The sequence below is a fragment of the Ixodes scapularis genome, unplaced genomic scaffold (genome assembly GCF_016920785.2).
Source record: "Ixodes scapularis isolate PalLabHiFi unplaced genomic scaffold, ASM1692078v2 PGA_scaffold8__174_contigs__length_109621045, whole genome shotgun sequence".
NCBI lineage: Eukaryota > Metazoa > Arthropoda > Arachnida > Ixodida > Ixodidae > Ixodes > Ixodes scapularis.
The window spans coordinates 74788025-75037337 of record NW_024609883.1 but is presented as its reverse complement, the minus strand read 5'-3'; the positions used below and the strand labels follow the sequence as shown (position 1 = coordinate 75037337).

Below are 249313 nucleotides of genomic sequence, written 5' to 3'. Positions count from 1 at the left end.
AAAAGTTTTAATGAATTTGATAACAACAAGCATGCCACATTTAGAAAAGTAGTTTACTCTCGAAGGGGCGTTTGTACGTTATGAGGGACGCTCACCGCAGCTATTCAGTTGCCGCTTCATCGTTTTTACTGGTTTCACCTGCTCACTCTTTCCTCGCTCCCTCCGCAAAAGACATCTTTTTTGTGTGTTTTTCAGGTGCTTGACGCGATTGCCCCCTCTCCCCTCCCCCCCCCCCCCCCACACACACAAAAAAAAACAGCTTTCTTTGCAAGCAGGTTTTGCCCCAAAGGAGGTACTTACTTTGGGGGAAAGCCAGCTCTAGGAGCTAGACAGCGCTCTTGGCAGTTCGATCTATTGGGAGGCGCTGGGATTTTCGTTCAGCATAACCGCCTTTTTCGCTAGGCATTTTTATTGCAGCCACTGGTTCGTTCACAAATAGTATGAGTTAACCGGGTTTGCTATACTCAGGTTTGACTGTAGATCGAACCTCGTGGCCTCATTCCCATTGTGCAAAACAAGCGTTACGCCCCACCCTGTCTCACCTCATAGCGCCTCTGACTGTAATATGTGCTGCGCAAGGCAAAGTCAACAAGAGGTTCATAAAAAATATCTAAAATCGCAGTAAGCTATATTACACTATAAACACATTATATGCACAGCTAAGCAAAGCGCAGTACCAACAGATCATGTGCCCTTTCAGGTTGATCAGAAATACCCACATGTCAGAGCGTCAATTTTTTCGCATGTTAGGGGCTTCTTCCCCGCAGCACTCTTCTAGAGGAGACCTCTGTAGGCTTGTCCCGACACACTCCTGTCATCTAAGATTCACTATCTTTTATCACACTTTTTAGTATTGAAATAAGCTGCACATGAATGTAACTTGAAATTCCTGAAATGCTTAGAGCACATGAAATGAGTTACGGCAATAAATAGGACACATTAGAAAGCTCCCAAGCGCCCCTTTAATAATAATAATAATATTAATAATTTGTTTTTCTTTATTTACCAACGAGGGAGATAGGGCAGAAAGCTGTGTGGCTTAAAGCTTGACGAGGCCCTACTCCGTGTAGCAAAGCAGCAGAAACATTTCAAACAGGACAAGCAAAAAACAAAGTACTACACGTTATTGTATCGATTATCTTAAAAAAAAGTCGTTAACACTGTTTTCCAATAGCATTTCGCGTAGCACACCTTTTGATTTTTTAGTGATGTCAATATTTTCACCTTTGAGCTCATTTAAAAGTTACGGTAGTGTATGTTTTAAAGAAGTTAGTCCATAGTTCGTGCGGGAAGTAGTAACATACCAGCCCTCACTGTGACAAGTTTCATACGTCTGGGTTCTACTCTCCAAGCCCGACAGTACAGAAAGAAAAAAGTTGTTATTGTGTTTTACTGCCGTATTGTAGACTCCCATCAAACGATAATTGTACAAATGATTAATTGTCACAGCTTTATGTTTACGAAAAAGCTCCTCAGAAGAATGCAAAAAAAAACATTTTCAATTATGCGAAATACTTTCTTCTGTGTTAGTAGCAGTGTTGTTAAGTTTTGTTTTGTTGTGGTTCCCCAGACCAGGTGACAGTACACGTAATGTGAGTAGATCAGAGAGTAATACAAGAGCAACTTCACTCGCGCGGGAAACATCAAACGAGTTTTATATATTATTCCTATGGCTTTGCAAACTTTCCGGTGGATATACTCAACGTGTTCAGTCCAAGAGGGTGATTCGGTAAAAATACACCAAAAATTTTAACAGATTTTGCAATCTCTAAGGGAGATGAATTCATCGTGATATTTAAAGGCAACGATATTTTACGGTCCCTTGTTCTAAACAATGCGCATTTAGTTTTGCTGTGTTTATGTTTAGTCCATTAAGTGGCGCCCATAAGTATAGATCTTCAAGAACAACTGCCGCCGTACTTTCGATCTCAGAAGTTGTTTGACCTTTAATAAAAAGAGTGGTATTATCAGCATATAAAACGAACCTGACGTTTGGTGCACATTGTTCGATATCATTTATAAATATTATAAACAACAGCGGTCCAAGTACACTCCCCTGGAGGTCTCCAGTCACAATTCTTTTGGTTGCTGAATTATAATTATTTATGCTGACAAACTGCGTACGATATTCCAAATATGATTTAAAAAGTTCAATTCCTCGGATGCCATAGTGCTCTAACTTTTTAATTAGTATGTCAGTGTCACAAAATCCGGCTATGTTACGTCATTCATGTCAAACAATCCGACTGTGTTACGTTATCCATTCTCCCGGGCCAGACGCGTCCTTCCATGAAATTCGCGGGGAGTGAGGTCTGGGACCCAGCTCCCCCGAAAACGAAGCGATGCTCCCTTTGGGGGAAGATGAAGGGACGAGCGGGCCAGCGTCCTGGGGTTTCGTTTCTTTTTGTTTTGTTTTCCACGCCTGCGTGCTGGAATGCGGGGGCCCGTCCAGGGGGCTCTTTGGGGCAAAGGCGAGCAGTCTGAGCGGGAAACTCGGAAGCAACAGGCGGGGAATCGAAGCGCCGAGTCCGTGGAGCTCAACGGTAGCGGGCCAGGTCCGGACTGGGGAAGACTTCGACGACCAAGTGTGTGTGTCTGATTGTGTGGCCGCTTCAAGCCGCCCAACCCACCGTGGTACCACCGGGACCATTCCTTCCCCGTTCGGACAGCGCCTCGCAAGACCGTCACTCCCGCACACTGTGAGACGAGATTTCCCCTCCACTCGCACTTTCCTCTTGATAGTAATTAAGGAAGCGGTATTTCTGTAGTTGGTTGTTATTCTCACGGGTGTCCGATTGCATTATTTGATAACATTTATGCTCCGAAGTTGTTATTATTTTTTTTTCATGTTCGGGGAAGCTCTCGCGTAAGAAACGGTTAACGCATTGTAGCGAGCGGTAGACTTGGGGTTTTGCCTAATTCGTTGTGTGTTGAGTGATTTTATCTTCGCCGCCCGTGCACCGGCCTGGTGAAGTGCGTTTGAGTCCTGTTGTTTTCGCAGCTCGGCACTTGTTAACCTTTTTTGTGTTTGTTTTGTTTGTAGTATTAAATTCGTTTGTTTGCAAAACTGTGGTCTCCCCTTCATTGGCAGGCCTCCACTGAGCCGTGGACCTATCGCCTGGTCGGCAGTCCTTTGAGTTTAGACAGAGAATATCAGCAAACCTGTGACAGTCAGGAACACCAAAGCACCCTGGACGGGTTGCTGCAATTCTATTATCTGCTGCATTACGGAGCTCTTCAACCGTTGCGCAGTAGCGGGAATGACAGAGTTTGGTGATCGGGTTTCTGTTAATGTGATTTCACAAGGAATCGTATGGCGGCCATCACAGCCAATGAGCTCGAAGTAACTGCAAAGTGTTTCCCGTAAAGATATCGCTTTAGGAGAAAGAAAACCAAATTGCTATAACCAGCTTCGTACCCAAGTCAGCAGAATGGGAAATTTACGCGCTAACCAGTGCGCTACTGGGTACGTTTTAATTTTTTTTTATATTTTACTACCGGGTGTTTTTTTGCATTGTTTGGCAAAACTACAACAACCTCCATACACATTTTGAAAACCGTTTGTGTCGGACTGTTGGAAAAAGTGCTCCCATGAAGTTTTCTTTCTACGGATGCCGTTTACTCTCCTGACAAAGAATTCGCCCTGAGCCCGGGCATTCTTAATCACCACTTACTTTTCCCACAACACATTTCCAATTGTGATTGAAATTTAGCCCACTTTAAACCTTCTTTATTCTTGGGCCTTCAAAATTCACGAATACCGTTTAAAGAGTTCCCCAATTTTTTAAGTAAAAGGCTGGGTTGGGGATCAGTTGCCAGGAAACAAAAAAGTAAATACAAATGAGTAATGAACTCAATAAATATTTTCAGATCAACGTCTAAATACAAATTTGAAAGTTAGAGTAAAAAAAAAAGAAGAGAGACTCTAAGAAGAATGAAAAGACATACGTGTTTCTGAAAAGCAATTATTAATCTAATTTTGACCTTACACAGTAATTAGGAACCTGAAAATTTCCAAAAAATACATGAACGCACATAGGAACTTTGGGATGTTCCCTCAGGGTAGAAGACTAATGAGAATGATAGAACTGCCGCTGACGAAAGCAAAGAAATTGTTACGTACATACTTACACAGATTTGAAACAGGAGCCTAACAATAGTGGTGTTGATGATGAATACGTCCAATACATAACATGACAAGATGACCTGGCGTTTACGCGGTTAGTAAGCTTTGCGATACCGTCTTTCCACGTGCGCTTATTTTTACGAGGGTAGCAGCAGGCCTACTGAAAGCGAAAAGCGGGCTGGGCTTCATTGGAAGTACTGCGGCCACCCACGCGACGCTTGAAACACCTCTGCAGGACGAATTTGGCCCGCTGGCTGGAGTTCGAAGACCCGTGGCATTAAAGCTACAATAAAGAGTTAATGCTCGAAGTCGCTTTCATAACAGTAAGCTAATTTAAATTTTTTGAGAATAAGACACTGGTTTTCCCCTTGAATATGTTTGAAAGGTACCACTGCCTACTGATAGATCGCAGAAGTCGACATTGGACGTGAAAGTTCGGATTGATAGCCTCTTGAAATATTTTCCTCTATTTTCGAAACACAAGCTGTGGGGCAGTTATATTTTTTTATCTAAATAAATGAATTAGAAACAATTATTTTCCGAGCATGTGTTCGGCTGTCATAACTTGAAATGTTGTTTTGGTAACGCGATATTCCTCCGGCCATGACACGTTCGAACAGATCGCGAAGTCCATCTCCAGTGATTGTTTTTATACGAAGGGACACCACGCAGTGTTGTTTTCTTCTTAGCACTACAATGTGAATAATACATACAGCTCTATTCCATTGCACATTGTCCGACCACAGCCTGCGCGACTATCCGAAGGAGCAAAAGCCTAAACTAAATAGTCTTGGCTTTTGTCGTCTCCCTCTTCACTACAGGCAATGGTTACTTCTCGCCTAATGTCAATCACTAACTGGCGACATTATGTTCCTACAATTTGTATTACAAACAAATTTTACGCTTCACTGTAATATTTTAGGGCGGTCCACTCGGGTTTTAAGTGTAGAGGCGTGGAAAAAGAGACTCGAAGCAACATCTTCTCACACACAGCCGGTTTCCTGCACAACCCATCTACGAACAGTGCACACTCGCAAAATTATGAAAAGAATAACCAAAACATGGCACATCCGTGTTTTTGCATCTTGCCCCACCGCTGCCCAAAACGTCAAAGTCAAATTTGGAGGTTTTTTGTGCCAAACCTACGTCGGGCATCTGGCACGCCCCAGCGGAGGACTGAGCATTAAATTGGACCACTTGGGGATCTTTTGACGTGCAACCGAAAGCTCGGTTACACGGCGCCTCCTCCGCAATAAGCCGCCGTCAGATTGCGGGCACCTCGGATGCACTCTAAAAAAAAAAAAAGAAGAGTCACAGTGACTCCCTTTAGGGGAGTCCAGGGTTGTCCCTGTGGTGTCACCTTTAAAAGCGTCAAGTGACGCCGGCGCTCAGTCGAGTCATTGGACTCCTTCTCCACTGAAATCTGATGACTCTATCAGCTAGTGGCGTCATGTGACCCTTTTACTGCCTGGAGTCAGGCGACTCTGCCTCACGAGAGCCAGTGGATTCTCTGGGGTTGAATCAGGGGACTCCTGTTTTGCTAGAACCACGCGACCCCTCCAGGAGAGTCACCATATTCCAGTATTTGATGGAGTCAGATGACCCCTCTTATTGGAGTCACTGGATTCTTTTTTGCTAGAATCTTGTGAACCCCCTATAAGAGTCAGTGGATTCTTTCAGGTAGAATAAGAGGACTCCGGTTTTGCTAGATTCGCGCGACCCCTTCATGAGAGTCACCCGATTCCAATATACAGTGAACTCGGACGACTCCCTTATAAGAATTATTGGATTCTTTTTTTGCTAGAATAATGTGACCCTTGGAAAAGCGTCGATGCATTCTGTTTTGACTTTCATGTGTCTCCTGTTAGGAAAATCACTGGATCTCTTTTTTTCTCTCCGCCTTAGAGTCCCATGCGAATTTCCTTATATTTTGATAAGCATTGTATATTACTCGAACGGGAATTAAATCATCACCCCTAGTTATAGAAGACTTTCTTGTGTTAGAATACGAAACACTGAACCGCACCAGAAGGTTCTTATCAACATCCATTTATTTGTCAACTGCTCAAGATGCCGTGACAAGCAAACCCGCAACATGCAAAAAATAAAACAAACACACATACTTAAAAAATACTGACAGAGTAACATGGACACAAGTCAACTAGTTTACATATTCCCTAACCTTTTACTAAAAATAATAGAATTCATGCGAACACTACAAATATAGCTTACAGTGTTATACCAAAGGAAAAAATAACAGCGTTAACATCAACATATCAAACAAGTTTGCACATTAACTTCGCCCTATATGTGAAGAAAACAAAACCTAACAGTGTTCACACAAACACAGCAAACTAGTCTGCACACCGCCATCTCCTTAGACGCGAAGAAAAACAATAAAATAACAAACTTCACACAACAATATAAAATTAGTTCCTACAATGGTGTTATTTCATAGTAGAAAAAAAAATAGCGGAAGTTCACGTCAGCTCTAGCAATCTAGTTTGCAGCGCACAAGGCCTTCGCCTTTTAATAAGAAAGAAGGAGGAAAAGAAAGTCAAGCTAAACACGAGATGCCATTGGAGCTGTCGTTACTGAGAATAGGAATGGCTTCAACATAAACAGAATTTGTGTTGAATGCCCAATGGGCAAAAAACACCAACTCAACGGCCTCTGGGTTGTCCAAAGCTGGAGGTGTCAAGCTCTTAAACTTCATTCATTCGCAGCTAGATGACGCAGGATGTCCCCAGTGTACGTGATGTCCGGGCACACATGTATCTTCTCTGGGTTCTGAAAAGCATAGCATTTTTTACGTAACAATGAACTAAGCACGTTTTAACTGAAACAGGATTAGGACACAAAACACAGTTAACAGCCGGAAGTGTTTTCTTGTGCGGAAAATGCCATGAGATACAAGGGGTGATAAATTGCTTGAATTATAGACAGTTTACTCTAGGTGCTGAAAAACAAATTAACCAAGCTTCAGTAAGTAAGGCTTGAAGAGAAGATATAATAAATTTTGCCCACGCCAAATGTACCACAGAAAACAACCACCGGTAAAACCTTGATCGTTCTGAATCGCAGCTATAAAAATAATAATATAAAATATTTATCTTTTTTTTCAATTGCAGAGAAACAATTTGCAGTGGCATTAGGAATCACATACAATTAAGTCTTCAAAACAATGCTGAAACACCTGAATCTATGAAGCTAAATGATGTTTGAGCTTTTTTATGCATGTCCAGAAGAAGGAGATCCTTAAATGTACTGCACAACACGGATGGCATTGATCCTTTTAACACAGGATGTGTTATAGGGTTGCGTGTTATTAAAAAAAATCGGTTGAGTAAGCGAGTGATTGAGAGATCAAGCGTCATTGCAGGTAAAGCCACTAAACGCATGCCCAAGCAATATCAGGCATATGTGGTTGAAGAGTGCCGATCGGCCCGCGCTTTCGGCACAGGCAGATTGGCACGTGCGGGCAGTGCGTGCCAAACCTCGACCAGTGCATTGCCCATAAAGCACTGAGAATCAATAAATGAAAGGCGCTAATCGATGTTTGCAAGAGGTGCGTGCTGAGCACCGGTCAACACGCAGCACATTGGGCACTCAAAGTAACCAACTTTAAATTATCTTTTGTAACTTAAAAAAAAATAACAGGCAGTTGAGTGTGCATTGTTATAGCAACACATCCGAAAAGACCATAGCACTTCTTGACCACGCAAGACAACCGATAACATATGCCTGAAAAAGGCAAGATGAATGCAAGGCACATTTCGTGCTCAGAAGTTTACCAGAATAAAGAGAAGGTAAAATTTGTTTTGCATATAGCACTATTAGCTTTGACAACAACCTTTCAAACGTAAAAAAATATAGAAAAACCTAGCAGTCTCTTGTTTACGCTAACAGTTTTTGTGATTTGTAGGAGCCCCACTGATACCCTTCATAAATCAACAAAAAGAAGGCTTCATTAGGAACAGCCAAATGAGTGTCACTAAAATCATCTTGCGTCTCTTTTGTGGCAGTAGGCACAAACTCATGCCTTGTCGCAGATTTTCATACTTCCCAAGCCATTTATAGTTCTCTAACATAGCTATATACTATCACTCACCAGTTGGGAGATACAGCTCTAGGTTTGATTGTTGACCATGGCAGAGTAGGCTCATCAGTAGTGCAGCTGGGTAATGATCTGAAAAAAAAATTATCAACACAGTTTTGTAAACACTGATAAACCTTTAGGTCATATGCGCAACGAGAATGTAGAGTGACATTATTTTTTGGCTACATAAAGTCAACGTAAAAAAAAAACTTAAGTCTGATTTTTGCAACTGAGAAGTAGAAACATTCCCAGGCAGCACACAATAGTGGGGCGATACTCGCCTCAGGTCGGGAAAGTCGTGGGAGTATTGCCGATTTTTTCGTTGTATCGGGAAAATTGTGCTGGTACCATTTTGACTCTGTCGATGTTGACGGAATATTTGTTATATCGCGGCGACACAACTAGGATCTATATGGTACACGAGCCAGGTTTTTTCCTGAATACCGTTTCTGAATCGGCAATAACTGCGCAGAAGTAGGAATTTTCGGCCGATTCGAAAAATGATATTGAAAGAAAGCCGGGATCATTTTGACACGGCCGATGTCAACAGAATATATATTATATTGCTCCGACGCCAACCGGGTAACCACGATTGACACGAATATTTTTATTTTTATTTCTCCTAAAACGATATGTTCGAAAGGGAAAGGAGAGAGACGGGACGACACGAGTGAGAGAGGAGGCATAGTAAGAGGGAGAGTGAACCCAACCTTTTTAGTTTAACGAATTCCGAAACTACACGTAGCCTCACGTGACCAGACTCGCAGGCGCCTTGGAAAGAAAACTTGGAATGGGAGAGGGAGAGAGAGAGTTGTGACGTACCGGCCTTTGGTTAATCCTTCGAAATAGGGCGCTCGGGCCCAAAGCAAGATCCGGTTAGGTGTGTGTGTGTGTGTGTGTGTGTGTGTGTGTGTGTGTGTGTGTGTGTGTGTGTGTGTGTTTGTGCGTGCGTGCGTGCGCGCGCGTGCGTGCGTCCGTGCGTGCGTGCGTGTGTGTGTGTGTGTGTGTGTGTTTCAAAGAAGCGAGATGCAACGGGCGATCGCGACATGCTATGGAGAAGGCGCCCCCTCGCCCCCTTTTTGCAAGTGACAATCTGCTGGCCTCCTCCCCCTCACCACGAGCAAGAGTACGACCACGTAGCCCAAGCAAACGGAAACAGGCGAAGGACATTCCAGCAGAGCCTCCGACTGGAAAGGTCTCAAGTTCTCCACACCTTTTCTGCGGAGGAAATGGACGACCCCGGAGGGGAACAAAAATGAAGGAAGAACGGGGCCAGGGGCTGGGCGTACGGGACGGTGCGGAGACCAGGAGGCAGATGTTTCCTCGGACGGGACGGGACGGCCTGGAGGCAGCCAGACATCGACGGACAAAGGGGATGTTGAGAAAAGGCTGATTTCCAACGCCGTGCGAACTCGACACGGCTTCTCCAAGACAACTAGATCTGCGAGTGCTTGCCAAGCTCCCCCGCAGACAACAATCACCGAACTGTGAGTCAGCCACAAGACTTTAGCGCGTAAAGACTTTTCCATGAACTTTGCTGCGCCATTTTTATTGTAGTGTACTGTGAGTGTCTTGTATGTTTGGTTGCATGAAGGATTCATGAACATCTTGCCTCTTCGTTGTAATCGCTGGCTTGGGTCCATTCACGGTCGCGACAAAGCCCGGTGGCTTTGTGGTTCAAGACCTTACGGAGGTCGTCACACAGTGTTGGACGGGCTTCTTTTCTCCTAATCATGTTTTGTTTACAAGTTTCGCCCGCACGCTGACTAACTTGAACTGTCTTCTTTTGTGTTAGGTTCCCGACGCGCCAGTATCGGCGCTTGGCGCTCTCGTGTGTGGTTGGTTTGGGACTTGTTTCCTCCTTCCCGCAGTTTTTTCGTCGTCACCGCAGTCTAGGAAAGTTTTTTTGTATGTTCGCTTGATACTGCGCGCCACTTACGTGGATTCGCGAAACAAGTCCTGCTGCGGTTTGAGTGACATGTGTGGCAACTAGTCAACGATGACACTGGTCATTATTGATAGACCCCTTTCTCGACAGAGAGTCTTCTTGAAGTTCGTGTTCAAATGTTTTCGTGGCGGATAGAGCGGGGCGTATGGATACGATAGACAGGTTAGTTACAACTTATTTACAGGTTTTCTTGATCATGTAGGACGCGAGTAAAATGCTGCAGTCGATTTTTTGTTAATCTCGTGATGGAATGGCATTTTCTTCTTCGTCGTTATCCGCGTGCTGTTGCGTCGACATTTGCAAATATGTGTGGTAGTATTCCAGTTGCTATTGGAACGTGATCAACAAGTTTGTGTTCATTGAAAGTGCGTTGTTGGTTCTTATGTGTTTATTTGTACTAATGTTACTTTGTTGCCTTAGTACCCCTGCCACACGGAAAAGTTAACGTGTCTTCATTCAATTATATGAGATTTAATCAGTTCGCGATCTTGAGTGATTTGATTATACGAGCGTCGCAGGTTGATTTGTCGACCCCATAATGTCATTCTATCGAAATTGCATTCATTTTGTCGTGTGGCCGGGGTATAATGCAATGATTCAGTGACTGCACGCGAGAACAGTCACTTACATCATCGTAAGTGGCACTTGTTTAGCCGTGTCCGCGTGGACTACGTCACCTGATTTTTAATTGTGATCTGTTTTGCTGTGTCCAATCACTGCGTGTCTCACCATTTTGTCGAAGTATTTGTGTACAACACATACATTCCTACAGCGATAATTGTGTGACTCAATCTTTTCAACTTAAAACAATCAAGTTTTTCTGTAGACGTCTTATACGCGTACCTCGTGCCATTACGTACAGATTATTTAGCGGTGTAATTTTTTGCCTGTGTAATAAAATGTTTTCTTTACCCATTGCTATGTGCAGCATTCATTTTAGCTATTAAGACATGCGTATGTAACTAAAAGCGCGCTACGACGGTCGATCAACGCGCGTTGCCCTCGCTTCGACACGCGCCCCCGATGGCCTTTTGTTGTGACGTCACGAGAAGAGCTATGGCCCTATTTCTAGGCGGTATTGGTTTGTGTGCTGTTGGGCTGATGTTTGTATATGCCCTGTATGTGTATGCGGTCAACGTATATGTTCAGCTGATGCTTGCGGTGTGCGCAATGCATCTGCATGTGTGTATAATCAAGGTGCCAAAAAAGCCCGAAGCGTAATGGTGACGTGAGCAAATGAAGATATATTTGTCGCACATAAATTGGGTGGTATCTATAGTCCGTTGCAACTTAAGAAGGTAGGGCGAGAGTAAGACGGACCGGGGAGGAGGAAGCAGACGGAACGCTAAAGACGAAGGAGGTTTCCCCCTCTCTTCTCCACCATTCCGTCTGCTTCCTCCTTTCTGGCCCGTCTTACCCTCGCCGAACCATCTTGAGTTGCAATAAACTGTATCGCCGACGCTCCAAGTACTCTGTAGACATACTTGCAATATCTGGCGGGTGCTCAGACGACACTGCCAGTACTCGATTGACGTACGGATGCCCGCCGGATACTCAGCCGACGCTCTAAGTACTCTATTGATATACGCGGGATATACAGCAGTTGCTCAGGCGACACGCCAGCTCCATTGACATACGCGATGCCGAGTGGATACTCAGCCGACGCTCCAATTACTCTATGTATATACGGGCTATATTCGGCGGGTACTCCGACGACTCGATTGACCTTCGATTAACACGCGATATCCGGCGTGCACCCAGCCGACGCTGCTAGTACTTTATATATATACTGGACGTACGGTGGGTACACAGCCGACGATGGCAGTACTCCAGTGATATTGTGCTGGTACTGCCCCGCTTTTGAAACAATATCGTCTGGACATCGTGTGGATGGGAAGAACCGTATATTCGGAGTATTCGCCAACAATATTGTCACGGGTGGTGACCAAAAGAAAACAGAAAATGAACGAGAAGAAATAAACGTTTAATGTGGCGAACTTGTGCCAAAAATGAAAGGGTACAAAAGAAAACAGCAGAGCGTCGCGGGCGTCGATGTCGGCGAAACCGCAGGATCGAGCGCAGAGGCGAGACTGACTCGAAAAGGTCGCGGGCGGCCTCTTATCTAGAATGAGTCACTATCTCGAAGATTCGGCGGGGAACGTTCGAGCGTAGCGCGGTTGGGGCGAGAATGAACACGCACTTTCTAGAACAACAAAAACGATAGAAGTTATCTTCGCAGCAAGAACAAACGAGAACCCTCTGCAAGTCTGCGCGCGGCATTATCCCCCCCTTTAAAAGCGCATTGTCCCGATGTTATAAGCTTTCCCGAGTAATCGGGGGACAGGAAGAAATGAACACCATCGTTCTCAGCGTGCGTGTGCAGGCAGCTCGAGATGCCAGACACTTCTTGTCTTTATTCTCGCGCCACGGATGCATGGCGCCGCTAGCATCATCATCACACTCCTCCCCTTTTTATACGAAGGAACAACAATACTGTCTTAAAACCTAGACGTCAAAGTTCGGGTCACTATGGCCTAAGGCTTGTAACGATCTACGGGCTTTTTTACTCTCGTAGAGCGTAGCTTTTGGTGACTACTCGGAGTCTGAACGGTTGGCAACGTCTGGCATGAAACTTCTCGAGTTCGAGGAGGTCCTATGTCATGGTGTGCTGTTGTTGGTCCATGATGATCTTCGTTCCCGGAAGATTCGGTTGACCTGTCTCGTTCAGCTGAGGAGTCGGTTGCCCCGTGCTCTCTGTAGGGTGTCTCAGGTGGACGACGACGTTCTCGAAGATGGTCACCATGACGGTTCCAACGAGTCCCATCTTTCAGTTCCACTTGCACAGATGATGAACTCGATGGTTGTATAACAATTCCAGGAAGCCATGAAGGCCCTGACCTGAAATTTCGGGCAAACACTTTTTGACCATGCTGAGGAAGAGAGCCTTTGCGTGCTCCTTGGTCACAGCGTAACTTTTGCTTCAGCTGCTTCCAGAGTACTTCACTCCGCATGTCCGGATGTAGGAGGTCTAAGGCTGTCTTTAGCTTTCTGCCCATTAGCAGCTCAGCTGGACTATGACCTGTTAGTGAATGCTTTGTAGTTCTGTATGTCAGAAGCATCCTGTCAATCTTGGTCTGAAAATCTCCAGATGACGCTTTCTTCAGCATTCCTTTCACGGTCTGCACGACGCGTTCCGCAGCTCCGTTTGATGCTGGGTGGTAAGGGGGAATCAGGATACGTCGGATCCCATTGCGGCTCAGGAATTCGCTGTACTTGTCGCTTACGAAGGCCGGACCGTTATCGGAAACGACAATATCTGGTAGACCGTGTGTCGAAAAGATGTTCCGAAGGCATTTGATCGTAGCATCAGCAGAGGGTGACGATACCGGTATGACCTCAACCCACTTCGAGTATGCGTCGACCAATACCAGAAAATAACGTCCTTGAAATGGACCACCAAAGTCAACATGTAAGCGAGACCATGGCCGTTCTGGAAAAGGCCACGGGGTTGACTGTACTTTCCGGTCGGAACGGTGATGTTCTTGGCATTCACGACAATCTTGAAGCTTTGCCGTGATACTGTGGTCTAGCCCATCCCACCAGACGTGACTTCGTGCAATGGACTTCATCTTCTCCACTCCTGGATGGCTTTCGTGCAGTAATTGAAGTACTTGCTCTTGTAACCTGACTGGGATGATCACTCTTGATCCCCACAGTAAACAGTCTTCTTGGACGCTGAGTTCTGTCAGCTTTGTTCGAAAAGGCGACCACTGTGGTCCTCCTGGGAGATCGCTACCGGACCACAGTGCTTGTCTCACTCGTGACAACACTGGGTCAGTCGCGGTATGCTGTGCAACGACTGCGGCGGAGAGAACAGCAGGGTACGCCGCTTCCAACATGAGTACATCAGCTGGCCGCGGAAGTTGGAAGTTGTCCACTGGTAACGGTAAGCGACTCAGCGCATCGGCGTTACCTATGCTCGGGCCGGGTCGGTAGACCAGCTTGTACTTGTACGCTGCTAGTGTAATTGCCCAACGTATGACTCGAGGTGATCCTCTCTCTGGAATGGCCTTGTCAAGGCCCAGAAGTCCAAGGAGAGGTTTATGGTCAGTGACGGCTTCAAACTGGTTACCCCAAAGGTACTGATGAAACTTCGTCACTCCGAAAACGAGTGCCAAGGCTTCGTTATCAAGCTGACTGTAATTTTGCTCAGCTGGTAGGAGGCTTCTCGAGGCGAAGGCTATGGGACGTTCTTGTCCCTTGAATCTCGATGGGCAAGAACAGCGCCGAGTCCGTAAGGAGATGCGTCACAGCTGAGGATGATCTCTTTGTTAGGATCAAAGTGTTGAAGTACTGCTGCAGATGTCAAGAGTTCTTTGCTCTTGTGAAGAGACTTCTCCTCTTGTTGCCCCCATCGCCATGATGTATTCGCAGCGAGCAGGTGGTACAACGGTTGAAGTACTGAGGACAAGTTGGGAAGGAAACGCCGGTAATAGTTGACGAGTCCAAGGTAGCTTTGAAGCTGCTTGAGGTCAACTGGTCGAGGCGCAATTAGGACAGCTTCTACCTTGCGTGGCGTTGGCTTCAGTCCTCCAGCTTCAATCACATGCCCAAGGTATTCCACTTCGAGGGCCATAAATGTGCATTTTTCTAGCTTGAGCTTGAGACCTGCGTCCTCTAGACGCTGCAGCACTTGTTCAAGATTTTTTAGGTGGTCTTTGTCATTGAGTCCAGTCACGAGAATATCGTCAAAGTATACGACGACGTGTTGCATATCCTGCAGTAGGTTTTCCATTTCTCTCTGGAAGATTGCAGGAGCCGAGGATACTCCAAATGGTAGTCTGGTATATTGAAAAAGTCCTTTTGGAGTGTTGATGGTGACAATCTTCTGACTCTCAGGCTCGAGCTCCACCTGTTGGTATGCGTCCTTCAGGTCCAGTTTGGTAAACTTGACGCCTCCTGAAAGTTTGGCCCACAGATCTTCCAATCTGGGTACCGGGTACTTCTCGAGAATGGTTGCAGGATTTACAGTAACCTTGAAATCACCGCAGATCCGCACTCGGCCGTCATGCTTTAGAACAGGTACGATCGGTGCCGCCCATTCGGATGTTCTCACAGGACAGATAATTCCATCGCGTTGAAGTCGTTGCAGTTCTTGAGCAACCTTGTCCTGTAACGCAAACGGAATCGTGCGAGGCTTGAAGAACTTGGGCCGCGCTCCCTCTTGGATGGTGGTCTTAGCTTTCACGCCTTTCAGCGTACCTAGTCCGTCGGAAAAAACTTGTTTGTGATTTTTCAGAATTGCTTCCATGCTGGATGCAGCGGTAACTTCTTTCACATCAGCCAAACTTATTCCAAGGGCGTTGATCCAATCTCTTCCAAGGAGTGTAGGAGTCTGGTCACGTGCGACATACAAAGGAAGCGTTGCTTCTTTGTTTAGAAATCGAACAGGTACGACAACCTTTCCCTGAACCTTAGAAAGGTCACCGCGATTGCTTCTTAGGATGACATCCGAAGGTTCACATTGAAGCTCTGGAAATTCTTCTACGAAGGTTCTTTGTCCGATGATGGAGACGCTGGCTCCGGTATCCACTTCTAGCCGAAGTGGTTTCCCCGCCACTTCCAAAGTAGTAACATATGGAGGTGATGATGTGGAGGATTTCAGTGACCACATGTTGTACGTCACGGGTGGCTGACTCGTGGACGACTGTTCGGGATTGTCAACAGCATAGACAGGACGCTTGTGAGCGTTTTTCTTCTGTCCGGAATTGTTGGATTGGCCTTGCTGCTTCTTTGATTTGCACACACTGGCAAGGTGTCCCGTCTTGTGGCATGCGTTGCACTTTGTTTTCGAGTGCTTGCACACAGACGCATAATGAGGCCCTCCACAACGATAGCAAGTGAGGCTTTTCGATGAAGCTTCTTTGGCCACGTTGATAGCTTCGGACGCCACTTGACATTTTCCTTGTTTCATTAGCAAGTTTGAATCGTTCTTCGCAGTTTCCATCGCTAGTAGAAGCTGTATCGCAGACTCGAACGTGAGATTGGGCTCTTCAAGCAACCGTGTCTGCATTGTGGAGTCATTGATGCCGCAGACAAGTCTGTCGCGAAGCATGTCATTCAGGAATGTTCCGTACTCGCAGTGCTCGGTTAGTTTCTTGAGTGCGGCAACATAGTCGCTCACCGATTCTCCCGTGTGTCGAAATCGGCTGTTCAACTTGCAACGGGTGACTACCACAGAGGGTTTTGGGGTGAAGTGGTTGCTGAGAGCGCCAAAAATCTCCTCTATGCTCACTTCGTTAGGAGCCTGGGGGGTCAGAATGCTCCGCAGAATGGAGTACGTTTTAGCACCAGAGGACGTCAGAAAAACTGACCTTCTTTTTGCAGTAGGAATGCTGTTGGCCTCGAAGAACAGCGCGATGCGTTCCATGTACTCTAACCAGTCCGCTGGTTCCACGTCAAAGACTTCCAGGGTCCCGTACTTCGGCATGGTGGAGCTGAACACGGCTAATGCTTGCCGTAGGGAGATAATACAGGTTTTACCCTCGTCGCCAATTTGTTATAAGCTTTCCCGAGTAATCGGGGGACAGGAAGAAATGAACACCATCGTTCTCAGCGTGCGTGTGCAGGCAGCTCGAGATGCCAGACACTTCTTGTCTTTATTCTCGCGCCACGGATGCATGGCGCCGCTAGCATCATCATCACACCCGATGCAGCACAAACCGAAAACAAAGCAAACAGAAATAACGGTAAACTAAAAAGTCATTTGGAACACATAAGGTCCACAGTCCTATCGAGCGTAGTACGGCTTCATGCGCACGACGTGGACGACTTCTGGTCTTGGAGGGCGGCGTGATGAAGTCCGTGTTCCATCGGGCATCACCTCGTAGTTCACATCCCCGAGTCGACGAAACACTTTGTAGGGTCCAAAGTAGCGCTTCAGGAGTTTCTCGCTGAGACCACGGCGGCGGATCGGTGTCCAGACCCACACCCTGTCTCCCGGCTCGAAGTGGACGTCCCGGCGACGAAGGTTGTAGCGGCCAGTGTCGATACGTTGTTGGGCTTGAATTCGGAGTCTGGCGAGCTGACGGACTTCTTCTGCCCGTTGGGCAACCACCTGGGCGTCGTCGCTTCCGTCGACAGCCGGCTCGTGGGGTAACATTGCATCCAGCATTGTCGTCACTTTGCGACCATGAACCAGTTGAAAGGGTGTAACCCCGGTGGTTTCTTGCACGGCCGTATTGCAGGCAAAGGTGACGTACGGCAACACCTCGTCCCATGTCTTGTGCTCCACGTCGACGTACATGGAAATCATGTCGGCGATGGTCTTGTTGAGTCTTTCCGTCAGCCCGTTGGTCTGAGGGTGGTACGCCGTGGTGCGACGATGGCTGGTGTGGCTGAGACGAAGGACTTCTTGTGTCAGTTGGGCCATGAACGAGGATCCACGGTCTGAGATCAGGACTTCGGGAGCGCCGTGCCGGAGGACGATGGATTCAATGAAAAACTTGGCAACTTCCACAGCAGTTCCGGAAGGAAGGGCTTTCGTTTCGGCGTACCGCGTGAGATAATCTGTGGCGACGATGATCCAGCGATTTCCCGACGTCGACGGTGGAAAAGGACCAAGTAGATCCATTCCGATCTGTTGGAAGGGTGCCGTTGGCGGAGGAATTGACTGCAGGAGTCCGGCCGGCCTCGTTGGAGGTGTCTTTCGTCGCTGGCATTCATGGCATGATCGTGTGTATAGGTGAACCGTTTTGGGGAGCTTGGGCCAGTAATACTTTTCACGAATACGGGCCAGTGTCCGGCTGTTACCGAGGTGTCCGGACGTCGGGTCGTCGTGACAGGCTTGGAAGATCTCCTCTCGAAGGTTGGTCGTGATTACCAGCAGCCACATCGAGTTGCTGTTGCCGAAGTTCTCTTTGTAGAGAACTCCTTGTCTAATGGCGAAGGTCGGCAGGGCTCGTGAAAAAACACGTGGTATGGCACTCCCACGCCCTTCCAGGTGCTCTATTAGTGCGCGCAGCTCAGGATCGTCTCGTTGACGTCGGGCCATGTCGTCGGTGTTCACTGCGCCCAGGAAACACTCGTCGTTATCGTCGTCGCTGCTGTCGGAAGGTGTTTCGATGGGAGCTCTGGACAGGCAGTCGGCGTCGCTGTGCTTCCGGCCTGACTTGTAGACTACGGTCATGTTGAACTCTTGTAGTCGGAGACTCCATCGCGCAAGGCGTCCTGACGGGTCCTTGATGTTCGCAAGCCAGCAGAGCGAATGGTGGTCCGTGACAACGCGGAACGGGCTTCCGTATAAGTACGGACGAAACTTCGTGATCGCCCAGACGACCGCAAGGCATTCTTTTTCAGTCGTGGAGTAATTTCGCTCCGCCTTGAACAATGTCCGACTTGCGTAGGCGATGACTCGTTCGGTGCCCTCTTGTACTTGAACCAGTACCGCGCCAAGTCCTGCGTTACTTTCGTCCGTGTGAATCTCGGTTTCCGCATCCTGGTCGAAATGTCCAAGGACCGGAGGAGTCTGCAGTCGTCGCTTCAGCTCGTCGAATGCCTGCTGCTGCTCCTCGGCCCATTCGAACTTCTCGGAGTCCTTCGTGAGGTTTGTGAGCGGTGCGGAAAGTTTTGCGAAATCTCGAACGAAGCGCCGATAGCGGGCACATAGCCCAAGGAACCTTCGCACGGCCTTCTTGTCTCTTGGTGCTGGAAATGCTGCGACGGCGCGAGTCTTCTCTGGGTCTGGACGAACGCCTTCGTTACTAACCACGTGACCTAGGAACTTCAGTTCGTCATAGGCGAACCGACACTTTTACGGCTTGAGGGTGAGTCCGGCGGTCCGTATGGCGTGGAGAACAGCTCGGAGTCGTCGCAAGTGCTCGTCGAAGTCGCCGGAAAACACAACGACGTCGTCGAGGTAGACGAGACAGCTCTGCCACTTCAGTCCTGCCAGTACGCTGTCCATGACACGCTGGAAAGTTGCTGGCGCCGTGCATAGTCCGAAGGGCATCACCTTAAACTCGTACAGCCCATCCGGTGTGACAAAGGCTGTCTTCTCTCGGTCCCGTTCGTCGACCTCGATTTGCCAGTAGCCGCTCTTCAGGTCCATCGATGAAAAGTAGCGAGAGTGGCGCAGCCGGTCTAGAGTGTCGTCGATGCGGGGGAGTGGGTAGACGTCTTTCTTCGTAACCGTGTTGAGCTGCCGGTAGTCCACGCAGAACCGAAGAGTTCCGTCCTTCTTCTTAACCAGCACGACTGGAGAGGCCCATGGACTGCTTGAAGGTTGGATTATGTCGTCATTCAGCATCTCTTGAACTTGCTGATGGATCACCTCCCTTTCCTTAGCGGAGACTCTGTACGGCGATCGATGCACAGGGCGCGCGTCGTCCTCGGTAACGATGCGGTGCTTGGCGACCGCGGTCTGGCGCACCTTCGACGACGTCGCAAAGCAGTCACGGTATTCGGCGAGGAGGTTAACCAGCTGACGCCGTTTAGGGTCCGGAAGCTTAGGGTCAATGTCGAGCTGTGTTGGCGACGTACTGTCTTGCTGGGGTGGCGAGGATTCGTCAGTAATCGCGGTGATTTCGGCGGGACTGGAGTTTCTCGACGTGGCCCACGGCTGCACCTTTCGTGAGGTGTTGCGTTTCGTTTCGGAAGTTCGTCACGAGGGCCACAGTCCGCCCATCGTGAAGTTCAGCTACTCCCCTTGCGACGCCTATGCCTCTTCCCAGGAGAAATTGGAGGCTTCCCTCGAGAAGAACTTCGCCAGAGGAAGCTTCATCGATCCCGACAAGTACGAAAACACTCGACCGTGGTGGTAGGTTTACGTGGTTTGCGAGGACTCGGACCGTGGGTGACGTCGCTTGGGGTTCCTCCGCTGGTGGAGCAGGTTTTCGTAGCGTCAGCCGGTTTGTTCCGAGGTCGATGACGGCGCCATACTCGCAGAGAAAGTCCATTCCGAGAATAACGTCCCTCGAACAGTCTTGCAGAACGACGAACTTTACCGGACACGTCTCGCCGTGAATCTCGACGCGAGCAGTGCACCTTCCGACGGGCGTGATGAGATGTCCTCCTGCGGTTCGTATTTGGGGTCCATCCCACGGCGTCATGACTTTGCGAAGGCGGCGGGAGAGCCTTCCACTCAAGACCGAGTAGTCTGCTCCGGTGTCCACGAGTGCTGATGCCTCGTAGCCGTCAATGACGACATTCAGGTTATTGGACACCGCTGCAGGGGCGTCGTTTTGGTCTCTGGTAGCGTTCGAGTGGGGGCCCTCCGACGTTCGTGGAGGATCTTGGCGTCGGTCGTCTTCGGCAACTCCACCTCCAGGGATTTGCCGCGCCTAGTTTCCCCGGCGTGGAGCGAGGGGGGCGACAGGCTTTCACGTCGGGGTCGGTGCATCGGCGAAGCTGGACGTCGTGGCGAAGGTGACCGGAACTCTCGGCGGAACGCGGGCTCGGGGGACTGAGGTCGTCGCAGGTACTCATCGATTTCCCGGGGGCGTGCACCATAACGGGGTCGCGGGTCGTTCGGGTGGAACCCGCGAAGCCCGAGTCGTCGGTATGGGCATCGGCGGTAATTGTGGTCCGCTTCCCCGCAATGGAAACACAGAGGGCGTCGGTCGGGCGTTCGCCACACGTCGGTCTTGCGGGGTGCGCGAGGCTCCGGGCAGGCGTACTGGACCTGGTCGTCGTGGTGTCGGTCGTGCTGCGGCGTAGGAGACTGACGTCGGGGCGGCGCGACATAGGTGCGACGAGGAGGAGGCGGTGGCCGTCGAGCCACTGTGGCGTAAGTCAACGTGGGCTCCTCGGGGGCTGCCACGACGACGGGAGCCTCTTTCTGGAAGGTTCTCTGGACTTCTTCCCGCACAACCTCGGCGATGGAGAGTGAGGCCGGGCGTACTGCAGCGGGCAGGAGCTTCTTGAGTTCCTCCTGGACGACTTCACGGATAATTTCACGGATGCCGGGGAGGGTGGTGCCAAGGTCGGATCCGGATGTCGCCAGAGTGGTTACGCCGGGGTGTCGCTGGTAGTGTCTGGCGCGTGCTTGTAGGGCCCGTTCCATATTCGTCGCCTCCGTGACGAACCCGTCGACGGTTGTCGGGGGATTGCGAATGAGGCCGCCGAATATCTCACTTTTCACACCCCTCATCAAGTGGTGCAGCTTCTTCTCCTCGGTAGCCTGAGGATCGGCGCGGGCGCTCAGGCGGAGAACATCCTCAACGAAGCTGGTGACGCTCTCATGTAGGTCTTGGGTCCTTGTTCGCAGGAGATCTTCGGCCCTCTCACGTCGGTGTTGGCAGACAAACGTCTTCTTCAATTCTTGCTTGCACACCTCCCACGACGTCAAAGAAGCCTCGTGGTTTTCCAACCAGTGCCTCGCAGTTCCTTCCATCGAAAAGTAAAGGTTCTGGAAGCAGTGCTCGGCTGACCACCCGTTATGGCGGGCCACCCGTTCATAGTGTTGCAGCCAGTCCTCGATGTCCTCGTGTGCGTCTCAGTGGAACGGCGTCGGAGTTTTAGGTGCGACGGGCAGGTATACGCCGGCAGGAGCAGCCGGGGCCTGCGCCTGGTCGGCCATCGTCGTCTTCTTCGGCTTGGGCTTGTCCAGTAGCAAACGGTATTCAGGATCCTCTCCCTTGATGCGCCGGCTGGTCCGAGTTTCGGGTTCCGCGGGGAGTGGTCTTCTCACTGGGCTTGGTACCGGACTTGCACTGCGGGATCTTGGAGGGGAACGCTGCACAGGCATGCGGTACCCCGCACCTCCACCAGAATGTCACGGGTGGTGACCAAAAGAAAACAGAAAATGAACAAGAAGAAATAAACGTTTAATGTGGCGAACTTGTGCCAAAAATAAAAGGGTACAAAAGAAAACAGCAGAGCGTCGCGGGCGTCGATGTCGGCGAAACCGCAGGATCGAGCGCAGAGGCGAGACTGACTCGACAAGGTCGCGGGCGGCCTCTTATCTAGAATGAGTCACTATCTCGAAGATTCGGCGGGGAACGTTCGAGCGTGGCGCGGTTGGGGCGAGAATGAACACGCACTTTCTAGAACAACAAAAACGATAGAAGTTATGTTCGCAGCAAGAACAAACGAGAACCCTCTGCAAATCTGCGCGCGGCAATATTGTGTAGATACTCGGCTAATATTCTTGTGCCGCTTGGGTTATCACTTTAGAAAGTAGTCAATGAATGATAAAATGGGATACTGAGGCATTGTTATTAAATCTCACGGCACTACTACTGCATACTGTATCACGTTCTGCAGAAAACAGTGAAGTCTCTTTTGAACGAGATCGTAAATACCGAGGCTTCAAGATAAGGACCGCGTTTGAGTAACGTAAGATTATTTAAAAAAATATGTTTGGTAGAGCGCAAAACTAAAATATCTGGCTCTACCGAAATCGCCTATCTATTTTTACTATACTTGAATCACGCAAGTTTCGCTAAGCTACCTTAGAGAAAAAAAAAGAAGAAACGCCAGGAAAGCAAGATAGACGACACGCCGCACTTTTAGCTACGTAAGCATATAGCTGAACTGGGAACGACAGAGGTTGTCAGCAATTCTTATATTCAAGAGCGAACTATTTTCAAGATACTGGACCCTAGTCAAGTTAATTCTTGAAGACCTCCCAAAATACGACACACGGTCAACCCTTCTTCTGCTCAAGACCTGCGGGGGTAAATTATTCGGACTGTGCACATGCGCGGGTTGACGTTTCAACAAGACGCGTGGATATATCTTGTTACTTACTTAATTATCTTGTTTCTTACTTAATTACTAGAAAATATTAGGGCCCTTTTTAGGCCAGGCCATTGGTATGAAAAAAAAATACTGTCAGTTAGGCAGGCACGTAGCCAGAATTTTGTTTCCCCGGGGGGGAGGGAAAGGGCGCCTCCCCCCCCCCCCCCGGAGCAAAATCGTACTGTATGAGAGGGAGGGGGAGAGGAGGTCTCAGCAAAATGGAAGATTTCGGAGGGGGCCCGGGCCCCATGGGCCTCCCCCCTGGCCACGTGCCTACAATTAGGTAATCGCCGTGTACCTCATATAAGTACAGGTACGCGCGTATCGCGGTGGAGAAATGTTTTATGGAGTTGAATGGCACATGCTCATGTAGCAGCAAAGATGAAAATCGATTTTAGGCTGTAAGAAGGTGTCAATTACGCACAAGCCATTTCATCTTGGTGCGTGTGTAAGTTTATAAACACAGAAAAGGAATGGGCGATACATTCAAGGACTTATCATTGCCATGCAAAAGTCCTGTGCGTAGAAAGGTAATATTTTTGAGAAGGCGCCAAGAGTCCTCATAAAGCAAATAGCAATATAAAAGTCTCGAAACATTCATGTTTCTATGGAACGTCCTTCTATAAAACGGTGCGTTTAATTGAATATTTGGAAAGCATCCGACGCACCAAAGGTTTACGACCGGATATTTTCAAATTATTCCTTAACAAATGTATATATCATACTGCACCACCGTTTGCTCAAAAGCCGACGACTGACAACGCAAAAGTAACGATACGAGCAAGAAAATTTTAATTTGACCGTCCTCCTATAATATGCATTGAGCTAAAAAAGACAATCAAGAAAATAAGTCACAAGCCATAACATCTGCACATACAGTACGGTGAAGCAAGTGGACGAAAAGTAGGCAGTTCGGCTACTCACTTGTAGAATGACGTAGTCCCCAATGTCGCCGAAATCCGGATGAGCTTGGAGCGCCGTCCTCAGATCCTTGACTCTGAAGTACCCAGACACCGAGAGGTTTTTCCGGATAAGCCGCGATAAACGAGGCAGGTTATGCGCTACTCGGCTGCCATACTTCTTTCAGAAGATACAAATCCGAGGACACCAGCACTACCACCACCCCGCCAGTGCAGCGTGTGAGGAAAGGGACACTCGTTTTGATGCAAAAAGAGCGCGCGCCTCCGGCAGAAAAAGCCGGCACTCCCATCTTTGTCTCGTCTCCTCTCTTGTTTGCGGCACTGTAGGCAAGAGCCTTTGTATCTTCTGAATGTCGCGAAACAGTGGCCTTTGTGGACACCGCGGGACGAATGTGGACCCGTATTCGGACGGAGGGACCTCCCGGGGAGAAAGAGGGGAGCGCTTGCCCGGATGGGCGAAGGCGCCTTCACGACTCTGTGCCATCTAAAAGCGATATTTGAACGCAAAAAAAAAAAAAAAAAAAAAAAAAAATGTGCGGAGGTTTCGAGCTAAGTGGAAAAAGAAAGAGAGAGGGAGAGAGTTGAGGGACGGGAAGAAGGAACAAGGAAGACGAGAGATTTTTGGGAATTCGAGTTAGAGATTGAGGAGAAAACTTCGAGTTAAGGAGAGAGAGAAAGGAGATGAGTGGCAGCAGAGTTTGCAAGAAGAATGTTTCATATCATGTATAATTATTTCTCTCTTGTTCGTTATGTGTGTCGTCCGTGACGTCCGTCTTTCGTTATATAAACAAATTTTGACCACCGTGCTAGAAGTCTTTTTTGAGTTCATACTTCAAGACCACCACTCGTCGGCAATCACATTCATCTTATCCCTCCACTCCACCATTATATTCCCATATTGCTTAGAGCACCATGAAAATTGCCGCCAGGGTGATGGGGATTAGGGACCGATTTCCTTCACAGATAAGTATCAGCTTTGGTTTTCTTGATAATTCGGAGATTTGAAACCACTCTTCACGCGATATCTTTTGTTATATTTTTTCTAATATTATTCTATTATTGATTTTATTAGTTGTTTTTTTTTCTTTCAGACGCGGCTGGTCCTTGTCGTTTTTTTTTGTTTTGTTTTTTTTTTGTTTTTTTTTTCTTTCGAGTGAGAAAGGATGCCGCGTTCTCTCTTCATTCTCAACATTAAAACAAGCAAAGGTTCATTTCTTGTTTTCGTTGCATTTGTAATTCTTTTGTGTCAGGAAGTCATCAGCACACTGGTAGCCATATGCCATGTAATATATATATATATATTGTTACGGTGAAAGATGCTTTATTTACAGACGATTAAGGATTGTTGTAGGAGAAGGATGAGGTGGGTGCTTCGAACTTGAGGGATCCGGCGATTGCGCACTTCTTCCTTTTTCCCTGCCTGATTGCCCGTCTTTGTTTCCTTCCTCTTCGTAAGATTACCCCCCTCGGTAAGAAAACGACGTCTCGTCGTTGAGCTACGGGGCCGACGGTGCGATGTATGGCTTTAGACGGAGCACGTGCACTGTGTCTTGTTGTTTGCGGCGTTCGTCGTTTTTGTTGATGGAGGGGTTCTATTACATAGGTGACGTCACTTGATTTGTGGCAGATCCGGTAGGGTCCGATGTAACGATGTTGTAGCTTGTCGGCCAATCCGACATGGCGCTGCGGTGTCCAAAGAAGGACAAGATCTCCGGGAGAAAAACTAACATGCTGGTGGGAACTGTCATACCGAGTGCACTGGCGCTCTTGAGAATCGAGTGTGCGTAGACGAGCTAATTGGCGGGCGTCTTCGGCTCGACTTACTGCATCGGATGCGAATGCTGTTAGCGAAGCGTCTGGTTGAAGTTGAAGGAGAGAATCAATCATTAAGGGAGGTTCACGGCCAAAGAGTAGATAAAATGGGGTAAAACCCGTTGTGTCGTGGCGTGAAGAATTATATGCAAAAGTGATATAGGGTAAGGCGGCGTCCCAATTGCTGTGATCGGACGAGACGTACATAGACAGCATGTCGGATAATGTCCTGTTCAATCGCTCGGTCAATCCATTTGTTTGTGTATGATAAGCGGTGGTGACTTGATGGCGTACGAAGCAGGATTGCAAGATTTCTGAGATTACGCGCGAGAGGAAAGAACGTCCACGATCGCTGAGAAGTTCTCGGGGAGCTCCGTACTTTAATATGACGTCCTCCAATATGAAATTGGCTAGGTCAACAGCAGTACTGGTTGGAAGGGCGCGGGTGATCGCATAACGAGTGGTGTGGTCTATTGCAACTGCGATCCAGCGGTTGTCAGTGCGTGACAAAGGAAATGGTCCTAGGAAATCAACTCCGAGTCGCTGGAATGGGCTGAGCGGAAGGTGCAGTGGTTGAAGGAGTCCTGATGGTGGAGTATGCAGTTTCTTTCGACGTTGACAAGGGTCGCATGAGGAGACATATTTCTTAACAGTTTGATACATGCCAGGCCAATAAAAACGTTCCTTAACCTTTTTTAGGTGCGAAGCAGACCGAGATGACCTGATGAAGGGACGTCGTGTAGTTCGTTGAGAATAGTTATCCTTAGGTGTTTAGGAACAACTACAAGCCACGGTAATCCATCTGGTCTGAAATTTTGCCGGTATAGGATGTCGTTTCGAATGCGAAAGAGTCCTGAGGGTGGCTGGTTTAGGTTTGACGTTAGATGTTCAATGTGAGCTCGAAGAGCTGGGTCATGGCGTTGTTCCTGGGCAAGGTTGAGGAGGTCTGAGATTGGAAGGACAGGCAGTTCAGTGTGATCTGAGGAATCGACTGGGCTCACTGGGTAGCGGGACGAACAGTCAGCATCTTGGTGCATTTTTCCGGATTTGTATACGATGGTAAAGTCGTATTCTTGAAGTCGAAGTGACCAGCGGCCAAGGCGGCCAATGGGATCTTTCAAGGACGACAGCCAGCAGAGCGCGTGGTGATCAGTTATGACACGAAAGGGACACCCAAAGAGGTATGGCCGAAATTTACAAATTGACCATACCACAGCCAAGCATTCCCTCTCAGAGATGGTGTAATTACGTTCAGCTGGCGAAAGGAGGCAGCTGGCGAAAGGAGGCAGCTGCGTAGGCAATTACTCGTTCTGTACCAAGTTGATGTTGCGCAAGAACAGCTCCGATGCCGTGACCACTGGCATCGGCTCGAATTTTGGTGGGTGCCGTGTCGTCGAAATGTCCAAGAATGGGGCTTGATGTCAAAGCAGCCTTGAGATATCCGAACGACGAGTGGTGTTGATGGTGCCATTCGCAAAGTTGATTCTTCTTGAGGAGAGAGGACAGTGGTAGCGCGATGTGTGCAAAGTCTCGAATGAAGCGGCGAAAGTAGGAGCAAAGCCCCAAAAAGCTCCTAACGTCTTTCGTTGCTTGAGGTTTGGGAAAATCTTTGACTGCCTGAATTTTTTCTGGGTCTGGGAGGATACCATTTTTGTCGACGAGATGTCCCAGTACTTTAATTTGCTGACTTCCGAACCGACATTTTGATGAGTTGAGTTGTAGTCCAGATTGTTGAAAAACTTCAAGAACTTGCTGCACACGTTCGAGGTGCTTGGAGAATGAGTCAGAGAAAATGATTACATCATCGAGGTAGCATAAGCACGTTACCCATTTTAGGCATTTGAGGAGACGATCCATCATTCTTTCGAACGTGGCTGGCGCATTGCAAAGGCCAAAGGGCATCACCTTGAATCCGAAGAGTCCATCAGGTGTGATGAACGCAGTTTTCTCGCGGTCCGATTCGTCGACGCTGATCTGCCAATACCCCGAGCGTAGGTCAATGCAGGAAAAATATTCAGCGCAATATAAGCAATCGAGAGTATCGTCGATACGGGGCAGAGGGTACACATCTTTTTTTGTTATCTTGTTTAATTTGCGGTAATCGACGCAGAAGCGCCATGATCCGTCCTTCTTTTTTACTAAGAAGACAGGAGAGGACCAAGGACTTGACGAGGACTGGACAACGTTTTGTGACAGCATCTTATAACTTCATGTTGGATAGCGCGGCGTTCGCTCGGTGATACTCGGAAAGGACGGTGGTGTATTGGAGGTTCAGTACCGGTGTCGATTCGGTGAGTAACTGCATTTGTCTGGCCAAGAGGACGACTTGGAAAGTCAAAGATTGTGTGGTACTTGGAAAGTAGGTCGTGAAGTTGATGGATCTTATCCTCGTCCAAAGTCAGATCAATCATGGTTGTAATGCTGGCCAAGGCAGGGCTCGATAGTTGCGTTGCGACGGTGCTTTCTGATTGTTCCTCGGAAATGGCTGCGACGACACAATTGATTGGAGGGAAACTTCGCGCAATAGTCCTACCTTTCGGTAATATTTGATGACTCTGACCAATATTGACTACCCATAAATCTGTGGCACCACTTTGGATAGTTGCGACGCAGTGTGGAAATGCAACTTGCCTTTCAAGCAAGATGCTCATATTCGGTGTGATAATGTAGTCACCGTCTTCGATCGAGTGGGTCGTTGTGACATTTATGGCGGCAGCAGACAAGGGAGGAATGCGTGATGTCTCAAGACAACATAATCTGAACACAACCGAATCAGAAACGTCGCAGGACTCACTGGTATCGAGCTCAATCTCGCCTTTGGCACAGTAGATGAGGGCCGAATGTGAGGAGAGAAAGTTCCAGCTGAGGATGATCTCGTGGGGACAGGTTATAAGGACTGTAAAAAGGATGAAGGTAGCCTTGTTGTTAACAATTATGCGAGCGCCGCACATGCCATGAGGTGAAATAATGCCGCCATCTGCACCGCGGAGCGTTTTCGTGTCAGGTGGCGTCAGTACTTTTCGTAAGCGTCGTCGGAGGTCTTCGCGCATTATGGAAATTGCGGCTCCAGTGTCGACAAGGGCTAATGCGCTAATACCGTCAATATGAACCATGAGTCGATTATGAGATGTAGCGACGATATTCTGTAGAGGATTTTCGTCTATAAACTGTGATGCAGCCTCACCTCCTGAAGCTGCATGGTTCAGTTTTCCGAGGGTCGAAGATCATGGGACGGCGAAACGGGGCAGCGAACGAGTGGGGACAATGATTGGCGGCGACGCGGGGACTGAGGGCGAGGGTTCCGCGATGAGCGATAGAATGTTGCATCTTGGCTTGGGTAGTCATCAGAGGGTGAAGCGAAGTTTCTATTGTAATAACGACCTCATTGGTGGGTAGAAACGTCCGGTTGTTTGGTTGTCGGTTGTTCCAGCGATTTCGACAGTAGCGGGCGACGTGACCAGCCATACCGCAAGTAAACAAATGGGTCGGTTTTCGGGGGTCCTCCACGTGGCGGGATCACGTCGGTGGTACGGTCTGAAGGATGGCGTCGCAGTTGAAGATTCACAGGCGCAGCATTGGGGTGTCTGTGCCTGTTGATCAAATGCTGGTCGAAGACTTGGACGCGGCGAGCCGCCGAACTTCTCTATTTCTTGCCTAACGACAGTTTTAACGGCGGCGATGGATAACTCGCTAGTCGATGAGCGGGGAGACGGGGAAACACCGTCAGCGGGCATCATCGCCTCCAGTTCTTGGCGGACGATTTTCGTGACGCGCTCTGTGTTAGTATCAGGGTCTTCACAAGATGATGTTGCCGGGGTGTTTGGCAAACGGTAGAATTTGAGCGCTATCCTGCGAGTCTTTGCAGCTTCGAACCTGCGGCACTCTTTCAGGACGTCGTCGACAGTCGAGCAATCCTTAATGACAAGTAGCTGGAAGGCATCATCTGCGATGCCTTTGAGGATGTGTTCCATCCGTTCGATTTCTGGCATTTCGGGGTTAGCTTTCCTGCACAGAGATAGGACGTCTTGGATGTAGGTCAAATATGACTCGGTCGATGTTTGGACTCTGGATGCCAGCTTTCGCTTGGCCGAGAGCTTGCGACCGGTTGGACGTCCGAAGAGGTCCTGGAGCTTGGCTTTGCAGAGGTCCCACGACGTTAGTTCCTCTTCATGCGTTTCAAACCATGTTCGGGCGGTATCACGCAAGTAGAATATGACATTCGCCAGCATGATAGTGCCATCCCAGCGGTTGTGGACACTTACTCTTTCATAGAGGTCTATCCAGTCTTCAACCTCCTAATCTCCTGTGCCGGTGAAAAGGCCAGGATCTCGCGGTTTGGCGATAACCAGTGAAGGCTGCGGCGGAGCTTGAGCGCCTTCGGGTGGTGTTTCGGAACTGGAAGTCATGTCGGTGGGAGGTTGGCGACGTCTGCTTCGTGTGTCCAGGTCGGAGCCGATCCGCACCTCCACCAAAGACTGTTACGGTGGCTTTATTTACAGACGATTAAGGAGGGTTGTAGGAGAAGGATGAGGTGGGTGCTTCGAACTTGAGGGATCCGGTGATGGGGCACTTCTTCCTTTTTCCCTGTCTGATTGCCCGTCTTTGTTTCCTTCCTCTTCGTAAGAATATATATATATATATATTATTTTTTTTTTAAGTGGAATCGGACTCTTCTACAAGGGCGCTCCCTGCTACGTCGATGCGGTCTTCATTACGGGATTCGTGAGCTCGACGAACAATGGAGAAGCGAACAATTATCATAGTTTGTTCGAAAGTTACTTAAACTTCGTTGATTAGCATTTTTAATTAGTGGCTTGAAAGACCATTATGCAAATGCAATCTTGAAGACAGCCTACATCTTTTAAAGCAATTCACAGAATTACAAAATACATCACCAGATTGGAAATTTTCGTCCACAATTTTGGCCCCTCTTTACTGCAGTTTCAAGAAGTGCTCCAAAGTAGCAAGAAAAGTTCTATTTTCGTGTCCTTGTATGGGACTGACCGGTTACGTGCAATAGTTGTACAAGTTCACTTGAACCGTTTCTTATTTTTACGTTCCCGAATGTGAAAAAAAAAATTGGGTTGTGTGTGTGTTTATACAGCCTAGAACTTGGTCTGCCTCACAGGGGCGACGAGTCTCCCAGCTGTAGATGAGAAATTTAGCCAGTGCGGTACAGCCGCTAGCCTGGGGTCTTTAACGTGCACCACGCAGTAGTGATACACGACCGCACGCCAGTAGTGTATTATGATACACGATTGAGCCGGAAGTAAACAAAATCTGGTCACGTACACGGAAGTAAACAAATGCCGCGCACGTACTCGGCACGTGCCTGGGTTCCATCCTGTATCATCCTCCCACGTGACCATGACGTCACGTTCCCACGCCCCGTTCCCACGCCTTCTCCCATAGCCCGGTCCTTGGACCCCAAATTTCGGGAGCTGTCAATCATTCGGCAGAGTCACATGATGATGACGTCAGAGGTCGGGTGGTCCTCTCCCATAACCCGGTCCTCGGACCCCAAATTTCGGGACCTGTCAATCATTCGGTAGTCACGTGATGATGACGTCAGAGGTTAGAACGACACTCGGCACCATCCCACGTGATGTCCCATGGCTCCATCCTCGGCCCCAAATTTCGGGACCTGTACAGAAATGAGTGTGTTCCCAGAGGGTACGAATTAACTTGAGAGGGTGACGTCACATGATGATGTCATAACGTGGGACGGTCACATGACGACGAAGGACATGTGACATTTGAATCGCCGCGCGGTAAATGTATTTTATTCGCTAAAAAAGGCTCTGCGGCGGCTGGGAATCGACCTCGCTACCTTGAGCACGGAAGCCCGACACCCTACCCCCTGCGCTATAAGCACATTGCTTCCCAGAGCTCTTAACTCATCTTAGTTGTCCGTGTGTGCAAATCAGATCACGTGTTTTCCTGCTGCTTGGATTTTGTAGCGGAATTGCTGACTCATTCACCGCAGGGCGCTACAGGGAAATGTGATGACGGAAGAGTTCAGGATTGTTGAGTCATCTGCCAGGAGGGAAAATGCACTGTCACGATGACGTCGCAGATATGTCGTCCGTCGTCGTGGCATTAGTCAAGAGAAATACATTATCGCGTGTTTTCCCTGGAGGGTCATGTGACCAGCGTCACGTGATATTTGAATCGCTGCGCGGTAATGTCTTACCAAAATATTCTTTCTCCTAGCTGGATTCGAACTCAGAGAGTCGGGATTGAAGCACAAATTCTGCATGTGAAGATCGCATCTCATATTCTCGATTTCGCGCGTGCACAGTTTAAATCCGGGCTTTAGGCGTACGAGTTGACATCTCGGTTCATAGATGGCGCACGTCTTTTTTGCTAAACGTCTTCGTTGTTAGGGCATCAGCGACATCTTGCAGCATGGGTCTGACCTTGTGCCATCTGTTGCTAAAAAGTTAAATTGTGCGTGCTCCTAAGGTGTGTCCATCCGTATTTTCGCGCGTGCGCAATGCGTCTGACTTACCGAATCCGCTTGTAGATGGCGCGCACCTGAATCCCTTGGATGGCGTGAACTTTTACCATTATCACGCGATATATCTCGATAATGTTAGCGGCAGCTTTGTAGATGTCGACAACTCTCGCTAATTTTAGCTGTCTGCTGTATCGAGCAACGTGAGAAATGAACCGGAGCATGGTCGCATCCATACGGACCAAAGACGAGACAGATATGGTGTTTCACTTTTTTATTTTCATTCGCTCTAAAAAAAGAAAAACAAAACAAAAAAAAACACGCACACATTTAAATACAAATAGGGCTTTTAAATTTACTCTACGCGACAAAGAAACCAATTGAAACACTTTGCACAAAAATGTGCAAGACAAGCAATAACGCGAAAAAAAAAAAAGTTGTCGAATAGCAATACAAAAAATATTTACAAGGTCAGGATGTGGATGAGGAGGCTGATCGCTCGCTTCCTAAAACACTCTTATGGCCAAAAGGAAGCGTCGTAATCCCATCGTTGCAAATGTATCGCTTGTTGTCGAACGGATTCAGAGCAATCTTTTCGACCGCGATGCTTTTGTTCTCGTTAAGTTTTCGAGCAATCAAATGCTGCGTCACTCTGTGCAAAGTTTTCGTATCTAGAGCGTGCTTGTACAGTTCGTAGGTCAACTTGCGAGACTCGGATTTCTTTACTCCCTTGGCTCTTACGCAACACGTGTTGCTGCTTGTTTTGAAGCTGTATAGCTTTGGTTTCAAGCAACAAAAAGCCACCAAGTGAGTAGTCGGATATTCGTTTTTTAACACGCCGAGCTTCATTTTGTTTTCGGTTGAAAAAAGTTTGTGACTCTCTGGATATCCAGATGTATCCAAGCATGCGTCTCGGAGTTGGAGGAGTTTGTCGTCTACGTCTGATCCCTGAAGGTGTAGGAAGAAGGAATCCGTGTCGCAGTAAAGAGCCCTCGCTGAGGGGATCGCACGACGAAGTTGATTATAAAAGAAGTCGTACATTACTATTTTTGATATCTCAAGAATCGAGAACCCTGCGTAGAGTGGTTGCTTGAGTTTGATCACTTTCGGAGCAAACTGGAAAATTACGACCTGCGAGCTAAGTGCTCGAAACTGCGTCAGGTTCGGTTTCTGAAGCATTTTCAGTATGTCGTCCTCTTTAACACATAGTTTAATGTGTCCATGTTTACGTGCATTCTCGATCGTCTTGCCATATATGCTGTTCATGAACAGTTTGGAAAGATTCTTCTGGAAGGAGTTGGTTGCTTGCTGTCTCAGCTGGTGGTTAAAATCAATAAACTCCCTCAAGAACGCTCGCTGTGAGAATTTTAGGACTCGGTGAATTTTGGTGACTTCTAGTCCTAACTGGATGTACAGTTTCAAAATCCGATAGTGTAAAACGTATTTCGTTTTGTCGTGAAGTGTGAGCAACAGCTTCGTAGTGGGTTCCTCTTTGGGCATTTCAAACTTGTCAATCAGACTTTTTTGATAGTCGGATAACCAATCGTAGGGAACGCTTTGCTTCACCGGGGCCAAGGGAAAGTCGGAATGAGTCTCGTGCAAGTGATGAGGATACCTGAGGTCTACTTCCAGAATGTAGCCCGTCGGAGCGTCATCTGGAACGTCACCAATGTTCAGGCAGGCAATCTCGTCTTTCGTCATCCACTCAAAGTCCGACACTGGCAGGGCTTCTCTCATTGTCGCCGCATACAGACCGTTGACGTCCAAGTCCAAAATCTGAGACGGTTCGTGATGCGGGTTAAACGTATCCGTTCCCGGAACATTTGCGACAGCATGACGGGTCGTGCATTGGGTAATCCCTCCGCGAATACCCTGTTCTATCATGAGATAGGTGTCAGGATCGTCAATTAGCTGCAGTCTTACTTTCGACTGTTTCAACGCACACGACAAGCTTAGGGACGGTAACGATACGAAATGTAGAGCCTCAATTTCGTACGTCTCCAGCGTCCACCGTCTAAAGTTTTGGAAAACGTCGGCCAGTAGGAGGCAGTCCGTCTTTAGGTACAGGTCGCTGTATTCTCCGAGGTTCTTCAAACCAAAGGTATCGAAAACGACCTGTGCGTGTTCGTAGTCCTCTTCACACACCCCGCTCCCAGTCAACTTGTTAAAAAAGGCCTCTCGTGGCGGGAGGCTTTGACCCTCGTAACTCTCAAAGCTTGTAATGAAATTATAACAAAACACTCCTTTGCGGGCAAGGAGGTCAACGTGCTCGGGAAAGGACTGACGAAGGCAACAAAAATGCTCTGTTCCTTTAGAGTGTAGATTTTGCACCAGCGTTTCCAGGCTTGCATTAAGAAATGCGAGACTGTCAATAAAGCGAAGGTTGCCTATCTCTAACAATTTAAAATTCTGGCACGAGCTTCCGAGTACGTTAATATCCTTAGATTCGAACAAATTAAGCCTGCCTAGAAAGAAGCTGAGGTCGTAGGAATGGTTATGCGCTATGAGTGGAACGGTATGTTTGTTGATTCGATGGTTTAGGTTACACTGGGAGCAAAGCGCCCGCCTATACTCTCCCGTCATGTGGTCGTGGTCGCGAGTTTTCATTTTCTTGCTAAAGCTTTCGTAGCAAATACCACAGCGGGAAAAGTCCGCGTGGGAAGCCTCGTTTTCTTGAGTCATTTCAAGAGGCACTTCACTCGACCTAATCAATCGGGGTATTTCCTTCGCTAGAAAGTTGAGAATCAAAATAAATCTTTCTACGCAGTCGGGTCCGCGATAAAGGTATTCCTCAACAATGGACGAATCGTTCGAGCGGATGACGAGAAGACAGAAAGAGCTGGGGACGTGATTCTCGTAAACATTACCCGTCGACTGAGTCGGTTCCAGAATCGCTTCGAAGTCGTAAACGCAATAAAAGGGGAACTCTTCCATGACATGCGTACTCCGAAAGTATAGTTCGTCACCCTTGTTTGGGAAGACGGTTTTGCCCGGCTTCTTGTCCCTACACATTGAGAGATGGTCAGACAGGGTTTCTTGCCTCTGAAACCCGGTCAGACACCTCTTACAACGAAAGCGTAGGCTTTTGGCATTTGAAAAAAGTCTCGCAAAGTTTGTAATGCCCACAAAATGATTCTCAACAAGGAGAAGATCGACATGCTGCTCCAACTCGTTATCAACTACCTTCAGTGGGTAGACAAAGTTTTTCTCGCTGTCATAACCAAACACATTCACTGAGACACAATTATTTCGCTCAAAGGCCCCCACGTCCTGCGGGAAGGTTACAGGGAACGTTTTCGGAAACACATATTTGCACATATGTTCACGATACGAGGATGCTCTTCCTCTGTAAAACCCGCTCGCAGGATGCAAAACGGCGAGCACCGCAAACACAAAGCACATGTCCCGTTCAGATTCGTGAAGACGCTCAGTGACACTGACAAGGCATTGCTTTGAGGCAAGTTGCTTCGGTAGAGAAAAATGTCCGCAACCAACGGTCGGGGGAAGGAATCGGCCCAAATTAATAGTACAAACTTTGATCCCGACAAGAAAGAATCCCGAGCCTTGTTCCTGATAATGCTCCAACCGGGCAGCTATTTCAGTGGAGACTCGCTGAATTAAACTATTGATATTACCGTCCACAAATGCGGTTTGGACCTGACTATGAAAAAAGTGCACAGTCACATCAATGTCGTCGTCAGGAAGGAGACGTCCGAGCTCGACAGTGAGTGTCACAAAAAAACGCAGAGGCAGACCAAAATGTCTGAGCACCTTTTTTAGGCATCGTGCAGAGCATATGTCAAACGTGCTCAGACATTTTGGTCTGCCTCTGCGTTTTTTTGTGACACTCACTGTCGAGCTCGGACGTCTCCTTCCTGACGACGACATTGATCCCTATTGAAAAAACCAGCTTAAGCTGGTCCCAGCTTCAAGCTGGGTTATTGCCCCAGCATGCCCAGCTTGGCATGCTGGTCATGCTGGTTGATCTGGTCATACTGGTCATGATGGTTGATCTGGTCCCAGCTTCAAGCTGGGTTATTGCCCCAGCATGCCCAGTTTGGCATGCTGGTCATGCTGTTAAACTGGTCATGCTGGTGAACTTCCCAACCAGTTTAACCTGTTTAAATTAATACACAGAATAAAAAAGCCAAGCTCGTCAGAAAAGCCAACTCGGCATCCAATTTATTATTTTCGTACTTGCGGCAGCCTCACATGAACTCAAATGCTACACATCCTCGGCGCTGACACAGTACTAACCGACGCACAGATTCTCGGTGCAAATTGTCTACAATGTTAATAAAACCAGATTGCTTATCTCTCAACACGAAAAAAATACTAGACACAGGCCAAAAACAGGCAATAGCAGACGAAAATACTACACGGACGAGAGAAGCGAACCTGGGTCCCGCCAGCGATGGGGGCGAAGCGGCAACTTGCGTGGTCGGCAGAGGCGAGGAAATCCGTGTGGCTTGGATGGCATTGGCGATACTCCTCGGCACCGCCGTCATTCTTGGGCACACACACGTTCGAAGACACGAAGCGACGCCGCAGTCGGGACGTCTGACATCTTCCCGCACTGAACGGACTGCCGCTCGCTGTCTTCTCAAAACCCGCTTCGCTTGCACCGTCGTTCAACTAGTCTCCAAACAACGCGCACACAGCCGTCCCTTCGATCTGCCCTCTGCCCAAGCTATCCAAACGCGTCTTCGATTCTCCGTTTCTACCACTCTCTCTCTCTCTCTCTCTTTTCTCGCACACAAAGGTAGCTTGCAGCGCGCCTGACGCGCCCGGTGGTCTACCAAAAACTAGAGGACAAAGAACAGGACGTGGCCTCGTTCCAGCAGCCGACCTTGTCGCGCGCGCTCCCAGCAATGCCAGTTCGGCTATCTCTAGCCGACCTTGGCGTGCGCGCTCCCAGCATGACCAGCTTGACCACCACGATTATTATTTCGACCAGATTCACCAGCTTGTCTCCCAGCATGACCAGCTCGTCTCCCAGCTTGACCACATTGGCTCCATGGAAAACCAGTTTGACCAGTTAAGACCAGACTGGCTCCCAGCTACACCAGATTGAATCTAAAACCAGATTCGAGTGAGACCATGCTGGTTTTTACTTAGACCAGACTGACCAGCTTAAATTCCAGCTTGCCCAGCTTAAACCAGCTTGATTGCCAGCTAAACCAGTTTAATTACCACATTGACCAGTTTGACCACCTTGATTACCAGCTTGACCACCTTAATTACCAGCTTGACCAGTTTGATTTTCATGCTGGTTTTTCCAATAGGGATGTGACTGTGCACTTTTTTCATAGTCAGGTCCAAACCGCATTTGTGGACGGTAATATCAATAGTTTAATTCAGCGAGTCTCCACTGAAATAGCTGCCCGGTTGGAGCATTATCAGGAACAAGGCTCGGGATTCTTTCTTGTCGGGATCAAAGTTTGTACTATTAATTTGGGCCGATTCCTTCCCCCGACCGTTGGTTGCGGACATTTTTCTCTACCGAAGCAACTTGCCTCAAAGCAATGCCTTGTCAGTGTCACTGAGCGTCTTCACGAATCTGAACGGGACATGTGCTTTGTGTTTGCGGTGCTCGCCGTTTTGCATCCTGCGAGCGGGTTTTACAGAGGAAGAGCATCCTCGTATCGTGAACATATGTGCAAATATGTGTTTCCGAAAACGTTCCCTGTAACCTTCCCGCAGGACGTGGGGGCCTTTGAGCGAAATAATTGTGTCTCAGTGAATGTGTTTGGTTATGACAGCGAGAAAAACTTTGTCTACCCACTGAAGGTAGTTGATAACGAGTTGGAGCAGCATGTCGATCTTCTCCTTGTTGAGAATCATTTTGTGGGCATTACAAACTTTGCGAGACTTTTTTCAAATGCCAAAAGCCTACGCTTTCGTTGTAAGAGGTGTCTGACCGGGTTTCAGAGGCAAGAAACCCTGTCTGACCATCTCTCAATGTGTAGGGACAAGAAGCCGGGCAAAACCGTCTTCCCAAACAAGGGTGACGAACTATACTTTCGGAGTACGCATGTCATGGAAGAGTTCCCCTTTTATTGCGTTTACGACTTCGAAGCGATTCTGGAACCGACTCAGTCGACGGGTAATGTTTACGAGAATCACGTCCCCAGCTCTTTCTGTCTTCTCGTCATCCGCTCGAACGATTCGTCCATTGTTGAGGAATACCTTTATCGCGGACCCGACTGCGTAGAAAGATTTATTTTGATTCTCAACTTTCTAGCGAAGGAAATACCCCGATTGATTAGGTCGAGTGAAGTGCCTCTTGAAATGACTCAAGAAAACGAGGCTTCCCACGCGGACTTTTCCCGCTGTGGTATTTGCTACGAAAGCTTTAGCAAGAAAATGAAAACTCGCGACCACGACCACATGACGGGAGAGTATAGGCGGGCGCTTTGCTCCCAGTGTAACCTAAACCATCGAATCAACAAACATACCGTTCCACTCATAGCGCATAACCATTCCTACGACCTCAGCTTCTTTCTAGGCAGGCTTAATTTGATCAAATCTAAGGATATTAACGTACTCGGAAGCTCGTGCCAGAATTTTAAATTGTTAGAGATAGGCAACCTTCGCTTTATTGACAGTCTCGCATTTCTTAATGCAAGCCTGGAAACGCTGGTGCAAAATCTACACTCTAAAGGAACAGAGCATTTTTGTTGCCTTCGTCAGTCCTTTCCCGAGCACGTTGACCTCCTTGCCCGCAAAGGAGTGTTTTGTTATAATTTCATTACAAGCTTTGAGAGTTACGAGGGTCAAAGCCTCCCGCCACGAGAGGCCTTTTTTAACAAGTTGACTGGGAGCGGGGTGTGTGAAGAGGACTACGAACACGCACAGGTCGTTTTCGATACCTTTGGTTTGAAGAACCTCGGAGAATACAGCGACCTGTACCTAAAGACGGACTGCCTCCTACTGGCCGACGTTTTCCAAAACTTTAGACGGTGGACGCTGGAGACGTACGAAATTGAGGCTCTACATTTCGTATCGTTACCGTCCCTAAGCTTGTCGTGTGCGTTGAAACAGTCGAAAGTAAGACTGCAGCTAATTGACGATCCTGACACCTATCTCATGATAGAACAGGGTATTCGCGGAGGGATTACCCAATGCACGACCCGTCATGCTGTCGCAAATGTTCCGGGAACGGATACGTTTAACCCGCATCACGAACCGTCTCAGATTTTGGACTTGGACGTCAACGGTCTGTATGCGGCGACAATGAGAGAAGCCCTGCCAGTGTCGGACTTTGAGTGGATGACGAAAGACGAGATTGCCTGCCTGAACATTGGTGACGTTCCAGATGACGCTCCGACGGGCTACATTCTGGAAGTAGACCTCAGGTATCCTCATCACTTGCACGAGACTCATTCCGACTTTCCCTTGGCCCCGGTGAAGCAAAGCGTTCCCTACGATTGGTTATCCGACTATCAAAAAAGTCTGATTGACAAGTTTGAAATGCCCAAAGAGGAACCCACTACGAAGCTGTTGCTCACACTTCACGACAAAACGAAATACGTTTTACACTATCGGATTTTGAAACTGTACATCCAGTTAGGACTAGAAGTCACCAAAATTCACCGAGTCCTAAAATTCTCACAGCGAGCGTTCTTGAGGGAGTTTATTGATTTTAACCACCAGCTGAGACAGCAAGCAACCAACTCCTTCCAGAAGAATCTTTCCAAACTGTTCATGAACAGCATATATGGCAAGACGATCGAGAATGCACGTAAACATGGACACATTAAACTATGTGTTAAAGAGGACGACATACTGAAAATGCTTCAGAAACCGAACCTGACGCAGTTTCGAGCACTTAGCTCGCAGGTCGTAATTTTCCAGTTTGCTCCGAAAGTGATCAAACTCAAGCAACCACTCTACGCAGGGTTCTCGATTCTTGAGATATCAAAAATAGTAATGTACGACTTCTTTTATAATCAACTTCGTCGTGCGATCCCCTCAGCGAGGGCTCTTTACTGCGACACGGATTCCTTCTTCCTACACCTTCAGGGATCAGACGTAGACGACAAACTCCTCCAACTCCGAGACGCATGCTTGGATACATCTGGATATCCAGAGAGTCACAAACTTTTTTCAACCGAAAACAAAATGAAGCTCGGCGTGTTAAAAAACGAATATCCGACTACTCACTTGGTGGCTTTTTGTTGCTTGAAACCAAAGCTATACAGCTTCAAAACAAGCAGCAACACGTGTTGCGTAAGAGCCAAGGGAGTAAAGAAATCCGAGTCTCGCAAGTTGACCTACGAACTGTACAAGCACGCTCTAGATACGAAAACTTTGCACAGAGTGACGCAGCATTTGATTGCTCGAAAACTTAACGAGAACAAAAGCATCGCGGTCGAAAAGATTGCTCTGAATCCGTTCGACAACAAGCGATACATTTGCAACGATGGGATTACGACGCTTCCTTTTGGCCATAAGAGTGTTTTAGGAAGCGAGCGATCAGCCTCCTCATCCACATCCTGACCTTGTAAATATTTTTTGTATTGCTATTCGACAACTTTTTTTTTTTTCGCGTTATTGCTTGTCTTGCACATTTTTGTGCAAAGTGTTTCAATTGGTTTCTTTGTCGCGTAGAGTAAATTTAAAAGCCCTATTTGTATTTAAATGTGTGCGTGTTTTTTTTTGTTTTGTTTTTCTTTTTTTAGAGCGAATGAAAATAAAAAAGTGAAACACCATATCTGTCTCGTCTTTGGTCCGTATGGATGCGACCATGCTCCGGTTCATTTCTCACGTTGCTCGATACAGCAGACAGCTAAAATTAGCGAGAGTTGTCGACATCTACAAAGCTGCCCTATTGAAAAAACCAGCTTAAGCTGGTCCCAGCTTCAAGCTGGGTTATTGCCCCAGCATGCCCAGCTTGGCATGCTGGTCATGCTGGTTGATCTGGTCATACTGGTCATGATGGTTGATCTGGTCCCAGCTTCAAGCTGGGTTATTGCCCCAGCATGCCCAGTTTGGCATGCTGGTCATGCTGTTAAACTGGTCATGCTGGTGAACTTCCCAACCAGTTTAACCTGTTTAAATTAATACACAGAATAAAAAAGCCAAGCTCGTCAGAAAAGCCAACTCGGCATCCAATTTATTATTTTCGTACTTGCGGCAGCCTCACATGAACTCAAATGCTACACATCTTCGGCGCTGACAGTACTAACCGACGCACAGATTCTCGGTGCAAATTGTCTACAATGTTAATAAAACCAGATTGCTTATCTCTCAACACGAAAAAAATACTAGACACAGGCCAAAAACAGGCAATAGCAGACGAAAATACTACACGGACGAGAGAAGCGAACCTGGGTCCCGCCAGCGATGGGGGCGAAGCGGCAACTTGCGTGGTCGGCAGAGGCGAGGAAATCCGTGTGGCTTGGATGGCATTGGCGATACTCCTCGGCACCGCCGTCATTCTTGGGCACACACACGTTCGAAGACACGAAGCGACGCCGCAGTCGGGACGTCTGACATCTTCCCGCACTGAACGGACTGCCGCTCGCTGTCTTCTCAAAACCCGCTTCGCTTGCACCGTCGTTCAACTAGTCTCCAAACAACGCGCACACAGCCGTCCCTTCGATCTGCCCTCTGCCCAAGCTATCCAAACGCGTCTTCGATTCTCCGTTTCTACCACTCTCTCTCTCTCTCTCTCTTTTCTCGCACACAAAGGTAGCTTGCAGCGCGCCTGACGCGCCCGGTGGTCTACCAAAAACGAGAGGACAAAGAACAGGACGTGGCCTCGTTCCAGCAGCCGCGACCTTGTCGCGCGCGCTCCCAGCAATGCCAGTTCGGCTATCTCTAGCCGACCTTGGCGTGCGCGCTCCCAGCATGACCAGCTTGACCACCACGATTATTATTTCGACCAGATTCACCAGCTTGTCTCCCAGCATGACCAGCTCGTCTCCCAGCTTGACCACATTGGCTCCATGGAAAACCAGTTTGACCAGTTAAGACCAGACTGGCTCCCAGCTACACCAGATTGAATCTAAAACCAGATTCGAGTGAGACCATGCTGGTTTTTACTTAGACCAGACTGACCAGCTTAAATTCCAGCTTGCCCAGCTTAAACCAGCTTGATTGCCAGCTAAACCAGTTTAATTACCACATTGACCAGTTTGACCACCTTGATTACCAGCTTGACCACCTTAATTACCAGCTTGACCAGTTTGATTTTCATGCTGGTTTTTCCAATAGGGTGCCGCTAACATTATCGAGATATATCGCGTGATAATGGTAAAAGTTCACGCCATCCAAGGGATTCAGGTGCGCGCCATCTACAAGCGGATTCGGTAAGTCAGACGCATTGCGCACGCGCGAAAATACGGATGGACACACCTTAGGAGCACGCACAATTTAACTTTTTAGCAACAGATGGCACAAGGTCAGACCCATGCTGCAAGATGTCGCTGATGCCCTAACAACGAAGACGTTTAGCAAAAAAGACGTGCGCCATCTATGAACCGAGATGTCAACTCGTACGCCTAAAGCCCGGATTTAAACTGTGCACGCGCGAAATCGAGAATATGAGATGCGATCTTCACATGCAGAATTTGTGCTTCAATCCCGACTCTCTGAGTTCGAATCCAGCTAGGAGAAAGAATATTTTGGTAAGACATTACCGCGCAGCGATTCAAATATCACGTGACGCTGGTCACATGACCCTCCAGGGAAAACACGCGATAATGTATTTCTCTTGACTAATGCCACGACGACGGACGACATATCTGCGACGTCATCGTGACAGTGCATTTTCCCTCCTGGCAGATGACTCAACAATCCTGAACTCTTCCGTCATCACATTTCCCTGTAGCGCCCTGCGGTGAATGAGTCAGCAATTCCGCTACAAAATCCAAGCAGCAGGAAAACACGTGATCTGATTTGCACACACGGACAACTAAGATGAGTTAAGAGCTCTGGGAAGCAATGTGCTTATAGCGCAGGGGGTAGGGTGTCGGGCTTCCGTGCTCAAGGTAGCGAGGTCGATTCCCAGCCGCCGCAGAGCCTTTTTTAGCGAATAAAATACATTTACCGCGCGGCGATTCAAATGTCACATGTCCTTCGTCGTCATGTGACCGTCCCACGTTATGACATCATCATGTGACGTCACCCTCTCAAGTTAATTCGTACCCTCTGGGAACACACTCATTTCTGTACAGGTCCCGAAATTTGGGGCCGAGGATGGAGCCATGGGACATCACGTGGGATGGTGCCGAGTGTCGTTCTAACCTCTGACGTCATCATCACGTGACTACCGAATGATTGACAGGTCCCGAAATTTGGGGTCCGAGGACCGGGTTATGGGAGAGGACCACCCGACCTCTGACGTCATCATCATGTGACTCTGCCGAATGATTGACAGCTCCCGAAATTTGGGGTCCAAGGACCGGGCTATGGGAGAAGGCGTGGGAACGGGGCGTGGGAACGTGACGTCATGGTCACGTGGGAGGATGATACAGGATGGAACCCAGGCACGTGCCGAGTACGTGCGCGGCATTTGTTTACTTCCGTGTACGTGACCAGATTTTGTTTACTTCCGGCTCAATCGTGTATCATAATACACTACTCACGCCGGTACGATGCTCATCCAGATCGAAACGGGCAGGGGTGGGGCTCGAACCCAGGATCCCTGGGTTCTGCAGCGCGATCTTTCGCTCCACGTGCTCCGAGCTGGTGTGTGCTAGACCACTCGGCCACCGATCCCCCCAATGTGAAAACTATATATGCAGCACTCTGTTTTTCTTTTTTTGTGGTAGGAAACTCTATGAATTTATTCGCTTGAAGTTCGCACGCTGTTAGAATATTGACATGCACAGCTAAAATTAACGTGGGACTTTCTGGGAGGACTGCATTTACTTGACGTATTCCGCTCAATTGTGGGGACAAATGCCAGAGGCGTGCATTCCTTTAGTCTTCCACGGTGACTGTCTTTAAAAATGTTATTGAAAAATGATCCGTAAAGCCACCAACTAAAATATTATTTACCGAATTGTAGTTTATTATTCACTTCATAATGACCGCCATTTGCCCCCCCCCCCCCTAATGTCCCCTGACCTTAAAAACACATAGCGAAGGTCGCATCCCCGTATAAAAGAGCTTTATTTGCGAATAAATCAGTTTTAATTAAATCATCAACCGGCATATGGCTAAAAGCAACGCACCCACTGATGTAACAACGAAAATATGTAATAAAAGTACGGGCGCAAACGAGCTGGTGTACATGAAACATAATTCAAAAACCCCGAGACTGCAGGTAATGACACACACACTCAAAAGGCTTTGGTACTTTAGAGTATGTGTGCCGTTACCTGCAGTCTCGGGGTTTTCGAATCAAGCTAATATGTTTGCGTATTGTACATGCTCCGCGTTGGCAAGTTCTGCGCTTATAACTACGCCGCTTCATATCTTTTAATGAATAAATATTTATGATATGACCCGGTTAAAATTCTAAAATCTGATTAGTATATCAACATCTAAATAAAGCAGTCGAGAAAAAAAGAAAAAAAAAACTAAAGCTTGGGAGTACTTAAGTAGACCCATTTGACTGCCTTGTGCTGAGGGAATCCAAACTGCTTTGGACGCCCTCCGATGCAAAGGTGCTCGTTTGACTCCAGTGGCGAGACTCTGTCACAGTCACGGGGACTCCACTAATTTTAGAGGCTCAGGTGACCCCCCCTTGGCCGCAGGGGGTCAGCTGACTCCAGGCGTTCAAGCATATTCATATGACTCCAGTGCGTTAAAGGAGTCTAAACCGCTTTGGACTCCCTTTGGCTGAAAACTGGAGTCAAACGATGCTGCTAAGATTTTAAGGAGAGTCAAATACCTGTTTGGCTCCACCTGACTTCCTTTTTTTCTTAGAGTGTGGGATTGGAACCCGCCATATGGGGATCCTTGGGCCAGTGCTCTCGCCTTGAAGCCACGTTGGCGGCGCCTCACCGCTGCAACAAAGCGCGACGTGTAATGGTACGCAGGGTTTATTGAGATGTGAATTCCAATAACAATAGATTCCTAAAAGAACGGAATGTACAATGCCATGGGAGCTACGGAGCCCACCCTAGAACCGAACAAAAAATACACGCATTTTTTTATCGAAGCTGTTTATGGTTTGTGTTTCGTAGTGTTTCCATATGCGTCAACAAAACACTACGCTCACCAGGCGAATGCGCCTCGCGCCCACAGCCTCCCCGCATAAAAGATTCGAAACGAATAACCAAAAAAAAAAAAGAGAGAAAGCGTTGACGAACGCGCATGCAAGATGCTATTTGTTTTAGACCTTCGCTTTAGAACAGTTAGTGATACAGAAACAGGCACGTGCGGCGCGTAGAACACCATTCCCGGCGTTCTGCTTGATGCTTGGGTAGTTTAGAGATAGGTCTGTTCAGTACATTAGTTATCAAAAATAGGCACCTTTTTAAGATGAGTAGACTCTCAGGTAGACAGTAAAGTTTTCTCAAAGATTTACCGCTGTGCGACCCGTGTCGGCCATGTGTACGCTCACACCGCCCTCTCTTTTTCGTCGTTCCAAGCCGCTTGCTTGTCGAGTTTCCTTTTGTTCCGCCCTTCCAAAGTGGCGGTCCCCGAGCGCGTGTCTAGTTTCCTCCGGCTCCTCGGGGTGGTGTTAGACGTCCATGCGAAATAATGACCGTCACTTAAGACATCAATGAATGTGTGTGCGTACATTTAGTCACGCTGACCAACGATCAAGACAATATATGTGTTCGAACCTAAGCACAAAATGCTGTGTCACGTCTGTGTCGTGTGCTAAAAAGCTTCGCTGGTTATCCCCCTTCACAGAGTGGAATGGCTCCTGATATTTTTTTAATTCTTATTCACGTGATCAGTGGAGCACATATGTTTTATACATTTTTACTTTATACAGAATGACATGTTTTTAAGAAACTGAACCTTAATAATACCTATCTATATTTATTTTTATATTTAACAAATTTGTGAAATTTCCCAAAATCGATTATTCTGGCATTTTTGCGTCTCAAGCATCCTACAAAGTTAATTATCAGTAAACCGTTTTATGCCCCGTATCTTTAAATCTAACCCGCAAAAGAATCATATCGAAACGATATATATAGGTTGCTCGTTAAGTAACTACAGCAAATTAGACAAAAACAAAAAAATTGGTGCTTGTTTCTTAATTTTTATGTTTCTGCTTTCCCCGAGATGTCGCTCGCAGTTCATAAGGACGTAGTACTGTAGTACGGCAGCAAGTTCGCCGCTGTTGTCTAGCCAGGACCTGTCACTTGATTCTACGTCGCGCCCCAAGTTTTGCAAGGTCACCCTCTGAGTTGTAAACGTTACTAAAGAAGGAATGAAGTTTCGTTTCCGTCTGAAATAATCTCAATTGATGAAATAGGTTTAGACGACTTGACTACATTTTATACGAACTTAAGCATTATATGTAGATGATGCAAAGTTTCACGTGTCAACACGTCACACAAGTAAAAATATCCGACCACATCCTTTTCGTAATACTTTCAAAACAACGTGAAAACTTGTATTTTGTTCTTTCCTCATTCACTACTTTCTTGAATTACAGTTGTTATTGCGCCAAGTTCAACTATACTCTGGAATTTTAGCGAAAGCTCAGAGCAAGGACACGGCACTCGAAATAAAGGAAATATCCATCAGATCTAGTTATCGAGCACTGTTCTTGCGCATTCTCACCGAGTATACAAAACGTGGTGGCATTTGTCCCAAAAATGCGGGAGGTATATTGAATTGATGGACGCAATAACATTGGAGTTGTCTCGACAAATGTTGACGCGGAAGTATGCAACGCAGTGAAATAGTCCGTCATTTGAAACAACCTAAAAAAGCTTTTCTAGCTCGCTTCGCGTTTCAAATGGGTACTCACGATGAGTGGTGATCTTCAAAATAGTTAACAATATTGATCATAAGTGTAAACAATGAAGAAAATTGTGGTCAAAACGACTATATTTATGTCCTGTAATTAAAGAAAATTGGGAAAGTGGGCGTACTATATAAATCAGAAGCGCGATTTTAACGGTTTCATCGGAACACATGCACAAAGGTTGCTATCGCGAGACAGCGTGCAAAGCACCCCTCGCACAACGCTAACCTAACATCTTATTTGAGCGTAGCGATTTTTGTGGACTACAAAGAGAAAGCAATTTTTTTTTTTATTCTGACATTCGAAGAAAAGTTATTTAACCCGTAGTTTCAGTCCACCTAAATTTGCCTACAAAATCGACCGTGTCCTCTGTTGAAACGGGCAAAGGAAAAATTGGTAAAAATTATTAGTGAACACAATTCCGTCCAACGCACATTTTACCAACCGACGGTCGCGCGCCTTCAACAATTTCCAAATAAGTCGTTCTGTGCCCCTTCAAAAACTTCAAAGAGAGCCATATCTGCGTAAGGATCTACATCTTCATTCAAAGTGTAGAACTGAGCGAAAAATGAAAAACTAATTTGCATTCGCTAGCGCAAAGTACGAGTGATACTTGTAAGCCACTGGAGATAAAAGTTAATCAAACTTTTAATCTTACTCTTTTGGAATATCATGCGGAAGCTATCCTGCAAGTACAGACAGCCAAAACCAGTAATTGTTATAAACGCGAATGCAGAGATCGCGTGCGATAAACCGGAAAAAAGGAAAGCCTTCGAGTAGTGTTCTCTTACGCACGCGACTCTGTTGAATAATAACATCTTAGAGCTCGATAATTTTATTTTAGTGCTAACTGGCCCTTAATAGAAAAAAGAATACCTCCACACTCTCGCAATAAAATTTCAGGCACCCTATCTCCGAGCAACTACAAGTGCCACCCGCACGAGCGCACAGCGCAGAGGCCGTTGCAATCTTGGCCCCCTCGGGATGCGCGCGGTGGCCAAAGATGGCCGTCATGAAGCCCTCGCACCTTCCGTGCGCGCGCGCTCACATGCACGGTTCACGCCGCACTGTAATCCTCACCCAACAGCATACGCGCGCAAGAGGGAGAATGTTCGCCGCAACACAATTCAGGTGTGTATTGTTTTAAATAAAAACCATGTCTGAGTCCGCGGACCGGCTCGCACCACTCGCACAAATCTGGTTGAGTCGGTTAGCTGCTTAAAATTGGCGCAAATGAGCCCCCACACGCTGCGCGCTATTTGTAATCTCGAAAAGAAAAAAAAGGAAGAAAGGGAGGTTCCACGCGCCATGGTCAGATTCGTTCCATGTAGAGTCTTATTTGACTGAAAGTTGACTTTTATTGACCAGAGTTGGTTATAATGGCCTGAATTCTTCACATTTGTTTACTAATGGCGTGTGCACTCAGGCTATCAGTTAGGGGGGTGTAAAGTAAATTTTTATGTATCTAATGTAAAAGTGTGAAACAGTATACTTGGTCAGCCTGAAAAATATTATATTACGAAGAGTGGCTGTCTCAGACTTCTCGCACGCAGCCGGGTAATGCATCAGGGAACGACAAACAGTACAGTCTCGCAGAACAGAAGAGATAAGGAAAAACTTGCCCTTGGCTTTACCATTCAGTATACCTTCCCAGAAAGGTGATTAGGAATCGCTCATAGGGTTTGAATTGGATTGGGTTTTTATGGCGCAAGGGCTGCTAAGGCCAAAGAGCGCCAAAGAAGGAAACTATTGCATTGAGGGTAAGCGAGAAGAAAGGACTCTAGTGGTCAGGGTTAAAAGTAAAGGAATAAGACATGAATCGGATAATGTCAAAAACAAAAATGGACATGAGTGAAAAGCTTTGAAGTTCACCGTCGATGTAGAAGACCAATAGCTTCTAAAAACATAAAAACCTGCTTGTAAGTTACGAATGGTTCATCACCCAATAACAGCATTGGGTGTTAGGGAATGTGCTTTCTGTATAACTGTGCGAAGTGAGATCGGCGTTCCCGTTCATAGAAAGGGCACTCAATTAGAAAATGGAGAACACTAGCTTTGTCACACTGTTCACGCAAAGGGGCATGCTCCCCATGGAGCAGGTAGCCATGAGTCAGATGAGTGTGGCCAATGCGCAAGCGACACAGTACTACTTCATAAAAGCGTTCCATGGTGCCGGGCGCTCGCCCATCTTCCAGGTCTGGCTTAACGAGATGCAGCTTGTTGTAGATCTCCTCATTCCACTCGACTTGCCATTGTGCTCGTATGCGAGACTTTACAAAAGTGCAATAGTCCTTGTAAGGGATCCTTTTAATATCTACCTCTCTGCTAACGCATGTGCGCGCACCACGGTCGGCTGCCTTATTGCCTGGGATACCAACATGGCTGGGAATCCAACAAAAGACAATGGTGCAATGCTTTCTAGCTGCCACAATAATCTTCTTCTGAACCTCAACAACAAGGGCGTTCCTTGTAAGCAGCAGTGAAGAGATGGCTCGCAAGGCACTAAGAGAGTCAGTGAAAACCACTGCAAGAGGTATAGTGTGACGGGCTATGTGTTCTGTAGCCAACAGGAAACCATACAGGTCCGCTGTGAGAATGGTAGCAACAGTATTTATCGGCCTTACAACTTCCAGTGAAGAGCCAATGACAGAGCACTCAACAAAGGTCTTAGATTTTGTTCCATCTGTATAGAACTTTGTATAATCGTCATACAATTGAGCAAGTTCATGAAAGTCCTGCAGAAGCACCGAACTTGGAGTGCTTTTCTTGTTATACTGTGCAAGAGACAGGTTGCAGTGTATGTCAGGGTGCTCCCAAGGTGCTATGATGCCAGGAGATTCGATTACCTGGGATGCCACGTCTAATCCGACAGACTCGGCCAAGGTTTTCAATCGCATACTGAATGGACGGATCACGCTAGGTTTTGCGAGAAAAAGTCGTTCCGAGCGTGTTTCTTGAACAACTTCTCGAGTAGGGTGCTGGAGGACAGATCGGATGCGAAGAGAGTACATCATGCCCAATGTGAATCTGCGTCTTTCGAGGCAACACTCATTAGCCTCTGCATACAAACTGGGCACAGGGGACGTACGAAACGAACCCGTAGCCAAACGAAGCCCAAGGTGATGAACGGGATACAACATCTTGAGCGCAGGTTGCCTGGCAGACCCATAAACAAAGCAGCCATAGTCCAATCGGGAGCGCACCAAAGAGCGATAGATTCGCAGGAGGCACAATCGATCCGAGCCCCAAAACCGGTGAGAGAGAACTTTAAGGATATAGAGAGAGTTGTGAGCTTTCGGTTTCAGGCTTTTTACATGAGCATTAAAATTCAGTTTACTATCAAACGTAAGACCGAAACATTCGTGCTGAGGTGGACACTAACATTACTATTGTAGATTATTAGGGATGGTTCAAGAAGGATTCCACGTTTGCGGGTGAAGCAAACACATGCAGTCTTTTCAGGAGAGTACTTAAACCCATTACTGTCAGCCCACTCAGTAAGCTTCTTGATGCCTAGCTGAACCCTGCGTTCACAGACCGAGAGGTTACAGGAGGAAACTGAAATTTGTAAATCATCCACGTAAAGTGAATACTGAACCGACGGAGGGATTACGGAGGGAATACCTACCTATAATTGTTTTATATTAAACAAAATTGTGAAATTTCCAATTGTTTTGACATTTTTGCGTTTGAAGAGATGCTACGAAGTTAATTATAAGCTTTTCCGCCCCGTGTCTTGAAATTTAACCCGCAACAGAATCATATCAAAACTATTGATATAAGTGGATTCGTTCAGCAACTACAGCGAATTAGAAAAACAAAAAAAATAGTGCGTGTTTCTTCATTTTTATGTTTCTGCTTTCCCCGATATCGCGATCGCAGGTCATGAAGACGTAGTGCTACAGTGGCTTAAAGGGGTAGTGTAACGAACAAAACCGGAAAAGCGGCACAGCGTTGGGAGACGGCCGCGGGTGGCGCTGGCGCTTGCAGCACCGCCGTTCCGGCTATGGCTCCGGCTTGGTCGCTTGGCCAGTGTGGCTCCGGCCAGCTCCGGCCGATTCGCAGCTGTCGACTACACTGTCGTCTCCTAGTTTTACATTTTTATTCACCTACGAACACAAATCATGTCCTTGGAAGTCCACTGGAAACAAATAATTGTTTTTGAGGTATTTATATTAGTTATGAAGCCTGTTAGGGCGCCTCTATCAGGCGGCCGATGGAGGCACCCTAACGAAGCTGCGGATCGAAGCGCCACCTACACCGTCTTCCAAGGAGCGGCCGTTCCCGATGCATGGTGGAGGCTACGCGGTAACTACACTAACCCCTTTAAGCCACTGTAGTAGTACTCTAGTTCGGCAAACAGTTCGACGCTGTCGCCCAGCCACTACCTGTCTGTTATTAGGAACAAATAAAAAAAAGCTGACAGACGGGGCAAGCAGTACTACTCTAGTTCGGCAAATCTTTGAGAAAACTTTACTATCTACCTGAGAGTCTACTGATCTTAAAAATGGTGCCTATGTTTGATAACTAATGTACAAAACAGTCCTACCTCTAAATTACCCAAGCATCAAGGAGAATGCCGGGAATGGTGTTCGACGCGCCGCACGTGCCTGTGTCTGCAGCAATAACTGTTCTAAAGCAAAAGTCTAAAACAAATAGCATCTTGCAGGCGCGTTCGTCAACGCTTTATTTTAGTTATTTACTTCGAATATTTTATGCGGGGAAGGTGTGCGCGCGAGGCGCGTTCGCCTGAGCGAGCGTAAGGGTTTTGTTGAAGCATGTGAAAACTCTACGAAACACAAACCATAAACAGCTTCGCTAAAAAAATTCATGTATTTTTTGTTAGGTTTTAGGGCGCGCTCCGTCGCTCCTATAGCATTGTAGATTTACTTCCTGTAGGAACGTATTGTTATTGGAATTCACATCCCAATAAACTCTGCGTACAATAACACTTCGATCTTCGTTGCAGCGGTGAGGCAAGATACAAAAACACGGATGTGCCAAGGATTTCTTCTTATTTTCGTTATTTTTACGAGTGTGCATTGTTTGTTGAACGGTTGTGCAGGAAACCGGCTGTGTATGAGAACATGTTGTTTCGACCGTCTCGTTTCCACGTCTCTACACTTAAAACCCGAGTGGACAGCATTAAAATACTACAGTGAAACGTAAAATCTGTTTGTAATATAAATTGCAGGAACATATTGTCGCCAATCAGTGATTGACATTAGGCGTGAAGTAACCATTGCCTTTAGTTTAGAGGGAGAAATGACACTACATACACAAAATATACTATCGCACACTGATAAAGATGTTTATTTAATTAAAATGTTTTGAAGTCGACTAGAAGTTGGTAAGCAAAAGCATGATACTATAGCTGGGCTTCCTTTGTCGTTAGTTATTCTCAGTTTCTTATTAAGTGAAGCCTCGCTCAAGGCTACGATCCGCCGCAGCCTATTATGTAGCACCACAAGTGTATCCTCATGACGCTGGTCATCTATGTGCGTGTACCAGCTAAAATAATCATGCGTACTCAATGCGCCGTGAGACTATGGCGCCTCGAGCGCGTCTTCGACTGGTGTGTTTAGCGGTCTCTACTGCCCATACATGAAAAGTTATCTCCCATTGGCAACAAATGACGTCACAGAAGCCATAGCGCCATGCTGCTGCATGTCGCGATCCTAGCGGTTGGTCACAGAAGTGCTAACGAGAAGCTGCGAGTTGCACAAGCGAACGCAAGTGTCGCTGTCGTCACGGCGTCCCAACATCTGGCTGCCGAAGCTTCCGTGGGCTGCCACACAGCGACCTGCAGCAGAACAGGCGACTGCCACATCCGCCACCGCTGTCGGGACGTCTGCAGGGTCCCGACTCGACAGCAAGACACTTGCATGACGTCATGAGGCGGAAATCAAGTGACCACTAGTTTGTGCGCGGTAAACACATTAGTACAAGACGTGTTCCGGTCACCATAGTGACACTGAGCTTCCTTCTGGATACAAAGAATGACAACAGCCATGACTATTTACTTTAGGCCGTTGCTCCATCGGAGAGCCTCGTTGGCTGTGGTCGGGCAATGTGTAATTGAACAGAGCTGCAAATAATATTCACATCGCAGTTCAGACACAACATAATACGTTGTGTTTACCATTCGTATAAAAACAATCACTGGAGGTGGACTTCGCGAGCTATTCCTGGGCCTCATGGCCGGAGGAATGTCCCGTTACCAAAAAAAAATACGCTTCAAGTTATGACAGCTGAACACATGCACATAAAATAATTGTTTCCATTTCCTTCATTTAGCTCAAAAATACAACTACCACGACAGCTTGGGTTTCCGAAATAAAGGATCACTTTTCAAGGGGCTATCAATCCCAACTTCCACGTCTAATATCGACTTACGCCATCTATCACTAGCCAGTGGCCTCTTCCAAAAAACTTTTAAGAGGGAATGCAGTGTGTTATTTTCAAAAGAATTTAAATTAGATTACCGTTAGGAAAGCGACTTCCAGCATAAACTCTTTATTGTAGCTTAAACGCCAGGGGTCTCCAAACTGCGGCCGGTGTGCCAAATTCGACCCGCTGAGGTCTTCCAACCGGCCCGTGGGTGGCCGCAGTACATCCAATGAAGCCCAGCCCGCGGCTCGCTTCCTGCAGGACCGCTGCTACCGGGGCAAAAATAAGCGCGCGTAAAGAGACGGCGTCGCAAAGCTTACTAACGGCGTAAACGACGATACCAGACAAATCGAGAGAAATCTGCCTATCAATAAGGCGTGTTCCCTCGTGATATTATTTACTGCAGATTGCCATCACCATCATCACAATTCTTACTCCCTTCTTTCATATCTGTGTAACTATGAATGTTACAATATGTTTACTTTCTTCCATGCACATTGCGCGTAGTGTCTTATGTGGTATCCTTTGCACTTCGTCAGCGTCAGTTCTGTCATTTTCATTTGACGTCTGCCCTGATTGGACATGAAAAATTTTATATGCGCTTTGATTTATGCCTTGTGAATTTTCTGGTTCTGAATTGCTGTGTGAGGGATCTGTTGCCTGGAAAAAAATATATAAATATATTTCACAAACAAACTAAATAAATAATCCTAGATCAGCGTCTAAATACAATAAAAAAGAAGGTTACGAGTAAAACAAAAAGGGTCTCTAAGGATGATGAAAAGACATATTTTATTTCGAAAAGCAATATTTATCTATTAGATAAATCTAAGTCATCTATTTGATATCTATTAAATAAATATTGATTTTTAAAATAAAATGTCTTCTCATCATCCTTAGAGTCTCTTTTTATTTTACTCTAACTTTCATTTTTTTTCTTTTCCTTTCATCGCTGATCTTGAATTATTTACGAAGTTCATTTCTCATTTATATTTACTTATTTATTTCCTCTCAAGAGATCCCCGATCCAGCTTTTCAACCATATGTGGAGACCCCTTAATCGGTATTCGTGCAAAAAGAGGGCTCAAGAATAAAGAACGTCTTTCTTTTTCAAATGCGACTGAAATTGTGTTTAACTTCAATCGAATTTGGAATTCAGTCGTGGGAAAAGTAAGTGTTGATTAAGAACGCCCAAGATATAGAGGAGCTCTTTCTTCAGGAGAGTAAACGGCATTCGTAGGAAAAAACCTTTATGGGAGCACATTGCAGTTTTTGCCAAGCAGTACTCAAACACCCCCAATTGTAAAACATAACAAAAATTAAAAATTCCCTAGTAGCGATCTCGTTAGCACGTCGGTTTCCCATACTGCTGACTTGGGTGCGAAGCTCGTTAGGGCAGTTTGTTTTCTTTCTACTCAAGCGATTTCTGTACACGCGACACCGTAGAAATTCGGAGCTCGTTGGTTGCCGACGCCGCCATAGGAAAACCCTTTTTCTCTCCCCTCATGCCGCAAGGGAAGTCGGCACTTCCCACAGACCGTGCCGCGAAGATGGCAGCCCTAGCGTCCCGCCAAAAATGGCGCGACGAAGGAAACATCTTTCTGGCGGTTGCTCGAAGCAGTAGTCTCCAAACATTCCTCGCGTTAGGCGAAATCTCAGTTTGACTAGGGCCAGTTGCTACGCGTAATATTGAACGGTTTTAGAAACGTCCGCTTGACGATGTACTTCACGGATCACTCTGAGAACTAACCACGTCGTACCTCCGTCCTCAGGTACGGGACGGCACCATTCCCCCCGCATTGCGCGACTCTGCTACAGCAGTCGCTTTGGTTTCTTTGCAGATTATGAGGAAAAAGTGCGACCTTTAAAAAATGGTTTGCGATTTTTTAAATCCTTTTGACTGTGGTTTGTTTAGAGGACCGAGTGCAAAAAAAAATACAATAAAATTACTCGTACACAACAATATACCAATAATGTAAATGACTCCCATATAACAAGAGAGAACGATTGTAAAGGCAGCCTAGTTGCTCATTTTCTAGGCTGCTTTTGCTGTTTTTGCGGGTCTGTGGTAGCCTGCTATGAGTGGTGGATCTTTATCTCTGATTTTCATTTGATTATGATTCCTTGTAGAATTCCCCGCAGGGTGCACCTGTTAAAGGAGGGTTTGGTGAATGGCGTCACCACGGTCCCCGAGCCATGCGAGTTCGCCCGCCCACGTCTGGCTGTGCGTGCCTTTCCCGTGTCCCGGAAAAAGGTCATCGTGGTGGTTGAGTTAAGCCCGGGGTAGATTTGCACCTTTGGACTCGATCTCTTCGAGGGGGTGTCTTCTTGGTCTTCAGGTGTCGGGTCGTGTCCGCAGCACATCGGCGGTTGTGCTTAACCGTCGGCCGACTCTGCAATGCCGGTTTTGTGTACCGATGTTCGGCGAAAATCACCGATGCGTCTTCGTTAGTTTCAGAAGGGTTGTGTGCGGTTCCTCGGCCATGGTGAGCTTCGGAAAGTTGAAGGAGTACAGGGTGGGTTGGCGAAGAGGCCGCGGTGCTCAGTGAGCCCATGCCGCGCCAAGCCCAAGCTTCCCAGGCAGAACAAAACGTCGTGGAAACGACGAGCAAATGCCACTGACGTCCGTGACGTCCCGCATGACTTCGATCACGTTTTTTCGATGTCGAGGTGACGTCCTTATGTCACATTTCATAAGAGTCCAATCAGTGATGTTGTGACGACGTTGTATTTCAACTCAAACGTCGCCAACGTTCCCACGACGTCTACGCACGACGTTCAGGCAACTTCCAACGCTCACCTTTCTTTGATGTTGAAGTGAAGGTCATAAATGTCGTTGTATTATCGTCCTGTCCATGACGTCCTGGCGACGTCATGTTTTAACTTCTACGTCGTCATCTTCGCCACGACGTCAAGACAAGAAGTTTAGCTGCGTCCAACATTCACGTTTCTTCGACGTTACAATAAAATCCATAGTGACGTTACATTACTGTCCCGTCAGTGACGTTCCACCAAAGTCGCGTTCACACCTAACTGCCGTAAACGTCATACAGGACTTACTGCCAACGTCGACCACTCACGTTTTGTTCAATGCTGAGGGCATATTTAAATTACGTTCGATTTTTGTCTTGTCATTGACGACCTCGCGATGTCATGCCACGACCTTTGTTTTGCGTTTTTTTTAGCTTTTGCAGTTCCATCTCCAGGCGGAGAATCACGTATAATACGAGTTCACTCTTAAACGCTTAATGACAGCTGTCGTCAAGGTTACACTGCTCAAAAGCCGCAAGCAAACCTTAATTTTTGAGAGCTTGAGGAAATTGTTTATTTATAAATTAATCTTTTTATTTCAAGATACTATTAGTTACAAATGGGATTACGCTAGGGAGGGCATATACAAAACTGAATATACAATGACGAAAAAAATAATATGAAGGCATGTTAGGAATATCCTTCTTTTTACATGTGCTGGTTTTGCTTATGGATTGGTAAACGATTGTTACAATTTTAATTTGCGAAGTCAAGCCCATGGCGTTTAAAACGGATTGAATTGTGCCATTCTTGTTTTGTGCAAGCGTCGCACGGGCGCGTCGCCACGGGCGCGTCGCCACGGGCGCGTCGCCACGGGCACGCCGCCACAAGCGCGTCGCCACGGGCGCGTCGCCACGGGCGCGTCGCCACGGGCGCGTCGCCACGGGCGCGTCGCCATGGGCACGCCGCCACGGGCACGCCGCCACAAGCGCGTCGCCACGGGCGCGTCGCCACGGGCGCGTCGCCACGGGCGCGTCGCCACGGGCACCCCGCCACAAGCGCGTCGCCACGGGCGCGTCGCCACGGGCGCGTCGTCACGGGCGCGTCACCACGGGCGCGTCGCCACGGGCACGCCGCCACAAGCGCGTCGCCACGGGCGCGTCGCCACGGGCGCGTCGCCACGGGCGCGTCGCCACGGGCGCGTCGCCACGGGCGCGTCGCCACGGGCGCGTCGCCACGGGCACGCCGCCACAAGCGCGTCGCCACGGGCGCGTCGCCACGGGCGCGTCGCCACGGGCACGCCGCCACGGGCACGCCGCCACAAGCGCGTCGCCACGGGCGCGTCGCCACGGGCGCGTCGCCACGGGCACGCCGCCACAAGCGCGTCGCCACGGGCGCGTCGCCACGGGCGCGTCGCCACGGGCGCGTCGCCACGGGCGCGTCGCCACGGGCGCGTCGCCATGGGCACGCCGCCACAAGCGCGTCGCCACAAGCGCGTCGCCACGGGCGCGTCGCCACGGGCGCGTCGCCACGGGCGCGTCGCCACGGGCACGCCGCCACGGGCACGCCGCCACAAGCGCGTCGCCACAAGCGCGTCGCCACGGGCGCGTCGCCACGGGCGCGTCGCCACGGGCGCGTCGCCACGGGCACGCCGCCACAAGCGCGTCGCCACGGGCGCGTCGCCACGGGCACGCCGCCACAAGCGCGTCGCCACGGGCGCGTCGCCACGGGCGCGTCGTCACGGGCGCGTCGCCACGGGCGCGTCGCCACAAGCGCGTCGCCACGGGCGCGTCGCCACAAGCGCGTCGCCACGGGCGCGTCGCCACGGGCGCGTCGCCACGGGCGCGTCGCCACGGGCGCGTCGCCACGGGCACGCCGCCACGGGCACGCCGCCACAAGCGCGTCGCCACGGGCGCGTCGCCACGGGCGCGTCGCCACGGGCGCGTCGCCACGGGCACGCCGCCACGGGCACGCCGCCACAAGCGCGTCGCCACGGGCGCGTCGCCACGGGCGCGTCGCCACGGGCGCGTCGCCACGGGCACGCCGCCACAAGCGCGTCGCCACGGGCTCGTTGCCACGGGCTCGTCGCCACGGGCGCGTCGCCACGGGCGCGTCGCTACACTATCCCCTCTCCAGGTGATTTCAGGCATGCATCATTTCCTAGGAGCATCCCTACTGCTCCGCGACCTCCTGGCATTGTTTTAATGTTAAGCAATTTATTTTCGTGTTTTAGTGCCCACGCTGACTTACGCAGAACCACGAAATTCACATCAAGATCACAGTTCATCCACAACACCAACTTCCAGGACATTAGCGTTTTCAGTAGATCGAGGCCCAGTCTTGCTACGTGACTGTCAAACAGATCTTGCTTTCTTTCGCACTGATGATGTACCCAAACAAAAATCGCATGCCGGGAAGCATTATATAGGAGCACTATTTCGCTGCACACTTGCGCATTTCTGAACACTACTCCAAAAAATAAAATGCCCGGCAATGAAGAAATCCGGTAGATACTGTTAACAATTTTAGTAGATTGGCACTCGTGATGCCAAGTTTTGAATGATGGTCTAAATATGATGGTCTAAATAGCGTTCAAGTCCAACCCGCACCTCCGGGTCGGCAAAAAAAAAAAATTAACAGCCGGCGCCAACGCCACGCAAGAGAGAGGGGGAAAGGCAGGCAGAAGAGATGCCAGTAACATCAGAATAGAGGCCCATGCGATGTGTCAGGAAAATCGGCAAGAGGGCGAGAGAGAAATGTAGGTGAAGATAGTGGCGAGGAACAATCGATAAGCGTTAATTACGGGGGCACGTATATTTGTTCCCAATATAATTCACTGAATTTTATGTTGGCCCAGAGAGAACAGCTCTGCGTATCACCCGGTCCAGCTTTTTCCTAAAGTCAGTCACTAGCACCGGCCGTGACGTCTACGGGGCCTACGAGGCAGGCTGTTTGTCGCCGTGATTTGTTTCGTGTCTGCATACAATGGAAGTGCTGCGATTCGATTTCTCTATAAGGCTGTCCAGACTGAGTCGCCCCTATTAAAAAGATGGTGATCGCCAAAAACCCCGTCGTGTTCAGTTACGGCTCGCGGACCTTTTTCAAGGCCATGACGCTTCACACGTTGAATCGTATTACTGCTGGGATCAAGGTGCCTGTGAGGATATAAATGACGCCTCTCAGAAAAGAAGGGGCAGTGCAGATAATGGCGCGTAAAGTCCAGTCTTCCATCAACTCCCTTCTGACGCCTCCAACGACCCCAGTCATGAATGCCCAGTGGACGAGATCCCACTTCTGAAACCATTCCCGTACTCGCAGCGAAAGTTCCAGCGATGTGCGATGGGGTGGGTAAAGCACGCCCGTCAGCGGATTGATCAGAAGAGCAAGGTAAGCGGTGGAACATTCCGCGCAGCGTGGCATAGACCCTTGTTCATTTCTTCACCTGACTTTGTTTAATATACTTCAGGCTGGCACATCCAGGGACGTCTTTTGGCGGCGCTCCGTACTGCATTTCGTGTCTGAAAATACTAAAATAAACAGTTCGTACCAAACCTGTGTTTTAGTTACTTCCTTCGTACTTGCATGAGAGCAACTTGCCTTCGCAATAATACTCAAAACGTTTTTTTTTTGTTTAGTGAGGGGGGGGGGGGGGTGTGGACACAGCGTCTTCTCCACAACGCCTAGGGAACGTAATTTGGAATGGTTTCTCGAAGATCTATGAATGTCGTTGTTAGTCCGGATGTCGAAAACACACGTATCATAAACGTCGAGGGAAGACGCAACGGCCCATTGAGACGTGCCTGTGACGTATGGCAAACGTCTTTGGAAACGGTTTCTCAACCTTCTGTGCACCTTTTCTCGCGCACATGTAGAGGTTTCATCGACGTCCAAGGAAGGTAGCGTCCGGACCTTCGACGTTGTACGACGTCACGTCACACGCGTCTTCGACGTTCTTTTGTCGTTTTCTTTACGTTTATGTGCTGCCTGCGTTAGGTTTAGCTCCGTGTGTGTGTGTGGGGGGGGGGGAGCATAGGGGCTGGAGCCTGTTTGCAATTTAGCTTTATTTTGCCAACGAACGAAAACAGTGAAGAGTGCGAATAATCCAAGTCATCAGGAAACGTTGCTGTTGAAATGTTCGCAAATAAATTACGCAAAAGTAACAACACTTTTAAGAAACATGCAGACAGCGCTCTGTCTGTGTCTTTCCTCGTCCAGGTCCAACGTCTTTTAGCGCTGTTCGCAGCTGGTCATGTGAGAAATATTCGTTTCGCCTTCTCCACTCATTCGGTACATCTGAAAGAGTTTCCCAATGTTCGATATTTGAGCCGCGCTTCCAATTCTACTGTTTTGAGAGGAAGCATGCACTCCAGCCGACTGGAAAACTTTCCATTTTATACGCTGAGACGGAGTAAAGAACGGGTAACCAAGCACTAAGTGCAACGTTTCAATGACCGCATTAAAATGTGAGTGTCAATAACAATACATTTCTAGAAGGTAAGGTAAGGTGCGATGCCCTAGGTGCATTTCTTAGTTACATTTCTGGGAAGGTATACTGAATGGTAACGGCCAAGGGTAATTTTTTCCTTATCTCTTCTGTTCTGCGAGACTGTACTGTTTGTCGTTCCCTGATGCATTAACCCGCTGCGTGTGAGAAGTCTGAGACAGCCACTCTTCGTGATATAATATTTTTCAGGCTGACCAAGTATACTGTTTCACACTTTTACATTAGACACATAAAAATTTACTTTACACCACACCAACAGATAGCCGGAGTGCACACGCCATTAGTAAACAAATGTGAAAATTCAGGCCATAAGAACCAACCCTGGTAAATAAAACTCAACTTTGAGTCGAATAAAAATCTAAATAGAATGAATCTGACCATAGCGCGTGGAACCTGCCTTTCTTTCTTTCTTTTTTTTTCCTTTCGAGATGACAAATAGCGCGCAGCGTGTGGGGGCTCAGTTGCGCCATTTTTAAGCCGCTAACCGACTCAACCAAAATTGTGCGAGTGGTGCGAGCCGGTCTTCGGACTCCGGCATGCATTTTATATAAAAAATACCGACGTGAAACGTGTTGCGGTGAACATTCTCCCTCTTGCGCGCGCCTGCTGTTTGGTGTGGATTGCAGTGCGGCGTCAACCGTGCAGCTGAGCGCGCTCGCAGGGAAGCCGCGAGGGCTTCATGACGGGCATCTTCGGCCACCGCGCGCATTTCGAGGGGGCCAAGATTGCAACTGCCTCTGCGCTATGTGGTCGTGCGGGTGGCACTTGTAGTTGCTTGAAGGTAGGGTGCTTGAAATTCGACTGCGAGTCTGTGGAGGCATCCTTTTTTGTATTAAGGGCCTCTTAGCACAAAAATAAAATTTCCGATTTCTAAGATTTTATTATTCAACAAAGAGTCCCGTGCGTAAGATAACACTACTCGAAGGCTTTTTTGTTTTCCGGTTGATCGCAAGACCTCTGCATTCGCGGTTATAACAATTGCTGGTTTTGGCTGTCTGTAGTGTCAGGATGGCTGACGCATGATTTTTCCAAAAGAGTAAGATTAAAAGTTTGATTCCCTTTTATCTCCAGCGGCTTACAACTATTGCTCGTACCTTGCGCGAACGACTGCAAATTAGTTTCGCATTTTTCGCTCAGTTCTACACTTTGAATGAAGATGTAGATTATTACGGAGATATGCCCCTCCTTGAAGTGTGTTGAAGGGGCACAGAAACGACTTATTTGGAAATTGTTGAGGGCGCGTGACCGTCGGTTTGTAAAAAGTGCGTTTGACCGAATTATGTTGACTAATAATATTTACCAATTTTTCCTTTGCCTGTTTCAACACAGGAAACGGTCGGTTCTGTAGGCAAATTTAGGTGGACTGAAACTACGGGTTAAATAACTTTTCTTCGTATATCAGAATAAAAAAATTGCTGTCTCTTTGTAGTCCACGAAAATCGCTACGCTCAAATAAGATGTTAGGTTAGCGTTGTGTGAGGGGCACTTCGCACGCTGACTCCCGATTGCAACCTTTGTGCATGTGTTCGGATGAAACCTTTAAAATCGTGCTCCTGATTTATATAGTACGCCCACTTTTTCAATGTTCTTTAAATACTGGACATAAATATAGTCGTTTTGAACCACATTTTATTTTCATTGTTTACACTTAGAATCAATATTGTTAACTATTTTGAAAAGCACCACTCATCATGAGTACCAATTTGAAACGCGAAGCGACTTACAAAAGCTGTTTTAGGTTGTTTCAAATGACGGACTATTTCACTGCGTTGCATACTTCCGCGTCAACATTTATCGAGACAACTCCTATGTTATGGCGTCCATCAAACCAATACAACTCCCGCATTTTTGCGACAAATGCCAGCACGTTTCGTATACTCAGTGAGAATGCGAGAGCACAGTGCTCAACAACTAGATCTGATGTATTTTTCTTGAGTTCGAGTGCCGTGTCGTTGCTCTGAGCGTACGCTCAAATTCCAGAGTAGAGTCGAACGTGGCGCAATGACAACTGTTATGCGAAAAAAAAGTGAATGAGGAAAGAATAAAATAAGCTTTCACGTTGTTTTGAAAGTATTATGAAAAGGTTGTGGTCGGATATTTTTACTTGTGAAACGTATTGACACGTTAAACTTTGCATCATCTACATATAATGCTTAAGTTCGTATAAAATGTAGTCACGTCTTCTAAACCTATTGAATCAATTGAGATTATTTCAGACGGAAACGAAACCTCATTCTCTTTTTAGTAACGTTTAAAGGGATACTGAAGCGAAACTTGAAATACACCTATTATGGTCAGAAATAGGTTTAATAAGATCAATGATATCCATAAGTTGTAATCGCGCGTTTGTATTTTGAACGGATGCCTATATTTTTCACCCTGAGGGGCCCGATTGGGCGCGCGCTCAAAAATCTCCCATCGAAGAGCGCGATGCGTCTTGGGATATTGCTCGCATTCGTGACGTCACTTGTGCCAGACGGGAAAGATTACGGCGAGGGTGTTGTGGTTACGAGCGTTGCCACTTAATGGCGCGTCGACGATTTACGACCTGTGCAACGTGGCCGTTTGAGATGTGCAAGGGCTGCACGCACGCTGCACCACGGCAAGTCGGCAACCACGGCACCACTGACAAAACCAGCTCTGAGGCCGGATTGTCAAAGCGAACTTACGACAAAAAAGTGTGTACGACATATGTGAGAGAAAACCCGTAAGCTCGAAACGAAATTGTCGTGACTTTAGCGCAGGTTACGACAGAATCCTACGACAGCTCCGCAGCTGTGGCAGCTGTCTTAGGCACTTTTTACCATCAAATCAACATGGCCGAAAGCGTCGCTCAGCTACTTGGTAGCGCCGGCCAACGGACATTTATTTTTCTACGTGCTCCTCTCGTGCGTCCCGACTTCAACCAGCAAGAAAGAGGAGAGAGTACTTAAAACAGATCACAGCGATCAAGAACGCAGGATCCACAAACACCCGAGAAGAGCTACAACAGCCACGATTCTACCGACCAAGCGAGCTCGGGAGAATATAGTAGGCCTAGCAGCAACACCGACTCGGCGCACCGTTGCTTGGGCGGCCCTTGGCCAAGACCGTCTGCCGATGACCGGCTGACCTGCTGAATGGAATATGCCCGCAGCGTGACCCTCTTGAACCCTTCGCGGATGAATAGTTTGATCCCTGAACTAAATTTCAGAGGTCAATCTTTTCCCCTTGTCATCTCGATCTCCTTGTTTTCCGAGACAGCGGTGACGAACGCTGTCGTCGAAAAGGGACTCTCACGCATAAACCTATATCAATCGTTTTGATATGGCTCTTTCGCGGGTTAAATTTAAATACCGGGGGCATAAAACGGTTTACTTATAATTAACTTCGTAGGATGCTTCAAACACAAAAGTGCCAGAACAATCAATTTTTGGAAATTTCACAATTTTTTTTAAATATAAAGATAAATATATATAGATAATCTTCAGGTTCAGTTTCTTAAAAACGTGTCATTCTGTATAAAGTAAACATGCATAAAACATATGTGCACCACTGATCACGTGAGTGAGAATAAAAAAAAATCAGAAGCCATTCCACTCTGTGAAGGGGAATAACCAGCGAATCTGTATAACACACGACACAGGCGTGAGACGGAATTTTTAAGAAAGGTTCGAAGATATCTATTCTCTTGATCGGTGGTCAGCGTGACTAAAGGTACGCACACACATTCATTGATGTCTTAAGTGGTGGTCATTATTCAGTATGGACATCTAACACCGCCCCGAGGAGCCGGAGAATACTTAAGACGCGCGACGGGACCGCCACCCAGCGGAAAGTAGACACGCGCCTGGGGACCGCCACCCCGGAAGATGGAAGGAAAGGAAACTAGGCAAGCAAGTGGCTTGGAGCGACGACAACGAGAGGGCGGTGCGAGCGTAGGCATGGCCGACACGGGTCGCACAGCGGCAAAGTTTTGAGAAAACTTTACTCTCTACCAGAGAGTCTACTGATGTTAAAAATGGTGCCTATATTTGATAACTAATGTACTGAACAGACCTATCTCTAAATTTACCGAGCATCAAGGAGAATGCCGGGAATGGTGTTCGACGCGCCGTACGTGCCTGTGTCTGCAGCACTAACTGTTCTAAAGCGAAAGTCTAAAACAAATAGCATCTTGCACGCGCGTTCGTCAACGCTTTATTTTGGTTATTTACTTCGAATCTTTTATGCGGGGAATGTCTGGGTGCGAGGCGCATTCGCCTGTGTGAGCGTAGTCTTTTTTAAGACGCATATGGAAACTCTACGAAAGAAAAACCATAAGCAGCTTTGATGAAAAAATGCGTGTATTTTTTGTTAGGTTTTAGGGTGCGCTCCGTCGCTCCTATGGCATTGTTCATTTACTTCTTCTAGGAATTTATTGTTATTGGAATTCACATCTCAATAAACCCTGCGTACCATTACACGTCGCGCTTTGTTGCATCGGCGAGGCGCCGCCAAGGTGGCTTCGAGGCGAGAGCGCTGGCCCACGGATCCCCAGTGGCGGGTTCCAATCCCGGCCGAGGTACTCGCAAACTGACGCAGGCTTATTGCTGAGGAGGCGCCGTGTAACCGATCTTTCGGTTGGACGTCAAAAGATCCCCATGTGGTCCAAATTATTCCTCAGTCCTCCGCTGGGGCGTGTCAGATGCCCGACGTAGGTTTGGCACGAGAAACCCCCAAATTTGACTTTGACGTTCTGGGCAGCGGTGAGGCAAGATACAAAAAAAACGGATGTGCCATGTTGTGTTCCTTATTTTTATCATTTTGCGAGTGTGCATTGTTCGTCAATCGGTTGTGCAGGAAACCGGCTGTGTGTGAGGAGATGTTGTTTCGACCATCTCTTTTTCCACGTCTCTACACTCAAAACCCGAGTGGACAGCCCTAAAATATAAAGTGAAGCGTAAGATCTGATTGTAATATAAATTGTAGGAACATAATGTTGCCAATCAGTGATTGACATTACGCGAGAAGTAACCATTGCCTGTAGTGGAGAGGGAGACGACAAAAGCCAAGACTATTTACTTTAGGCTTTTGCTCCTTCGGATAGTCGCGCAGGCTGTCGTCGGACAATGTGAAATGGAATAGAGCTGCATATATTATTCACATTGTAGTGCTAAGAAGAAAACAACACTGCTTGGTGTCTCTTCGTATAAAAACAATCACTGGAGATGGACTTCGCGATCTATTCGAACGTGTCATGGCCGGAGGAATATCCCGTTACCAAAACAACATTTCAAGTTATGACAGCCGAACACATGCAAGGAAAATAATTGTTTCCAATTCATTTATTTAGAAAAAAAATATAACTGCCCCGACAGCTTGTGTTTCGGAAATAAAGGATACTTTTTCAAGGGGCTATCAATCCGAACTTTCACGTCCAATGTCGACTTGTGCAATCTATCAGTTGGCAGTGGTGCCTTTCAAACATATTCAAGGGGAAAACCAGTCTCTTGTTCTCAAATAAAATTAAATTAGCTTACTGTCATGAAAGCGACTTCGAGCATTAACTCTTTATTGCAGCTTAAATGCCACGGCTCTTCAAACTCCAACCAGCGGGCCAAATTCGTCCTGCAGAGGTGTTCCAACCGTCGCGTGGGTGGCCGCAGTGCTTCTAATGAAGCCCAGCCCGCGGCTCGCTTCCAGCAGGACCGCTGCTACACTCGTAAAAAAAAAGCGCTCGTGAAAAGACGGTATCGCAAAGCTTACTAACCGCGTAAACGGCAGGTCATCTTGTCATCTTATGTATTGGACATTGTCATCATCAACATCACTATTGTTAGGCCCCTGCTTCATATCTGTGTAACTATGTACGCAACGATTTCTTTGCTTTACCGTGCGCTCTGCGCGTAGCGTATTGTGCCGTATTCGTTGCATATCGTCAGCGGCAGTTCTATCATTCTCATTAGTCTTTTACCCTGAGGGAACATCCAAATGTTCCTATGTGCGTTCATGTATTTCTTGGGAATTTTCAGGTTCCCAATTACTCTGTAAGGTCAAAATTAGATTAATAATTGGTTTTCAGCAACACGTATGTCTTTTCGTCCTTCTTAGAGTCTCTCTTCTTTTTTTTTTTTACTCTAACTTTCAAATTTGTATTTAGACGTTGATCTGAAAATATTTATTGAGTTCATTACTCATTTGTATTTACTCTTTTATTTTCTGGCAACTGATCCCCAACCCAGCCTTTCACTTAAAAAATTGGGGAACCCTTTAAACGGTATTCGTGAATTTTGAAGGCCCAAGAATAAAGAAGGTTTAAAGTGGGCTAAATTTCATTCACAATTGGAAATGTGTTGTGGGAAATGTAACTGTTGATTAAAAATGCCCGGGCTCTAGGCGAAGTCTTTTGTCAGGAGAGTAAACGGCATCCGTAGGAAGAAAACTTCATGGGAGCACTTTTTGCAACAGTCCGACACAAACAGTTTTCGAAAGGTGTACACAGGTTTTTATATTTTTTCCAAACAATGCTGAAAAACACCCGGTAGTAAAATGTAAACAAAATTAAAACGCACCCAGTAGCGCACTGGTTAGCGCGCAAATTTCCCATACTGCTGACTTGGGTACGAAGCTCGTTATAGCAATTTGGTTTTCTTTCTCCTAAAGCGATATCTTTACGGAAAACACTTTGCAGATATTTCCGGCTCGTTGGCTGTCGTGGCCACCATACGGTTCCTTGTGAAATCACATTAACAGAAACCCGAATACCAAACTCTGTCATTCCCGCTTCTGCGGAACGGTTGAAGAGCACCGTAATGCAGCAGACAACTGGCCCGGAAAGCGAACACAAGCGTCGCTGCGGTCGCCGCGCCCTGATTGGGTGAGGTGTACCGTGACGTCAGGGGAATGACTCCGCTTAGCGATGTCGGATCGGCTCGCTTCCCAGCACCGGTTTCCTGGTTTGGCGTTGGGTGCCGCAAGCTCTTCGAGGAGCTGGACTTCGTTTACCCGGTGTACAAGACGTTGAGTTAGGCCGATATTGACGTGCTACCGTACACTTTATAAGCCTGCTTGTCCCTTTTACCTTTAAATTAGGTTACAAATCTGCCGATGAACCTCCCCGTCTGTCCACAGGACACAAGGCAATTTTGCGAGGGATCGGTGGCGCAAGTGTTTCAGACGTTGGAATTATGTTCCTTGCATGTTCATGATTTAGGACGATATTACATCCCGCTTTCAAGGCATTTGAAGTGGCATTTATATCATGGGCCTTTGGGTGGTCGGCAAATTAGCTCGCGACCCCGACTTTACGCTGCCACTCTGCATGCGCTGGTTCGCAGATGTTTTAAAGGCCCTGTGTCTGATTATTTTGGAAGTGCTCGTGGAACCATGTTGTTTTACATAAATGTAGCTTCTTCGTGAATTAATTATACAACTTATACACGTATGAAGGCATATTTCTTAGAGGATGCACGATTACTGGAAATTAGTTTGTATGGTAGCAGCAAAAACGGCCGAATCGCCCCCAGTTGCCTGTATCATATGTATTGAACTGCCCAAAATATGCACAGTGATAGTGCCGTAATTTGCAATGTTTATACTTTTTTATGACATTTTTATTCCAGCCTTGGGTATTCGGAAAATACACCGTTTAGTCTGAATTGTCATTTCCAATTAAAAGACACACTGCTGTAGGTCTCCAAAAGCTTCCTCAGCCTCCAAACTCCCTACAGTCGGATTCTCTGACAACAGAGGAATACAGGAGTAAAAGCAAGCATTTGAACGTCTGTCCAGTGATAGATGCAACACTAGTAGCAGAAAATGTGGAACCTGTGAAGGGCGACAGTCTGCGTGAGAAAAGCTTCTGGTATTTTAGCTTCAGGATAATTCGATTTAAAAAAAATCTAAATTTTAGGGCTTAAGGTACTAATAACTAGCTAGACACCTTCGCTTACGTTTGTCATACATTACTTGAGAGTTGATATAAACAAGTCCACAGATACCACCCGTGTAGTCCATTGAAATACTATCCGAATCCAGCAAAGGTCAAATGCGAGCAATGTATATAATAAATGTTCCTTGCTTTTTTTTTTGTTTTTGTTTTTTTACTTTGCCCCGGCATTCGGGCTGCCTTACTTGTGATTCTCTCCCCATGGCGCTGACTGTATTTAGCGTGTTGCTCGAGCAGCATGCAGCTTTTCTGCTTTGGCGATCTTGTTTAAAAACAGAGATACAAAAAAATAGTAAACATAACCTGCCAATTCATTCAGACCATCAGCAGCATTTATTGTGCGAGATGCAAATCTATAGTGATGCTCCTGCAATTGTGGCCAGGCTTTATTTTCATATACCAGCTGCGATTCGTGCGTTGCCTGCCCTGTCAACCATGCTTAAAATGTTGGTTGAAGTTTCGCCTGTAGCTACAGGCCATACCTCAATAAGGGCACATATAAAAGTTTACACTTCATACGAAAAACACGCGAAAAAAATTAAATAGAAACGAGCGCGCCGACAGCTAGCGTCGTCACAGCCTCCCCAGGGCGACCGGGGCGAGTCGGGGAAAAATTCTCTCTACGCCGTGACGTCACCCCAGTTTGATGTAAGGGGGCGCCACGCGAACGTCTCGGGGCTAATAGAACTGCAGCAACCCGTCCATGGTGTTTTGGTGTTTCTTTCGATATGTGAAGAGGCGTTGGCTTCGACTACGGCTGAATGTGAAGATTGGGGCAGATCCATTGAACTCTTGGATAGATCGGGAGATTCTAAAGCTTCTGAGAACTGCAGGTGTAGAAGATTTACAGATTGAGTCTTGCAGCTTATTTTGTCAGACAAGGAGGGTAGTGTATTCATATTAGTGTCAGATTTTGAATTGCAGCAAAAAAATTGAGAGCTTGAACCTTGAATTTTGTAATCTACTTCATATTTCTTTTGATTTTGCCGTGTAATTCTCTCGGTGAAATGATAAAACACCTCGCAATTTTTCGCAAGTCTTTCTATGAGTATTTTGGCAAACATCGTTAGTCTACATTACATAAGGATATTGGTCTGTAGCTCTCAGTCTTTTTCAGCACTTCTTCATCTGTACTTTCAGCTATTAAGACCGTATGACCTTAATAAAAAGTGTGTGGAAGTATTTTTCTTTTCATAGTACGTGGAAGACATCAAGCAGCATTGGAGCTAAAAATTCAATAAATTTCTTATAGAATTCTGCCCTGAGTCCGTAGCGACCAGGTGTCTTATTTATCCGAAGCGAGTTTATGGCATATCGGACTTCAACGGTCAACGCTCCTTCAATCAGTTTTTTCTTCTCCTGAAAGAACTAGTAATTTGAACAGTAATTCTTTCACACCTTTTGTTCCCCCTCTGACATTACTTTGCCAAAAAGCTTCTTGTAGTGGTCTAGGAATACGTTCGGAATTACAGGTTTATCGAACACAGTGGTGACTTCGTTATCGACTGCTAGAATTTGTTTTGACAGGGCATATCTTTTCTCATCATATCATCGCGTTAGGGATTCATTGAGCGTAAACTGTTCGGTTCGTGAACGAACAACTGCTCCTCGGTACCTGTCAGCATCATATTGTCGCGATGGACGATGTGACAAACTAGGAATAACCGAAGAAACTGAAACTTTTAATGCGGCGAACTTGTGCCCAAAATAAAAATGAAACATAAGATAACAGCAGAGCGTCACGGGCGTCGAAGTCGGCGAAACAGAAGAGTCGAACGCTCGAGCGAGACTGGCTCCGGTTTGCCACGCAGAGTCCCTTTTGTACACGCGCGGGCTTCGCGCGGGCGTCTGCAACAATCAGCGTAGAAGCTTCGCCGTGTTGAACATTCTAACCTCGAATTTGCCCCAACGCGGTTCTCGAATTTACCAGAACATCACATTAGAGTCAGCAAAAATGGGAACCCGCGGCCAGGAATCGAAACCCTGGCTTTCTGCGTGGAGGGATAGCGCGATAATCGTTAGGCCACGGCCGCGCTGCCTACTTGGCCAGCTCCGCGCGCGGCAAATCGTTGTAACTGTGCTTTGGTTATGTTGTACCGCCAAAGCGCGAGACTTAGAGTGGTGGCTCACGCAACGTCAGAGGCTAATGACCTTTTAAGCGCGCGGCACGAGCAGCACCGACGGGACCGAGCTCCGAGCTCGAACAGAGCAGCACAAGCCTGGCAGCGTTGACAGTGCAGCAGGGTGGTCTCAGCGGAGCCCGGTTTTATGTTCTTTTCAGTTTTATAGCGGTTATAAATATCAATTTGTTGATTTGCATAGACGGACGTCTTTCCTGACCTCCACAAATTGGTGACCTGACGAACGCCAAACCTCTGAAGCCCTTACACTGCTGCGCCAAGCTCATCAACCGCTTCCAGTTGTCATGGCGCAGTCTGGTGAACCCGCCACTCCGCCACTTGTTGGCTTTCAGCTTTCCACCTCCGACAGCCTCAATTCCAGCCAGCGGACCCTCAGGTCTGGTTCGCCCCGGTAAAGAGCCAGTTCCTCAGGGTCCGGATAACATCACAACCGCAAAAGTTTTACCAAGTTCTTGCAACGCTTCCGCCGAACATCGCAGGGGAAATTCAGGATCTGGTCCTGACACCGCCGGTAGACTCCCCTTAAAACACCCTCAAGGCGGAGCTGATACAGAGGACCACGTCGTCGGTACAACGCCGACTACAACAACTCCTCACCTCAGAGGAGCTGGGCGACTGCAAGCCAACACAACTGCTGCGGCGCCTTCAGCAACTTTTAGGCGAGAAGGCGCCGACATTCGATGTAGCGCTGCTGCGGGAACTTTTTCAGCAACGGCTCCCGCTGGACTCAACCTCGAGGATCTGGCAAAGGTCGTGGACTCTGTCATGGAAGTCGAAGTGCCCACCATCGGACAGGTCCAAAATCAATCCGGACTATCGCTTCCCACGACTCCTTCGGCCGAAGCGTTGACACCTCCATGTGACGTCAACAACCTTCGCGAGCAGTTCCACCGGGAGTTTGGACGACTCTCTACACAGATCGCCGCTCTCACCGATCGCATTCCAGCAGTCCAACGACCAAGGCCATCTTCCCGACAGCGTAGGACTCGACATTCCTCGCCCTCTCGAGGTGCGTGCTGGTACCATCGCACTTACGGCATGAAAGCAAAGAAATGCGTTCCACTTTGCGCAGCCTCGGAAAACCACGAAACCCACCACTAGAGGCGGCGAGTGGTGCCGGTTCCGAAGCCAGCCGTCTCTTTTTTATACTAGACAAGAATACTGGTCTTCTGTTCTTAGTCGGCGCCGCAGTAAGCGTCCTACCCGTGACGTCGATGTCAACGAAGTGCCGACGCACCAACGTCACCTTGCAGGCCGCAAACAAGTCCGCCATTGCGACGTATGGTGAACGAGCTCTCACCCTCGACATCGGTTTGAGAAGACCACTCAGATGAATTTTCCTAGTTGCCGACGTGACAGCCCGGATCCTTGGAGCAGATGTTCTCCGCAGCTATAACATGCTACTGGACATGCAACGGTTACGCCTTGTAGAGTCCACGACTCACCTAGCTGTCCAACGCATAGCATTTATCTCACCGCTTCCACAAAGTTGCATTACAACCACTACAAAGTTTGAAGACCTACTCCAACGGTTCCCGTCACTCACACATCCCGCCAACGTTCTGCAACTGGTAAAGCACGACGTGCCACATCACATCGTAACGTCCGGGCCTCCCACTCATGCTCGTCCACGACGCCTCTTGGACGAACGGTTCAAGATAGCGAAAGCCGAGTTCGAGCACATGCTTGAACACGGCATCATCAGGCTATCGTCCAGTTCATGGGCATCACCCCTCCGTATGCTGTAAAAGAAACCCCTTTTGATTTGTGGCCCTGCGGGGACTATCGCGCACTGAACAACTGCAACGTTCGAGACCGCTATCCCCTACCATTAATCGCAGATTTCTCGGCGTCCCTGAACGAGCAACCATCTTTCCAAAAATTTATCTGGTCAAAGCGTACCATTGGATCCCCGTGGAACCAAGTGACCATACCGAAAACAGCCATCACAACACCTTTTGGACTTTTCGAGTATGTGAGGATGCCTTTCAGCCTTCGTAAGGCGGCCCACACATTTCAACGGTTTGTCGACAGCGTCACCCGTAAGCTTACCTTTTGTTTTGTCTATGTCGACGATATTCTGGTGTCCAGCGCTAACGTCGAGCAACATCTCCAACACCTGGAGATCCTTTTCCAGCGCATGGCGGAAAACGGGCTCATCATCAACAAAGCCAAGCGCGAGTTCGGCGTTTCACAACTCAATTTTCTTGGCCACAGAGTAGACTCCAAGGGTGCTCGCCCTCTTCCATCTAAAGTCAACGCAGTCAAAAACTTTCCAACGCCTACAGTATGCAGGAAGCTTTGGGAGTTCCTTGACCTCGTGAATTTCTTTCGCCGTTTCCTGCCGCATTGCGCCACTGTCCTCCAACCCCTGACTGATCTCCTAAGGGGAACTCAGCGCAGCACCACACCTCTACCATGGTATCCAGAGGCAGCGGAGGCATTCCTAACCATCAAGTCATCACTCGCACAAGCCGCAATGTTGGCGCCCGCGCTCGCTGGTGCATCTCTCTCTGTCATGATGCATGCCTCGGACGTCGCTGAAGGAGGAGTACTGCAACAGTTCGCTGACGGAAACTGGCAGCCCCTTGGGTTCCTTTCCAAGAAGTTGGCGCCAGTCGAGTTCCAGTACAGCACTTTTTGGACGAGAACTACAAGGCATATACCTCACCATCAAACATTTTCGGAATTATTTAGAGGGTCGGCAGTCTCACAGCCTCACGGACCATAAGCCGATAACTTACGCACTTCAAACGAACAGCAACCGTCTCTCTCCTCGAGAGAGTCGGCACCTTTCATTTATTGCGGAGTTCACAAGTGACATCCGCCACATAAAAGGCTCAGATAACTCGGTTGCTGATGCGTCGTCACGGATACGTTGCTGCAACGCCATTCCCATCGCTGCGAAGTTCGCCGCTGTAGCAGCAGCACAGCAAGGCGACCAAGATATCCCGAAGCTACGATCAACATCTAGCAACCTTGATCGTCATGACGTGTTACTGCCAGGCTGCGACACAACAATAATTTCTGACATGTCCACGGGATCCCCCCGACCGGTGTTACATCCAACGTTTCGGCGATCCATTTTCAATTCACTGCACAACCTTCCTCATCCCGGCATTCGGGCGACCCAACACCTCATCGCCCAACGCTTCGTTTGGCAAGGGATGAACATTGATGTGCGTAAATTGGCTCGCACGTGTTTGCATTTTCAGCTGTCTGAGATTCATCGACATACCTTTCCACCTTTCGCCAGAATACAGACACCCACTGCTCGCTTTGACAACATCCACGTGGACATCGTCGGTTCTTTGCCACCATCCGACGGAGCCATCTACATGCTCACTTGCATAGATAGATTTACCCCCTGGCTGAAGTTTTCCCTACCATGGATATCCGCGCGGTAACCATTGCGAAGACAGTCGCCAGTGGTCGGATTTCACGATTTGGCGTTCCGTCATCTATTTCCACCGACAGAGGCGCACAATTCGAATCTCATTTGGTGAACAAGATCATGACTGTTATCGGGACCTCCCGAATACGAACAGCAGCGTACCATCCCGCTGCTAAAGGCCTGGTGAAAAGATTTCATCGTACCCTAAAGGCCGCATTAAGAGCACACAACGGCCCGAACAACTGGAGCACACTTCTTCGCATCGTGCTTCTAGGCCTACGCACAACACTCACGCCAGAGTTGGGATGCACTGCCGCAGACCTAGTCCACGGGTAGTCACTTCACCTCCCAGGAGAAATGTTCCTGACGTCTCCTACTTCTACCATGCCCGATCCTTTCAGCTATGCCACCCAGCTTCGAGAAGTTATGCGAAACCTGTATGCCACACCAACAAGGCATCACGACCGTCATGCGACGTACGTATGCGACGAGTTAACCTCGGCCAGACATGTTTGCTTGCGTCAAAACGCAGTCAGGAAGCCTCTGCAACAACGTTACAATGGCCCTTTCAAGGTCCTCAGAAGGTGCGACAAGTACTTCGTTCTGAAATTGAACTGGCGCATGACCCCATCTGCGTCGACCGCCTGAACCCTGCTCACATTGAACCGTCGTCCGCGTCCAGCCTACACCCTCAACATTGGCCCCCTTCATGCCAGCCGTCGGAATCATCCTTACGAGCCAGCGAGCGTCAGAATCATCGCTCTGTCTCTTGGGCACAACATCGCCCTAGTGACTACCTTACCGCTCATTCACACTGGAAGCGGATCCGCGTTCGCAAAGCGGTTGCGAGCGCGGTTGTATAAAGATCTAGTGCAATCGCACGCGCACTCGATGACATCAAGTGTGCGTGGAATTGTACTACATCTTTATACAACCGCGTTCGCAGCCGGTTTGAAAACGCGGATCCGCTTCCAGAGTGAATGATCGGTTAGGGGGGACAGAGCCGTTTATTGAGAGAGTTTGGCCATACATTGGTTTGAATAGGCGAGCGTCTCGGGGCCAACCAAAGGCCTTGAAACAGCCCCTAGCGGTGGTCATGTGCTCTAAGTTTGTGACACGACTAATTTGAGCCATTTTAGCGTCGCTAGAGTGAAAAGATTTAGCTCTCGATGACTGAAAACTTTGTGGATGTGAGGTTTTAGTCACGCCAATATTCAAGTGTAGAATAAACGAACGTGCGTTCCAAACCAGGGCCGACTTGCTAGAAACAGCGTCTCAGCCGAGGCGGGGAAAGAAAGCGCTGCCAAAGCCAGCGCACGAGCCGAGTGGGACTCCGCGTCTCAAGACGCTCGCGCGCCCCACCACTGTTTTTTTTTTTCTTCTTTCAGCCAGCCTCAGCTTAGACGCTGTTCTAGCAAGCCGGCCCAGAACGAACTGTCACCTATATTCCATCTGCACAAGCATCAGCAGTGCAGACAAAGGCATGAGCACGAGCGCGTGGCTTTAGAAAGCGCCTCCTATGCACGAGTTCTTGTACAAACAAAAGCGTTTTGCTGTGCTAGGCTCACGCGCCTGAGCCTTTGTCTTTACTGCAGACATTTGTGAGATGGAGTACAGAGGCCGAGATTGAACGCTTCTATTGCACGCTTTAAATGCCGTTTGCAATATTGTGACGTCGCGGTCTCCTGATTGGTCGACGCTGTGTCACAAATTTAGTTTACGCTCTAAGCGCGGGGGGAATATTCGGCGCTGGCGGCGGCCGTTGCTCCGCCTATTGGCCAAACTCTCCCAATGCTCGGCTCTGAGGGGGGAGCCCTTGTAGTGCCAAAGCGCGAGACTTAAGGCACGTTTATACTCCAACGTAACGTCGACGGGCGCGGCGTAGCGCAGCGCGCACAGATACTGATTGGTCGCAGATCCCGAGTTGCTGGTTGCCGGCCAATGAAAGGCGCGCGTTCTGCGCTACGCTGCGTTCACTGCGCTCAACGTCGGAGTATAAACAGACCTTTAGAGCGGTGGCTCACGCAACGTCAGGAGCTAATGACATTTTAAGCGCGCGGCACGAGCAGCACCAAAGGCATTGAGCTCGGAGCTCGAACAGAACAGCACGAGCCTGGCAGCGTTCGACGGTGCAGCAGGGTGGCCTCAGCGGAGCCATCTTTTTATGTTCTTATCACTTTTATCGCTGTTATAGAGATCTGTTTGTTGATTTGCATCGACGGACGTCTTTCTTGACCCCCGCAATGTTAATTTCCTCCGTGTAAGTCCTAGGGCTAAAATACTCAAGCTCGCATCAGGTTGCCAGGATGTTAAATAATTTTCGTTGATCATTCTTCCGTTCAAACTCCATGATACTCGAATATACGATGGTCCCAGTTCTTGACGTTCTGTTTAAACATATCCCATTTTGAAAATACGGTAGGTGTGGGGAGGCGCAAAACGGATGACAACACACAAGCAATTCGTTCGGTGAACCCACTTTTGTAAAGGAGATTTACTTGAAATTTCCACAAACCCCATCCGGGAAGAAAGGATAACCGCTTTTTCTCCCGGTGCAAATTCATGCCAGGCAGTGATCAGAAAAGAATATTGGTTTCAAAGTATAGTCACTAATTTGAGCGAACAATTCACCGCAAACATAAATTCTGTCAAGGCGAGCATGTGATAAGTTTTGAAAGTGTGTGTAATATATATCTTCATATTTGGTTAATCAATATATATATATATATATATATATATATATATATAGGGTTTTGCTCAATAATTAATGATTCTAGTTTGGTTGCGGTCGAATTTATATATTATTTATTTTATTTATGTATACTGCGACCTCAGTTGAGGTCATTGCAGGAGTGTATTACACAACTAAAAACATGAGTAGAGAGAAAAAAAAACGAGAACATATTCAACAACATAATGATTCGCCAGAAACACCAAAAATCAAAGGAAGAAAACTTTCGCGAGTTTTATAACAAAGTCGTCGTACCGGAGCATACGCGTAGAACCGTCAATACTATTCCACAGCTCAACAGTGCGCGGAAAAAAGGAATTTTTGAAACAGTTTACGTTACAACGAAAGGGTACAATATTTAAGGGATGGTAACGCCTAGTGCGCGAAATATCTGAGAAGGAAATATACTTCATACATTCAATGCCACTTTCATTATTAACAATTCTATATAACAACTTCAATCGCTCGATAGTTCGCCTTAACGATAAAGATTCTAGCCCTAATGTTGGCAAAGCGGATGAAGGTGAAAAGTGTCGATCATATCGATTGGAAATTAATCGGATAGCCTTAGCCTGAACAGAGTCAATGAGATTAATGTCCTCTTTTAAATGAACGTCCCAGACCACTGAACCGTACTCCAAAATCGGCCTCACGAGAGTTTTAAAAGCGGTTAATTTTACTTCTCTAGACAAATTTTTTAACGTGCGTTTAACATAGCCCAAATTTCTGAGGGCGCGGGAGCAAATATAGTCGACGTGCCTATCCCATTGAAGGTTGGAAGTAAAAATAACACCTAAATATTTGAAGTCGCTTACCTCCCTTAGTACTATTTCATCAATGCCATAGCTAAAAACGAAAGGTGATTTCTTATTCGTAATTTTCATAAACACAGATTTTTCAAAGTTTATTTCCATTTGCCATTGCTTGGTCCAATTGAAGAAGCGTGCGAAGGATTCATTAAGTAACAATTGGTCATTAGACGAATGAATATCGTTATATAGGACGCAGTCATCGACATAAAGACGAACTTTAACGGGAATGTTATCAACAATATCATTAATATACAGGAGAAATAAAAGGGGCCCTAATACGGATCCTTGCGGAACACCTGAACTAACCGTAGCTTCTGATAAATTAGCATTCCCATACGAAACAAACTGTGACCGGTCTTTTAAATAATCAGTGATCCAGTCGAGTAAAAGGGGATCTTTAAGTATGACCTGTAACTTCAACAGTAGTTTAGAATGAGAAACTTTATCGAATGCCTTCGAATAATCTATGAATATGGCATCAACCTGTCGTTTATTATTTAAAGTCGTGGTGATATCATGACTGAATTCCAGTAGTTGCGTGATGTTTGAAAAATGACGACGGAAACCGTGTTGCTGAGGGCAGATAATTGAATTGCATTCGAGGTATTCGGAAACATGGGAGTAGACTATATGCTCCAGGAGCTTACTACAGGTAGAGGTCAATGAAATAGGTCTGTAATTGAGAAGGCTCTGTTTTTTTCCAGATTTAAAGATGGGAACAACTCCGGCTGATTTCCAAAGTTTAGGAACTCTTCCAGAAGAGAGAGACTTCTCGAAGATTAAGGTCAAGTATCTCGATGTCCAAAGAGAGTTACGGCGAAGAAATGAATTAGGAACACCATTGGGACCTGCGCTTTTTTTGCAGTCAATGTTTAGGAGCAAATGGAGGACGCCAGAAGTACTGATGGGAATGTTTTCTAACGACGAACACGGGAGATTGAAAGAAAAGGAAGGTTCACAACCGTTATCTTCAGTGAATACGGACTGAAAATGTGCATTAAAGCCATTCTAAATGTCTTTTTTGAAGATGAATGTGACACATTCATCTTCAATAATAAAACTGCGGGAAATGTCATTTTTAGGAAGGATCGAGCTCCAAAACTTAGCCGGATTGGACTTCATAAAGTTAGTCAATCTAACGTTGAAATAAGTATATTTAGCAGCTGTCATTGTTTCCACTAATCTATTTTTTAGGCTTTCAAACCGTTTGACGTCCGAAGGACTATCACTAAGTTTTAATTTCCGATTTATTTTTAGTCTGCGGGTTAATTGCAATACCTCTCTAGTAGTCCATGGCTGGGCTTGATTTGTCTTTTTAAATTTGACTGGTACAAATTGTTTAATACAATCATTTACTAATGAGCAAAATTTGCCAAGCAACACATCAACAATATAGTCACGGCTAAAGGTCTCGAAATCATCAAAGCGAAAACTAAGTTCGTCAAGTATTGACTCGTCATTAGCTCTATTAAAGTCTAAAACAGTAACAATCTCGGGTTTTACGTGTAAGGCACGAATATTAAGTGTCACAACAACAGCTCTGTGGTCTGAAATACCATCAACCACTTTGCACTCATAACCATATTTGGCAATGCTGTTACTAAGAAAAACTAGGTCAAGAGTTGAGTTATCTCTAGTACATTCACTAACAACTTGATCTAAATCGAATGACACTGCATTATCAACAAGTGCATCACATATAATTTTATCACGACTACCAACTATTAACGTTTTCCAATTTACGTCAGGTGTCTTAAAATCTCCAGTCAGAACGAATTTACTACCACCGAAGTTATGCTTTAAAATGTAATCGTGAATATCAAAAATAACTTGAGGGGAAGTACCCGGAGCTCTATAAACTGCCCCAATAACAAGAACAAATTTATCGATATTGTTGCGAACAATCTCGATTGGTACACACACAGTTGAAGTCGCCAAGAAGGACAAGATGTATTTTTGTAGTCAAATAAAGGGATACAAATGAAAAAAAAAATGTTCTTAGCCGACACTGCATTAGGGGCATAAACACACAGGAACTTCCAATCCTTATCATCGTATTGTAGGACGCACAAAAGAGAGCGCCCCTCCACATCAGTGGCCAAGGAAATTGACGAAAAAGCTCTGGCTTTCTTCAGAAACTAAAAACATCCAGCTGAAATACGGCGTCCATGACTTACGCAAATTTCAAAATCAGTCAAGAAAGCTTCCCATGCAATTTCGGTTTCTTGCTCTGTTGAAATCAAGGTTTTTTGTAAAGCGAGGATGTCGATCTGTTGGTGACACAAGAGCTGAAGAAGTTGATGTTGTTTTCTTCGAGATCTTAAACCTCGAACATTTAAGGTGGCCACGCGAACCGGAGGGGCGCTACGCACGACAATTTCTGTTTGAGGGATTGTGGGCTGGAGAATTTTCCCCCACAGGTGCAGAACCTGTTTTATTCTTCTCGTACGGTTTATGTCGTTTGGCTGCCTGTTTGTGATCTAAAAGATCTGACTGCGGGACAGAGCTGTCACCTGGCATTTCTTCCTTGCGTGGGTCTTCGAGAACCATGCTAGTCTCAGTCGTGGTTCCCTGACCGTCTTCCTTGGAAGGCGTTGTCCCTTTAAGGTTCTTCTCTTGTGTCGTGCTGACAGTAAGAGGTGGAAAATCCTCTGATGCTTACCTCGTCGCGGAAGATCCCGAGCACACCATCGCCACAGGAACTGTTGTGTTCGCTCATTGTGTAGCTGGCTTTTGGAGTCGTGCCTCAGCCTCACATGATAACTGTGTATGGCGATTTTTTTACTCGTAGTGAACGGGAGAAGAAATGTCGCCTGTAGGTTCAACGACCTCACGGACGTCCCTGAGGTTTTCTGTCGAAGGTTCTTCGCTTCAGAACGTTCCTCGACACATATTGCATAAGTAAGGACGCTGTTCTCTGCCGTATGCCAGAAGCGTCGGCATTGAGAGAATCATGGTATACGACAGTACCGGGGGATGTTCCCGATTTCGTAGCACCGTAGACAAAGCGGGGGTCGACTGTGTTCAAGCACGAGGCGCTGGCATCCGAAGACCATTAGCAGGTATTGCATATTTGAAGACTACAGTCCTTCGCCTTAGCGACAGTGTCACTTCTCTGTTTATGGTCTGCAAGTTCTTTATTTTGGGAGCCCTATACTTTTCACGTTGGATTAAGATCACTTTTCCTAACGTCTCTAGTGCTTCAACTATTTGGCGGTTTTCAATGTGACTCGGTAACCCCAGCAATTTTAGCTTCACATCCTGGGTTTTAGGATCGAGCACAAGGCATGTTCGACTTTTGACGGCATGCTGCCAATTTGGCTTTTGTAAGGGCATTCGCGCACGTTACCGTCCAGACATGAGACATCTGGTATTGTTCGAGACTAATTACTTATGTCATCTTTTTTAATAAGGAGGAAAATGGCATCCCTAAAGTCCGAGGCACGATATGGTCGGGCGGCGGGCTGCCAACAGAGAAAGTCAAAAGTTCCCTAGCGGACGCCTAAAATTCCCCTATTTTTGCCAAAATTTCGTTTAATTTCCCAAATAATTTATAATATCAACGTTCATTGTTTTTGTGAATCCCTTCCATTTTTACTATGAGAAATATGTTATATATCCAAGGACGTTTCAAATTACTCGGGTCACGAAGGTCCACAAGGTAGGAAGAATTCCATGCCGTGTAGTATTTTCTCTAGTCCCAATAAACCCGGATGATTTTTATTCTGACTACAAAAACTGACACCGGAAACACCGAACTTGTGGAAACAAACGCAAAGACACACCCAACTTTGAAAAAAAAAATCGGAAACACGGAACCTTATTTTTCAGTACGGTCCCGTGATGTCGGAGTTTATTTTTCTTCAAATTCGGAAATATTTTTATTTACAAGTTTAATCCGTGCGTGCTGTCGTGCGTGCGTGCGCGGGCGTCTCTCTGTGTGCGTGTGTGTGTTGTGCGTGCGTGTGCGTGTGTGCGTGCGTTTCAAATCTGGGTCTTGAGAAAATGATTGACGGGAAGGGGATTCTTTAGCCTTGTGGGCCCGTGCACACGACCCGAATAATTTGAAAGCGCCCTGGTACAGATAAGAGAAGGAAACAAAATAAGGGTTGTGATTTCCAAGAAATAAGCCTCGCGAACGTTTCATTTGGGGCTCTGATCTTAATTTATACAGTTACAGAAATGAAGAGCAAATCTTCTCCGGATTATCAGCTTTTCTTGTATTTTTAAGGACAGATCTGATTTGGTGCTTTTTGGCGTTTCCATATTTCAATTAAAACGTCTCAAAATGTTTTTTTTAATTTTTTTATAACTACTATACTTTGATTTCTCGCAGTTCTCGAAGGAAAAAAAAATACCGCACACAACTCGCTCTAAGTAGCCTTTGAAGAAAGGCAAAAAACCTCAAAAAGACTATAAGCGGGCTCCATCGCAGAAGAAAACAATGAGATCAGTACAGCAGATGGCGGCAACACACTCGTAAAAAAAACAACCCTTCGAACACCTGCGATCAAGTGTAACCATGACGCGCGTCGTTTCATTTATTTATTTATTAATTTATTTATTGAAAATCACGCTTACGTAAGTCATGATACCGGAAATAAAGGAGTTACAGCTCGAAAAAATACAATTCTCGAATGACGTATGTCCGGTTCATAGAAATTTTATGCTGCCGTGGCGTGATTAGTTGGACACTCGAAGAAATCTCAAACTAAACATATAAAATAGCGTAAAAAAAGGACAAGAAGCACACAGGACAGACGCTAACTTTCAGCTAGTTTTACTTAGGAAAAGCAACCATTTATGTACACACGACAGGCAAAGCAGCACCACATATAAGTTTATTAATTTCGTACCCGACCATTCTAAGACTGATATTCAGTCCCATGAAGTACAATAGAAGTGTCGCTGACACCCGCCGTCCCACTTCTTTTTTTTTTTATAAAGAATGCGTGCAATAGCTTTCGAGCTACCGTCTCTCGGCTTCTCGACAGAATCCTTATTTGCGGAGGTCGCAGAACACAGCCACAAGTGTTGCAATGTACAGGTGAATGAGAGCCATATTTATTTTTTACTGATAATGCGTGCTCTCGTGCAAGGTCATTGATGTACCGCCCCGTCTGGCCTATGTATACCTTACCACAACTCAGTGGTATTTCGTAGACCACACCCACTGTGCAGTCTACGTAAGGGCGTGTCGTGTTTCTTATGACATGCACCAATGCTTTCTCATAATAAATGTGCGAGCACAACCCAGCCATCTTCTTTGGGGCAGAGAACACAACGGAAACATCGTATTCGCTTGCAACTTTCTTCAGAGTGTCGGCGACCTTGTGGATGTACGGAATAACTTCTGGCATTTCTTTTCTCTGCCTCGTAGGGACCTTCCTTTTCAACCCCTTCATTTTTCGTAGGGCGGTCTGCGCCACAGACACCAAGACCGAAAAGGGGAAACCAGCCAAATCCAGTCTAGAAATCTTACATTTAAAACTAGCATCCGCCTGGCGGTCTCAAGACTTCAGCAGTGTAGACTACAGGCATGAAGTTGCATTAGCTCTCTTAACCGTCTTCGAATGAGCTCAATGAAATGTTCCCGTTGTGTTCTCTGCCCCAAAGAAGTTGGCTGGGTTGTGCTTCCGCATTTCTGATGAGAAGGCAAAAGTGCCGTGTGATAAGAAACACGTCACCCCTTACGTGGACTGCACAGTGGCGGGTGTGGTCTAGGAAATCCCACTGAGTTGTGGTAAGGTATAAATCGGCCAGACGGGGCTGTGCCACCAATGACCAAGCACGGGAGCACGCATTAATTATCAATAACAAATAAATACGGCTCGCATTTGACTATAGATTGCAACACCTGTGGCTGTGTTCCGCGACTTCAGCAGATAAGGATTCCGGGGAGAAGCCGAGACACGGTCGCTCGAGAGCTATTGAAAGCATAAAAAAAATGGGGGACAGCATGTGTCAGCGACACTTTTATTGTACTTCATAGTAATGAGTTTCAGTTTTTAAATGATCGTGCACAAAATTAGTCAACTTTTATGTGGTGCTGCTTTGCCTGTCGTGTGTGTATATATGCTTGCTTTTCCTGAGTAAAAACTAGTCGAAAGTTAGCGCTTGTCCTTGGCTTCTTTGCGTTATTTTATATGTTTTACTAAGATGAACCAACCAGCCCGACAACGTACCGCACAAAATCTGAAGCGTCCCTTCTCACGCTATCGATAGACGGAATCAATCAAGCAGCACAAAAAATGCGTCGTCACGGCGTTTGCTGTCTCCGCGGGTTGCTCTCACCGGCATAAACCCATCACCCACAGAAAAACAAACAAAAAAAAAACAGTATCACGGAGGGAGCCATTCCTGTTTGTGATCGGTTCAATCGGTGATAGGAAAAATACAAAGTTGATGAGCAGCGCGGCGATGCAATCTTGCCACCAGTTGTTTGGATTTGAATTCCTGTGCCTTGTCTCATCCTACGATGGACTGAAGGCCAAAGCCACGGTCCGCCAGGTCCAATCACATTACACGCTGAACTTCGACGTGCTTAACATTAATTAGGGGTGGACGAATAATGCTCCGAATCAAAAAGTGCTGCATCGTTTTATAGCCTCGAGACTGCAATGAGCCTGTATGTCGTGACTTTCTTTGCAATGTAAAATTGATGTGTCACTGAGTGCTGTTCGATTCTCTAGCCACTGTACGCCCGTCCCCATTAGTGATCCGATACGCGGGCACTGATACGTGCATCGAAGCGAAATACGACGCAACCTCTAAGTGACTCATGATTGGATATTGCGGTCCGTAGCTTTTTCCTCTAGTCCATCGTAGGGTGAGACGATGTAGTACTTCTTTTACAAGTGACGACACCCAAAACAGATGACAAAGCAAATTCCGCTGGAACGAAATGACCGGATGCAGTTCAAACCTCTGCTGTGCTCCGCCATTCGTTTCCTAATGTCTCCACCGCCGCGCAGTCGGTGCTTCAAAAAATGCCGCGATTTGAAGAAAGCTCTTATCTGGGGACTTTAGTTCGGATTTAAGTTCCTATATATAAGATGTTCCTACTAGTAGCGATATTCCTTGAAGCGCCGACTGCGTGAAGGTGCAGGTTTAGGAAGCGAATGGCGACACACAGCAGAGGTTTGAACTGCACGCCGCTATTGTGTTCCAGCGTAATTTGCTTTGTCATTTGTATTGGCTGTCTTTAGTTTCTAATGAAGTATCAAGGGACTTTAGTTTGGATCCATAAGTTCGTGGCGTAGGCTGCAGTCGGTCTCAAACGGAGTAAAAACTTAAAGATCAGTTTACCCTGCGGCATTCACCATGACGTTTCACTTTGCGGTGGCTCTTTCAGAGTTCCCACACGCATTCGGGTTAATGCACCAGGGAACGGCAAACAAGCTTGGACTAGGACGGGAAGGGTAAGGAAAGGCCTGTCCTTCAAAGAACGCTTCAGTTATCTCAGCTTCAAAGGACACTCCAGATCCTTGATTTTTGATAGTCGACCCATGATCAAGTCACTCAAATAGCATGTCGACCCACCCCCCCCCCGCCCCCCATTTCTGGAAGGAGTGTGCTCTTACTGACGGCGACATGTAAATACACGCGCATTATATTTTGTCTTCTGCTGGCCCTCCTTTTTTTCGGCCTCAGCATTTATGCTAGGAAGATTCCCAGCCAGCTGGCAAACGCAGCTTCTCTTAGAATTCTCAACGCCGCGAGAGAATTATTTCCTCAAACTCTGACACCCTCACCGAGGGAGTGGAGAACATTAAACAAGTACTTTCAAATCAAAAGCCTATCAAGCTTGTTACGGAGTTTTAGAATAAGTGGTCCCTACACTCGGGGGCCCCTAAAAATAAAGGCTCACCACTGTGCATGCGTCCAATTCTAACTGCTTTATTGGATAGTGCGGTCCCTAAGGCCACTAGGGCAAACATGGCGCCACCCTGCATCGCTCTCTAAAGAATAAATCCGTCATGATCGCTGCACTAATATGCACGTTCATCTGCAATGAAAGGTGCAGCAGGCTTTCGGCTTGCCTTACCTCGCTTAAATCACGAAATATGAGTGATCATCTCGCCTGCCTTATAGATCGTCTTCTCATTCTGGCCACTCTTAAGCCTGAAGAGAAGCGGTAATCGTTGACATAGCATTGTCTCGCGAATCCCACTGGCTGTCTTGACGCGACTTTGCACACCGACGAAGACACAGAAGAGTAATGCGTAAAGCACGGTCTACAGTCATTGAATGTTCCCAGAGTACTGAAACTCACACGCTTCGCTTCAGAGCCGAGTAGGGGCGCAGTAGTCGCGATTCCCATGCTGGCACTGCCCTATGCCGTCGAAGCGGAGTACGTACAGTGTAGTATTTCCTCTCATGTGAGCTCTTCAATCCACGTTCCTGGCCTGTGGCGACACAAGTTTGTTTTTACTAAAGTGGCTTATTTCGTTCCGAGTGGTGCGTGATTTGTTCCTCGTTGTCTCCTCTTTCCCACTCGCCTCGAAGCACATCGAAGTCGAGTGTTGGGATATAGCGTCTGAGGCGCAACAGGAGCGAGAAAACGAGCTGGCATTCTTTTTCGACGAACCACATTAGCGGCTACTTGAAGTAAAAAAAAAATCTCTAGAGAAAATCCACGCCCCTTCCTTTTGGTCCTAACTCATCGATGCCTAGAGCACGCGTGCGAGCCATGGTAACGCGGAAATCGTCCTATATACGTTTTTTTTTTTTGTTTAGGGCCAATCCTCAAGATGGCCGACTGATAACTTTCGTCACGAGCTAAACCAGTCAATCAGAACTGGCTTCTGCGGGATTGACTTCCGGTAAGCGGACTGAATGGAATTCGGTACTCTGGGGACATTCAGTGGCTTCCCCAGCATGGTCTATACTCTTTTCACCCTTAAGCTGTGACCACAGCCAAAGCTGCAAGAGCGAGCTAGCCCGCGCTCCCGGCTTGGAAACGTGCATTTCTAGCACGAACGCTCGACCTGCGGAAGAACTGCTCAAATCAACGACCCCCAGCTCTTGCGCTTGTGCTTGCGGCATTGGATGCAGGCTGAGCTTAAGGATAAACGAAGACGTTTTCGGTTTCCTGTTGTTCTCAGTCACGTGCGTTTGGTATCTTGTATGCTGGACAAAAAAATAATAACACATTTCAACCTGGAATATGCGAGAATATATACGGGAAGCAAAACAGGAATGTGTGACAATCATACATTTTTCGTGAACACTTTCAGCGGTGTGGAGAGATCAAAACTATGTTTTACCTCCTACCAGAAGTGTGGACATTCAAGATGGCTGCGCCCTTGAGGAAAAGGTGTATAGCAATTCTTTCAAGATGTCACAAGAAAAAAATTTGATTCGAGCCACATGCTCGAAAACAGCACGTCTGAATGTCTGTGCATTGTACAACGGGTGTGCTGTACAAAAAGCGAGCTACAAGAGAGAGGGAGAAACGTCTCTCGTGAAAAAGATAAAGACGAAATTGTATTGATTTGGTCTTTTGTTAAAACATTTATTGATTGCTCATCAACGAGTAAATGTGGTTTTAAATTACCCATTATATCTCTGACGCAAGCACCAGTGTTTGTCAAGCGCAAATATAATGTGTTTATTTTTTTCAATTTACTGATTTCGCGTGTTAACCATATTGGCGCTGCAAGCGAGAAAAGCAAACATGTCATGCTGGGCCGCCGGCAAGAGTGTCGCTGAGCTCGTGTCCCCCTACGACTTAGGTGCCCCCAAGGGTAGGAGCCAATACTCTAAAACTACCTATTTTTAAATTTTGTGCCCTTAATTTGCCAACACCTTCTGGTGTTGGGAAATCTGGACGTTTGCTACAACTGCGGTTCGTACAAGCTTCAATATTTTTCGAACAATCCAAGAGTTCAAAGAATGCTCTCCCATCTTCCCATTCCAGTTATAGTTGGGGCAAAAACGTTTTTCAAATACTGAAATGTATACAAAATATTATGGAGTGGCTGATGCAGTTTCGTTATTTGCTACAGTACGGTGCTCTTCATGTTTCGGGATTGCGGGCGAGCGACCGACTTTGGTGGAGCGGCGCTATTAATATAATATTAGAAGGAATCGTGATGAGATTGCAACTGGAGATAAAAACGCAGCACTTATACAAGGCCTACCAGAGACAACTCATATCAACAGATGCATATCAACAAATTGATCTGCTAGGCTCCCTTTATAGTGGTCGTTTTTTCTTGCGCTTTGTTAGTCATTTAGATTGTTTAATGTATAGTGTACGAGTATTGCTTTTGTATATTTCTCCCCTGCCGCTCTAGCTGAACTAGAGCGGCAGGGGAGAAAAACTGGTTGAACAGCCAGATCAGCAGTGTGGTGTCCTGCGCTAACAACTGCGCTGCGGGGGACGTTTTTGGGTTTTCTTGTGTATTATAAGGTTGTTTCAGCATTGCTCAGCAAGACTACAATAACAGGCCCGTGCACAATCTCTTAGAACCTTTCGTGTTATTGTATTACAAAACGTGCTCCCAGGAAAGTTTCTTTCTACTAATGCCGTTTACTCACCTGACTAAAGATCTCAGCTATAGCCCAGGAATTCTTAATCAACACTTACATTTTTCCAGGAGTTATCTGAGAGTAAAAAAAGACAAAAAAGCACGTCTCGTTCCTGTCTTTTCCTTCGGAAAGTTAGACGGATTAAAATCGGATCTGAAAAAAAAAAACTTTCTTTTTACTTCTTTTTTTTTTTTTTTGCACGAAAACTGCTAAGTTACAATAAAGAGTTCATATTGGAATTCGATTTCATAGTTATAACGTAATCTTTTATTTCTTTCTAAAAAAACAAAACAGTTCTACAGAGAGATCGCGCAAGTGGGCATAAGCCGTGATATGTTGGGATTGATAGCCCCTCAAAAAATTATATTTTATATTCGAAACCGAACCAGTCGGGGTAGTTTTATTTTCGAGCTAAAAACAGTCCATTATTGAAAACAATCCCTCGCGTGCATGCGTTTATTGAGCTGTCAAAACCGGAATTTATATATTCGGGAGACTAGATATTGTCCCGGCCATGATACCTTGGAACAGATTGCGAAGTCCGCCTCCAGTAAACTCCAATATTAATGATGTTTACAGCTGTATTCCAATTCACATTGTCCCATTGCCGCCAACGCTACTATCTGATGTGGGAAGCAGCGCCCTGAAGCGCATCATTATAATATCTCTAGTCTTTGCGTTTAAAAAAGAAGCTCAGTCTCACGGCGCATTTTTTATGCGTAATTGTTTTCGCATTTAAAAGCGCAAAGACGACCATCGCCGTGACGGTACACTTTTGGTGCTGCTTAATAGGCTTGGCCGTATCATAGCGTTGAGCGTTGTTTGACATTATAAGGAACAGAGAATAACTTAAATGTCAATGAACGCCCAGCAATAGGTGTCATGCTTTTGCAGATCGTCAACTTATCGCCAACTTAAAAAAAAAAAAAACGAATTAAATCAACGCTCTTGTTAGTGTGCGATAGTGTATTTTTGTATCTACTCTCATGTCACCTTCTTCTCTACACGTAATGGTTACTTCACGCCTCATTTGAATCACTGAGTATCAGCACTATTTTTTACTAAAATTTATATTAGACAGATCTTTACACTCTAGTGTAATATTTTAATCCAAACCACTCGTGTTTTAAGCACAGGAATGTAGAAAAATTAACGGTCGATACATCATTTCACACACAGTCGCTTTATTGCAAAACAGGACGACAAACAATGTACGCCCGCACCAGAACAAAAATGAAAAAAAAACATGCCCTTGCCGTGAACATTCGGTAAAACTTGCCTCAGGAGTGCAAGAAAACGCAAACTACAATACGGCGCTGCGTTTGTTGACGTGTTTGTTGACGCGTGAACGCCAGCAACAATACGTTCTTACAAGAATGGAATGCGCAATGTCCTAGGATCGACGGAGCGCATTCTGAAAACCTCAAACAAAGTACACGTAGTATTTTTTTTTTTTTTGTAATTCCTACGCGACAACTGTTGGACAGATCTTTTCTTGAAATTTCGGTGATGATAATGATCGAGGGTTTTATGGCGCAAAAAGCAACTTAGGCCAAAGTGCGCATCACTACATGATATATTATATTATTATAGTATGCCGTGACCTGACAGATATAAGTGGTAATAGATCCGGTGTAAAGGGCCACTGCCAGCAATAAAACTAAGTACACGAGCAATTGAGATGAGAGGGTTCTTTTCCAGAAAAATAATAGGGAAAACGAGTATACGATATAAAAAAGACAGGAAAATAATACCGTCGTTTTTCCCCAAGACCAGAGCAAGCCCCTAATTGATGTAGGATGGACACAGCACGTCCGCAGTCTGCACAGTGTGGTGCAAGTTCCCACCAGAGGAGGCGTTGGTGGGCGATATGCGAATGGCCTATGCGAAGACAACATATTAAGTTCCTGTGGAACCAATTCCCGAACGAGGTACTCTCCAAGAATTCAGAAATGGGCTTCAGGAAGCGAAGCTTACTATAAGGTACTCTGTTCCGTTTTCTGAGAAATCCTTTCGAAAATTGAAGGCCTCAAGACTCGTTTGATGTCCTGGTAACGTATCGAGCAGCTAATAGACCGATCTCACCCAGTGTTCGGCGCAAGCGTGCCGCCGCCATAACTTTCGTTCACAGGAGGCAAACGGCAGTACACGCGAGTGCGCGTGCTGTCTTGTGCTCCACACGCGCAGAGCTCCAGCGAAATTATCGCACGTGCAGAAAGACTGAAGTTCCCTCGATTCATAGCGGCAGCGGTGGCGTAGTCAAACTGGCTCTTGAGATAGGTCTATGTCCGAAGATTCCTGGAGGATGAGACAAGCCCATCAGCTATCTTCTTGCCTAATATACTCACGTGACTTGGAACCAACAAAATGAAATTTAACATCCGTTCTGCGATGTTCTATTAATCTTGACACGCACAAGCGCTTTGAGCGTATTTTTGGTGTCTTTCAGGGAGATACTTTGCGAGTCTACAAATATACACTTTGCGAGTCTACAAATATTACACTTTGCGAGTCTACAAATATATTCTACCTTTTCATTCTCTTCAGCCTAATGCACATCCTCTGCTATCGATACCGCATACAACTCTCCAGTAATGACACTGGCAATAAAATTAATGCGTTCACCATGGAAAATTTTTGGGGAGCATGGTAATAGACCATGTCGTGCTGGATTGGCGTTTGAAAACGCGGAAGAAACTTGGATGTATTATGGAAAAAATATATTGGACGATGTAGGTTAGCTAAAACCAATAGAATATGTCTCCTCTGAGTGCATAAAACATTCGGTAAATTATAGATGCTTAGCACCCCTAATATAAAACTGGCAATTATCAGCATGCTTCACCTTTAGTCTTTCAGATTCGTGAACGATGACCATAGGAGCGTCAGTGTACTCACTACATTTTATAATATATTCGTCGCAACAGACAAATTTTCTCTTCCAACGAACGAAACAGTGAACTGGCTAAAGTAGTGTCAATTCCTACAAATTTGGTGCCTTTGCGCAAAAGGCCAAGTGTTTCGTTGCGGTCTAGGAGGTTTTGGTTTATTTTACCCAATTTAAAGCTTTATCAATATCAGTTTGCTTTGTGTAGGGTTCCTCGTCGTTTGGTTTTTTGCCTCCCTCCTTTTCTAGAGTTCCGGCCTTCGCCAGAAAAGTGTACGTTTTCAGTGATCCTTGAAACATCTTTCTTTTTAGTTGTTTTGGAGGCACTGCCAGTGTAAACAGTGTTGAAAAATGTGTGTCTTTTTTGTGCGTTGTATAATAGAGGTCACTGCTTTTCAGTTCTGTTGTAAAGTTTGCTTTGCTGTACTGCTTGTGGCACAAGATTCCCCATTTCTGTCTCTCTCGCCTTCTCTCTTCTCTAACGTTTTGTGTAGGATTTGATGCGTATATAAGCCCTTTTGTTGTCAAATAAATTTCAGCTGTGTTGGAGACCTTGTGTTTGTCCGTCCCTTCTCGTTCCAGGCTCGGGGATTTTGTCAGATAATTAAATCATATGCTTGTTTGAGCTCACACATTCCAAAGGGCGCGTTATATTGCACCGACTTAGTACCCATCATTGGAGCAAGGCTACTTCCTGTGCGAAATTTAAATTGTTAGAAATATGCACTATAATTATTAGAGCTGAATTCACCGTGGAAACGATGAACGAGAATTGGTAACATCTCTGACAGACCCCAAAGCAGATTTTATGCAAGAATGGATAAACATCGGTAGTCGCCTTTGATGTTTGTGTAAACAATCCCAAGCCTCTTTAACCCTACGAAAAAGAACTTACAGAGGAGAGATATCAAATCCAAGATGTCTTCTTTGCAGCTTTCTTCTCTAGCGGGCTTGCGCTTTGCGCTTTTTAAAGTAAATCTTAGTCTTCACAGTTGTCTACCACCGGGAAGCTTTCCAGGCTCAATTTTCCTTCGTAGTGGTGGCTGAACAACAGCCTTCGTGCCACCACGGCTCGCGTTTTTTTGGTAAATCCCCGGAGGTATGGGCGATACACTGCTCGGCGGCATTAATTATTTGTTGAATACCACACGTCGTAGCCTCCTCAGGGGTCATAATGCAAATAGTGAAGCCCTGAACGTGGCAATTTGGCTAAAACGTTCCCAGACCGCTTTGTCTAGTTTCCAAGTATGCATACCTCTCTGAGCTCAGGGAAGGTCAACAAAGCTCTCTAAGATATCTGCGAAGTTGTCACTCTCAAATGGATTATCTGAAACCTTCCAATAAAGACAAGGAAGCCATGATGTTGATGAAATGGAAAGATTAATGCAGCTGAAAGAGCTGTGTGCAGCAATAAGAAATGTTGGGGATTTCTTACTTAAAGAAAAATTTGAAAACAGTAGCGATCGCTCAATAACCCCACTAGGGAATCAATTCGTCCATGGTCCCCCATGGTGTAATCAGCATTACATTTACCTAAATTTAATAACGGCTGTGAAAGTTGAGTTAAAATGTTCAGTATGTCATGCACGTGTTTGGGAATGTGTGCTGGGAGATACAGAAAAACAACCATAATGAGACGGTCACTAAGAATTTTTGTGTAGCCACAGCCTCGAAAGGAGTGTTAAGAGGGACTCCGGCATACACTCTTAGAAAAAAGGGTCAGTATAGCAATTATAGATGGGCGGCCCGTGCGTAGCCGCCCATCTATAATTGCTTGATAAAATATTTGCTTCGGTGAGACCCCTTTTCAGAGCCGGATTGGATATTTTGGTTTGCTTGGGACTTCAGAGGCTCTGGTGCGCCACCCACCATTCTGCCCCACAAAGGAAGAGGAAACACCTCATCACATAAAAAGCCTTTGCTAAGAATGCTACTCTAACAGCGCATGCGAAAATACCGTGCCCAACTGTTGTTCTAAATAAGGAAATTCATACCCAGCCAAAATTTGTCCTCTCCCTAAAAGGAGGCACAAATTGAAAGAAGTGAACAGGAGGAAAGTCAAAGACAACAGGGGATATCAGAAGAAAGGTGACTGACTGGATCATTACCAGGACACCATTCCGCAAGAAGCGGAAGTGAAGCTGCTGTATAGCCTTACCGGGGGGGGGGGGGGGGGGGGGTGGCGAAGGGTTCAAACCTTCCTTTTGCCCAGCACAACCATCATGAGGTCCTTTTTCCCTGTCATGGGCAGGCCACGCAGAGCCAGACAAGGGTGGGTGAACCTTCAATCGCTGAATGTTCCCCGAACAGCGAAACTCCCAAGCTTCACTTCTGGCGCTTGTCCTTGTCGTACGTGTGTATTACGTCGTCCTCTTTTAGTTCGCGCCTTTTAACATTTTAATTTGTTTCAAAACCGAGTCTCGACGTAGCCGTCGCGCTCCAACCCATCGCCAATTGGGCGCTGCCATGTGTGTTTGAAGCATACAGCGTAGCCGTTCGTTCTCGTCCTATCTCTTCAATCGACTTTCCTCGTCTGTAGCGAGGCTGGATTTTCTTTCTTTTCTTAATTTATTTCCTTTAAGTTTTGCGCGTTTTGCTCCTTGCTGTCTCGTCTCGTATCTCTCTTTGTCACTCTTTATCTCTCCCCTTAAAACACATCGAAGTCAAATCTTAGGCTTAGCGCCTGAAGCGTAGAATTTGAAACACAGCACCAGCGCAACCGCAGCGAGCAAACGAGCCGGCAATCTTCTTTGGCGAACCAGAGTGACGTCCACATGATATAAAGCGGAAAAACCAGAGGAACTCAAAGCACCTTCCGTTCGGTTTCAACTCATCGATGCTCACAGCTCACACTCGTGCTTACGCGTGATACCCGGGGTAACGCGAAATGTTTATATACGCTTTTTGTTATTTTGGGCAAATCCTCATAATGGCCGACTGATAACTGATAACGAGCTAAACCAGCCAGTCAGATCTGGATTCTGCAGAATTTACTTCCTGTAAGCGGACTGAATGCAACTGGGTGCTCTGCTAACATTCACTAACTATAGGTGAACCCACGAAGCTCGGGGTCCGTAGTGGCGACATTCACAAAACACCCACTAAAGAAGGTGCCCCCTGCTGGTTATGATTTTATTTACTTTAATCACGTTGACAAGTTATTGAGAAATTACACTGTACAAATACATATCTACAATATTTTTCCTTATATTTTCATAATATTGAAATTGGTCAAAACAAACTATCTTTGACACTTGCGTTTGGAAACAACTTACAATGTTCTCTTAAAGGGTAACTGCGAAGAAAAAATGGTTTTTTTCTTTAACAGCCTACTTCGCTGTTTGACTGGTGGCCGCTGAGAAAACCTGTTTTCTCTACTGACATTTAACCCCTGGTTAGCTCAGTTGGTAGAACGCTCCACTGGAAATGGAGAGGTCCCGGGTTCGATACCCGGACCAGGCAGATTTTTTTGGTCGCGCACCAGTCACCCAGCTGTGCTTGGAAATTTGTGTTTGTTTTTTGTCCCTCTTGTTCCCCTTCTCCAGGGATTACTTTCGCCATCCTTGTCCAGCTCGGTTGCACCTTTGCATTTAATTGCTTTATAAGCACAAAGTAATAGTATCCGATAAGCGGATTCGGGCAGTTCATGACTCGAACTTCAATCCAAACGCATTCATTTATCTCAAGGTAAATCCGACGAAAGAACGATAATGATTTCTGTACTGCCGTAAGTACGCCTCACAGAAGGGTGGAGGAGAAACCTTCCGAATCCCGGTCACAACTAAAAACCAGGTAATCGGAACTAAAGTACTCAGAACTAGTTATAGAATTTGTTAGCCAAGTTTCAATGATACATAAAATGTTTATTTTCGAGGCCGAAACCGATGTAAAAAACATATCAGACTTTGTCCGCTACCACGCACATTCTGATAATAAATGTGTGTGCTATTCATTGTGTTATGGCGCATTATCTCAAGTCTCGGAAGATCCAGAATCTACGAGCGGACCCCAAAAAGGCCCAAAAAAGCACCCCTCGGGCCACACGCAATCATCGTTGATAAGACTAAAATCGTCAACGGTAGCGCGTATATGAAACGAAGCATACGTGTCATATTTGCTATGAAGCTTCTTGCAAGTGAAAGAGCCCAGCTCCAAAGTGTAAGGCACAAGTATATTTAACTAATTGCTATGTAAATTTACCTATATCAGGACGATTGATGTAATTTTATCAAAGCTATGTTGATTCTACCGAACAATCTTTTAGGATCCAGGAATAGGACTAGTGCGTATACCTCGCTTACTTTATTCTTATATCTTACTTACTGTCGATCATACAATTTGCCAATTGTTAAGCAGGAATTTTCATAAACTTCGGCTCTCAGGGCATCTAAGAATGCAAAAAACAAAATGAAAGAAAAAATTGATCTATGACGATTGTGAGTCGGCGACCTCCACCAACAGTAGAAGCATGCACTTTACTTCTTAAAAATTCTCGATGAATGTGCACAATAAAAAAGTGCAATAAACCTTTCGACCATGCACTTTTTGTGTGCTTGTTTCCGTCACCACGATATAAATCTTCTCAGAAACCTTAAGGCTCATAATCAAAGTCTTAAACATCTGACACCTGCAGACCCCAGAGCTTCGAAGATAATATTTTATTGGTAAGTTACTCTACACTCTATTTCGTTCAAATTTTATGAACTAACCTGGATAAGAAAATGCTTTATTTATCTTTATTTATGCAGAGAACGTCGGTATACACAGAACGTGTTACCGAACCATTCATTGGGGTTTACAAAAGTTATTATAGGTTGTGTGTGTGTGTGTTTTTCTGGTAGCATGTGATTTTATTTTATGCTCTGTTATATTCTCATAGAATGGTGGGCACGAACCGTGTTTCTTGGTTCTTCTCACAAAACTGTTCGAACGCTAACGCCGAACAAAATAACGCCTGTGATCGGCGTTGGTGTTCAGTAAAGACAAGCCGAGCTAGCTTTGCGTTTACCCGCAACCAGGTGCGACAGTGAAGTTTACGATATGTACATGGCACGGTGGTAGAATGCCGAGCTCACAATCGTAAGGTCGTGGGGCGATTCCTGCTAAAGCGCGTTTGAAATTTTGATATTTCTTTCAATTTACCATTTTGTTTCTACAGTTCGTTTTTTGAGTACGATCCTAAACACTTCGTACATTTTTTGGTGGCTTTCCGTCACACGTTCCTTGAGGATCCCAGCCATGGACATAGGAATAAGGGGAGGCGACGTACCGGCTCATGTCAGCCTAGAGAGAAAAATCCAAGTGAAGCCGAAATTAAAGGTTGCGGTCGGCGGAACGCCCCCAAGGATTACCAAAACACAACCAAATCAGCTTTAGGCTCCAAATCAGCTGTCTTTTTTGCCTTATTCGTCAAATAGCACCTTTAGGTTTTGGTCCTCGTTGAAGGAGTGTCCCTCCAAGCTAAACGTCTCCCCCGGCTTAAACGCTGGTGGCGTTAGGTCGCCTACCGAAGCTTCCTACCTCCATGACCCCAGCACATCCGCCAAGAGCTAACATTTATATATATATATATATATATATATATATATATATATATATTGGCGGGGACCTTACGTGCTGCACTCCCGACGTTGTCTACCTCCTTGAGTGTCGGGTGTGTCAGATGCAGTATGTGGGACAAACAATGACAGCCTTCAATAAATGATTTCGCAACCAACGATCGCATTCGACCAAATTACCCAGTCTTCCACTCTAAACACTTGGCACAAACTGACCACTCATTTGACAAACTCTCTGTCATTCTGCTTCAATCCGGCTTTAGATCAAACATAGAACGGAGCTCAAGGAAGCCCATCTCATACACAAATTTGACGCGGTCGAGTGTGGCATTAATGAGAGCCCGGGGAGACCGAGTGGCGTACAGCTCATGTGAACGGCCAAATTGTCGCCCCTTCCGATCCGCCCCCCCCCCCCCCCCCCCTCTCAGCTCCCCTCTCGCTCTTTGTCTAGCAGATGTATTGTGAGCGGCGCCCTTTGGCGTTTCTGGTCCGGTGTGGGAGTCGGACGGGCATGGGAGCAAGTGTGCGGGACTTGCCTGCGGCGGGGCGGGCGGGGGTCGGCTCCAGATGCCTCGCTCTGCCGGCCGCGTGTGGCTTCTTGCCCTTGGGGCCCTGCCTTCGCGGTTCCGTCATCGGGGGAGGTTTTTCGGGGCTGGGGACACCGTTGTGTTCCGCCTGTCGTAAATCTTGACTTCAAATATAATTGCTGTTGCCGTCCCTTTTTGGGGCATTTGTGTTGTTATGTTGTGCCTTCTGTCGTCCCCTCTCATATACAGCTTTCTCCTCTCCCTCTCCGAGTGAGAATCTCGGCCACCATGTAACCCTATTCACTTTTATGTCACGCTTGAAGAAGGAGGGTCCCCCTCCGAAACGCCCGATTAAACTGTCCAAGTTTGTTTGAACCTCGGTGGCTTTTTTACTTATATGCGAACGCCTCGGCTCCCCACAACTTGACGATGTCATTTATATATGTATATATATATATATATACATATATATATATATGATAACTCAATGCAATTTTTACACGTTATAGTGATTAACCTTTGTTCTTTATTAATGTGGTGTTAGTTTTGATATACAAAGTGTTCAGTGGTAAACAAAAACAAACATGGCCAAACTTCCGGAGGAGTAGATTGCTTCTGGTTGGCCATGGTTTTTGCATATTTTTGAGGACTCGTAATGAGTAGCGCGTACTTTAAAAGTTTCAATGACGAGGAAATACTTTGACACGCTCAGAATTTTACTTACACTGGATTTACTCGGCTTCCTGACCCTCTTGATGAAAATAATTACCGATTACTCCTCAAAGAAATAACGGATGTCTCCAGGCATCGTGGGCGCATCTTAAACTACTACCTATTCTAGTCACCTGGCCCATATACATGTAAACGACTTAGGACATAAAAGTCGTTCAACTACTTCGTGAACGCAAAACCTCGTCAATGGGCACTTACCTCCCTGAAGCGCTGAAGATACGCACCAAGCTGCCCTAGGGGGGCGAGGAGTCGAGTCTTGGTCCTAGCAAACAGTCCAAGGAAAGTGTTTATTACGCTTTCCTCGATGCGACGCGAGTTTCTGTAATGTAATATTTTCTGATGCTTTGACTTGCTTGCTTTAATATTTAAGTTTTCTTTTCAAGCGTTTTGTGTTACCTTGATTTCTACGTGCTCCAATGGCCAGGTTGCCTGCCACCTGTCGCTATACGGGGAGATAGTCGATCGAGTCGCATCAGCCTCTCCTTTCTCACGTTGCGCCATCTGTTGGTAGCATATCAAAGTAGTCGAGCACCGTCTTCTTAGCTGCGATCATCTAAGCTTGGAGACGCTGGTGGCGTCACTCTTTTCATAGAAATGATCAAACTTCACTTTTAATTCTTTTTTTTTTTTTTTTTTGTGCTGGTGCGCATCGGCCACTCAAATGCAAGGTACTGGCATTACTATAGCGTAGTTCTCGAATAATTGTTCGCTAGCGATCCGAAAGCCGTCGATCAATTATATATAGCGGGTCGCATGACTGGTTCTTGTTGGACCAGTCATGCGCCCCTCTTTCGCCACGTCAACAGGCTCCCGCCCATACCCACGCGGAGAGAGAGCCGGGGCGTGTGACTAAAGGGAGGTGGCTGATTGGTCCGACTGTCACGTAGCTTCCACTGTAGTCTCAGCTTATTGGTGAACGGAGTGTAGGTCAGCCAATGAGTGTGTGCTGCCACCCGTCGTAGCCGGAACATTCGATTATATTTTTTATTCAACCGTAATATTTTTGCATCTCGATTTTGCGTCTAATGTTTTACGTTTTACGTCTTGCCCCAAAAGTATGTTCTATCCCAAAAACTGCGTTCCACTCCCAAAATTGCGTTCTACGTTAACAATACGTTAATCGGGTTTCACCACACAATTAAAGTATTAAAAAATAGCGTCGTCGCCACTGCGCATGCGCCGAACGGTACGTGCGATTTGCACGTTGCGTGTGCTATGTTAGCGTATGCTATTTTTCAGTTATTGCGTGCGAGCTCAGAGTCCTTGCGCTCCTCCAAGAAGGATTCGTGATTAAGAAGTTGGCTAAAGACAGAAAAAGCACAGTTAAAAAATGGCGGCTCCGTCCCGACCGCGACTGCGGCCGCTTTGGCGGCGTCGAGAGCGCGACATAGGCAGCATCCTCGTGACTGCGCTTTAATGCAGGACGCCATTGCACTATACGCGAGGTGAGGAACGATCGCCGGCAAGTTGCTGCTTTCGACGCGAGAACGTTTCTCGGAGAAGGCGGCGAAAGTCCATACAGGAGACCTCTCTTTCCGAGGCAACGCAAGCGGACACGATCGGTCGACCGCTCCCGTCGCATTCTTATATTTAAACAAACCTAATACGTTACTCTAAACCAAAAAGCTTGAATTTTTTAAATAAAATGATTTAGTGTATCTTGGTGGCGTTGCGACCGTGAGATACTTGGGCTTTTGCGTCGCGGCGGAGAAACTCTATTCTAAACACTCTTGCGTAGCGTGTGCTAACCCAAGCGCTAAAGTGAGCTCTAGCCTGCGCTAAAAGTGCGTACGTTATTCTAAAACTCCCTATTAAACAGTCGTTCCGGACTAAACACTATATTCTTAGGAAAGTCAAGGATAGAGAAAAAGGGAAGGGGAAGGGAGGAGAGGAATGAGGAGAGGGAATTGGTGTCTCACGTGATGTATATTTTGCCACTAAATTTAGCGAAAAAACTAAATTTTTCTACGGATTGCATGACATGAAGTCCAATACATCGATTTCCCTCCTAAATCTAGCGACAAAACTGGATTGCTGTTTAGGTCATATGACGTCAATTTGTTCGTGTTATTTAGCGCAGAAACTCAACTGAATTTTTCCGCTAAATTTAGCGGAGGATTTGAATTCACGTATAGGTCACGTTACGTTAGTTCCTTCACTTGATGCAAATGTCACGTGACATCAATTTCCGCGCTGAATGTATCGAGGAAACTAATTGACGTATGGGCGACGTGACGTCGAATTCTCCACTTGGGTAGCTAAACTCGTGGAGCAAAACATTCTTCGCTTTTTGACGTAGCGGGGGGAGTGACCAAAAGAACGCCGCAAAGTTTCCTCCTCCCTGCGCGCGCTCAACTTCGCAACTTTTGACGAAAACTCCCCCGCGATCCCTAGGCGGTGCACGAGAGCACGAGACAGCGCGGGGAGGCGAGCGTTCACGCCGCTCGCTGTTCGTTGTCTTTGAGCTCTGTAGCGCCGAGAATCCCGTCATGCCTCGCCCAGGCAAGGAGCGAGAGCAGACGACGAGAGTTCGTCTGCTACGATGCGGCATTCGCACAGCGGAACTGAACGAAAAAGTTGGTTTTCTGCTCGAAATCGCGTCCCGCGTCCCGCGGTCCACAAACTCAAACGCGAGCTTGAACTAGTAGCGTCTGATATTTCACGAAGGGAGGAATCGACGGCTCGTGTTTTATTTGCAAAATTTGAGTCGTTTTGTAGCCGTACAGACGCTGAAACCTACCAGTGTGTAATGAAAGTCCCAGGACAACCACAGAGGCCGCGAGATCTAGCATCATTTGTGTATGGGTGAAAAGCGGAACATTTTTCGACAAAGCTCTCACAGAAGAAACCTGTGACGCATTCGCTCAGCGTCCGGGAAGGCTAAACATGGAGACGTTGCCCGAGACTCAAGCAAAGTCATATTTGAACGGCAGCTATCTTGCCCCGTCATATTTTGTTTTGAGAGAGCTCTCGTTCTCAATGCCCTCACGAGGGAAATAAAAAGTCGTACGAAACGTATTGCCAGATGTTCCAAAGAGCTAGATTTAAGCCGTATCCTTTCAGTGGTTCACTCATGATACTATGCTTAAAACGAAGCAAGCTCTTGCGCGTACAGTGCCATCAATTTTCTCAAGTGTATGCTGTTTTGTAGTGAGCTGGTTTCGAAAACTCACGCCGTCTGTAGATATCTCTAACAGCCGAGTTGCTTCACTGGAAGTCATCGCAAATGTAAGTTCCACGTTGCAGCAACCAACGTTTATAGATAAACAATGGCAGCGACTGGCATTCTCGCATTCCTACCCATCACGTCGAACAAAAAGGCGCTAGTTTCGGTTTGAGATCGGTACTTTTCTACAACATATATGGCGACAACATTCGTCTGCACTCGGTGCATTTGGCAAGTTCGTTCGGGGCCTGTTCTCCGTGCAGCAGCACTCCGCGGGTGTAATGCATTAGAACTCTCACAGTGCAAGTCTGGATCGCGAATCGGGAGCCCGTCACTGGCCTCACAGGCGGCCATTGCATGACGACAGGCAATACGCCGCGTCCTGTCTAGTTCTCCCTTCGTTTTCGTCCTTGTTGTTTTGGCCTATTACACCATGAGGCAATACACGCAATTCTAACTGAGAAACACGCAAAAATTGGAAGCTTGTACGCGGTGCTCGAGGGCGAGCATTTTATGACGTGCTGCGATGATTATGTCGGGTTCTTGGAGTTCAAATAGACATTCGTCAAACGTTCGAACATCGATTAAAAAAATGAGCCGGAGCACCACTGGGTTTACCGACGTCGCTTGCTTCGGTTGCTAAATAAATGGCACGTTTAGCGACTGAACGGCACGCTCCGAGTTTCAGTTTGTCACGGAAGCCCTCCCAGCAGTTCAAAGAAAACGCTTTCACCATGAAGTACTATTTACAAGCTGTTAAAACGATGCGAATGTCCCAAGTAAAGGCCTTCTAACTTTTCGTTTGCTGAGCTTTGATGACTCCGAAATCACGGATGACTCTACAATAACTCTCGGTAGCCTTTGTCTCATTAAACACATCACAGTTAATGCCCAACAAAGTCGCCCTCGACCCTCAACCACACAACGTTTATTTAAACAAGATTGGTATTCTGACGCGTTTAATATTCTTACCCACAATATTAACTGTTATTTTCGGAAACACGATAGAAGTTTCATGGTAGAGAACAACCTACTAACGTAATAAAATTGAGTTTTCCCGTTTCTTCTATAGCATGCATAAGATCGTGTCAAGCGATGACTGCCGGTGGTGCCGCTCGACCCCAACAATACAGGCCTCTATCCGCGATCTAGCCTCCTGAGAAATCAGTGGTGCCAGTGCTATTAGACATAAATTGTTTATTTCCATCGGTACACCCATACCTGCCGGGTGTCTGGACGAGGCGCAAAGCAGTACATCCGGCCAATACTGAAGCCGGTTTTTGGCCGAAATCGCCTCGACACTCGCCAAGAAACAACATGCTGTTTCGGCGACTCGTTTTGTGTAATTTATTTGTTCAGTCATATTATTGGGTCCGGGGCCACTGTGTACACCCCAAAAAAGAAATGTACTGTGGTAATTACACCTTGACGAGAAGCAGGCACGTAGCCAGAATTTGGTTTGAGGGGGGGGGGGGGCGCCCTAGAGAAAGTGCTATATGAGGGGGAGGGGAGAGAGGAGGCCCCTGCAAAATGGAATATTTCGGGAGGGGGGGCCTTATGGCTCCCCCCCCCCCCCCCTGGCTACGTGCCTGACGAGAACGGGTATTGTAGTTTTACATCTTTATAAAAATGTGTAGTGCATTATCACACGTTTTAAGAAACGTGTTTAAAACTCACACATTTTTAAACATATTAGGTTTATATTTCTTTTATAAGGTCCATCGCTACGCTTATAAGGGTGTTAGTTATGGGACACCCCACTTACATGTATAAAGGTGTAAAAAATTTTAATATGTATATACCTCTAACGGAAGAAAATCTCTTTCATGTGATGCATCGCGTGCCGATGAAACAATTTGTCGATGACACGTCGTTCGATTAACTGATTTGACCGCCAATGAGTGACGACTGCCTGTAGAATTTCGGGGAAATAATTCTCCCGGCTGCCGGGAGACTCGACCCTTCCCAAGCATTTCCCGGTTCTTGTTTGTTTCCCAACATTCTTAATTGTATACCAGCTTATTAGTACCTCTTCGGATATTACAGAAAAAAAAAAATGGCAGGCGCAAAAACTCTGACAGCCCGACTCACAGTCATGTGGGAGACTGACAGGTGCTCGTCAGTCGCCATCATGCCTTGAAAGCTACCGGTTCCGAAGAACGGGAGCGCGCAGAGAACTTGTTGTTCCACGGTCATGGTAGACGCGATTGTCCGCCGCCTCCAAGTCCGGGCGCCGAACGAAGCTCGTCGCAGAGTCAACGCACAACGGCTTTCGATAGCCGGTACTGTCGCCGAAAGTCGTCGTCAGGGACTTGAAAGCCGTCCCCGGTGGTCTCAGTAGCGATAGCGACGCCGACGGTGGCGAAAGACAAGCTCGGCCGCAGCGCACGGCACCGCCATGTTGACAAAGTTCAACTTCGCCTCGATCCGAAGCGAAGATCTCGAGCTCAAACCACGGCTCTCGCAAAGTTCGGAAACGTCACTTTGACGTCAGCGACAACTTCGACAAACGAGGTTTCTTTTTTACACAAACTTTGGAGGGATTTGGAGCGTCAGGAGGTCGCCTAGGGACAATCTGCAAAAGCATTAATTTTAGCTTGGCGTAGTGATGTAGGGACAAACGGGCGCTACGTCATCGGCGAAGCCGTTCAATCAGCGGGCTCCTCGCTCCCCTCACGAGCCACACGCGCGCCTCGATGAACTTTGCTACATTCTGCCTCTCTCAAAGAAATGAGCGTTCGGATGATTGACACCTCGCTCGGCGCGACGTCAGCGTCGCGAGAGTCCAATTAGCGCGTTCCGCAAACTTCGGGCACAAAGTTGTGCTTGACGAGTTTAGCAACCTTGGAGTATATGTCACGTTAGGTCTCGTGACGTGAATGTTTTCGCTAAATTTAACTACAAATGCACCGATGGACAAACTTTTGGGACTGCGGGGGTTCCGTTAAGAAGTGTTTCACGCCTTATTCAAATAATATGAAATAAATATAGTGGGTTGACGCGAAGACTAGCTGTATCGGCCTCCGCATATTCTCTCCCTCCGATAAGAGCACGCAAGAACGTTGTCTGCCCCTCCCGGGGGAGAAGAAGTGGCGTCAGGGTCTGGTATTCGAACGCTGAACCCCGCCGTCGTCTGCTAGTCGTAGAAACTGCCGCCTTACCTTGTTTATAGCTTTCGGAAATCCAACAGTTCTTTTGCAAACAAAAGCTTAGCTTTCAAGGAAAGGCCTCGAACGGTGCTTATTATTATTCCACTTTTTTTTGTTTGATAACAACCAGACGTGTTCCAAGCAGTGGCGTCAAGGGGGGAGGGGGGGAGACTGCCCCGTGTGCAGCACTCAGGGGGGTGTCGCAGCGGGCATTGAGCGCGGGGGAGAGGAGGGGGGGGGGGGGGGGTCGCGGTGGGCTACCGCCTCGGGTGCTGCGGACCCTAGTGACGCAACTGGTTCCAAGTTCCAACGGATAAAGAAATCACGGCCCATGCATCGTCCAGTTCGGTCCGCAGAACTGCTGCGAGTGCGGAGTTCCTTGGCAAACGGGATTACTCACTCGCGACGCGTTTTAGATGCGGAGCATCTCTTGCTCGGGCGCTATGTCCCGCGGTGTCGTAGTCCGCACTCACACTACGCATGCGCTACTCTCCTCCTTCCCTCTCTCCAACAGCTGCGCCTTACTCCTCTCCGCTCTCTCTCTCTACCAGCTGCGTGCACATCGCGTGCGTACGCTTCTACTCACACCGCGCGCGCATGCGCTACTCTCCTCCTCTAGTCTCCTCTCCTTCAAGTGTGAATATAAGCTGCGGTACCTCGCTGCGCGCGTTCAGTTCACCGCTGTTTCTCTCTCTCTGGTGTGCGCTGCTGCCAGCTCTGCCAGCATCAGCATCAGGGGAACCATGGGGGGATGCGGAGCATCGCGGAGTTTCCAACAACGTTCAAGCGATGTGTGGTAACCAATGCAAGTTAACAACGTAATAACACGCAAGTTAACAACGTTACTAACAACGTTGCTAACACCGTTAATAACGATCTGCGACGCTCCGCATCACCCCTTAGTTCCCCTCGGGAAGATGGTGTAATTTTGTTTCTCCTCTCTTTGACTTACACATTGCATAAGACAGTTTCGGCAAAAGCTTCGAACCTGATGTTGGCGCATTGTGAAATAACGTACCGAGTGCCGCTAACAACAGCTACGAGAAATAAAAATGAGTTGATTTTAATGCGTGCCCGGTTCTGGGCATCAGCGAGAAAGTTTATTTCGGCTGTAAAGATTTTATAAAGGTTTAAGTAATTTAAAATTAAATGCTTTCCGGAATTGACCATTATAATTATGCACTAATTTGGCTGAAGCCAACCGGAGAGGGCAATGTTTTTTTTCTGGATCACGTTTACGCGACTCTATTTTGAGCCAACAAGACAGATGAACGAAAAGCGCGAAGACACCTTCGACGTTACCATAAAGTGTTGAACGTGAAGTGATTGTACTAGAAACACTGATGCAACAGCCTACCCAATGGTGCTAACTTTGTATTTGTTACAGAGGTTCACGCATAGACACGCACACACACCCACACAAAACAATACCACCCGTACGAATGCTAGCAATACTTAAATGGAAATGGTAAATTAATAACGCAATATTTGTTGTTCTATATGTTTCCATTGTGACCGTTGATATCGTTTTTTCCTCTCTAGAACGAGATACAGAGGACATGGCTCGACTCGCTTGCGTATTTCTGGTCTTTGTGGTGGCCTATCAGTGTGGTAAATACTCGATTTTTCTTCCTTTGTTTGGGTGTTCTTGGAAACATGTCGGCGTAGACGAAATTTATCTCCATTTTCACTTCGCACATTGCTTAAACACAAGTACGCGACTCTTCGCTTTTAGGGAGAAATACACTTCGTGTCCCTGTTTAAAAAAAATATTTATAGAACTGTGTTTTTATGTTACGAAACGTTGGGTGAAAAATCGAAAAATTATACAAGATGGTATTAGCTCCTTCTGTGCAGTGTTACGCTTAGCCGGTAGGGACGCGACAGTTGAATCTCCTGCCCATAGTCTGAAAAGAAACGGCAACACAATGAGTACACCGGAGGGAAGAGAACGACGTTTGCCTGGGGTTATTTAAAGAATTATTCATGAAGGACACGCAGTGCTACTGCATTTCGAAGTAGTCTAAAGGCCTGTCTAAAACGGGACATATCAAATGGCATAAAGCAACACTTCACCGTCATATCAAGCAAAAAGTTACTGTTCGGCTGTTCGTTTTATAGCACAGCTCTTAGGCGCCCGTTTCCTGCTTGAGCGGCGTCGACGGCGTCGGTGTGGGTGTAACCGCGCGTTGCCTTATAGCGCGTATCCCAAAATCACGTCACACGTGACGTCACATGTAACGTTACGAAGGTTACCGTCGTGAGGTTTGCAAGGGTTACCCTCACGAGGGTTAAGAGGCTTGCCACTGATCTCTATGTCTATTTGCTGGATCGCGCTTGACCACCTCCGCCTATAGACGGGAATAGGGCTACGGTCGGCCGTCTTTTTATAGAGTTATATTATCTCTAGCCATCATACTAATATGGCGGACAACGCAATGGCGGCTGCGGCGGCAGGCTGCCACAAAATAGCTGTGGATCTAGTACACTGTACCGTGGGTGATATTTCGTGCCTGATTTAAGTTGTTTGACGAAGCAGATTTTTGAAACACAGCGTGAACGGTAGCCTCACGTTTGAGGACCCGGCAAAAGTTCTACGAAAGCGCAGCACCGGTGGAAAGCAGCGCAGCTCGCATCGAAAGCAGACTTCGTACCGGCGTCTGCTTTCGATGCTTCTTTCGATGCGACTTTGGATGGGTGCTGTCCTGCTTTTCCTCGGTGCCGCGATTTCGTAAAACTTTCACCGGGTCCTCAAAAATCGGGCTACCGTTCATTCTGGGTTTCAAAAATATGTTTCGTCAAAAAATTTTAATCAAGCACGAAATATAACTCACGCTATGCTGATATCAGCCTGCTACCACAACTGCCACAACGATGTATGCCATGAATGGATGATAGTGGCTGCAGCAGCTGTACCTTGGCTAGAGGTAATATAACTTTACCAAAAAGATGGGCACCAGTGGCCGCATTCGCGGAGCGGGTGAACGCGATCCAGCAATTTTTATAGAGATCAGCGAGGCTTAACCTCACTAGGGTCACAAGGGTCGCGAGGGTTACCCTCACGAGGGTTACGAGAATTACCCTCACGAGGGTCACGAGGGTTACCCTCACGAAAGTCACGTGGCTGACCTTCACGAGGATCACGAGGAATACCATCGTGACCCTCGTGAGGGTCACAAGGGTAACGTCACGACGTTACCATCACGTGTGACATCACGTGTGACATCATTATAGGAAACGCGTAATGTATGACATCCCGTGACGTTGCGCGTGACGTCGCATGACGTTACGTGTGATGTTATGCGCAACGTTAAAATTGCCGCTAAATTTAGCGGGGAAATCTTTCCGCTAATCCTGGCGGAAAATATTTCCGCTAAATTTACCCTTGTGACGTCACGTATGACAACACTTGTGACGTGGCACGCGACCAGGTGCTTGGCGACCTGTGTCCTGCCGGGGAGACTCCCTCGTTTTGTTATGTTTCTCTCGTCGCGATAATAGCGTCGGTTGACTGAAAAGTGTCCCACTGTATACGTTCAGGAGAGTCCCGCATCACGAATGTGAGAAACACTTTGCGCGGCTGGCGTATCTGTCCGACACAAAACAAGAAGTTCCCACGTAATTTGGGATCGCATGTTTACCGGAGACGTACCAGCCGACGCTGCCGACACTGGCTGGAAGTATGGGTATGGAATGTTGCCCACCAGGGATAAGTTGTAACATTGAGGCGTTACCGCGACAGACATCTTCCCCCACTGTACTTGCCCAGAGACAAATGAGCATGTTTTCACCTCTTGTGTAGTTGCGTGTACGTTCTTCACTCTTGTGTCTAAACTGTTTGAGATGTGCACCCATTTCCAAAGGTGTACACACAATCGCTTTGAGAAACTGGTTGTGATACTAGTACGCTGAGTCCTGTGGAAGTACAGATGTAGGGCCAAGAGTCAGCGTCGCCGTTTGAGGCCCATGTTCCCAATGTTTCCCATGTTGCCCGAGTAGATAGTGGACTACTGTTAGAGTGAACTGTAGACGCTTAGAGAGCAGGAATTCCTTCAACGATGGCAATATAGGTTTTTCATAGTGAGTAGAGCAGGGTCATACTGCCCCCCCCACACACGTGTTTAGATAAGCATAATGTAGGGTCTCTCAGTGTGGCCTGCGCGCCACTCAATTTGTAAATAGGTAAAGAAGCTTTTCTTACACCAATCAAAAAAAAGATTTGAGTGCGTTCTGAATGTCGCCGCGACGATACAGTTACGTGCTTTGCCTTTTAAGTTACGAAGAGTCGCGAATTTAACTCTGGCGAGCCTAATTAAAATACTTGAATACATCCTTAGCTGGAAATTGTGACTGGAGGGTATTTCTTAAGTTCATTGCCTCCACTAGAAGAATAATTGTGTCTTGTGGTTGGTCACAAAAGCTGTCGATGATCACACCCAAGGTCATTGAAACAATTTCAGTCAATGGCGTTCCCTTATTTTTGCCCTATTCTCACCACATAATGACCAAGTTCTGCATAAACGGCTCTGGTTCCGGATTGCTTTAAAAATATATATTCAGGCTGCCGGCGAAGACCATGGTTTATTGAAATGAATATGATCCCTTTGTAAGGCACCTTTGATTTGAAAATAAATACGAGCAGTGATACGAAAACTTCAAGTAACAAAATAAAACATGGTTGCATAACGACGGCGCACTTGATGCCGACGGATGTCGTCTGCATGTCGTCTGCTTTCTTTAGCTGGTCGGCTGCATCTTACACGCTGCTTTCGACGCATCCACGTGCGCCCAAACGCACCCCGCCACTCGACTCGGTCGTTTGCGTCGCCGTCCGCCGTTAACCCTGGCAAGTGTTTTGGCTCTATCCTTTACAGAAGGGGATAAACGCCCTGGAATTTTACGAGCTCAAATCCACCTATGAAATAGGTCTTTGATGAAAGGCCTAAATTGCTACCCGCCGCCGCCGATTTTTACGGCAAACTTTAGAACGACGATAGAGTGATTAGGCATGTGAGCTGGTTGACGTTACACTTCTTTTTTAAACCCGAAACAACGGACAAAAACATGGATAGCACACAAGACGTCACAGCGTTTGAAACACACTATATTTGCTACCTTCGTCAAACACCTACGTTGATTGAAAATGTGCTTTGTATATCACTCGATTCAGCCGATAACGTTCTCACTCACTGGTTCTGATTGGCTACCGCGGTTTTGATACGTAATCCTTATTAAATGCACATGACAGCTCTACCATTGTTGTTCCAGCTGACGTGGTAAACGGTGCTGTAGAAGTGGTAGACCTTCCAAGCTTCGTGGGGAATAAAGGAGAATTCCTTCAAACGTTGAAGGAGCTTTGTTACCAGCGTCATAACACGAGGGTTATTGTGAGTATAAAAATAATTTAAGAAGCACTAAACATTCGATTTCATATATTGTGTCCTTTGTAAGCTGTAAAACATTTTTCTTTGTAGTCTGCACTTGACTTATCTCAGTGCTACGTTTCCTGCTACATCCGTCGTGCCCGGAAAAATGGTGGAGGGACTTTTATTCTACTGCTAACGAACAGAGAACCATGCAGCAATGTTGGCGGGGTAAGTCAAAAACCCAAGCTTTATTTGTTTTATGCCCTACCATTAAATTAAGAATTTTAATCACGGCCCTGAAATTTTGCGGTTCAATCTGGCCACCCTGAAGCGAAGTTCGTGTTACTGTCTCTGTCGTATGCCACGGAAAGTGTAATTTTAATTGAAACGAAAATAAACTCGGCGTCTTCATATCTTAGCTGAGACATGCACCATCATTTTTGTCAAGTACTGCACGAAGCATGCATCTCTTGGAATGGTTAATTTGTCGGTGCATGAGACGCCTAAATTCCTTCTAGAAACGTATATGTTTGATTTACCTTGATCCTACGGGTGAAGTCGCTATCTCAGAACATGCTGGATTTGCTAGCTTCCCCACACTTTTGCGGCTTTTTCGAAACCTTTCCGTGACATCAAATCACGAGAGACTGTCTTGTGATATTGTCACGCGGTTACTCACACTTTTCCAACCCTTGGCGTGCTGCCCTGCAAGAACCTGCAGTGCATTTCAATTGTAAATTGCCCTATGCGGTCTGTCCTTTGCAATAATAAGAAACAACGGCTCAAAAAGCGCGTGGCAAAGTTCCGCGCGGGAAGCTTGACGCCGAGGAAGACGGAACTGAGCTTCAATGTTTTTTCTTCCCAGCGCGTGAGAGACGAGGAGCCTTTCTTAACGTAGCACGTTTTATGAGTCTATATTGTTGTGGCGACATCAATAAACAAAAAAAAAAGTTGTAGCGACGTGACGGATTCGCTTTCAGAAGTCTCTCCCTCGACGCAATGCTAGAGTGTATATGGATTTCATTTTTTTTTTATTTTCATTTTATTACCTTAAGGGCCTCTACGTGAGGCATTACATAAGGGGGGTACATCAAATTCACAAAAATTGGGAAAAACATTGAATGAGAACAATGAGAAAGCATCATTACACAGAGATTACTCAAACAACTTAAGAAGCTCCTGCGTAAAATGGTTATGGTTACATATCGTCACCAGGCTTGAGGGCATGCTATTCCATTCAGAAATGCATAGAGAGAGAGGCGAGTATTTGTAGGCGTTAGTTCTAGAGAAAATGGGTTCGACTTTACATGGATGATCTAGGCGAGATGAAATATGATGAGCTGGGAAAATAAATGTTTTTGGTGACCATGGGTTGTAGTATAGTCGGTGCATGAAAGAGAGCCGTTCGTTTTTTCTACGAGGTTTGAGTGTATGAAGAGATATGGACTGTTTTAGACAGGAAATGCTTTTTCGAAAATAAACGCGAGTAATAAAACGAGTGGCGCGAGTTTGGACAGCTTCGAGTTGGTTAATGAGATACAACTGATGAGGATTCCATATGATGGACGCGTATTCCAGTTTCGTCCGAACTAACGTAGTGTATGCTAAACGTTTGACATACGGGTCTGCGAGATAAAGATGTCGTCTTAAAAATCCTAATGTTCTATTTGCTTTAGAGCAGATATAGTCAACGTGGCACTTCCACAACAAATCTGCAGAAAGGAACACTCCTAGATATTTAAATGTGGCCACACGTTCTAGTTCACCAGATGAAATAGAGTAGCTGTAAGTGAGTTTATTTTTTTGATCTGGAGAACGACATAATTTTAGATTTATCCAGATTAATCGTCATGAGTCAAGATTCACACCAGGTAGTTATTTTTTCTAGATCGTCTTGGTAGAATTATGCAATCATTGATGGAAAAAAGTTTGCGATAGAGCACAAGGTCGTCAGCACACAATCTCAAGGTGGAAGAGAGGGAAGAAGCAATGTCGTTTATATAAATTAAGAAAAGAAGTGGGCCAAGAACTGAACCCTGAGGGACGCCGGAGATGACATTCAGTGGAGAGGAGGTGACATTAGTGACAATCACAGATTGGGTGCGATGAGACAGGAAGGCCCGAATCCACGAGACAAGGTTACTACTGACGTTTAGATGGAGGAGCTTAAGTATTAATCTGTTATGGGGAACACGATCAAAAGCTTTTGAGAGGTCTATGAATATTGCATCAGTTTGTTTTAAAGAGTGCATGTTGGTATGAAGGTCGTGGGTGAGTTCGAATAATTGGGTAACACGAGACAGTTTTTTGCGGACGCCATGCTGCCCTATTGAAAATAATTCTAAAGGGCCCATCAGCCTTGAAGGATTATGGGACCGCACAGGCCTTCAAAACCCTTCAAAAATACCCTTCAGATATACCCCTCAGAAAAAACCCTCCAGCCCCGCAGCCCTTCAGCCCAAACCCCTTAGCCCATCAACCCTTTAGACGCCCAAATGACTGTGAACCATAGACAAAAATTCAGTTCAAAACGTTATTGAAAATTTATTGCGGACATTGAGTTTTACATGCGTATTAACACTCAAAAAGACAATAAAAACCAACGCTTGTTCAAACCCAGGCGCAAGCAGCTGTCGACGAAAGAGATCATATAAAATAGGAACAACTAACTTCTTTATCACAACGAAAAATATATTTCAAAGTACTCACAATGCCGTTGGGTAAATTCCTGATGTACGGTAGTTCAGCTAATAAAACGGAGCAGGCGCACCTCACGTACACATACACAGTCTCATAGCGAGTTCGTTTCACGGCACTCGTGCCCACGCGTGCCCACTCGCAGCGTGGAACGGGTTCGTTTCGGCCGGCACTCCACGAGTGGTTGCACTCTCCGAGTTCGTTTCAGCGCTGACACCCCACGGGTGCATGCACTCGCTGCACCGAGGAAATCGGGAGTGCGCCAAAATGCAATCCCGTCATGCCTCGCTCCGGCGGGGCCGGCGAGGAGCGGGAGCAGACGACGAGGGTTCGTCTGCTACGATGTTTCGCGGAACCGAACGGGAAAAAAGTAGATTTTCTGATAGAAATCGCGTCCCGCGGGCCACGAAATCAAATGCGAGCTTGAATTGTGAGCGTCTGCTATTTCCCCAAGGAAGCAATTGACAACCCGTGATTTATTTGCAGGTTTTAAATCGCTCTGTTGCCGTACAAACGCTGAAATATATCAGTGCGTAAAGGAATGCTCAGAACAAACGTAACAGCGGCCCCCGAGATATCTATCACCATCCATGTGCGGGTGAAAAATTTAACATTTTTCGACAAAACTCCCCCAGCAGAAACCTCTGACTGCCCAATAAGCATCAGAGAAAGGTAGAGATGGTAACTTTACCCGAGGATTGGGCAACATCTTCATGTTTAACAGTTACCTACGTCAGCTAACTTGCCCCGTCGTATTTTGTTCGAGAATGCTCTCGTTCTCGACGCCCCTAACCAAGGCTAATATCTGATCCACTTATAATGACGATCCAAATCAAAAGTCCCAGTTTTGCTGGATATTCCAAAAGGCTAGTTTTAAGCCGCACCCTTTCAGTGGTTCACGCATAATACCATACTCAAACGGATCATGCTTCTGCTCGGACAGCATCATCAGTTTTCTTCAGTGTAAACGGTTATAAGAATTGAAAGATCGCAACCAGCTGCTTTGTAGACAGCTGGTTGCGGAAATTTACGCCGTCTGTAACTATCTCTACGGCAGCCGAGCTGCTTGAAGTCATCGCAACTATAAACTACAGGTTGCAGCGACCAACGTTTGTAGATAAACGTTGGTAGCGACTGCATTCTCGCATTCCCACGCATCACTCCGATCAGAAAGGCGCTAGTTTCGGTTTGAAGTCGGTACCTGTTCTACAGCATAGATGGCGGCAGCATCAGTCTTCTGCACTCGGTGCATTTGGCGAGTTCGTTTGAGTCCAGTTTTCCGTGCAACACTCTGTGAGTGCGATGCATTCTGGGAGAGAACTCGAACGGTGCCAGTGCGTGTGAAACGAACTCGCTATCAGTAAGCACGTTTAGCGAAAACCACGAACTCGCAAGCAGATCCCGTCACCGTTGAGAAATTCCGACCACAGTCACGGTTTCGTCCACGATGTCGTCGGGGCGGCGTCTTCGGCGTATTTTTCGCTCGCTGGATTCTTCTGAGGCCGGTCGGACGAAGAGCCGCAAAGAACAAGGCGGGACAGCGGCCGTCATCCGCCGTCTCAGGACCCACAGTGCCATGATCCCGGTGCGTAGGCACTACATGCGGTTGAACGCTGATCCCGGCTGCCAGGCTTGCTGCGAGTAGGCCGACACCGGCCACCATCTCCTTGAATGCGCTGAACACGATGGTGCTCGAGCGGTGCCGAAGGCGGCCAACGCCGAACTGGGGTTCACCTGCGGAACCAAGGAAGAAACGGCACGGATTAAAACAGACCAAGGAGCGAGCCCTCAAATCAGCGCTTACCTTTCTGGATGTAGAAAACGGTGCGTTCCAGATCTCCATGCCGGTGAGAAACAAACCGCCCACGAGCGGAAAGAAAATGGCTATAGCGGCCTCCTGTCTTCTTCGGTTTCCTCACAACACTCTCTCCCGCCGACCATTGCAGAAGCGTGCCGTCCGGAACTGGCGGTATTGCACCCTCTCCCCATTGCCGGGGGGAGAGAAGCGCAGTGTGTGTGTGTAGGCATTGTAAAAGGGGGGGGGGGATTTGAGTTGCCTGTTCGTGTTTTTGGCGACGGCGAAAAAGAGAGGACTTCCGACTCTGGTGAAAAGCAAAATAGTTTTGTTTATTTACTTTTTTTCCTTTTTGGGGACAGTCCCCCGCGGGGAAACCGGTTCCCGGCACGAGTCGCTGCCGCTTCGTCCTCGGAACCTCCCCAGCGCAGCGTCCCTGAATTTGGGCAACGCGCTGCTCTCGGCTTGCCCTTTTTATTATTATTAGTGCAACAAGTAAAGCTTGTTCTCCTCAAAACGCCGCTCGGCCAACAACACTCGGCCCGCGCCTTGTCAATTCTCCACATGGGGCGATCGAACCCGTAGCCCCCTTGGCGACCGAACACCCGGCCACTGACAGACGGGTCGAGGAGCCCAGTTGTGTTTGATAGAAGAGCAGTAATAAAAAAACTGACCGTACAGACATACAATCGACATTCTCCATATAATTATTTGTTTTCCCTTTGTGAACAATACGTAGCTATGTTCTAATTCTGCGACATGTATTTTCTCCACCTAGGCCGTGTCCCCACAGAGATCTCAAGAAGCCTGAAGGTTTTCTCGACCCCATTAGAAAAGTTCTTGACAGGGTTTCAGACATTTCAAGGCATTGTAAAGGGGACTTCAGACATTTCAGGAGAGCCTCTGACGGGGCCAACGAACCCACCAGGAAATATCGGTTCACCTTTCAAACATCACAAGAATTCCTGAAGTCCCCTTCTCACCCTTTAAAGAATTCCTGAAGTCCCCTCAGAGCGATTTTCAATAGGGTGATTAGAGAACAACAAATTGTTTCTATGGAAATGTGACATTATTATGCTAAAGACGATGTGCTCTAAAATTTTGCATGACACACTGGTCAGTGAGATGGGCCTGTAATCTTTTAGCTCATTCGGATCACCTGATTTGAAGATGGGTAGTACGTTAGCATTTAGCCAATCAGACGGCAATTGGGAGAAAGCTAGGGATTGCTCGAAAATAAGGAGAAGAAATTTGGCGGAAGTATATTTCGTTATTTTTAAGTCTGGAGTTAATTCCGTCACAGCCAGGTGAGGAGTTCACAGGGAGTCGATCAATAACATTCGAAATTCCGTCTATGAAGAGGTAAATATCCTGCATGACCGTTGGGCTTTCGATGCTAGATAGCCAAGTTTCTGGAAAAGTTTCGCGTGTAAATATCTCACCAAAATACGCGTTAAAACTGGAGGCAATTACCGCGGATGATAATGAGCTATCTTGCGGATCTACGGTAGGACGTTTGGCGCCCCTGGGTGTAGGATTAATTATAGACAAAAACTTTTTGGGATTTTCAGTTAGTACCTTTTTTAGGTCAACATTAAAAAACTCATGATTCGTTGACTGGATTACGCGTTTGCACTCTTTGGAAAACGCGTGAAAATGAAGCCAAATTTTATCAGTGTTTAACTTTACAGCCTTGCGGTATAAACGTTTTTTCTTATTTAAAATGCGCTTTATTTTCACCGAGAAACAGGGGGAGATGAGTTTGAGGTAAGTATCTTTTTTAGGAATAAACTGGTTGGCGGAGCTAAGCAGTGTGTCCTTGAAAAAAGTCCAATTGACCTCGACTGAACGGCCATTGAAGGAGTTTTCGAAGTCTACAAATGCCAGGAGGAGAGCGGAATTCAGATCCTCTATATTTGCCTTAGGGTAGTCCCAAACGATTTTCGAGGTCTTCTCTTTGTCTGGTACCTTTTGTGAAAGATTGATGGTTATGAGGGCATGATCACTAATCGGCGATAGGAAATGTATGGAAGAGATATGTTCAGGATAAGTAATAAAAAACAAGTCTAATGTTGAATCGCCACGTGTAGACTGAGCAATTTGTTGATGAAGTCCAAATGCAGAAAGCAGGTGCATAAATTCTAAACACTCTAAGGGGCTATTACATGAAGGAACAACAGAACTGTCCGCCCAGTTAATGCCGGGAAAATTGAAATCTCCTGCTAGGATGATAACGTTGTCAGGATAAGTCAAAAACACTTCTTCCAAGCTGGTGCCAAGTTCATCAACAAAATCTCTTCCAGAGCTGAAGGGGCGATAACACACACCCAGCACAAATTTTTGAAACGATATTTTAATTTCAACCCATAGAAGCTCAAGATTAGTAGTGACTGTCACAGCAGCAGACTCTAAATCTTTAATAGCAATCAAAACGCCTCCTCCTCTGCGATGAGTACGATCTTTACGGTATATAGAGAAATCTGCATCAAGAAGCAGTTCACTTGGAACGTCACTATTCAGCCATGTCTCTGTGCCTAAAATAATCTGAGAATTGCACATGCGCACATGATGAAGTAAAATATCTTGTTTATTAAAAATGCTGCGAAAGTTTGTGAACAAAAATGAAAGTTGGTGTGCATGGGAGGCAGGATCAGGTGACCTTGCGGGAGGTAGTCAAAGGCGCGTTCCGCTGACACAGTGTTTTTCAATCACACTTTCGCTCTGAACGTCGTAAACAAACACCTTATCGCCTACGTACAATTTGTCGTGCACAAGTCTGGTTCTCATCCTGTCCGCTCGAAACGTAGAGCCGTATCCCCAAAGCTTGCCACGTGCGAGGCTTCTCTTCGGAGAATAGTCGTTTTCTATCCATACCTTAATGTTCAGGTTTTTTAGCTTGGGAGCGTTTCTGAATATAGCCATCTTGTCCCGGAAGTCCAAGAGCTTTATGATGAAATGTTCGTGTCTTCGGTTCGATTCCCGTCAGGCGATGTTCGGGATTGCTTTCTGTCCTATCAACGTTTCTTTGCATCTTTGTTTTCATTTCAGAAGATCTTAAATCAAAAGAAAAGATAGGTATTTTAATTTCAGGAGATAGTTAATTTCTCCTGAATTTCGTCCCACATTTTTTGTGGCGGTTTCAATAGCTTTTATTCACGCTTTCTACGGAGATCCAAGACCTTAAACAGATTGCGTGTAAAAGTTTTAAAGCATGTGCTCAAAATAGCAATTACTCTCCTGCTGGGTCTTCCAAGCATTTAGAGGTATAGTTAGTCTCGCAGAGGTTATACAAACATGAATTACTTATATCCACATCTGTCTAAGGTTAGCGAGTGTACCCATGGAATGATTAAACTTCAACTATAGGTATTTTCGTCAAAACACGGTAAAGAGTCAAATGATTGACTGCAGTGCCCAATCGGAACGCTGGAGGGAAGTACGTAAAAATGCAACGCCAAAGAGCCCTTTTTGCCATCACATGACTTTCGACCCTTTACCGAAATAGCTCACGGAGTCATAGAATACCTAAATTTTTAAGTAATGTCGAAAGTTACTATAGAAGTAGAACCAAGGCAAAGCAATAGAAAGACTGAAAAGTGGGCACATCGGTCATTCAGCCCCACTTTGCGGTTGAAAACATTTTTTTTCCAAATTGCAAGATAAAAACACGTTGTTTCTTTTGTTGTTGTTATTGTTGTTGTTGTTGTTTCTTTCTTCTTGTGTAAAAGTGGTCAAGATATTAGAGGATAAACAATCAGCCATCCGCGTTAAGTCATTTTTTTAACTATTTTTGTTCACGCTGCGCCCTTGAAAAGCTCGGCGGAAGACCCTGCACGCACCTCACCTCGCCACCCCACTGTGTCCTTCGCATCATTAAGTTCGCCTGCTATGGTCAGCGTCACCATGGCAACAAAGTGTCAGCTGAGTGAATTCACACATTAACGTACAGTCTGAAGCCCGACACAGAGTACATCATAATCCGAATACCGACTGCTGAAGTTAACCTGGCAACGCTTGTTGAATTCGGACGCGTCGGGGCGGCGGTCGACGCTGGGAGCGGGAAGGGGTCGACTGGATAACCCCTGACGGTTTCAACGAGGCTTGACGGAAGCTCGAACCTGAGATTAGGTACTTTTAGAAGACTGTATTCTATACTCCGTTCGCAATTAAGCTGAGACTGTAGCCAAAAGTACAAGTGAGAGAGAGCCCACGCTCCTGGCTTTTATACATGCGTTTATCGCGCGAGTGTTCCTTCTCCGGAAGAATGCTTCAAAACAGCGACCTCTAGCTCTCGTGGTTGTGGCATATCCTGCCGTCTGAGCTTAAGGGTGTAGGGAGTATAGAGGTACTACACACTTATTGCGGAAGCTGACGCCTTTACTTCGAAGCATGCCCGCTTTCCACAGCGTTTGATCTACTAAAGTCCTATTTTACGGACTTTTATATTCCGTTCACCCTCAAGTTCGCATTAGAAGGTCCGCCTTCAGCGTGAGTTTTATGCCCTTGCTAAAGCAAGTATGAATGCGCAGGCCCGCGCAACCAAAAAACTGCGAAAGCCAGCGAGCTCATGCTGAAGGCGGAGCTTCTTGTTGCAGCTTAAGGGTGAACAAATTATAGTTGATCGAGCGCTAGAGCTGCGCTGGACCCGCTCTTGACAGCGTACGATCTGCTAAAACTCTCTAAGTAGAACGTACACCGCGGAAAGCAGCGGGCGTGGGCTTAATTCATACTATGAAGTGACGGCACGAGCTTCTTTTATCAAACGGAGCTCTAAAATAAGGTCTCCTAAAGGCTCTGTTATACTCCGACGTCGAGCGTAGCAAACACTGCGTAGCGCAGAGCACACAGCTACTGATTGGTCACAGATATCGAGTTCCAGCTCGCCGGCCAATCAAAGGTCTACGTTCTGTGCTACGCTGCGTGCGCTGCGCTCAACAACGGAGAATATCAGCCTTGAATTCCCTCATTTTTAATTTCTTTGTTTTTTTCTTTTTTTTGCGGAGTGCAGCGAAACGAAACGAGTGGTGAACGTGCGTACGGCGGTCTGCTTGGAGGTCTATTTTGAGACCCTAGGCTTTGCTTGAGCATCTGTTTATAGGGCAACGGTCGGAAATTCATAGCATCGTGATACCAGGAATACATCCGAATATGTATTTTAATGGAGACATACAAAATATAGGTGGACACATTGTACCGCGATGCAGAAATACAAATATAAAACGTAGTGAAAAAATACTCTCCAAATAGATATGTATCGGGAAACTGTCCAACCCTAAATTGACGAGTTGCTAGCCCGCAAAAATTAGGAGACAGCGGCATATGGTACGGATTCGGTGACGTGACACAAATCTTAACTTCGCCCGCATTGAAATAAATTTAGCATTAAAAGGTGCATTCGCATCATAGGTAAGCAATTAACCTATGGGCGACTGCTCGAATTAGCACATTAGTGCTTCTTTTATAAACAATGTATGCTGAGAACTTTTCCAAGCCATAACATGATAATTGCGAAAAAGGAAGTAGGATTTTCCGGAAGGACGACGGTAGGTTAGACATAGAGGAAAACATGGCCGATGGTAATAGTATGAGCAAATTAAAATTAAAAAATTCAGCGGATATTTCGGCAGGCAAACGATTTGGACCACGCAATCGGCGTAAAGCCAACGATGCCCGAGGTGTCTTAGTATGCCAAAAAAACATCAATATTATATTAAAGGTGTGGCTCGTTGTTCATCGAATAATTCAGCAAAAATTGAACTAGAAATAAAAAGATCGAACCCCCCATGAGAGCATATAAATTATACACAAACAAAAAAAGTAAAAAGCTAATAATTACTTTTGACTGCCCTTATTAGAATTAAAGCCTGTCATTGTGAACATAGATGTCAATAATTAAGTTGTGCAAGTTAAATCGATGCAATTTTTTTTTTTCAGATATGCATCCGAGGAGAATGCGTCTACGAGTCATGAAGCAGTCAAGTATCCAGGCCGATGCCAAATACTTCAACGAAAAACTGGGTTTTTAGTAATATGATAAAAAAACAGAGCTGTATAGTCAATAAAGATTTTCTTACAATTTCTTACAAAACGTGGTGATAATTATCATGCGATGCATCATTTTTAATGTGATAGCATTCTGTAGTTATGTCATCCGGTTTTCGCGATACGCTCTTTGATCTTGAAAGCGCCGTGCCTATGAGCGGCGCGCGTGTGCGCCGCCCATATGCGGAGGGCCCTCGTGGCGGCGCAGCTTCTCCGCATAAGCAGCACATCCGTATTGGCAGGCGCTGGGCGTCGTCCTACAGGTCGTCCTAGAGGTCGTCCTTCAGGTCGTCTTCGAAGTCGTCCTCGAGGTCGTCCTTGAGATCGGCCCAGAGGTCGTCCCAGAGGTCGTCCCAGACATCGTCCTTGAGATCGCCCTAGAGGTTCTCCACGACGTCTTGCTGGACATCGTTCTACAGGACAACGTCGAGGACGACAAGCAATAGACAAGCGGCAGTATGCACACATTCACATTTTCACCCAAGCTAAGAGGCAATTATCGGTTTGAGTTGAGCTTGCTGGTGCATGGTGAACGATGGTGGTGAAACAGCCTAAACTAGAGCCACTAAATGAGCTGCGCTTAGAGTATCGGCACTCCCTTCCCCGACCACTCTACCCCTGCATTGATGAGGCCGCCACCATCTTGGTTCTTGTGCACACCAGACGCAACTGCCGATTTTCTTGATTGAAAAGTGCGGCTTCCTTGGCATTACATTCGGTGTTAGGAAGCTCCTGTAATATTTCTTTGCTCTGTCACGAGGTGTTAAAACATTTGAGGGCGGAAATACGTTTTCTGGGATTTCGGACAAAGCTTCAGAAAATTAGCAGCCATGATTTTAAGCCACAATATGGACAAGTACCGTTACTCTGAAGCGTAGGCTTTTAGTGGCACTAGATTGAACGTTAAAGGATTACAGATAGACAGGACAAGAAAGACACACGAGGTTGCAATGATGGTCGGCAAACAGCTTGATCATTAAGCGGTCACACAGAGACGAAAGCTTAAACTTTGTGGCCGGTTTGCCTTGCTGCATACCCGACCCGGAGGAATAACACAGAGCCAACGGTTTCAACAACAAGAAACTACATTTAATGGGACATGGCCGAGACGATTAACATGGTTACCAGCGGCGCCTGAGTCAAAGCAGCGATTCCCAGTGCGCCGCCTGTGATCTGCCTTATTAAGGCGGCGCATCCGATGCGCGCGTGGCTTGCGTGACGTCGCCGCACGCGAGATAAGTTCGGCACCTTTGCCTCGCAGTCGGGCAACTGGGCTGGGAAGCAGCCAGGGTGCCCACAACCTTTACACAAGGGCGAAGCAATCGCTCAATTTCCAAGTGGCGTACTGCAGTCACGCTGACGTCAATGATTCAATCCTAAACCAGCCGTAAAATAAAGTGTTTAGTCAAAATTTGCATTGTTGTATTCACAGTGAGCTGCGTCGTGAGTCTCATGACGAATGCTACTGCAATTCATAGAAAACCAACAATTGTGGTTTTCGCAGCCAGTTTTTGTACACCTTAGAAACAATGACGTGTCGCGATGTTTCGGGGGGGGGGGGGGGGGGGGGGCGTTCTTATAGATTCCAAGATTAGCTACACAAAACGATGACGAAGAAGCAAGTTCAAGCTGACCGATGCGAGCAAGCGAGCCAGCCGAACGCTGCAGTCTGCCAATACCGGAATTACCCTGATTCAGAGCCATGTATACAGAAAGTTTGGTCAATGGAAGGCGTGGCTAGAGCCAGGGCGTGCACCAGTCGTAGAAAGTGGGCTTGACATGCTCTCCTGGCCAACTAGAAGCCTAAAAGAATCTCCTAGCGGTGGTGTAGGGAGAAACTGTTTCGATCAAAGGCACATATTGGTATATGGTTTTAATAAGCAAGTAAACGTGGTAGCCCTCCATGGTTGAAAATAGAGAGCTTGTGATGTTTCGATCATGATCATGCAGAAAGATGTAAGAAAGAAATGTGCCGCTCGACTCTGTTTTGCTCGGACAGAGTGCGACCACTTGGACGGACACATGGACGGCAGATTCCCGGCCCTCCGTGCTTGGCGTACGGATTATGTCGATCGTTCCGCTAGCGGCACTCTTCCACCGGGATTTTGTAATGACCGTGATTGAAACATCACGTGCACCATATTTTCAGTCACCGAAAGTTACTCCGACGGACTTACAAAGCTTGATTTTTGCGACCACCGCCACGGTATTATTTCCGACTTCTATAGATGGCCACATTCCAGTCTGTAAAGACGCCCTGGGACACGCCCACCCCGCTTTCGGCCAATGCGCCTCCTCATTTGTCTCCTATACTTCTGAACGAATGGCCAAACTCTCTACATATATGGCTCTGCCCTGATTGTAAATACAGTAGTTGTTTCTATATGTACTAAATGCTTATTCGTAATGACTACGATTGCTCCATGGCCTTAGATATACAACAAAGTAGCGACGAAGTGTCAAACTAGTGAACAAAATTTAAGGGCGCAAACGAGCTGGTGTAGATTGCACATGGTTGAAAAAATCCCGAGACTGCGGGTAAACGACACAACACTAAAAAGTATCTTGAGACTTTTTAGTGTTGTGTCGTTTACCCACGGTCTCGAGGTTATTTTGACCATGTGTCAAACTGGATCAGATCTACTAAGGCTTCTTTCTTTCTCCCTGTTTTTTTGGCGTATTCACCACACACTTAAAATTTTAATACCCTTATTCGTGCAAATGGTTCGTCCTCTGGCTAACGCCTTTATTCGTGTAACTGTTTTAGCCGAAAAAATCGTGTAACTGCAAACGCCCTATAAACAAAATGGCGGCCAGTATGCGACAGGCGATAAGATTAAAAGGCTTGGCGAGCCGTACGCGGCTTCTCGCCTGAGCGAGAGCATACGGCTCGCACGCGCATTTGGTGTCTAGTGTAGGCGCAAAAAACTTTCCAAACATCTCTATGTCCAAGCGCCAGCACCGCAGTAAGGCCGAAACCGCTGGAGGCTGAGCAGCCAAGATTGTCGCCGGAGTCTCGCTAGGCCTGCTTAACGCCGGTCGGATTTTCATCGCATCAGAAGCATTTATAAAGAAGTGATGGCTTTACAAAACACTGGCATGCTGGCTTTATTGAATACAACACCCACTTGCCGTGAGCAACAACGAATCGCTTCGACACCCTCTGTCGACAGCGGCTAGGAGGTATCGCACTCGCGCTTCGTGTGACTCTCGATCAACTAATGCCCGTGCGCGTGTTTCGAAATCTTACCCATTACAGGGGGGTGGAGGCAAGGAAAAAACAAAAAGAAACAAAACAAAAGCATGTCAACTCCTATTGGTCCACGTGACTATGACGTCACTGGCTGTTTCCTTTAGCGGCAGCAGCCCCGTTTTATTTTTATTTGTTCTAATTACAAATTTGCCGTAATAGGCACTTGCGCGGGGTGCAATAATGGTTAAAATAGTTCGCAATGCTTTTAATTAGGTACAAAAGTCGTTGCGCCAGCGTTAATTAACGTCCAAAGATTCGATTGCACGGCCGAGACGACGCGGACGGACGTGTTTACGCTGATGTGCGCGCGGTTTTTATCTCGCACGCTTCCAAAAGTTTGTGGTTTCTAGTTCATGTCATTGTGTTTTTATAGTCTTGAGCATCTCCGCGCAATGAAAGACTCAAGAATGCCAGTGTCAGTTTGATGGAGGCGATAGTGTTTGTATTGTACGCCGAGCTAGTGAAGCCTTTAAGCCTAGCTGGAGAAAGGACGATAGACTTGTTTGTATTTATAACGTGAAATGTCGTGTTCCAAAGGTACGTACAATGCAAGACCAGCTGAACTAGTCCCACAAAAACAGTTGTTTAGACTGGTGCTGGGCCGCGAGTAGCTCACATCCGGGAAACTGCCTACGATAGCAGCCGACCTCGCTCAACTCCGAGACATGTCAGAAGGGTTCCACACCGCAGGAGACTGCAACACCAAATTTGACTGCAGGAGTACCGCGGAGTCGCACAAATTCGCTTGCGAAGGACCTTAAAGGGGCACTGACACATCAAAATCGTAATTTATTTTATTATCCGAAACGATTGAAAATGGTGCCGGGACATTACCCTCAAAATTCGAAACTTGGGAATTCAGTATTTGTGAATTAAAAAAACAATTTCCAAATGCCGAATTTGAAGTTCCCGCGCGATCCGCGCCAGTGCAGCGAGTCAAATTTTGCGGTCTCCTGCGACTCGACTTCCTTTCGGACCTCCGCACCACGCTGTGAAGCAAAGCGCCGTTGGTACCGCGACCCGAAGAGAGGAGGAGGTGAGCAGGCGGGATAGAAGGGAGCCGGCGCGGGGAAAAACCGGTTTCTTCCAGGACTCGGCGATAAGGGCGATGAGCCTCTGCTCATAGTCTCCTCTATACGGCTATGCTCTGCTCGAGCTCCGCCAAGGTTTCCGAGGGAGAACACAAATCCAGGAAGCGACATCACACCGAAATCTGATTTTTGGTATTTCAAAAAGAAAGGTCGTAGTGCGTTCGTCATTGCGTTAAAAAACATGTTTTACGATTGCCGTTATTAAATGTTACAGAAATGTCGCCTGCAAAGCTTCTAAATTTCCAGATTTTTGACGTCACCGATCAAAAGAAGCAAGGAGGTGAGCGCGGGATATATAAACGCCAAAAATAAAAAGGCGCGCGCGCGCGGGGGAAAATTTTTTTTTTGCGATGCGGTTTTTTTTTTGCGTGTCTATGACTACAACTTGCATCGTTTTAGACAATAAAAAAGAATACGACCTTTGGGGTGTCAGTGCCCCTTTAACACGGTTATATGCGAAATATAAGATAGTCACACTTTAGGGACGCTTATCGAAGCTTTGGCATGCACTTGTAAAGTATCACAAAATCTGCAACTCAAAATTTGTTTCTAGAATAATGCGGGTTGACTGCATACCTCCTGAAACAGTGCAACCTTGTTTGGACATTTCAACCAACCTAGGCCTTCACATGCATGACGCAGTCTCTCAACATGAACAATGTCGTCTTGTAACCATATCAAATGAAAAAGAAGTGTTGGCTAGACCGTTGTAGGATTAAAGAAAGTATATTTAGAAATCGGTAAAATATATACAAATGTGCAAATGAACTTGAATCCTACACAGTTTCTGTGTACTTATTTTCCGAGTCTTGTCACCCTCAGGAAGCTCCTGCGAAACTGTTTATCTGCTTGGTCGTCCAATCCAGGTGCTGGATTCAACGTCTTGCGGGCACTGACCAATCTTAAAATGGCCATGCCTCGGGCACCTGCCAGAAGTGAAGATAGTTGGGTGGGTCCCTTCAAGTCAGTGCCAAGAGTTGCTCCTGCCGGTGAATTATGATTCCAGCCTCTCGTCTTCAGGTGCCCTGGGTCGCCGCCAAGAATTCCCGCAAGGGCCTCGGGTCATTACAGAGTTACATTACATTACATCCAGATTGAAACGAGCAGGGGTGGCGATTGAGCCCAGGATCCCTGGGTTCTGCAGCGCGAGCTTTCGCTCCACGTGCTCCGAGCCGGTATGGAACGACAAGCGTTCTCACGAAGCTCTCTAGAAAAGCGCAAGTCTCGAAAATCAAAAGATCAGTTCATTAGTGTAGAGTGCGAGCCGAATGAACGCAATAATACTCTCAACAAATTGATCCCTCCAAGACATTTACAGCAGTTAAGTCTCAAATCGCCACATCTGAAACTGGAAAAGCCTGCGAGATAAATTTTCTCTCTTTATTTTTCAACATCACTCATCGTCGCAACGGTTTACGTACTTCGCGGCTCTCTGGGCCTATCAGGCGCCAAAAAGGTTACGATGCTGCGCGGGAGATGCCCCAAGCACTGGAAGGGCTCCGCAGGCCTTTGCAAAGTCTCAACGACAAAGCAGCCTCTTGTAACACCAGTGAGCTAACGGTGCTCGAAATTCCCATGCTCACATTTCAGCAGAGCGAGCGCGGTCGGCCGGATCGAGGCCCAGTCGGTTCTCATGCCGCGATGGCTACGCCATTGCTGTCTTGCACCGACATTCGAAGCAGCTCGCTCAAGGCTGTATGCGGGCCAAATATGAGTCTATAGCGCGATATAGTGTCGTTACAACCTGTAAAAATTAGTTCTCACCTTGACAGAAGGGCAAGCAGCGGCGCTACGTCCGTCGACACCCACGTCGAGAGCGACGAAATATACATTAAACATTTCTTTTAACACTCGAAACAAATGTTTAATTGCTTAATCGTGAATTTTGCGCCACCTTAGGGACGTCCTATTATCTCACTGTTCTGCAAATTCCACAAATATGCTAACGCTATTGCAGATATATTTTTTTTATTACTCTGCGATACGGTAAGTCGTTAGCACTTTCGAGCCCTGAACCCTCCATTTGTTTTCATTGTTTTGTTAGATTCGCGTTTTTTCTTTTTTTATCTTCAGCTTTGGGAATCTTTGCATCTCTGTTTCATTTGTGATTACAGGGTTTAAGATATGGTGCAGTTTTTTTTACATGCACACAACTTTCGCGAAACAAAAATTATGTTATCAGCGTGCTGCGAAATATACGGCACCGCCTATTTCTGAGTAATATGTTTTTCTTCGTAATTTCAGTTTATTTGGGGATATGGTGTGCAGAAAGAAGACGCGGCTATTTTTGCATTTGAGTTTAAGTGTCGGTTTTACGGCGTAAAACATAGCATCGTCATACCTCCCATTTTTGGTTAACATTTGGGAAGTGCAGTTCCTTTGGGATTCCAAAAGCTGTCTCGGCGATAACTTTTCTTTACAGTGCAGTGGAAAGGAGGAGAGTGTGCGCAAAGATTTTTCAGCGCTCAAAATGGGAGAGGGAGCGCGAACCTGTGCGTTCCACTGCACTGCCAAGAAAAGTTGTCGCCGAGTAGCCTGCGTGCTGCTGTCCTGTTCACTCGGGATTGACAGCAGAGTAGATGCTATGCGTATTTTAGGCCAAGCGCGTCTCCGGTTGCGGTCAAGTGACTATAGTCTCCAAGCAGGTTACACGTTATACGGCACCTACCTGAAGGGCACTGCTTGTTAGACTACTCACATAGCATCCCCTGCACTATCAAGTTTGGGACGAACTCACAAAAGTATTCACTGACAAATCCTCTCGCTATGCTCATTGTTCGGATGACCCTCGAAGATGAACCTTTTGTAGGCGCACTCGCCTGGGGATCTTGAAGAAGTAGGATGCAGGCGAAATGCTGGAGGGAGGGGAATGTTTCCTTCTCACCTCTCCAGCAACCGCCTCTGCTTCCCCCTACCAACATTTCTTTCCCTAGCCCTGACTGAACTGTTAGACGTATGTCGGCAACAAGCGATTTGTCAAGTTCGCTAATGTTTTGGTAAGTGCACTGTAACCCGTTTGTTGGCAAAGAGTGACCGCTGTTCTCCGGGTACTCTTCCAGATTATCTATAGAATTACGCCGTGTCTTTTCTCCCGACGGCCGGGACAATAATTTTTTCGACATTCTACTGAGAGTCGACTCCCATTAGCTGCCTGAAATCATGCAACGCCCGGTAGAATACTAACTTTCTTGTTCTCCCGGCTGTTCGTGGAAACACGTTTCATAGACAAGTTTTCATAGACACACGATTCATGGACACGTTTCGTCGACACTAACATATGACCGACACTCGCTACGCGAATCGCATGCTACGGGGAACTTTTTTTCGCGAAAGTGGACCCATGGAGCACGCCAGAGGAATGCCCAACTTGGGCAAAGGTCTGGCAAACATAGGGCCCAACTTTGGCGCAGTTAGGTTTTGCACCATGGCACTCATCAGTGCCAAAGTACGGTGCATAACTATAGCCTTAGTTGGGCAATCCTAGGGCATGCCAAAGTTTGGCTCTTCTCTGGTACGCTAGAGGAGTGCCAAAGTTGGTGCCATACTTCAGCCATAACTGCCATAGTAAATCCTAATCTGGGAATTCGGAACACGCCAAGGTTTGGCTTTTCTCTGGTCCTCCAGAGGAGCGCCAAAGTTGGTGCCATACTTCAGCTATAACTGCCAGAGCAACGCCTAATTTCGGTATTTGGGACGTGCCAAAGTTTGGCTTTTCTCAGGTCCGCCAGAGGACCGCCAAAGTTGGTGCCATACTTCAGCCATAACTGCCATAGTAAATCCTAATCTGGGAATTCGGGGCATGTCAAGGTTTGGCGTCTCTCTGGTCCGCCAGGGGAGCGCGAAAGTTGGTGCCATACTTCAGCCATAACTGCCATTGTAAATCCTAATCTGGGAATTCGAAACATGCCAAGGTTTGGCGTTTCTCTGGTCCGCCAGGGGAGCGCCAAAGTTGGTGCCATACTTCAGCCATAACTGCCAGAGTAACGCCTAATTTCGGTATTTGGGACGCGCCAAAGTTTGGCTTTTCTCTGGTCCGCCAGAGGAGCGCCAAAGTTGGTGCCATACTTCAGCCATAACTGCCATTGTAAATCCTAATCTAGGAATTCGGGGCATGCCAAGGTTTGGCGTTTCTCTGGTCCGCCAGAGGAGCGCCAAAGTTGGTGCCATACTTTAGCCATAACCGCCAGAGCAACGCCTAATTTGGGTATTTTAGAAATGAAAAGTTTTGGATTTTCTCCAGTCTGCCACAGGAATGCCAAAGTAGTGCCACGCTTGAGCCATAACTGCCGCAGTAAATCTTAATTTGGCGATTCGGGGCATGCCGAAGTGTGGCTCTTCTCTGGCTACCCACTGAAGTGCCAAATAAGTGCCAAAAGTGTCAAAGAAAGCCAAGAGGCCTACCCAAGTTTGGAATATCTCTTGTGTGTCACAGAAGTGCTCTTTCACGCGCCCCAGAAGATAATTAAATTAAATAAGCGTTGGAAACATGATGGTCAGATGCCATCACCTCCGTTCCCAAGCAGCACTGCAATACTTTGCAGTATCGTGACAGTACGGGCCGAAACTCGGTTCCAATAAAACTCAAACGTCCAGTTTTGCACCACCGTTTGATATCCGGCAAGAATTGCCGTATATCCGTTTTGCCCCGGCCTAGCGTTCGCGCAATATTGTCCGAATACTGTACGATACGTCTGCTCCGTATTAGCCGAGCGTCGTGCAAGTATGTGTACGTTGCATATCATTTGTTGCATATCCAATCACATATACGGACAAACAAATTTTTTCGATCGCACCCAGAAGTTTATTAAACCACTATCATTACACACAGTGTATTCTCGACATATTTAGAAAGGTCACACTTCTCTGTTCAACGAAAAGCAAATTATAAAACAGAATTAACACTGTCCTCATGCCAAGCAAAACTCATCACACAAAAAACCGCGGAGATTGAGAGGAAAGCAATAGTACTATCAGAAGCATGCTTGCAGTGTACTTTCTAATAAAAGAGTGATAACATGTAGTCCTTGATAGATGCGTAATTCAACTCAGGCACCCCACAAACACACTCGAGAAAGCAGGTTGCACACATTCAACTGACGTCTCGTCGTCCGCGATGAGCAGTTTTTGTCGAAGCGTGTCCAACAAACACATCACAAAAATTCCACGAACTCCGGTGAAAGAAATGCCTGTTACCAAAAAATTGGCATGGGCGTATTCCGGCCGTTTACGACGAAAATACACGGCCGCGTCTGCAACGAATGAGAGCAACAGAACACTGAAGAGAGCATTTGGAAAACCGGACCTACGTGGCCCGCCTATTTGTATAACTAGGCAAACGATGAAAACAACAGCCCCAGAGATCCCATCAGCGTGACAGAAAGATTTACGTGACAAATTTTCGTCTAAACGTTTTTGTCCTACGCGTCCTACATAGAGAGGTCACGCGTTTCGCTCCACCCTATTGATTTGCTTCAAGCGGGTGTGGCTTTCGCTGACAGCCACACGAAGACAAAAATGTAGGTGGCGAGGATTTGCAAAAGGCGAGGTCGAAGGGGCATCAACAACGCAACTAAGCTCCCTCTGCATTTTCGAAGCTTTAGAGTAAAAAAAAAACAAAAATCAAAAACAAATTATAAAGAAAAAAAATCTGCTGTACAGTCAAAGCTACAGGGGAGAGAATGTATCCCGACCTGTTGAACAGTAGGGAAATAAGGGACGGGGGAATCTCAGCCCTTCTCTGGAATGAAAAGAAAGGCCGCTTCTGCCGCTGACCTTGCCGCCTTGCCTAGTCTGTCATTGTTCGGCTTCCATTGTGGGCCTCAGAAAGATAATCTCTTTTATTGAGAGCGAAATGGAAGGGGTGCTTATGTTTTGCAGGCTTGTGGCCATCCGATAGGCCTCAATTATTTCTCTCCCGACTCGCTCGCAGTGGCCTCCCATGGCTTTTGTGCAGGTGAAATTAGGAGCCCAGCCGGGACATATTCTCCAGTGAATGACGATGAAGTGCTGAGAAGCAGCTCTTTCGGCGTCCATTTGATGTTCTCGGAGTCGTCTGTTGAGGCATCACCCCGTTTGCCCGATGTACCTGGCCCCGCAGGACAGGGGGATCGCGTACACTTCCTTCGCCTCCTCTCCTTCCCCCGAGAATTCACTTTCCCGTACACCCACGGAGCGGGCGGGCTTTGAGCTTGAAGCCAAAAATAAATGTTGTTGAAGTTGAAAGATTGTCCGGTCTTTTTCGTGCCTTATGTGTCTCCACTTTCTAAATGTTTAAAAAATACCAACACGCTAAAATAGTACAAGTTCCAGAATTTATTTTAATTCCCCAAGTGTGATGCGGGAGCGGCGCCACGGAGCCCCGGTCGTTTCCGCTCTTTGTTATCGCTAGGATTTGACAGTGCTCAATCACAATACAAGACACGCACAGAGCCACGCTCGCTTTTGCATTGTGCCACCTAATAATAATATCTGTTGAGGAGACGTGCGCACATCAGCCTTGCGCAGCGCTAGCTCGACCGCAGCACTTTCTGTAAAGGCGCATTCTCACCGGGGATGTAAGCATTTGCGCGGTGCGATTGAATCGCATCGCCAAAAAAAAAATAATTAGATGGTCACTCTGGCGTGCGCGGTGAGCGAGTCCAACGTCTTCGTTGGCAAGTCGCTTCTCAAAAACTTTCGCTCCGAACGCCGTTGATTGGCTCAGCCTCTCCGCGACTAGACCGCATCGCAAAAAGTCGGGTCAGCAAAATAAGTTAAACTGGCCAGCCAAATAAAACTTGATTTCTATTTAATTAAGATGAAGACCACCCGCGTACATCAAATACCTCATCGGCGGTACTCCGAGGCAGTATGCCTAGTTCTGGCACTTGTTTGGCAACTTTGGCCCCTAGCTGCCAGATGACGACCGAACTATCGGGGGAAGCCTAACTTTGGCACTTGTTTAACGAATTTGGCCCGTAGCTGCCAGATGACAGCCGAACTATCGGGAAGCGAAGCCTAACTTTAGCACTTGTTTCGCGACTTTGGCCCGTAGCTGCCAGATGACAGCCGAAATATCGGGAAGCGAAGCCTAACTTTGGCACTTGTTTGGCTACTTGGGCCCAAAGATGCCAGATGTCAGCCGAACTACAAGGTAGTAGGCCTAACTCTGGCACATCTGTGGCTATTTTGGGCCGAAGAAGCCAGATGACAGCCGAACTATCAAAAAGTGAAGCCTAACTTTGGCATTAGTTTGACGATTTTGGCTCAAAAATGCCAAATATCTACCGAACTACCGGGCAGTAAACCTAACTTTGGCATTTGTTGGGCGATTTAGGCCCAAAGATGCCAGATGACAGCCGAACTACCAGGCAGTGAAGCCTAAGTTTGGCATTTGCATGTTTGGCGAATCAGGGCTAAAATACCCAGACTGTTGCGAAGGGAGGTGAGGTTTGGCTCTACTTTGGCTTCTTCGGGCTTTTCAATGCCCTAAACTCTCAGACAAAGGCAAGTTTTGGCCCAGAACTCGGTGCTATTTGGGGATATTCTGCCGGCAGCCCGGAAAAGAATGCCGGCAGTTTTCCCCTATTGGATCTCGTATAAAACGAATTGTGAAAACGGCTATCTGAAGCTGTAGAGTAGCTCACTGATAAGGTGTCTGTCTCATACAGAGCGGGACCCTGATTCAATCCACCAGTGTGGTCTCATTTTTTAAGAACATTTTTTAAGCGTTTGACGATATTTACAACATGTTTTGTACGATTAACACTGAAAAAAACACGATTGGTTTGAACGAAACTTCGTTGAATTAAATAGTATGGGACTGCGCCCTTCCGGGGGGTGAATGGAGGACATAGCCCGGGGAAAACAAATTCCGCCAGTTTCGGACGGCCCGTGTATCACAGTCTGCTGCTGCTTATTAGAAAAATTTTAACCCAATTGTCCCACCTGTGCACGCCGCTTCCCAGCGGCCCGCCGGCGGCCCCAGCCTCGCTGTCCTCCATTCACCCCCCCCCCCCCCCCCCCCCGAAAAGGAGTCTCCTACCATTTAATTGAGTGAAGTTTCGTTGACAGCATTAATTTTTTTCAGTGTTAATCGTAAAAAACAAATGCCGTGGGTATCGCCATATGCCTAGACAAAAACGTAATCCCACACTGACGATTAAACCAGGGTCCCCCCGCATAAAAGACGGAATTCTTAACAGGGAGTTACTCTACAGCTTCAAATAGTTGTTTTCACAATGTTTCCTCAGGCTATTGTTTCGGCGGCAGAATATCCACTTCCTTTTTTTGCGTGTGTGACACGGGCCGGCACACCCGTCCACGCAGCTTCGTGGCGAAGTTCTGCAACGGCTCAGTACAAGAATGTTAACCCACGCGTCCCGCCCTACATGCCATTTGCCGCGACAATTTGGGGTAACGTGGTACCAGAGAAGAAAAAAAAACTAACCATATTATTTCGTAAAACAATCTGCTGATGAAACAGCGTGTCAATAAACGATCTGCCAATGAAACGTCATTCGATGAACTGCTTGCCACTGCCAATGAGAAGGGTATGTCAGGAGAATTTCGGGGAAAATGTTTTTCCAGCTGCTGGGAGAACAGACAGTATGGCCTAGAATTTCCCCGGTTCTGTTTGTTTTGCCATCTTTTCAGTAGTATAAAAGCTTAGCAGTACATCTTTACACTTCGCAGATCGCTTGCACGTTTTTACTTCTCTACGGAACATTCTGTGTCTAATGAACGTCTACGAAATTTGAAGAGAATATTTTGTGTCTGTTTTCGTGCCTGTTTACAAAATAATGCGGGAGTACTTTTTCTTTACACGTTTCCTTCGTGTATTAAATAGGTTAATTCAGTACGGGACACTTTAAATAAGTTTCAGATATCCAACCTTCCAGACGATACACATTCAGAGATAACGAATAATTCAGAGGGGTGCCAGATGCAAGCTTGAGAGCGATTCATTTCAGCAAGCGTTTGTCAGCGGAGGGATGCCGTGGTTAGGCTTCTGCTAGAGCAAGTGAGCCAGCACTGCCTTTCGTGGCTTGATCGCGTCTTATAATTTGCTTGTGCATGATATATTCAGCTACATAGTTAAAAAAAAACTAAGGGTGGACAGTCTTCCTTGACTTCACGACGACTTGGTTGAGGTTGCGGAAGAACTTTTAGTCCTTTGTGAGCCAAGCTCTTCAGAACATCGCGGTGCTACAGGTAAACAAATAAACTTATGTAGAGCCTTGGCCCATTCACAATGTGCTGTTTGGGTGTGTGCATTACTAACACCAATGTGGGTTTCGAAGCGTTTTTCTTCGACCTTCTGATCTTTTCGTAGGTGCCATCAGTGCGAAGATGAAAATTGAAGAATCGACAGCTTAAAAAATGACGCTGAAGTGGCTGCCAGGGTTTTTGCGACAGAGGAGGCGGCAGGAAGAGGCGTTCGGAAGCCGTAATGGCTCTACAGCCCCAGGACTCGCCCCAGGAGCCTCCCCAAAACCCTCCCCAGGACCCTCCCCAGGACCCTCCCCAAAACCAGGCATAGGCTCCCCGCTGAGCCTCCTCCCTAGTCTCTTTAATTAAAAGTCCCGAAAAAGTATTAACTGGTCTTGAATTAGTCATTTGCTCGCCAGATAAAATTCTGCATAGACAACGCACCTGAGGACCTTGGCATTTGTGGCCAGAATGCTTTGCTTGCAGTGGGCTACTAATACAAAACAGGCCAGGGGTTCTTGAAACCCAATGTTGGAATAACCAGGATTTAAACGCAATGCCATCATTGCATAGCCAGCATTAAAGATATGTGGCATTATAACTTTGGGACATGCCAATGAATTAGCTCGACTGCCAATATCGGTCTATTCAATGAATGAACTTGTATGCCCGTGATGGCATATCCATTGAATTAGTGTGAAAGCCAAAATTGGCATAGCCAATGACATAGTGTGGATTCCAATGATGGCTGAAATATTGGTTTAACGATGGCCCAACAAAGGTGCCAATGATGGCTGGAAAGTTGGTTAAAGGATGGCCTTACATCGGGGCCAATGATGGCTGGAACATTGGTTGAACTATGGCCTAACTTTGGTGCCGATGATGGCTGGAACAGTGGTTGAGCGATGGCCCAACGTTGCTGCCAATGATGACTGGAGAATTGGTTGAACGATGGCCCAACGTTGGTGCCAATGATTGCTGGAACATTGGTGGAACGATGGCCCAACGTTGGTGCTAATGGCTTTGCCAACAATGGAAGAAGTTGCACTTGGCCAGAATGCCGATCTTGGACCAACCTCTGGAGCCAGTTTTGCCATTGTTGGCCCAATGTAGGCACAACACTGATGTGGTGCCTGGGTGGAGATGGCCAGTGAAATATCCCTCTATAAAGAAAAATAAACAAAACGTTTAAGTTATGACAGCTGAAGAGATGCTCGCAAAATAATTGCTCCCAATTCCTTTATTTAGGTCAAAAATATAACTACCCCGACAGTTTCGGTTTCGAAAATAAACGATCATTTTTAAGGGCTATCAATCCCAACTTTCACGTCCAATGTGGACTTGCTCCATCTATTAGTAGGCAGTGATCTCTTTCAAAAACTTTCAAGGGGAAAACCAGTATCGTATTTTGAAATAAAGTTAAATGAGCTTACTGCTATGAAAGCGACTTCGAAATTTAACTCTTTATTGTAGTTTAAACGCCGCGTACGGGTCTCCAAACTCCCACCAGTGGGCCAAATGCGATCCACAGATGTCTTCCAACCGGCCCTTGGTTGGCCGCAGTACATCCAATGAAGCCCAGCCCGCGGCTCGCATTCAGCAGGCCCGCTGCTACAGGTGTATCCACACGACGGACTGTGCCGCGGACCGATTGATCACGTGATGCGCGGCCTGCGGGCCGCCCAGCTGCAATGAGCATCCACACGGCGGACCAAAAGAGCAGACGACAGAGTGAACGGGCCGGTCTAACCCTCGTCCTCACAGCTCCGCCAAACGCATGCAGCGAGCTGCTTTGAGGCTATTTGCGAGGAGCCAAGATGGGGGTTGAACGAAAGAGACGTTTGGCCGCGGTGGTCCTGGCGTTGACTATTGAGGACGAGGAGCACTTAAGTGAACCGAAAAGGGCGTGCTGCACGAAGCCCTGGATGTGCAGGAAAGATCGTGGTCTGCATAGTCAACTCTTTTCGGAGCTGTTGGTTTCGACCCCGACGAGTACCGCCGGCTTCTACGCGTCAGCGAGGAGCAGTTTCTACAGCTCCTGGCACGCGTTGGGCCAAGATGTTCTGCCACAGGGACATCTTTAGATGATTACTTCAGTAGTCGTCGCGACTACTGTCCCACAGAGCGGGGAATTGCTCCATGCATGAGCGCGATGAAGTAAAAAGTTGCATCGTCGCACAACAAAAGGCTTGTCTTCTTCGTCTTCAACAGTTGGCACCAAAAGAAAACGACTTTGGATTTGGATTCCAGTCCAAACAACAAAAGTCAGCTTGTTGCCAGACTTAGCGCTTCAATTATACTAAAAACGCAGCGGTCCGCCGCCAAGGTCCGGTCGAGAAAAGTCGCTCGCATTTCTCAGAAGCGCGGGCCGCGGACCGCCGGCGGACCCCGAAAACCGGTGACGTAAGATCACGTGATGCGCGGCCTGCGGACCGAAACAGCAATTTGGTCCGTCGTGTGGATACACCTTAAGGGGTGTCCACATGAAGGAGAACTCCTCCGTCCCCGGCTCCGCCGAGTGCACCAGGGGAGCTTTTGTGCTGACAGCACGAAGCCTCCGCGCCTCTGCCACGGAGAAAAACGGTGCCGTGAGGCGTCAAAAAGGAATGACGTATGTCTCACGTGATGCGCGCTCCGCGGTGAAAAGTGGCGGATTTCTCCTTTGTGTGGATGCCCCATTACCGGGGCAAAAATAGGCGCGTGTAAAGAGACGGTGTCGCAAAGCTTCCTAACCGCGTAAACAGCAGCTCCCCTCGTCATGTTATTTATTGGACATTGTCATCACCAACATCACTATTCTTAGGCCCTGTTTCATGTCTGTGTAACTACATACCTAGCAATCGCTTTGCTTTCCCGCGCAATTTGCGCGTAGCGAATTGTGTTGTATCCATTGCATATCTTCAGCGGCAGTTCTATCATTCTCATTAGTCTTCTGCCCTGAGTGAACATGGCAAAGTTCCTACGCGCTTTGATTTATTCCTAGCGAATTTTCAGGTTCCCAATTACTGCAAGCGCAAAATTAAATTGAATATTGCCTTTTATTATAACGTATGTCTTTTCATCCTTCTTAGAGTCTCTCTTTTGTTTTACTCTAACTTTCAATTTTGTATTTAGAGGCTGATCTAGAATTACTTATTAGCTTCATTTCTCATTTATATTGACTTTTTTTAATTTCCTGGCAACTGATCCCCGATCCAGCCTTTCACCTTAATATTTAAGGAACCCTTTAAATGGCATTCATGAAAAATTGAAGGCCCAAAAATAAAGAAGGGTTTTTTCAGATGCGATTCAAAGTGAGCTAAAATTCAATCGCAATGGGAAGTGACTTGAGGGAAATGTAAGTGTTGATTAAGAATGCCCGGGTTATGGCCGAATTCTTTAGTCAGGAGAGTAAACCGCATCCGTAGGGAAGAAAACTTCATGGGAGCACATTTCGCAACAGGGCAACACAAACGGTTTTGAAAAGGTGTATTCAAGTTTTCGTTGTTTTCCCGAACAATGCTGAAAAAAATCCTGGCATTAAAATGAAATAAAAAAAAATCCTCAATAGCGCAATGGTTAGCGCGTCGAATTCCCATACTCCTGACTTAGGTGCGAAGCTTGTTATAGCAATTGGTTTTCTTTCTTCTAAAGCGATAGCTTTACGGGAAACACTTTGCAGATATTTCCAGCTTATTGACTGTCGTCGCCGTCGTACGATTCCTTCTAGAATCACATTAATAGAAACCCCACCACGAAACTCTGTGATTTCTGCTCCTGGGCAACGATTGAAGAGCACCGTAATGCAGCAGATAATGGAACTGCAGCAACCCGGCCATGATTTTTTGGTGTTCCTTTTAATATGTGAAGAAACGTTGACTCCGACTACGACTGAATGTAAAGATTGGGGCGCATTCTTTGAACCTGTAGCGGGAGTTAGCAGCAGCGATCCAGCTCTTGAAGTGCGCCAAGCTCACGGGACAGGCACGTGCCAGGGACACGAGATGCCTGGACCACAAGCTGCGCGGAATCTAGGATTCTGCGAAGGGCCCCTCGATGAGCTAGTCAAAAGGCCAGTGTAAATATTGTACATAAATATGTAGAGTGTGATTTACCGAGCCTCCACTCCTACCTACTTGTGACCTCGGACCGAGCTACACCCGACCACGCCCAGCTACGCTGCCATGGAGCCCTGGTTCTTTGGGTGAGTCCAGCTTTGTGCCCCCGTCATGAGCCTCAGAGACGATGGCGCCTCTCCCGGAGCCCCGATGACACTGGGGGCGGCGAATCTCAATATCAAGTTTCCAAAGTTCTGGTCATCCGATTCCGAGCTGTGGTTCCTGACTGCGGAAGCAATTTTTCGGAAGAGCAGGATCACCTCATCTTTGACCGAATTTGACTACGTCTTCGCTGCCCTCCCGCAGTCAGCCTCATCCGTGGTTCGCGACATTGTGTATTCTCCACTCGCAGATCAACTGTATGAGACTCTACGGAAAGAACTGATTCGTCGCACCACAGAGTCTGAGAACGGCGTCTTCAGCAGCTGTTGACTGCCGAGGAGCTGGGCGACCGCAAACCTACGGAATTATTGCGACGCATGAAGCACCTCCTTGGGGACAAAGTCACGACGATGGACACATCCATATTTAAAGGACTTTGTCTCCAACGCTTGCCAAGCCAAGTTCGGATGATTTTAAGCAGATCTGCCACCGACGAAATCTCGGCGCTTGCTCGTATGGCCGACCAAATCACGGACTTAGGCTTCCCTACCATCGCAACGGTGTGTCAAGAGACCTCCTCAACGCCGTGCACTACTGTGACCGACATTGGATCTCAGCTCGCTCGACTCCTCAGCTCCAACGATCACATGGAGGACAGGGTGAGCGAGCTCAGTCGTGAGATTTGTAACCTCCAATCACGATTTCCCGATCCTTGACCGTCAATCCACGAGCTAACACTGCCCGACGCCGCAGTGAATCAAGAGCTGGGTCCCCCCTTCCAGGAGTATGCTGGTACCATAAGAGATACGGATCCCGAGCCAGAGCATGGTGCACACCGTGTAACTACTTGTGAAACCACATGGCCACCTGCTGAAGGCCGCTAGCGACGAAAGCCCAACTTCAGGCCGGCTTTGCCACGTCACAGAACGCAACAAGAAGGTCCGCTTCCTGATAGATACTGGGGCTGAGGTAAACGTGGTACCTCCTACGCTGGAGGACCACCGGTACCGTCAAGAGTCCCGACCGTTCCAGGCTGTTAACGGATCCACGATCACAGCGTACGGGCAAAAGGTCCCTGACGTTGGACATCGGACTCCGCCGGACATTCCGTTGGATTTTTATCATCGCGGATGTTCGGCAGGCGATTATAGGAGCAGACGTTCTGCGGCGATTTGCACGCACCATGGACCTGAGGAGAAATCAACTCCTTGACACCGAGAGACAATTGAGTGTCCAAGGTATCCTGTCGAAGTCCCCTCCTCTTAAACTTGCTCTTCCACGAGCAGAACCAAGTTCTCCTTGTCAAACCATCGCCGACGCATTTTCTTCCGTGTTTCGCCCACCTGCTCCCGATCAAGCCATCCGACACACCGTCACCCATCACATCGTGACGAAAGGGGCCCTGGTTTTTGCCAGACCACGTCGACTCGCTCCCGACCGCCTCAAGATAGCCAAGAATGAATTCCAACACATGCATGAACTTGGTTCTATCAGGCCCTTTTCGAGTCCCTGGTCTTCGGCACTTCACATGACCGCGAAGAGAACCGGGGACCGGCTCCCCTGTGGGGACTATCGGCCATTTAACAAGTGTACTCTGCCCGAAAGTTGCCCAGTCCCTCATATTCAGAACTTCGGTGGCATCTTGCAGGCGCCAAAGATTTCAGCAAGGTGGACCTCATGAAGGCATTCTACCAGATCCCCATAGAACCGGCAGACATCCCCAAACCGGCTGTCATCACATCGTTGGGATTGTATGAGTTCTTGCGAATGCCCTTTGGACTGCGCAACGCTGCACAAACCTTTCAGCGATTCGTCGACACATTCCTCCTTGCTTTGTCATTCATATTCGCGTATATCGACAATATCCTTGTATTCAGTAACACTTCGGAAGATCCAAGCCGATCATCTACAACTCTTCTCGCGCTTCCAAGAATACAGACTTCTCGTCAATCCGCCCAAGTGTGAATTCAGTGTCAACAAACTTGAATTTCTTGGCCACAGGGTTGATAACCTTCTTTTCGAAGAAGCTGACTCCGAGAGAACGGCGATATAGCACCTCCGGACGTCAGCTGCTGGCAATATACCTTGGCACCAAGTACCTTCGCCACTGGGTAGAAGGACAAAGCTTCTTTGTCTTAACAGACCATAAGCCGTTGACCTACGCGCTAGCCTCCAACAGCACGGCAGATACTCCGCGTGAGATACGGCAGATGGCGTATATCTCGTAATTCACCACCGACATCCGCTTCGTTAAGGGCAAGGATACCACCATAACAGACGCACTCTCTAGAGTTGGGGTCAACCTATGCTCCTCGGAACGACCTGCAGTTCCTTACGAACAGCTGGCGGAAGCACAACGAGGCGACCTCGAACTACAACACCTACGGAAAACGCTAGCGACTTTAGACTTTGAAGACATACGCATGCCCGACTGTGACGACAAAGTTTCATGCGATGTTTCGACAGGTCGTCCCCGTCCCTTCGTACCAGCAGACTTGCGACGAGCAGTTTTTCATTGCCTGCACTCCTTGTCCCATTCTGGGATACGAGCAACCCATAAACTGATAGTTTCGCGGTTTGTGTGGCCTTGTATCAACGCTGATGTGAGGTCCTGGGCCAAGACTTGCATCCAGTGCCAACGCTCGAAAGTTCACCTTCACATCAAGGTGCCCTTGGGGACTTTTAGCACACGGGACACTCGCTTCGCCCACATTAACGTTGAAATCATGGGACTACTTCCACCATCACAAGAAAACCGTTATCTTCTTACCTGCGTCGATCGCTTCACTCGGTGGCCCGAAGCCGAATTAATGAAAGATATCACCGCAACAACCGTCGCTCGCACACTGATTGAAATGTGGACTTCTCGCTTTGGTGTCCCACAGACGAGCACAACGGACAAAGGACGTCAGTTCGAAGCGACTTTATTTCGAACCGTCTCCCACTTCCTTGGAGTTGAAGACATCTATACGACGTCCTAGCATCCAATCACCAACGGCATAATAGACCCAAGCAGCACCAGAAAGTGAATTTCGATCGGCCGACGGTTGGCCAGTGTCTGGACAGCTTGGCCACTTTAAGTGCTTGGCCATCGGAGACATAAATAAGGCCGGCAAGGGTCCGGCCACAAACTAGCTGTTTCTAGCTTGTCCGCCGGAGATATAAACACTGCCGGCAAGCGCCTGGCCAGAAGTGCTCATTTTCAGCTTGGACGCCGGAGACATAAACACGGCCGGCAAGTGTTCGGCCAGCAGTGGTCATTTTCAGCTTGGCCGCCGGGGACATAAACACGGTCGGCAAGTGTTTGGCCAGCAGTGGTGATTTTGAGCTTGGCCGCCGGGGACATAGACACGCCCGGCAAGTGTTTGGCCACAAGTGCTGATTTTCAGCTTGGCCGCCGGAGACATAAACACGGCCGGCAAGTGTTTGGCCAGTAGTGCTGGTTTTCAGCTTGGCCGCCGGAAACATAAACACGGCCGGCGAGTGTTTGGCCAGCAGTGCTGATTTTCAGCTTGGCCGCCGGAGACATAAACACAGCCGGCAAGTGTTTGGCCACCTGTGCTGATTTCCACCTTGGCCGCCGGAAACATAAACACGGCCGGCGAGTGTTTGGCCAGAAGTGCTGATTCTCAGCTTGGCCGCCGTGGACATAAACATGGCCGACAAGTGTTCTGCCAAAAGTGCTGATTTTCAGTTTCGCCGCAGGGACACCCATAATCTAAACTTTCATCGCGTTGACGAAACTTAGTTATAACGACGGGCAGCGAGAGAAGCATCACGAGCGAGTGGTTGGCAGAATATTAGTGCGTGCATCGCGCGAACACTGTTAGCGCAAGCAAACGATCACCGTTTTATTCAGTTTTTTTTTTCGTTAGACTTGAAAGGCTATTGTCTCAACTAGCACTGTTGTGTGATATGTTCATTTGGAACATTATACTAGAAGTGGGAAAATATTGTGCCCGTCGTTGTTCTATAAAAATAAAATACGAAAGCAGCGCCGACGTCATCTTTGCGTTAACTACACCGCTCTGTCGCCGCGCGGCACTCTTAGTGCGAATGCCACATCCGCGATTTTTCGGTTACCGCTCCACATATTTACTTCCCAACTGCACTCGAAGAAAACAAAGTTGTAGTCGGGTGCATCGGGCGCAGATGCTCCCCTTTCCTGGAAGACGCACCCACCGTTACCCAGCCAGTGTACCTGTATACCGACCATAAGCCCCCTTCTCTACCTTAAAAACCTATAGGTGTATCAATGCACTCAGCTTAGTAAACCGCCACGCTAGCCATGCACCCCGATCAGCTTGTGCTTGAATCGGATAAGATTGGATATTTCAGACTTTGTGTTTTGGAAGAGCCTAAACAAGACGTCTCTCATATATTGATTAAACTTAAGCTAGTCTCAGTAATGTTTCATATAGGTGCTAGGATACTGATTTCCTGAGCCAAGGAAAGCTAAAAGCTTCGGTTAAAACCGCAACGGAAATGTTCAAAATCGAGCCACACGTAAAAGAAAAAGAAAATGAACATCTCGACCTAGATGTGCAGAACGCTGGTTTTGTTGTTAACAACGTTATTGTTGGCGGGTGGTGGGCAACGCCGTGACGCTATTGACGCTATCGTGGTGATTGACGCCAGTGATGCTCGGCCGTACTACACAGTAAAAGTTTTTACACCTTTAAGGGTGTAAAATGGGTATTGTAGCAACTTACACCCTCGGCTACACCTTTTTAACAACCTAAAACTAGGAATACAACCTCATAATTTTACCGAAAAAGGTGCTGTTTCGTGTTACACCCTATATTTAGTGAAGAATGTGAGAAGGGTGTAGAAGAGGGTGCTAAAAAAATAATGTGAAATGGTTTTGGAAAGCTTATATATGGCTCTGTACATAATGTACAGGTAAGATTTCTGCTTGAAAAGCAACAGTTGTTAGCAGTCTAGTTTCTTATAATGTCAGTTGTAATTCATGCAAATAGCTGATAATTAAGTGCCTCTTTTGCATACAATTTTTATGTTTAACAAAATTTTATATATGAGTTCATATTTAATTTTCTTACAAATCACTCCATGCTCAGAAATCGGAAAGTAGGGTGAAATGCTCTATACTAGCATTTTTTACAAATATTGATTGATGGAAGTGTACAGTAAGAAAATCAGTTAGTCTCGAGTTTATATCTGGCAACATGAAATCAAAATATTGTGAAAATGTTTGACAAATATTCATGACATGCTGCTAGAACCTGTCTCATGACCATGTCAACCCGAGTAAAATATTCATTTGAGAATATGGTGACATGCACAAAAACTCACACACATAAAGAGGCAAAGCCCATAATAAACCAGGCCGAGACATCCCATAAAAAACGGCCTATGGTCGTCTATGGGAAATTCAATGGGGGGCTATCACCCCCTGTAGCTTCGCATGGTCGGCCTAAAAAATTTATAGATACAGCTACAGCCAGCTATAGAAAAGTTTAGGGCCCTGTGTCTAAAGTCTCAGGGCTATGTTTCAATAACAACAACAACAACAACAATAATAATAATAATCAATAAGTTAGTGTTTTAACAGTGTCCAGGGACATCCAATTGTTCTTGCGGGCGCAGTGCAATAGAACGAACAAACAGACGCTTGCGCGCTCGCAGTCGCACACATACACGCGCGCACGCACGTACACACGCATGCACACGCGCAAACCCACGCCCGCGCGCAGACGCACACGCACGCACAACCGGAAACGCGCATGCACGTGGACGCATCCACACGCGTGCGCACAAACACACGCACGCGCCTGCACACACGCACACGCAAACAATTACGACGAAGGAAACGTTGCTTGAGTTAGTTTCGGTTTCGGTTTACACAAAGAAGAAAAAAACCTAAAGTTTAAATAAAACCTAAGATTTACTCACTTTTTGTAATGTTTTACATTATTATTTTAGTGAAATTCTTATTGTTACTAATATAATTTATTTTGCTTAGTATAGTTCTAAAAAAATAGCAATAAATAAAAAGGAAAAGAGACTCTTGAAGACTGCGCAAGACCATCGCTATCGCAATCAGCTTCCGTTGGGCTCGTTTAAATGGTCGTTGAAATTCCAGAAGCTTCGGAAATCTCCTTTTTTTTACGTTTTAGCCGTTTTAGTGGATATTTTAAATATCTTCCTTACGAATACCGTGTTCAAGAATAACAATCGATGACTGAGAGCTGGGAGACGCTGCGTCTTGGCAACGCCCGTAAGTTCAGAACCGCCCGTGCACGACTCGTGCAAACGCCGGTTAGCAACTTTATTTTGTTTCTGCGAAGTGGGCTGCTGTTTCAAACTTTGTCGTGTACCGTGTGCTTGCTAAGCTATGCTTGATTCTAACTATGCTTCTGCCCTGTGTTATTTCGTTATTTGAAAAGGGCGTATCTTCTTCAAAACCTGTGGCTCGCTCCGCAGTGTGAGAAAGATTCCCGCGCGGCGGAACCTTGAGCATGTTCTTTGCGCCGTTGTGCGGCGCTCGTCCGACGACGCTTGTGCGGAGCGTTCAAGTGCCGTCTGACGGCAGTTCAAGCATTCAGTCGCCGTCCCAAAGTGTTAATCACAGGTCATGCTAGTTCTGACATCTTGTCCTAACAGCCGCTCGCCACCGATTTGTTTCATAAAGCGGGAGCGAGAAAAACGTTAGAAGAGCGAGCATGCAGCATGATTTTTTGCATAAGCTAATGCCTGTGCGTAGAGACGCGCGGTCGCTTCGTCATTATTCCGAGGGTAAAAGCGCTAAAACAACGGACAAACAACGCCCTGTGTTTGTTTCTTTTACTTGTCCGTTGTTTTTAGAGGTTTCACCCTCGGAAATGAGGTCTCTTCGCGTTTACCGAACCGGCACACTTTTTAAGTTTACGATTGTGTGATGCAAAAAATAAAAGGAGTTTAGATGTCACGTTTTTTAGTAGTGGCGAAAGCCCTTACAAAAATCAGAGCAGCTAGAAAAAACAAAAACATGAAAAAAACCGGAAAAAAATTAAAGGGGCTCTCCGGAGCTTTCTGCGATCGTCTGTTTATGTTGTTATATTGCATAGTAGGTGCAAGTTAATATGTATACAAAGTTTTAGATTACAAAACCGTTTATTAAGCAGGTGGCAGAAGAAATATATCGGGACTATTTTCTCTTGGAAGACGATCCCCCATTCCCTGCCCATCGCTAAAACTTGACCAATGGAAATGCTGCATCTCGCGGTGAATGCGAACGTTATTATTGCAACACTTTTTAAGCTTGTTGTAAATTAGAGTTTGCGAAAAACGTAAACTGATTGTGGTGCGGGAAACATAGTCCGCAATTATCGCTCCAATACCAGCGAACTATGTTTTCTCCCCGCAAGCTTGTTGCTAGTGGGCGATGCGTCGGCGCGTCGGCTCGTCTGCTTCCCGGGGCGTCTGCAGGCGTGCGTTTGCGGGACACATGTTCCTCCTTTCCGTGGATCCCGACTCCGAAGCCAGCTTTGCGATCCTTCCACGTCAACGAGTCAAACTTTTCCTTGTCATCTGTGGAATGCGACTGCGTATTGCAGTAGCAGCGCGACGGTGCGGTGCGACGAACGATGACTGCCGAGCACAAAGTCCGGGCCCCTTGACGACGGTCTGCGCGTGTTCAAGAGATTCCTCCGCCGGTCGGCGGTCGGCCGCGTTGGTGACGCGCAGTGACGCCGGAATCCTTCGCTTACTATTGGCTGACGCGTAAAGAGATGCCCCTCCCGTTTTCCGGGCTCATCTCAGAAAGGGGGGCGTGCCGTGGACTTTGATAGCAATTTTAGTAGAGAAATCCGCCGCGCATGACCGTAATTTTATGATTTTTAGGATCCTTAGGGCCTGTAGATTGAGTTACCGCCATAAATAGATCATCGCATAACGATCCGGAGGGCCCCTTTAACTAATGTCAAACCTGAATATTTGATGGAGTTCAAAGACTACCACCGTACCAACTCGCCCGGTTATTCTTTCTGTCAAAGAATAATAGCCAATAGTAATAAACAAATAAATGCCAACTATTAATTGGTTACAAAGACGTAATTGGTGCAGTGCAGCCCTATACGCTACTCTACTCTTTTAATGATATCAGGTAATGTGTAAATGTATAGGGCAGTTCATAGCAACCATTTATGTCCGACCCATTATATTGAGTTTTTTCTTTATATAAAAGTTATATGAAAAAAAGTGCTCTTCCTAAATTAAGCCGCACCATTGAATGTACAATAGCGTGTAACGTTTATGTATGTTCTCAGCGAAAGAAAAGGATGCATTAAAAAAAGGCCAATCATTTTGTTTCCTCTCTGTTAGAGCTTCTTTCACGTACACGCAAAATGTGGGTGTCTACGTCTAAAAGAGTCGAATTGACATTTCCTGCAGGGCTGGAAGGCCTGACTCAGTTTGGCTAGCAGCTTGAAACCTATGGGAACCTGGGGAACTGAACCACAAGAGTGAGAGTGACACCCGCCTTGCACTTCCTGAGCGATGGCACCATGAGGAAGGGGGAGCTGCCCTAAAGTGAATGCAATAGCAGATGGGTCGTTCCAGTGAACCCCTATACAGATGATACCAAGCAGAAAATTATTAATAAATGTGTTATTAAAAACATGGAATGTGAATGGCACGGACAAGAAGGAGGAGATCAACACAGCGCTGTGTTGTGTTCAGATCCTCTGTTCCCATGTTCTTCATGATTTCTTTTCAATAATTGGCTACTAACTAGTCCAATCATTACCACTAGTCAATAAAAGTATGCTGCTATTTATTACTATGCATTAACACTGTGCTTGCAGTTGAATCATACAGTCATTTATTAATGGTCAAAAACAAAAAGGAGGGTGCAAGCTAGCTAAACAGGCTAAACCCATAATTTATTAAAGACGGGTTCTCTGAAGGATGACACAAACGCAGAGAATTATCAAACACAGCTGAGTATTAATGGGAAAAAAATGAATAGGCGACCCAAAAAAGAAAACGCAGGAGAAGACATGAAGTCAGTTTTTACAATTCCTCTTCTGCTTGCCACCACTTTACAAAGGGAATTCCTTCCTGGGCCTTACAACGTTTTACTGTTCACAACCCCTGACATACCCAAGGACAGTAAACATAAAAAAGCAACCTACTAACATTTGGGTAAATGTGGTTGAACAAACAACAGGGAATGCCTTGATCTTTCAACCTAGGAAATAAAAAATTGCACATCAAGATTAAAAAAAAAAAAACAGACGGACGCATCACACCTGTTTCTAACAAAAATATAGGCCAAGAAACTTCTTCCACTCAATGGCAAAACACAGGGAAGGCACTAATATATTTCTAGGTTTCATCATTGTTAGTGATTCTTTCAGTATACCCTTGTGGTCACACTCTTTAGTCAAAATTGTTTCATCATCATCATTCATTAAATCATCATCACAGTTGTGTTCTTTAAAGGGGTACGGAAACAAAAATCGAAATATTCAAGTTTCGTTTGGAAGTGAATCAAGTATGGGGGATAATAACCGTAAATGATAATCGCACGTTTGTATTTTGAACGGCTGGCTATATTTTGCGTTCCAAACGGTGCACTCCAGCAAGCGCTCGAAGAGAAGCGAACGGAGAGCGTGATGCGTCAGGGGATATCCGGCGCAAACAAAAGCAGAAAGAAAAGATTCCCCGCGTTCGTGGAGTAGCAAGGCAGGCGTGGTTATCAGCTTTGCCCTTGGTGGCGCTGGCAGCGTTGTGGTGGTGTCAATAGCGTCAGCGCGTTACAACCGAGCCGTTCGAAGTACCCGTGGCGTGACGAGCGTGTGGCTGGCCCACGTGGGCTGGCCCAAGGAGCACGTAGCTTCCACAACACTGTCAGCTTAGGGCTGAACGGGGTGGGGAAAGCAACTTTTGTTCGAGTCTTGAGCGACGGGCTAATCTTTTAGGGGCAGAATGGCTGTTTCCGGTTGCACGAACTAGGGTCCCAGAATGAGGGGAGTCCTTCCTTTCCGTCTTCTTGGACCGTTTGGTACAATGCGCGATTTGTGAGTTGAGCCAGATGCGCGTAGGAGACAAGTGATAAGCGAAGCGTGGGTTGCCTGCAATCCCCTGAGACAAACAAAACATGTCACTTGATCTCCAAACAGGAAAGCTTTACATGCTTCGTTTGTGGCAGACCATGATGTTCACAATGGTTCAGCCGTGCAGTGGGATGCTTGGGGCCACTGCTTGCTCACTTAGAGTTCGAGAAAGGGGGGTGCCGTAGCACTTCCCAATTGCCCACGGGGTTATGATGTGGCCTGCAAGGAGCTCTTTTGTATTACTTCATGAAGTGAGTTGTGTTTAGTGTGACTCATTATTTCTTTATCACATGCCTCGTATGTGGTGATGTGGCAATCCCTCTAAGTGAAAAAAGTGTAAATGTGTTCAGTAAACATGATAAGCTGTAAATGATGTAATAATAATACAAAAATATGCAATACCATATATGATTTTTGTACAATTTACAAGTTCTGTTATGTGTATTGGACACATTCCAATGAAATGTTCACTGGGGTCTATACTTAATTTCACCCTTCGTCCGAGCGCGGCGGACGCTACCAGCCAATCCAGCGTCGGGAGAGCGTCATGTGACCTTGTACTCCACATAACCAAAACGTCGCATGATACTCTCCCGGCGACAGATTGGCTGGGGTGGCCCAGCATCCACTGGGCCACCCCAGCAGGTGCCCATTTCATTCCAAGCACCCTTTACCAAGGGTGTTAGCAAGCACCCTTTATGAAGGGTGCTTGCCTGAACGCCATAACGGTGTTAGCCCAGGGACAAACTGATTTACACCCTTAAATGTGTAAAAACTTTTACTGTGTACTCAAGGCTTCTCTTTCCCATTAGTGCCAGTAAGCTTGTGTAAACTGAAAAATACTGTAACTGAAGAGTAGAGAGTTTTAGTAGATCGCTCCCATGACTCCGATATCGATACCCGATACTCCGCCACCGCCTCCCTTGCGCATGCATAGTATCGTTATCGGGGCTATCGGAGGTATCGGAACGACCTACTAAAACTCTCCATTGTTGCACTGTCCCTTCACCTAAAGTTACTTATTTTTATATTTTTTTTACTGCTTCACTACCGGGGGATCTTAATGGTGGGACAACATACCATCCCTGAACCCACGACGACTGGAATGGTGGTCGCAACCAGCGTCGTAAGACTTAGTACTCAAAAAGGTCCAATAAATATTGAGCAGACTTGCAGCAGCTTCGCGTGTCATTACTATGTAAAAGTTTCTGGGGTTGAGTTCTCAAACTTGACCTCCCGAAACTCTTGACAGTCTTCTGAGGAACACCCAAATTTTCTGGCAGTCTGTGATAAATTATGTATTAAGTGTATAACTACAGCCACTTTTGGCCAGTGACTGGCCGGAAGTCAATGGCTAGTGGCTGGCCAAACGTGAATGGTCAGTGGCTGGCCGAAAGTGACTGGCCAAAGCTGAATGGCCATTCTCTGGCCTAAAGTGAATGGCCAGACACTGGACAAAGGTGAATGGCCAGTCACTGGCCTAAAGTGAATAGCCAGTCACTGGCCTAAAGTGAATGGCCAGCGACTGGCATAAAGTGAATGGCAAGTCACCAGACGAGGACGAAAACACTGCTATTGCCGAGCACTTTGGCCAAGCTTGGGCCATCGAAAATCTGGTTGGCCATAGTACACTTGCCAGCGATGGCCCATTCACAACGTGCTGCTTGGGGAGCGTTTTCGTCGTCAGTTGAGATTCCATCAAAGCACAAACCAACAGCTCAACATGGAAAGAGGCGCTTCCACTCGTCTTGTTGGGAAACATGACCGCCTTCAAAACGGACATTATTTATAGTGCAGCTGTACTCGTTTACGGCACGTCACTCCGCTTGCCTGGTGAATTTTTTTCTTCCTCAGCCAACATCTTGCAGGAAACAGCAGAAAACTACGTCCAGGGGCTGCGATTACTAATGAAAGACCTTCAGCCCACTTGTCCAAGAACGCCCTCTACAAAACATACTTTTGTTAGCCGTGGCTGCAACAACAGTACGCGCGTGTTCGTTGGGCGTGATGGCGTGAAGAAGCCCTTGCAGCCCCCGTATAACGGCCCTCATCTTATACTGCGTCGAGATATCAAGAACATGACGCTCGACGTCATCGGTCGATAAGAAGTACTCTCTTTGGACAGAGCCAAGCCGGCCCACTTAGCACCCGATTTCTACTCATCCGGAACCACACGCCTTCCAAGCCACCTCGCGTCAGGTTCCAGATGAACTCCAGCCTGCAAAGGCACCCCCTCGAAACCAGGTTTTTCTCGACAGCGCGCTTCCTCACATGGGTGGAGCACCTGTAGCGGCAGCTAGCAGCAGCAATCCAGCACCTCAACGGCGCCAAGCACACGGGACAGGCACGAGCCAGGGACACGAGGTGCCTTGACCACGAACTGCACGGAATCTGGGATTCGGCGAAGGGCACCTCAATGGGCTAGTCAAAAGGACAGTGTATATATTATAAATAAATACGTAGAGTGTGAAGTACCAATCATCCACTCCTACAAACTCTTCGATAGTTCGGGAGATTACGAAGCTTGTGGGAACCGCAGGTGTAGCAGATTTACTGATTGAATCTTGCCGCTAATTTTCTCAGAAAAGGTGGGTAGGGTATTAGCGTCAGATTTTGAATTTCATCAAAATAATTGAGAGCTTGAACCATGAATTTCGTAATCTACTTTCATATTTCTCTTGATTGTGCTGTCTGATTTTCTCGGTGAAATGATAAAGCACCTCGATTTTTATATACCATGTATATCTGCGCAGTTGAGAAGCGATCGAAATATACGCCCAAAATATATTTGAGATTTTTCGGAAGTTTGATGAAATTAATATACTCCAGCAGAATGTCTACTCACTAATCCCTATTGAAAAATCCACCAGACCGCGTCTGGTGTGTTTCTGTTGTTTACACCGGAGCGGAAATTCAGACACGGGCCTTTCTTGTTCTGGTGTATTGGTGTTATGGTGTCTTGACCTGTTCTGCTGTTTTTGGCGTGTTTTGGTGTCTTGGCGTGTTGTGGTGTCGTGGCATGTTGTGGTGTATTGGCATGTCCCAGCCAAGTGTGTTCTGATCTGAGCCGGTCGATCTAGTATCTTCTGGGATGACCTTGTCACTCATGCTCAGTTTAATTTAGACGCAGACAGGACTGCTGATGACAACAGCTAGCAAATTGTGCCAAAGGAGCACCAATTTTTCAAATGTTTAGGTGTTCATTCTGCCACGAAACAAAACTACAAATACAAGCACAATGAAAATTACTATTTTATTTTATTCCAAACAGGCACCACTCGCGCAGATTCCCTTGCAGGCAGGGCAGTCCATGGCTTTTTTCTTCGATGCCGTTTTTGACAGCACACCCGGAAGGCTAAGGTAATGGCTTCGGCAAATTGGTATGGCGAGATAAAACCTACTGTGCATAAAATAAAACAACGACACTAGCACTATTCATAAAAAACCTCAAAGTAATAAAATCCCAACTACAATACTAAACAATGAAGTTATGTCGTGTCCAGTCTGATAATCAGACTCAATTTATCAGTCGGCCGCCTTCCCGCGTTCAATCTGCTTTGGCAACATAATACAGTAAAACCCGATTAGATCCAACTCACAAAAAACCGTCGACCAGTTTGATATAGCGAGTAATTCTGTACAAAAGTTTTAATGAATTTGACAACAAGCACGCCAAATTTAGAAAAGTAGTTTACTTTCGAAGGGGTGTCTGTCCGTCATGAGGGACGCTCACCGCAGCTATTTAGTGGCCGCTTCTTCGTTTTTCAAGGTTTCACTCGCTCACCCTTTCCTCGCTCCCTCTGCAAAAGACACCTTTTTTGTGTGTTTTTCGGGTGTTTAACGCGATTGCCCCCCCCCCCCCCCCCCCCCCGAAAAAAAACGACAGGTGTCAATGCAAGCTGGCTTTGCCCCAAAGGAAAGCCTGCGTTGGGGGAAAGCCAGCTTGCGTAGCTAGACAGCGATTTTGCAGTTCGATCATTCGGAAGATGCTGCGATTTTCGTTCAGCGTAATCGCCTTTTTCGCTATGCAGTCTTATTCTAGCCAGTAGTCCGTTCACAAATAGTATAAGTTAAGCGGGTTTGCTATCCTCGGGTTTGACTGTAATCGAACCTTGTGGCCTCGTTCCCAGTGTGTCAAGCAAGTGTTACACCCCACGCGGCATTTCTCCTGTTCTGCCTGCATTCACCTTGTATCGCCTCATAGCGGCTCTGACTGTACACTGTACATGTGTGCTGCACAAGGCAGAGTTAACAAGAGGTTCATAAAAATATCTAAAATCGTAGTAAATTATTTTACACTATACACACATTATATGCACAGCTAAGCACAGTGCAGTAACAACAGATCATGTGCCCTTCCAGGTTGATCAGAAATACCCACTGTCAGAGCGTCAATTTTTTCGCGTGTTAGGGGCTTCTTCCCCACTGCACCCTTCTAGAGAGGACGCCTGCACGCTTGCCTTGACACACTCCTATCGCCTGAGATTCAGTACCTTTTATCACATTTTTAGTAATGAAATAGTCTGCACATGATTGTAACTTGAAATTTCTGGAATGCTTAGAGCACATAGAATGAATTACGGCCATAAATAGGACATCCTAGAAAGCTCCCCAACGCTCCTTTAAGAAAAGAAATTTCAGCTTCTGAATATACATTAAGAAATGAGGGTTATTATTGCTGTACACATCAAATACTTATAATGACATAAAAAATTGTTCTCTGAGCTTTAGCATATATGATATTGTAGGCACCCATTAAAGACCCATTTGACAAGTGTTTAAATTCAAAATCGCAAAGTACGGATTAAGTATACTGCTGTGCACTGCCATGTTCTTTTACCAATATGCGCTGTCTCAGGCAGCCGAGCAATGTAAAAGAAAACACTTTGGCTCCACTCCACGACAAGGCGTGAAAAAAAAACAAAAACGAAGGAGTGTGCCATAACCATAGCTCACTACCCCCCCCCCCCCCTTTCTGTGTTCAGGAATAGGCATCAATATGTCTCGTCTCTGCCTTCCTTGCTAGTCTATACTAGCAATGCGGGCTAGCTCACTACCCCCTGGATATGTTTTATTCGCACTGCTAAACTGTAATTTGCGGGACACGGCTATCAGATAGTACTGTTGTCACACTCATCCGCATGTACACTTTTTCGAAGATAGTTCACTTTCTCGTCTTATGGCAAGACAAGAAGGTGAACTATCTTTTTTAGTTACATTTTTTTTTCTATTTTTGAGTAGGGAAATAAGCGTCGTACGAGCATAATTTTTGTATATTTCGGATGCTTAGAGCCCTTCGAATGAGTTATCACCAAGAACAGACGATCTCAGAAACGTCTGCCTTATAAGACCAGATACGTACCTCATCCTCCCAGACAGCAAAGAGAGGTAGCCAAGAGCAGGCCACATCCTCACCAGGTGAAGCATCCACAGCAGCACCTAAGCGAGAAAATTGAAAGTTAGAAAGACGAGTAGCATTGAGATATCTATTTGCTTATACGTTTCGGATATACTGTAGCTTTAGTAAAGTAAAAGGTAGCCACACCACATTATCCAAATGGACGTGCAATGCACTATAAATACAGCACAATATTCTTTCACAACATCAATTTAATCCTACACTAAGGAGCTATGTTAGTCGAATCATTCAACGCCATTTCTTTGTTGTAGTAATTGCAGGAAGCATGTATATGCCCAAACAAAATGTAAGCTCCAGTTGCTGATTGGGTGAGATTTCAGTTATGCATCATAAAACAAGTGAAAGCGATTGGCAGATTTTCACAGCATCAGCCAATCACTTTGACTTGTTTTAGAGATATTTTCCTCAATTCCCGTCCAATCGAAATTGTGGAGCACTTTAAATTTCTCGGCGTCGTGTTTTCCGCAAATATGTCATGGGATAGACATATAAACTATTTAGTAGGCAAAATAGCTCAGATAGCTGGAATAATAGCCACGTTGAATTAACCTGAGACTGGGGTAGAGAAGAAACATCAAAACGTAGAAAGGAAAGAAAATAGACAGGACGACGTCTCAATTTTCTTTCCCTTCTACGTTTTGACGTTTCTTCTCTACCCCAGTCTCAGGTTAATTCAACATGGTTAATATTCACCAGCTCGCCTGCACCCTTACGATTTTTTGGAATAATAGGTTGTGTTAGATACCTTCTTCACACAAGAATCAAGTTACTTCTGTATAATTCACTGTTTTAATGCCATTTGAATTACTCTCAACTAGTGTGGGCGACAACCACATTTTCAAACTTACAACGTGTTTATTTGGTAAAAAAAAATGTCTTCGACATATTTACAACGCGCCCAACAGAGCGTCATGTGCAAACTTTTTTTTAGCGTTACCACGTGATCCCAGCATACAACCTATGTAAATATCGATTGAGTGTACGGTATAATTTAGAAACACAGAGGAATTTAAATAATATACATAATCTGACGCAACAACAAATAGGAGAATTGAACAAGACATGGAGAAAATTGGGTAGTACCTACACCGGGTTTAAACTACAGAAAAGAATGCGTCTGTTATACACTTCCGTCAGTATTAAACGCTTATCAGCTTATGCATTTTGATTTATTCGCCTCTAAGTACAGTGAAGTCCATGCAATGTCTGTAACCATGGGAGTGTGGTTCTTTTTTTTTATTCCTGTATACCTTTGCGGTTTCGTTGTCATTATCCTTTTTATACACGTTCATTCTTCCCACCGCAGTGCTGCTTAATTGCCATTAATACTGGGATTGTGGGCTAGTCAAGCTGCTAAGCGCGGCTTATTTTCCACAGCCCCTTCATCTGTATCTTTACAAGGTGGAAATAAACATATTTGACATTTGAAAATTTTGGAGGTAGTGTTAGCTCTTCCTTGCGGAACTTTTGGTGAGGTGACACAAGGGTGCTCTGGCCACTACCATTAATGTGGTATGCCGCTTATGATGTTGCCACAGACAGGCTGCTTTATGCACAAAAAAATTGGAGACTACCTTTCGAAATCACGCCTTTAAGATAGTATTTATTCACGTGCGATACTGGCAACCTTACCAACTCTTCTCGTTGCCACTACTCGCGTGTCAAGTAAGCAATGACTGTCTTGCGCTAGGTAAGTCACGAATTGAAGTCGTCCCATTTTGTCATCAACCACTTGTTGAGTTAAAAGTCTGGCTATAGTAGTATGACAGTGTTTCCCGCCCCGAAAACAGCGACTTTTGATCGCTCTGCTCCTGTGTGCAGAGAGCGTGAAATACTATTTTTTCAACAATGGAGGGGCCCGAAGCATGTGCATAACCGCACTGGTCAGAGCGTTTCCTGAACAATTGAATTGGTTTACTAGATTCAGATTGTCGCTGCCTGCAACTACATTATCAGAAGTTTAGATTACAAGTACATATTTAGATTCGGGCCCACCAGCATTGTGACCCTGTCAGTAAATTAATTTCTGCTTTTACAGAGATCAAAACAAATTAAGTTTTGCAACATACAGTGTGTGTGTGTGCAAGGGGGAAGGGGGGGGGGGCAGGCAAACACGGCAGAATCTCGATAATATGAAAATCTTCACTCCACTCCTCCACCCCCTCCCCTCATTAAAAGTTACCCAAATATTAACCGACAATGTAATTTGGCACTACACGTTGCGGCATCTAGTGGCTGCAAACTAAAACACTGGGTGGGCAAGGACGGCCCGGGTTGCGGGGACTGCGGTTTGGCGCATTTAAGAAACCACGTGTGAATGTGGCATTTCAGATCGGCGAGAGCCTTTTTGGGAGCAGTTTTCCTTGAAGGTAATTCAAGGGTTGACGTCTCTATGACCTCACCGGGCTCCTGTGACATCTCGCCTACTCCTAGAGTTCCCCCAAAATAAACGTCGGTACTGCTGTCTGAAAGACTGCCACAGTCACGAAGGTGACAGAAGTGTCAAACTGTGCCACTTCCCTTCGAGATCTTGGGAAGCGACACGGCAACAGAAGTGGATTACTGCAGTGCGACGCATCAAGTAAGTGAATTCTACAGTAATTGTTGAAGTTAACGAAAATAGAAGTAGAGGCTTGGAAAGTGGTCAGACGAACTCGTTTTGCAGATTATTTGGCAAAATAACAAATTTATACAAGTTGTTTTACGAGTCAGTTTGACAGCCACAAGGGGAAATACGGTAGGAACAAACGGGCCAATTGTTGCTTCGCTGCGCCGTCGGGAATCAGCCAATCAGGCCTTCAAGAAGCGAAAGGCCAATTGGCTCGTTCTGGCACTCGTAGTTGTATGCGTGCATACAACTACGCACACGCGCGGTCGCAACCAAACCCTTCCAAACCTGCGAGTTCTCAAATAGTGGAATTTCGTAGGACATTTGTTTGTTTCGGCAACCAAGTTGAATGCTGTGTCTGGTAACAAATGTGACGGCATGCAGAATACAGGATGCACAAGTTCTTCTTTAAAAAAAGCTCCTGTGAAGCGTAAATATCCTTCTCACACGTACACTTTGTTGTCTGTCTCCTTTTTACACCAGGCTTGAATATCACATTATAGCCATTCCAACTTGCGTACTGTTTTCTAGCATGCAGAGTTTGGTTGTAATTACCCGCATTTTATTCTAGCCGGAAGCGAGTGCGAGGAAACTGGAAGAGCGTGCTCCACCAGGCTGGGGCTGGGCTGAAACGACGGAGCCGTTCCTGCTGGGCTGGCGCTTGGCAATCCGCGTAGCGTTCCACCAGCGAGGTCCGGATCAGGACCGGTGGAAACAGCGAGCCCTGGCCATGCCGGCCTAGGCCATGACGATCCCGGAGTGGTTCCGCAGCGAGACTCGGGCTGTGATAGCCCGGAACAGCTTGCCTGAGCAGCGCTGGTGTGGGAAGGACGATCCGCAGGCCTGGACACGGACTCCGACTGCGAGCTCTGAACGACAGGCTACAACCAGGGTCGGTGGGTCCGGAGGTCCGGCTCTCGAAGATCTAGAACTGGAAAGTACAGTAAACCGATTTGCTGTCTTCTCGCTATGTTGTGTCACTACCTGGGAGACGAGCGAAGCATATACCGATCGGGCGGCAATTATTATAGAGCACCCCACAACTGGTAAATACAACTCAAACTGGTGTTCCAATGACAACTGTAGAATATGCTTGCCGGCTGGCTATGCTGGGTAACAAAGACTTTCGGACTGATAGCCTTCCGGAAATTTCTCTTCTGTAAAGCTATACATTCATGCTCGTATCGTTCACTGAAGATCAAGCTTCAAGTGTCTCAGCAGATCTAATAATGCGAAATACCCTAATTTCAATGCGATGAATACAAAAACAAATAAATATCCTTACCTTGTACGTGACTTGCTTCCATGAACGTTTGTTATCCGTTCTTCGCGCTCTAGCGGGCTGGCGGGCCAAATGAAGTAATTATCCCTGCAACATTCAGCACTCTAAAGCAGTAAAACATAAAAAAATTTCACAACATCTCCACGTGGTGAATGATGTTGACTGGGGCTAAGCTGTGGGGCTGCTGATGATTCTGATTTTATTGTTCAAAGGTAGTGCTGATGGTGCTGATTTTTTTTATTGCTCATAGGTAGTGCTGAGTTGCGGGTTAACCCCAGCTCTTGAGTTACTACCACATCTCAGAGCCCCCTACTCGTCCGCAGTCGTGGCCGAGTGGTTAAGGCGATGGACTAGAAATTCATTGGGGTCTCCGCGCACAGGTTTAAATCCTTTTGACGGCGCAAACATGTTTTTTTTTTGTTTTTTTTTTAAGAAGACAGATGAGATGGCAATCGATGTGAGCACGGACATCTGACAGATGGACAATGCAAGACCCTAAGGAGCTTCGCCCCTATGATGTTCCTGAATTTCTGCTATAACTATGTCACAAATATTCTGCACGTCATCGATGACTTCCCCGTCCTCGCGGCGTTAACTTTGTCTAGTGTACACAGACGCCGCCGAGGATTCCCAACACATCCAGCGACACAAACTTTTTCATTCGTTTTTATTTTTTTTACCCCTTTAAGGCACAGTGTATCTTCAAGGATACATTCAATAAAATAATAAACTTTCGGGACCCAAAGCAACACTCAGGCGAAGTGTTTAGCGTATTTCAGGAGATACATGTTCTGGTTTTGTTTTCGTGGTCTCCAATTATCGCCGCCAGAGGTTGTCCAAGTACTCCGTTGACTCCGTCGGCTCGGATGTGCATGGCGGCGCCCAGAACGCGTCGTTCTCGTCCACGTCGTGCTACGCACTTCGACCTGCTATTTGAAAGGCAAGCATTACGTTACTCTGAAATATTTTAATTTTGCATTTTTAGAAGCTCTGGATCCAATAGCGCAGACGTATTTTACCATGAAACAAATGAAAGTCGGGAAAACAGTACATAGTAGGTCGGCGTATCGTGTAAGAGACGAGTCGCATAGTAGCTCTGTGATTTCAGTGGTGTTTCTTTCCGTGGTTAGTTTTGGCAATATTTCGGTAGTTTTAAGCCAATAAATGTTTAGCCAGCCAGGCGTTCACTCTGAATTTTACATACATATGCACGAGGAATCAGCTGTAATTGTCGGGAGAAAGCTTCCTGTTTGGCGTGGTTTAGTACATCCCTATGTTGACCTGTTTACTGATAGAATTCGACGCCGTGCTCTTTTCTTTTAGGTTTCGTATTCTACTGCTGCCCGATGGAAATTCCATCGGGATCTTTCAACCAGACGTGTAGTCGCAATCGTCACTGTGTGTTTTTGATTCCGGAAAGTGGAACACTGTCCGATGCGGGATCTAGTGATAGTCAAGTGAGTGATGGTGACGGAGGAGTACTTGCCAACGAAGGGCCTAACAACAGAACTTCCAAGAGATAACAAAACTAAAGGCGCAATGCTCGCCTTTTCAGTTCTGTCAACGTCAAGAAAGAAACAAAAGTCACCGCCGCAAGTTTTTGAGTGGCGAAAGGAAGACCGGTGTTTCGTGGAGCCCGCGGAACGCGTATTTACGGCCTCTGATGATGTCAAAAGAACACTGAACTGATTTAAAGCTTTCATTGATGACAAGCTGCTGACGGTGATTGTTGACGAGACAAACCTCTATTATGTGCGTCAGGCTGGAGCGTATGGGTACGCTTTTGTTTCATTTCATTTCATTTAATTACCTCAAATCGCCGGAGGGCTTTACATGAGTGGGGAGAAAAAAGTACAAAAACATTGTATTACACAAAATATGTAAGAATCAAAAAATCAAAAATTGAGATTACATAAAACTAAAAAGTGATAGGAATCTGCTAATTCAAGTTGCATGTATACAAACAAGTTTAGCAGAATACTTCTTTGCAAGCATTTCTAAATAAAACGCAATCAGGACTGCTCACAACGCTTTCAGTTTGTTATTCCACCCGCCAATAGCTAGGTTTAAAGGAGATTCGGAATACATTTTCGTAGGACTTGATGGCAATCTTATTTGCTGCTGGTGGTCGAGTCGAGAACAAATTCGGTAGGGCGGTAGTAGTCACATTTTTAAGATCCGGATTAGGGTAGAAAACTCGGTGGGAAAAATGAGAGGCGTAATACTTTGCGCCAAGAGCATAGTGGTGTAAGGCAAGCTTTGGACTTGAGAGCTGTCACGCTTGACGAAAGAGAATAGTCTCTAAAAATAAAACAAACGGCTCTATTTTGCACAGATTGAAGTTTATTAATTAAGTAGTCTATCCAGGAATTCCAAATTATTCCAGCATATTTGACCGTCAAACGGATAAAAGACTTGTAGGCCAGCAAACGTACATCAGAGGATGCAATGTACAAATTCACTCTGAAATTACCCAAGGTACGATTTGCTTTACTAACGATAGAATCGACACGTATTTTTCAATCTAGACTTTCAGTTACAGTTACACCGAGGTATTTATAATTTGTGACCTTTTCAAGACTATAGCCGCTTATTTCGTAGTTGTCCTTAATTGTCGATGTTTTTTTTTTCGTAGAAAAAGTAAGAAATTTAGTTTTGGAGATATTGATGGTCATTTGCCACTTCTCACACCATGATGATAGAGAATCTAGATCACGGTGCAGGGTGAGGCTGTCGTCTGTTGAGACGACACGCCTATATATTACGCAATCATCCTCAAAAATTCTAATTTTTGAACATATAGAGTTGGGAAGATCATTTACATACTTTAAGAAAAGCAGCGGACCAACGACCGATCCATGATGAACTCCAGATTTTACCGAAATTTCGTGAGAAGAAACGTCAGATACTGAAACGGATTGAGTTCTATGGGAGAGAAATTCCCTGAGCCAGTTTCCAAAAGACTGGCGAATGTTTAAAGTTTGAATTTTTCTAGTAGGCGTTGTGCGGGACTCGGCCAAACGCCTTTGTGAAATCGACGAAAATAGCGTCCGTCTGCACTCGGAAGTGAATGTTCTCATGTATTTCGAGAATGAATTCAAATAGTTGAGTTTCGCAAGATCGTTCCTTTCGGAAACCGTGCTGGTTCGGGAAAAATAAGTTAGTATCTAAAAGGTAATTAGCGAGGTGGGTGTAGATCACATGTTCCAGAAGTCTGCAGGGTATGCTTGTTAGAGAAATTGGACGGTAGTTATTAGCAAGCGAAACGTCTACAGACCTAAAAACCGGAATAACCTTGGCAGGTTTCCAGTCTGAGGTAATAATCCGTGATCCAAACTCTGTTGAAACAAAAGCTGGAACAAATCACTGGAATATGGCAGAGTAAGTTTTCGTAGTTTAGCCGTAATACCATCAGCTGCTGGATTAAAAGAGTGAGCGAGGTTGAGGATGAACTGGCTAATCCCGTTAGACTCAACGTTTATTCGATGTAAAAAATATGTTGTTATATTTATTAATATTTACAGGCCAAGGAATTGAATCTTTGTTAAAAACCTTGCCAAAAGCTTGATTGAAAGAGATCGCAGTTTCAAGATCAGACATCAAGTTACCGTGTTCATCGGTAAGCCCAAGCAAAGCGGATTATCTTTTGGGAGGACTGATGAATGACCAGAATTTCCTAGGATTAGAACTCAATATTTCTCTGAGTGTAATACCGAAGAAACTTTTTTCTGGAGTTTTCTACTGCTTGCTTACAAAATTTGGAATGGTTATAAAAGTTTGCCCATGAGTCAGTCCTGTTACTTCTTGCTCTAGAGTAAAGTTGTTTTTTTATCATTTAGTAAGGCTTATGGGATTTTGACGTTATTCTCATTCTAGGCACAAATAGGTCCATAGTTTCCAAAAGCTTTGTTTTGATCAGACTCCAATTATCGTACACTGATCTGAGGCCAAAAGAAACCTTAAAGTGAAGTAGAAAAGTCTTTAATTTTGATGCAATCGCTAAGGAGTGCTCTGGCATAATCAAAAATCAACTTGTTTCCGGATCTTTTTTCGTGAACAGAGATATTACATCTATCATGACACTTCTAATGTCACTTATAGCGTCTACAACGTTCACATATAATATTTGGTCAGGAATTGATGTTAAAAACAAATCAAGAATTGAAAGTTCCCGCTTTGGGACTAATGCAACCTGATGGAGTGAGCAAGATTTACAAAGGTCGATGAAGTCGCTATGAGAAATATTTTCGCAGGTACTATTAGGAACATATTCAATCCAATTATTACCAGGATAATTAAATTCCCCTCCCCCCCAAGAAATATAGGACACTGAGGGTAGCGTAATAAAACAAAATTCATAACTTTAAACAACTCTTGAATAAACACAGCATCCGCGTTGGGAAGTCTGTAGCAAACTCCTGCTAAAGCATGGAAGAACGTAATCTTGACCCAAACAAAACGTATTTCAAAATCAGCTCCCAATTCGAAAACTACAGAAGATAAACATTTCTGAAATGCCACCAGAACACCACCTCCCCTAGACAAAGGCCTGTCTTTCCTGTGGATGTTAAACACACTGTGTATTGAAAGTTCGTCATTAGTTATATTATTTGAAAGCCACGTCTCCGTACCAAGGATAACGTGGGGACAATATACCTGAATGGCATCGTCAAGCTCATCCTGCTTAGATAATAGGCTACTAAAATTGGCCACGAGAAACTTAAGGGGGTTTCCATACCCTTACGGCTTGACCGTCGTTCGCGTTTATTTTCACCTGAGTACACAGCTCTGAAAGGGGCGCTTTGTAGTTCAACAATTTGATCAGGCTGGGATCATAAATATATGCCGTGTCATCAGTAAACAGTTTGTCGAAAGTGAAGCGAACTTTGTTTTTGCGCTTCTCGATGCGGTTTTGCGAAGTCCCTTAGCTTTTTCCGTGCTTCCTGAATATACGGAGAGAAATCCTGGTCAATCCACACTATCGGGGACCGAACATTTTTTAAGCTTAGGGCTTTACTCAGTACCTCGTGTTTTTTCTTGTAGTTATGAAACTTTACGACAATCATACGACTGAAACCATCTTGTTTTCTTCCGATTCGGTGTGCTCCTTCTATCCCCCGCCCCCCCCCCCCCCCCCCCCCGTCAACGTTCAAGAAAGCTTTTACGAACTCAGTCACGATCTGTTCTGTTCGATTTCATGTTTCGCCCCGTTCCTCAGGGATTCCTTTGAAGATTAGATTATTTAGGCGCAAGCAATTATCTAGAGCACCCTCGTGCCCTACCACTGCACCGTAATTATTTCCGATTGAAACAACTTCATGTTTCATTGAGCTGACGTCATCCTGTGACCTCGATTGCTCAACCTCTTTATTTTCCAGTACCGTTACCCTCTCTCTTAGGTTCGAAATGTCAAAAGCGATGGCGTTTAGCTTTTCCGTATTTTCTTTCTGGTAGCTCTCTGTATTCTGCACAAGCTTGTCCAGGGTGGACTGAAGTTTTTCTAGTTTATCTTATGGACCAGGATTGGTCTCGACATCTCCCATAAGAATCAACAGAAAAAACACAGTCACCGCCAATAACACAACCCGGATACGTGGCAGGGACAAAAGTATGCTAGGTAATAAGAAATGGATGTCTTCCCTTCTCAGTATAGCATCGGAAAAAGCGTCCGATGCGAGCACGATAGGCAGCAAGAGAGATGCCCATGCCGGCGAGCGCAGTGCAATAACAAAATGACGGCACAGAGTAGGATTAGCGGCCAAGATAACACTACTTAGAAAAGAAAAAAAAATAGTGCAGTGCTCTTACCTGCAAGATATCAAACGGCTATCTGTAAGTTTTCCAGCCTCGATGGCCGCAAATCCCAAAGAACCACAGCACGACTCTCCGTTTTGTAGTAGCCGAGACGCGATGGTGCCGCCGCCGCGGGGTAGAATCACAGATCCAGGATGATACGGTCGAATTGCGTCTGATGATACGATCTTCAGCGACGAAGGGGTGACACAGTAGTGCTGCCGCTGAGGACCGCTTTGCTGGTTGGTCCTGGTTGTTGTTCGGAAAGCTGCGAGATAGCAAACGACGTTTTGTAAGCTTTCCAGCCGCGATGGCCGCAAATCCTAAACATGCACAGCACGACCGTTCGTTTTAAAGTATCCGAGATGCGATGGTGCCGCCGCCGTAGTGTAGAATCAAAGATCAAGGATAATACGATCGAATGGCGTCTGATGATACGATCTTCAGCGACGAAGGGGTGACACAGTAGTGCTGCCGTTGAGGACCGCTTCGCTGGTTGGTCCGGTTGTTGTTCGGAAAGCTGCGAAATAGCAAACGACGTTTTGTAAGCTTTCCATCCGCAAATCCCAAACAAGCACAGCACGACCGTTCGTTTTGCAGTAGCCGAGATGCGATGATGCCGCCGCCGTGGGGTGGAATCACAGATCCAGGATGATACGGTCGAATTGCGTCTGATGATACGATCTTCAGCGACGAAGGGGTGACACAGTAGCGCTGCCGTTGAGCGCCGCTTTGCTGGTTGGTCCTGGTTGTTTTCGGAACTCTGCGAGATGGCAAACGCCTTTTGTAAACTTTGCAGCCTCGATGGCCGCAAATCCCCGCAATTATACTGTGTCACCATGCTTGCGCAAAGTACTTCATATTCGAACTGAGTCGATGCATCGCCCCTTCAATTAAGCACCTTATTAAAGAAAGGGTGGTTTTTGAGCTCTATATATTTTATTTATTTTACAATAAATCATGTTTCCATTCAACACCAGACATATATCTTTCATATATGCACACCAAAGGCACAATGTTGTGGAATCAGGCCAGTTTAGTGTGCCGCGGTGTGCACATTAGACTGGTCTGGTGTGGGTAGTGTGCACAGCATGCCATTCTGGTGCGCTGCGGTGTGCACATCAGACCAGCCATGTGTATTTTGGTGTGCACATCAACCACACTAGGATGATGTGATGGGCACACCAAACCAGCGTAACGTATTCTTTTGGGCACACCAGAACACGTTATCTGGTTTGATCTGCGCAGCAGAACACACCAGGCCGTTCTGATGTTCACAACAGAAAACACTAGGACACACCGAACCAGTCTGGTGGATTTTTCAAGCGGGATGAGAGACACTACAACAGTTATGCAAAAGAGATGTATTTTAAACTTTATATATTTGTCGTTCCAACTCTGAGCGATTTTCGTGTCTCCATTCTGTCATCTGGACATTCTTTTTACTACGATTACGACCCCTAGATTAACTACTACTGGTGTAAAAATTTCGTCTGTTTCCGCCCTAGAGAGTTTTGCTACAACAAGGAGCGCTGAGGCAAGTTTGAGTAAACAAGAGAAAAAACAACGGAGAGTAAAAAAAGTGAAAGCCGTTTACAACTCCCTGTAATTCCGAATTAGAGCGCAGCTCTTGAGGAGGAGGAGGGAAGGGTACTGGGGGGGCGGGGTCAAAAGACCGAGGGGAGGTCACGTGACCTTGGCCACGTGACGATGACAATGGCGATGATGTTATCAATGACGTCACTGATGACGTCATCAGTGACGATGATGATGCGGATATAGATGACGTCATTAGTGACGTCACTGATGACGTCATCAGTGATGATGACGATGAAGATGCGGATGTCCGTGACGTCATTAGTGACGTCACTGATGACGTCATCAGTGATGAGGACGAAGACGATGCGGATATCGGTGAAGTCATCAGGGAGGTCACTGATGACGTCATCCGTGATGATGACGATGACGATGCGGATGTCGGTGACGTCATATGTGACGATGACGATGCGGATGCCGGTGACGTCATCAGTGACGATGACGTCATTGGGGGGTCACATGACCTTGGGGGGTCACGTGAGCTCAGGGGAGTCACGTGACTTTGGGAGGTCACGTGACCTTGGGGATGGGGGTCACATGACCTCGGTGGGTCACGTGCCCCCCCCCCCCCCGAGGTCACGTGACCCCGGGGGGGGGCTCGCGCGGTGCTTTATGGGACATTTCCCATAATGCACCGCCCGGTTACGCCGACGACGCCGACGCCGCTCAAGCCGGAAACGGGCCCCTAAGAGCTGCGGTCTTAAAATGTGCCGAAATCGCTGTTGTGTTACACTAGTTCTCGACGAAATTCGGTATCATTTAGTGCAGGGGTCCAAGCTCGCGAGACAACGAAGCGTGTTCCTAGTTACGAAGCTCGAGCCAAGAGGCCGGGACAAGAAAAGTTATTTTTGCTGGTGACTTGCCAGATATAGCGGCTCTTTGGGAAAACAGCCGTGCATTTTGGTCCAAGTGAAAAAGGTGCATCGCACGACATGAAGACAGTGAGTGTGCAGGAGAGCTGGTGCATGTTGATCATGCTGAAAATTACCCGAGTCTGTGGTAAAAGATAGAAAACTTAGAAATATTGTGACGTTATTAGGCTTAGGAGGACAGCGATTCGTAGAAAAATTTAGTCTTGCTTTGCTGCACGCAAGCCATTCTGACAAGGGCAGCATTGGCTTTTGTCACCCTGTAAGCGTAGGTAATTGCCCCCCCCCCCCCTCTTCTGAGTACACTTGTTAAAAGGAAATCATTGCATTCCAAAGCAGTCAAAGCTTGGAGCGAGAAACGTTTTATTCACACTCAGCTAATGAAACGGAGAACAAAATAAGAGCTTATCTCAGCACAGTATAGTTCTTCAAAACTCAGCTGCATGCCTCCAGAAGAACGCAAGTGCAGCTATTCCCCACATTTTGAGTGCTCGTTAACCTACGAACAATAAAAAAGTTTCTTTATGACCAGCCGTTTTCAGCAATTGTAGCATGTTTTCTCAAAGTAAAGCGGACAAGTGCCGGCACATGTCGGCAGAGCTTCAAAGTAATCACATTGCAAAATTCGAAAACTCGCATACAGAGGGCGTTAAATTCAAATCGTTGCATTTTTTGCCCAAGTCTTATTTTGCCCCGCCTTTCCAATATGTAGAATTTTTTTTCAAATGGCGTGTAGTGAAATTTGTGGTAAGATGCCGTAGGCTCTGGGTTTGTTTAAATTTCAGACCAAACAGACGTAACTGAAGCAGACTTTGAGAATGACCACAATATAAGGGGCCAGAGTGAGTGGATGAAAAAGGAACTAAGCAGACCTCTGCCTGAAATGGCAATGTGCAGGACGCATTGAAGCAAACCTTCAACACCCTTCGAACGTTTGTGTTTACCGGTCGAGGACTAATCAGCATCGTCTGGAGTTAACTTGTTTCCTGTTCTCAATCAAAAGGAGTAGGAAAGTAAATTTTTCGTCAAAATACTCTCAGAGGTATGACATTGCTGGAAAACAATCAACGTGCTGGGATTATTTTTTATTGCGTAGGGAGTCACCGAGAAATTCCGTACGTTCAAAATGACGAGTATAGAAGACGGAAACACAGAGCTCGGGATTAGTGATCGGCTTAGTGTGCTGTTGTACTGATGTCTGATGGGCCATGTATGTATATGCGCTTAATGTATGATCAGCTGATGCTTGTAGTATGCGTAATGTGTCTACATGTGTATAATAAAGGTTCCCGAAGCGCAATGGTGGTGTCAGGAAATAAAAAATATTTTTTGTGGAACATAAATTCGGCGGTACCTAGCGCCACCTAGCCTAGCTATTTGCAATGTATGTATGTATGTATTTCTGGCGGCAATTTCTCTTTTTAACGAGCATCTATAAAATGGACATGGCAATAAAGAAAAGAAGATAAAGAGAAAGAGAATGAAAATAAGAGGAACCAGAAAGACAGAGAAATCGTTCTTTATCACTCTGAAGTATCACGAGTGGACTTTCCACCATGCATCAAGCCTCCTCTTTGAGCACATCACATGGTTGTTTTCCCCCATAAAACCGAGGGTCTGCGCAATGCGGGTGCCGACGTCTGTCGCAGGTACGATTGCCGGACACTCAAGGAGCATGTGTTGGATAGTTTCTTCTACCTCACCACATGCACTGCACACGATTGCGGTCACGGTCACGTTCACGTTGTACCGCCGCCAGTAGATTCGGGTGCGTAAGGCACCACCGCGGGCCTCGGCAAGGAGTCGGCTGCCCAGTGTGTTTCCACACCAGCGGACGGCAGCGATGTTGGTCTTGAAAGCCGCGTATAGGTGCATGCTGGAATGTTCTTCCATGTGGGCTCTCCACCGATTCGTCCCGGCGGTGTTAATCTGTCCTCTCACCTTCGCAACCCAATCTTTCTTTGTAGAGGGCTCGTCGCTCATTAAGAAGGCGCGTACTTTGTCCCGAGTCGATTGGTACGCCGCCTCCGTGTCGTGTGTAGGTTCTTTAAATGAATGTATATAAAACCCTTCGTGCCCGGCGATCTCTGTCCTAATGTCGCAGTCGGGCGTAATACTCCAGTTTGCTGCTGCAGGCGACGGAAGAACTTTGCTTCCCTGCTTTAGGGACGAACGTTTCTCTCTCTCCAAAGAACCATAGGCTACAAGACCGTACCTTCCCTTAGGTAGGACTATCGATACCCTTTGTCTAAGAGTTCATCGCCGGGTCTGTTTCCCGTAGATGCCGCAAGAGCCGAAGCAGGGGGGGAGGCGTCAGAACTGGTATTTTCTGCTGCTTCTCGGGAGGCACACTCTCAGCCTCTGTTTGACAAGGCGTCGTAGCCGGTAATGCGACGACCTGCTCCACGACCTTGGCATCCTCCTCGTCCATTTCGAGACTCGACGCTTAATTAGTTCTTGACGGTTGCCTCAATGACTGTGGCATACGTCACCACGCAGTTAGTGTGTTCATATTCACACTTTTTGTACTTCGGTACTCGACACTCGCGGCGTATGTGTCCAGTGCCCTTACACCGCAGGCAGAGCGATGAGCGCCCTGGTATAACCACCAATACGTTTCCGCCGGCGATCCTCAACTGATGTGGAAGGCGGTCCAGGGATACGCCCTGCTTTGCGATTAGGCGAGCCAGCCCAGTCGTCGATTGAAGGCCCTCGAAGCCACCGGCTCTCCAGACGTCACGGGTGATTCCGTTCACCTTTCCAAAAGGTTCCAAGGCCTTCTGCACGACGTCGTCGGTGACGTGGAAAGGAATCCAATGTAGCTTCACGCTAACATCTGCGTTGTCGGGGTCGATGATCACACCGCGCTTGCCTTTTATGGAGAGTTCCGCCGCCTCTACCACACGCCGCTTGCATTCCGCCGTCTGCAGAGAGAGCATACGGACGTGGTTCATCTGGTAGCCTCCAAATGCGTCGATGTCGGCCATCACGGCCAGGCACTCGGACTCTGCCCGGAAACCAGAAATCTTATACGGTCTTCCGGAGACGTCGCCATGAAGTAGAATGGAGTTCAGTGCAACACTTTTTGAAGGAAGCGGGCAGAACGACACGGCAGTCGTCGGTCGAAGCAAAAACAAAATTTACGTGGCCTGAAAGGGCCGTTATCGCCGCTCCTTGGGAGAGCATGATTGCACAACCGTAGCTGGCGAGCGCCGGGAGGGGAATGCCCTGAGCTGTGTCGCATAGCATCCCTGAAAAAATTAGTCTCCCGCAGAACGTGCCGGCGAGTCAGGTGTGACGTCATGCAATGTGTCCGCACACCTCATTGATGTCACGCATCGCCAAGAGCAACGCAAGGGTCGTGCGGAGTGCTTGTTGGGTTGGTATCAGACCTGGAAGTAACCTGTTACAAGTAACGGAATTAGTTGCAATTATTACTTTTTTGTAATTTAGTAATCAATCCGTTACTTTTCTGAAAATATAATTTGTAATGCAATCTCATTAGGTTTTCAGTAAAAAGTTACTGAAATTACTCGTTACTGTTCTTCCGCCCCGTCAAAGGGAGAAATAGAGTGGAAGAAGGGCGATGCAACAGCCTTTGCACTTTTAGCATGGTAACACAAGACGGGGGTTCGCTCTCAAGGAGGGCGCGGGTGAGCGAAAAGAAAGGAATTCATGGAAAGAACGAGAGCAGTCTGCGACTTCTTGGAAAAAGAACGGGCTGCTTCGAGCGTACAAAAGAGCAGAAAACTAATGGGCCATAGAACCGCCGCGTGGGGTTCGTGCGAGCAGGGCCGTGGACACAGTGACCGTGGTGCATATGTCGGCTTTCCCGCACCCTCCCCCTCTACCCTTCTTCTTCCGTCCACACCCCTCCGCGCCTTGTCCCAGAAAAAACTTCTTTTTTTTCACGCAAAGCCGTGATTTGTTTGTCAATGTTTTTCACTACAACCACTCATCCCGCAAACATAGAAGAAACACTAATGAGACCTCGATCCTGCTCATCCTTGACAACGCTGTGAAAGCTGAATAATGGCTGGACCAACCAGCTATGTGGCTTCTATCACTTGACTTCGCACTAGCGGAGGCGAAGGGCGAAAACATGGCAGCAGTTTATTGCAACACAAACAATCTAGCATCATCCCTGCTGTCAGGTTAAAGAGTAGCTTTCGACAACGGGCAATAAGGTAGTCGGGGAGCACAAAAAAACTTCTCCGAACATCCAAGCTGAACCAGTATTTTTAGAAACAGGAATGCTAGGGTTCTTGTCAATGGATTGCACCCGCGGGAACTTAGACCGAAAATTTAGGGAAAGGAAACACAGCCCGAGTTTTCTGCGAATAAACAGTGACTCAATTAGAGACTGGAGTTGAGAAGCAGCCTATAAACGCGTGAAAGACATGCAAGCGTGCTGTTCACTGAACATTCTGCTTTTTTTCCCCGTAATTTCTAAACGCCAAAATTAGTTCAACTGAAAGATAGTGCATTACCATCTAGTGTGACACATTGGTTCTGATAAGTTTGGTGATGAAGAAAGAAGACCAAGTGGGTCATTTTGTCGGATAACAAACTTCGTCAAGCGGGGGACTTTGAAATGTATCGAGACTCAAGTACTGCATCTTGGTATCACAGCCAGTCCGTTTAAGCGACATGCAGCAAACATAGAAAAAACATATCTTCAGCGGAATAGTGTATTGAAGCTTGGCGATGCCGAACTCAGATCAGCTCGAATGGTGTGCGTGCCTCCACCACCCAAGTGCATTCGTGGCATGTTCATGGGATTTATATCTGTCCAGGTTAGAGAATGCAAGACTCGTTTATACCTGTTTAAGGCCTTTAAAACTTTATATATTTGTTCTCCTAAAGTTATTAACCTAAAATTATGCGTAGATAGTACTTAATGTATTGTATCAAACACACAGTATATATAGTGCGTCTTTTTTTTTGTGTTTCTTCGGAGTAAAGCAAAAGTAATCAAGTAAGTTAACGAAACAATTAATTGACTACTGTTTACGGGGAGTAATTTGTAACGGCAATCCATTACTTTATAGGCCAAGTAATTATTACTGCAATTAATTACTTTTTTGAAGTACCGCGGGCAAATCTGGTTGGTATCGCCCTGGCTAACTTCGGCGGTGAGCAATGAAAAAACTACCGCAAACCACACACAGAGTTTGACTTGTGCTAGCGTCTTATGGGAGGCACGGGACCCGTTCTGACCCCCTGCCCCGGGAGGGTTACTTACTCGACCTTAACGGATATTAAGAAACCAGAAGTGCTGATCTACAACTGGTACCCTTAGCAAAAAGAGGCCGTACTTCAAACGAAGTTGAAATAAATTTAGTACGAATATTCATTTTGTATTTATTCTGTATTATTTTGGCCGCATTCGAAATACGCGCGTAAGGTATTCAAAATACATTTTAAATATGAATCAAAAAATATTTTAAATATACCAAAAATATTATCCCTTCACACTCAAGATGCCATTTGTGCATTAAAAACCGGTTACACATTTTTTTTTATTTTCGATTTTGTCAGCAAATGGTGTCCCTGAGATATTTGAAGGCACTGCTAAATACATCTCACAAAGCTACATTAGAAACGAACACAAACACAAACACCATGACGCACTGAACAGCTCATTCACAGTCCCGTTGACTGCTCTAGAGCCTTATATAGCCTACATATTGAAGGTAATCATTTTTTCGGTGACCACCTCTGCGCTTATTAAGGTTCCAAGTATTCGATCTTCTCCTCGGGAGTCTGTCAAAGGGGAAACAGTGTTTTGAAGCTCGTGTACGATATCTCTTAGTAAAAGGCATTGGTACAACTAAAACAATTCGGCGCAGTCCTTAAAACAATATCCACACAAGCGGCTCATAAAATACATGTTATTGCTTCTCTGCGTAGCACCACTCAGGACGAAGCGAATTAAGGCAGTATCTTTACTTTAAAATACTGTAAACGACTTTATTTTCGTGAGGACCTAATTCTCGCAAAGTTCGCGAATCGCCTACAATTCCGAAAAATAGGTCCCGTGAACAATTCCGGCAAAATGTAAAAAAACATTAAAATCTATAATGCGATCCCAGCGCGTCGCGAAAATTAGAATTTGCGAAGTATTCCAAAACTCCAACTTTGACCTAAATTGCGAAATATTGAGCCCGCGAAAAAAAAATATTTTACAGTACTTGTTTTGCCTTTATATTTTAGTAGTTGACTATTTAATATGGTAGTTAATATCACTATATTAAAGTCACTATTCGCATCACGTACAATGGTGAGTATACGCGTTCAGTGAACTAACATTGTGCTAACAAAACCACGCCAAACGTATCTGTTCACTGCACCTGCTGAAGCTTTCCAGCATCAGCAAATGTGGTTGTAGTTCCCGAACCCCGTTTGTGATTGGTGTGCAAGGAACTGATCAGGTGTGTTCTTGATAAAAAAAAAGAAACAACATACACTGGGCTCATTTATCAGTGCGATGCTCCGCAATTCAGTTGACAAACTAATCAAATGTTGTATTTAGGCGCTTCAGTGTACTCCATATCTGCTTGAAGCGAACTTCTAGAAGGGACCTTTTCAATAATTATGTAGTTTAAGTCAAACTACCAAAGTATTGCAGTCAAAAGGTACTTAGAGTATAACACAACAGTATTTACGATTTTCAGGTATTTTAAGAGTATTCTGCACGTATTTTTGATTGCTCCATTTTTTTAGTGTTGGAGTATATTTTGCATGAATTAAATAAATATTTCAAGAAATATATGTGAAAGGTATTTTGTGCCTATTAATTTAGTATTTACATATTTCAAAACGCATGAAGGGAACTTCAAATGTAGTTTAAGTAAAGGTATTTTAAAATGATTTTTAGAAGTATATTTTAGTACTAAGTAAAAACAAAAAGTTTATATTTTCGGTCTATTTTTCGTGTACTTAAAATTATGAACTGTATTTCAAATACACTCAAATTAGAATGTGGTATATTTCAAACGTATTAGTTTTCGCTAAGGGTAGGCCTGGCGTTGTAACTAGCATTCCTGTTACCTACTCTAGTTTAATCACAAGTTGCTTATGTCTATAGTTTCATAAATGGCCGCTGTTCGCCCTTCACAGTGCTGATGCGATGAGGAATGCTAACACACTCTGACACAGGCAACGACACATGCACCCATACTTTTGTTGCGTATTTGTTTAAAAAGGAGGGATGTTGGCTCCATGGCGACTCTGGTGTATCCGCTTTAGATGAAAAATTTATCTAGTGCAGCACCATTGTTGGCCTGTGGTCTCTATGTAGTACATCACGCAGTAGTGACTACACGACCGCACGTCGGTACAATGCTCATCCAGAACGGAACGAGCGGGGGTGGTGAATGAACCCAGGATTCCTGGATTCTGCAGACGAGCCGTCGCTGCATTGTTTTGCGAGCTGCTGTTAGTGACTGGCCGTTGCCGTTAAAAGAAACGTCTTTATAATATGGGAATCAGAAGAGCCAGCCCTTACAAAAATGAACAATGAGTTTCAATTGAGCTTCTAATGCGTTTATATAGAGTTAAATGAAACTAATAAGAAACTCATCGTTAAATGAGTTTTATCATTACCCACTCCATATCTATTCTTTTGAATTTACTCACTACAAATTCAAGTAAGGTTTATCGTTACCCAATCAATATCAATTCTTTTGAGTTTACTTATTACAAATTCAAGTGAGGTTTATCGCTACCCAATCAATTGCAATTCTTTTGAATTTACTCATTACACATTGAAATGAGTGTTATCAAAAAAAAAATCTACTCCCGACTGCATTGCACCCAAAACAAATAGCGCGTCGGTGCTAGTTCTGACATACAGATTTATTTCCTGTGCTTAAGATAATAACCGTATTCACCCTCTCTTACTACTGAAGGCTTATTCACACGATGCATCTTTTTAACGCGCCACAGTTTAGCGAAACTAAGATTTCGCGAAATCGGCCTGTTCACACGTGGAGTTTGACGCGCAAAACCTACGACGTATTGACTCACGAGAATTTCGCCAAACCTTGTCATCTGCACCGGGAATACCAAGCGTTTCGCATCAAAATGATAGGAAGTACGCACAGTGTGAACAGACAGCCTGTTTTATTAATGCCACTCAATGAATTTCGTCAGATTCGGCTCACTGGGTTTACTAGTCCTGCCAAATCCGGGAAAAACCGCGAGATCTCGAAGCATATCGGACATTTCTGCACCGCTAATAAAAGGGTATTCACACGAGGGAGAAATCCCCGGGATTTCTCCCTCGTGTGAATACCCCTTTAAGAGCGTCATCCCCAGTCATCATGTTTATATACGTTGCTTGCACCCGCCGCGACAGTTGACGAATCTGCACCGCGCCCCCAATCCGTACTGCAGGCGCCGTTCACACACCTGCAACCGAGTAGGGCCCAAGACTCGTCGCCCGTACGCACCGCTTCTCCGCTTGTCGCTCGCCATGTTTGTTCGTTTTCTTTCGGCTTCGGCTCGGATACGGAATCGGCCGAAAATCAAACTCATCCAAAAGCTTACTCCTCCTCGAAGGTCAGACGTCATAGCGAAGTCGAGCGGCCATTGGCAACGTCCGCGTTTCTCCTTCGGGTGATTGACCGGCGTCGGTGAGGTTTCAGAGAAAAATTGCCCTAGAAGCGAGAAACACGCGCCACTTTTTTCGGAGGCGCGCCACTTTTTCGGTCGCTTTCAGACGGGGAATCTGTTTCCCGAAACCTAGTTTCGCGACAGAAGATTCGCCAACAAGATATTTACGGCGCCTCTCTATCGCGATTTGGTCAGTTTCGGTTTCAGTATTGTAATTTTTACTGGTTTCGGTTTCATATTTTAAGAATCCCGCCTTCGACGCCCCATCGGTAGCGACACCAGTTCTTTGTTTTTTTTTCTTTTTCCGGCAATGGTTTCGCCAGTTTTGCGACTGTTGCAACTTGTGTTTGTGTTGCGTTGGGCCGTTAGACATTGAAGTGTGCTCATTTAATCAAGTTTATCTATCTGTGAAGTTTTCTCTCGTGATGATTATGTTCAAGAAGAGCGCGGAAGACCAACCACGCGACAGAACGAGCAACTCGACGCAGTTGGTAAGCATACTTCTTTGTTTGCATTGTACGCGTTGAACGAGAAGTGAACATTAGGGAGCTTTAGAATAATGCCGTGGCTGCTTTGCATGCGCAGACCCAAAACAAGCTTCGGACTCGAGCTTTGGGGCCCGTTATTTCTCAATAATAGTGTGGGTACCGCAAAAGACGGTGCCCACGACGTCTCCGTTGATCGCGTCTTCGACGCCGTCGCCCGCTCGGGAACTGCGTGAGTCGCACTCGACGACCGCGGTCGGTATGGTCGACGCGTATTGAAAACGCCACGCATCGCTGGATTCGCAGCTCAAAGCTATCGATGCACGTGTACTTACGATTGCGGCAAACATGTAAGCATGCCTGAGTAGTGGATCGTCTGGGCTTCGTAAGTACAACAGAGCAGCTTGGCAGTGACATAAACAAAACATGCGGCATTGAGTATAAAACAACTATAAAAATGTTACTCTGGACAAAAAAACTTTCTTAATTTCCAGATGAAAGCTGTCGCGACATCTTGGTGGCGTTTTAAGCGCGAGATGCTTGCGTTTTGGGGGTCCCCGGCAGAGAAACGATATTCTAAAATTCATCGCCGGAATCCTCGCTATATTGCTGTCCGCAACGCGCGGTAAAGTAGCGCCCGATATTCTAAAACTCCCTATTTTCTCGGCACACGTTTTCTCGTTAAGCTAGAATGTTTTTTTGTTTTGTTTTTGTTTTCTTTTTTTAACTAGTTGGGTTTGCTTTATCTGTCCTAATGTTTGGATTTATGCGTAGCATGATGAAAAGTTGCCACTCATTCTCTGTATGGTCTGAGAAAGTGTAGATTATGTCAACAGAGCACGTATGGATTCCTAATGCTACTTTCAGTCCGTTGCTTAAGAAAATGTCCTATTGGTCTACCTGTGTACTGATGTCGTTCAACTACAAATTAATTACATTGATCATGCTTCATTACATTTCAGAAGTTAGACTTCCTTGGGATTCGGTTCATGCAGAGCCAATATTCCTTTTCAGTCAAAATGGTTGAAGAGGATGTCCATCTTTTGTTTTGAAGTTATGGAAGTGGACTGAATTGTACTGTTAGGACAAACTTCGGTCCCCTGACTTTCTAGAATTGAACTGGGTTTACATGTGTCGGTTGGAACTTTTGATAAAGCAGTTGTTCCTTTTCGCCTCTTTTTTTTTTTCTCTTTCCTTTTGCAATTGTGATGTGATCAAGCCGAGGGCTGCAGTTATTCTAAAGTGAAGCAGCAGCAGTGTGTTCCCAGCTTGCGTTACTTCGATTCATTTCAAGGCATGCCCCGAAATGAACGCCTCTGTTCATACACCGTTGGAATTGGGACTGACTTCAAAATGCAGTTCGACACAGTGTTTAAGCGGTATGAAACGCGTATTGAATGACATATGCGGTCGTCATAGGTTCGTGGTTGGTGAACCCGAAATGCTCCAAGTCCTACTTCCTTCTTCTTGTCTTCCTCTTTCCATTGTTTTGAAGCTCGGCCGGCATTATACTCTGATTCATACTTAGCGTGCAACGCTGTCAAAGCTACTGGCGCGAGTGCGTGGCGTCATCTACGGTTTTACTTGCGCGAGAAAGCGTGCAAATGATCAACGAGATCAAGCCCCACGCTCGCGCCAGTAGCTTTGACAGCGTTGCACCCTAAGTATGAAAGGGAGTATAGTTTCATCCGAGCTCATGCCTTTGGCGCTCAGGTAAACATGTGTGAGGATTGCAATTCACCCCCCCCCCCCCCCTCTCCCCCCAAACCACCCTGAAAAAGAACAAAATGAGAAAAAAAAAGATAAAATCTGTGACAGCGGTGGTCGAGAGAAACTGCAAACTTCTAATTACCCTGCCTGAAACGTTGCAAACATTTCAGTGTGGTTGCAGCTGTGTAGGTGAGGTGGATCCAATATGAAAACTTGACCCTGAAGCGACGCCTTCAGGGTGCCGAAAATAATTAAGGTAACTTAGAAATTAACCCACTAGCATACTTCCTGAATATTTGGGCCGGGTGTCGATTAAAACATTTTAACCCAGTTAATTTGTTACAAATTTTTAGGCATGATAACTTGAAAAAAATTAAACTGCAGATTTTCCAAACTGGCTGAGGTAAAGCAGCCTTGCAGTGCACCTATGTTTACACTGAACATAATTTTTTGTATTGTCCACGAGGCTCTCTTGCATTGAAGTTTTATGAGTTACTTTCTTCAATGTTTGAACTTTCAGCGTGCCAGCTGGGTAGTGTGTAATTTTTTTTTTTTTTTATAGCACAAGCAATATCTTAATCCTGGCGGCAGGAAGTTTCGGCTAGCAGTTGACATGGTTGGACAACGGTGTGCATGCTTGCTTTCTCTGAAGCGGCCAATGATGCGAAATAACAGCATGTGCGGATTGTCCATGCATTTGATTTTTTTTTGTTTTTCGTTTCAGACTACATGTGCTCCCAGTACAAGGGGGTGGCCCTCCAGGCGCTGACGGCCAGCATGTCGTCTGCTGTGCTGTCGAGGGACATTTAAAGGGTAAATATTGCTGCTGCAGTTTTTTTCTATCTTGTCTCTGCTACACTTCCTGCGAATTTCTCTGCATTCTTGGTATTTTTGTTTTCATGGTACTGTAAACTTTTGTTATAGTCCGTTACAACTATAGAATAGCACAAGCCCCTCCCACAATTCTCTTTGCTCGCCATGATTGGCGGTGTCCTCTCGGCTCTCCTCCTCTCTAGTGTTTGCTTATTAAAAAGGGTGAAGGGCTTTGTGGGAGGGGCTTTTGATATTCTAGAGTTGCAACAGAGTATAGTGCGACCTCAATCAATTTATTCATTTCGAAGAGTCCTAGCGGGCACCCATGCATTTTTATGGGAAGGACTCTGCATTATATTTTGAACCGAGAAAATGACCCCACAAACGGGAAAGCACGGGCCTTCTGCTACAAAATTAACCGAACCAAACTTTGTTTTCAAGATCAGACCGGAAAAAGTCGACACCTGTCCTATAAACAGCGAGTAACAGAAATCCTGTGCTAGTCTCGCCACGTTGGGAAGCTAATGCTATGACCGCCATCTCGATTTCTTTAATACTTGTTATGGCTGTTTTGACATCTGGTATTTTCACTGTTCTTTGGCCAAAAATGAGTGGCAGGTCACCATAGGTTTCCAGAAGAAAGCGGTCGCATATGCAGAAATTTCTGCCAAGTTCGTAGTGCAGTAGCGCTTCGTCGCGACCGAGGAAAAACTCTACAGTATTATTGGTGCAAAACATTAAGCCTCACGACTAGTAGCAAATTATTCGTGGATATACTGCACCGTACGGCGTTTATTTGAGCTCTACTCCACACAAAATACTACAGGGGCACTTAGGTATCCCTTTGTGGATTGAATGTGAAAGCATTGCCATTCCTAACGACACTTCCTTCTTTTTAGAGTGCAGCTCTTAGGCGCCCGTTTCCGGCTTGAGCGGCGCCGCCGTCGCCGTCGCCGTCGGCGTAACCAAGGTCACCCCAAGGTCACGTGACCCCCCAAGGTCATGTGACCCGCCAGGTCACGTCACCCCTCCCAAGGTCACCCCAAGGTCACGTGACCCCTCCCCAGGTAACGTGACCCCTCCCCAGGTTACGTGACCCCCCAGGGGCCCTAATCTGGAGACTCGGGGGAAAAAGTCGGCTAGAAATCTGGCGGCCGTGATTGGCCAACTCCGCAGTTGACCTTGGCACCGGCCAATCAGAGCCGCCGGATATCTCGCCGTCTTTTTCGCCGAGTGTCCAGATTAGGGCCACAGGTCACGTGACTCTCCCCCCCCCCCCCCCGAGGTCACGTGACCCCTTCCAAGGTCACTTCAAGGTCACGTGAACCCCAGGGTTACCCCCACGCAGGGATGGGCAGTATTTCAAATACAAGTATTTGAAATAGGCATTTCAAATACTTTGTGTATTTTGCATTTGTGTTTAATTACAAATTGGGTAATGTATTTGACGTGTGTGTTTAAATACTAAAACGTGGGTATTTCAAATACAATTGTAATTGAATTCAATTTCGAGGGCGAAAATACATCTCTCAAATTTATTGTCACTGTCCAGAGCAGGAAGAAAACTACGTTCTGCACCGAATGCAGTGTCTCTAATTCAAGCGAAAGCGTTTAGTGACTTCGTGATTACGGTGCTCGTTCAGGGCAAGAATAGTGACTAAATCGACGTTCACAGGCAGACTGGCTAAATAAGTGCCTGTGACAACTTGTGATGATTTCCAGCCTGAGTTCCATCTGTATTTTTGTCTGGAACATTCTTAATGTGCGGGTCGTCCAGGTTCTCGTAACTGGTGCGAGTTGCAACAATAAATAATTTTCTAGCTAGTCCTGCGCATCTTGGTCGTCTCGGTTCTTTGTTGGTCTATACCAGAGGTGGCCATGCTGCGGCTCGCAAGCCGTATGCGGCTCTTCGCGTGCTAAAATGCGGCTCACGGCTCCCTCCCCCCCCCTCTCCCTCGCCTCCCTCTCGGTCATACGAGCACTTCCCTAAAAAAGAAAAATGGAACGCGTTTTAAATCTAAAGACAGGTTGCGATTTGGTAGTCTTGTACTACTACTGCCTTACGTACGACTGCTTTTGAGTCGGATTGAATAAAAGTAGTTCGAGTTTCGTTTATTGTTCTAGACAAGTAAGCCCCTCCCCCTTCCCCCCGCGGCTCTTGGAAGTTTTGTGGTTTTGTTTGCGGCTTTTAGGCCGGGTCAGCCTGGCCACCCGTGGTCTATACCAAAATGTAATCGACAAAAAAAGCTGCTTGAAGCTCTGTACTTTTTCACCTATTACGTTCAAGCTGATTACATTTTTTTGTGATTATATTTCTGTTACGTTACTAGAGCCTCGCACACTAACTCCCGAGTGTGCGATGCAAAATTAAAATGAGATACCCATAAACCCGTTGCAGGTGCCCTGAAGTCGCTGACGCAAATTTTGAGGAATGTGTTTGGAAAAGTATTTGGAGGAGACCAAATACGTTTGGTTGTATTTGTATCTCGTACTTAAATGCTTTTTTGGAAATGTAATTAGATTTGTAATTGAATACATTTTTGACGAAGTATTTTGTATTTGTATTTGGATACATATTTGGATGTAATTTGCCCATCCCTGCCCCCACGTGATCCCCCAAGGTAACGTGACCCCCAAGGTCACGTGACTCCCCAGGTCACATGACCCCCCAGGTCACATGACCCCCCGAGGTCACGTGACCCCCCAAGGACACATGACCCCCTGAGGTCACGTGGCCCCCTCCCCGAGGTCAGGCGACCCCCCCGGAGCATATTAAAGAATGAGGGGAGGAGGAGGAGGAGGAGGAGGAGGGGTCTACCCTCCCCTCAGTACCCTTCCCTCCTCCTCCTCAAGAGCTGCGCTCCAATTCGGCGTTGCAGGGAGTTGTAAACCGCTTTCACTTTTTTCCTTTATTGTTAGGAATGCCCACCACTTTGAAAATCACTACTGAAGTACGAGGGGGCGCTAGTGATCACCAAATCAGGTTCACGCCATTCATAGGTAAAGGACCCTTTTGGGTGCACTGAAGATTTGTGTGGCATTTTCTTTCGTTGATTCATTGGCGCATCTCGCCGTTGATCGCAGTCCTGCACCTCTTTAGCTCTAACGGGCAGGATGGACGGCTCGGCAGACTCGTCGGCTGAATCTTCCGCGTGTAGTTTAGCGTTGTCCTTATGCTGCTTCAAGTAGGGATGCATGTGAACAGTGCACAAAACATATGCCTCTTGCCCACGCTTCTATATTCATTTATGGTCGCGGCGAAATAGCCAAGTGTTGTGCGGCCATGTTTGCCCTAATAAGTTTGTAAGACACTTTGGATAATGTCGTAATATTCCGTTGTAAGTCACACAAAAGTTGCGACAATTTTGTTTTGTTAATACGGATTTCTTCTCGGGTTTTGTCATAAGCAATTTTTTATCGTAAGTTTGCTTTTTAATTTCGGTCTCTGATGTCTCGATCCTCCCAAGAATTCAAACGTAGTGTATTGCATCGATTGTGAAACAGGGGCGGATCCAGACCTTTGTTTTGGGTGGGCGGAAAATTTTTGAGGATACTATTCTCCCATTCTTTCTTGTGGAAGGGGGGTTCACTCATGTCAAATCGCCCTCCGACAAGGGGGGAGGAAGTGGGTCGACTTTGCACCCCCCCCCTTCCTCTTCGATCCGCCACTGTTGTGAAAGCTGCAGTTGACACTCACCCATTTGGAGCATGGCTTTATGATCCGCATAGAACCCTATTACTGTTTCCTTCCTGTCCGTTGTGATTAAAGATACTTCTTCAATATAGTAAACAAACACAACAAAACTAAATAAAAACACACAGGGACAAGAAGTGGACATAAAACACTGACGCCAGTGTTTACCACCACTTATTGTCCATGTGTTTTTTTGCGGCGCTTGTCTACGATTATGGATCAATTGGCCCGAATTGCCATATTAATTCTGCGAGATCCTTATAAGTCTTAGCTTCTCTATGTTTGGTAAACTTCATAAGCGACAACATCTGCTCGCTTATCTTTGGTAGACCTTTTCAAAAGCCGAAATAAAAAAGTACAATGCGGCGGCAAAAACAGTGAGTGATTGATTCTCGCAGACTCGGGGGCAAAATATACTTTTGCATTATGGTGCCCCTGAAAATGTTATTAGTGCCACTCATTAAACTATCAAGGTAGTGTGTAAATTAGGTGCCTGGGTGATCAGAAATGTAGGAATTTTAAATGTGACTTTCCGCATTTAAGGCTGGTTCACCCAAGTGCATTCGTGGCACTGGGATTTCCGGACATGGATGGACGAATGGATAGGGAAATAATTGTGGTAACTAAGAGGAGATTGGAAGATTTCTGGAAAAGATCTACGGAAGGGTAAAAACTACAGATAAAAGTAAGCAATGGAATCACTTTAAAAAGGGGGGGGGCGGAGAGAAGGTTTTCTGTTATAACAAAATGTATACAAATAAAAAAGGGGAAAAAAGGGATGACAAAATGTTAGGCTAGGTGGCGCAAGCTGGCGCCCGTTACATAGGGTATAGCCATTGCCATCTATCCATTCATTCAACACGTGCAGCATGCACGCGAAGGTATTTTTTGCAGGTTCGCGGTCCTATTTTCGCATAACCTCATACGAGGGTGCCATGGAAGCGCACTTGACCCGGTGTATTTTTGGTTTGCCCGCTGATGTAGGGTATGCAACCGCCAAGGGTATGGGCAAAAAGGCTTAAAGACAGACTTTATGCGTGAGATAGTTTCGGATGTTTCCTTTTACCGTGTTACAATTTCTGAGCCTCTATGGCGTTCTATGCTTATTAAAAATATGCTTATTAAAAATAAGCATATGCTTATTAAAAATAAGCATATGCTTATTAAAAATAAGCATGTGCTTATTAAAAATAATTTTAATAAGCATAAGGTGAATCGCGGAACTATGCGATGAGCACATGTTTACATGTTTCGCAAGGATTCTATTTTTGAAGTCAGACGATTACGAGCGTGAATCACAAGAGCTTTCTATCATACTCCTCGTCACGTTTATGCTAACGACTCCGCTGACTCTACTTCATCCAAGGCAGGCAGACGGACTCCAACCGGGTGCTGGCATTCCGATTAGGGTATCGCTTAGAGGTATTCTGTTATTTTCATGGCATGTAAAGTCCACGAAAACGTCTAAATGTCACAACTCATGATGCAACTATTACAGTGGCTTAAAGTGGTCGTGTAACGAACGAAACTGGAGAAGCGGCACAGCGTTCGAAGACGGCCGCGGGTGGCGCTGGCGCTTGCAGCACCGTCGTTCCGGCTATGGCTCCGGCTTGGCCGCTTGGCCAGCCTGGCTCCGACCAGCTCCGGCCGATTCGGAGCTGTCGATTACACTGTCGTCTGCTAGTTTCACATTTTTAGTCACCCTAGAACACAAAGGATGTCCTTGGAAGTTTACTGGAAACAAATAATTGTTTTTGAGGTATTTATATTAGTTATGAAGCGTATTAGGGTGCCTCTGTCTGCCGGCCGATGGAGGCACCCTAACGGAGCTGCGGATGAACCGCCACCTACAGCGTCTTCCAAGGAGCAGCCGTCCCCGATGCATGGTGGAGGCTACGCGGTAACTACACTACCCCCTTTACGCCACTGTACAACTATCAAATGCCGAGAGCTCACCTGCGTAGACTACATTATAACTGCTCATATAGTACTTCGTCGTGGAAACCCAATCAAAGCAAACAACTCGACTTCAGTCGTGCTATAAAGTGTACTTCCTCTCCATCTCTCTCTCTCTCTCAATCAAAGCATCCCATAACCTTCATCATCATGCTATTAAGGAGGCAAGTTGAATGCCTATTATTAGCCTGCCAAAACTAGCTCAAGAAAACCGGCCAAGGTATTGTACACTCTAAGACTAAAATGTAGGAAAAAGATAGCAACGCCGCGTTCTCCTCCCTTCTACTGTCTCGCCCCCAAGCGGACACGAGAAGAAAGGGGTAACGAGAGTTTTTTTCTATTACTCCACGCAGGCGGGAGAAAAGCTTCCGCCCTCCCGCTTCATGTTGTTTCGGTTTCATTTTCCGAGCATGTCGCGCACGTTGTTTAATAAATGTTGTTGAGTTTCGTGAGCTTCAGTGGCAGCGAAGGCCGCCTGTAATTTCGTATCCCAGTCGAAACGTGCAGAACATTTCGGTTGCATTGCCGTTTTTACCGCTAATTTATCAAACGCGCAAACGAAGCCGCTAGAAACAGGGAAGTTCTGGAGCAGTGCCAGCAGCGCTACGTACACTGGAATGAGATGGCCCTACCCGTGGGACCACGCGGACCACACGGAACGATGTGTCGACGTTGAGGACGTTATGGAAATCGCGGAAACTGCGTCCAAGAGAGGCAAATTTTGCTGCCGGGTGCCTGTGTGCCTTTTTGGCTGAGTTCGGTTAGGTTTTCCGATGCCGAGTGCCAATCGACAATCGCACGTTTTTTCGTATTTCGGCTTGTCAGCACCATAGCAGCAACATCGCGATTGCAGTGTTGTGCGTTGTGAACGGAAGACGGAAATTATCGCCGGGTGTGACCGAGCGTTCGCGTATCAGTGGTGTAACAACAAGACGAGATGACATAAACTGTCGGGCATTGATGCCGCCGGTCGGGCCGTGATCAGGGGGAGGGGTGTCCCAGGTTGACATTCCGGTTTGCATTCGAGAGTTTGAGGTCGATTGAGGGATTACGATGGAATCGATCGACGTGCAAATAGTTATGTTGTAACGCTGGTCTGAACCGTAGCTCCTATCGTACAGTGGCCAATACGACTGTCGTCTGCGATGTCCTGTTTTTTCCTCCCTGAGAGCGTTTGCGCTCTGGGGATAGGACTGAACAGTATGGAAATCTGACAGAAAGTATGTGTATTTACAGTTTGGACTTTTATTATTAAAAACAAATTGGACTTATGTGGCAAAAAAATTTTTTTAGATATATACATTACGGTTTCTGGAGAAATTGCCCTCCAAGTGGCGCGCTGGTATAAACGCTAGAGGCTTTCCGGCTCGCCACTGCGTAGCTCCGTACACTGAACACCTGCCGCAAGTTGCGGCTTTGACGGCATCCAAGTTGATCAAAAAGCGCCTTTTCTGTCCGTATAGCTTCCCTTCCAGCTGAGTGAATAGCCCCTCTACACGGATTAATCCAAGAAAACAATTGCAGCCGCACGTGATCAGCAAAAATAGAGAAACAAACACAGCAACAGAAATACTGACTACGATGTGCAGTGCGAGGAAGCAAACACCTGGCTTGAAACCACATTGGAGCAGCTTGATTTATTAGCTTTCAAATATTTACGGCACGAGCGTTTACTTTCTACTAAAATATTCATACCCTGAGCCGCTGAAAATACTCCCAGAGGTGTGATATTGGTGGAAACAAATCAACGTGCTGGGAACATTTTTTATTGCTTATTCGGTCACCGAGAAAATCCGTACCTTCAAAACGACCAGTATAACAGGCGAAAACGTAACGCGCAGATCTAGTGATGTAGTTAGTGTGCTGTTGTATTGATGTTTCTATGTGCGCTTAAATGTGTATATTCAGCTGATGCTAGTGGTATGCGTAATATATGTACAGTGCTAATCACACTTGTCTATGACGCGCGAATGCCACCAGTCTAGCGCTCCTTGAAGAAAGCCGCATGCTCGCGCGTTATAGACAAGTGTGATTAGGACTGTACATGTGTGTATAATAAAAGGTCCCGACGCGCAATGGTTGCGTGACCAAATGAAAATATTTTTTGAAGAATCATGAATTGCTCGGTACCTAGCGACACCTAGCCTGGCTACTAACAATTACTCTGCTTGACCCTGCCATCTGGTGGCAAGCGATTTAACTTTCTTTCACGCTACGCGATAATTTCCGGTTACCGTGAAACAGCTGCTTCGAATTGGCTCTTTAGACTGCAGCTTCTGGTTTTGCGAACGGTTTACCACTCCTTTCGTGAATGGGTTGACGAAAGTATCGTGGCTCGAGGAATAGCCAAGATAAGACGTAAAGTGCGCGAAGTAACTGGGTATCGGTTGTCTCTGTTAAACGTCGCAGTGCTGACGACGAGAAGACTGAGTAACTGCTTTCAAAATACAAGTTTCTTGACTTGCGGGGGGAAGCTGGCTTTGGAAATAAACACAGCGGGAAAGCTCGTGCGACGCTTTTATTTGCTGCTCCTCTCGCTCCGTACAATAGCCCTTTAAACCTTATTTAGCTCGATTTGCTCGAGTTGGGGCCGCCATATTGAGAAGCAGGCGACGGAAGAACTTTGCCACTCTGCTTTCAGTACGAAAGTTTCTCCCTTTCTAAAGGAACATAGGTGACAAAAGCTTTCCTCCCTTTATGGAGGACTATGGATGCCCCTTTTTTCTAAGAATGTAGCCCACTATATATATACGTAAATCTAGCCAAGTTACGCCATACCCACACCGTTGCCTACCCAGATAGCTCGTCTGGCCCAACCAGCCGATATTTTAGGTTTGAAGCCGCTAGACGGCATCGTCGCCGCAGCAATTATCAAGATGGTGGCGCCCTAAAAAAAGTAAAGGGTCTATAGGCCTCGAGATTGACCTAGAGGAGGCGCTACTGTCGCGCTATCATCATCATCAATACGGGGATTGCCGCCCCATAGGCTCTCCACGTTCGCGCGCGAGGCAGTGTAGATTTTTGTGTTTATTTTGTCGGATATTAGCGGGGGGAAAACAATTCTAACGGAAAATGGTGCGGTGCCGTTCGGCGCTTCAGTCAAGATCGAATCGTGTTACCTGTGTACGGCCTAAATTTAAATAGTCGCTCGTGTGGAGGCGTCGTCTGCTATAGGAAGACGTTGGTAAGCATGCGTCACCACAACAGATACCTGTTTCCCAGTGAACTGCACTATTCATGTTAAATATTTGCTTGCTCGAAAATAGATGTATCGGTTCACCAGCATAAGAATTTATGAAAACAATGAATTTCAACCTGGATAAGATATTACTGATACTGTGGGCTGTGCAATCGCCGGTTCTAGGCATATTTTTTCTAAATTTTTAGCTCTGGCAGTAATATAAATATTTCGCATGAAGAGAGTTCTGTATTAGAAATCACCGTGCTACTGAGTGTCCCTGCGGCCGATGTTTCCCTTCACTGTTCCATGGTGTGGGTATGTTTTTCGGACTCGGAACAATTCCCCTGCTTTGCGATGAAGAGAGAGCCTCTTCTAGTTACGATCCGCCAGCTGTTCGGTGTCAGGACAACTGAAACAAACTATTCTAATATAACTGCCGCGAGTGGAACAAACGGGTGTTCCTTTCAATCCAACTCAATCAGAGCTCGGCGTTGTTCTGTCGTCCCCGCAACTCATGCGCAAGAAGCCGACGACTTGCCTTCCGCATAGACTCTGCAACTCCAACTAACGACCCGCACCCCGACACAGACGGCCCCATCGGGCGCGATGCCCCTCTTTAACTCATGACGGATAGTGTCTCTCACGAGGCTTTCCGATCACCCTCCACCCTCACCGAACGCATATCAGGACTAGGTAGTTAATCGATTAACCTTCAGATTCTTGGAGTGATGCTTAATGGAGGTTTTTCTTATTGTCGTTTAATCGAAATCTTGTGCTGGAAAAAGTCGGAAAAAAGTAAAAAAAACTGCTTTAATCTTGCATGGTAAACCACTTCAGCATGCTTCTGATTGTCATCGAGGGTGATTATACTGTTTAAACAATAAATTAAAAATTACTTCACTTTAAAAGGCTTCCCGTGTTCATCTTTCTGTAGGCATCACAACGTGAAGTTTAAAATGCGAATGCAATATGCCATTTATTACATACTAAAAATAGTAAAAAAGCATTGTAGTTTTAACGTATTTTATTTAATATAAGTGGAGAATAATCAATTACCAGATTTATCGATTGATTAGTCAATAAAGGGTGGCGATCAGTCGGGTTAATTTATTAATGAACGATCAGCGCCAGTCCAGACTCAGCGTTTTATGAAAGCTATGAATTATGCGAGATAAAACTATGTTGGACCAAAACTTCTACAAACCACAGCACTAAGATCACGGAAGAATCCGACTTAATATTTATCGCTTTGCTGAATTTCCACGCGTGTGAAGCGATACAACACAGGAACAACAACAAGGACATGAAGCATTTAATACGGAGGGTCCAGCTCAGTCGGAGACGGGCTTGCGTCGTCGAGATCCATGCTTCTGAACGTGCGCCCGTAGCAGACGACGCACGGCGGTATCCCCGCTTTCGCATGTTTCCAATTTCGTCCGCACGGTGGCGACAGATTTCGATCTCGAGGCGAACAGTGCTTACTTGCTGAGCGCCGAGAGAATTGAAGACCGCCAAAGTGCCATCGCGTGCATTCTGAGCGTGCTTGAGGCTTGTCGGTGTCTGTTGTTTCTGTATGTCGCACTAGTAGGACTTGGGCATTAAAGTCACTAAATATGCAACGCTTCAAAGTAACGGCACTTTATCCATTTTGTTGCTTGAAATTACTGCTACCAGTTATCGGAAGTTTTATCTAAAATCGCAGGAAACGATTCTGTGTTCAAGGGAAAATGTTAAATCAGTCTCGGAGAGAGCAACATAAGATCTCCTGAGCTTGCCGACCCCGTGTTTGGGGCTCAGGAAGTAGATAACCTAAGATTAACTTGTTTTGTTCGGTCAAGCGGCACCTTTGCGCCATCCTTGATTTACCTGAGTCGGCAAAGCTATAGGTAGGATTTCCTTTTTTTTTAGTTTACTTCTAGCGAAGGTCAAAGGGTTTTTTCTTCGGATTTATTTGTCGCTGAAAATTCCCGGCATATGGGAGTTTATTTTTGTTATGGTGAATTCCATGGCAGATTCGGATCGGCTTCCAAAATCCGCGAGGGAGCAGAAAATCCGCTCTACGGCACACGCTCCGAATCTACCAGCGGCAGATGCCCTCGCATTTTTGGAGCGCCCCGAGCGTAGGCCGGAAACGGAAAGCCTGTCCTTACCGGGAGCCTCCCTACCCACGCCGGCAGCATCCCCCCCGGGCCGACCCTCGCGGAAGGGCCGAGCGTGGATTAGGGCCGAGCGAGCCGGAACTGCCGAGTGCGGGTGCTAGGCCGACGACTGCGAAAGGGCCAGGAGGGGTGTCGAGGCCGAAAGAGGGGGGAAGGCCGGGCACGGTGGCAAGGCTAAGGGAAGCGTAAGGGCCGATAACGGGGGTGGGGATTAGAGCGATCAGTGCACGCGTGGCTCCTTCGTCGACGCGGGAATTCGTTGGAAAGAAAACCGATAGATGGCGCGCCCTGTTTTCGCTCCTTTCTGTTTGGAGACCTCTTTGGTTTGACGAGTCTGGCGTGGAGCACGGTGGAAGAAAACTGTGTTTCTTTCACCGTGGCCTAAAAACCCTTCTTTTTTAACACACATTTTGAGCAAGCGATTGTCACGACAGAGTGAAGTCTGGAAAAGCGAAACAACGTAATCCCGCTGCACGAGCTCTCGTGCAGCCAGATCCTCTTGCAGTGCTATGAACTCGTGCTCTAGCTTTCGCTATAATACACGGGACTCCTAAATTGTCTCAACATCTTTGTCTTCTATGTGCTTGCCCAATAGGGCGCGGGCACAAGCCCTGTTTGAATAGAAGCCTCTTGCCTTTCCTCTAGGCTGACTGGCGCAGTGTCTTCACGCGGCAAGGTCAGGAGCGTCATTTCGTCGCGTACTACTACTTCCGACTTTATAAGCCCTCACAGTGGAAGGCAAGAGGCAGAACCTCAGTTTTTTCTGCGCCCCTGCCAACAAAAGAAAAATAAACTTACCATGATCCCACGGATAAATTCGGAGTACACTTGATGTGCAATGTCTGAGGTGGCCAAAAAAAAAAATTGCAAAATGCTCCCACGAGGGTTGCTAAACCTATCGCACCATATTACACATTCTGTGCACTCCGAATTGTGTATGCGATCGATCTAGGTAGGGTGCCTCAATGTCCTTCTCTTAAGGGTGATGCCACCCTTTGTAGTACCCGATGCCGACAGCACGCGCTCACGGGAAAAATATAAAGAAATCGACGAAAACAAAATGCCGCCATAGCACAGTCAGCGCCACAAACGCGTGCAGAGACACGCTCGTTCACGCGCTTCTGAACAAAAAATAAAAATAAACGTGTGGGACAAAATGGCGAGATGCCACCACCCTAAGCAAAGCGCACATGAAGGCACCCTAGATCTACGTAATTTGCAAAGAAAAAGTCTGCTAAGCAAACGTTTGGATACAAAACAAATGAGGAGATCTACGGAATGGAATTTTCTCCTTTCTGATTCAGAGGTCCGACATGGAATTCTAGATTGAAACCCGGCTCACACCGCTTACACCTCATACAAAAGACAGTCTTACAGACACGATCGAGTAACCGCGAGATCCGTGTTTCGAATGCCGCGTGCCATTTCTCTTCTTCAACTCTTTGCCCTGCAGCATTCGAAGAATGGACCTCGCGGTGACTCGCGTTCGAATCTGTCCGCAGACCGTCCTTCGTTGGATTTATGAGCAGTGTGACCCCCGCTTAACGTTCAGGTATCAATTTTATTATGAAAATACTGAAAGATTACGTAGACGGGGGCAGTATGTCATAAAGCAAACGCGACGGGATTGCCATGGTGGAGAAGAACAATCAGAGATGCTTAAAAGAGATGTAAAAAAAAATTGCAAGGCGAGTAAAAAAAAAGAAAAAGAATTAAGATTAATTAACTGCGTCTCTATGAGAAAGCAATTGTCGTCGCACTGAGTTTCTATTTGTGCACGAGCTCACTAGGTAACCGGACAAAAGCTCACCGTACAAATGCTCACCTAATTTTTTTGGCTAACAGGGCGAAAGACAGGCTGGGATAAAGTGCGGACACGATGGACATTGCACAATTTTTTAGGAGAACTGGTACCCCTTACCATACAAAGGTGTCGACAGATAAGCCATAACAGGCGAAGCGACGACTTGGGACCAAAATTTATGTCACCGATATTGAGTGCAACTGATAACATAAAGCTTGCTTAACTTAAGGTATGCCGGAGCACCCTTGCGCCACGCTGAAGGAACTTCGTGGATCGAAGTTTTGAACCCGATTTTTCAATGTTCAAACGCGCACATAAAAATTATGCAGAATCTACTCATCGACATTGCAAGAACACAGTGGCATATAACGGTCAATGTTAGTCTGGAAACACCTTTAGCATATTACTGGAAGCATGCTTAAATAGGCTGGTTTAGGCGTGTTAGCTTTGCCTCGAGAAGTTGAAGTTGCTCGAGCGCTTGTAAACTTTGATTTTGTCAACGCGCGATTCAGGTGAATTTCTGCAAAGTAAAAAAGAAAATAGCGCGGTACAGAAATTATATATGTTTTGCTGTTTCTTTGTGCATATTAAGGCGTCGCAACCAAAATGGGTTGCCAACTATAGGCCGCCGTTATGTCCAAGCGTCTATACCTCTCCATTCCGTCGTGGCCAAATGCATGGGACTTTCGCTCTAGATTATTATGTTGACTCTATAATCCCGACAGACAAACTTCGTACCCCAACTAAGGGTTTATGGACAACACTTCATGTCAGACGAGGAACCTCTTTGCGATTGACTTGGGGAAAATATATTCTGAAATGTGTTTATAAAAAGACGGCTGTCTGACTACGCCGCTACCGCTGCCACAATAAGACGCAGAATGCCTCCAACATGGCGTCAAGGAACTGATAGCAGACGACAACGTTGGTTCCGATCGTTTCGATTTCAACCGGAAATGACGTCAGGTGCAAACTCTAATAGCGAGTTCGTTTCACACGCACTGGCACCGTTCGAGTTCTCTCCCAGAATCCCCAGAATGGGTCGCATTCGCAGAGTGTTGCACGGAGAACTGGACTCAAACGAACACGCCAAATGCACGGAGTGCAGAAGACTGATGATGCCGCCATCTATGTTGTAGAAAGAGTACCGACCTCAAACCGAAACTAGCGCCTTTCTGTTCGGAGTGATGGGTGGGAATGCGAGAGTGCAGTCACTACCAACGTTTATCTACAAACGTTGAGCGCTGCAACCTGTGGTTTATAGTTGCGATGACTTCAAGCAACTCAGCTGTCGTAGAGATAGTTAAAGACGGCGTAAATTTCTGCAACCAGCTGTCTACAAAGCAGCTGGTTGCGTTTACAGTGAAGAAAGCTGATGACGCTGTCCGACCAGAAGCTTGATCCGTTCGAGCATGGTATTATGCGTGAACCACTGAAAGGGTATGGCTTAAAACTAGTCTGTTAGAATATCCTGCAAAACTTTTCGTGGGACTTTCGATTTCGATCGTCATTACAGGTGGATCAGATATCAGCCTTGGTGAGGACGTCGAGAATGAGAGCTTTCTCGAACAAAATACGACGGGGCACGTTGGCTGACGTAGGTAAATGTTAAACATGATGATGTTGCCCAAGCCTCGAGTGAAGTCACTATGTTTAGGTTTCTCGCATGCTGTCAGAGGTATCTGTTGGGGGATTTTTGCCGACAAATGTTCAATTTTTCATCCGCACACGGATAGGGATAAACATCTCGGGGGCCGCTGATGCGTTTGTTCTGAGCATTTCTTGACACACTGGTATATTTCAGCGTCCGTACGGCAACAGAGCGACTTAAAACCTGCAAATAAAGCACGGGTTCTTAATTGCTTCTTTATGAAGTAGCAGACGCTCACAATTCAAGCTCGCGTTTGATTATGTTTTTCCCGCGGGACGCGATTTCTATAAGAAAATCTACTTTTTTTCTTTTCGGTTCTGCGACACATCGTAGCAGACGAGCCCTCCGTCGTCTGCTCCCTCTCCTCGCCGGCCTTGCCGCTACGAGGCATGACGGGATTGCATTTTGGCGCACGCCCGATTTTCTCGGTGCAGCGAGTACATGCACGCGTGGGGTGCCGCCGCTGAAACGAACTCGGAGAGTGCAACCACTCGTGGAGTGCCTGCCGAAACGAACTCGCTTTACGCCGCGAGTGGGCACGCGTGGACACGAGTGTTGTGAAACGAACTCGCTATTATACTTAAAGACGCAAAGAAAATGAGCACAAAGAAGTAGGCGTGCACACTCGGAGCGCTACAAGCAACTAAATTGTATTCGAAAAAAAAAAGAAAAAACGAACATATATACACACTTTATTATACCTCACCCAAATGAACCTGAATTCCTTATTTGATGAAACGAGTGACGCCGCACTGATGCAACCGTCATACTCATTTACACTGATTTTGAACGCCTCAAAAATTTCTCCTCTGTTTTGGGTTCCTACTTCCCCGGAATCTGTGTTTTATCCAGCAAAGGATCACATGAACACTTATTACAGTGGACTTCGAAGTTCCACGAAGGAGACCGCTTTACAGAATGTTGATGATCTATGTACGATCGGGTGGTGCACGAAAGCACCCGATGACAAAAGCTCCGTGTGAAATGACCACGACTGACACACCGCCCTTTTGCCCCGCCTTAAATGGCCAGTTTCATCAGGAGCCAATGACGCGAATCCCCAGATCAGGTGGCCGGGTCCTCACCGTGACGGCGGAGCATTTTGCTTTTAATTAAAGGGCCTCTGACACGCCAAAAAATGTCAAAGTGCCCGCCAGTACCCTGTGACGTAACAGTGTACCGCAAGCTGTCGGGGCGATCAGAGGGGACGCATTGACTTACGTCACTAAATTGTGTTCACCGGAAGTCACGTGAGTGTCGCTCCTCGTGCTCCCCACGGCCGTGCATAAGACTTTTGTTTTTGTCTTCTCTACGAGCGATTGTAGAAAACGAAGTTTCAGTTCCACTAGTTTTTTATCACTACACCGTTTGTTAGTTTGCGCGCTGTAAAAGTTCAGGACGAAGAGTCAGTAGATTGACGTGATGGAGGTCAATGATCAAAGCGTTGCGAGTACAAGCCAGAGCAGGTGTGCATGCCATCAGTCCGATAGTACAGAGCCATACTGGGAACAAAACAAACTATCAAGTTTTGAAAATAAAAATTAGAACGCTCGCTGAAATTAGGTGGTGTAGCATACGACAGGCCCGATCGCAATGCTGAAGGTTCGGACACCGAGGTCGTCGAATCATCGGATACTCTCCAGGCTGAAGATGTTTACTGTCTAGAGAATACGAGCTGGAGAGTGTACCAAGTACAAGTAAACGTCGAGTATAAAGTACGTGTTTTGCCTAGAATATGAGCAAAACTTGTTTACTAGGTTCACTGACTCCTCTTCTTCTACCGTTACAGGCTCATTAAACGATGAGAAGCAAATAAAGAAACCTTTTATACTTCGATTTCTCGAGCAGGTGCGGAGAATAACAAAAATATAAAAACGATATTACGCGCGGTTGCGGTAAGCATGAGGAGTGAGACACCTCACGTGACTTCCGGTGATGCCTCCCTTCTGACCGCCCCGACCTCTTGCGGTACACTGATACGTCACAGTGCACTGGCGGGAACTTTGAATTGGCTTCGTATTTCTATTTTTTATAAAAAAATCTACGCAACTCTAAAGTGAAACAATTATTTGGTGATATCCTGATACATTTTAACGCCTAGCATAAAAAAAGATTGGGGGGGAGGCGTGTCAGAGGCCCTTTAAGCGACAATAAGTGGGCACGCGAGCGTGTGTAACGTAATCATGCCGTCATTGGAACAATGCTGGTTGAAGCTTCCACGGGATTCTGCACGTGGGGTTACCATGCTACATACGTACGAACGCCCATGTTTCGTTGATATTTTAGACTACCGATGTAGCGCATACCACGTGTTTGTGTGAATGTTTTTTTGTTTTTTTTTGTGCGCATGCTCTCCTGTTTTGTTTATTTTTAAGCATAATCTAATTAGCTTCAATGGTGCTTTGAGGGAAAGCCAACAAGGCCGTCAATTTTCTTGAAACTTATATCGACCTTTTTTTTTTTCGTTGGTAGCCATTTTATTTTAGAGCGCAGCTCTTAGGGGCCCGTTTCCGGCTTGAGCGGCGTCGCCGTCGGCGTCGCCGTCGCCGTCGGCGTCGGCGTAACCGCGCGGTGCATCATGGGAAATGTCCCATAATGCACCGCGCGAGCCCCCCACCGGGGTCACGTGACCTCGGGGGGGGGGCACGTGACCCCCCCGAGGTCACGTGACCCCCCGAAGTCACGTGACTCCCCTGAGGTCACGTGACCCCCAATGACGTCATCGTCACTGATGACGTCACCGGCATCCACATTGTCATCGTCATCATCACTGGTGACATCATCATCACTGATGACGTCACCGGCATCCACATCGTCATCGTGATCATCACTGATGACGTCACCGGCATCTACATCGTCATCGTCATCATCACTGATGACGTCACCGGCATCCGCATCGTCATCGTCATCACTGATGACGTTACCGACATCCGCATCGTCATCGTCATCATCACTGATGACGTCATCAGTGACGTCACTGATGTCGTCACCGGCATCCACATCGTCATCGTCACTGATGACGTCACCGGCATCCGCATCGTCATCGTCATCATCACTGATGACGTCACCGGCATCCGCATCGTCATCGTCATCATCACTGATGACGTTACCGACATCCGCATCGTCATCGTCATCATCACTGATGACGTCATCAGCGACGTCACTGATGACGTCACCGACATTCGCATCGTCATCGTCATCATCACTGGTGAAGTCATCAGTGACGTCACTAATGACGTCATCGGTACCCACATCGTCATCGTCACTGATGACGTCATCAGTGACGTCAGTGATGACATCATGGGCATTGGGGGTGACGTGACACCCCAAGGTCACGTGACCCCCCTGGTTAGTTTAACCCCCCCCAGTGCCCTTCCCTCCTCCTCCTCAAGAGCTGCGCTCTAATTCGGCGTTACAGGGAGTTGTAAGCAGCTTTCACTTTTTATTGTCTCTTTTTAATTTTAACAGTAGGCTTCAAGTTGAGTTTCGAGCTTCGCGTCTCTCAGTCGCTTTTTGTCCTTTTACTCTAGAGTCTTCTTTTTTATATATATAAGCAAACTTTACCACATTCGTTTTGGGACAACCGGATCAGAGCCTTTTTTACTGGGAGTATAAAAGGCTCTAAACCGGATAGCAAATTTGAGCAGAAACAGACGAAAGTATTTGAGAAAGGGGAGAGCACAGGGGAGGGGCGAGCCTGACGGCCTCGGAACGGATTGCTTACCAAGGTCGCCCGGCTAAACTCATGGCGCACCCTCTCTTTCCCTCAAAAAGGGCGAGAGACGTGATGAGAGAACAGTTACCCTCCCGTTTTCCCCACACAAACCTCCTTTGTGGGCGAAGAGGGCTCGGCGTCCTTGAGCGACAAGGAATCCGTTCATTCCTAAGCTGATAGTACATGGGGAGCTACGCGCCCGCCGGATCAGTCATCACCTGCTTCGCTCTCTGCGCGTGGTTACGGGAAGGAGCGTGATCACGTGATTAAAGTTAGACGTGCGACTGGTTCACCGAGCACCTTAGCTTCCTCTACACTCTCAGCTCAGGGGTGACGGAGTCCAGCCAGCGAAACACACACAGAAAATGAGGTCGCGTTGACCAAGGCCACACGATAAGGTAGGGGTCGACTGGAGGACGGTGGGGACTGTTCGACTGTTTCGGGGAACTTTCGCCATCGTGAACAGTGTTGCGCAACCGGGAACTACAAACGGGCAGAAACAGCTCTTTTCTCAAAGAAAAAAGAATTGCAAGACGAACATGCGGATATCAGGACATCGTGGTGCCAGTTTTAGAGCGCAGCTCTTAGGGGCCCGTTTCCGGCTTGAGCGGCGTCGGCGTCGCCGTCGGCGTCGCCGTCGGCGTAACCGCGTGGTGCATCATGGGAAATGTCCCATAATGCACCGCGCGAGCCCCCCACCGGGGTCACGTGACCTCGTGGGGGGTCACGTGACCCCCCGAAGTCACGTGACTCCCCTGAGGTCACGTGACCCCCCGAGGTCACGTGACCCCCGCCGATGTCGCGTGACCCCCCGATGACGTCATCGTCACTGATGACGTCACCGGCATCCACATCGTCATCGTCATCATCACTGATGACGTCATCGGCATCCACATCGTCATCGTCATCATCACTGATGACGTCACCGGCATCCACATCGTCATCGTCATCATCACTGATGACGTCACCGGCATCCGCATCGTCATCGTCATCATCACTGATGACGTCACCGGCATCCACATCGTCATCGTCATCATCACTGATGACGTCACCGGCATCCACATCGTCATCATCACTGATGACGTCATCGGCATCCACATCGTCATCGTCATCATCACTGATGACGTCACCGGCATCCATATTGTCATCGTCATCATCACTGATGACGTCACCGGCATCCACATCGTCATCGTCATCATCACTGATGACGTCACCAGCATCCACATCGTCATCGTCATCATCACTGATGACGTCACCGGCATCCACATCGTCATCGTCATCATCACTAATGACGTCACCGGCATCCACATCGTCATCGTCATCATCACTGCTGACGTCACCGGCATCCGCATCGTCATCGTCATCATCACTGATGACGTTACCGACATCCGCATCGTCATCGTCATCATCACTGATGACGTCATCAGTGACGTCACTGATGTCGTCACCGACAATCGCATCGTCATCGTCACTGGTGAAGTCATCAGTGACGTCACTAATGACGTCATCGGTACCCGCATCGTCATCGTCACTGATGACGTCATCAGTGACGTCAGTGATGACATCATCGGCATTGGGGTCACGTGACCCCCAAGGTCACGTGACCCCCCCCCCTGGTTAGTTTAACCCACCCCCCCACTGCCCTTCCCTCCTCCTCCTCAAGAGCTGCGCTCCAATTCGGCGTTACAGGGAGTTGTAAGCGGCTTTCATTTTTTTTTAAGTTGTTTTAGTGCATTTTACTGCTTAGGGGACTGTTTTTATCGTGCGAAGCGGCTCGGCATATTCACCATCCACGCTACCTCTACTGGAAACGGCAAAAACGGGGGTTCTATAGTCAGTTACAGGTTAAGAAGGTAGCGGCAAATGCCCCTCAAAGGGAATCGGATATCCCTCCGCCACCTCCGCATCCAATAGCGTCCCACCGTTTCCGTGACGTCGCGGCCAACGCGCGAGGAGGGTCTTGCCTTTCTGTACATATTTGCTTTACTTTCGACTTTGACTTAGCATTGTGGAAGCCACGAGAGGGAGATTAGAGTTCTCCCCCACCGACGGAAACAAATACGACCTTCGGGGATTAGCTTCCCCCCCGGTGGATACAAAGGCTGCTTTCAGGGGCTCGGTTCCCTCTCCGATGAATACAAAGGTCGCTTTCTTAAACAGTGGGATCGGAGACAAGTGGGAATCCATTGAAGCGGAACAAGGAGCGTTTCCAGTGAACTCTTCTTTCGACTGCGGAGAGATTTGAAACGGGCGCATCACACTTGTGGGAGGAGCTTCTCCTACCTTCTTGACTTGTAACCGACTATAGAGCTTTAATCACCAGCAGCGCATTCCGTCTTAATGCCAAGTGCGATCTTGAACACGCGGATTGTCAAAACTTGTACCACTAAATAAGCTACGCTTCAGAGTAACGGCATTTGGCGGTATTGTGGCTTAAAATCATGGTTGGCAGTTATGTAAAACTTTATCTGAAATCACAGAAAACGCTTTTTCGTCCTCCACAAATGTTTAAACAGTTCGCGACAAAGCAAAGCTATATTACATGAGCTTCCTTACACCGAATTTAATGTTGAGGAAGTCGCACTTTTGAATAATGACGATCGGCAGCTATGTCTGCTCTGCACAAGCACCAAAAAGGCGGCGCCCACAACAATGTCAGCGAACGGAGTGCCGATACTCTAGACGCAGCTCATTTAGTGGCTCTAGACAAAACCATGGATATACTCTCGGCAGCCCCTACACACCTGTGACCTTCCTTTGTTGTGTGCATACATGTCACTACTACCCTCGACGGACCGAAGACGCGATGGACCGCCCTTCCTTCCATGTGAGTAACACAGAGAGGACCTCTTGACCATCGGGGACATGTGTTCTTGCTACACAATGTACGCTTTGTCATGATCCGATGAGTTTGGACTGCGTCGAACTCTGTGACAGGAATCTCCGACGAGTCCAGCCTGTAACCCACAGAGATCGGCCCGACAGGCCTTGTACAGCGCTAATTGTAAGTGTCTTTTTTTTTATTGAAATAGACTGTTAGGGACAAACTGATCGGTTATTTTATATGTTCGAAGTCATTTTTATTTTATTTTTCCTGTTGAGATATGGGTGTCTTCGTGTCGCAAGATGTATGTCTAAAGCTGAATACCACAGAAGCGTTGGTTAACCCTTATTTGCCCATATTCGGTTTGTTGGCTGGAAGTGGAGTTTAATTTATATCAACGCGCTATTTGAGTGTATTTGCCTGTAATTTTTTTTACTCGTCAAGCTTTTTTTACGTGCGTGATTTATTTGAAATGCTTGATTGATTCAAGCGTTATGTTCTGTTCAGCTGTAATGTTCCTCTCGTATAACAGGTTATTTATTGAACTGTTGATTTCGTAGCACATTTGACACTGGTGAGCTGAAAAAGGCCAGCGATTTGGTTTATAACGTAAATAATATGAAGGAAACACTTGTACATTTGTAACTACATATTTCTGTGCCGCAAATGCCGTAAATGTAAAGAAGTTTTTTTTTCCAAATCAATGTAGAGATATAGGTGTTAACTTAAATGGTGAGATTGTAATTAGCAAGTCTTAAAGGACACATGCAAAGGAAAAAAACAATTTTTTTAAACGGCTTAGATGGAAAAAGGACGCCATAAAACGATTTTACAACGAAGAAAAAAAAATTTTAGAGCTATATTTACGGCGCAAAACGAACTTGTAGTTGGCGCCCGCGGGCACCGCGGAGAAGTGGTCCGTGTTTATCACGTGACTGGTCTTTATTTATCACGTGGTGCTTGCGTTCTTTCGGAAGATTCCTATGGCATCTAAAAGTAACTTATTCATCTTTGTTTGAAGTTGTGGGGTTTTCTTTTCGGAGGAGGTCCCTCTACTAATAATCCCCGCCCGATCGGTATGCGCTCCACCCGTCACCCAGGGAGTGACACACTGCAACGAGAAGACAGCGAATGGGTTTACTGTACCTCCCGGTTGCCCGTCGTCGAGAGCCGGTAGTCCGGGCCCGTCGACCCTTGTTGTCGCCCGTCGATCAGAGCTCACAGTCGGGGTCCGTGTCCAGGCCTGCGGATCGCCTTTCCCACGCCAGCGCTGCGTAGGCTGGCTGTCCCGGGCTATCAATGCCCGAGTCTCGCTGCGGAACCACCCCGGGATCGTCGTAGCCCAGGTCATATGGCCCGGGTTCGCCGTTTCCACCGGTCTTGCTCCAGACCTCGCTGGTGGACCGCTCCGGGGTTCGTTATGGGCCAGGCTAGGCAGCCCCGGCTCCGTCGTTCTTTGTCCAGCTTCCAGCCTCGCTCAGCTCGCAATGTCTCGCCCAGCTCGTGCCTTCTCCGCCGGCCGCCTGTCACGTGCCCTCTGCCTCGTCTTTCACCCCCGGCTCCCACAAAGTATAACAAAAAACTAAGATGAATAAGTAACTTTAAGAGCCCAAAGGAAACTCCTGAAAAAGCGCAAGCAGACATGATAGACCTGTGCGCCGGCCAGACGACGGCGGCGGCGCCCCGAAGCAGACGAACTTGTGCGGCGGCGGCGACGGCGGCGTGGAGAAACGCGTTGAAGCGGCGTTCGCACAACGCTCAGCGTGCGGCGGCGACGCAGCGCGGCGGCGCGCGGGCCTACCACGTGACCAGCGGCGGCTCCCGCGAGCGCCAACTACAAATTCGTATAGCGCCGTAAATATAGCTCTAAAAATTTTTTTTCTTCGTTGTAAAATCGTTTTATGACATCCTTTTTCCATCTAAGCTGTCTAAAAAAAATGTTTTTTTTTCCTTTGCATGTGTCCTTTAAGGCTAGATGAGGGGTTGAGGAACCCTATGATGTTGCAAGAATAGGGCTAAACAATTTATGGATTAACCTTTCTACTATTTGATTAATTTCTTTAATCCCTATCAATATTTAATACTAGATCGGTTGAGCTCTGAGTTAGGACAAGTCGGGCGAACAAAACAACAGTTAACGCCTATGCGGGGTTGCTGGAAACAGCGTCTCAGCTGAGACTAGGGAAAGCACTGTCAAAGCCAGCGCAAAAGCTGAGCGCGACTCATACCTCGTCTCAAGACGCGCGCGCCCCACCCTTTGCAGTGCTTTTTTTCACCCATTGTCGGCTGGGGTGCTGATTGCAGCAGGCCGGCCCAGGCCGGTGTCTTACTTGCTCATCTATTTGTTATATAAGGCAGTACTGCTATCTCCTAGAATACTCAAGTTTATTGTATACAAAATAACGAAAAATATTCGCTGAAAACGAAAGTTTTCATTATAGAAATGTAAACATTAAAAGAGTCGGCAGGCCTTTTTGAGATTTTATGTTAGAGAGCAACTGAATCGATTAATCGAACAGTTGATTAAAGGGTGACGAATAATAAAGCTATATTTTATTTCGATATTCATAATTGACAAGGGTAAGAGAAAACTGACAGTGACTGAAAATGAAAGGTAAACGAATATTTAAAATTACAGTGGTATGAGGTGGCCTAGTGGGAACTGGCATTTGAATTGAGGCCCTCGCTTCTGTTTCTTTTAGAACTGTGTGCCCAGAACTCTGCGTGGGATTCCATCACGTTCTTGCCCGGTTCACAGCTTGCAGGGGTGAATCCTGGCACTCCTTTTTGCTTTAATTTGTCTTTAATTGTAATACTTAATAAAATGTATTGACGGTACACTTTGAATTGCATGCTTCTATATTCACCTGGATGCGATAAAAAAAAATTCCACAGTGAATGTGGCTTGTTTACTGCAGCTTTCTTTTCAGATATATGTAGTGTTCAACTGATCACTATAAATACATCTGAAAAGAAAGCTGCATGTCCGCTAAAATGGCTGCCGAAAATAGTACAACCCGCGCTTGAAATCGGATGTCAAAATTTAAATAACCAGGGCATAAGGTTGGGAGCTAATATTGGATAAGCCAGTGATTAAACTTTGATGCCAATTTTGGTTGTATAGGATTCACAATCAATAGTGGTCCAATGATGGCTTAGGTGTTGGTGAAATTGCGGCCCAATGTTGGGCTTAAATTCTGGTTAAAAGGCGGTTCAACGATGGCAGTAATGGTGGTCCAATATTAGCCTAAACATTGGTTGAATCGTGGTCCTACATTGGCATTAGTTAATGGTCCAACGTTGGATCGGGTAGCGGTTTCGAGAAAATCAACATTAGGCCAACATTGGAGACAATGTTTGCCAGTTGCGGGCTTATTTGGTCAAGCAATGGTGTGCTGCTTGGAAGTTGGGGCGCAGTAATCGTCTAAAAGATAAGGCACTATGTTGTTTTGTTTTTTTTTATTTGCGGAAGTGATGTGTTTTGTCGTCTGCTCTCAAGCGCGTTCTCGCTGGACTGAATCATCGGTCTTCCTCACGCAGATTTCGTCTGCGACGCAGATGACTTCTACAGCCATTATATAGAGCTGTGACTCTAGTGTGCAGTTACCTCCAAGCATGCTTTGCGATCCGTGATCCCTCAAGTTTAGCAGACCGTTTTTGCACCTTCGATACGATACTTCAGCGGTGCGATCGGCCATGGAGTAGTTATGCCTGGGCGCGTATCGGGCCAGCTGGAACCACGGCTACTGTTCTCGCACCGATTACAAAATTTTGATTCCGGTGTCGTAGCGGGACTCAACAGGTTTTAATCACGACTGAAAGTAAACATCTTGCTCTCCTTTAGCTGCGGCAAGTATATTTGAGATTGCTAAAATTCGTGATAGAAAGAAAGGAAAAAAAAATAAAAACAGGAGATGTGCTTTCTCGTTTTTTCTATTTATATTCCTAAAAGTTGTCGCAAAATCCCTCATGCGTCCATGGCCTAGCGGATAAGAGGTCTGCTACTTTGGCCTACGTAGCCGAGTGGATTTTCAATTAAAAATATTAAGGAAACCAACCTGTCCTGGGTTTCGAAACTCAGGACGGGTTGGTTTCCCTCATATTTTTCCTTGTGAAAGGTTTGCTAATAAACTGTGCGTTAAAAAAAGAAGAGAAAAAAATACCAGGTTTCCAGACTAAACTTGTCAGACCAAACAGGTCCCACGCCTGCCAACCCCCTACAGGCCGTCGCAGCAGTCGCAGTCCCCACGTCCTCCCTATAGCTTGAAAAATGGCGGAAGGAACTGATGCGATCATGGCAAGCGCTGGAGATCCCATGGAGCAACAACTGTCGGATCCGGCTGTCCGGCAACTGTAGCTGTGTTTGCTTGGACGCCAAGCAACTGGATTTTCTCTTGGTGAGTTATTCCGTATTTCCGCATGCGTTTTAACGCCTTTAGTAGAAACGCCTGCTCATAACCGAAACTCTATTATAACTTTCTGTTGTCCGTCCCGTTGTCCCCCCCAATCCTCGGTTACCATGCCAGCTTAAATTAGGCTGTAATTTTTCTACCAACCCAAGATCGACCATTAAGAAATTTAATTAGCGCGCGCAGAGCTGCAGAATCTTTTTTTTTTTTGTGTGTGTGTGATTGTGCGCGCGCGCACGGTCTTATTTGATATCAAAACTAATCAGCGTCACGGCTTCGCGCGTTTTAGAACATTGTAATCGGTTTGTGCTACGAATTATTGATATCAAATTTATTGATTCCGGCGTCATTCGAGCTAAGGCATTATATTCTCCACTTGTCTCCCTGTGTTCGCCGACTCTGTGCACACTGCGACCCCCTTTGATCAAATTAATTAGGCTATTCGTCTCCTACACTTTTCAGATGGTGCTACATTTGCCTCCCCGGATGTTCGAAGTGAGGGCGGTACGTTGCTTGACACAAACACTGGCAATATAGCATGTACAGTGTGCACCGTTTTTTTTTTCGAAATATTGGTGGGGGATTTTTTTATTAGACCATAATTAAACAGTGGTGTATTGAATAATGGTTTGGATAATTTTACAGGTCAGCAGCATTGCCCTCTGGAAGGAACATCAAAGGAAAAAGGCCAGGCAGTCCAGCAGCCTAAAAAAAATAAGACGGGTCCCTGTAAGTCTGAATTTCCATCACAATTTTTTTTAACAATGTATACGAGTGAAACGTTCAGCATGTTAATATTGATCATGTTGGAACCCACTTTTCTTGTGAGGCCTGTAACTTTATCTAAGGATATATGCTTTTCCTATCATGCTTGTCATAACGCAAAGGGAGTAGAAAACCAGCTCATCATTTTGTTTGAATTTCAAAACTCTGTTCACTCCTGTTGAAAAAAAAAATGCATGAATAACATTTTGTTTGAATTTCAACTATGTTCACTCCTGTTGAAAAAAAAAATGCATGAATATTGTCAAGGCTGCCGAACCCTCCAAGGCATTCCTTTATTTTCTCCCTTTACTTTGCATGACACAGAGTTGTATTATCTCCCAAGCTGCCACAACCCTTCATGCTTTGTTAGCATACCTGCAAATTTTTGAAAGAAAAAAAAAGACACTGCTATCAACTGTTTGATGGACTGCAAAGTTTAGGTCCCATTCTTTGGAATTGTGACAAATTGAGATATGATGGAGCTTGTGAGAGAACACAGATACAAACACACACAAAAAAAAGAAGTGACCGCATATTCCGTGACAAATACAGTGTGCGGCAAACCGTGTTTGCCCAGCAGCATGTCAGCTGGGCCGGCAGAGAAGCCATCCAGGGAGGCCGCAAACAAGATGAAATGGGCTGCCACATTTCTATTGTTGCAATATAAGACATAGCTTTTTCCATTAAAGACAGAAAGTAAACCTGCAAGTCGGTTCTCTAGAAATCAGAAAAGACCACAGAAAAGTAAGACAAAAAAAAGCCTTTAAATATGAAGCAAATAAATAAAGTTTCATTGGAAGAAAGTTTTTGTCTACAGCTTCATTTTGTATTGACCCAGAACCCAGCTCCTGATGAACTGTCAGTGAGTCATCTTATTGTGTTCAATATAAGCCCAAATTTTTCACCAGACATAAAAAATTTTAAGTAAAAAATGATAAAACCTAAAAAAATACATAAAAAAAATCAATGAGAAATACACTTTGAAAACACATAACCCTATTAATAGCTTAGCAAGCTGAAGGCACCTTAAACGCCGTTCACAATCCCGCGACCGAGTAAGACCGAGAGAGATCAGACCGGTTTTTAAGCCTTTTGCGACTTAGGACCGGATGCACTGCAGCGGAGCTGGTCCTAAGAGGTCGCAAGAGGCTTAAAAACCGGTCTGGTCTCTCTCGGTCTTACTCGGTCGCAAGAGTGTGAACGGGCCTTTATGCAAAACATTTTACCCCTTTCAATTAGCATGAACTGGGTGAGCTCATGTTGCTGCTGTGTGTACAAACTAAACATTGAATAGCCAGTTAATTACTCAAATTTGATCGTTTTTAGAATCCGAGTGGACCAGTGGCGAGACAAAGCTGCTCCTGGACTACTATGAGCGCTACTTTCCACAAATTGGACCCCTAAAAAAATTCAAAAATAAGAAAGCCGTATTTGCTCGCATATCGGAGGATCTCCTGACCACAATTGGTTCAACTAAAACACCGGATCAGTGCAACACCCGTCTAAAAACCATTCAAAAACGCAAACGGCAAGCAGTATGCCACAACGGTCGATCTGGAGCTGGACCCGTCGACGTCCCATACGAAGACGAGCTTGACCGCATCCGAATGATGGATGACAGCGTCGAGCCCGAGTTGATCAGAGACATTAATGGGGCCACCTACAAGGTGCCTTCTGGCAGCCAGACAGGGGCAGCAGCAGCAGCTGGCAGCCAGACAGGGGCAGCAGCAGCAGCAGGAGCAGCGGTCGACACAACCACAAGTACAGCTTCGAGCTCTCCCGAGGAAACTCCCGAGACATGACCCAGCGGAAGCACCCGTCCAGGCCGGCTAAACTCAACACGGCTACAGCACATGAAAGAATTTTTCGCTGAAATCACAAAACTGGAGGAGGAAAGGGAAGCACGCAGGGTGCACCGGGAAGCTGCAAAGGAAGAGAGGCGCCAAGCGAGAAGGAGCTGAAAGAAGAGATGCGCTGGGAGCGGAAGAAAATGCATGAAGAAGAAATGAGGCTTCTTGCAATGATCCTCGCCCAGCCGAAGTCCTAGACAGGAGACCAGTGGGAGAAAGTGACAAGCATTTATTAACATTGATACCCAAGAACAGTAATTTATACCCACGATCGAACAGTAAAGGATATGGGGTTTTGTTAAAAGGGCACTAAACCACTTTCTGAAATAGTCTATATATGGTTATAACCCAATCCATGGGCTGTAAACATTTTCAAAAGCCATACATTTCATTTATGCGTGGCCCATTTTTCTATTAAAATCGGGATAAAAAAACTGACAACAGATGGTGCCATCCGACGAGAATGGCAGAGCCCTGTCCTTGTGCAACGGTGCCATCTGGTGTTGGCGGTAGTTCCGAGGTAATCAATCTTTTCATGTAGACTTTAATAGAAAAATCGACCGCGTATGAATGTAATGTTTTGATTTTTGGGATGCTTAGAGCCCATGGATTCATTTTTTACCGTAGATAGACTATCCTAGAAAGTGATTTAATGCCACTTAAGAGTGTAATAAATAAACCAAGTTCAAAGTATGGTATCTTTTACGGTGAAATAAATACACTACTATCAAAGAACAGTAAGGAATGGTATTGTCTACAGTGTTATATAGGTACACCAAAACCAAAAAAAGAAAACTAGCAGAAGAAAAAGGGCATTGCCTTGCACTGCAAACAAACCATATGTTGCAAAAATCTTTTCTAGAGTATACTTCAAAATGCTTGTTGAATCTGCAAGGTTGAATTATGCCACTTTTGTTGTACTTCGTTTCACCTCAAGATAGACCGCAGCGACACAATGCGGTGCAAGTGTCGTGCAACAATTGAGGAAAGGTGCATGCAGCAGCATACGAGACATGCAGTCATCTGATATGTTCACAGTAATCGATTGGCTGAGATGGCTAGTAGTGTCACCTGCACTCCACCAGAAGGTGAAACATAGTATGGTGCTATAGTTTGTTTCACTAGTCCCGTGCAGTGGTGTCATCCTGACCGCATCATCATAATATTGCTGTACCATCACTGACTGTCATTCACTATCTGACCTGCGTACGTGACTCGCCTCGCTCTCCGCTTATCAGTGATAGGGCGGTTGGCGATATATACGCGCGCGGAATAAAGGCTGGGGGTTGTTCTGCTGGGAACTACTTGGTTGGCTGTCACTTCCTTCATCGTGCCGCGAGACACACGACATGGTGTCAGAAGTGGGATGATGCTTCTCGCCCGTGTTGTTTTGGCGGCCCTCGTCTTGCACTCGGTTTGCAAGATGGAAGTACCTACAGCGGCCCTTCCTCTGGCAGTTCCTCCGCCCAAACAATTCAACTTCGATCGAACTTCAGAATGGCCGGAGTGGATTCAAGAATTCGACGATTTCCGCTACGCCGTGGGTCTCAACGAGAGGTCGGAGGAAGCCCAGGTGCGGACGCTGCTGTATACCATGGGAAGGCAGGCCAGGAAACTTTTCCAGACGTTTGGCCTCTCGGAAACGCAGTCTCAAAGTTACGATACAGTGAGGAAGAAGTTCGACGGCCACTTCGTAGCCACAAAGAACGTGGTTTACAAAAGTGCCTGTTTCCATCGTCGCAAGCAAGAGAGCGGGGAGAGTGTCGACCAGTTCGTTACCGACCTCCATGTGCTCGCTGACCGCTGCGACTTCGCACAGTTCAGAGACCGTATGATCCGTGACCGGTTCGTCGTGGGACTTGCCGATGCAAAGTTATCCGAAACCCTCCAAATGGATGCCAGCCTCACTCTCGAGACGGCACTAGCCAAGGCCCGCCTCAAGGAGACTGTTTTTGCCAGCAGCAGGAGCTGCGTCCTCACTCAGATGCAGCGACCTCGGGGGAAGTTGACGCCGTGGGCCAGCGGAGTGGACGCAGTGGAGCACCCGGCAACATGCACAGTCGGCTGCCTTCACTTCAGCAGCAGCAGCAGTGGCGGCTCTCCGAGCAGCACCACCAGCTCTGCACGTATTGCGGACGTCCGAACCACCTCAGAACTCAGTGCCCGGCGCGCTCCACGCGTTGCCACCACTGCAACGCCAGAGGACATTTTGCTGCGGTGTGCCGTAACAAGGTTGAGAAGCCGAAGGTAGGCGTTTCTTCGCTCAAATGGGACCAACCTACCCATTTTGTAGGATCAGTTGGCGCTTCGAAAGCTAGGTTTGTTCAAGTGTCCATTAATGGCGTGCCGGTCTCCGCAAAAGTAGACTCTGGGGCAGAAGTGTCAGTTGTTCCGCCCAGCTTCCCAGGAGCACCGCCTAAGTTAACGCCCTCGTCGGCACAGCTGACTGGCGCAGGAAATGAGCGCCTTCGCTTGAAAGGCACGTTTGAATCTGACATTTTTTGGAAGGGCAAAACCACACGACAGGCTCTGTATGTCGTAGAATCGGCACATGCAGATTTGTTAGGTCTTCCCGCCATAGAGGCGCTCGGTGTGGTGAAATTTGTAGATGTGCTGGAAGATAAAAATTATGAGCAGAGGTACCCCCAGCTTTTCTCTGGTCTTGGGGCATTGTCTGGCGAGTACACCATTCGGTTGAAGGCCAACGCGATACCTTTCGCTATTTTCACGCCCAGGCGCATTCCCATTCCTTTAAAGGAGGCTGTTAGAACGGAGTTATCTAAGATGGAAGCCAATGCGGCGATACGGAAGGTAGATGGTCCAACAGAATGGTGTGCAGGCATAGTGCCTGTACTGAAACCCTCTGGCGAAGTTCGCCTCTGTGTAGACCTGACGCAGCTGAATAAGAGTGTACTGCGCGAACGCGTTGTCTTGCCAACAGTGGACGATACTTTGGGCCAGTTGGCGGGAGCTACGTATTTTTCGAAGCTGGGCGCTAGCTCTGGGTTTCACCAGATAAAGTAGGCAAGGGAAAGCCAGACATTAACAACATTCATCACCCCGTATGGCCGCTATTACTTCCGGCGATTACCGTTTGGAATCAGCTCAGCACCAGAACATTTTCAAAAGCGAATGGCCGAAGTCTTGGACGGGCTTCCGGGAGTAGCAAACATGATGATGCGGTCAGGATGACACCACAGTGTCGTGCAACATTGAGGAAAGGTGCATGCAGCAACATACGAGACATGCAGTCATCTGATATGTTGACAGTAATCGATTGGCTGAGATGGCTAGTAGTGTCACCTGCACTCGACCAGAAGGTGAAACAAAGTATGGTGCTATAGTTTGTTTCACTTGTCCCGTGCAGTACAGGCAAAGACAATGCCAGGCGAGGGAGAAATGGCAAGCACCGGGAGGGCTAAAGAGAAAGAGAAAAAACATCCTCCTCTCTAACGTTCTTAGTGCTCTTTCTTTCTCGCCTTGCCCTCCATTGCCCTCCTCTCCCATTCTGCCTTCCTAGAGTTCGCCCTTTCTTTCTTCGCCTGGCAATGTCTTCACCTGCACTGCACACAACTATAGTCTGTGACAGGTCAAAAACGAAGTGGAAGCTCGTCCCACCCCTTTCCACTTCAGCGGAGCGAAAAGAGGAAAGGAGATCACCTTCTCTCCAGCGTTCACTCTATTAAAGTGGCAAGAGGTGGGAGGAGCTTCCACTTCGTTCTTGACTTGTCACAGACTATAGTGACGCGGAGTATAGAGCCACAAAATGTTTTCAAGGTGCCACTTTCCAGAGCACTGCAACGCGGTTCCAAAAAAAGGTTTGAAGTTCAAGGTACTTCCAAGGATATTCGGTTGTTCTGACAGTGATATAGGTTAAGATGTGCATGTTGTCCTGACCAGCTATAAAAAAAAGAAGAGCAATGCCTTCTTCACCTTCCCCCTTTCTGTGCAATGGCCCCTTAGCGACAACTCATTAGCATCCTTAGCCTCGTGCAGCAGCTCCTTAACACACTTCCGACCAGACTTGTACGTAATCCGTTACAAGTAACGAAATTACTTGTAATCCCTTACATTTATCAGTAATTTAGTAAAGGATTAATTACATATTTTCTAGAGTAATTTTAATGTAATTCCGTTACATTTTTTGCGTAACGGATTCCTTGTAATCCGTTGCATTTTTTTTTGTCAGAACCAACCCCCCCCCCCAAATTCTAAATAAAGTTTTTTTTTTTTTTTTTTCATTTTTGTAAAGTCGAGCGCAGTGACACTGTCACGCGAATCGACCAGCGCAAGGAGAGGCTTGGCACTCTTCGGTTCCGCAAACCCTTTTTTTGCAACACCAAGCCCCTGAATCTATCTTTTTTTTTTTAGACCCTAACATCAAAGTAAAAAAATCCAAATGAACAATTCTACAAAAAAAAGGGGGGGGGGGTAAGTTATTTCCGCTTTTTTTTAGTTCCTTTTTTTTTTCTTTGCGATCAAAGTCGGGGAGAGGAGGACACCAAGTGATTGTGCGCCTCTTCGAGAAGCTCGAGGCGGTAAGTGCACTGAAAAGAATGAACAATGACTAGGACCATTTTCATAATGTCACAACACCAGACAATGCTCCGTCTATGCTACCCTTTTTGTGAGTCAGCTTTTTGCGAGCACTTATAAAATGGCAATAGTCTTCCTTTCTTCTTCGTCCTGTTTTACCCCAGCAGGACGCATCTTATCTCAAGCAGATATTTTTACAAATAAAACATAATGGTGGCTGACGTAGACTTGATATTCTGGGCTTGAGGAGAGAGTGAAATTCGTGAGTGGGGCCATAGCGCGGCTTACTTAGTACTCTGCCCTTTGCTGCCCGTGGCATCAGTGGACATCTATCTGCAGAACGCCGGAGTAAACTGCAGTCGGTCCGTGCTCCGTGCGTTTTTGAACGACACTAAGAAAAGTACACACGGCAAACGTGCATTTACATTTCCTTGTTTTAACCGACGCTCTAATTAATTGTTGTTATGAGTGTCCTTCTTTTTCTTTTATTACTTATATTTATATACTGGAAACTTTTTTTACTCACCAACGTCTCAAGTGAGGCTCGAACTGTTCAGAACCAAAGGAAGAAGAATATCGAGCCAAACCTTATTTATTATTTATTTATCCCTTTACTGTTACAACAATGTTTTGCTGTTGATGACTTCTGCAGCTTCGCGATTTAGACAATGGAGAATTTTATTAGATCGGTCCGATGACTCCGATAATGATATCCGATACTTTGCCGCCGTCTTTGCATATGCATCATATCGTTATCGGGTACCGTTATCGCGGGTATCGGAGGTATCGGAAGGATGTACTAAATTTCTCGAATAGCATGGCAACGGCTGCAACGACGAAGCTTTGCTCTACATTCGGGTTAAATAGTACTTCCCTTGCTTCGCTGAAAAAGCTCAATGCAGAGCATGAAGCATTCGTGAGGAACAATATGGCACTCCCATCCAGTGCCTCAGCTCAAATGGTGTTCAGCGTAGCAGTCGACACATTGAGTAAGAAATAACGCAAAATGTCTAACGAGGCTTTCGAGAGCCCGCTGTTGCTCAAAATACTTAAGGTCATTAAATGGAACAGGTGGCAACAATAAGAACTTGAATAACCCTCTTCCCTTTGTTTCTTACTTGAGGACAATAATGTTAAAAGTAACGCCACGAAAGTAACGGATTACTTTTTGGAGTAACGGTCAGTTACTTTCCTGGGAGGGTAATTGTAATTGTAATAAATTACAATTTAGCCTCGAGTAATTGTAAATGTAATTCGTTACTATTTTTCAGTAACTTGTACAAGTCTGCTTCCGGCCGACTGAGATAAGACCAGTTTTTAAGCCCCTTGTGACTGTTTACGACCGGATGCGCTACCGCGGAGCCGGTCGTAAGCCGTTGCAAGAGGCTTCAAAACTGGTCTTGTCTCAGTCAGTGTTAAGTGTGCGAACATGCCTTTAGTTTTCGTGCTAATGAAGTGAAATTCAGTTCTGGTGCAATGTTGCTGCAAATTCCTCACATTTTGGTGAAAAGTTGCAAGGTGTAGAAGTGCAGCACTTTGGCATAGTTTGGTGGAAATGAGGCAGTAAACATATGACTGCTCTAGTGGTCACCAGGGCCGGCTTGCTGGAAACATCTCAGTTGAGTCCCAGCTGGTGCACTGTCAAAGCCAGCGCACCAGCTGGTTGGGACTCAAGCCGCTTCTCAAGATGCTCACGTGCCCTGCCTTTGCAGTGCTTTCTTTCACCCAGTCTCAGCCAAGACGCTGTTCTAGCAAGCCGGCCCAGGGCTCATCTCGGAAAATGGGGCTTATCTCAGCCCCATTTGGGCAATCACCCTGTCCCTCTTTTCTTCCCCCAGTCTGCGGAGAACAGAATCCGAAGCCGTCAGTGGCCCAAACTCCTCCAGCGAGTCATTTTCTGGGACGCTGCTAGCCTCGTTGTCTGGCTCTTGAACAACATGCGCTTCTCCAGCCTCAATGCAGAGGTTATGGAGGATGCAACATGCAATAATGAACTTTGTTGCATGATCAACAGTAAAGCACTCCAACAGCTTCAGCTGCCTGAATCGTTTCTTCAGGTCAGCAAACGCGTTCTCGATGAGCACACGTGTGCCTGAGAACTTCACATTGAAGTCCCTCTGTTTTTTAGCGAGGGACCCATAGTCCCTGAAAGGAGTCATCAGGTACTCCCTCAAGGGGTAGGCCGTATCACCCAGGATGTGGTACTGGCCCCTGCGGCAGTTCTGCGAGAGCTTGCCTGCGATGCTGGAAGTCCTAAATACCCTAGCATCATGGACCTTACTCGGATGTCCCGCGGTTACATCCAGAAACCGCTTGTTGCAGTCACAGATGGCTTGAAGTGTAAGTGAAGGATAATGAGGCCGGTTGACATAGATCGACCGGATCTTGTTGGCCGGGCATTTGATGGCAATATAGGATCCGTCGATGCATCCAATTGTGCCGGGTACACCAGTCACCTGCGGTATGAATGCTAGTTGGAAGTTTCTCAGAGAAGATACAAGACCAATGAGTAGAGTAAATGACATAAACAATACAAACATTTATTACAGAAATGCACACACCAACTCGACACTGTTACGTCACGCCGCGGCGGTGGTGCATCGGGCACACTGTTGGTCGGGTGTGGGTGGAAGTCGCTAAGGGGGACGGGCATTCTCGTGTTGTGTTGGTAGGAAACAGACTAAAATCTTCCTTTGCGTCAAAAGACACACCGGAAGAGCCGGGAAAGGTGTCAAGGTAGTTTTTCATGTTTTCTGCCTGCCCGGCTTGTCAAAGAGCACGGATAGGTGCCGTGGAAAAAAATCCAGACGCCGTCAGAACATAATTGTTTGTGCGGGAAACACTTACGGGTTGAATTCACAGACTTGTGGCCGTCCAATTTATTTGTTTTGTTCTAAAATGATTGCAGCAAAACTGTCAAGTTGTCCTGAATACCTGCAGATCATGTTCGGTGCATCTTCACTTTCAAATGGGCGTCTTATTGTTTGAACTGTCGTCTGCTCGTTCAAACGACAGCGGCCCTTTAGACGAAACATTGAACCAGTAATTGTGATAAGAACTAAGTGCAGGCCTGAAAAGACTTTTAAGTTTGATGGTTGTTTGAGGTAAGTAATCTCGGTGTAAACAGTAGATACAAGGAGATGATCAATTAACTTGGTTCAATTCTGCGAGCGGTTTTCAGTACCGGTACATGCTTTTGCAAACCTGATCGAAATACGTCGCTTGGGGTGAAAAAGCGTGTACGGCAGCTCGGTGCACTACAATGCAATGCAACGCAAAAGTGTGTACGGTTTACACGGTGGACTATTTCAGAAATGCTCCAATTCTTACGTATGGACACATCAGAATAGACTTCTTCCAAAACTTGAAGTGCCCCATCACGGTTAAATGCCACGCAGTGTGTTCTGGGAAAAAGTTGGCCACTCAGTTTCGGTTTTGATTGATTAGCTTGAATTCATGCTACCATGCCGTGACCGAATGCGGTGCTTGCGTTTCCGATTGTTCGACTTCTTACGAATGTACAGTACTCTAAGCATTCTCGAGCGATATAGAAGGAAGATAGGGGCACTTTTCTTGGTTCCCGTCATGCCAGATATTATGCCTGTGTATGCAAACGTAGTAAGACGTGACTTGGTCCTCTCACCCCACGATTGTATCTTTGAGCTCACTATCAATAATACTGTCTAATACCAGTGAAACACAATTGAAATTTGGTCACTTTGAGCCCTACACATTTTGTTTGCCAAACGTCCGCTTCGTGTTACTTCATTGAGCGAAGAACAAGCCACATCTTCACAGGATACTCACAGTTGAGCCCAACGTTGGCGCATGAACTTTTAAGGAGACGCAATAAATTCGCACTCACTGCTGCGCAAACATTGCTATGAAGTTCTCCTCGTGTCATCATATATCTGCTACGAAAAGTTTATGCCAACTGGGGTTTAAGTTTTCGCAAACGCCGAGATCGGCTAGCTACGACTGAGTCCCTAACAAGCGTCCCCTACTCCTCGCAAAGCCTTTTTGGACGAGCCTTTACCAACACCCAAGATCTGTGTCTGCATGGTAGTTCTGAAATTATCTCTGCATACTCAGTCAGGAAGTAGGCAAACATATCAGAAACCGTATGGCGATTAGCAACCGCCAAATGCGCTTTAGTTCATTTGGCGCACCGCCTAAGGGTTCACAACGTATACGTGCTGTTCTCCGAACTGTGCGGCATTCTTCACGCAAGTGCTCGACTGTTGCTTCCTTCAAAATGGTTTGTATCTGTGGATGTGCCCATATGATTGGAGGATAACTTCATGCGATATTGAATTACTCGAATCCAAGCCTGTAGGGACTTCACTTTGTGCAGTGCTGCGAGTCAGTACAGCTATAAAAGGATAAGAAGTGTCTGATTTTAGCTTCAACAGCGTCTCCGAATTTTACCTCGCATACTCGGGCGCATTAAGAAAAACCGTAATTGAAAAAATGTAATTTCGTCAATGGACGCATAAAACAAGTAACAAACCTGCTGACCAGCAACACCAATGCAAAGTTTCGAGCTCGGTGCACACAAACTTATTGGTTGTTACAGCGTGTTGACTCGTACACAAGCAAGATCCCTGAGCTTCGCAGTTTCGAGATTCCCAGCACTGGCCCGTCCACATACTTCGAAACGCTAACAAAAAGGCTCGAGAACAAAAATACAACAAGCACGTGTCAAGACAAGCTTATGTATGGTTCAGGCTACTGCTGAAGCTTTGAGGTCCAGCCATTTAGGTTAGTTTAGAGACCCAAAACGATGCACTTGGGACCAGGAAACATGAGATAACGGCAGTGTTGGGTATTTGGTAAAGTACATCTGCAAGGTACTACGAGTAAAGTACAAAGTAAATGAGACGTGATATGTTTCATGTAAAGTAGTAAGTACACTGGGTGCAATGTACTTCAAGTAAAGTACTATAAATACAATGTACTTTTAAAGTGAAGTACAAGTATTTTAACACAACCTTTCATGATGCCCTTTCATTCCCCTAAAGAGTGATTTTTTTTTAACTGGTATCCATTGCCCAGCGGTAATCAGGGGTGCATGACCTATTTTCAAAAACAGTGGCGACTATTTGACAAAGTCAAGTGGCCACAGAGTAGTTATTTTCAGGAATAGAGCCAAATTCAGAAGTCCCTCTTCTGAATTTGGCGCTTCTTGCACTGGACTGTTGCACCCAAGCCAGTTAAATGTACTAGGGGAGAGCATGACGTCAACCTCGTAGCATCCGCAAGCAATCCTTTCATAAAGGAGTGTCCTCTTTTTAATGAAAAAAAAATGAGTGTGAAGGCGAGCTGATGATAATTAATCATAATGTGACATCCGAGATTGGGGCGCGAAAATATTAAAGGGATGCTGAACTAAAATCTGGATTCCCCAAAACACACGGCAAAAGCATGCAACGGGATGCTACAAACACCAAAACATCGCTCATACAGCGATATCTCAAACGGATGACCATATTTTTTTAAAAAAAGGCGCATTTGGCGGGAATGTTGACGTCATGTTTTTCCGAGAAAGAGATGGACCGGCCTCGCGTCTTCTCCGCCTCGCGGCCTTGAGGGAGCGAAGCGAAGAGAGGAGGAAACTAGGTATCCTGACGTCACGCGCCTCATCGGCCTCTTTCAATCTCAACTTCTCTTTCCAAAAATACGGCCGTCCATTTGAGATATCGCCTTACTAGTAGTGTTGTAGGGATTGTTGCGTCCCGCCTACATCTCCAGCCTTGTTTTTTTGAAATCCAAATTTCGGTTCACCATCCCTTTAAGGTACTTTCAATTCGAAGGAAAAGACAAGAGAATGTGTATAAAACATTGTGACAATCTCCTCTGTTGTCTTTTTTTTCGACTTGAAAGTTTAATTTTTCCGCACCGCCGTCTCAAGTGCTACAGTAAGATTAATTTTGTTCTCCGAATATTTTGAACCTCCTTCCTTGCGCTGAACGGCCGAGAAGTAACGAGAGTTCAAAAAGCTACGCAAAAGCCGCACCCCGGAACAAACGGAGCGATGAGTTGTCTGCTCACGTTTCTGGTGACAGTAGAATATCCCTTCCGGTATTTTTTTGGAGTTGACAAAGCATCATTTAGTGGTACGAATTTAACAAAACAATATTTGGGGAATGTACTTTAAAGTCGGGAATTGTACTTTCTTCGGAAAATACCAGAAAAAAATACTTCAAGTAAAGTACAAGTACATACTCAGAGAATGTACTTCAAGTAAGGTAGAAATTTCCTAAACCTTCCTGAAGTAGTACTTTAAGTACAATGTACTACTCTTAATACTTCCCAACACTGGATAACGGCTGTTTATAATCCACGCTCTGTGTATGATCTCTTCTCGACGTGTCAATCGAAACCGAAACCATGCCGCTTTCCTCCCTGGCCAACTAGTTCCCAGAGTGCAACACGTGCAGTGTTGCTCGCAGGAATTTATGGAAGTAGTCTATTGGAGAATTTGTGGGATAGTCCCCCTCAAAATGGCAATCAATTTTTTATGCAACTTGATTTGAAAATAACCTCCTGTAACCATTACTATTACGACCAGACTGTTTCCTCGCAGTTCGACCCGATGCAAAACCCAAAAAGTAACACGACAACTGGCGACCTTACAGGGCACTCAACAACATTAAGCGGCGGAAAACTAAGGTTCCACATCGCCCTTTAACTGAACTGTCAGATAATCAGGGTATGCAAGACATAACCCTGATGACATGAGAGTAGCTTAAAAATGTTAAAATTGTCAAGCAGAACTAGAAAATAAAAGAAATAAAGCTTGAAATTTCTGCGAAAAACTGCATTAGTACATACTGCTCAATTGCCTTCTTTGAGAAGACCAAAATAACAGGCAGTTGTGCCTGAGTGGTCTGTAATATAATTAAAGTGACCGAATGTGGTACAAACCGCTTCAAAGTCCCTGGACAGGCGCTCCAGGTCCTCGGGAAACTTCACGATCTGTGGCCCAATGATGAGAAGAAAATCAAGCACCCGCTCCATCATCCGATGAAGGGTGCTCTCCTCGAGATCAAAGCGACAGCCACGTCTCGAATGCATGCCTTGTTGGCTGCATACCTGTATTGTGTAAATGCAGGAGGTTATAATGGGGGGCAGGAGGTGGCATCCGAATTCCTCATATATAGAGCAGAGTGTAATGGAAGTAAGAATGGCAATGGAATGTCTACTCAATTTTTTAACCGATAGGAGGGCTCAGTCGATGAGTTCCACCATGGTCTTAAGGGTCACCAACTGTGTTGTCATGGCACTGCCGTGGCAACACGGTTGTACGCCCCATAAAGTGTGGCAGCACACATGGTTAACCGAAACAGCGAAAGGGCGAGCACCCACAAAGGCTTGAACTATTTCAAGGTGATACGCAACAGTATGTTTTTTTTGTCACAACTCGACACTCTCATGTAGTGTAAACTGTGAAGTTGTTTGCAAGCAGTGCCATGGAAGATTGTGGTACTGTGTCTTCTACTCTAATGATTTAGGCTTGATATACAAGGACGTACTGCTGCCGCAAGCCGCGTCTACATGAATGCGACTTAAACGCATTGACTCCAATAGACCTGTGGCAAAACATACAGTGCCATGACGGCAGGAAAGTTTGGGAACCTTCGGTACAGATCACGTGCTTTCCCGTTGCACCTCTGTGACTGCTCGCGTGTCCCGGCAGCTACCGCCAGCTGCCATTGCAGCCGTCCGCGATCCTGCCCAACCCCCGAGTCGTACGTCGTTGGCAGCGTATCGTATCTGTGGCAGCGTAAAGGCATCACGACAGGGGAACTTATTTGAATACGTCTTTCATGGTAATTTACCTTCATGTATTGAAGCGTCACCGGATTCATTTAGTTTCCGCCGCAACCGTGGCAGGTTTCGCCAAAGCGCTGGTGCAGCAGACGACAGAGCAGGTACAAAGGAGAGGGATAAGAAAGGGGCAGCCGTTGGCTCGTCCGACTCAGCTGCTCAAAAGTTGTTGTTGTGGTAACCTGTGCCTGCTCGCATATGCCACGTGGTTGCATGGTAGCGGGAGGAGGGGCGTACTGAGGATTCCCATCATTCGGCGCGTGGCACGTGCGGACTTTTGGAATTTTTGCAAAGGGTCTATTATCCCTAGAAGGAAGCCGACGCATCAATATTTACATGGGGGCAGGCGCGTAGCCAGGATATTGATTCGGGGGGGGGGGGGGGGGGGGGGGGCAACCATGACAAAATGCTGTATGAAGGGAAGGAGGAAAAGGAGGCCCCAGAAAAAAAAAGATTTCTGGGGGGAGGGGGGGCTGGGTCCCATGGGCTCTCCCCCTGGCTACGTGCCTGCAAGGGGACACATCAGGTACAACGCGAAGGTGGCACCACGCCTGGTCACACGTCAAAGGTAAAGCTGCGTTCCCAGTAATGGCCGCACCACATGACCACCTTTTCTAATTTTACGCGCACGAATGACCTTTTGACGCGAGGAAAGATTGTGCCCACCGTCTTCGATGCTGTACGAGAAGTTACGAGACACAGGAAACATCAAAACCCAAGTGCTTTAAGCTCTGGGCGCTGCTGCTTTTTAGAAAGCGCAAAAATGGTATTAGATTGATTTTTCTATTTTCAATATTGAGTGTGTGCCTTCGATGACCCACGGCTTTGGTTACGGTTATATTTGGTGGTTGTGCCCAAAGCATAGAAAACGGTACATGACCACAAAGAAGAGAGTGAGCAGGACGAAAACTGGCACCTGCCTGTCCGACCAATATAAGAAGAGTACTGCACCCTGTGCATCTTGTGCAGTGCCTGGTTTTGAAATGATCTGTAGAATCACTGGGACTGTTGATCCTACAGCACAACCGACGCAGCTTATTGGGTGCAGTAAAAACCACGGGTACATCGTACCAAGCGGCCAGTTTTTTAATATTATGCACGAAGGCATAATCTGAACTTTATTGGCATACAAGTATTCTTTCTTGTTATGGGGGTTACACCGGAATTAGCTCTGGCTGTTTCTTCTGGCACAGCTATATATACGATTCGTTTTTTTAGTTAGCTGCGAGTGGACCCTTGTCAATCTACTTTCTTGTCCGAGTGTTATTTTTTTTTTCGCTTACCAACGTGATATAATACATGAAATGGTTCTTCAAACTATGAATATAGTAAAGGTTTGCAGTTTTACTGATTACTCCAGCAACACTGACGTTACCTGAGCCTAGAGTTCTAAAGATGAAAGCCTGAAAGTATGTTCAAACACATGTAATGAAAATAGCCAATAGAGTAGACCTTCAAGTAGACCAACAAAATCACAATGCAATGGATTCAACCAGGCGTTTCACTGTAGCGGTGGTTATCAGTACATGCAGAATGCAATCAAAATGCAGTATTGTGTTTATATAAAAAACAGTCCTTGGGTTTAGCACTACAATTTCATTATTAGCAGACATGACAGACATGATCATCCAAGGATAAAAAAAAAACTTACTGCGTGCTACGAATCCGCACTACTAACCCGAGCTTTCTGAGTATATAATTTTAGTGCTACAAGCTCAACATTGTTTTTTTGAGGACCCCAAATGCCAGTCAGTTCCACACACACGCAGTTCCTATTTGCTACCTAGAGAATCGTGTCACTAGATCGAATGTCACACTGATTATGCCACGAAGGGCAAGAATTTTCGATCGTGAGGGCTAAGCTGGCTGAAGACGAGCAGCGAGTCGACCGAGCCAGCCGGTGCAGCCAGAGAGCAGACGACGCGGTAGCGCTCGCTGGCGTTGCTCAGCGGGATGCCAAGTCGCGGGGTGCTTAAACGTCTTTAACGTAAATCAACGCGAACAAGCAGATCAAAACACTTACCAGAGAAAGGACAGCAAGTGCTGCTCCGCACTCTTCGCTGGCGGTCCTCCGTGGTCGGCCGCGGGATACATAGGCGACGCCTTAAACTCTTCGACCAGAGAGTAGGTCACTCGTCTCGACATACGGAAGTTCCTACGAAACTTAAGCAAAAGTTATTGACACATTCGTACCCATTGAACTGATTGCAGAAAACACGAGGTTCTAATGGCTTTACATATTTATTGCTTACCTCCTCGTCTGAATACCGGTGAACCGTGTCTTCGATATACCGTTCTATTTTGGGCCTCTTTACAGGTGGCCCGAAAAGCTGCGAGAATTCGCGTTGATAAAGTGCTCGATCACCAGAGCTGCTGTCGTAGCTGCTGTCGGAGCTCGATGTTGATGACCTGCTCTCCGAATCACTACCTTCGCTGTCAAGCACCAGAACCAGCTTCCGACGCAGGCCAGGAGGGAAACCAGAAGTTTCGCCGGACGCCATTTCCAACAAGCCTTCACGCGCGCACCGCGCAGGCGAAGAGCTAGCCAGCGGAATTGACGTGTAGCGCAACACCGCCAGTGCTCGATCACCAGAGCTGCTGTCGGAGCTGCTGTCGGAGCTGCTGTCGGAGCTCGATGTTGATGAGCTGCTCTCCGAATCACTACCTTCGCTGTCAAGCACCAGAACCAGCTTCCGACGCAGGTCAGGAGGGAAACCAGAAGTTTCGCCGGACGCCATTTCCAACAAGCCTTCACGCGCGCACCGCGCAGGCGCAGAGCTAGCCAGCGGAACTGACGTGTAGCGCGCTACCGCCAGTGCTCGATCACCAGAGCTGCTGTCGGAGCTGCTGTCGGAGCTCGATGTTGATGAGCTGCTCTCCGAATCACTACCTTCGCTGTCAAGCACCAGAACCAGCTTCCGACGCAGGTCAGGAGGGAAATCAGAAGTTTCGCCGGACGCCATTTCCAACAAGCCTTCACGCGCGCACCGCGCAGGCGCAGAGCTAGCCAGCGGAACTGACGTGTAGCGCGCTACCGAGAGTGCTCGATCACCAGAGCTGCTGTCGGAGCTGCTGTCGGAGCTCGATGTTGATGAGCTGCTCTCCGAATCACTACCTTCGCTGTCAAGCACCAGAACCAGCTTCCGACGCAGGTCAGGAGGGAAACCAGAAGTTTCGCCGGACGCCATTTCCAACAAGCCTTCACGCGCGCACCGCGCAGGCGCAGAGCTAGCCAGCGGAACTGACGTGTAGCGCGCTACCGCCAGTGCTCGATCACCAGAGCCGCTGTCGGAGCTGCTGTCGGAGCTCGATGTTGATGAGCTGCTCTCCGAATCACTACCTTCGCTGTCAAGCACCAGAACCAGCTTCCGACGCAGGTCAGGAGGGAAACCAGAAGTTTCGCCGGACGCCATTTCCAACAAGCCTTCACGCGCGCACCGCGCAGGCGCAGAGCTAGCCAGCGGAATTGACGTGTAGCGCGCTACCGCCAGTGCTCGATCACCAGAGCTGCTGTCGGAGCTCCTGTCGGAGCTGCTGTCGGAGCCCGATGTTGATGAGCTGCTCTCCGAATCACTACCTTCGCTGTCAAGCACCAGAACCAGCTTCCGACGCAGGTCAGGAAGGAAACCAGAAGTTTCGCCGGACGCCATTTCCAACAAGCCTTCACGCACGCACCGCGCAGGCGCGGAGCTAGCCAGCGGAACTGACGTGTACCGCGCTACCGCCAGTGCTCGTTCACCAGAGCTGCTGTCGGAGCTGCTGTCGGAGCTCGATGTTGATGAGCTGCTCTCCAAATCACTACCTTCGCTGTCAAGCACCAGAACGAGCTTCCGACGGAGGTCATGAGGGAAACCAGAAGTTTCGCCGGACGCCATTTCCAACAAGCCCTCACGCGCGCACCGCGCAGGCGCAGAGCTAGCCAGCGGAACTGACGTGTAGCGCGCTACCGCCAGTTCTCGATCACCAGAGCTGCTGTCGGAGCTGCTGTCGGAGCTCGATGTTGATGAGCTGCTCTCCAAATCACTACCTTCGCTGTCAAGCACCAGAACGAGCTTCCGACGCAGGTCAGGAGGGAAACCAGAAGTTTCGCCGGACGCCATTTCCAACAAGCCCTCACGCGCGCTCCGCGCAGGCGCAGAGCTAGCCAGCGGAACTGACGTGTAGCGCGCTACCGCCAGTGCTCGATCACCAGAGCTGCTGTCGGAGCTGCTGTCGGAGCTCGATGTTGATGAGCTGCTCTCCAAATCACTACCTTCGCTGTCAAGCACCAGAACGAGCTTCCGACGGAGGTCAGGAGGGAAACCAGAAGTTTCGCCGGACGCCATTTTCAACAAGCCTTCACGCGCGCACCGCGCAGGCGCAGAGCTAGCCAGCGGAACTGACGTGTAGCGCGCTACCGCCAGTGCTCGATCACCAGAGCTGCTGTCCGAGCTGCTGTCGAAGCTCGATGTTGATGAGCTGCTCTCCAAATCACAACCTTCGCTGTCAAGCACCAGAACGAGCTTCCGACGGAGGTCAGGAGGGAAACCAGAAGTTTCGCCGGACGCCATTTCCAACAAGCCTTCACGCGCTCACCGCGCAGGCGCAGAGCTAGCCAGCGGAACTGACGTGTAGCGCGCTACCGCCAGTGCTCGATCACCAGAGCTGCTGTCGGAGCTGCTGTCGGAGCTCGATGTTGATGAGCTGCTCTCCAAATCACTACCTTCGCTGTCAAGCACCAGAACGAGCTTCCGACGGAGGTCAGGAGGGAAACCAGAAGTTTCGCCGGACGCCATTTCCAACAAGCCTTCACGCGCGCACCGCGCAGGCGCAGAGCTAGCCAGCGGAACTCACGTGTAGCGCGCTACCGCCAGTGCTCGATCACCAGAGCTGCTGTCGGAGTTGCTGTCGGAGCTCGATGTTGATGAGCTGCTCTCCAAATCACTACCTTCGCTGTCAAGCACCAGAACGAGCTTCCGACGGAGGTTAGGAGGGAAACCAGAAGTTTCGCCGGACGAAATTTCCAACAAGCCTTCACGCGCGCACCGCGCAGGCGCAGAGCTAGCCAGCGGAATTGACGTGTAGCGCGCTACCGCCAGTGCTCGATCACCAGAGCTGCTGTCGGAGCTGCTGTCGGAGCTCGATGTTGATGAGCTGCTCTCCAAATCACTACCTTCGCTGTCAAGCACCAGAACGAGCTTCCGACGGAGGTCAGGAGGGAAACCAGAAGTTTCGCCGGACGCCATTTCCAACAAGCCTTCACGCGCGCACCGCGCAGGCGCAGAGCTAGCCAGCGGAACTGACGTGTAGCGCGCTACCGCTAGTGCTCGATCACCAGAGCTGCTGTCGGAGCTGCTGTCGGAGCTCGATGTTGATGAGCTGCTCTCCAAATCACTACCTTCGCTGTCAAGCACCAGAACGAGCTTCCGACGCAGGTCAGGAGGGAAACCAGAAGTTTCGCCAGACGCCATTTCCAACAAGCCTTCACGCGCGCACCGCGCAGGCGCAGAGCTAGCCAGCGGAACTGACGTGTAGCGCGCTACCGCCAGTGCTCGATCACCAGAGCTGCTGTCGGAGCTGCTGTCGGAGCTCGATGTTGATGAGCTGCTCTCCAAATCACTACCTTCGCTGTCAAGCACCAGAACGAGCTTCCGACGGAGGTCAGGAGGGAAACCAGAAGTTTCGCCGGACGCCATTTCCAACAAGCCTTCACGCGCGCACCGCGCAGGCGCAGAGCTAGCCAGCGGAACTGACGTGTAGCGCGCTACCGCCAGTGCTCGATCACCAGAGCTGCTGTCGGAGCTGCTGTCGGAGCTCGATGTTGATGAGCTGCTCTCCAAATCACTACCTTCGCTGTCAAGCACCAGAACGAGCTTCCGACGCAGGTCAGGAGGGAAACCAGAAGATTCGCCAGACGCCATTTCCAACAAGCCTTCACGCGCGCACCGCGCAGGCGCAGAGCTAGCCAGCGGAACTGACGTGTAGCGCGCTACCGCCAGTGCTCGATCACCAGAGCTGCTGTCGGAGCTGCTGTCGGAGCTCAATGTTGATGAGCTGCTCTCCGAATCACTACCTTCGCTGTCAAGCACCAGAACCAGCTTCCGACGCAGGTCAGGAAGGAAACCAGAAGTTTCGCCGGACGCCATTTCCAACAAGCCTTCAAGTGCGCACCGCGCAGGCGCAGAGCTAGCCAGCGGAACTGACGTGTAGCGCGCTACCGCCAGTGCTCGATCACCAGAGCTGCTGTCGGAGCTGCTGTCGGAGCTCGATGTTGATGAGCTGCTCTCCGAATCACTACCTTCGCTGTCAAGCACCAGAACGAGCTTCCGACGCAGGTCAGGAGGAAAACCAGAAGTTTCGCCGGACGCCATTTCCAACAAGACCTCACGCGCGCACCGCGCAGGCGCAGAGCTAGCCAGCGGAACTGACGTGTAGCGCGCTACCGCCAGTGCTCGATCACCAGAGCTGCTGTCGGAGCTGCTGTCGGAGCTCGATGTTGATGAGCTGCTCTCCGAATCACTACCTTCGCTGTCAAGCACCAGAACGAGCTTCCGACGCAGGTCAGGAGGGAAACCACAAGTTTCGCCGGACGCCATTTCCAACAAGCCTTCACGCGCGCACCGCGCAGGCGCAGAGCTAGCCAGCGGAACTGACGTGTAGCGCGCTACCGCCAGTGCTCGATCACCAGAGCTGCAGGCGGAGCTGCTGTCGGAGCTCGATGTTGATGAGCTGCTCTCCAAATCACTACCTTCGCTGTCAAGCACCAGAACCAGCTTCCGACGGAGGTCAGGAGGGAAACCACAAGTTTCGCCGGACGCCATTTCCAACAAGCCTTCACGCGCGCACCGCGCGGGCGCAGAGCTAGCCAGCGGAACTGACGTGTAGCGCGCTACCGCCAGTGCTCGATCACCAGAGCTGCTGTCGGAGCTGCTGTCGGAGCTCGATGTTGATGAGCTGCTCTCCAAATCACTACCTTCGCTGTCAAGCACCAGAACCAGCTTCCGACGGAGGTCAGGAGGGAAACCACAAGTTTCGCCGGACGCCATTTCCTACAAGCCTTCACGCGCGCACCGCGCAGGCGCAGAGCTAGCCAGCGGAACTGACGTGTAGCGCGCTACCGCCAGTGCTCGATCACCAGAGCTGCTGTCGGAGCTGCTGTCGGAGCTCGATGTTGATGAGCTGCTCTCCAAATCACTACCTTCGATGTCAAGCACCAGAACGAGCTTCCGACGGAGGTCAGGAGGGAAACCAGAAGTTTCGCCGGACGAAATTTCCAACAAGCCTTCACGCGCGCACCGCGCAGGCGCAGAGCTAGCCAGCGGAATTGACGTGTAGCGCGCTACCGCCAGTGCTCGATCACCAGAGCTGCTGTCGGAGCTGCTGTCGGAGCTCGATGTTGATAAGGTGCTCTCCAAATCACTACCCTCGCTGTCAAGCACCAGAACGAGCTTCCGACGGAGGTCAGGAGGGAAACCAGAAGTTTCGCCGGACGCCATTTCCAACAAGCCTTCACGCGCGCACCGCGCAGGCGCAGAGCTAGCCAGCGGAACTGACGTGTAGCGCGCTACCGCCAGTGCTCGATCACCAGAGCTGCTGTCGGAGCTGCTGTCGGAGCTCGATGTTGATGAGCTGCTCTCCAAATCACTACCTTCGCTGTCAAGCACCAGAACGAGATTCCGACGCAGGTCAGGAGGGAAACCAGAAGTTTCGCCGGACGCCATTTCCAACAAGCCTTCACGCGCGCACCGCGCAGGCGCAGAGCTAGCCAGCGGAACTGACGTGTAGCGCGCTACCGCCAGTGCTCGATCACCAGAGCTGCTGTCGGAGCTGCTGCCGGACCTCGATGTTGATGAGCTGCTCTCCAAATCACTACCTTCGCTGTCAAGCACCAGAACCAGCTTCCGACGCAGGTCAGGAGGGAAACCAGAAGTTTCGCCGGACGCCATTTCCAACAAGCCTTCACGCGCGCACCGCGCAGGCGCAGAGCTAGCCAGCGGAATTGACGTGTAGCGCGCTACCGCCAGTGCTCGATCACCAGAGCTGCTGTCGGAGCTCCTGTCGGAGCTGCTGTCGGAGCTCGATGTTGATGAGCTGCTCTCCGAATCACTACCTTCGCTGTCAAGCACCAGAACCAGCTTCCGACGCAGGTCAGGAAGGAAACCAGAAGTTTCGCCGGACGCCATTTCCAACAAGCCTTCACGCACGCACCGCGCAGGCGCGGAGCTAGCCAGCGGAACTGACGTGTACCGCGCTACCGCCAGTGCTCGTTCACCAGAGCTGCTGTCGGAGCTGCTGTCGGAGCTCGATGTTGATGAGCTGCTCTCCAAATCACTACCTTCGCTGTCAAGCACCAGAACGAGCTTCCGACGGAGGTCATGAGGGAAACCAGAAGTTTCGCCGGACGCCATTTCCAACAAGCCCTCACGCGCGCACCGCGCAGGCGCAGAGCTAGCCAGCGGAACTGACGTGTAGCGCGCTACCGCCAGTTCTCGATCACCAGAGCTGCTGTCGGAGCTGCTGTCGGAGCTCGATGTTGATGAGCTGCTCTCCAAATCACTACCTTCGCTGTCAAGCACCAGAACGAGCTTCCGACGCAGGTCAGGAGGGAAACCAGAAGTTTCGCCGGACGCCATTTCCAACAAGCCCTCACGCGCGCACCGCGCAGGCGCAGAGCTAGCCAGCGGAACTGACGTGTAGCGCGCTACCGCCAGTGCTCGATCACCAGAGCTGCTGTCGGAGCTGCTGTCGGAGCTCGATGTTGATGAGCTGCTCTCCAAATCACTACCTTCGCTGTCAAGCACCAGAACGAGCTTCCGACGGAGGTCAGGAGGGAAACCAGAAGTTTCGCCGGACGCCATTTTCAACAAGCCTTCACGCGCGCACCGCGCAGGCGCAGAGCTAGCCAGCGGAACTGACGTGTAGCGCGCTACCGCCAGTGCTCGATCACCAGAGCTGCTGTCCGAGCTGCTGTCGGAGCTCGATGTTGATGAGCTGCTCTCCAAATCACAACCTTCGCTGTCAAGCACCAGAACGAGCTTCCGACGGAGGTCAGGAGGGAAACCAGAAGTTTCGCCGGACGCCATTTCCAACAAGCCTTCACGCGCGCACCGCGCAGGCGCAGAGCTAGCCAGCGGAACTGACGTGTAGCGCGCTACCGCCAGTGCTCGATCACCAGAGCTGCTGTCGGAGCTGCTGTCGGAGCTCGATGTTGATGAGCTGCTCTCCAAATCACTACCTTCGCTGTCAAGCACCAGAACGAGCTTCCGACGGAGGTCAGGAGGGAAACCAGAAGTTTCGCCGGACGCCATTTCCAACAAGCCTTCACGCGCGCACCGCGCAGGCGCAGAGCTAGCCAGCGGAACTGACGTGTAGCGCGCTACCGCCAGTGCTCGATCACCAGAGCTGCTGTCGGAGCTGCTGTCGGAGCTCGATGTTGATGAGCTGCTCTCCAAATCACTACCTTCGCTGTCAAGCACCAGAACGAGCTTCCGACGGAGGTTAGGAGGGAAACCAGAAGTTTCGCCGGACGAAATTTCCAACAAGCCTTCACGCGCGCACCGCGCAGGCGCAGAGCTAGCCAGCGGAATTGACGTGTAGCGCGCTACCGCCAGTGCTCGATCACCAGAGCTGCTGTCGGAGCTGCTGTCGGAGCTCGATGTTGATGAGCTGCTCTCCAAATCACTACCTTCGCTGTCAAGCACCAGAACGAGCTTCCGACGGAGGTCAGGAGGGAAACCAGAAGTTTCGCCGGACGCCATTTCCAACAAGCCTTCACGCGCGCACCGCGCAGGCGCAGAGCTAGCCAGCGGAACTGACGTGTAGCGCGCTACCGCTAGTGCTCGATCACCAGAGCTGCTGTCGGAGCTGCTGTCGGAGCTCGATGTTGATGAGCTGCTCTCCAAATCACTACCTTCGCTGTCAAGCACCAGAACGAGCTTCCGACGCAGGTCAGGAGGGAAACCAGAAGTTTCGCCAGACGCCATTTCCAACAAGCCTTCACGCGCGCACCGCGCAGGCGCAGAGCTAGCCAGCGGAACTGACGTGTAGCGCGCTACCGCCAGTGCTCGATCACCAGAGCTGCTGTCGGAGCTGCTGTCGGAGCTCAATGTTGATGAGCTGCTCTCCGAATCACTACCTTCGCTGTCAAGCACCAGAACCAGCTTCCGACGCAGGTCAGGAAGGAAACCAGAAGTTTCGCCGGACGCCATTTCCAACAAGCCTTCAAGCGCGCACCGCGCAGGCGCAGAGCTAGCCAGCGGAACTGACGTGTAGCGCGCTACCGCCAGTGCTCGATCACCAGAGCTGCTGTCGGAGCTGCTGTCGGAGCTCGATGTTGATGAGCTGCTCTCCGAATCACTACCTTCGCTGTCAAGCACCAGAACGAGCTTCCGACGCAGGTCAGGAGGAAAACCAGAAGTTTCGCCGGACGCCATTTCCAACAAGACCTCACGCGCGCACCGCGCAGGCGCAGAGCTAGCCAGCGGAACTGACGTGTAGCGCGCTACCGCCAGTGCTCGATCACCAGAGCTGCTGTCGGAGCTGCTGTCGGAGCTCGATGTTGATGAGCTGCTCTCCGAATCACTACATTCGCTGTCAAGCACCAGAACGAGCTTCCGACGCAGGTCAGGAGGGAAACCACAAGTTTCGCCGGACGCCATTTCCAACAAGCCTTCACGCGCGCACCGCGCAGGCGCAGAGCTAGCCAGCGGAACTGACGTGTAGCGCGCTACCGCCAGTGCTCGATCACCAGAGCTGCAGGCGGAGCTGCTGTCGGAGCTCGATGTTGATGAGCTGCTCTCCAAATCACTACCTTCGCTGTCAAGCACCAGAACCAGCTTCCGACGGAGGTCAGGAGGGAAACCACAAGTTTCGCCGGACGCCATTTCCAACAAGCCTTCACGCGCGCACCGCGCGGGCGCAGAGCTAGCCAGCGGAACTGACGTGTAGCGCGCTACCGCCAGTGCTCGATCACCAGAGCTGCTGTCGGAGCTGCTGTCGGAGCTCGATGTTGATGAGCTGCTCTCCAAATCACTACCTTCGCTGTCAAGCACCAGAACCAGCTTCCGACGGAGGTCAGGAGGGAAACCACAAGTTTCGCCGGACGCCATTTCCTACAAGCCTTCACGCGCGCACCGTGCAGGCGCAGAGCTAGCCAGCGGAACTGACGTGTAGCGCGCTACCGCCAGTGCTCGATCACCAGAGCTGCTGTCGGAGCTGCTGTCGGAGCTCGATGTTGATGAGCTGCTCTCCAAATCACTACCTTCGATGTCAAGCACCAGAACGAGCTTCCGACGGAGGTCAGGAGGGAAACCAGAAGTTTCGCCGGACGAAATTTCCAACAAGCCTTCACGCGCGCACCGCGCAGGCGCAGAGCTAGCCAGCGGAATTGACGTGTAGCGCGCTACCGCCAGTGCTCGATCACCAGAGCTGCTGTCGGAGCTGCTGTCGGAGCTCGATGTTGATAAGGTGCTCTCCAAATCACTACCCTCGCTGTCAAGCACCAGAACGAGCTTCCGACGGAGGTCAGGAGGGAAACCAGAAGTTTCGCCGGACGCCATTTCCAACAAGCCTTCACGCGCGCACCGCGCAGGCGCAGAGCTAGCCAGCGGAACTGACGTGTAGCGCGCTACCGCCAGTGCTCGATCACCAGAGCTGCTGTCGGAGCTGCTGTCGGAGCTCGATGTTGATGAGCTGGTCTCCAAATCACTACCTTCGCTGTCAAGCACCAGAACGAGATTCCGACGCAGGTCAGGAGGGAAACCAGAAGTTTCGCCGGACGCCATTTCCAACAAGCCTTCACGCGCGCACCGCGCAGGCGCAGAGCTAGCCAGCGGAACTGACGTGTAGCGCGCTACCGCCAGTGCTCGATCACCAGAGCTGCTGTCGGAGCTGCTGCCGGACCTCGATGTTGATGAGCTGCTCTCCAAATCACTACCTTCGCTGTCAAGCACCAGAACGAGCTTCCGACGCAGGTCAGGAGGGAAACCAGAAGTTTCGCCGGACGCCATTTCATACAAGCCTTCACGCGCGCACCGCGCAGGCGCAGAGCTAGCCAGCGGAACTGACGTGTAGCGCGCTACCGCCAGTGCTCGATCACCAGAGCTGCTGTCGGAGCTGCTGTCGGAGCTGCTGTCGGAGCTGCTGTCGGAGCTCGATGTTGATGAGCTGCTCTCCGAATCACTACCTTCGCTGTCAAGCACCAGAACGAGCTTCCGACGCAGGTCAGGAGGGAAACCAGAAGTTTCGCCGGACGCCATTTCCAACAAGCCCTCACGCGCGCACCGCGCAGGCGCAGAGCTAGCCAGCGGAACTGACGTGTAGCGCGCTACCGCCAGTGCTCGATCACCAGAGCTGCTGTCGGAGCTGCTGTCGGAGCTCGATGTTGATGAGCTGCTCTCCAAATCACTACCGTCGCTGTCAAGCACCAGAACGAGCTTCCGACGGAGGTCAGGAGGGAAACCAGAAGTTTCGCCGGACGCCATTTCCAACAAGCCTTCACGCGCGCACCGCGCAGGCGCAGAGCTAGCCAGCGGAACTGACGTGTAGCGCGCTACCGCCAGTGCTCGATCACCAGAGCTGCTGTCGGAGCTGCTGCCGGACCTCGATGTTGATGAGCTGCTCTCCAAATCACTACCTTCGCTGTCAAGCACCAGAACCAGCTTCCGACGCAGGTCAGGAGGGAAACCAGAAGTTTCGCCGGACGCCATTTCCAACAAGCCTTCACGCGCGCACCGCGCAGGCGCAGAGCTAGCCAGCGGAATTGACGTGTAGCGCGCTACCGCCAGTGCTCGATCACCAGAGCTGCTGTCGGAGCTCCTGTCGGAGCTGCTGTCGGAGCTCGATGTTGATGAGCTGCTCTCCGAATCACTACCTTCGCTGTCAAGCACCAGAACCAGCTTCCGACGCAGGTCAGGAAGGAAACCAGAAGTTTCGCCGGACGCCATTTCCAACAAGCCTTCACGCACGCACCGCGCAGGCGCGGAGCTAGCCAGCGGAACTGACGTGTACCGCGCTACCGCCAGTGCTCGTTCACCAGAGCTGCTGTCGGAGCTGCTGTCGGAGCTCGATGTTGATGAGCTGCTCTCCAAATCACTACCTTCGCTGTCAAGCACCAGAACGAGCTTCCGACGGAGGTCATGAGGGAAACCAGAAGTTTCGCCGGACGCCATTTCCAACAAGCCCTCACGCGCGCACCGCGCAGGCGCAGAGCTAGCCAGCGGAACTGACGTGTAGCGCGCTACCGCCAGTTCTCGATCACCAGAGCTGCTGTCGGAGCTGCTGTCGGAGCTCGATGTTGATGAGCTGCTCTCCAAATCACTACCTTCGCTGTCAAGCACCAGAACGAGCTTCCGACGCAGGTCAGGAGGGAAACCAGAAGTTTCGCCGGACGCCATTTCCAACAAGCCCTCACGCGCGCACCGCGCAGGCGCAGAGCTAGCCAGCGGAACTGACGTGTAGCGCGCTACCGCCAGTGCTCGATCACCAGAGCTGCTGTCGGAGCTGCTGTCGGAGCTCGATGTTGATGAGCTGCTCTCCAAATCACTACCTTCGCTGTCAAGCACCAGAACGAGCTTCCGACGGAGGTCAGGAGGGAAACCAGAAGTTTCGCCGGACGCCATTTTCAACAAGCCTTCACGCGCGCACCGCGCAGGCGCAGAGCTAGCCAGCGGAACTGACGTGTAGCGCGCTACCGCCAGTGCTCGATCACCAGAGCTGCTGTCCGAGCTGCTGTCGGAGCTCGATGTTGATGAGCTGCTCTCCAAATCACAACCTTCGCTGTCAAGCACCAGAACGAGCTTCCGACGGAGGTCAGGAGGGAAACCAGAAGTTTCGCCGGACGCCATTTCCAACAAGCCTTCACGCGCGCACCGCGCAGGCGCAGAGCTAGCCAGCGGAACTGACGTGTAGCGCGCTACCGCCAGTGCTCGATCACCAGAGCTGCTGTCGGAGCTGCTGTCGGAGCTCGATGTTGATGAGCTGCTCTCCAAATCACTACCTTCGCTGTCAAGCACCAGAACGAGCTTCCGACGGAGGTCAGGAGGGAAACCAGAAGTTTCGCCGGACGCCATTTCCAACAAGCCTTCACGCGCGCACCGCGCAGGCGCAGAGCTAGCCAGCGGAACTGACGTGTAGCGCGCTACCGCCAGTGCTCGATCACCAGAGCTGCTGTCGGAGCTGCTGTCGGAGCTCGATGTTGATGAGCTGCTCTCCAAATCACTACCTTCGCTGTCAAGCACCAGAACGAGCTTCCGACGGAGGTTAGGAGGGAAACCAGAAGTTTCGCCGGACGAAATTTCCAACAAGCCTTCACGCGCGCACCGCGCAGGCGCAGAGCTAGCCAGCGGAATTGACGTGTAGCGCGCTACCGCCAGTGCTCGATCACCAGAGCTGCTGTCGGAGCTGCTGTCGGAGCTCGATGTTGATGAGCTGCTCTCCAAATCACTACCTTCGCTGTCAAGCACCAGAACGAGCTTCCGACGGAGGTCAGGAGGGAAACCAGAAGTTTCGCCGGACGCCATTTCCAACAAGCCTTCACGCGCGCACCGCGCAGGCGCAGAGCTAGCCAGCGGAACTGACGTGTAGCGCGCTACCGCTAGTGCTCGATCACCAGAGCTGCTGTCGGAGCTGCTGTCGGAGCTCGATGTTGATGAGCTGCTCTCCAAATCACTACCTTCGCTGTCAAGCACCAGAACGAGCTTCCGACGCAGGTCAGGAGGGAAACCAGAAGTTTCGCCAGACGCCATTTCCAACAAGCCTTCACGCGCGCACCGCGCAGGCGCAGAGCTAGCCAGCGGAACTGACGTGTAGCGCGCTACCGCCAGTGCTCGATCACCAGAGCTGCTGTCGGAGCTGCTGTCGGAGCTCGATGTTGATGAGCTGCTCTCCAAATCACTACCTTCGCTGTCAAGCACCAGAACGAGCTTCCGACGGAGGTCAGGAGGGAAACCAGAAGTTTCGCCGGACGCCATTTCCAACAAGCCTTCACGCGCGCACCGCGCAGGCGCAGAGCTAGCCAGCGGAACTGACGTGTAGCGCGCTACCGCCAGTGCTCGATCACCAGAGCTGCTGTCGGAGCTGCTGTCGGAGCTCGATGTTGATGAGCTGCTCTCCAAATCACTACCTTCGCTGTCAAGCACCAGAACGAGCTTCCGACGCAGGTCAGGAGGGAAACCAGAAGATTCGCCAGACGCCCTTTCCAACAAGCCTTCACGCGCGCACCGCGCAGGCGCAGAGCTAGCCAGCGGAACTGACGTGTAGCGCGCTACCGCCAGTGCTCGATCACCAGAGCTGCTGTCGGAGCTGCTGTCGGAGCTCAATGTTGATGAGCTGCTCTCCGAATCACTACCTTCGCTGTCAAGCACCAGAACCAGCTTCCGACGCAGGTCAGGAAGGAAACCAGAAGTTTCGCCGGACGCCATTTCCAACAAGCCTTCAAGCGCGCACCGCGCAGGCGCAGAGCTAGCCAGCGGAACTGACGTGTAGCGCGCTACCGCCAGTGCTCGATCACCAGAGCTGCTGTCGGAGCTGCTGTCGGAGCTCGATGTTGATGAGCTGCTCTCCGAATCACTACCTTCGCTGTCAAGCACCAGAACGAGCTTCCGACGGAGGTCAGGAGGGAAACCAGAAGTTTCGCCGGACGCCATTTCCAACAAGCCTTCACGCGCGCACCGCGCAGGCGCAGAGCTAGCCAGCGGAACTGACGTGTAGCGCGCTACCGCCAGTGCTCGATCACCAGAGCTGCTGTCGGAGCTGCTGTCGGAGCTCGATGTTGATGAGCTGCTCTCCAAATCACTACCTTCGCTGTCAAGCACCAGAACGAGCTTCCGACGGAGGTCAGGAGGGAAACCAGAAGTTTCGCCGGACGCCATTTCCAACAAGCCTTCACGCGCGCACCGCGCAGGCGCAGAGCTAGCCAGCGGAACTGACGTGTAGCGCGCTACCGCCAGTGCTCGATCACCAGAGCTGCTGTCGGAGCTGCTGTCGGAGCTCGATGTTGATGAGCTGCTCTCCAAATCACTACCTTCGCTGTCAAGCACCAGAACGAGCTTCCGACGGAGGTTAGGAGGGAAACCAGAAGTTTCGCCGGACGAAATTTCCAACAAGCCTTCACGCGCGCACCGCGCAGGCGCAGAGCTAGCCAGCGGAATTGACGTGTAGCGCGCTACCGCCAGTGCTCGATCACCAGAGCTGCTGTCGGAGCTGCTGTCGGAGCTCGATGTTGATGAGCTGCTCTCCAAATCACTACCTTCGCTGTCAAGCACCAGAACGAGCTTCCGACGGAGGTCAGGAGGGAAACCAGAAGTTTCGCCGGACGCCATTTCCAACAAGCCTTCACGCGCGCACCGCGCAGGCGCAGAGCTAGCCAGCGGAACTGACGTGTAGCGCGCTACCGCTAGTGCTCGATCACCAGAGCTGCTGTCGGAGCTGCTGTCGGAGCTCGATGTTGATGAGCTGCTCTCCAAATCACTACCTTCGCTGTCAAGCACCAGAACGAGCTTCCGACGCAGGTCAGGAGGGAAACCAGAAGTTTCGCCAGACGCCATTTCCAACAAGCCTTCACGCGCGCACCGCGCAGGCGCAGAGCTAGCCAGCGGAACTGACGTGTAGCGCGCTACCGCCAGTGCTCGATCACCAGAGCTGCTGTCGGAGCTGCTGTCGGAGCTCGATGTTGATGAGCTGCTCTCCAAATCACTACCTTCGCTGTCAAGCACCAGAACGAGCTTCCGACGGAGGTCAGGAGGGAAACCAGAAGTTTCGCCGGACGCCATTTCCAACAAGCCTTCACGCGCGCACCGCGCAGGCGCAGAGCTAGCCAGCGGAACTGACGTGTAGCGCGCTACCGCCAGTGCTCGATCACCAGAGCTGCTGTCGGAGCTGCTGTCGGAGCTCGATGTTGATGAGCTGCTCTCCAAATCACTACCTTCGCTGTCAAGCACCAGAACGAGCTTCCGACGCAGGTCAGGAGGGAAACCAGAAGATTCGCCAGACGCCATTTCCAACAAGCCTTCACGCGCGCACCGCGCAGGCGCAGAGCTAGCCAGCGGAACTGACGTGTAGCGCGCTACCGCCAGTGCTCGATCACCAGAGCTGCTGTCGGAGCTGCTGTCGGAGCTCAATGTTGATGAGCTGCTCTCCGAATCACTACCTTCGCTGTCAAGCACCAGAACCAGCTTCCGACGCAGGTCAGGAAGGAAACCAGAAGTTTCGCCGGACGCCATTTCCAACAAGCCTTCACGCGCGCACCGCGCAGGCGCAGAGCTAGCCAGCGGAACTGACGTGTAGCGCGCTACCGCCAGTGCTCGATCACCAGAGCTGCTGTCGGAGCTGCTGTCGGAGCTCGATGTTGATGAGCTGCTCTCCGAATCACTACCTTCGCTGTCAAGCACCAGAACGAGCTTCCGACGCAGGTCAGGAGGAAAACCAGAAGTTTCGCCGGACGCCATTTCCAACAAGACCTCACGCGCGCACCGCGCAGGCGCAGAGCTAGCCAGCGGAACTGACGTGTAGCGCGCTACCGCCAGTGCTCGATCACCAGAGCTGCTGTCGGAGCTGCTGTCGGAGCTCGATGTTGATGAGCTGCTCTCCGAATCACTACCTTCGCTGTCAAGCACCAGAACGAGCTTCCGACGCAGGTCAGGAGGGAAACCACAAGTTTCGCCGGACGCCATTTCCAACAAGCCTTCACGCGCGCACCGCGCAGGCGCAGAGCTAGCCAGCGGAACTGACGTGTAGCGCGCTACCGCCAGTGCTCGATCACCAGAGCTGCAGGCGGAGCTGCTGTCGGAGCTCGATGTTGATGAGCTGCTCTCCAAATCACTACCTTCGCTGTCAAGCACCAGAACCAGCTTCCGACGGAGGTCAGGAGGGAAACCACAAGTTTCGCCGGACGCCATTTCCAACAAGCCTTCACGCGCGCACCGCGCGGGCGCAGAGCTAGCCAGCGGAACTGACGTGTAGCGCGCTACCGCCAGTGCTCGATCACCAGAGCTGCTGTCGGAGCTGCTGTCGGAGCTCGATGTTGATGAGCTGCTCTCCAAATCACTACCTTCGCTGTCAAGCACCAGAACCAGCTTCCGACGGAGGTCAGGAGGGAAACCACAAGTTTCGCCGGACGCCATTTCCTACAAGCCTTCACGCGCGCACCGCGCAGGCGCAGAGCTAGCCAGCGGAACTGACGTGTAGCGCGCTACCGCCAGTGCTCGATCACCAGAGCTGCTGTCGGAGCTGCTGTCGGAGCTCGATGTTGATGAGCTGCTCTCCAAATCACTACCTTCGATGTCAAGCACCAGAACGAGCTTCCGACGGAGGTCAGGAGGGAAACCAGAAGTTTCGCCGGACGAAATTTCCAACAAGCCTTCACGCGCGCACCGCGCAGGCGCAGAGCTAGCCAGCGGAATTGACGTGTAGCGCGCTACCGCCAGTGCTCGATCACCAGAGCTGCTGTCGGAGCTGCTGTCGGAGCTCGATGTTGATAAGGTGCTCTCCAAATCACTACCCTCGCTGTCAAGCACCAGAACGAGCTTCCGACGGAGGTCAGGAGGGAAACCAGAAGTTTCGCCGGACGCCATTTCCAACAAGCCTTCACGCGCGCACCGCGCAGGCGCAGAGCTAGCCAGCGGAACTGACGTGTAGCGCGCTACCGCCAGTGCTCGATCACCAGAGCTGCTGTCGGAGCTGCTGTCGGAGCTCGATGTTGATGAGCTGCTCTCCAAATCACTACCTTCGCTGTCAAGCACCAGAACGAGATTCCGACGCAGGTCAGGAGGGAAACCAGAAGTTTCGCCGGACGCCATTTCCAACAAGCCTTCACGCGCGCACCGCGCAGGCGCAGAGCTAGCCAGCGGAACTGACGTGTAGCGCGCTACCGCCAGTGCTCGATCACCAGAGCTGCTGTCGGAGCTGCTGCCGGACCTCGATGTTGATGAGCTGCTCTCCAAATCACTACCTTCGCTGTCAAGCACCAGAACGAGCTTCCGACGCAGGTCAGGAGGGAAACCAGAAGTTTCGCCGGACGCCATTTCATACAAGCCTTCACGCGCGCACCGCGCAGGCGCAGAGCTAGCCAGCGGAACTGACGTGTAGCGCGCTACCGCCAGTGCTCGATCACCAGAGCTGCTGTCGGAGCTGCTGTCGGAGCTGCTGTCGGAGCTGCTGTCGGAGCTCGATGTTGATGAGCTGCTCTCCGAATCACTACCTTCGCTGTCAAGCACCAGAACGAGCTTCCGACGCAGGTCAGGAGGGAAACCAGAAGTTTCGCCGGACGCCATTTCCAACAAGCCCTCACGCGCGCACCGCGCAGGCGCAGAGCTAGCCAGCGGAACTGACGTGTAGCGCGCTACCGCCAGTGCTCGATCACCAGAGCTGCTGTCGGAGCTGCTGTCGGAGCTCGATGTTGATGAGCTGCTCTCCAAATCACTACCGTCGCTGTCAAGCACCAGAACGAGCTTCCGACGCAGGTCAGGAGGGAAACCAGAAGTTTCGCCGGACGCCATTTCCAACAAGCCCTCACGCGCGCACCGCGCAGGCGCAGAGCTAGCCAGCGGAACTGACGTGTAGCGCGCTACCGCCAGTGCTCGATCACCAGAGCTGCTGTCGGAGCTGCTGTCGGAGCTCGATGTTGATGAGCTGCTCTCCAAATCACTACCTTCGCTGTCAAGCACCAGAACCAGCTTCCGACGGAGGTCAGGAGGGAAACCACAAGTTTCGCCGGACGCCATTTCCAACAGGCCTTCACGCGCGCACCGCGCAGGCGCAGAGCTAGCCAGCGGAAATGACGTGTAGCGCACTACCGCCAGTGCTCGATCCCCAGAGCTGCTGTCGGAGCTGCTGTCGGAGCTGCTGTCGGAGCTCGATGTTGATGAGCTGCTCTCCGAATCACTACCTTCGCTGTCAAGCACCAGAACCAGCTTCCGACGCAGGTCAGGAAGGAAACCAGAAGTTTCGCCGGACGCCATTTCCAACAAGCCTTCACGCGCGCACCGCGCAGGCGCAGAGCTAGCTAGCGGAACTGACGTGTAGCGCGCTACCGCCAGTGCTCGATCACCAGAGCTGCTGTCGGAGCTGCTGTCGGAGCTCGATTTTGATGAGCTGCTCTCCGAATCACTACCTTCGCTGTCAAGCACCAGAACGAGCTTCCGACGCAGGTCAGGAGGAAAACTAGAAGTTTCGCCGGACGCCATTTCCAACAAGCCCTCACGCGCGCACCGCGCAGGCGCAGAGCTAGCCAGCGGAACTGACGTGTAGCGCGCTACCGCCAGTGCTCGATCACCAGAGCTGCTGTCGGAGCTGCTGTCGGAGCTCGATGTTGATGAGCTGCTCTCCAAATCACTACCTTCGCTGTCAAGCACCAGAACCAGCTTCCGACGGAGGTCAGGAGGGAAACCACAAGTTTCGCCGGACGCCATTTCCTACAAGCCTTCACGCGCGCACCGCGCAGGCGCAGAGCTAGCCAGCGGAACTGACGTGTAGCGCGCTACCGCCAGTGCTTGATCACCAGAGCTGCTGTCGGAGCTGCTGTCGGAGCTGCTGTCGGAGCTCGATGTTGATGAGCTGCTCTCCGAATCACTACCTTCGCTGTCAAGCACCAGAACGAGCTTCCGACGCAGGTCAGGAGGGAAACCAGAAGTTTCGCCGGACGCCATTTCCAACAAGCCCTCACGCGCGCACCGCGCAGGCGCAGAGCTAGCCAGCTGAACTGACGTGTAGCGCGCTACCGCCAGTGCTCGATCACCAGAGCTGCTGTCGGAGCTGCTGTCGGACCTCGATGTTGATGAGCTGCTCTCCAAATCACTACCGTCGCTGTCAAGCACCAGAACCAGCTTCCGACGGAGGTCAGGAGGGAAACCACAAGTTTCGCCGGACGCCATTTCCAACAAGCCTTCACGCGCGCACCGCGCAGGCGCAGAGCTAGCCAGCGGAACTGACGTGTAGCGCGCTACCGCCAGTGCTCGATCACCAGAGCTGCTGTCGGAGCTGCTGTCGGAGCTCGATGTTGATGAGCTGCTCTCCAAATCACTACCTTCGCTGTCAAGCACCAGAACCAGCTTCCGACGGAGGTCAGGAGGGAAACCACAAGTTTCGCCGGACGCCATTTCCAACAGCCCTTCACGCGCGCACCGCGCAGGCGCAGAGCTAGCCAGCGGAAATGACGTGTAGCGCACTACCGCCAGTGCTCGATCACCAGAGCTGCTGTCGGAGCTGCTGTCGGAGCTGCTGTCGGAGCTCGATGTTGATGAGCTGCTCTCCGAATCACTACCTTCGCAGTCAAGCACCAGAACCAGCTTCCGACGCAGGTCAGGAAGGAAACCAGAAGTTTCGCCGGACGCCATTTCCAACAAGCCTTCACGCGCGCACCGCGCAGGCGCAGAGCTAGCTAGCGGAACTGACGTGTAGCGCGCTACCGCCAGTGCTCGATCACCAGAGCTGCTGTCGGAGCTGCTGTCGGAGCTGCTGTCGGAGCTCGATTTTGATGAGCTGCTCTCCGAATCACTACCTTCGCTGTCAAGCACCAGAACGAGCTTCCGACGCAGGTCAGGAGGGAAACCAGAAGTTTCGCCGGACGCCATTTCCAACAAGCCCTCACGCGCGCACCGCGCAGGCGCAGAGCTAGCCAGCGGAACTGACGTGTAGCGCGCTACCGCCAGTGCTCGATCACCAGAGCTGCTGTCGGAGCTGCTGTCGGAGCTCGATGTTGATGAGCTGCTCTCCAAATCACTACCTTCGCTGTCAAGCACCAGAACGAGCTTCCGACGCAGGTCAGGAGGGAAACCAGAAGTTTCGCCGGACGCCATTTCCAACAAGCCCTCACGCGCGCACCGCGCAGGCGCAGAGCTAGCCAGCGGAACTGACGTGTAGCGCGCTACCGCCAGTGCTCGATCACCAGAGCTGCTGTCGGAACTGCTGTCGGAGCTCGATGTTGATGAGCTGCTCTCCAAATCACTACCTTCGCTGTCAAGCACCAGAACGAGCTTCCGACGCAGGTCAGGAGGGAAACCAGAAGTTTCGCCGGACGCCATTTCCAACAAGCCCTCACGCGCGCACCGCGCAGGCGCAGAGCTAGCCAGCGGAACTGATGTGTAGCGCGCTACCGCCAGTGCTCGATCACCAGAGCTGCTGTCGGAGCTGCTGTCGGAGCTCGATGTTGATGAGCTGCTCTCCATATCACTACCTTCGCTGTCAAGCACCAGAACCAGCTTCCGACGGAGGTCAGGAGCGAAACCACAAGTTTCGCCGGACGCCATTTCCAACAAGCCTTCACGCGCGCACCGCGCAGGCGCAGAGCTAGCCAGCGGAACTGACGTGTAGCGCGCTACCGCCAGTGCTCGATCACCAGAGCTGCTGTCGGAGCTGCTGACGGAGCTCGATGTTGATGAGCTGCTCTCCAAATCACTACCTTCGCTGTCAAGCACCAGAACGAGCTTCCGACGGAGGTCAGGAGGGAAACCAGAAGTTTCGCCGGACGCCATTTCCAACAAGCCTTCACGCGCGCACCGCGCAGGCGCAGAGCTAGCCAGCGGAACTGACGTGTAGCGCGCTACCGCCAGTGCTCGATCACCAGAGCTGCTGTCGGAGCTGCTGTCGGAGCTCGATGTTGATGAGCTGCTCTCCAAATCACTACCTTCGATGTCAAGCACCAGAACCAGCTTCCGACGGAGGTCAGGAGGGAAACCAGAAGTTTCGCCGGACGAAATTTCCAACAAGCCTTCACGCGCGCACCGCGCAGGCGCAGAGCTAGCCAGGGGAATTGACGTGTAGCGCGCTACCGCCAGTGCTCGATCACCAGAGCTGCTGTCGGAGCTGCTGTCGGAGCTCGATGTTGATAAGGTGCTCTCCAAATCACTACCCTCGCTGTCAAGCACCAGAACGAGCTTCCGACGGAGGTCAGGAGGGAAACCAGAAGTTTCGCCGGACGCCATTTCCAACAAGCCTTCACGCGCGCACCGCGCAGGCGCAGAGCTAGCCAGCGGAACTGACGTGTAGCGCGCTACCGCCAGTGCTCGATCACCAGAGCTGCTGTCGGAGCTGCTGTCGGAGCTCGATGTTGATGAGCTGCTCTCCAAATCACTACCTTCGCTGTCAAGCACCAGAACGAGCTTCCGACGCAGGTCAGGAGGGAAACCAGAAGTTTCGCCGGACGCCATTTCCAACAAGCCTTCACGCGCGCACCGCGCAGGCGCAGAGCTAGCCAGCGGAACTGACGTGTAGCGCGCTACCGCCAGTGCTCGATCACCAGAGCTGCTGTCGGAGCTGCTGCCGGACCTCGATGTTGATGAGCTGCTCTCCAAATCACTACCTTCGCTGTCAAGCACCAGAACGAGCTTCCGACGCAGGTCAGGAGGGAAACCAGAAGTTTCGCCGGACGCCATTTCATACAAGCCTTCACGCGCGCACCGCGCAGGCGCAGAGCTAGCCAGCGGAACTGACGTGTAGCGCGCTACCGCCAGTGCTCGATCACCAGAGCTGCTGTCGGAGCTGCTGTCGGAGCTGCTGTCGGAGCTGCTGTCGGAGCTCGATGTTGATGAGCTGCTCTCCGAATCACTACCTTCGCTGTCAAGCACCAGAACGAGCTTCCGACGCAGGTCAGGAGGGAAACCAGAAGTTTCGCCGGACGCCATTTCCAACAAGCCCTCACGCGCGCACCGCGCAGGCGCAGAGCTAGCCAGCGGAACTGACGTGTAGCGCGCTACCGCCAGTGCTCGATCACCAGAGCTGCTGTCGGAGCTGCTGTCGGAGCTCGATGTTGATGAGCTGCTCTCCAAATCACTACCGTCGCTGTCAAGCACCAGAACGAGCTTCCGACGCAGGTCAGGAGGGAAACCAGAAGTTTCGCCGGACGCCATTTCCAACAAGCCCTCACGCGCGCACCGCGCAGGCGCAGAGCTAGCCAGCGGAACTGACGTGTAGCGCGCTACCGCCAGTGCTCGATCACCAGAGCTGCTGTCGGAGCTGCTGTCGGAGCTCGATGTTGATGAGCTGCTCTCCAAATCACTACCTTCGCTGTCAAGCACCAGAACCAGCTTCCGACGGAGGTCAGGAGGGAAACCACAAGTTTCGCCGGACGCCATTTCCAACAAGCCTTCACGCGCGCACCGCGCAGGCGCAGAGCTAGCCAGCGGAACTGACGTGTAGCGCGCTACCGCCAGTGCTCGATCACCAGAGCTGCTGTCGGAGCTGCTGTCGGAGCTCGATGTTGATGAGCTGCTCTTCAAATTACTACCTTCGCTGTCAAGCACCAGAACCAGCTTCCGACGGAGGTCAGGAGGGAAACCACAAGTTTCGCCGGACGCCATTTCCAACAGGCCTTCACGCGCGCACCGCGCAGGCGCAGAGCTAGCCAGCGGAAATGACGTGTAGCGCACTACCGCCAGTGCTCGATCCCCAGAGCTGCTGTCGGAGCTGCTGTCGGAGCTGCTGTCGGAGCTCGATGTTGATGAGCTGCTCTCCGAATCACTACCTTCGCTGTCAAGCACCAGAACCAGCTTCCGACGCAGGTCAGGAAGGAAACCAGAAGTTTCGCCGGACGCCATTTCCAACAAGCCTTCACGCGCGCACCGCGCAGGCGCAGAGCTAGCCAGCGGAACTGACGTGTAGCGCGCTACCGCCAGTGCTCGATCACCAGAGCTGCTGTCGGAGCTGCTGACGGAGCTCGATGTTGATGAGCTGCTCTCCAAATCACTACCTTCGCTGTCAAGCACCAGAACGAGCTTCCGACGGAGGTCAGGAGGGAAACCAGAAGTTTCGCCGGACGCCATTTCCAACAAGCCTTCACGCGCGCACCGCGCAGGCGCAGAGCTAGCCAGCGGAACTGACGTGTAGCGCGCTACCGCCAGTGCTCGATCACCAGAGCTCCTGTCGGAGCTGCTGTCGGAGCTCGATGTTGATGAGCTGCTCTCCAAATCACTACCTTCGATGTCAAGCACCAGAACCAGCTTCCGACGGAGGTCAGGAGGGAAACCAGAAGTTTCGCCGGACGAAATTTCCAACAAGCCTTCACGCGCGCACCGCGCAGGCGCAGAGCTAGCCAGGGGAATTGACGTGTAGCGCGCTACCGCCAGTGCTCGATCACCAGAGCTGCTGTCGGAGCTGCTGTCGGAGCTCGATGTTGATAAGGTGCTCTCCAAATCACTACCCTCGCTGTCAAGCACCAGAACGAGCTTCCGACGGAGGTCAGGAGGGAAACCAGAAGTTTCGCCGGACGCCATTTCCAACAAGCCTTCACGCGCGCACCGCGCAGGCGCAGAGCTAGCCAGCGGAACTGACGTGTAGCGCGCTACCGCCAGTGCTCGATCACCAGAGCTGCTGTCGGAGCTGCTGTCGGAGCTCGATGTTGATGAGCTGCTCTCCAAATCACTACCTTCGCTGTCAAGCACCAGAACGAGCTTCCGACGCAGGTCAGGAGGGAAACCAGAAGTTTCGCCGGACGCCATTTCCAACAAGCCTTCACGCGCGCACCGCGCAGGCGCAGAGCTAGCCAGCGGAACTGACGTGTAGCGCGCTACCGCCAGTGCTCGATCACCAGAGCTGCTGTCGGAGCTGCTGCCGGACCTCGATGTTGATGAGCTGCTCTCCAAATCACTACCTTCGCTGTCAAGCACCAGAACGAGCTTCCGACGCAGGTCAGGAGGGAAACCAGAAGTTTCGCCGGACGCCATTTCATACAAGCCTTCACGCGCGCACCGCGCAGGCGCAGAGCTAGCCAGCGGAACTGACGTGTAGCGCGCTACCGCCAGTGCTCGATCACCAGAGCTGCTGTCGGAGCTGCTGTCGGAGCTGCTGTCGGAGCTGCTGTCGGAGCTCGATGTTGATGAGCTGCTCTCCGAATCACTACCTTCGCTGTCAAGCACCAGAACGAGCTTCCGACGCAGGTCAGGAGGGAAACCAGAAGTTTCGCCGGACGCCATTTCCAACAAGCCCTCACGCGCGCACCGCGCAGGCGCAGAGCTAGCCAGCGGAACTGACGTGTAGCGCGCTACCGCCAGTGCTCGATCACCAGAGCTGCTGTCGGAGCTGCTGTCGGAGCTCGATGTTGATGAGCTGCTCTCCAAATCACTACCGTCGCTGTCAAGCACCAGAACGAGCTTCCGACGCAGGTCAGGAGGGAAACCAGAAGTTTCGCCGGACGCCATTTCCAACAAGCCCTCACGCGCGCACCGCGCAGGCGCAGAGCTAGCCAGCGGAACTGACGTGTAGCGCGCTACCGCCAGTGCTCGATCACCAGAGCTGCTGTCGGAGCTGCTGTCGGAGCTCGATGTTGATGAGCTGCTCTCCAAATCACTACCTTCGCTGTCAAGCACCAGAACCAGCTTCCGACGGAGGTCAGGAGGGAAACCACAAGTTTCGCCGGACGCCATTTCCTACAAGCCTTCACGCGCGCACCGCGCAGGCGCAGAGCTAGCCAGCGGAACTGACGTGTAGCGCGCTACCGCCAGTGCTCGATCACCAGAGCTGCTGTCGGAGCTGCTGTCGGAGCTCGATGTTGATGAGCTGCTCTCCAAATCACTACCTTCGATGTCAAGCACCAGAACGAGCTTCCGACGGAGGTCAGGAGGGAAACCAGAAGTTTCGCCGGACGAAATTTCCAACAAGCCTTCACGCGCGCACCGCGCAGGCGCAGAGCTAGCCAGCGGAATTGACGTGTAGCGCGCTACCGCCAGTGCTCGATCACCAGAGCTGCTGTCGGAGCTGCTGTCGGAGCTCGATGTTGATAAGGTGCTCTCCAAATCACTACCCTCGCTGTCAAGCACCAGAACGAGCTTCCGACGGAGGTCAGGAGGGAAACCAGAAGTTTCGCCGGACGCCATTTCCAACAAGCCCTCACGCGCGCACCGCGCAGGCGCAGAGCTAGCCAGCGGAACTGACGTGTACCGCGCTACCGCCAGTGCTCGTTCACCAGAGCTGCTGTCGGAGCTGCTGTCGGAGCTCGATGTTGATGAGCTGCTCTCCAAATCACTACCTTCGCTGTCAAGCACCAGAACGAGCTTCCGACGGAGGTCATGAGGGAAACCAGAAGTTTCGCCGGACGCCATTTCCAACAAGCCCTCACGCGCGCACCGCGCAGGCGCAGAGCTAGCCAGCGGAACTGACGTGTAGCGCGCTACCGCCAGTTCTCGATCACCAGAGCTGCTGTCGGAGCTGCTGTCGGAGCTCGATGTTGATGAGCTGCTCTCCAAATCACTACCTTCGCTGTCAAGCACCAGAACGAGCTTCCGACGCAGGTCAGGAGGGAAACCAGAAGTTTCGCCGGACGCCATTTCCAACAAGCCCTCACGCGCGCACCGCGCAGGCGCAGAGCTAGCCAGCGGAACTGACGTGTAGCGCGCTACCGCCAGTGCTCGATCACCAGAGCTGCTGTCGGAGCTGCTGTCGGAGCTCGATGTTGATGAGCTGCTCTCCAAATCACTACCTTCGCTGTCAAGCACCAGAACGAGCTTCCGACGGAGGTCAGGAGGGAAACCAGAAGTTTCGCCGGACGCCATTTTCAACAAGCCTTCACGCGCGCACCGCGCAGGCGCAGAGCTAGCCAGCGGAACTGACGTGTAGCGCGCTACCGCCAGTGCTCGATCACCAGAGCTGCTGTCCGAGCTGCTGTCGGAGCTCGATGTTGATGAGCTGCTCTCCAAATCACAACCTTCGCTGTCAAGCACCAGAACGAGCTTCCGACGGAGGTCAGGAGGGAAACCAGAAGTTTCGCCGGACGCCATTTCCAACAAGCCTTCACGCGCGCACCGCGCAGGCGCAGAGCTAGCCAGCGGAACTGACGTGTAGCGCGCTACCGCCAGTGCTCGATCACCAGAGCTGCTGTCGGAGCTGCTGTCGGAGCTCGATGTTGATGAGCTGCTCTCCAAATCACTACCTTCGCTGTCAAGCACCAGAACGAGCTTCCGACGGAGGTCAGGAGGGAAACCAGAAGTTTCGGCGGACGCCATTTCCAACAAGCCTTCACGCGCGCACCGCGCAGGCGCAGAGCTAGCCAGCGGAACTGACGTGTAGCGCGCTACCGCCAGTGCTCGATCACCAGAGCTGCTGTCGGAGCTGCTGTCGGAGCTCGATGTTGATGAGCTGCTCTCCAAATCACTACCTTCGCTGTCAAGCACCAGAACGAGCTTCCGACGGAGGTTAGGAGGGAAACCAGAAGTTTCGCCGGACGAAATTTCCAACAAGCCTTCACGCGCGCACCGCGCAGGCGCAGAGCTAGCCAGCGGAATTGACGTGTAGCGCGCTACCGCCAGTGCTCGATCACCAGAGCTGCTGTCGGAGCTGCTGTCGGAGCTCGATGTTGATGAGCTGCTCTCCAAATCACTACCTTCGCTGTCAAGCACCAGAACGAGCTTCCGACGGAGGTCAGGAGGGAAACCAGAAGTTTCGCCGGACGCCATTTCCAACAAGCCTTCACGCGCGCACCGCGCAGGCGCAGAGCTAGCCAGCGGAACTGACGTGTAGCGCGCTACCGCTAGTGCTCGATCACCAGAGCTGCTGTCGGAGCTGCTGTCGGAGCTCGATGTTGATGAGCTGCTCTCCAAATCACTACCTTCGCTGTCAAGCACCAGAACGAGCTTCCGACGCAGGTCAGGAGGGAAACCAGAAGTTTCGCCAGACGCCATTTCCAACAAGCCTTCACGCGCGCACCGCGCAGGCGCAGAGCTAGCCAGCGGAACTGACGTGTAGCGCGCTACCGCCAGTGCTCGATCACCAGAGCTGCTGTCGGAGCTGCTGTCGGAGCTTGATGTTGATGAGCTGCTCTCCAAATCACTACCTTCGCTGTCAAGCACCAGAACGAGCTTCCGACGGAGGTCAGGAGGGAAACCAGAAGTTTCGCCGGACGCCATTTCCAACAAGCCTTCACGCGCGCACCGCGCAGGCGCAGAGCTAGCCAGCGGAACTGACGTGTAGCGCGCTACCGCCAGTGCTCGATCACCAGAGCTGCTGTCGGAGCTGCTGTCGGAGCTCGATGTTGATGAGCTGCTCTCCAAATCACTACCTTCGCTGTCAAGCACCAGAACGAGCTTCCGACGCAGGTCAGGAGGGAAACCAGAAGATTCGCCAGACGCCCTTTCCAACAAGCCTTCACGCGCGCACCGCGCAGGCGCAGAGCTAGCCAGCGGAACTGACGTGTAGCGCGCTACCGCCAGTGCTCGATCACCAGAGCTGCTGTCGGAGCTGCTGTCGGAGCTCAATGTTGATGAGCTGCTCTCCGAATCACTACCTTCGCTGTCAAGCACCAGAACCAGCTTCCGACGCAGGTCAGGAAGGAAACCAGAAGTTTCGCCGGACGCCATTTCCAACAAGCCTTCAAGCGCGCACCGCGCAGGCGCAGAGCTAGCCAGCGGAACTGACGTGTAGCGCGCTACCGCCAGTGCTCGATCACCAGAGCTGCTGTCGGAGCTGCTGTCGGAGCTCGATGTTGATGAGCTGCTCTCCGAATCACTACCTTCGCTGTCAAGCACCAGAACGAGCTTCCGACGGAGGTCAGGAGGGAAACCAGAAGTTTCGCCGGACGCCATTTCCAACAAGCCTTCACGCGCGCACCGCGCAGGCGCAGAGCTAGCCAGCGGAACTGACGTGTAGCGCGCTACCGCCAGTGCTCGATCACCAGAGCTGCTGTCGGAGCTGCTGTCGGAGCTCGATGTTGATGAGCTGCTCTCCAAATCACTACCTTCGCTGTCAAGCACCAGAACGAGCTTCCGACGGAGGTCAGGAGGGAAACCAGAAGTTTCGCCGGACGCCATTTCCAACAAGCCTTCACGCGCGCACCGCGCAGGCGCAGAGCTAGCCAGCGGAACTGACGTGTAGCGCGCTACCGCCAGTGCTCGATCACCAGAGCTGCTGTCGGAGCTGCTGTCGGAGCTCGATGTTGATGAGCTGCTCTCCAAATCACTACCTTCGCTGTCAAGCACCAGAACGAGCTTCCGACGGAGGTTAGGAGGGAAACCAGAAGTTTCGCCGGACGAAATTTCCAACAAGCCTTCACGCGCGCACCGCGCAGGCGCAGAGCTAGCCAGCGGAATTGACGTGTAGCGCGCTACCGCCAGTGCTCGATCACCAGAGCTGCTGTCGGAGCTGCTGTCGGAGCTCGATGTTGATGAGCTGCTCTCCAAATCACTACCTTCGCTGTCAAGCACCAGAACGAGCTTCCGACGGAGGTCAGGAGGGAAACCAGAAGTTTCGCCGGACGCCATTTCCAACAAGCCTTCACGCGCGCACCGCGCAGGCGCAGAGCTAGCCAGCGGAACTGACGTGTAGCGCGCTACCGCTAGTGCTCGATCACCAGAGCTGCTGTCGGAGCTGCTGTCGGAGCTCGATGTTGATGAGCTGCTCTCCAAATCACTACCTTCGCTGTCAAGCACCAGAACGAGCTTCCGACGCAGGTCAGGAGGGAAACCAGAAGTTTCGCCAGACGCCATTTCCAACAAGCCTTCACGCGCGCACCGCGCAGGCGCAGAGCTAGCCAGCGGAACTGACGTGTAGCGCGCTACCGCCAGTGCTCGATCACCAGAGCTGCTGTCGGAGCTGCTGTCGGAGCTCGATGTTGATGAGCTGCTCTCCAAATCACTACCTTCGCTGTCAAGCACCAGAACGAGCTTCCGACGGAGGTCAGGAGGGAAACCAGAAGTTTCGCCGGACGCCATTTCCAACAAGCCTTCACGCGCGCACCGCGCAGGCGCAGAGCTAGCCAGCGGAACTGACGTGTAGCGCGCTACCGCCAGTGCTCGATCACCAGAGCTGCTGTCGGAGCTGCTGTCGGAGCTCGATGTTGATGAGCTGCTCTCCAAATCACTACCTTCGCTGTCAAGCACCAGAACGAGCTTCCGACGCAGGTCAGGAGGGAAACCAGAAGATTCGCCAGACGCCATTTCCAACAAGCCTTCACGCGCGCACCGCGCAGGCGCAGAGCTAGCCAGCGGAACTGACGTGTAGCGCGCTACCGCCAGTGCTCGATCACCAGAGCTGCTGTCGGAGCTGCTGTCGGAGCTCAATGTTGATGAGCTGCTCTCCGAATCACTACCTTCGCTGTCAAGCACCAGAACCAGCTTCCGACGCAGGTCAGGAAGGAAACCAGAAGTTTCGCCGGACGCCATTTCCAACAAGCCTTCACGCGCGCACCGCGCAGGCGCAGAGCTAGCCAGCGGAACTGACGTGTAGCGCGCTACCGCCAGTGCTCGATCACCAGAGCTGCTGTCGGAGCTGCTGTCGGAGCTCGATGTTGATGAGCTGCTCTCCGAATCACTACCTTCGCTGTCAAGCACCAGAACGAGCTTCCGACGCAGGTCAGGAGGAAAACCAGAAGTTTCGCCGGACGCCATTTCCAACAAGACCTCACGCGCGCACCGCGCAGGCGCAGAGCTAGCCAGCGGAACTGACGTGTAGCGCGCTACCGCCAGTGCTCGATCACCAGAGCTGCTGTCGGAGCTGCTGTCGGAGCTCGATGTTGATGAGCTGCTCTCCGAATCACTACCTTCGCTGTCAAGCACCAGAACGAGCTTCCGACGCAGGTCAGGAGGGAAACCACAAGTTTCGCCGGACGCCATTTCCAACAAGCCTTCACGCGCGCACCGCGCAGGCGCAGAGCTAGCCAGCGGAACTGACGTGTAGCGCGCTACCGCCAGTGCTCGATCACCAGAGCTGCAGGCGGAGCTGCTGTCGGAGCTCGATGTTGATGAGCTGCTCTCCAAATCACTACCTTCGCTGTCAAGCACCAGAACCAGCTTCCGACGGAGGTCAGGAGGGAAACCACAAGTTTCGCCGGACGCCATTTCCAACAAGCCTTCACGCGCGCACCGCGCGGGCGCAGAGCTAGCCAGCGGAACTGACGTGTAGCGCGCTACCGCCAGTGCTCGATCACCAGAGCTGCTGTCGGAGCTGCTGTCGGAGCTCGATGTTGATGAGCTGCTCTCCAAA

At 48.1% G+C, this 249313-nt stretch overlaps 2 protein-coding genes, 1 non-coding gene and 2 pseudogenes across 3 annotated transcripts; 3 read left to right on the top strand and 2 right to left on the bottom strand.

Annotated features, from left to right (window-relative positions):
- Positions 1-32574: 32574 nt before the first annotated feature.
- Positions 32575-34010, bottom strand: LOC120842509. Its single transcript, XM_040213640.3, has one exon. The coding sequence runs from the start codon at positions 33985-33987 to the stop codon at positions 32575-32577; it is 1413 nt and encodes a 470-aa protein (XP_040069574.1). The 5' UTR covers positions 33988-34010.
- A 5232-nt stretch (positions 34011-39242) lies between these two features.
- On the top strand, positions 39243-40605 carry LOC120842508. Its single transcript, XM_040213639.3, has one exon. It carries the CDS (start codon positions 39340-39342, stop codon positions 40603-40605), a length of 1266 nt encoding a protein of 421 aa, XP_040069573.3. The 5' UTR covers positions 39243-39339.
- A 4543-nt stretch (positions 40606-45148) lies between these two features.
- On the top strand, positions 45149-205269 carry LOC115313055 (annotated as a pseudogene).
- Trnas-gga lies at positions 94438-94510 on the top strand. The gene has a single exon. It is a non-coding gene; the product is annotated as a tRNA-Ser (tRNA).
- A 6126-nt stretch (positions 205270-211395) lies between the features above and the next one.
- On the bottom strand, positions 211396-220341 carry LOC121047123 (annotated as a pseudogene).
- Between the last annotated feature and the right edge of the window lie 28972 nt (positions 220342-249313).

Coding starts and splice junctions, on each gene's coding strand:
- LOC120842509 (XM_040213640.3), bottom strand. CDS start 33,987: ATGATAGAACAGGGTATTCGCGGAGGGATTACCCAATGCACGACCCGT.
- LOC120842508 (XM_040213639.3), top strand. CDS start 39,340: ATGAGAGAAGCCCTGCCAGTGTCGGACTTTGAGTGGATGACGAAAGAC.